This window comes from Alligator mississippiensis, chromosome 2, assembly GCF_030867095.1.
Source record: "Alligator mississippiensis isolate rAllMis1 chromosome 2, rAllMis1, whole genome shotgun sequence".
Classification (NCBI taxonomy): Eukaryota; Metazoa; Chordata; order Crocodylia; family Alligatoridae; genus Alligator; species Alligator mississippiensis.
The window spans coordinates 50,895,256-51,143,943 of NC_081825.1; the positions used below are offsets into that span (position 1 = coordinate 50,895,256).

Genomic DNA, 248,688 nt, shown 5'->3' on the forward strand with positions numbered 1-248,688 from the left:
CCTGCTGCATCCTTTCTTTCTTATGTCATAAGGAGAAATGAACAGAAAGAGAACAACTAAGGGGAATGGGGGAAGGTACTAGATGCATTCAGGGAGCAGTGAGAATGAAGAGATAAAATCTAATGAGACCAAGGGGTACAGGAGCTGGAGCGACGTATAGTGAGGAAAGGTGTTTTAGTCATTTGCAGTAAGATTTTCTTGCACTATGGGAATTTTTTTTTCAGTCAGAATGAGCTCATGAAAGTGAGTTGCAACCCACAGAACAGTCAACATTCACTGCTAATTTATACCACTCTAGGATATCACTGGATTTCTAGCACTTATAATGTACCACCAAACTCATGGGAACACAGAAGAAATTCAGGAACTTCATAGAATTACTGTAATGTTTTTGCTTGCTACTGAACAAAGTCTGTAGATTAGAAGTACAGCTTCTCACCATTGTGGGTTAACAGAAAAATACCTTTTTCTGTTAAAATTGAATACTAATTTAGTTTGTTTATAGGCTTGACAATAGCTCTCCTTTAGAATACAGGCAGTCGTCAGACTTAGGACACAATTGATTCCTGAAAACCGTGTCTTAAGTCAAAACGTTGTAACTCAGAACCAATTTTCTCATAAGAAACAATGTTATAAATGGGGGATCAGTTCCTGAATCAAGGCCCGATACCCTATTTTCACTAAAAATACCTCAGAATTTTGTACTCGATCAATTATAGATGAGTAATATAGCTACATTAATGTATTTATATTGTAAATAGCAATCATATTGATTTGGAAAGACTTCTTTGAGGTGACTTTGCTGGACTTTTTGAAAGGCTCTCGGTTGGACTTTTTGAAGGGTTTTTGGCTGGAGTCTTCTCAGGAGTCTAGGCTGCAGGTTTTTCTAGAGTCTTGTCTGATTTCTTAAAGGAAGTGTCCAAGGAAGTTTGGACAGATGTTCTCCAGGGAGATGGGCGACACAGCGACTTGTTCGCTGCCATGGTGTCACATCAGATCAAGCGTTGTAAAGTCGAAACTGATGTCAGAAAGTTGAAACAGGGTGTCAATTTATAAATGTTGTAAGTGCGAAACGTTGTAACTCAAAACGTTGTAAGTCAAGGACTGTCTGTACCTCAGCACCTTACAAACTTTATCTTTACAAAACTTCTATCTGGTGGAAAACCATTATCTTCCCCATTATACCCCTGTGGAACTGACGTACAGAGATGCTAGGGCCCAGAGACCTGTAGTTGTTTAAGCATGTAACTTCCAGTTAAGTCAACAGGATAGTGGTTTTCAACATTTTTAGACTCAAGGCACTGCTTTGAACATTCAATCCTTTTTGACTATGAAAAAATAATGGAATAATTCTTTTGCTGAAAAAAACTCAGAAAGAACACAACAGTTCTGAATGTTTTTGACACTATGGAGTCCTATTTGAAATCTCTCAGTTTATTTTGTGCATTGTGTAGGTGTTTGTACACCTTACAGTACTAATACCAGTATTGTGCAGCACCTCATCCTTAAAAAGATCTTACAACACTCTGCTTGATAATTACAGCAATAGTAGCTGGATGCTGGAATATCTCTGAAGATGTAGGCCTCATTTTTTTGCCCAAGATCACACAAAGCCTGAGAAAAAGGAAGCAAATCTAGATCTTGTGACTGATAGGGTCTTTTAACCACAAGATTAGGCCTCCCTTTGTAAGTGTTATATATTGTGTCAAAAGCAAATTTGATACTAAAAAATTAATTGTACAAATGGATACAGCTAAGAACATGCATGGGACAATGTTATCCCAGGGAAAGAGACCACACATTAGTTATGTTGTGGAGGAAGAGTGCTCACCAAAATAAAAAGTACAGCTTTATTTTGTTGTCAGCAGTTTTGTTAACAGAGCCTGTATCATTGTTGTTTTGTGCAGCACTAAGCACATTGTATGAAGGGCTGGAAACAAACAAACAACAGTATGCATACATTGCAGCCATGCTACAGCTGAGTTCAACTACAAGCCACTGGAATCAGTTCTAAAGAATCCATTCCCTATAGCATTTATTGAGACTACACGGATGGCTTCCCAAACTGGCCAGATACAACATTCACAGCATTACATAAGAATTACCTTTTACTGGATCAGACCATAGGTCAAAGGAGAGAAATTATTTGGGTTGGAGGGCCACTTAGGGAGTTTTGGTGAGCTGTTGTGGACCCATTCAGCAACCCCCACTGCTGTGCCAGGTTGGCACCCTCACTCCCCCAACCTGCAACAGCTCACCAGAACTCCCTAAGTGGTAGGTTACTAGACTGGCCTGGGACCCCTGTGGGCAGGGTGCACTCACCCGGGTGGATGAGATGGGACTGTGGGCAGGCAGGGAGCGGCATCCAGAGTGGGATGGGTGGATAGGGATGGGGCCAGGATGGAAAATTGGTGACAGTGCAGGGCTAGGGCCGGGCACAGGGCCAAGCCATGATCCACTCCCCACACAATGGATCATGATTGGCCCTGCCCAGGAGGGGGACAGAGCACACACCCATGACCCAGCCCCGACCCCAGCACAGTTGTGCATGGCTAGCCCCAGTACAGTGTGGCTGTGGAGCGGCACAGCCCAGCAATGTGGGGTAGCCTGATTTGGTCATGATTTATCAGGGCTGCTTTACAGCCACATTATACTTTGGCTGTCTGCATGTGCTGTGATGGGGCAGGGGCAGCAGGGGCCAGGTCACGGGTATGCACTCCACCCCACTCTTGGGCTGGGCTGGTCATGATCCATTGTGCGGAGAGTATATCTTTGCTCAGGCCCTGGCTCCGTGCTGTCACCATCCTGCAATTTTGGTCCCGGCCCTGCCTACCCATCCTGCCCGATTGCTGTTTCCTGCCAGTGGCCCCATCCCATTCCATCCTATCCCATCCCATCCACCTGACCGAGCGCACCCTGCCCATGGGGGTGTATAGAGCTGCCGCTGCCAAAGTTACAGGAAAGCAGAGTCTGGCTGCTGCGCTACCCCAGCCCTGCTGTGTGCCTAGGGGCAGCAGGACCAGGTGTATATGCCACGGCCTGGGCTGCACCCCCCTACCCTGTGTCTGGGCCGGACAGGGCCAAGGGACCTGCTTCAGGCCAGATAAAATCCCTTGGCAGGCTGGATCCAGTCCATAGGCCATATTTTGCCCACCCCTGCCAGAGGTCCATCTTGCCCAGTATCCTATGTCACACAGCTAGCGATCTACCTGACCAGGAAAGGGGCTCTGGCTGGGAGGATCCCTGGGGACTTTGTGGCCATTTTCCTATCCATGAGCTGTTCACAAATCTGGGCAGGGTTTCACTGGGCAGTGTCTACTGGCTCCTTGGACTCATTCAGAGGCCAGTGGGCAGTATCCAGTATGCTCTGCTTTGTGTCCTCCCTTGGTGCACTCTTTTTAAACCTTTGACTTTCATTCCCATTCCTGTTTTCTTCTTTATTTGTCCTCTGTAATCACTTGGTGTGTACTTAATGGCCCCCCATACTAAGTGGGGCTTTTAGTTTTACTTGGTGGGCACTGGCTCACATTCCCAATGCACATAAAATCATAGAAAATTGGTGTTGGAAGGGACCTCAGAAGGTCACATCTAGTCCAACCCCCTGCTCGAAGCAGGACCACCCCCCAACTATATCATCCTAGCTGAGGCTTTATCTACTCAGGACTTAAAAACCTTTAAGGATGGAGATTCCACAACCTCTCTGGCTAACCTGTTCCAGTGCTTTACCACACACCTAGTGAGAAATTTTTTCCTAATATCTAACCTGAACTTCCCTTGCTGCAACTTGAGACCATTGCTCCTTGTCCTGTCATCTGCCACCACTGAGAGCAGTCTAGCTCCATCCTCTTTGGAACAACCCCCCTTTAAGTAATTGAAGGCCATTATGAAATCCCCTGTCTTTTTTTCTAGACTATATAAAACCCAGTTTTCTCAGCCTCTCCTCAGAAACCATGTACCCCAGCCCGGCAAGTATTTCTGTTGCATTCTGCTGGACTCTGCAATTTGTCCACATCCTTTTTGTAGCAGGGGGCCCAAAACTGAACACAGTACTCCAGGTGGTACACCTCAGTGGTGCCAAATAGAGGGGAATAATCACTGCCCTTGATCTGCTGGCAATGCTGCTACTAATACAGCCCAGTTTGCTGTTAGCCTTCCTGGCAACAAGGGCACACTGCTCGCTCATATTCAGTTTAATGTCCACTGTAACCCTGAGGTCCTGTTCACATCAAAGAGGCCTATATCACACAGTAGCAGAGATCAGATGCTGAAAGGGCGAGCAAACCGGGTATGACCAGGGTTTTTCTTCACACCATTTCTGTCCCACTTGCAGTCTCTAGCACTTAAGGTCAAGGAAGTGCAGATTCAAGGTCTGTCACTACTGCCCAGGGCAATCCCTGACTGTGGTTTCCTATACAACCAGCTCTCACCGCTCTTCTGTGAAACTGCTTTGAGTTGCTTTGCTTTTCAGCAACCAGGCAGAACCCACTTCTGAAGGTGTCCTTCCATGTTACTCGTGCTCCTGAACCGTAGCGGCCTGCCTTTCTGTCACCACTGCTGCCTCATGCTCCTTGACCAGCGTATTCATGGGGCCCTCTGACTTAAGAGTCCCTCATCCCTCTCTCCTGGTGCAGTGGCTCTGTAGTACTGTACAAGAGAACAGGAGCCGGGCCAGCATGCGCAGTCCTCCCTGGGGTGCAAGGCAGCAGAAGGGACAGTTGCTGCCACAGCCTCCCCACAGCTGCCAGCCCCCAAGTCCCCCCGCGCCCTCAGGCTGGGGGGCACGAGAGAGCCGGGCTCTTCTGCAAAGGGTCCTCAAGGGAAGGCCCTTCATAATCACCCCCGCCCAGGGGCTCTGGGGAGACCGCTCCGGCCCCGGGGCTTCACCCCGCGCCTCATCACCCGCCGCAGCCGCCTCTTCCTTCCCGCCGCCGCAGCCGCCCGGGGCGCGGAGGGGAGGCCGGGCCGGGGGCGCTAGCTGGACGCAACAGCGCGGCCGGGGGCGATATCACACCGGTGCCATCACAACCTGGCCCCAGCCCCGGCGGTGCGGTCCTCGCGGACAGACGGCAGAAGCTCGGTGGCCTCGCACAGGGCTCGGGGAGTGGGAGCAGGAGCCGGAGCTGGAGCCGGAGCTGGAGCGGGCCGGGCCCGCACCCACGGCCCCTCCTGAGTGGCGGGCGCTACAGCGCGCATGCTCGGCGCCGCCGCCATTTTGGTGGGGCCGGGACTTATCCGGCGGCGGCGGCGGCGGCGGAGCTCGCGGGGCCCGACTCGGCTCGGCTTGGCTCGGCGGCAGCGGGTGCGGGGCGGTGTCCGCTGCGGACATGGCCAACATCGCGGTGCAGAGGATCAAGCGGGAGTTCAAGGAGGTGCTGAAGAGCGAGGAGGTCAGAGCACCCCCCCCCCGGCTCCTTGCGTGCGCCTGCGCGGGGGGCGGCTGCCACTGCCCCCGGGTCGGCCCGGCCCGGCCCCCTGTCTCTGGGGCCCTCGGGGCTGGGCCGCGCTGGCCCCACCGCTCTCAGCCTGGCCAGGCCCCGGGTTGCCTTGCCCCCCGGGCCTCAGCCCCTGAGGGCCCCGCTCGGCCCTTCCCGGGGTGACAGTGTCCTGCGTTGCCCGGCTGGGGACGCGTTAGGAAACTTTGGGGACCTGGGTAGGAGCCTCCCTGGTGTCCCCACGGGCGGGCGGACCCGGCCCAGGGAGCGCGGAGGAACCCAACCCTGGTCCTGGACGCCGTCCGTCCCCCGCCTGGGAGGCGCCGGGGTTGACCTGCCTTTGAATTGAGCCTGCTAAGGCTGTGCAGCTCCCAGCAGCCTTTTGAAGGCATCCGAAGGCCCAGTTGTACAGCCTCCCTGCAGCCCGCCCTTTGATTTCCCTGGGGGAGCTGGCTTGGGGCTACCTAGGAAGCATGTCTGGGTGGGTGGCTACCTGCCACATACTGAAAGGAGAGTCCCTTCAAGGTTTTGCTTTCTTTGGACCAGCCCTGATGGTGTTAATGAGAAAACACTGTTGAAAAGTTTTAAATACTTTCTCCCTTGCATTAGAGAAAGGGAAACTGTAGTGTAGGCCACAACGTGTTCAGGTATGAGAGGCACATTCAGGTCTGTGTAGTTTTTCTTATAAAGAGGCTTGGGTCTAGTGAGCAAGTTTTTCTTCATTCTTGTTAGCATATGCACTGGGCACTCTAGTGCACTGAAAATACGCAAGTCTTCAAGACGCTCATCTCATGTGACCGAATCCTGTGTATTGGCGTGGCTGTGAGTCTTGCGGAATTTCTGCCTCTGAATTAAGCATGGAAGATGCACGACACATGTCGGTACTGAGCCAAATATGAGTCGTTGTCTACCAATCTATACATAATCGCTGCTTACAGGTTACGCATTAGGCTGGCATTTTGAATAAGCGAGTTGTGTAGGTTGTTATGGATGTTTAGAATAGTGACATTGCATTCTGATTACTGAGGGATATCTTGGTGTGACTTCTTTTTTGTGTTTTTTTTTTTGGTAAACAGTTCGTGTTCTAGAACATGAAAATGTGAATTGGTGAATGGTGGGATGACTTCTGACCAGTCAAAGGAGGCTGGAAAACTTTCTTTTAAACAGCTTTAGGGATTGACAGCCTAAATTTCAGACTAGGTTACCTATCAAGAAAGAGTAGTTGGGGAAAAAAAATCATGTGAAGAAATATTAATTGTTAAAAACTATAGTCTTTCTTTAAAAAATTCTGATATTTATTTACACTTACTAGATTTTATGCTCCGAGTAGCGTGTTAACCTGAAAACTGGCCACCTTAGTCTGTTTTTCCAGAGATACCACAACGTTGGCTTGGCATCCCATTGTGATGTGGAAATAAACACTGTACATGCAAAATTTGCCAGTCTGGTCTCGGAACATAGGTATATCCTTCAGTTTCTTCTTCAACTGAAGAATTTACAATACGTTGTTGGCCCAGTTTTCACTTTTAAGTTTAGCAAAAGGAAGATTTGTAAATTACAAAAGCATAACTAGGAAACGCACACAATCCTAAATACCTTCTGTTTCTTTGTCTAGAAATGTCCTTTGAGTCTGTCTTTAAAATAACCTAATTTGTGTGAAAAGACCTTAAATAATTTTCCCAAACCATGATTTTTGTGCTGCTTGCCTTATTTAAAGTGTAAGAGCTCACAGCTAACTGAAGGAGTAGGATGTTGAATTTTGAACAAAGACATTCTTTTAATCTAGTTTCCCTTAAGTATTGGAACTAAATAGATGTGCCCAAAATGTTTTTTAAACAGTAGGAATAAATGTACTTTCTCTTCTAGCCCTTCCTATACAAGTAACTAAAATGTAGATTGTTAACAAAGCGACCAAGTTTTAAGATGTTAGTGTAGGCAAGGCATATGTTGCCTTTAACATGCAATATGATGTTAAATAAAGTCTTTGACCCCCCCCCCGCTTGATGTGTGTTAAAAGTAATGCACTTTGTCTACTCTTTAAAATGCACAAGCATGCTAACTCATATAATACTCTAAATCCTAGTCTAGACAAGGCATCAGTTGCTCAGATTTCAGCCTATTCTCTTGTGGTGTCATTTCACTAGTTTTTCATCATGTTGGTCTTCAAGGGTAGACTAATTAAGCTTCTAATCTGGAGAGAATATATACATTTTTTGGATTAAAGCATTTTAAATTGTCTTTAAACACAGGGAAGTAGGGGAACAAAGAGTACAGGCCCTGTTCTCATCTCCTAAATGGGCCTGAGGGGCAACACAGGTAGAAGAGCACTTAACACTTTATTTTGCTGTAGGCTGTGGGACCACTGCCACAGGTAACTGAACAGAAGGTAGGGATTCATCTATACAATGATAGCTTATTGGACGGAGAAATCATGGTGGTTGCTTGATATAGTGGTCCTTGAGAACTGGATTTAGTTCAGCAGGTGTTGAGCATCGTACAATTTTAAAAAAACATTTTCAGTGTTATATATGGTATTGTAAAGTTACAAGATATTACCAGAACCAAATTAAATAAAGGCAGCAAAATGAAAACAGATTAAAGTGGGGCTGGAGATTAAAAGACTAGTCTTCTGGAGGAGTGGAACTTCCTTACTCAGTGCAAGGGATAGTTACAGGAGCTGGCTTATTGCATTCATGACAGAATTTACTTTCCTTATTGGTTTCATAGATTTCTAGGGTTGGAGGGACCTGGCAGATCATCGGGTCTGACCCCCTGCTCCAGGCAGGAAAGAGCGCTGGGGTTAAGTAACTCCAGCCAGATGCCTATTCAATCTCTTCTTGAACACCTTCAAGGTAGGGAAAAGCACCACCTCCCTTGGAAGCCCATTCCATGGTTTCTTTTCACTGAGCTCTTGGAAGAGGCTCCAGAAGGAGGACAGTGTCTTCAATGGCAGGGATAAGATAAGTTCTGCTAGTGTCACTGGCTGATGTACAATAACTGACGGGTACCTTTTTTTGGCTGCGCTAGAAAGAACTTTCATGTGTCTGTTTAATTAATATGATTTTTGTGATCTGTTTTCAAGCAGGCTTTGAGCCTATGTCCCTGTGACTGCATCACTTTGCCTCCACACATTTATTCTTTATATACTGTTTTTTAAAGGAAATTGTATTCTTGTCTGTTGCAGGCAAGAAGCACTGCCTTCAGAAAATCCAGTTGTGGCTTTTCGTGATATGAAAACACAAAGTAATAATCCAGCTTCTGTATCTTCTGAAGACGGAAAAAATTACCAGTTGCCTATAGAGGCTGGTAGAAAAGGTGTGGTGAAACCCTTTGGTGAAAAGACCAGTTTCTTCCCAGGAAGTGGAGAATAGCTGGGATTTCTTCCAGGGTGTTCTTTCCACCTTTCATAAATATATCTCAAGCTAGAACGGGCTTATCTGCATGGAGAATTTGATTGAAATAGCACTCAAATTAGATTAAGTTAAATATGAAAAAGGAAGTACTCGCTTTATGGAAATGAGCATCCATTGAGATTGATATTCTGGAATATCCGTGCTTTAAATTCACAACCTACCTTAATACAGTCAAATTGTAGGGAAGTGATAGGTGATAAACCTGAAATATATTCCTTTCCTTGTTCTTTTTCCTCAAACGGAGAGAGCTTTTCCTCCCACCCCGCCTTGGACCTTTATGCATGGTTTTAGAGGAGCAAGATCACTACTGTGAGGATTGTGAAGTCTCCACTAGTGTCCCTTCCTCAGCTTCCAGTTTTAGGAATGTCCAGCCAAGCAGAAAACTCCAGTTTTGCTTCTGTCACTGGTTTATGTGATTCTTACTAGTTTCGCCAGTAGGGCCCAGACACTGCATGTGGCCATGAAAGTAAGCTTTTTGTTTTTTTGGGAAAGATATGAGCTGCTGCCAAAGTACTAGCTCCTTTTGCCTTCAGACTCAGACAGACCTCACTGGAATAACTTACATTTGTTCACATTTGTAACTGCCATAGTGAAAAAGATCAGTTGTGTTCTGTAATGGCTAAAAATGGCATGTTGCAGCTTTCTATTCCTGTTTGTGGTGCAGGACCAATACAGCTATGCAAAAATGAGCTGGCTTCTTTTATGGCTCATGCATCCTGAACAGAATGTTTCAGAAAGGCCCTATCCCTGTTAACATGCATAATGCTTAACTTTATTCTTTTAGTCCTGTTGAGATCAGTGAGGACCTAGTAAGCACAGTGAATTAAGTTAGGCCTTGTCTATAGGAGAAGGGTTTTTGACTTAAAATAATGTCATTATACTGGTAAGAATGTCTGTGTAAGATGCTTTTATTCTGGTGTAAGAGTGTTTTATTTTATGGCTCACTGTGAGGAGATGTTTAAACAAAACCAAAAAAGCCGTTGTTATTCTGGAATCACGGTGTTCACGAAGTGGGTATAACTCCTCAAGCTTTCCAGGTAAACAAGTAAATAGTATGTCTCTGTTCTTTAGGATATTACACCACTTATTTCCTGAATTCTACGTTGGCCGTGGTTTGTTATGTCACCCAGGTTGTACTGGGGGCAGAAATGATTGTAGCAGGGTGCGGGGCCCGGGGCGAATCAGCCTGCGCGGGGCCCGGATGTGGCCGTGGTGGGAGCAGGGCCGGCAAGCGCTGGATGCAAAGCTGGTCTGGCTCTGCGGGGCCCCCCAAAGCACAGAGCCCAGGGCAGTTGCTCCAATTTGCCCCCCTCCCCCCAGGGACAGCCCTGACTAGAGGAGAATGTAGTGTTCATAGATTCATAGATGTTAGGGTCGGAAGGTACCTCAATAGATCATCGAGTCCGACCCCCTGCATAGGCAGGAAAGAGTGCTGGGTTAAGATGACCCCAGCTAGATGCCTATCTAACCTCCTCTTGAAGACCCCCAGGGTAGGGGAGAGCACCACCTCCCTTGGGAGCCCATTCCAGACTTTGGCCACTCTAACTGTGAAGAAGTTCTTCCTAATGTCTAGTCTAAATCTGCCCTCTGCTAGCTTATGGCCATTATTTCTTGTAACCCCCGGGGGCGCCTTGGTGAGCAAAGCCTCACCAATTCCCTTCTGTGCCCCCATGATGAACTTATAGGCAGCCACAAGGTTGCCTCTGAACCTTCTCTTGCGGAGGCTGAAGAGGTCCAGGTGCCCTAGTCTCTCCTCATAGGGCTTGGCCTGCAAGCCCTTAACCATACAAGTGGCCCTTCTCTGGACCCTCTCCAGGTTATCCACATCCCTCTTGAAGTGCGGCGCCCAAAATTGCACACAGTATTCCAACTGCGGTCTGACCAGCGCCCGATAGAGGGGAAGTATCACCTCCTTGGTTCTGTTCATCATGCATCTACTGATGCACGATAAAGCGCCATTAGCTTTCCTGATGACTTCGTCACACTGCCGACTCATGTTCATCTTGGAGTCCACTAGGACTCCAAGATCCCTTTCTGCTTCCATTCCACCAAGCAGGTCATTTCCTAGGCAGTAGGTATGCTGGACATTTTTCCTCCCTAGGTGCAGCACTTTGCATTTCTCCTTGTTGAATTACATTCTTTTGTTTTGTACCCATATGTCCAACCTGTCCAGGTCTGCTTGTAGTTGTTCCTTGCCCTCCAGAGCGTCCACTTCTCCCCATGGTTTTGTGTCATCCGCAAACTTGGACAGAGTACGCTTCACTCCCTTGTCCAAATTGCTGATGAAGACATTGAAGAGTATCGGTCCAAGGGCCAAGCCCTGCAGGACCTCACTGCCCGCATCCTTCCAATTCGATACAGACCCATCCACTATGTCTCTCTGGGTACGACCCTCTAGCCAATTCACCACCCACCGGACTGTGTAGTCATCCAAGTCACAGCCTCTTAACTTGTTCACCAGTATGGTGTGGGATACCGTATCGAAGGCCTTCCTGAAGTCTACTCCTGCCTCCAGGTGTTTTGTAACCTGGTCATAGAAAGAGACTAGATTAGTCAGGCATGATCTACCTGCTACGAACCCGTGCTGGTTTCCCCTCAGCATAATTTGTCCTGCTGGGCTCTTGCAAATGTGAGCCTTGATAATTTTTTCAAAGACTTTGCCAAGGATGGAGGTGAAACTGACTGGCCTATAGTTGCTTGGGTCCTCCTTCCTCCCCTTCTTGAAAATGGGGACCACATTGGCCCTTTTCCAGTCCTCTGGGACCTGGCCCATGCGCCATGAGTGTTCAAATATTCCCGCCAGTGGCTGTGCAGTGACATCAGCCAGTGCCTTCAGTACCCTCGGATGGAGCTCATCCGGGCCGTTTGTATGCTTCTGTATACCAGCTGACTTTCAAAAGATGGTTTTGCAGTTAGTTTATTTTCATCTCATGAGAACCAAAAAGTAGCTTGCTTTTAAAGCTAAGGAATTTACCAGAACGCTTTAAGAAGATTATATTTTAGGTTCCCAGTTCTGAAGCAAATTTTTCAGAATTTACTAGTATCTTACATCTTTGTCCAAAACTTGCTCATCCAAATGATATGGTTGTTCCTCAAGACCTTTGAGTAGCATTGCTCTGTATTTTTAGCAACTGTAGTTTCTTGTATCAATACTAGTAGCTAGAATAATTTGAGTATTCCTAGTAATAGTACTTGCATGATTGCAGCATTTCATTGTGAACTGTAATTGTGACAGATGTCATTGAAATGTTAATTTTTTTGCATGATTATTTGACCAGGCTTGCAACTTAGCCAGGGGCTCAGTAATTGGGGTTAATTGGCCAGGTAAAGTATTTGAAGGGCCTCATGTTCAGCTTGACAACCTTCCTTGTCTTTGATATGTGATGTGGCAACTTTTGAAAGCTGCATTTGGCCAATTCTGATATTTCGTGGAATTTGTTAATTCATTACTTTTTTTGTTCTGATGAAAATCAGGAAACTAAAAAATGCTTAACATCATGCCCATATAGCAGGGGTGGGCAATTATTTGGGCTGGATGGCCACTTAGCAAGTTTTGGTAAGCTCTTGAGAGCTGCACATGCATGCGCAGACAAATGCATACATGACCTCCCTGCAGCTCTCCCTGTGCCCCCTCCCCAAGTCACTGGCATGTGGCTGGATTAGGCAGGAGGAGTGCCAGCCCACTCCAGCACCCATGCGGCCTGAAGCACTGTGAGGGAATACAGTGCAGCACCCACTCAGCTGGGGACTTGGGGAGAGGAAGTGGCTGCATGGAGTGCCGTGGGGAGCTTGCGTGTGTTTGTCTGCTCATCCGTGCATGCACAGCACTAGCCCACAATTTGGCACCAGCCCAGCCGCATGCCAGGGACTAATTGGGAGGGAGGGGGGGTAAGAGGAGGGAGGAAGCCATGGGTTATCTGAGCCTGGCTGGGCAGGTGCCACATTGTGTTCTCCCCTTCTTCCTGCACCCTCTCTTCTGCTTTGAGTTCCTGGCACACAGCTGGGCTGGGCTGGTGCTGCACTGTGTTTCTGTGTCCTGCTTTGGGCCATGTGGGTGCAGCTGGAGCAGCTGGTGTGGCTTCTGCCCAACCTGGCCATGTGGGTCAGGCAGGAGGCACGTCAGCCATTCCAGCTGTGCCCACCAGAGGCCAGGCTCTGGTCTGTGAAAGGCCACAGGGTTGGAGCTTCATACATACAGCCTTGTTGGGCAGAAGCCTGGCCAGGAGCTCAGTTCAGAGCAGAATCACTCTAGTTCAGGGGTTGTTACCCCCGGAACCGTGCCAGAGCATGGCACACAAGGCCATTTTGCTCAGCATGTCCCAGCTGGCCCAGGTGGTTGGGAGGCTGCAAGTCCTGCTGCAACCAGACTGGGCTCTGTGGCAGGTAGCAGGGAAGTGCAAACAGCTGCACCCAGGTCTGGAGCCCTGGCACTGGCTGTGTGGCAGCAGCAGCTGCATGTGCACTTCTGGGTGAATGGCAGGAAGGGGCTGGGGCAGCGCAACCATGGCCTCTGCCCTGTTGTCTCCTCCTGGCACACCAAGTCAAGGTGTGGGTCAAGGTTTAGGGTGTGTTTGGTACTTAGCCCAATAACTGCCGACTGCTGCTCTAGTTACAGCAGCCACAAATTCACGCTTTGGAAGCCCCTCAGTTCTCCTGTTAGCTCTGTTCTTCTCTATTTGTGAGGGGAAGAAAGGCTGATCTGGATGTACAGCTTGTTTTATATCAGCATTAAAGTTCAGTTCATTTTATTCAGTAAACTGTCAGAAAGCATTAGTATTTTTAAAAATTTCAGTCACAATAAACTAAAATATACTTGAAAATAAAGCTGAATTGTAGCTAACATCTTTGATACTGCTACTTGCAGTAATCTTGTTTTAAAGTTGTCTTTTTACAGTGTGGAAAAGACTGGTGTTGAAACATGATTACAAACTTATAAATTATTTTGTCTTCTGACTGTAAAATTACATGATAGATGAATACTAACTTAAAAGTTTTATATTGAAGAGTTAAATGGTTTCTGGCCTGCTTTCATAACTATTTTAAAGATTCATTTCATTGTCCATGTAATTTTTTTTTTGTTTTAGAATAATTGCCACCAGTGGATTAAGAAAAGATAAGTATGCTTGAAAACATTTAATTATATTTCCTAGTTAATATGTGAAGTGTCTCTTATCTTGTGACGTTCTCTGGATAAAGTGTTGCTTCTGTTTAGGGAGAGAAATAATTTTGTTCATGGTTATGGTCTAAAGTGCATGAAACTTATAAATAACTTTCTATGGCATACTCTGGAGACAAAATATACTTTTTGCACTAGTAGTTTACTTTGCATTTTCCCTTCAGATTATGCGCTGAAAAAACTTGCAATGTTCTGAATTGGGAATATTTTTATTTAGGTGGGGGGAATCTGTTTTGTGAATTAAAATCGAGCTGTTTTGAGGTCTGATAGTCTATGCATTAAAAATCACATATAGTCTATTTTTATGGTAGTTTATTACAAATTCACAAGTCAATAACTCCTGTATCTTACTTAATCAGGCAGTATAGAGTGGACCCTATTTACAATTTATTGTTAGGGTTTTTTTTATTTATTTAGGGGTGAACTGTATAAAAGCTTTGTTTGGAACTTACCCATATAAGGAAGCTATTGTATACTAGGTTAGGGTGTGAATTTAAAGCACAATAGCAATCCTGCACTAGCTTCTTATGTGGACATTTTGTTCCATATTCTCTCTTTGTAGTTTCATCTAGTCTGTCTTGGCATTCTTATATCTTTACATACGTGCTGCCACTATGGCCGTGTAGGGAAAAGTAGCATATGTCATTAGCCTATTCTTTTGACCCTCCTTGCCTGCAGCCCTCTTCTGCTGGCATAGTGGTGTCCAGGTTAAGTAGAAGGAGGTTGCCATCAGAACTTCATTGGTTAGGAGTATAATCTTTTCATGCCCCTAACCAACATGGTTATATTAGGGAGACATGGAACAAGGATGCACACAGGGAACTGAATGCCTATAGGAACCCTACTATTTTCCCACATAGACGTCCTTAGACTGTGTAAAAGAATGAACACAATTTGTTGGAACTGAGTCTAATCCTGCAGTCCCTTTGAATGTAGAACTGCTAGTGATCTCAGTAGGAATTTAATTGTAGGACTATGGGATCTCTGCCTGAAATAAACAGTCTTTTATATTTGCATCTAAAATTGGCAATTCAAAGTCCTATTCAAACTGCTTATTACATTATTATCCGCTAACTTTCCAACTATATTGTATTAAAAAGAAAAGGGTGTATAAAACTTTACATGTTGTCTTACATCTTTATGAAACTGTTTCTTAATCTGGGTTTTTGTATCTAAACTGTGGATTTGGAAGAGCATGCATGCCTCTGCATTGCATCTGACAAGAGTGCTTCATGGCCAGTGACACACCAGTGATATTCAGGTTCTCCTTGCTTAAAGTTGTCCAGCAAAACTTGTTTGTAAAATCCCTTCCTAGGAAGCTTAACTGTAATTAAAGCAGTATTAACATCCTATGATCACATGCTGCCTGCCACTCAGGCCTGTTGTGCTTTATTTTCAGTTAGGACTTCCCTCAAAAGTACATAGCTTAAACTTTGTCCAGGCCAGCATCATTCCATGTCTTAGTTATTGCAGTGTACTTTCTTTAGGCCTTTGACAGTTTATAAGCAGGGAGGGCCAGTGGAGCCAAAAGGGTAGGGTGATGAGCTGGGTTGCTTTGAGAACAGATAAATAAATACCTTGAGCCCAGAGAGATGAGCTGCTGCTGCTGACTCTCATCATTTGTATGGTGAGGGGAAAGTAGTTCTGAGTGGGACTGCCAAACAGAACCCAGAGAGCTAATGTCTGGGGAACAGAGATGGGCCACCTGAAGAATACAGTGTAAACATGTTCTGAAAATAATCATCAGTAAGTTTTAAGTCCAGGGTTTTTAAGGAGGTGGGCAATGAACTGAGAATGCAGATTACTTAATGGAAATGCAATAAATGTTAGGGATTGCTTGCGTAGGGCTTTATCCCATTGTGCTTCAAAATACACAGAAAAACAATCTTAGCTAGGACCCAGACTGCATAAGGATTTGTTATATCAAAGCCGTAAATGTAATAGAACTAAGATTGGATTAAAATTTTTAACACTAAAGCTGCCTATATGCGTGCTCAGGGGTAGGGGGAGGTGTTTTAATTAGAGTGGTTCCCGGTGAGCCGTTCTAATTAAATTAAAATGCCTTGCCGTCAGGTGTATTAAGCCCCCATGTGTTTAAAAATGGCCACAGGATGATGACACCAAACTATGGGGAAGTGTGGTCACCTGAGAGGATAGGCTGGCAATTCAGGCTGACCTGGACAGCTTGCAAGGTGGGTGGATCAAAACTTGATGGCATTCAATGCTGAGAAATGCAAGGTGCTCCACCTGGGGGGAAGGGGGGGGAAATCCACATCACACTTGTAAGCTCGGCAGTGCTATACTTGCTAGCACCACAATCAAAAGGGACTTGGGGGGGTCATGATTGACCACAAGATCAGGGGTGATGTATAGGGGGTGCACAGGGGTGTATGTGCACCCCCTGAGAGGCTGCACTCCCTGTGTAGCCAGTGGGCAGGTGGGAGCACCAGTACACCCCCCCCCCCCCCCCCCCCGGCGCAAGTGCTGGTCTATGAGCAGGGCCACCAGCAAAAGTGGCCATGCCACTTCCGGAAGTGGCCGTGGAGCTCTAGAAGTGGTGCGGCCGCTTTTACAGTGAGTGAAATTGGTTCCCCTGCAACCAGTGAAATTGCCTTATGGGGGACCTCCCACCCAGCCACCGGGATCCCCCCTCCTGGTTTCTGACTGGTGGGGAGGGGGGGGGAAACGTGCCCCCCCCCGACTTCAGAGGCACCAGACACCCATGCACAAGATGAACATGAGCCACCAATGTGATGCTGCAGCCGATGAAGCAAACAAAACTGTGGCTTGCATCTATTGATTCATTTCAAGCAAGACCTAGGAAGTCCTCCTTCCGCTGTACTCGGCCCTGGTGAGGCTGCAGTTAAAGTACTGCATCCAGTTTTGGGCTCCGCACTTTAGGAAGGATGTGGAGAAGCTTGAGAGAGTCCAGTGGAGAGCCACGATCAGAGGACAAGAGAACAAGTCTTATGAGGAAAGGCTGAGAGACATGGGACTCTTCAGCCTGGAAAAGCAAAGGCTCAGGGGGTACTTGGTGGCAGCCTATAACTATATTAGGAGTGTGCATCAGGACCTGGGAGATTGTCTGTTCTCTAGGGCATCCCAAGGGAAGACAAGCTCTAACTGTCACAAACTCGAGGAAGACTATTTTAAACTGGACATAAGGGAAAGCGTCTTTGCTGTCAAGTTCCTAAAGTCTGGAACAGATTTCCCCAGAAGTGGTGCAGACACCTACTCTGGATGCCTTTAAGGCATGTTTGGATGCTCCCCACCATCTGTGGGGGCAGACTTCCTGCCCCTTGGGTGTGGGGCTGGACCCAATGATCTTGCGAGGTCCCTTCCAGCCCTAATGTCTATGAAATCTAGGATGCTTTATCTAAAGGTTCAGACAGAAGTGTAGTTCCTGGCTGTAACTCAGAAGGATTTCACAAGGCGTTCCAAGTTACAGCATTACCTCAGACCAAACAGAAGTTCAGGTTTGGTTCCAGGAGGGAGGGGAATCTAGCTCTGCTTGCTGCCAGGTTCCCCTAGCAGTGTCCAGGCTCTCTGCCAGTGCTCCCTGTTTTCAGAAGGGGAGGGGGAAAGTCAGTGGAGGGAGCTCATTTTTGGGGCTCCCCAGCTAGTGCTGAAGGGCTGGGGTGGGTGAATTGGATCCCCCCCACCTTGGGGTGGTGGGGGCTGCAGTACACCCTCCCCACTGTCCATGGGGGCTGAAAACCTCTCAGACTGAACTCCCTCTCCTTCATTTCCCCCCCTCCCATTCTGAAAACAACAACAGGCTGTGAGCTCTACAGACACAAGTTATGAAAGAGGCTACATTTTGTAACATCTTTATCTGATACCTTGTGTAATGAAGGATCAGATTTTCACCCAATCGGCCATTTTTTAAGCTGTTTGCAGCCAAGCACTTGTATTTGGTCACAGCTATCTACTGCTTTCTGGGGCCAGGTCAGGCAAAAATTGTCATTTCCGTTTGCACCTTTAACCCAGGGATGGGCAAAATGCAGCCCGTGGGCCAGGCCATTCTATCTGGCCTGCAGGGCCCATAAAAAATTTAGAAAATTAATATTTATCTGCCCCGGCTGCCTATCATGTGGCCCTCAATGGCTTGCCATTGGTACCAAAACTTACCAAAACTTGGTAAGCGGCCCTCCACCCAAAATAATTGCCCGCCCCTACTTCAACCTATTCACGGAGCTTTAGTTAAAGTGGCCCCCATGGCCATTTAAAAACATGTGGGGACTTATGCATGTGATGGTAAGGCCATGCTGAAGTATTCTAATTGGAACACAAACCAGCACATGTGTAGGCAGCTTTATCTTTTTCATTCCTCTCCCATCTTAAAATGATGCGTTTTGCATTCTTATATTTCTCATTATGTTGGATCTGTATCAGTTTACACTGGAAAAAACTTCATTCATCTGACGTTAGGAAATTTCTTGACTAAATGTGTCCTGAAAACATTTGTTTAAAAAAGTCTTCCAAAAATAGCCTTTTCCAAACTTCCTGCATTTTTGCCAATAAGACTGAAGTAGTGTATTGTATGTGGCTGTATTAAACTTTAAAATCCTTCAGTCTGGGATTTGTTTTTTTACTTACATTGTATGACTGAACAGAATATTATTGCTTGGGGGTCTTGTTTTGTTTCTTTGTTTCCAATGAAAGGGAATGATGGAGTTTATTTTATATTTTCAGAAGTTTTCTCAAGTCATTTGTATGCTAGGATTTGACCTAAAGAAAATTTTTACTATGGAATTAAAATCGGTGGAAAAAGGAGGGTTTTATAAGGTACTTGCCTGTTGAATCTAATAGTCAGGATTCAAATTACACTTTGACTCTTGGGGGGGAGGTCTGCAAAAAAGCAAAACAAAACTGGGCTGTCCATCAGGATGCCCTAATAAAATTGGAGACCTCCTCCGTGCCCCGCCCCAGGTTATGATTTTCAAATCTTACAGGGGGTCTCCTCTCTAATCGAGGGGCTCAGCCTCCCTAAGCTCCCCTGTAATTCAAACTCTGCATCTCCTTAACTTTGCTAGGTACAGAAACTTCAAACTTCAAATATCTTTCAGTTAAAATGTCATGCATTTTATTTCTCTGTTTATTAAAATTTAACCTTTACCATGTCTGTAAAAAGTGAGAGCAGCCTTACAGTAATCTTGGTTTTTAAGTCCACTTGCATTATATTAAAAAAAAAAAAAAAAAGTTTCCTGAACCAGAAGTGTCAAGACCACAGGCAGGCTGCTATGGTTTTGGATGGTCACAGAATATAACCCGCTTCAAATCATGAAAATTCTAACTCTAATCAAACTTCAGGCTTTTTTGAACTGTAAAAAATTCTGCTTAATATCAAACTTTCTGATAAAGGTACCAAACGTGATTTAACAAACTTGTCCAAAATGGAGAAACAAAAAAAAGGACATACCTTTTTTTTTCATAAAATTTCCCAGGTCATGGAAATCATTCACCATTCAGTTTTACCATAAGTGGAAAACAGCACATTTAACACTGCTGAACATATTTTCATGTTTTCTGTTCCTGTTTTTCAAGTTAAGCTTGTATTTTAAGTACTAGATACAAAATGCAGAAACTCTGGAGCTTTTGTTTCTGCCTTGAAAGGAAGAGGAAGGAATATGTAGGTCCAAGTGAAAGTTAAGATCTAAAAGTTACAGGGTTTCTAGTAGGGGTGCACTGATAGAGATTTTGGGGGCCGATACAGATATCTGATTTTTAAAGAGGCATATTGGCTGATAATTTGATTTCCAATACATCATGAAGAGCTTCCTTCAGCTGGTAAGTCCATTGTAGAAGGGAAGAGGGGAGGGAAGAGATGGGGTGGACAGATCCTTCCCTCCACAGTGAGGGAGGGGGCAGGTGCAGGCGCTGCCCAGCTGGGGCAGGGCACAGGATAGACCTGCGGTTCGTCAGGCGGGGGCCTCCTACAGTTGCATGCACCCTGGGAGGGCACGGGGGGCATGTGTCCCCCTGATCTGCATGGGGTGAACGCATGGGCTGCAGCTGAGGGCTGGAGCTGGGGTTGCGCTGGCCTCTTCTTGCCGGGGTCTAGGCTCAGGGCCGGGGCTATGGAGGGGGCTGCAGGCACCCCAAATTTCATCACAGCTCCCTCCCATTGCGCGCCTGGCGCAACCACAGCTCTTCTCAGCATGCATGGGGTGGCGGGGTTGAGCCAAGAAGAACTGTGGCTGCTCTGGGCATGTGGCGGCAGTGGTGAGAGGGAGCTATGGCAGAATTTGGGGTGGCTGCAGCCTCCTCCATAACCCCTATCCTGAGGCCAGAGCCTGGCTCCAGCCCATGACTCCAGCCTGCCCGCCCGCCCGGTGCAGATCTGGGGGCACATGTCCCTCCGTGCCTTCCCAGGGTGTGTGCAGCGGCGGCGGGAGACACACCATGGGTTCGTCCTGTCCCCTGCCCCGCCCTGGCTGGGCAGCGCCTGCCTCTGCCCCTGTCCCCTCCCTCACCCTGGAGGGGTTGATCTGCCCCTTCCCTCCACCCCCTCCCCTTCCACCACAATGGACTTAGCAGCTGGAGGCAGCTCTCCATGCTGAAGGCTGTGCTCCTCGCCGCCTGGGTCCTGCGCTGCGGCTGCATGCAGGCACAGGCATTTATCAACCAAATTATTGGGCTGGTTTCCAACACAGCCAATTGTCTTTATATCGGTACCGATCTGATATCGGACTGATGTATCCATGCATCTGTAGTTTCTAGTGTACCCAGGCAGGTGATATAAAGCAAGAAGGGTGTCCTATAAAGTGGTAGAATGGTGAAGAGGAGCACACCTTATTTGGGATGAGAAGTTAACAAATACTGAAATAAATAGGTGTATCTTTTTGTGAGTGGGTGGGGGAGATGATTAGGATGGTGACAGGTATTTTTCACCCAGGCTAATAACTTAAATGTAGAGTCATTATGCATCTAGGCGTAGTGATGTTGAGCTTTGTCCTGTATGAAATTTTGGTGGATGAATGTATAGGTAGAATTAAAAAAGCAATTGTGTGTCCTGGGTCTTGGTTGCGATTCACAGCCAGTGCACTACAAAGGGATCTGCGCACACAGGTCAGTTTATGTATTTGGATATGCTGCCCATCTGTGGAGTTTGGCGTTGTTTATGCAGATTCTGCAACCTTATGTGTTGTGGATAGATAAACCTGTCTACGCATGAGTGTGTTACTTCATTCCTGGTTGAATTGGCTATAGGTTTATTCACCCTGATTTAGTATTGTGTTGGTCTGAATGCCTCTAAAAATGACAAAAGTGGTGCTTTAGTCCTGAGTTTAACACTGGGGAGAGTTGTAACTAGGTTTTCTTCACTGCTGTGTTGTTTCATGTTACCCTTTCTGTGAGAGTCTGATGTCCTTTTCTCAATTTTTAAAATTTTTTGACACTTCTTACAATTTTTGATTGTTTACTTTTTCTTGCAGATTCTCTACCCCTTGGGGGGAAAATGCAGTGTTGGAATTGATTCTGTGAAATGTCTTATTGCATTAATATATGCATATTATAGTGTATTGTTTAGAGTAGAGTTAGGCACCTTTTCAGGCTGTGGGCTGAAATGACTTGACCTGAATCTCAAGATGCAAGTGGGGAGAGCGCCTGCAGCCAATGCGCCGCCCCCCCTCCCTGGTGAGTGTTGTTGAAGCCCCACATCTGGAGGCCTTTGTAGCCATTGAAGACACAAACTTTCAGTGCTTTCCTCACACTGTTAAGCAGAAACAATTGGTATGGTCACTGATGGTCTATGTTGAAAATTTAAGGATATGTGTTATCTTAGAAATCTAATTGCAGAGTCACTTATGCTTGGAAAAAGCAGCCTCTCATAGGGGGCCAAGCCAAATTTATGCTAACAAAAAACCAGCCTGTGCCTCCCTGCAAACTTTTGCCCAAATTGGCCATTAGAATGCATTGTGGAGCTTTTAAGAAAGACGGCAAGAATATTTATAACCATGCTTACATTAGGGTTGAGCTCTAGAGAGCCAATCAGATTGCTAGAACCATTGAATTTGAGAGGGTCATAACATGATGTAACCAGCAAAGTATACTCTTGCCTTGGAAGAAATGAGGCCAGTTGGGTATATTTGCATGCTCCAGTCACCTTATTGAATTCAGCCTCCCTTCAGCATATGTTACATGTATCCATGTGCATCTCAAACAAAATGGTTGATGTTTTGAGCATGGGCAGTACCTTTGCATTGTGACTCGTTAGACCATTCTTACCGAAGTACTGAATTTTAAAACTCATCTGTTAATTAAAGCCAGACATGTTTATCTGGGTATATAGTGTTGTTTAGGTTTTGTTTGCGTGCCTAGAGATTTTTCTAGAAGGTCTTTTCTATAGAGCAGAAATTAAGTAGATGTAAAGAAAAAATATCAAATCAGAGTGAAAGAGACCTTGCTGAAAAAGATGGGGAGAAAAATATTACACTCCCCCCCCCCCCCCCGCACTGAACCCACAAATGTGTGTCAGCTCTTAAATAACAACTGAAGCTTTTATGAAACATTCTAGGTCTGTAGAGGCTCATCTGCACGGGGAGTTTTTTTTGCAATAGCTGTTGTGCTTTAAAGTTGTACCCTACCTTAATCCAAATCAGTTTATTGATAAACCTTTGTGCCATTGAAAGTTCCCTTGCTTCATTTTACACACAAACATTTGATGAGACTTTTCAAAATAGTATGTGAAGGTTTAGACAGAACCTCAGTTAAACTTTTTAAACTACATCTTAAGATAGTTCCATTTATGACTAAATTTATATTCAATACATGTTACCATATTAAAACTACCTGAATTAAATACAGAATTATAAATGGCATGCATTTTGTTTTGCATTTAAAATGCAATGAATATCGCATCAAATTTGATGTGAAATGAGTATGGTTAAATACGTTATATTTTGCTCACTAGACTTTGCATATATGCATGTATGTTTGTAGGCCTGGTTAAGGTAGAATGTGGGCCTTCCGTATCAATCTTGAGCAGAGAATCTAAGCTGCACGGTGTGCATGCCTGGCAGTATGGCACGAGCATGCTTGCATAGCTGCGCACGCCACACATTTTAGAGGGAACGCTGATCTTGAGTAAGTTTCTGTGTGTCCAGGGATTAAGATTAGAATAATGTTGAACTTAAATTGTGCTTGACAAAAATCCCAGTTGTTTAAAGATCAGTATAAGGTCAGTTCTAGTACAGCCTGCACTAGACCCTTTCTGCATGCTTCTGTCACCCAGTAACAAGTTTGTGGTGAGTTGTGTGCAGGCATGACTGATGGACAGAGGTTTTTCAGTCATCCACCTTTAATGCTGATATCCAAATTGGAAGTAATTACTACTCATTTTTTACTTACTGCATACACATTTGTATGTGTAATTACTACATAAATATTTTGCAGTGCACATTTTTGTAATACCTAGTACAGACCATCTAGAAATCGCCAGTTCTGTAGCAGGCATTTGTATGCTGATAATCTGACACTGGACACTTGCTCTGTCATCTGATGCTGTGTATCATTGACATCATTATAGGGGTTGGAAAATGTATTGTTAAAATTCACTTGTACTGCTTCTACTGTGTAGTGTCCTATAGCTGCTTCAAACTTGTTGACCCAGTAGAGTTTCCACTGTGTTTGTAGCAATTAATGTTGTCAGCACTTTCACATATTTGCAGGTTTAGGGGTGTAGGTATAGCATAAAGAAAACTTGTTAGCAAAACTTTTTAAACTATGCGCTTAAATTTGATATCCTTTCTTTTGACACTAAATATTTTAAAATATTTTGGGTGATGATGAGTTTGCAGGGTAAGGGTGAGAAGTATTTAGGACAACAGTGTTTCATTTCTTAGTGTGCTCCTATATTGATGGCATGCGTTGTGGCACTTTGTTTCCTGACCTGTTATCTTGCTAAGATGATTGTGCCTGGCAGGACAGGGCACTCAAATAGTAGGGTCTCAGGTTATCTTGAGTGAAATTCTTCTGGTTCCTAGACAAGGGCGGGTGATGGCTTGACAAGATAGCACAGGTGGTTCAGTGGTAGGTACGGTGAAGATTTTGGTATATGACTACCTGGAGGCATTCAGGAAAAGGTTTTTATTTATTTATTTATTTATTTATTTATTTATTTTTAAAGGAAGGACTCCAGCTTCTCAGGAGATAGCAGTCTCATGCCAACTTCTCCCTCAGAAAGCTAAGAGGAGCTATAAATTTAAAAAATGAGGGAAGATGGCTGGGAGAGACTTATGTGCCTGGTTTTAGTAGCCAGGAGGAAGAAATTTTGTAAGCAAAATATAGGAATGGTTAAAAGGAGTATCGGTGTGTAAAAGGATGGATAGGAAGAGAAAGTACTAATATTAGTGAAAACAGTTGTTACAGAGACATTACAGTTAGTAAAACAATTGTCTAAGCTGACTAGAGAACAGAGTATGGGAAGCCGGGCAACAGAATGAAGCAATTTGAGACTACCGGTGCAAGATGTGGGACTGGTTATTATAGGGATAACAGAAACACGGTAGAAGAGAGATGCCTGGAACACAGGTATTAAAGTGTGTCTCTTGTTCAATAAATATAGAAGTAAAAGTAAATGTGGTTTGGTAGCATTATTCATTAAGGATGTTTTAGGCTGGAAAAGAAGAAGAAATACTATGGATAAATAGTTTTTTTCAGTCAACATCACTTTGGCCAGAATGGCAAGAGGATAGTCCTGGAAATCTGCATGATTTCTGGACTTGGAATTCCATATAAATAAAAAACTAGTCTCTCATAAAAATATGAATCTCACTGGTAATGTCCCAGAAACATGGGAGAAATAACGTAACTCATAATGGTAGGACCTACATACATACTCTAGGATGCCAAAAATAGTTTAATGTTTTTCTTTTATCAAAAAGTCACTGAATCAACATGGCAGAATATAGTTTTAAATGTGGTGTTATAAGTAATGACCACTGCAAATTATAGATAGTTGTAGAAAATAACTCTGGTTTGAGTGATCATGAGTATATTCAGTTTAAGCAGAAAGAAACAAGGAGGTGTGTAGCTAAGGTTCTTGGTTTCTAAAACAAACTTTAATAAACTCAGAAAGCTATTTACTGAAGTCAGCTGGATTGAGGAGGTTAGGGACTTTAAAGAAACTATAAAATTACTCTTTATTCGAAGTCAAAGGTGATAAAACCAATAGAATCTCTATTCCAATCAAAGGGGAAAACTTGTAAGAAAGGTCCCAAACCTAATTGGGATGAACCTCAAGGGGTTCAGGCATAAGCCTATAAGGAATAAAAAAAAAAATCTGAGGATATTATGTTGTGTTTGAGATCAAGATGTAGAAGGATAGAATAAGAACTACCAAAAGTTAAGCTGAAGGTAAGTCTTACAAGGATAGAAAAAATTGTAGGGATTTTTTTTGTAGTCACAAAAAATAGCGTGGAAGAAGCAGGGCTGCTATACTATGAGGGTAAAGTAGAGAATAGAAATAATTTAGGTATGGCACAAAAGCAGTGTAAATGTTTAGCCTGTTTTCAGTAAGAATGGATGTTGAACATGAGTCAGGGACACAGGATGGTTAGTAGAGGTATGAAATCAAAATTGCCATGGTGGAGATGGTAGTAAAACTTAGGATTCAGTGAACTCAAGATTCAGGACTCCCAGGATTTGGGGCAGAAACTGGCACATAAGACCAGCAGCCTGTATTTTTAACAAATCCATCAAGTTGGGACAACTTCATGTATTTGGAAAGCAGCAGATGCAGGGTCTATATTTAAGAACAGGAGAATAATCTGTGCAGCTACAGGGCCTCTAATTTGATTTTAATAGTGTAAAGCTCTTTAGAACAATTTTTGAAGGTAGGAAAAAAGACATGGGAGTAAATGGAAAAGACCATAAAATGCATCATGGATTTACCAAAGGAAGGTCAGTCCTTTCTTTGATAACTGATTTTGTAGACAGAAAATGCACTAGATCCAATTTAACTGAATTCCAGTAAAGCATTCAAAATGGTGCAAAGGGGAGGGGAACTATTTAGAGGCACTTGAAAATGGGCAAAGGACCTAGCCTGAAGTGGATAATATTGAATGGTTTAAGGGAGGTCACTAGTGGAGTCCTTCAAATCAGTCCCAAGACTAATCCTTGTGTATTATTTTCACTAGTGATATTGACACAAGTTTGTTGGGAGTGTGCTGATGAAATTCTGCTGGTACTTGTTCGGAAATATTGTCTGTACAGAAGAGAATTCAGGTGTCTAGAAAGAACAGGATAATCTTTAGGACCAAGTAATAGAAAAAGGATGAAATTTAATAGTTTTGCGCATAGACTAAGAACAAGAACTTCTGCAGTCAGCTGTGATCTTATCTCTTGGAAATAACTGAGAAGGAGAAAGTCCTAAGTATATAATTTGATCACAGGCTGTCTATATTAGTTTCCAGTATAATGCAGTTGTGATAGGCAAATTCATTCCTAGGAGAATCAGTGGAGGTATTTCCAATAGTGAGAAGTACGATGTTAGTGCTGTTTTACGTGGCATTTGAAATGTGAATTGTCTGATCAGAGAAAAGTTACTGGTGGTGTTCCTCGGGGATTGGGTTTAGGACCTATCATAATTGACATTTTTATCAGAGACCTTGATGCTGCAATATAGGTATGTCCTTGTGAAATTTGGAGATTACACCAGGGTATTGCCAGTGTCAAAGAGGACTGGATTATTACACAAGGAGATTTAGATATTCTTGTGGAAAGATTACTTCAGACTAGAATATGTGCAAAGAGGGCCTAGTAAGATCGTCAAGTCCGGTCCCCTTCCATGGCAGGAGGTTGTTGGGCTCAAATAAGCTCAACGAGGCGCTTGAACACCTCCAAGGGTGGTGACCGCACTACCTCTGCTGGGAATATATTCCAGATTCTAGATGGATACCCTTGCAGAAAATAAGTTTTCCTAATGTCCAACCTAAATTTTTCCTTGGTCCTAATCCTCCCTGGGGGTGCTTTCTGAAGAGTTGCTCCCCTAAATCTTGGTGTTCACCCCTGACATACTTGTAGGCGGCTATCAAGTCACCTCTTGGTCTCTTCTCTTGCTCATACTGAACAAACCCAGTTCCCAGAGTCTCTCTTCCATAGGGCCTATCCTCCAGGCCCCTAATCATACAGGTGGCCCTTCTCTGTACCCTTTTGAGCTTATCCACATCCTTCCTGAAGTGTGGTGCCCAGAACTGGACACGGTACTCCAGCTGTGGCCTCACCAATGCCAGCTAGAGAGGGAGGAGCACCTCTGGATCTGTTTGTAACACATCGGCTGATACATGCCAGAGTTCTATTTGCCCTGCTGGCGACTTCATCGCACCGTTGACTCATCTTCTGGTCGATTGTCACCCCCAGGTCCCTTTCAGGTGCAGTGCTAGCCAGTGAATCACCACCCATCATAGAGTTGTGGTGAAGGTTGTTCCTACCCAGATGAAGGACCTGGAATTTGTCCCTATTGAACCTTGTCTGATTGTGTTCAGCCCATAGGACCAATCTGTCGAGGTCATCCTGGATCTTTACCCCATCCTCAGATGTGCCTGCATTTCCCCACAGCTTGGTGTCATCCGGAGCCTTAATCATTATGCTTTCCACCCCCTCATCCAAGTCAGTGATTAAGATGTTATGGCACCAGTCTGCCTACGGTTAGTTCTGAAATAGTTAAGGAGCTCCTGGAAGAGCTGGATGGGTACAAGTCAGCAGGCCTGGATGACCTCCATCCACGGCTGCTGAAAGAATTGGCCAGTATCATGGCTGAGCTGCTGGCACAGCTGTTCGAGCACTCATGGTGCTCCAGCCAGGTCCCTGAGGACTGGAGAAGGGCCAATGTGGTGCCCATTTTCAAGAAAGGGAGAAGGGATGAGCTGGGTAACTTCAGGCCAGTCAGTTTTACCTTTATCCCTGGGAAAATGCTAGAGAAAATAATCAAAGACCATATTTGTGAAGGCCCAGCAGGGGAAACGATGCTGAGGGGAAACCAGCATGGGTTTGTCACAGGTAGATCCTGTCTGACAAACCTTGTAGCCTTCTATGGCTGCCTGGACGTGGGAACTGAGGCTGATGTCATCTTCCTGGACTTTAGGAAGGCCTTTGACACCGTCTCACACCCTATCCTCATTGGGAAGCTAGCAGACTCTGGTGTGGATGCCTACACGGTCAGGTGGGTGGCCAACTGGCTTAGGGACCACACCCAAAGAGTGGTGGTGGATGGTTCCTTCTCGGCCTGGAGGGAGGTAGGCAGTGGGGTCCCGCAGGGTTCGGTCCTTGGACCGGTATTATTTAATATCTTCATCAGCGATTTGGACGAGGACGTGGAGAGCACTCTCTCCAAGTTCGCTGATGATACCAAGTTATGGGGCAAAGTACACCGGAGGGCAGGGAGCAGATTCAAGCCGACCTGGACGAGTTGGATCAATGGGCAGAGAGAAATAGGATGCAATTTAATAAAGATAAATGTAAGGTACTCCACCTGGGAAGGAAGAATCCCCAGCACACCTATAGGTTGGGGAGTGTCCTTCTCAGCAGCTGGGAGGCAGAGTTGGATCTTGGAGTCATAATTGACTCCAAGATGAACATGAGCCGGCAGTGTAACAAGGCCAATCGCACCTTGTTGTGCATTAGCAGGTGCATGACTAATAGATCAAAGGAGGTGATGCTCCCCTTCTATGCAGCACTGGTCAGGCCGCAGTTGGAGCATTGTGTCCAATTTTGGGCGCCACACTTCAAGAGGGACACAGAATCTGGAGAGGGTCCAGAGGAGGGCCACTTGCATGATTAGTGGCCTTCGGGAAAGACCCTACAGGGGGAGGTTGAGAGAGCTGAATCTCTTCAGCCTTCACAAGAGATGGCTGAGGGGAGATCTTGTGGCCACCTTTAAATTTATTAGGGGAGGTCAACAGGGAATAGGTGACGCGTTGTTTACTAGGGTGCCCTAGGGAGTGACTAGGAATAATGGGTGTAAACTAGTTGAGAGTGGATTAGGTTAGATATTAGGAAGAAATTTTTCACGTTAAGGGTGGCCAGGATCTGGAATGGGCTTCCAAGAGAGGTGGTGCTTTCACCTAGCTTGGAGGTCTTCAGGAAGAGGCTAGATAGTCACCTGGCTGGAGTCATCTGACCTCAGTCCTCTTTCCTGCCAGGGGCAGGGGGTCAGACACGATGATCCATTGTCATCCCTTCTGACTCTACAATCTATGAATCTGTGTTAAAGAGCACAGGCCCAAGCACTGATCCCTGGGGGACATCACTGGAGACTACCATCCCATCAATTACAACTCTCTGGGGTTGGCCTGAGCCAGTTGCCTATCCAACCTTCTTTCAAAATGGCTGCCAATATAATACTGAAACGGAGAGTTGCAGATTGCCTTCACTGAAGGCAGGGTTGGGCAAAATGGCACATCTATCCGGCAGCCAGACTCCATTTCCCAGCAGCCCCTGCCCACATTGCTGCAGCTGGTTTTCATAGATATCCCAGCAGTGATGGGGCTGTGACAGCACAGGGCCAGGGTTTCCATGGAGACCAGCTGCAGCAGCACTGGCAGGGTGTCTGACTGGACAGGGAGCCGCTCCAGGGCCAGGGTTTTGTGACGGCTCTGCCCCAGCTCCAGACCATGCTGTCACCTCTGCAGGATCCCGTCTTCGGCCCCAGAACAGCTCCCCACCCAGCTGCATGCCCTGCTAGCACTGCTGGGGCTGGCTCCATGAAAACCCTGGCCCTGTGCTGTCAGGGCCCCCACCACTGCTGGGGTCTCCATGAAAACCAGTTGCAGGGGCTGCTGGGAAATGGAGTCTGGCTGCTGGCTGGATCTGCCATTTTGCCCACCCCTGCCTTAACTGAAGGCAATCTGCACCTCTCTTTTTCAGTGTTATAACAGCAGCTATTTTGAAAGAAGGTTGTTCAGGTTTCTTTGAATAAAAACATTACCTTTTAGTTACTGCTGAAAGAGGAACTTTTTAATGAAGAACAATAGAGAAAGTATATCATAAACTGTTAAATAATGTCTTTAGATCTACTTAGCATTCACCTCTCATTTTCATACAGAGATGATACTTGAATTGACATCATTTGGGATGACAAAAGATTTGATACTGTGTGAAAAGTAGGTACTATTAAAACTGCTTGTAACTTGTAAACTGATGAACAGATTAATTTGTAAGGTCTCAAACTTCATAAACCATTCAAAGTAATTGTTTTTTTGGGGAAGGACATGCTGTTTTCTTTATCTAACAATGTGGTTGAATCCCTGCTTTTGAAGTATGACATTCAGCCTCAATTATGGAGACTCAGTTTTTGGTGCCTCTATGATACGTGCTTTAGGTTTGTAAATAGAAGAGACAAACAAATCCGTTTAATTTCTTAATTTTGGAACTACATGTTGGCTGAGGAAAAATTTTATATTTAAATATAAATTGTTTTTATGCCTGTCACATGGGAGTGTGACACAGTTCCAGAACAGTTTGTCGTCTTTGGCAGAACACAATTGCTTTGGTGAAATTCACAGAACTGGAAGGGGGAAATGCAAGGTACAAGAAGTCATTGAATCATAGGAAGTTCCTGTCTTTTGTTTGCCAGACCCAGGGTCATTTCTTATGGTCTATAGGCCAAACAATCAGTTGAAGATCAGTATCTTCCAGTATAACACCTACCTAGCTCTCAGCTCTGCTCATTTTCCCAATAATGTGGAATATTGACACTATGGATGATTTACCTCCCAGGCAGAAAGAAAAGAAATAGTACTGGTGGTAGCAAGGAAGTGAGAATGGGGACACCCACATAGGGTCCCTGATCTGGAGGAATTGTTTCCCTGCATTCAGAGGGGAGGGAATGAAGGCGTACAAGGAGTTTGTAGCAGGGGAATAAAAGGATGCCCACATTCTGCCTACAAAAGTAAGTGTAGAATTTTACTTGGGAATAACCTTTTGGTATTAATCTTTCTGAAGACAGAGCTTGTTTTGTAGTAAAAGTCTCTTCTGCTTGGAAAACTTTGAACAAGCTTTGTTAATGCTGCTCTCTGGGAGTGGAATTGGACAACTAATTTGAATGGAATATGTCGTTCTGGCTTAAATCCATTTCTGAAGTGGTTCTATAAAATTTAGTATGAAAATATTTTGGGAAATTGGAGATGATAAACTATCTTAGTGACTTTATTTAAAATGTGTTGTGTGGGGTGTGAAAGCAGGGAGGAGGTGACAGAATGGAGAATTTAGGTCTATAAATAACTATTAACCCCTTGCAGACTAGATGCTTTTAAAATAAGGCTTCTATCACTATTATGTTCAGAGTACTATGCTATTCAAAAAAAAAAATAGGCCAGTAAACTATTTTGGGGAGTCTTCTTATTCCAATGAAAGTGATGATTAAGCTTGAAATTTTATTTTCTATTTAAAGCAATTAGTTTTAAAATATGTAATTCTTCAAGTCAATTTATTTTTTTAGTTTGATATTTAGAGTAAATAGTCAATTTTAAGGGTCATTATCAACTTGAAATGTAATCAGTTAAAAAAATTAAAAGTAGTTTTAAATGCTGTATTTGCCCCCAAGCTCCCTTGCCTGGTATAGTAGCTTTATAAATACCATTTTTGAGAATTAGAATGCTGCAGAAAATTGTCTTTAAATGAATTAGAACTCTAACTGGAACACAGCCTTCTGAATTGGGTTATTTTGGAAGTCTCTCAAATATTAAAATACTTTTTTTAGGGACCCTGTATATCAAATGCTTACTCATGACTGTTTGTTTCTCTTTATTTTTAAGACGAGCAAAAATCAAATTAAAGTAGATCTTGTAGATGAGAATTTTACAGAATTAAGAGGAGAAATAGCAGGACCTCCGGACACACCATATGAAGGCAAGTAATGTTCTTTTTTGTGTATGAAATTGTGAACATCAAATTAGGTGTCTTGAGATGTTTTATTATAAAATTAATTTACAAAATCAAAAGCAGTATAGAGCTTCATGTTATGAAATGAGACCTCTTATGCTACTTCAAAATTTACAAAATTGATAATGTTTTGATCCAGTTTATATATGGTCAAATGAAAAATAGTGCTTGTTCTGTAGCAGAACAGATATTAACACATACCTGTAAGGGTGTATTTTACAATTTTGTCTGTGCAACAGAATTGTAAAGGTGTATGGTAATGCTTAATGAAGATGTCTGTTTGCAATGATCTCTGGTTTTTGAAAGAGAATGTTTACTGTGGGCACTGAAAAACTAGACTAGAGGATGTTGAATAATTGTCCAGCATGAATTGTTAGAAGCTGGTATGGCAGTTTTAAAATATGTATTATGATTTTTTTTCTTTAATTGTAGAGAGGGATGTCGTTGTAGTAGGTGAAATTTGGAAGTTAATCAGATTTCTGTGGTTCCTATAATTCAATTGGGCAGGGGGGCGGATTCTAGTGTTACTGGGTGTCTACTGTTACCCTGAAGAATCATATTAGCTAATTTCTAGCTTGTCTATCTCTAATACCAACTGTAATCAAGTATACTGTTTATCAGACCAGAAGAGGAAAGTGATTTAATTCTATCTATAACTGACATAGTGCATTTAACCTTGAGATCCTAGATTATTTGGCTCTAAATTGTTCAACTTTTGTAATGTTATGTGGATATATAACGCAGCTGAATCTGGCAGTGACACCAATAATTAAAATTGCTTGACACATTCCATTGTATGATCTTTCCATTGTATTTCCATATGCATGTAACTTTTTAAATTTGGGGCTGAGATTTTCAATGCCTGTCTTAGTTCTTTCCCTGACAGTTCAGTCTTCAGCAAAAAGTCAACCATTTCAAAGCATGGTAGGGCAAGGGTAGGCACCCCCTGGCACATGTGCCAGAGCATGACGCATGAAGGCGTTTTGCTTGACTCTCACGTCTCGGGCCAAGACTGCACTGCCACAACAAGGATCAGGACCCTTGCAGCTCCCCTGCTGTCTGGCTCTGGCATGCCAGTATTTTACAAGTCAAAGTTGTGTGCGTTTTAGGCACTCGACACAAAAACATTTGCTGCCCCCTGTGCTAGGGATATATATACATGTTGCTTTGTCTGTGTTTGGGTTTTTTGTGAGGTGCTTTTTTAAAAAAAAATGAAAACATCTTTAAGAAACTAGCTCCTCTGAGCTTGGGAGCAAGGACTTCAAGTTCAGTAAAGGTCCCACCCCCAAGTCAGGTGTCTTTTTGTCATCCCTTTGAAAATTTTCCCAAAGTTATTGGAGGGGAATTGCTGAAAACAGCTGTTTTACCTGCTCAGAAGTTTGCTAGAGGTGGTAACATTTTAAAAATCTCAGAATACTCCATCTCTGCTGAGCAGGATTTGTGATTGCTTTCCTTGGCAACAGACTGAGTGAGTCCAGGGAGACTGCAGTGCTCTTAATGCTTCCCTTGCTGTTGCCCACTTAAACAATTCAAGTGTGATAATCAAGAGTCAGATGTCCTCATGCTGTTTTGTTGTTAAATCTCTTCTAATGCTTGAGTGTTGAACCCCAGTAATTGTAATTATATTTTAAAGTGTGTATGTATGTGGTTCATTAGAGTTGAATGCACATGATAAATCTGCTGATACTAGATTTAACAAGTTATGGTGGGTGTGTCTTTTCAAGAAAAGACAAATGTTGCTTTGTGAATTGCCTTGTAAGAGGGACTCTGATAGGACTGCTAAAACAGCTTTCCTCTGTTGTGGTTTATTTGGGCTGGGTTTAAGCTCAGGGCTTGCTTATATGTGTGTAATATTTATACTGAGTCATGACACTTCCAAATAGATGCAACAGTAGTATTAAGCAAATTCAGGATAACCTGTGTGCAGATATGTGGTAAGAGGTTATTTTTGGGACTTGGGGGGGGGGGGGGGGGGGGAGTTCTTTTACAAGTTTCTGGGAACACCAGCCTTCAGGTTACGTTCATCTGTAAAGTGCTGCGAATAGTTATGATGCAGTATGAATAATAATGACAATTTGTCCCGTGTCAGTTTATATTTTGGGGTTAAACTCCAGGAGAGTCCTTTAATTGTTCAGCAAAATCCATGATAATCCAAAAAGGCAAATCTGTTCTTCGAGGGAATTAAATGTTGTCTTTAATTTACATTTGGGAAGACAGCTGCAATATCTGAAATTCCTGTGCAGAATGAATATCTGAAATTCCTGTGCAGAATGGTATGGAGCAGTAAAAATGTAAGGGTACATTTTGGATTTTATAATTCAGCTGTAGTCTTCTCGGCACTTATACAACAGGAGCTTTTGACTGCTTTCTTTGACTGTTTTGCTTGAGGATGAGCCCTTGTGTTTTTATGTCTTCCTACTGTTTACCTTCATTTGTATTTTGTGTTCGTGTTGCAAGCTGAAAGTCTAGCTTCTGTGCTTGAGTTATTAGACACTCTTGCCTTGCAGGCTAAAGTATTTCCCCTTTCTTTCTTGCTATTTTAGCCAGTGTGGCTTTGCTTTTGTACATCCTCAGTGCTAACATCTTTATTGTGTGTATAATCTATTGCTTTTTTCAATCCTGTTTTATACATACAGTTCACACCCTATTAAAAGTTCAAACTTGCTGCTTTTCTACAGTTTGGTTTTTATTGACTAAGGGCATGTCTACTTCTACTGTGCTGCTTTGTTGACTTGTTCCTGCTCTGCATATGCCAAAGGCTGGAAAAAAAGTTTGGTTAGTTGCTATCAGAGCAGTGCCCCGCCTATTAAGAAGCACATTTGAGCAGAGTGTGGCACTGGGGGCATGTACCAATTGGTAACTCCATTACATTTTTTGGAGGCTGCAATGTGTGGAGTGGATAGCTTGTACTTCTCTGTGACACTTCCTAGCACAGTAGGGGGCAGAGTGGACATGGTTTAAGATGATATTTTACAAGAAATAATGGCCACAAGCTAGCAGAGAGCAGATTTAGACTGGACATTAGGAAGAACTTCTTCACAGTTAGTGGCCAAGGTCTGGAACGGGCTCCCAGGGGAGGTGGTGCTCTCCCCTACCCTGGGGGTCTTCAAGAGGAGGTTGGATATGCATCTAGCTGGGGTCATCTAGACCCAGCACTCTTTCCTGCCTATGCAGGGGGTCGGACTCGATGATCTATTGAGGTCCCTTCCGACCCTAACATCTATGAATCTATGATTGACTGCATTTAATTTAAGACTTCTTTCCAATCTTGACTACTCAACCTGTACTTCACACCCTTTCCTCACAGAGCCCATCTTAACACCTTTTTATGTTAAACCGTTATCAGCAGCATGAGCTCCTTTGAACAGGATGGAAACAAACTTCCATCAGTTCCACTGTATTAGGAGTATAAAAAGCACAAGACAACTTTTAACCTTTCTGCACAAAGTTTACAGTCTAGATGGACAGAAATGCAGGCCAAACAGGCTGGAGAAACAGGATGCAGTACATACATTTTTTTTTTTTTTGCTGTTTTCAGTTTTTAAATATGTTGCTTCCTTGCCACAGCCTTATTGAAATTATTTATTTGAGTTCAAGTCACTCAGTTACTTATTTTTTAAATTTGTATTCCTTCTCATTTTTAACACTTTTATTACCTTTTGTTTTTAGTGTTAGTTTTTTGGGTGTTTTTTTAATATAAACATATTCATGATTCAGAAAACTGCTAGGAACCTTGTAGTTGTTACTGAAATCATTGCTGAGTTTTGCCTCACTCTTGATAATACTTTGATAATACTACCTTTTTGATTGAATTATAGCTGTTGGTTTAAGTATGGATATCTTTTGTTGGACTTGAGAAGGAAGAGTTCAGTGTTAATCTTCTTGAGTTTTTCTATGCTCTGAGATGAAGAATAGCACTTAAATATTCCTTAATTATGACACCACTAGATTTATGAGCTTTTATTCAAGTTTTTGATAATCACTCTAGTTACTGAATGTAAATTGTGTGCTCCAGAGAGTTTAAATAATTGGGGAAAGAAGCTTATATAAAATGACATAAAATTTTACAGTAACTTCTTTGAGAGTGTGTAGAATTATGACACACAATTATATGAGAAGCAAGAGGAGAGGCCCTTGTTTCCTTTTATTTGGTAATGTAGTTTAGCTATAGGGAAAAAAGCACTACATAAAATAACTGATTTGAGTGTGATCTTGCAAGCTACCCTTCTTCTTGTGCAGAAGACTCATTAGGAACTTGGCTTGTATAGGGTAACTGCCTGGATTGGGGCTTGGCTTGCTACCCTTGAACAGGAGGATGCAGGAAACTATAGGCCAGTTAGTCTTACCTCGGTCCTGGGTAAGCTTTTTGAGAGAATTATCTTGGCACATGTCCATGAGGAGCCAGCAGGGGAGATTATGCTTGGGGGCAACCAACACGGGTTCATTAGACACAGGTCCTGTCAGACCAACCTGGTGGCCTTCTATGACCAGGTCACAAAATCCTTAGACGCAGGGGTAGCAGTGGATGTAGTCTTTCTGGACTTTAGGAAGGCCTTCAACACTCTCTCTCACCCCATTCTCATTAAAAAACTAGGGGACTGTGGCATCGACACAGTCAAATGGGTCACTAACTGGCTGGAGGGTCGCACCCAGAGAGTGGTGGTGGATGGGTGTTATTCGACCTGGAGGGATGTGGGCAGTGGGGTTCCGCAGGGCTCAGTCCTCGGGCCTGCACTGTTCAACATCTTCATCAGTGACTTTCTTCATCGGCGACTTGGATGAGGTGGTAAAAAGCACCCTGTTCAAATTCGCAGATGACACTAAGATGTGGGGGGAAGTGGGCATGCTAGAAGGGAGGAATAGGCTGCAATCAGACCTAGACAGGTTACAGGGGTGGGCAGATGAGAACAGGATGGATTTTTAAATACTGACAAGTACAAGGTACTGCACCTGGGGAGGAAGAACCAGCAGCATACCTACAGGCTGGGGAACTCCCTTCTTGTCAGTGCAGAGGCAGAAAAGGATCTTGGAGTCATTATTGATGCCAAAATGAACATGGGCTGAGAGTGTGGGGATGTGGTCAGGAAAGCCAACTGCACTTTGTCATGCATCCACAGATGCATCTTAGGCAGGTCCAAGGAGGTGATCCTCCCTCTCTATGCGAGAATGGTAAGGCCACAGTTGGAGTACTGTGTCCAGTTCTGGGTGCCACCCTTCAGGAGGGATGTGGACAACATGGAGAGGAAGGCCACCCACACAGTCGGGGTCAGCAGGGCAGGCCCTACGAGGAGAGGCTACAGGACCTGAACTTGTTCAGCCTCCACAAGAGAAGGCTGAGGGGCGATCTAGTGGCCATTTACAGACTAGTCAGAGGGGACCAGCAGGCATTGGGGAAGTCCCTGTTCCCCTGAGCACTCCCAGGGGTGACTAGAAATAACGGTCACAAGCTAGAGGGTAGATTTAGACTAGACATCAGGAGGCGCTGTTTCACACTCAGGGCGGCTAGGACCTGGAACCAACTTCCAAGAGAAGTGGTGCTGGCTTCTACCCGGGGGGTCTTTAAGAGGAGGCTGGATGAACACCTTGCTGGGGTCGTTTGACCTCAGTACTCTTTCCTACCATGGCAGGGGGTTGGACTTGATGATCTGCTCAGGTCCCTTCCGACCCTACAACCTATGAAACTATGAAACTTGATGGATATGGGTTATAGGTAGAAGGTATACAGTACAATCTTATATACTTGGAATAAAAGAACAAAGTAAATTGTAAAGGTAAGTGAGAGAGAAACTTTTTCATTCCATTTGGGAATAGAGTAGTGCACACAAGGAGTGCTGTTGCCTGTACCTTACTTAATAGGAAATAAATGTAAATTGTTGTATAGATTCTGTTGTCTTGCAGTGCTATGGTTCATGAAATTGCAGTTAGGTAGAGAGTTTAGATGTTTTGATATTGTCACAAAATGCAGAATTATTGGCAAAAGATTATAACTTCTTAAAAATACCAGTGAAATAAGAAATTCTTAGTTTTTTGTATCGGAAATGGTCTTAGGGACAGGTAATATAATACTGAAGTAATGACTGCTAAATCAGAAATGTATGCTGCTCTACTAGAAACTGTAGTATACAGCTTGAAGGAGTGACCTGCCCTTCCGTATGTACTGTAGATCTGCAAGTACATGTTGGTTGATTTTGCTCATTGAATTTATGTGCACATGTATTTTCACAGTGAGACCTGGTTAAGCAGTACATAGCACATGGTGTATATAGTGTACGTTAAAGAACTTCAATGCTGTATGAAATCCTTAAGCTATACAGCAGGTTAGCCCTGAGATGTAGGCAACTTAAACTGAAATTGAATTGATATTTGATTCCATGTTATGCAGAGAGAGTACTTATAGTGATCAAGTTTTGGAATAGTGTGCACAGTTTTTGTTTGTTTGTTTCATACTACTACTGGGCATTATCATGTGTGTTATGATTTATTTAGTGTTTGTTTTTTGGTATTTTGTATGAGTTTAAAATCTATTTTAAATAGTGTGGGAGGTTATGACAAATCAAATAAAAAGATGAAGATTACTGAACAAAATGGGTGCCTTTGAAAAATGTGCATTTCATTTGAACAAGATTTGTGGATCTTACTAATTAAAATTGCATTTATATGTATTTGTGTCTGTATAAAATGTAAAATCTGGAAGAGATTTTGAAATAGGTAACACTTTAGGTTATATTTAAACTACTGACTATTAATTTAAGGCAAACTTAGAATCATGCTGATTTCAGTGCTTTCATTGATATTATATACTAGTTGTTTTTTTAATTTGTATAATCTCTAATTTGTATTTTGTTTGGTTTTTTTTTGTTTTTTTTTTTTGTTTTTTGTTTTTTCTGCAGGAGGAAGATATCAGCTAGAAATAAAAATTCCCGAAACCTATCCATTTAATCCTCCTAAGGTACTGTGATTTTAATTTTGAGAATAATTTTGCTATGTCATGCTATTCAACTTCTTTTTATGTAGGAAGACATTTCCTTTTCAGCTTACTTTTTTCTTTTTCAGAGTCAGTTTTCCATTTTTTGGTTGTTTCTTGGTAGAGACTTGGCAGAGTAAACGTTCAGCTTCATAATTGCAGATTGTCAATAGTCTGAGGTTAAATTTTGGACAGTCTCCGAAGCGTGGATATCTGGGTAGGAACTCTGGTTTGAAGTAGATACCATATAAATTGACATTCTCTCTTTCTGTTAGATAAACCTTCTGAAGATTGCTCTTATATAGAGAGTATTCAGAGAAGAGTGATTAATTTTCCTTTTTAAGAAATGCTGTATTAGTGACATACTATATACTCCTAAGTTTCTTGGACTGCATAGATTTCATTTGGCTTTATCTTATGTTTTGTATTCCAGGTTTCTAGTAATAGCTAAATGTGATTGCTGTTACTGTTCTGCTGTACCTTGAATGAGTGTTGCAAGCAGAGTAATAATATTTCAGAATACATAGGAATCTTCTTTTTATTTTGCTGCCATATAGTTAAATGATGCTTAGCGCACATGGTTTGGAGCTATTTACAAAATAAGAGGACCTGAAAAGAGCAGGGGAAAGCAGAGTCATTTGAAAATAAGAAGTTCAGGGGTTGAGGGTTGAAAATAAGTACATGTACCAATCCATTATTGATAAATACACCCTGTAATTTTGAATTTGGCCTTTTCATCAGGGTGTTGCAATTGAACCTCTGTTGGCAGATAAGGTAGAAGTTGTCTTATTTTTAAGCCTGGACAAATATCTCAAGATTAGTCTTTCTTTGATCAAACTACAGAGAATCGGTCTGTATTATGAGAGTTTAATCATTTTGTGGACTAGCTTCCTTTCCGAGTTAATTCCACTTTGTGGTTGCTAAATGTCCCTCGCAACCACTACTGTTCATTGCATCAAGGGTTGTGATATGGGGAAATGATGTGTACTTTCCTATGCAAATAAATTTTACTGTACTCCTCTAATATTTCTTCTCCCATGATATACATCCAGTTCATTGCTCCTTTTAAATTCCCAGGATCCATGTTTTCTACTCCTAATCTAGGCTTTGATTCCTTGAGCACTCTTTCCCTTCAGAATACTTGCTCCTAAGTGCAGGTATTTTGAGAGCTGTGGGTATTATGCTTCTGCCAGCTCCTCTGTAAACTCTGTACTCCTACTTATTAGCCTGGCCTTCAGAGTCAGACTGACTGAGCTTCCTGAGTCCTCCTAATACAATTCCTAATGCAGTCTGTATTTCAGTCGCTAAAGTACCCCTTTGAATTAGGGCAAAGTGTGGATCCTGGTTATTTTCTGTCTCTCATATATGGGGGGGTTTGGCAGATTCAGGCTGGTGCTTCCTAGCCCTAGTTTTATAGGTGGCTTTCTAGGGACTGAAATGAGATGGAATGAAAAAGGAAAGATCCTTGTCATAAGATGGCAACCTCCACTGGTGACTCCTCCAGAAAATTCTACTTCCAAAACTTTTTAAGAAGGGTTTATTGGAGCTCACTGCACTGCAGCTCAACCTTACTGGTTGTTCTGGGAATGTGCTAGTTTTTGTACCTCCCCCTCCATGGCTAGGCTTTCAGTACCTTGTGCAGAATGGACTTTGTCAACCGTAATCATCCTTCATTTAGTATAAGAAATAACTTAGCACTGGCCTTTTCCCACAGGGCCAGGGAGCTGTGCCAATCCCAGCCTAGAAGGGAGCAGAACACATGCCCCGAGTGTTTTGGTACCTTCCCAGTGCTGAAACACGTAGGGAGCATGTTTTGCTCCTGGGTTTTTCAGTGGCTCAGTGTCCACTGAAGACTGACTAGAACAGGGGTGGGCAAAATGTGGCCTGGGGGGCCAGATGTGGCCTGCCAGGCCATTCTATCCAGCCCGCAGGCCCCCTAAAAATTTAGTAAATTAATATTTATCTGCCCTGGACTGTCTGTCATGTGGCCCTTGATGGCTTGCCAGAACTCAGCAAGTGGCCCTCTGCCCAAAATAATTGCCTGCCCCGGACTAGAGCCAGCCAACCTGCCCCCAAGCCCAGGTAACCCCAGTCCCAACTGCAGCACTTAAGTGCTGGGAAGTGTAGGCCCTTGCTTCGCTGCATCTGGGCTGGAATGCAGTACGGGGAGTTCACAGTGGAGAGCTCTGAGCATGCGATCCAACCCCTCCCTTCCCTAATGTGGCAACCCCCTGATCCCCTTCCCTGACCTGGCAGACCCCTGCTCAGACTGCAGCACTTTGTTCTGGGAAGCATAGCTCCCTAACAAAGGAGACGAACTCAGGATCTTCTCCGTCAAAACCTCACGGGATGGAGAGGCGCAGTTCTGAGCTGGAACTCCTTGGGGGTGTGGTCTCCTGAGCTGGCAGGTCAGTCTGCTGACTTGTGCCCTTGCTGATTTCTTCTGTCTCTGGGCAGAGTTGAGCTGTGTGCCCTAAGGACCCCTGGCAGCCTGGGGTCAGCACTGCAGGCTCTTTGCTTCTCTGCTTGAACTTCTATACTTGTAAGTTTTCTTTTCAGGAAAACAAACCTGGGAGAGTTCTAAGGGGCTTCAACATGTATACACGGCCAAGGTCATTGCAGTACGGGTTTTTCTCTATTTATGCAAGTTCTTTATATGGAAATTCGCTCTTATGCGATGAACATATTTAGATCCATAATTCATTATATGTGAGGTAAATTCACTCTTATGCGATCAGCATAGATGCCTCCCCCCTACACTCCCCTCTGCCCAAGCAGGTAAGTTTGTGGGGGGAAGCGGAAGGGCCGTGGCCCCACTCATCCCGGGGGGATTTGGGGCACGGTGCAGCCCAGCTGCTACAGGCAGCTGGCACTGGCCACTCCCAGGGCCACTGAAGCCAGGGCTGGGGTGAGTTCTGCTCTATTCCCTCTGCTTTGCTGCCTTGTGCAGCCCTGGGAGTTGCACCTCACCCCTTCCCTAGTCCCAGCCTCCCTCCCTCTCTCCCTCACCGCCATGGGAACCTATTCCTATTTGTTACATTGTAAAGTGGGCTCATTTTATGCAAATTTGATTTATACGCCATTCTCTGGGAATTCATGCACTGCATAAATCAAGGGAAACCTGTATACACAAAGAGTAGGAAGGAAGGAAGGACAAATGGGGTACAGACATACTATCATGACCAGTAAGAGAGTGAGACCCTAAATGATTGAAATACATAATTCAAAAGCTCTTGTACCAATTTTCTATAGAATTTTGGATGAGGATTTTCGCACAGGACTTTAAAAGAATCAATTATTGTCAGGATATGTAAGGGCAAAGAGAAGAAATCATTAGTCATAACTACAAAGTGATCTCTGCCGGCCATCTCTGGAAAGGTCTTCAGTTGGATTCTTCTCAAGTAATGTTGCACTCTGTAGAAAAGAAACTTCCACAATTATGATGTAGGTTTTGAGCAAACTGTGAATAGCTGATGCAGTTTTCCTGCCTGGCAAATCCAGAAGAAGTGACAAGAACTAAAGTTCAGTCTTTACATAGCTTTTACCAGTTTGAAAAGCTTTGACCCAGGAGTTGACCTGGATTTTGAAGACTCCTGGAAAGATATGTCTATCCAAGAAAGTTTTTGTTTCATGCTTGAGATAGCTTTACACGTGTGTAGCATAGAAGATAGTTGTGTACTGTCAAATGTCTTCCCTGTAATAAGCTACTTCAAATAAGGATTTATCTTGCTTTACTCATTTTATCTTGTTCATACTGCTCTGCATAGCAATGCTAGACAAAGGTACCTGCAACCTTAAATTGAGTGCTGTGATTTGCTTTGAAACTGGTGGGGGTTTTGTTTTTTTTTTTTTAACTCTTCAGGCCTCCTGTGGGAAAGCTGTCTAAGGCTGCCAAGGAGACTACACAAGAATATGTGGGTGCTAATGATTGAATTGGTGGACCAATCCAAAGAAGATCTTCAGCTCTTGGTAGACTTCTGCTTCTGCAAACAGTTTTAGACTAACCATCAAGTAAAGAAAAACCAGGGCTGTGTGTAAGCCACTCTTGGAAGAGAGTCCCTTCCATATCCATGAGGGGCAGTAAACTTCTAGTGATTCTTGAGTTCACTCACTTGGAAGCATCTTGAACAGTTATGCTGGGAAGATAGTCTCTTACATCCAGAAAGCTACATAGTCTTCAGCATGCTTACAGAGTGTGTCAGTATGGGTTCAAGCCCTCCAGTAAATTACAGACCTAAAAAGCTGATTTTCTTTTTGTGGTGCTGTACAAGTGGTGAGACTAACATTTTATAGAAAGTACATCAGGCAGCTGGAGAACTTTCATCAGAGATACCTTCATGCCCTTTTCTGGGTGAGGTGGTATGACTAATGATAATGTCCTGTATGTCCATTGACTGTATGTCTATGGTGGTAGTAACAAGCAATGAACTTAACACGTGGTTTGGATAGTCAGCATGCAAATGCCCAAGTGATTCCTGTATGGTGATTTAGAGCCTCAAATCAAATGACATGCCCTTGTTTAAGAAAGTGTTTTAAGGACATCCTAAAGGGGCAATTGACTGAATGCAACCTACTGCCTAATTTTTGTCCTCCATAGGTATAAATAGGCAGCAATGGAGCAGCAAGGTAAGGAAAAGCACAGATAATGAAAGACTTGTCCAGCAGCCATCCAGGTTGCATGCTAAGTGGTGCTGTAATTTTGTTACAAAAGACACTTATCGCAGGTGGGCCTGCATAGTCATGTGTACAGGCACTGTGTTTGGGTTGCCTAGCCCTCACTGTGACATTTTGTCATGCTTGACTGTGATGGATTCCCACTGACAATGAGTTGGAGTGCAACCTGGGATGGGGGGTCAGAAGGAGATGAATGGAAATTGATTGCTGGATCATAAAGCACCATTTTAGTTTTAAAATTTGTTAAGAATACAGTTCCCTGGCTTTTATTTTAATATACTCTGTTTTGTAAACAGAATTCAAATATCTTACTCACTTTTGCTAAATAAATTAAGTTCTTAAAATTATTTCTGTGCAAAAATGAATGGTCAGTGAGAGAGATCGTTCTATTAAGACAGGAAGTCGGTTGTAATCAAATATCATTTTATACTAGTTGGAGAATATTTTGTATGGAAGGGAACAGAGATGGATGGTTATAAACGGAGTACAGATAAGGTACTAGGGAACCCTCAAAAATATTCTTGTTGTTGCTACTACAGTTTACCAGAACAAGTGGAAGGCTGCATGTAAACAAGATTCCAGGGACTCCTGGCACTTTTGTTTTTAATAAAGAAAAATTGCTGCATGGTCATTTTAAATACCAGGGGGTGACAGCATCCACTTCAAGGTGCTTGAAACTGTGTCTATACTTAGTCTTCGAGTTGTGTTGAAGCAGTGGCACTGCTAAGAGTTGGTTGATTAAAAGACCTGCACCACTGGGGAAAAGACCTTAAGACAGTTATTTTGTGCGACTGGGAGAGAGGGATCTCTGTGTGTGAGGAATAGTGGGGTCAGCCTGAGAAATGGATCTTTTTTTTGTGCCTCAGTCCCACAATCTTGCTTACCCTAGGTGAAATAAGGTTCTTTAACTGTCTGCCAAGACATGGGATAACAAAGCTTTATGGCATATGCTCTCTTGTACAGTGATTACTGAGCAGGCATGTGCTCTCGTGTTTCTTACATTCTTCTGTCTTATAATCTATTGTAAATTAGCTATTCTTTCCAAAATGAATTCAGTTAGCCTACTCGGATACTTCCACTTTTTTCAGAAGAAGTGTTTTCCTGTTTTTATAGTATTCTATTTTAGTATTGATTTTCATTTAAAAAAATCTTCTTTTGTTTTGTTTTCTAGGTGCGGTTTATCACCAAAATATGGCATCCTAATATTAGTTCAGTCACTGGGGCCATTTGTTTGGATATCCTGAAAGATCAATGGTAAGGGATTCCATATAGTTCTCAGTCTTAAACCTTGAATCATAGAAATATGCTGCCCTTCATATACTTGCAGTTTTATCTCATGAGCCCCAAATCTCAACAGGCTTTTAAAGCTTTTAAAAATATTTTTTATTTCATAGTTTGATTTTCATTCATAGATTCTACTTATTTTGTAGTTTTCATGTCCATTTTATGCAGTTTCCCTCCTCCAATAACAAATACTAGTATGCCTACCCAAGTGGCCAATTTAGGTGTGGGTAGCACAGCAAATATTTATCTTAATTTCCCTCCTTTGCTTGCACTTTATTTGTAACACTGAGAGGTACCTACTGCTGGGTGCCAAGTGGTGGTATATGGAATGGGAACACCAGAATATAAAAAGTAGGGTGAGGGAATGTAGTGGAAAAGAAGAAGGTCAGAAGATACTGACCTCCAAACTTTATGCACTGCTTTAGCTGTGGTGGTGTTCACTGTTTGAGACAGAATATTTTCCTGTTATTTGTCCCCTCTCAGCATTCCATTTGTCAGTAAGCTCTAAAAAAGTTATCATTGCTTAAATATGTGGAATAGGCCTGCAGGTAACCCTGGCTGTAATTACTGACCTTGTATAGACTTTTTAAAACGTAAGAATTCCTATCATGTTATTTTCCATCTTAGTCTCTCTGATCCACAGAGGATGAGAACTTGTTACAGCTCCCAACTACAGAGCATAGCTTCCTAGTTTAAGCAATTTAGCATGCTTTCAGCCCTTGCATACTTTGTAGCTGTCCTTTTGGTTGACATCATGGTCCACGCCATAGACCTCCATAGCAGAAAGCTTGAATTAAAGGGTCAGGTTTTGTAACTGAGCTACTCCTTTATGTGTAGGCACAGAGAATAACAACACGAGGAGGCAGTGTTTTCTAATTTCACTTCAGAGCTTCACAGCTGTTTTATAACTCAACAACTTTACAGCTGTTTCATAATTCCACATCTTTGTTGGTAGTGGTTGCTTCTTTCTACATGAAAGTTTGGGGTCCCTGGCAAGTCTCTCTTTCAGCCTGCAATAGTAGTTTCAGTAATAGTTTCTTGGGGGAGGATTTTGGCCAAAATTTCTGCAACTGCAATTCAATTGTATCTTTTTGTTCTCCTAAATAGGCTAGAAAGCCCAGCATTAATTCTTTTTTAAATTTGTTTTCAGCCATTCTTATGTGTGTTTGTTTTTTCTTTTGGGGGGTGGGGAGGTTGTGACCTAACGAGCTCTTTCAAACCTTGGGCTTGGAGAATTAATCTCTGTGCCTTGGTTTCCATCTGTAAAATGGCAAAAGAACTCCCTTCAGTCCTCTTTTAGTATGGCTTATCTGTTTACCTTGTTGGTAGGTGCTGCTTCACTAGGTGATTGTTTTGGGCTGGTTACATGGGGCTCCAGTTTTGGCTCATTTAAATGCTGCTGCATTAGTGTTCCTGGCCATCTTTTGATTTGGAAGTGCTGGGGAAGAATCTCCCAGAAAGTTTCCGTTTTATCTTTTTATTTCTATTTGCCTTTATCCCTTTCAAATGATTTGTGTGGTACTAACCCCTCCCTCTTATTTTGTGAGACTGGCTGTGGCTTCTTGCTGAGTTAGTTAATAGTATTTTAAGCAAGTGGCAGTTGCTTAAGGGTTGTAGAAATGTGTTTTTTGGTGTTCCTAGGCCCTTGCTGGCCAAGGGATAATGGGGACCTTTTGAGGTTACTGGCAGGCTGTACTGATGGGTGAATTCTGTTGTTATGGCTGCCTTATTTTTTTGAACAGCTTGTTGTAAACTTAAATGAATTCCTGTACTTAGAAAGGCAGTCCACTTGGCAGTGTCAGTATGAAGCATGAATGCTATTTAAAAAAAATTTTTAACTGCCTGTACTATTACCTTTGCAGTGGCACTTCCTGGGTATTTTTTAGCTTGGATCAAGAAATGCCAAAAATACCATGATCAAATCTGAAATAAGGACTGGGCTGATAGTATTGAAAAAAGGGACAATCTAAAAAATGCTGTCTAGATAAATAACTTTAACACCCATTTTAAAGGAAATGGATGGGTACCCTGCTCAAATTTTTTAATCACTTCGTTCTGAGACCTCTGTTCAGTCCTCTTGTCAGATATTGAATAAGGTCTTTGAAGTGCAACTACTTTAGCTTCTAATGATTTTGCTAAATACCCCTGTTGTTGATGCTGTATTTAAATCTATATCAAATTCTGACACACCTCTCTGATTCCCATTGAGGGCAGAATTTGGGCCAAACATGCTACAATCTAGTTTCACATTTGTTAGTTATATTTGTGACAAAAATTAAAATAGTCAATAGCTTTCATATTCTAACGAGCATAGTTAATGTAGTGTTGCCCATGTTGACAGGAGAGTTTTACTTGCTTGGAAAGTAACTTTGTTGAATGATCTTGTAGTAAAGGTAATTGAAATTCTTTTCAGCTATGTTTTTGAAACTGAAAGTCCTCTGCAGCTACTGATGTTCATAATCCTTGTAAATTGGTAAATCTCTCTTCCTCTTCAGCATCAAGTGCACGCTTCTGTCACATTTATCATGTATGCACTCTGTTTAGAGGAGACTGTCAAAACTGAAGATGAGTTGGACAGGTGGTTCCTGAGACATGAGACTGAAAATAATCGTAAACCAACTTTTGTCTGTAAAGCTGAATCAGCTCTGCCTGTAGACTTCGGATGTATAGAATTTAGGAGCCTTAAATTAGGACTGTATACGTGAGTGCACGTGTATGTGGTATTATTCACTTTGGAAACTGGAATGTCACACACAAGTTCATCAGGCTCCAACAGATGAGCAAGTCCTCACACCTGAACTGCCACAAATAGTGTGGTCTAGTAGATTTTTAGCACAGGCTCTTTGAAAAGGAGTTTCTGAGCTCATCTTCTGTTTTTACGGCTGTTCAACTTCTGAGCGGCTGGGGGCTGTACAGCGTTTGGGCTCCCCAGGCTTTCCCCACACTGTGCTGCTATGCCAACTCTCCTGGCCCACAGCCTGTGCAGACTTCCCGCAGGCTGCCCCTCTCCCTGCCCCACCGGGGCAAGAAGCAGAAGCTGGAGGAGGGAGGTCAAGCCTGGAGACTGGAAAGGCCAGTAAGTAGGGGAGGAAAGGGGAGCCCATGGGTCTCAAATTTAACCCCTCATGGACTGTGAGTTGGATGGCCCTGTTCTAGTTGTTATAAAGCCTCGTTTGTCTAGAGAACTCTCCTGCTCTACAGACATGAACGATGCCTCCCAAACTCCTTGTGAAGTACATTGGTATCATATCCATTTCTGTGTTTAAGGTAAAAAATGAGCAAGTTGTCCAAATCATTGACAGCTGTGTTGAACTCGACTCCCAATTTTAAATAATGACGGTGTTTTGAGGCACCATTTTTTTTTTCCTCACCATTAGTTTGGGGAATATTTCCATACAGGGAAGTGAAAGAAAAGTAATCATGACACCAATTATAAGTGGTAGACCTTGTAAACTCTCTTGGGGGGGGGGGGGGGGAAATCGCACTAAATTGAAGTAAAGGCTTTGGAGGTTTTTATGGCATATACAGTGGCTGCATTTGTTCTAAAACAATTATAAGCTCCAGCATGATTGTCACAGATCATGTCACAAACCAATATGGTAACTAATTATTTGTCATCAATACCTATCCTAATCTGTTCAGTCTGAAATCTAGACTTAATAGGATTCACATCTTTTTTTTTTATGATTTTACAGACTTTTTCTGCAAATTGTGGTATGAAGGGAAAGTAGAATAGAGGCACTTAAAGTTGAAAACATTTTCTTGAGTATTTTCATGGCCTGTTGCTCAGTTTTAGATGATTGTGGTCTGAAAACAATAATTCAAATATTACAATTTGATTAAATTTACTGTGTAGTTATGTCATAATCAAGAAGATGCTTTAGTAACAAAATGTTCATTATAAACCTGATTCTTTTTGATCTGCTTAGTTAATTCCCATCTCCATTTAGAATTTTTCTTGAAATTACATCAGAAATGTTAAATACAGAATTTTTCTACAAGAAACTTGATCTGAAACATCTGCTTAGGTATTTGAGGAATGAGATTTTTCAGGAAACAGGTTTAAACTAAACACACCTAGTTTAGTTGCATCTCAGAATCAATAAAGATTTTTTCAGCGGTTTGAGTTTTCTGCAAGTTTAGCTTTAGGGAATTTTAAGAAAGCTACAAAGGCATCCGTAAAGTGCTATCAGGGAGATAAAATATGTTAATTAAAATCACTGCAATCTCACTTGTATTTTGGTAGAGAACGCTAGTTTCATCGGGATGTTCACAGTTGGTTATTTTATTTGAAAAAGCTTAAATTTCCAGGAAAATTCATTGATAATTTATAAATACTTCTGAGAAACTGACTTACTGGGATGGTTAGCATAAAAGCTTCAACCATACGAAGATCTGAAAGTGCACAAAGGTTGCACAAGCAGCTTCACTGACATTTTATCAGCCCTTGTCCATCTGTTCACCAGCATGTCAAACCACAATATCTTGTCCAGGTTGGAAAAGCAGATAGCGTACTGAACTTTTCTATTAAAAACAGAAGAGGAAATTGTAAACTGTTCCCAATCCATCATATCTGAGCCACCTACCCACACTTTTCTCCATCCGCACTGATGGCCAGAATTGCCAAATTTCCTTTCTTTCTATCTCCATATATCCTCCTGAATGCTTGTTAGATGGTATAATTTATTTAACAGCAAAAATTACTCTGTGCTTGTTTTCCACAGCATTTTCCTTCCTTACTGATATCTCAAACATTGTGCTCTGAGGTCTTTCCCTGCACCGCCTTCTGATAGTATATAAACATAGGAAAATATTTGCATGTATTGCATATTGGACCATGTCTTTGTTGTCCTTTCTTTCCTCATTGTGTTCCACACATGATGTGGGAGCACTACAGCCCCTGGGTAAAGGGTCTGATTCGTCTTCCCGTAACAGCTCAGGCTTCTAGTTTGTTTTTTTTTCTCTGAAAAAATTGTGATTATACCTTTCAATCAGAGTTGAGCTACATTGAAAATTAACATAACAAATTTACAATTAAAATTAGGAAAAATAGTGTTAATAAATGCCCCCTCAAACTCGGTCATAAACACTTTTGTGACAGAAAAATGTTCATACTTGTAAATATGTATAATATTTATCCATGTTACACAAAATTAAAAAAAATCAGTCGCTGTTCCTACAAGTGCCTATATTATTTTAGCTATTTTATTACAAGGACAGAAAGCCAGCAGAGGGAGCACGTATTGACTAATCAATCCAGTTCTCAGTGCTTTCCTAACAAAACGGGGGTGATGCTAATGGCAAGGAAGCAAGCTGTAGTTGGCCTTTGTTTCATCAGAAGCCAAATCTGTCTTTTACAGAATGAAAAAGGACAAATTGGCAGACCAAGAAATTTGTTTGAAGTTACTTATGAGATATGGGTAATGATGAGGAAGTGTGTTTAAAATATTAAGAATTCCAAAAAGTAGTGGGGTTCATTTCTTGCTATATAGCCTGAAGCACTTCCAAGTTCCACACACTTCTGATGCTTGTGGGTCTTTGGATTTTTTTTTCACTTTGTGTGGTATTAATAGAGCATACAACAAAGGAGATCTTGGTAATGCCATTTTCAAACTTGAATTTTAGGGCAGCAGCAATGACTCTAAGAACAGTGTTGTTATCACTGCAAGCATTGTTGGCAGCTGCAGAACCAGATGACCCACAAGATGCAGTAGTGGCAAACCAGGTAAGAAATTTTAAAGTAATTTCTAGAACTAAATGTTTAATTCTTCTAAAGGGTTCCCTGCTAACTCAGATTAACCTTTTTTTAATTTTTGGTTAGCTAAAAAGCTTCATGGAATTTATTAGTTTAATTAAAAAAAAACAAAAAAAAATCCCAAATGAGTGTTTCACTGCAGTGTTTACAACTGGGAAGTACAGGATTGAGAACCTGAAAATGGATACTGGTTATGAAATCAACCTTTGTTTTTGTTCGATTTTTTTTTTTTCATTATCTTGTTTAGATGAAATGCAATGAAAAAACAGGATAGTGAAGTTAACAAGTGTTTACATTTTTTTTGTGCACCTAATAATCTAATTAAAGTAAAGACATGCATCTAAAATTGCTTCTAACTTTTTATGATGCTGCCTTGAGCTGGCTGCCAGCACGCAACTTGTCTTTCAATATGAATAGGCCAGATCAGCAAATATACCTGTTGATAATCAGCCAGGCATTAAGAAAGCAATGACTTTTGGTCATTCTTTACCTTTCTTGCAAGTAATTGAACTGAGTGAAGTGTTCTGTACAGTTGATGCTTACAGACTCTCAAATTAACTGCACTGTTTACCAGCTTAATTGGTGGTAATGGAATTCTAGTTGACTGCAAAAGTAGCAGGCCTGGATGCATATATGTACGGTAGCATTAACTTTAAAAAAAAAATAGATTATTTTAATTTTTTTGCATCTTGTATGACTGGTTATACTAGAACTCACATTTTTCTGTGTTTTGTTGAAAGCCAGGGAAAATCAATTCATAAGTGAATAATTTGATTTGATTTTTTTTTTTTTAACTAAATTCCAAAATGCATGCTTTTTGTATGTTAAGGAAGGAAAAAAGGGAAAAGTGTCTGAGAGTGTAATAGTGACAAAGGTATTTTGTGGTAATGTTGAAGAAAATATAAAATCTGAGTGCTTTCAGCATCCAATAGACTTATACATCTCTCCTTGTATTTGAACATTTTCTCTCTTGTATTTAAATATTTTTCTGGATGCAATTATAACCTTTGATATTCTGGACAGGAAACGAGCATGTCAGCACCCTATATTTGGACCTGTTTAGCTAGTATGTTTTGGAACTTCTGTTCTGGTTCCCAGCTGTGTCAAATATCCAGGAAAGGCAGCTTGAGCTCAGTAATGAGGTCATGTCTTAACACTTTACCAGCTGGGGAGGGGGCAGTTCTGGAAACTACTGAAAAGCCCCAGCGTTTAGCAGCAGCGCTAGACATCAGTATAGCTGTGGCCAGAATCCTGGAATTCCCTGGTATTACCATGTTCTTAGGCTTGTCGTGGATGATTTCACTGAAACGGTTTGTCAGACTGAGTTGCTCTGTGTATAATGAACTGTTGCAAGGGCAAATGAGGCCACCAGGCCTTTTGTACAAGTGAGGTGTCTGAACTAGTTTCCTTGCTTCAGTATACCTAGATTTTTTTGCAGTCACTGTCTTTTTGTTAAAGTAAATCCTATGTTACTCCAACAATAGCTGAAATACAGCTTCCTTTCCTAGTTAGTAGGGTGAGATTTTTTTTTATATCACAATTTTAACAGTCTGATGGCAATATTGTGCCTCAAGATTGCTCCTTGGGAAATTTGAGAGAAAAGTGTTCTCTGCCTCTTCCTACTGGGTTTTTTGTATTTGGGCTGTGGCAGATTGGTAAGATCTATTATAAGGAGGATTCAGTTTCTTCCATTCCCTGCAAAGATCTGTAAGAAGGATGTTTTGCATAAATATGGAGATTGGCCTCTGGTTACAACAGTTAGTGCTTAGTATTTAAAAAAAAATAGCCTGGAAAACAATTTTAAATATGTATGACCCAGTCCCATTCTTATTGAAGTGAATAGAAAACGAGTAAATTAGGAGTCAGTTTCTTATGTGCTTTTCTGAATAAATATTTTTGAGGAATGTAATTATCCCTCCAACTGGTTAAATGGACTTTTTTTTTTTATAAATTTACATGAATTAGCAAGCATGAAAATGAATTTAAGTACTAGTTTCATGGAAAAACGGGAGGGCTTCTAGCTATAACCTGTAGAAAACATGGGGTTTAAAAGTTAAGAACTGGCGAAAATCAAGTCTAGTTCTCAGCTGAGCTTTTTTTTTTTTTTTTTTTTTTTACATAGGATAGCAGTGAAGTCTCCAGATACAGAGAGGAAAGAAAAGGTTTTCTCCAAGATTTTCTATCATTTGATCAGAAAGTAGATACTTTAGCTATACAAAAGCTTGCATGTATTCCTAAAATGCTAAAAATAAAAAAAATAAGAATACCGCTCTTTAATGTAATACAGTGGTCTGTTGTAACTTCCCTATGCTTCATTGTAATTGAGTTTTACATTATATAAATAAATACAGTTGTTAGCTCCTTCAGGTAGGAGTAGACTTTGGGGCATGAGGTGTTCAGTGCTGCCACACTGGGGTCCTGGACCATGACTGGATTACTGTACAGTAGCACAGTACAAGTGATGACACAAATATTCCCAAATACATCTGAATTTCTTGATTAATGATGATGTGCAGGCTCATGTTTTTGTTTTGTTTTTCCTTGTGTAATAAACTTATTTGGAATGATGATCTACCATATTTCAGTGTCCTTTGGGACATGTTTCAGATATGTACCTCTATTTAGACAATATAATTTCTCAGCAGTGTCGCACTGGTCAAATGCTAACTGGTCATGCAATTAAAGATGAGTAGCTTTTTAACTTAAAATGATATATGATCACTTAATTGTAAAAATGTAAATATCCCATTTTAAAAACTGAAATTAAATATAAAAATTACTAAAACAAGAACTGTCATCTTGTCTAAAAAGGTAATTTGTGACAGTTGAAGCACTCGTCAGCTTTTGAGTGCCTGACACAGGCTGGGAACTTTCACTGTTGTCTTTTGAAGGTAAGTTCTGTTGTTTATTAGAAAAATTGTATATGGTAAGACTGGTGTAAAATACTGTGTACATCTTCTACACAATTTTTTTTCTAGTAAATAAGTTACCATAAAATAGTGGCAGGTGGACTTCTGTCTCTAAGTACTTTCTTTGTCACAAATGATACCAACATAATTAGTCCTCAGGAGGAAGTTTGTTTCATTTTGGAAATCCATATTCTAAGGTGCAGAGTGCAGGTTTGCAGGTGCTGTATGTACAAGGCATTATGAATTGGACTCTGCCATAATCAGTATGCTTTTGAGTTATATCTTGCTGATAGTCATATGGATTCACTTTTTTTCCTTTCTCTTTTTGCACAGTACAAACAAAACCCAGAAATGTTTAAACAGACAGCTCGGCTTTGGGCACATGTGTATGCTGGAGCACCAGTTTCTAGTCCAGAGTACACCAAAAAGATAGAAAACCTTTGTGCTATGGGCTTTGATAGGGTAAGTATGCGTAACTCAATTAAAAAACCTTAAAAAACCTTTAAAAAAAATTAGAGCAGAGCAAGTACACAGATAGGTACTAGCTAATTTACTATAAAATCTTTGTACTTGTGTTTATATATGCTAGTGATTTATAGATCTAAACACCTTTCCTGATTGCTTTTTTTAAGAGGTAATATCTTATGAACTAGCTGAATCAGTCATTTTCTAATTTTATTAGATTTTTTTCTAAGCTTTCACAGATTCTACAGTTCTACAGATCGTCAGTTTAAGACATTGTAAGATTTTGTAATTTAGAAAATATCAGCCAGGCTAATATGTGAAGTGTCTGACTTTCGCTGCTGCTGCTGAACAGCCTGAACATTTTGTGCCCCTTTGCTTTCTCTTCACAGAATGCAGTAATAGTGGCCTTGTCTTCAAAATCATGGGATGTAGAGACTGCAACAGAATTGCTTCTGAGTAACTGAGCCATGTAGAGAGAGATGCTTCCATAGTCCAGGTTGCCCCTTCTTGAGGAGCATTCACCATCTGTTATTTTTAGGATTCTATAGAGATTCTCTTTTAAAACTGGCACTCTTGCCTGATGATGCTATCTAGGCACTATTGGAGACTGAAAACTGCTCTGTAAATAAAGCTAATTAAACGTCTGTGTAAATTTAAAAAGGGGAAATACTTTAATTTTTTTCTTACTAAATATTGTAAAAATTCCTTGAGCTCAGCTAAAACAGTGGGGGACAAACATGCCTACTTTAGTGTTTAGCAGTGTGACCAAGACTAGCAGGAACTTGCTTCAGGATTTTGATTTAATAATTCAGCTAACATTGTGTCATAGTCATCAAAATTGTTGGTGTCACTCATCACAGCTATCTTACTGTTTTTAACATGGATCCTATGTACCTGTGGATTTACCTATATTTGCATGCTTGTACTTTACTAGACATTTTAGAGGGGGTAGCTGAAGAGAGCACCATTTAAGTACTTGAGTGTTCTTGTAATCTACCTGAAAGATTTTCAAGACTTTTCTAAAGTTCAAAAATGGTGACCTGTTCAGAGCCTTTTTCTTTCCAGTGAAGTGACTGGGAAACCTGCTGATCTTCCCTCCTCCTCCCCTTTAACATGCAGCTAAACTGTCTCCGCCGACTCCATAATCTGTGGGTAGGTGTGCCATTGACAGTAACCTAGTTTTCACTTCAAATGGTATCTTTTGAATAACCAGTAAAATGTTCAACGATCATACTTTTCTACACAATCACATAAAAGTTTGGTATGTTTGGACATAGCACAAAAATGTGTAGCTGCTTTTTTCATTTTGAAATAGAAGTCAAAGCTCCTTCAATAAATTCTGGGTAGTATGAATTCATGGGATTTGAAGGAAGAAAAACTAATTCTCCAATGTATTGAGAACTTTTTTTTTCTTTGAGTACTTGCTATGATGCAATCAACTGTTTTTGTAACAGTTTTCTAGCTTTATTTTGGGCTTCAATGTAAGGATTGCTTACCAGGTAATTTAAAAATCATTCTTGCTTGCATTTTTACCTAGTTGATACCTGGAGGCTGTGTTGGTGTTTTTACTGTACATACTTCAAATGCACATAGAAGTAGAAGCGTGTTCTCAATTTCTTTCTTTTGGATTGATGTTTCTGATAAATAAGAGCTGAAATCTTTCCTTCGCTTGTACATACAGTCAGCCATTCTATTCGTATTAAAATGACATTTCATCCTGAGTGCAAAAGCTTGAAAATTATTAGTTTTGCAGTTTCAAATGCTAGTACCTCCATCTGAAGAAAGTTGTAATGTTTTTATGAATATGGTTACTTGCTTTTTGAAAATACATCTGACCTGAAACTTTCAACTAAAATACTTAGAAAAGAAACTTAGGGTAGAGGCTGAGGATTGTGGATGATAGGTACTGTAAAAGTCATCTTTTCCATTACTATATTTCTTTACCTAAACAATAGATCAGTTTGAGAGGAAAACGTACAAATGCAAGTTTTTTTCCTTGAACTATAAAGTATAAGTTGAAATAGTTTCACACTTTATAGATGACTTGGTTTGTCAGTGATACTGGAAACAGTAAGGAACATTATTAAATCTCTCAAATATCTGGGGCAAAGTAGTAGGGGGAACAGAACCAGAAAATAAAGATGGAAAAGAGTTAACTAATGCCTAATTCAGGATGCTCCCTGCAGCATTCTGAGGTGTCCATACTTTAAAAACAAAGTTTTGTAGGACACAGACAATAATACTTTAACTCATATCAGTGCAATACTAAATGCAGTTGCTTAGTCTTTCTGTACTGCTTTCTAAGGTTTATTCAGTGATCGTATTTCTTGGGTTTTTCTGCAGTAGTGTAATTCATTTTCAAAGATGCCAAAGGAAACAAGATTATTTTTGTCTTTCCTTTATATTATTTATTTTTTTTAAACAAAAAGCTGCTACTGCTCAACTGGTTTGTTAGGTAATAACCAGGGATAGTAGAAAATGGTGGCAACTCTGCCATTTGTGCTAAAATCTTGAGTTACTATCTTCTCTGTTATACAGTCCGATAAAAGTTTTATTACATCTACACTTTTCTTACCCTGGTGGTAACTGTAAATGTGGCTGTCTATTCTTTCCCTTGTTCTTCACTGCTATTTATCAAAGGAAAGAGATTGGAATTCATTTTAAAGGGACATGAACTCTTACTATAGGCTTCTGGGGTCTGCTATTTGATGACAGGATGAGTCCACTGGGGACATCTATGGGTACCAATCAAAAAATAACCAACATAAAGATTTCAGTTTATATAAGGGAATGGGATAAGGAAGACAGTTGGAGGGAAAAGGAGAGAATGGGCTTTGTTTTGTTTATTGCAATCGCCAATTACAAATTTTTCTAATGTGAAGTTTATTTCCCTTGCCCAGCTCCTTGTATTCTTTGCACTGCAGAACCATCTTCCCTTTCCCATTGTGTTCAAATGCAGATTTGTACAACTCTCACGTGCCCTTTGTCCCCCTTACCCTGCGCTTGGGAACAGGGGTGGGGTATTTTGGTGCTCACTGAGATGCTGGCAAGAGGGCAGTTTCTCAAGACCTAGGCTGAGGAGAAGTAATGACACAATTATTAGGCAGACATTCACAATTTGAGGTCCCTTTGAATTTGATAGTTGACTCCTTTATAAGGAATGTTTTTCTACTCTTGGTAATTATCAGAGTTGAATATAAGGGTAATAATTTACCAGGTTAGTTTAACTGCAGCTGGGGCTGAGCCCTAGGAATCTTAATGTTCCATTGTTTATCATAGCAACTTTATGAAGCCCAAATTGTAGTTCAGTTTTCTGTGTGATCTGATTAGACAGCGCTATATTCAGGGCCCCGTGCATTCATGGATGTAGAATTGTCCTGTAGGCCACTCCCTGTTTCAGGCTGTGCATTTACAACATGCATTTAATGCATCATTCTGCATACAAATACTTCCCAGTTGATAAACAGGTGCCCTATCCTAATCCGTCTGGAAGATTGAAACAATAATTTAATGTCCCCTGTTATCTCAGTAGAGTGTTTAACATTGGAACCAAATGACTCCTGGACTGTCAACTAAATTTCACTGCTGAATTTCTTAATAAACATCCAGCTACTCTGCTGTATTCCTTGTTGGTGGATGTTATTGCTGGGAAACAAGGTACTCACTCCAGTCTCTTTTGACTCCTTGCAAATTTAAAGTGGCTTCTGGCTTTGTTCAGAGGCAGGGAGAAAAGAAGACATCCTTCTCATTGCCAAAGCCTCACCTACACAGGTGCCAAAATTCCCAGTCATGCCTCTGACCAGCTGCCAAACTTGCAACTTCTTGCTACAGCTTTGGAAAAGAAGTGGTGTTCTCAGTATGACCAAGTGATGGATGCATTTGGGGGGAATGAGCACTTATGGAGAGCGCAATGTGGATTGACTATAAAAATGCTGCTGTTCATTCTCTGCATGTAAGTTACCAGGTTTTTAATTTTACCTGAACTTGCCACAACTCTCCGGTTTGCAGCAACAGGGGCCTTGCAGCGGAATTGACTCTGCTTTGCCACAGAGTACATGGGGCCTTGACTATAATCAGTCAGGTAGTATTTATTTGAAGAATTAGGTATTAATTGTGTTGAATATAAGTCAGTTTTTTCTTTTAATTATATTTAACTTTTTAAAGTAAGTTAGCATTGGAACTCTGGCACATGGAATGTAGGGGAAAAAGAAACTTCTCTTGAAAGGCTAGATTGACATGCATGATATGGATAATGGAAACATTTAAACTATGCAAAATTAAACTCAACAGCTGTGCATCAGGCCTAGCATTTATGAGTATAAATCACTCCTTGATTTTTGGGAGCTGGGGCTGACCTGAAAGGATTTAAAGTCAGAGTTCCTGTTTACTGTGATAGTTGTATACAATTCATGCAGTGTTCAGTTTTCAGAGCCAAGGGAAACGTAATTGTATGCAGGACCATTGCGTGTTTCAGATGGAGCAAAAGAGGCTGGTTTATATATGGAGACATGCCCAAGTGGGGAAGTGATCAATATTTTAACAGTGGAAGTTAAATTTCCTTAACAGCTCTTTGGGGAAGACGCACAATGGAATCTCATATGCTCTGTTGCTGTATTTTGACTGCTGAGGCAGGGATAGTGGGCTGGGAGTAGATGTGAGGCATCTTGCTGAATGCAACCATTGGTCCAGTAAAATCTGGCGTTTTGTTTTGTAGAACTTGAGCAATTGGCTAAGCAAGAGACACTTAAGAATTCTCATTTCTCCATACTGCTTAGGGCACCACAATACTAATGTGTACAAAAAAGCTTTTCTGGGAAGACCAGGTAGATGTTTTCACTGTTCATAGCTTTATTTTCCAGGCTGCAAAAATTGTTTACTGTTTTAGTTTTCAGGTTGACTGACCTATAATAAACAAATTGCAGTAAAACGTATAGCTTGCTCTTCCCATCTTTACTGATAATAGCTTCATCAGCTGATTCGCCATTAGACATGCAAGATCAACTGTCCTTAATACATTCTGCTTCCCACTTAGTTATTTCAGCTGTAATGCTCTTTAGTTAAGCTCAGCAACTCTACTTTTTCAGACTTGTTCCCACTGGAGAAATTGTTGCAAATCATTTGCACTGTACTGTGATGTTCCCTTTCTGCTTACTGTTACCTGCTTTGTAGGCATAAAAATAGCTAGCCAGTTGCTTATGAAGCTGAGCCATTCATTGAAAATGTAAGTAACATACATGACTCAACAGATGAGGAAATGTACTACAAAAATGCTGTATTTGTCCATTTTACAATTTGTGACAATTGCTGGTGCTTTGTTGTGGTGTCTGAAGGAGGCTGTCATCATAAGAATGCTGACTTCAACTGCTGAAGAACCCTGCTTTTTCCATCCCAAATTTTGACTTTTTACAAGTTGGTAATAAAGGATACTGTAGGAGGTTCATTACTGAGCATCTAACTTCCTGTGAAGGATGAGTGGGTGGGGCTGGAATGCAGCATCAGTGTTTTTTGTCTTGAAAATAAAGACGACACAACACTTTTGTACACAAATGATTTTTTAAATAAATACACATTTTAAAAGATGTTGATTTTCACTGGGAATGCTTAACAATAAATGCATGTTTCCCTGAAACAGTTTTCATTTTATTTCTGGTAACATCTTCCTCAGAGACAGACTGGAAGGTAGTGTGCAGTGTGAAAAGAGGAAAATGATGTTCAGGTAATTTTGTTGAGCTGCATCGAGGAAATGCAACTGTGAGCTAGATTTGAGTCAGTTAGGTCAGTGAAATCCAGGTCAAAAGAAAGTGTGCTAGTGCAGCAGGGAGGACTTGATGTGATTGAGTCTGAAATACTGTAACGATATCAAAGTGTTAGGCTTTTCTGTAAGAATCACAACAAAAGATGAATCTGGTGTACAGTTTAAGCTATAATCAATTCTTTTCTGGAGGAATGACAAGCTGTCTACTTCCCAGGACCAAGTATAAAAAAAAAAAAAAAAAAAGCAATTGCTTCAACCTTCTACTGAATACAAGGATCTGATGGAGTTTAATGTTATGGTATATGGTTAACTTGTACAGCAAAATTGCAAATACCCTGTTAAAGTAAGTTTCATATAAGAGTTCATCTACAGTGATATGAAAATGGAGCAAACCAGCCATGCAATCATAAAGCAATGAAGTCAGCATTTTCCCCTTGAGTTTTCTGGTATCCAGTATATGAGAGGTAATCTATGAGAGTTGTATGTTGCAACTGGTTCTTTTCTCAGTTGTGTGTTATTTTATTTAAACATGTACAATATGTGTCTGGAATGGATATGGTCATGTGACACTTACAAAATAGTGCAAAGCTTTGAGACTATAGTGCTCATTTGGTAAAACAATATTGCTAGGATCCAACTTTTGATATGTACTGTAGCTGTCTGAGCAGTATGCTAAAACTAATGAAAAGAGAGCATGTTCTTATAGCGTCCAATAATATCATTCATGTATTGAACAAACATCAGATTGGAAGTGGATGTTGAGTTTATCTCTTACTAACCATGTGGCAGTTCACTTTTTCTGCCAAGGTAAAGTGTGCGCGCACACGCAACAGTGAGTTGTTAACCTATCTGCTGTCTTTTATTCAAAGCTGTACTCCCAGAGATGTAATATTTTGCAGAATGTAACTTTCAGAAGCTACCTTTTAAAATGACCAATGTACCCAAATCCAGGGGCTTAAACTAATCAAAAATTAGGTTTTTGAGTATAGACCAGTAGGTATACTTGCAGTGTCAAAGAAGGTTGTGCTGCTTTGTTTGCTTAAATTGTCAGTTTCTGTTTAAATATTTGGATTGAGTGGATGGATTGTAGGTCAAGCCTACTGCCATGAAGCAGGACCTTGGTGCTATTAACTTCCAGAGCAGCTGAAATAAGGTGCAGCTTCATGTCCTCTTTGGTGTCTAGGAACTGAGGAGAGTGTTCAGCAATGTAAGGTTCTGGAGTGCCCAGATCCCCACCCAAGGGTAACTGCCAGTCTACAGTCATTGCTGTAGACAATTGTCAATCAAAATCTATCAAATGCTCTTGGGCGATGTACTATCATATGCTGGTTCTATAAAATGGGTAAGGCAAGAAGAGAGATGTAGGGAGGCATGGACTATCCCCCCATTGTTGCCAACTGCACAGATCAAAGGTTGCTTTGCTTTGCCATTTCCTGGAGTACGACACCTCTGTAGGAATGAAACACTAGAAGGGTAAGACCAAGCTGCACTGCAGAGAACCAAGCTCCATGGCAGCATAGCTAGAAACAGTCGGCTCTATCCTGTGCCACCAACAGAAGGATGGTTGGAGTTCAGTGTGGTTAGAGATCTCTGCTCTTGGACCAGGAAACAGCATCTGAAATTTTAAGGGAGAAAGAGGCAATGATCTTAGATTTGGGCTTTGGTCAGCATTAAGGACCATTTAAAAGTTCTGCATAGAACATAACCCTGGCTCAAATAATTACAAGCTGATAAGTGAAGGCAACTGAGATCAGAGACCTGAACGTGGAGGAGACCTGGAGTCTATTAAAGGTACCGTCAAGGATTTCTTGGGGTGACTTATTGGACCAATAGTATAGTTGGGATAGAGGTAGACACAGTATAGTTAGAAATTTACTTGCAGTACCAGGGGAAAAAAAACATCTAGAAAAGAAAGGGCAAACTGGCTGAATAGCCACTTCAAACGGTTATTAGGAGTAAGCAGAGCATCTCAGGAATGGAAAGTGGTATTGACCAATAAAGAAAACCATGTCTCAAAAGTTAGAAAGTGTAGTCAAGTTAAAACTTGCAAAAGACTTTGAAGCAAGTATCCCTAAAAAAGGCAAGGCATCATAACATCAGGATGCAAGACTAAAATATAAACTAGGCCTGGCATATCCATTAATGAGTATTTTTGCCTTGGTTTCCTACAACGATGATGAACTTAGGGCAACAGCAGGATGGACAATGGCAGGGAGGGCATGAGAATTGTCACGTCTGAGATCCAAGCAAAAATCAAGGTTTTTAATGTATTCAAGTGAAGGGGCGAACTAGATAATCTCCTTCCAAGAATTCTGAACAAGCTGATGCTATGTGAATGGAGAATACCAAATGTACTAGTATTTAAGAAAGTTGGAACAGGGCTTCCAGGTGGCTTACAGGCCTGGTATTCTGACCTCAGTAGTATAAGAAGCTTTCAGTTTTGTTTTTTTTTTTTTTTAAATCTGTCAACGCACGAAGGTGAGAGAAAAAAGCAATAAAGTAAAATGTGGGTTTACCTAACCTTATAGCTTTCTTTGTTTATTTCTTAGACTGAGGAAGTGTAATTGATTGTCTATCTAGACTTCTATAAAGCATTTAATATGGCACCATGTGGGAAATTATTGGTTAAAATGGAGATCAGTACAAAAATGTACACTCTGAACAACAAACTGAAAATGGAGATGAAAATAGGTGTTGAAAGCATAACTAGTAGTTGAGTGAGATAACTAGTGGGCTTTCCCAGGCATTGACTTTGGGATAAATCATACCAAATATTTGGTAAGTTTGTTAACTGTGAATTGTTATTGCACAGTAAGTAGTAGTTAAACTTGCTGATGATGACCATCTTGAGGGGCATCACCAATACGAAGGCTAAATCGAATATCCTACAGAAATAAGTAGATGAGGATGAGAACTGAGGTGAAATTTAATAATACAAATGCAAATACAAGTCTGCAAGGGCATGAAACAAATTCCTGCTGTAAGTTCAAAGTTTAGCAGTGAAAATAACAGATGAAAGACAAATATGATGGACAATCACAAGGTGACAGTGAGCCACCAGTGTGTAAAGGTGAAAAAGAGCTGCATGAAATTCTAAAACAGATCAAGAGAGCTCCTCCCCTAGCCAAGGGAGAAATAATACCAGTGTACAATTAGCAGGTGAGACCAGTTAATATTGTGTGTTGTTCTGGTCACCTGTGTTCAAAGAAATTAATTCAAACTGCAACAGGTGCATTGAAGGTTACCAGGCTCCCCATCCGCTGGATTGTTGTAATCTTATGAGAGAAGACTAAAAAATGTTTATCTTGGTAAAACAGATTACTATATGCAGCGCAGCAACACAAAGGCTATTTAAACCAAAGTGAAATGCTGGCACAAGAACAGTGATCAGGAAGAAATTTAGGCTGTAAATTTGAGGATTATTGATCATCAGAGGAATGAAGTTCTGGAACAGCCTTTCAGTAGCGACAGCAGGGGCAATGGGTTTTGAGAGAGTATTTTAATAAATGCAATATCAGGGGACTAGACTTCAACCTGAAGTTCCCTTATTGATTTAAGTGTCTAAATTAGAAGTGTCAGATGAGAGATCTTTGATCTGCCCATGGATGTGATGGACTACTACTATATGTTAAGATAAAAGTTTTGTTTAAAGTGAAGCTTTGTCCTACCACTAGATCTAAAATTTACATTCACTCCCTTTGTTTTTGGAAAAAAACTTGGAAAGTGGTGTGGTTTCCTTTCATGGCAATGTGTTAATGATGTTGGAATAAAATATTGTTGAAATAAAATATAAAGTTACAAGTAGTACACCTGCAGCCGTTTGTCTGGAAAGTAGATATGGAGCCCTAGCATCAGAGGGCAAGGAGCATGTTCTATTGGTGGAGGTGGACAGGTCAGGCCTCCTTAAGGTGGGAAGGATCAAGATGACCACCACTAAGAAGAAGCAGCATGAATGCACAGAGCTTGGGAAACAAGCAGAAGGAATTAGAAGTCCTTGCACAGTCAAGGAATTATGATATAATTGGAATAACAGACTTGGTGGGAGCTCATATGACTGGAGCACTGTCATGGATGGATACAAACTTCAGGAAGGACAGGCAGGGAAGAAGAGGAGGAGTTGCTCTGTATGTAAAAGAGCTGTATGATTGCTCAGCGCTCCGATATAAAACTGGAGATAAGTCTCTTGAAGGTCTCTGGGTTAAGGTCAGAGGGGAGGCCAACAAGGGTGATCTTGTGGTGGGGATCTGCTATAGACCACCAGAACAGAAGGATGCGGTGGATGAGGCGCTCTTCAAATAGCTAGTGGAAGTTTCCCAATCACAGGCTCTGGTTCTCATGGAGGAGTTCAATTATGCTGACATCCGCTGGGAGTGCAATACAGGAGTGCACAGGCAATCAGAGTGCTGGGGACAACTTTGTGCAAGTGCTGGAGTGGCCAACTAGAGGCCATGCTATTTTTGACCTGCTGCTCACAAACGGAATAAATTGTGGGGAATGTACCAGTAGATGGTAACTTGGGCAGCATGAACTATGAGATGATTGAGTTCAGGATCCTAAGGAAGGGAAGGATGGAGAGCTTCAGAGTAAGGACCCTGAACTTCAGAAAAGCAGATTTTTTTACTTGCTCAGGGAACCCATGGGTAGGATCCCCTGGGACCCAGTCTGAGGGGGAGAGGAGTCCAGGAGAGCTGGTTGTACTTTAAAGAAGCCTTGCTGAGAGTGCAGGAACAAACTATCCTGATGCACAGGAAGACTAGCAAATATAGCAGAAGACCAGTTTGGCTTATCAGGGAACACTTTACTAAACTAAATCACAAAAAGGAAGTTTTATATGAAGTGGACACTTGTACAAACAGCTAGGGAGCTGTATAAGAATATTGCTCAGGCATGCAGGGATGAAGTCAGGAAGGCCAAAGCACAACTGGAGTCGCAGCTAGCAAAGGATGTTAATTCATAGATTCATAGATGTTAGGGTTGGAAGGGACCTCAATAGATCATGGAGTCTGACCCCCTGCATAAGCAGGAAAGAGTGCTGGGTCTAGATGACCCCAGCTAGATGCTCATCTAACCTCCTCTTGAAGACCCCCAGGGTAGGGGAGAGCACCACCTCCCTTGGGAGCCCGTTCCAGACCTTGGCCACTCGAACTGTGAAGAAGTTCTTCCTAATGTCCAATCTAAATCTGCTCTCTGCTAGCTTCTGGCCATTGTTTCTTGTAACCCCCGGGGGCGCCTTGGTGAATAAATACTCACCAATTCCCTTCTGTGCCCCCGTGATGACCTTGTGGCTGCCTATAAGTTCGCCTCTCAACCTTCTCTTGCGGAGGCTGAAAAGGTCCAGTTTCTCTAGTCTCTCCTCATAGGACTTGGCCTGCAGGCCCTTGAACATACAAGTTGCCCTTCTCTGGACCCTCTCCAGGTTATCTGCATCCTTCTTGAAGTGTGGCGCCCAGAATTGCACGCAGTACTCCAACTGCGGTCTGACCAGCACCCGATAGAGGGGAAGTATCACCTCCTTGGACCTATCTGTCATGCATCTGCTGATGCACGATAAAGTGCCATTGGCTTTTCTGATGGCTTCGTCACACTGCTGACTCATGTTCATCTTGGAGTCCACTAGGACTCCAAGATCCCTTTCTGCTTCCGTTCCACCCAGCAGGTCATTCCCTAGGCTGTAGGTGTGCTGGACATTTTTCCTCCCTAGGTGCAGCACTTTGCATTTCTCCTTGTTGAACTGCATTCTGTTGTTTTCTGTCCACTTGTCCAACCTGTCCAGATCTGCTTGTAGATGTTCCCTGCTCTCCGGTGTGTCCACTTCTCCCCATAGCTTTGTGTCATCTGCAAACTTGGACAGAGTACATTTTGCTCCCTCGTCCAAGTCACTGATGAAGACATTAAAGAGTATCGGTCCAAGGACCGAGCCCTGCGAGACCCCGCTGCCCACACCCTTCCAGGTCGATACCGACCCATCCACTACGACTCTCTGGGTGCGACCCTCCAGCCAATTCGGCACCCACCGGACTGTGTAGTCATCCAAGTCACAGCCTCTTAACTTGTTCACCAGTATGGGGTGGGATACCGTATCGAAGGCCTTCCTGAAGTCTAAGTATACGACATCAACCCCTACTCCTGCGTCCAGGCGTTTTGTAACCTTGTCATAAAAAGAGACTAGATTGGTCAGGCATGATCTACCTGCCACGAACCCGTGCTGGTTTCCCCTCAGCATAATTTGTCCTGCCGGGCTCTCGCAAATGTGAGCTTTGATAATTTTTTCAAAGACTTTGCCTAGGATGGAGGTGAGACTGACTGGCCTATAGTTGCCTAGGTCCTCCTTCCTCCCCTTCTTGAAAATGGGGACCATATTGGCCCTTTTCCAGTCCTCCAGGACCTGGCCTGTGCACCACGAGCATTCAAATATTACTGCCAGTGGCTCTGCAATGACATCGGCCAGTGCCTTCAGTACCCTCGGATGGAGCTCATCCGGGCCTGCCGACTTAAAGGCATCCAGTTCCTCTGCACCATCTCAGGGTCTACGCATGGTAGTCTGGCGCCTTGCCGCTGCCTCTCTACAATCCCAGTGAGAGACTTGTCTTGCCCCTCTCTTAGGAACACTGAGGCAAAGAACTCGTTGAGGAGTTCAGCCTTGTCCCCCCTGTCTGTCACCAATTGCTTCTGCCCATTTAGTAAGGGTCCTATTCCTCCCTGGGCCTTCCTTTTACTCCCTATATATCTAAAAAACAATGTTTTGTTATCCTTTACTTGGGATGCCATCCTCAGCTCCATGGTAGCTTTGGCCCATCTAACTGCCTCCCTACAAGCACGAGCAGAGGAGGTATACTTCTCTTTGGTAATCTCTCCCTGTTTCCACTTTTTATGTGCTCCCCTTTTGGCCCGTAGGCTGCCCTGGATTTCTCTGGTCAGCCAAGGAAGCCTCCTGGCCCCTTTCCCTCTTTTTCCTCGCATCGGGATCGTCTCCCTCTGTGACCGAAGGATCATTTCTTTAAGGCACAGCCACCCTTCCTGGGCTCCCATCTCTTCAAAACTCCTACTCTGCAGTGTGTCCTTGACTAATCGCCTGAGTTCATTGAAATCAGCTTTCCTAAAGTCTAGCACTTTCACCCTACTAGTTACCCTACCCACTCGACATCTTATACTGAATTCTATTATTTGGTGATCACTGTCCCCCAGCTGACTATCAATCTGTAGGTCCCCTACCATGTCATCCCCCCAATACCAGGTCCAGTAAGGCATTCCCCCTAGTGGGACCATGTGCCTCCTGCATCAGGTGGAGGTCATGTACGCAGGATAGGAATGTGCGTGAGTGGTGGGACTTTGCTGTCTGCATCTCCCAGCAGATGTCTGGGTAGTTTAGGTCCCCCATGACTACTGCCTCCTTAGTTTTTATGGCCTCTGAGAGCTGCCTCAGGAGCCCTGAGTCTAGTTCTTCCCCTTGGTGTGGGGGTCTGTAGCAAACCCCTACCACCAAATCCCTTTCTCCTTGCCCCCCATGTAACTTAACCCACAATCCTTCTACTTTCTCCTCCTTCAATTCTGTCTTGATGAGGGTTGATGTATATTGCTCATTGACATAGAGTGTAACCCCTCCCCCTTTCTTCCCCACCCTGTCCTTTCTGTATAGCCTATAACCCTCAACATGTACCGCCCAGTCGTGGGACGAATCCCACCAGGTTTCAGATAGCCCTACTAAGTCGTAGTCGTAGTTCAATAACTTCTCACTGAGGCTTCTGGCAACACGGCAGCTTTCTCTACAGCCTCTAGAATAATACTTCTGGCAAAGCAGGGCAACTTGAACTTCTTTGGTTCACTGGTTGCAATGCTCAATGAGAGATGTGATAGAAGAGCCTAAGTGGGCTGAATTCTAGCTTGCAGTTATGGGGGGTGAGTACTGGAGCAGGGGAGGACACAGTGAGCACACTTTGCTGTAAATAGTTCCTGTGGATAGCTTCAGAAACAGGATACCCGTATGCCCTTTTCACCCCAGAGGTGCTGGCAATCTGGGTCTGGCAGTAGGGCCTTGAAACTGCTCCCTGCTTGGTTCTCTAGGACCCTGTTTCATTGTAGAGGGTGAGTATTGTCCCCAAGTTAATACTACAGTTTTGTAAATGAGTTGTTGCAAATGTGACTGCCTCGGCCTACGGAGGATGGGGGAGGCTGTGATGGGGCTGAGAGAGAAAAAGTCTCCGGGGTGACAAAGTGGAATCCATGAAAAGATGGAGGGAACTGGAATGGCCCAGTAAAGACTGTGGAGCAGAGCTGTGCTGTGCTATTTGGGATGTTAGCACCTTGACGCCCCATTGAAGAAGAAAACACCCCCTTCCTGGGAGGTGACCAAAAAGGACCTCTGAGGCAGGGAACTATGAAGGAAGCCAGGGACTGAGAAGAGCCAAGTCTCAAAGTCTTCAGATTGTCCTCTCAGGCAAGGGAGACCTTCTTCCTAGGGAGTCCTGAGGCAGTGTTGGTCTCGTGACACAGACACATCTGGGAAAGGGAGGAATTCCCTCAGCTCTTCTCAGTAGTTGAGCCCCTGCAAGACGCAAATGGTAATCTTGTGGCTATGCCAGACAAGAAAGCTGATATTTTTAAGTTTCTTTGCCTCTGTTTTCTTGAACAGGGACTGGGATATCCCACCTACCAGAGGTAGGGACAATCTCGGGGATAGCTCTGTCAGGCCTTCAGTCAGTGCAGATGGAGTTAAGGATCATCTGGAAGGGCTAGACATTTTTAAATCTACAGGTCCAGATGCCCTCCACCCAAGGGTGTTGAGGGAGCTGGCAGGGGTCATTGCGGAGCCCTTGGCCTGGCTGTCTGAGCATTCGTGGTCATCTGGCCAGGTGCCAGGGGATTGGAAACTGGCTAATGTGGTCCCAATTTTCAAGAAGGGGAGGAAGGATGACCCAAGTAACTATAGGCCTGTAAGCCTCACCTCAGTGCTCGGGAAGATCTTGGAGAGAATCATCAAGGAGCACATCTGTGGGGGGCCAGCAGGGGAGATCATGCTCAGGGGCAATCAACATGGGTTCATCAAAGGCCAGTCCTGCCAGACCAACCTGATTGCCTTTTACGACCAAGTAACTAAATCCTTGGATGATGGTGTCGCTGTGGACGTAGTCTTTCTAGACTTTAAGAAGGCCTTTGACACTGTCTCTTACCCCATTCTCATAAATAAATTAAGCGACTGTGGCATTGATGCATGCACAGTTGGATGGGTAAAAAATTGGCTGATGGGGCACACCCAGAGAGTAGTGGTGGACGGGTTGTACTCAAACTGGCAAGATGTGAGCAGTGGGGTACCCCAGGGCTCGGTCCTCGGGCCCGCACTGTTTAACATCTTCATCAGCGACTTGGATGAGGGGGTGGAAAGCACGCTGTTCAAGTTTGCTGATGACACTAAGATGTGGGGCAAGGTGGATACACTTGAAGGGAGAGAGGCTGCAACTAGATTTAGACAGACTACAAAAGTGGGCAGATGAGAACAGGATGGGATTCAATGTAGACAAATGCAGGGTGCTGCGCCTTGGGAGGAGGAATCCACAGCATACATACAGGCTGGGGAGTAACCCTTTGAAAGCACAGAGGTGGAAAGGGATCTTGGAGTCATTATAGACTCCAAGATGAACATGAGCTGCCAATGCCAGACCACAGCCAGCAAGGCCAGCCATACCTTGTCATGCATCCAAAGGTGCATCTCAAGCCGGTCCAGAGAGGTAATACTCCCCACTCTATGCGACTTTGGTCAGGCCGCAGTTGGAGTACTGCATCCAGTACTGGGCGCCGCACTTCAAAAGGGATGTGGCTAGCCTGGATAGGGTTCGGAGGAGGGCCACCCACTTGGTGAGAGGGCAGCAGGACAGGCCCTACGAGAAGAGACTGGGGGACCTGGACCTGTTCAGTCTCGGCAAGAGGAGGCTGAGCAGGGACCTAGTGGCTGCCTACAAACTCATCAGGGGAGATCAACAGCAAATAGGCAGAGCCCTTTTCTCCCCAGCACCACCTGGGGTGACAAGGAACAATGGTAATAAGATGATGGAGAATAGGTTTAGGTTAGAGATCAGAAGGCAATATTTTACAGTTAGGGTGGCCAAAATCTGGAACTGACTTCCCAGGGAAGTGGTCCTCGCCCCTTCCTTGGGCAAATTCAAGAGGAGGTTGGACAACCACCTGTCTGGGGTCTTGTGAACCCAGCATTCATTCCTGCCTGTGGCAGGGGGTCAGGCTAGATGATTTGTTCGGGTCCCTCCTGACCCTAGCTACTTGTGAAACTATTAAATTAGTTCCAACTGGGGTTTCTGGAGACGCAGCAGCTTTGTCTAGTCTAGTCTAGTCTAGACTGCCACCTGAGGCAAAGTGCAAAAAGCATTCAGTGCAAGGATATAATAATAATAATAATGTGAATTTTTGCCCAGCAGCCTAACTTCCCATAAGGCCATGTTCCAAGCTTCTGGGCAGTTCCTCTGTATTGTGTCCACACAGTCCTGTGCAGTGCACATTTAGAGTAACTTTCCTAGGCATACCCAAGCTGATATGCTGTAGCAGTCTATCCCTGCCTGACTAACAGACAAGTTTAGCCTAATATAGGGACAGGACAAATCCATGCATCTGAAACACTGTCTGTGCTGAGACTTGAAGTAATGACCATGACCCAAATGAGGAAGCAAAAGCAGGAAGGAGACTTTTGAACTTGGAGTGCCCTTGAGAGAGGTGAGAAGTTTAAATCTTTGTTCAAAGTGCAGCATCTGATTGCAAAAGGTAGACCCTTCCCCAAGAAGGGAGATGGAAGACTGTCTGAGTTAAGACTTCCCTGTCTCCAAAATGATCTCTCTCTCGAGATATCAAACTTGAGGGGGGGGGGGGGGGGGAAAAGAATGCAGCCACTGGGAGTGGATGACTAAAAACCTGTACACTATTCAGTCCCAGACAGGGGCTTGCATCTGCTGCTGACAGAAAAGGGTTTTACAAAACACTTTGGCAAAGTCTAGAGGATGATAGACTGCAAAGAGAGTTGCCCCCTGCCCCCCCATGTTAGAATGAAAGGGAGAATAGTACAAAACTTGCAGAAAGATTAGAAATATGTACAGTTTCTCTACCCCTATAGCAAAAAAAGCTAGGTAAGAGCTGGGAAAGACACCTGTTCTGCAGTGACGGAGAGCTAAAATAGCTTACGGAATAATACTAGCTTCCTTATTCAACTTAGATCCCTTATTTGCTGGTGAAGAACTATTTTACCGTTCATTTCACAGCCAAAATTCTTTTAAGTAGAGCCAGCACCAGAGGGAATACATGTAGGGAGAATTAGGTCATACATGGTGGAAGTTGAGGGAGGAGTTATTTTAGAGCTCAAGGGACTCTGGCTCCTCTGCTGCATAGCCTGCCTGACAGCATCTTACCTAACCAGACCCCCTCTCTGCAACCTGTGAACTGTGCGATATGTGCCACCACAGCCTTCCCATGGTAAATCGCGGCCTGCTCTATGTGCATTTGGAAGCAGCTGCTTCTCTAGCTTGTGTTTCTATGGCCTGAGCCAATCTGTGTCCTGAACACAATCATGGCTTACAGCTCACTCACATTCACGAGTCCTGCTTCTTCCTTACGTTCCTAAACATACTTTTGGGGGAGCAGCACATTTCCTATGAACTGAATATATTCTTGGTTCACTACAAAGCAAAGACAGAGAAGATATAGAGATACAATCTGTAGAGTAAAAAAGTTAGTTTGGAATTTTCTCTAGGTTTACAGGACAAACTTGTACCAGGGTTAGTCTTGTGGCTGATCATGATGGTCCATGATACACAAGAAGCAAAAGTTTATTGGTGATATCTTTTATTAGATCAACTATGCAGTTGGGAGAGATGTTAGACAGGCTTGTCCTTCTTTACAGTCCAGTCCTCTACAGTTGCAAGGGAGGCTGTATACACACATTCAGAATGGTCTAGGAGAATTCTGCTGGGTTTGTTTTCCTGGTAGAAAAACTTACCCAGAGATGCTTGACAGCCATTTGAATGCTGAGCCCCTGAAGAAGAGCAGAGAGCTTGTAAATGAAACTTTCTTGAGACTGATTTAAGCTTGGTTATTCCTGGGTTATTTTTCTCCTGAATCAGCCATTTTTGCTCTGGGAGAAAAATCCTGAAATCTGTATACGCCCAGTTGTTCCTGGGAGACCAGTCACCCTTCCCGGAGAAACTGAATGTCTGTATGTGGCCTGTGTCATAGAATCCCATGCACAAACTTTTCAAGCTGCATTTTAGAATAAGGTAAACTTTTCTTGCTTTTGTTGGCAGGCTGTTCCAGAACCTCATTCCTCTGATGATTAGAAACTTCCTAAATGCCACTCTAAGTTTATTCATGCCATTTTTTCCACATTTGTTTGTGTACCAGTATTATCCTTCATCTTCAAAAGTTTTACCTCATCTGCACACATGGATAGATGTTTATAGGTTTCCATCAGAGGTTACAGCAGACAGTTGAAGATTTCACTGGAGAAATACTAGAGCCAGTACTACTTGGAAGAAGATAGCAAAGACACTTTTTCTTTAACATGGAAAAATCTGGTCTATAATATAGAGTCAAGATTTCTGATTGCTGGGAAATGTTGGCTGCAGACAGACACCAACGACAAGCAAGACTTGAAGAGGATATCAATACATTTCGGCAGTGATGCATCACTGATATGCAGAAGAAATATGTTGGTCTTAAGGAGAAACAGCAGCAGATAGTAAAGGCTACACATTGCCACAGCTGGGGCAGATCCACTGGAGGTGAGGGTGCACCCTGCCTTCAATTCCTCCTCCACTCCTGCTGTCTGTGGGAGCCAAGGGCCTGATTCTACCAGAGCCTGGATGCCTGGTCCCTCTTCCCAAGGTGGGCAGGCACTGCAGATTGCCTGTCCAGTTAGTTGACAGCTCAGTGTGAGCTGGACTGTCCTGGGTGATCTGATCACTCACTTGGTTCTAGATCCTTCAGGTTCCAAGGGTCTTTTACATATAGGCAAGGCAAACCTACCAGGGATGGTCCAGAATGCCCAGCAATTGATGTGATTTCTCTTGAACCCCCTTTCATGGGCTGTCAAGAGCCTGTTTTCATTTAATGAAATCTTGCAATGTTTTGAAAACATTGGGAAAAGGGAACCCTTCAGATTAAGGAATAGCAAACACACCAGCTACAGAGGAGTTTGCTAGAGAAGGTCTGCTTGGAAAGAGAGGCACAAAGTGCAAGGCAGCAGATTTAGAAGACCCAGAGACATGGCTGGAGGATGTCGCAATCCCAGAGCCACTGCCACTTCAGCTCTTCCTCTGCTTCCATGTGAGGTGTCTTCTACCACGGGATGTTGTTCCAAGAAGGATTTCTAGGAAGAGATGGGATCCACCTGACAAAGAGAGGGAAGAGCATCTTTGCAGGGGGCTTTAAATTGTGTTTGCTGAGGGATGGAGACCAAAGCCCTGAGGTAAGTGGGGAAGCGGGGGACCTGGAGGAAGCAGATGCAGGAAGGGGCAACAGGGGAGGCCTCATTCTTCCCGAGAAAGTAGGGCAATCAGCTAGTCACCTCAGGTGTCTGTACACAAAAGCACAGAGCCTGAGAAACAAGCAGGACGAAATGGAAGTCCTCACAGTCAAGGAACTACGATGTGATTGGAGTAATAGACTTGGTGGGAGCTCACGTGACTGGAGCACTGTCATGGCTGGGTACAAACTGTTCAGGAAGGACAGGCAGGGGAGAGAAGGAGTTGCGCTGTATGTAAAAAAGCTGTATGATTGCTCAGAGCTCCAGCATGACACTGGAGATAGGTCTGTTGAAAGTCTCTGGGTTAAGTTTAGAGGGAAGAGCAACAAGGGTGATATGGTGGGTGTCTGCTACAGGCCACCAGACCAGGAGGAGGAAGTAGATGAGGCTTTCTTCAGACTGCTAGTGAAAGTTTCCAAATCACAGGCCCTGGGGGAACTTCAATCACCAAGACATCTGCTGGGAGGGCAATACAGCAGCCCACAGACAATCCAGGAAGCTTTTGGCGACTGTTGGGGACAACTTCCTGGTGCAAGTGCTACAGCAGTCACCTAGGGGCCATGCTCTTCTTGACCTGGTGCTCATGAACAGGGAAGAATTGGTCGGGGGTGTAGAAGTGGATGGCAAGTTTGGTAGCAGTGACCACGAGATGATCAAGTTCAGGACTCAGACAAAAGGAAGGAAGGAGAGCAGCAAAGTATGGATCCTGGACTTCGGAAAAGCAGTATGGGACTCCCTCAGGGAACTAATGGGCAGGATGCCCTGGCAGGCCAGTCTAAGGGGGAAAGGAGTCCAGGAGTGCTAATTGTACTTTAGAGAGACCTGGGAGGTATAGTAGATACCCTGGAGGGTAGGGCTAGCATTCAGAGTGACCTAGACAAATTGGAGGATTGGACCAAAAGAAGTCATTTGAGATTCAACAAGGACAAATGCAGAGTCCTGCACTTAAGACAGAACAATCCCATACACTGGTACAGGCTGGGGACTGACTGGCTGGGCAGCAGCCCTGGGGGCTGGGGCACATGACTTATAAGAAGCAGCTGAGGGAATTGTGTTTATTTAGTCTGGAGAAGAGAAGACTGAGAGGGGACTTAATAGCAGGCTTCAAGTACCTGAAGCGGGGTGTTGAAGAAGATGGAGCTAGAGTGTTCTCAGTGGTAGCAGATGACAGAACAAGGAGCAATGGTCTCAAGTTGCAGCAAGGGAGGTTTCCCAATATCTCGTTGGATATTGGGAAAAACTCTCACTAGGAGGATGGTGAAGCACTGGAACAGGTTACCCAGAGGGGTGGTGGGATCTCCATCCTTGGAGGTTTTTAAAACCCAGCTGGACAAAGCCTTGGCTGGAATGATCAAGTTAGGGATGGTCCTGCTTTGAGCAGGGGTTGTACTAAATGACCTCAAGAGGTCCTTTCCAACCCTAATTTTCTGATTCTATAATTTGAGTAGTCAGCTGGAGAGGACATGGAGGGGTCACTGAGGTGCCAGGAAAAGGAGCATTTGCCTCAGCTTCTTCATTACTCAAGGAAAGAAGTCTGCAGGTACTGGTTTAAGCAGTTGGTACAGAGGGACCTTTGTCAAGCAGATATGAACTCTTTGACAGGTTCATTTGAGAACCAGACTGACTTGTGAGCACAAACACTGGTGACCCATGTCTCAGCCTGCTTCAAGAGCATCAGTCCTTTCTAACCTAAGCTGTCCATACAGTCAAGGCTGATAACAAGGGTTTCAGGCTATAAACAGACATCATCCTTGGAGTGGGATCAGCTGTGCCAGGATGATGCCATCCCAGCACAGCCTATTCATGTCATTGGCACCTATAGGCATCGTCAGGTCCCTTGTTCCACAGGGTCAGGCTCCATCACCCTGGGGCTCCAGGGACAGCTGCTAGTGCTGCACCCTGATTAGGACACGTGTCTACAAGCATGCCCCAAGAATTCTCCTGAAGGGGGATTCCCATGGCATGCAATAAGCAAATAGATGTCTTCCCATTTAAGGCATCAAAAACTGTGACAACTTTGGTCACAGCAACATTTTGGGGCACTTGAAGCATGACTGTGGGCAAGGGCATCTGTTTACTTGGAGCTTGTGTTGCCATAAACATTTTTATGTCAGAACAGAATAATGGTGCATCCAGGCACTCCAGTGGACCATGTCCTTCCTTTCTTGCCCAAAAAGGCCTTCACAAAATGCTCAAGAAAGCAGAGTTTTAGAGGTATGTCCTGAGTTTTGGCAAATGAGTTGCTGATAGAGCAGTTTTCTGGGATATGTGCCTTGCTTAGGCAAAAAATGGTACTGAGGGTACCCACCAGAGATAATCAGTGTAGCCTGCTCTGCCCTTTACATCATTGGCATGGATTTGTATGTGATGTGAGGACAACCAAGATGAATACAAAGCTTCAACAGACACTGCTGACCAAAAGAACCTCATCTCACACAGAGGGCAGGTACAAACCCAAAGTAGGATTCACATGAACAATTACCTTAAGATTTTGCTATGCTGCCAAGATGTCATTTTGCACCCAGTTAGAATTTACTGATGTTATGTGTTCCCAAATTGAATAATCTAATCTTTCTGTTCAGATTTAAGAGACCTGTCAAATTTAAGGTCAGTTTTCACTACAGAACAAAAACATGTTTCACTAGAAAACACTAAACATGTCTAGTAAAGAGAAGACCTTATACAAGTATTAAACTGCTTGAGCTGGGTAATTCAAATGAGCACCTAGAAGTAAAGGCACTTCAGCTTTGTACGGACTGGACTCCCTTGATTCACAGTGCGGGTTCTTTCATTAAAAGGATGTTAATAGTCTCCTCCTCTTGTTTTGTTATTTCTCTACTATAAAACTCTCCTTGCCACTTTTCAAGTTAGCAATATTGTGACAATACTGCCAAAGAGGAATTGCACTTACAATGTATAAATTATGTAAACTGTCTTGTATTTGATTTTGCCCCAGTTGCTATTTTCCCCCCACTAAATCTTTCTTCATTCATCAAAGATTGATTTTCAACACCTCAGTCAAAACTACACCAGGTTTACTCTGTGAAAGAAAATAAATGAAGTTAAAAATAGGGAAAGAGGAAAATGCAGTATAGCTCCTCCACAGAAGATTATCTACCCTGCATTGAATAACAGCCACTTGCAGATCTTGCAATTGATTCTGGTAAGTACATATCCAGTAGTGGTTCCCTTTGTCCCCAACCCCCTTCCATAGAGTTCTGCTTCCGATTCCTAGATTGTTCACATGTAATTCCAATATGAAATTTTCAACATTACATTTTGCTTCTGAATATTAACTGCTATGCTGTTATAAAAATGCAGACTGGTGATTCTTGTGCAGATCACCAGTCTGCAAACAGGGTAATAATTATTCCACTCCTGCTCCATGTTCTTACAGGAAGCTATTTATTATTATCAGGGAGGTGTCCAGGTTTCACAAGTCAGACTCTGATTTTTTTGAGACATGATTCACCTGGCTGTCTGTCATAGGCCTCGTTGAAAAAAAAAAAAAAAAAAATAAATAAAAATCAGGATTTTTTTTTTATATGCATTCAGGTATTTACTCAGAATTTAAATCCTGAGAGGCACCCATATTATTTATTGGATGAGCACATCATTTGAGCATCCTGATTTCTGTGAACTTTTCTTGTGCAAGGAAGTTGGCATATGATGGTGTCTATGAGGGCTCCCAGGTATAACAGGGAGTGCAGGCATGAAGCTCTTCTGTGATATATTCTGAAGCAGCAATTCCACAGTGTGGAGATGACAACCACTTTTGAGTCCCTCCTGGCATTTGCCTTCTCAGGACATTAGTGAGGTCCACAAACAGACAAATCTCCCTTTGTCTTGTGGTATACCACTAGTGTTTTGACAGGCTTCTGACAGTCATGCTTGAGAAGCAGGGAAGGCCAATAGGTATACCTTTCATTCCTGACATAAAACTGCTTTGACCTTTGTGGTTCATATTCCAGGGGAGGAGGAATCCTCTCCTTAGCTATGATAGTGTCTTTGATAATGAAAGTGCCATAAGATACCATAAGTTAACTATCACCTACCATAGACTAAGAGCATGCACATAAGAAATTACTGTAGGGTAGCTGACAGTGTAAATCCCTCCCCTCCTTTGCACCATGGTAATTTGTTCATGAGCCCAGGTCCTGTAACTCCACACTCAAGTGGAGTTTTCCTTTGTCCTTAGAAGATCTGAATGATCTACTTTGGTGACTGCACTTATTTTCCTCCCCCACAATCAAAAAAGAAAAGAGAAAAGAAAAAGATGAGGAAGAAAAGGTAGATTAAGGTGAGGATCTAATTATTTAAGGTATAAGATATTTGAATTTCCTTTCCTGCCTTACTTGTTGGGAGAAGAAAAAGTCCCTTGCATCTTCAAGGCTTCTGACCTGGCTAACTGCTGCCAGTTCTTGCATGTCACCTTCATATTGTCCACACAGGAATGATTCATGCTGGGTAGAGAGGTAGCTTTATAAGCATGCTTCTTGTAGCTGAGCTGTGGTATGACCTGCTGTTAGCCAAGGAGATGGAAAGAAAAGGGCAAGATTCTAGTCCTCTCCTAAGCCAGTCAAACTATTTGAAAATGGAAATGAGGGAACTTAAGTCTTTTTTTATTCTTTAAGAGTGGATTAAGATGCTTTTTGTTTTCACTTACGTCTCTGAACCCAATGATAGGAGATGGAATAGAAGATGTAGAACTGGGAGGACCTCCTGGGTCAAGTCCCATGTCTTGTGACTTCAATTTTAGTGCAAGACAATACTATATTTGAAGGGCAGAGCTGCTGCAACTTAAAACACCCATTTTGGAAATTTCCCCTATAAAAAACACTCTTAACTTAAGAAAGTTTGTGAAAACATGGTCCTCTCAAATTTGATCCAAGAGAGAATAAAAAAAATAAGCTTAAAATAAATGTTAGAAAGATACAGAAATTCAACTGTCCTTTTTCTGAAATCTCTTAGCTTTTCAGACCAATTATTCTGAATTACACATATTTACAAAAATATGTGTAGTTTTAATTTCAAACCTTAGTTAAAGGAATGTTATTAGTAACTCGTGCATATCAATATAGATATTTTGTAATTAAAAACATAAAAAAAAATATAGTTACATAAATGTTTTGCATTTGTAAACAGGAGTCAGAAACATAGTTGATTTAATCAGAAAATGAAACTAATAGGTAAAAGGAAACAGTACATGACAGTAAATCAGATTTTGACCATTTTTACAGTTTTGAAAATCTAACATCTGCAGATAAGGAGAAATTAAAATCAAAGTTAAAATGCTTAAGTCTCCCCTGAACATGACATGCTGTTTAAAATTATTTTAATTCTAAAAGATTTCCCATTACTTTAGAACTACAGAGCTGTACACAGGAATTTGTGTAACACCTCCCCTCAGTTTTAACTACTTTTGAAGCACTGCTACGAAAAAGACTAAAAAGCGATAGTATGTTGAACAATTCAACATTTCATCAATTAGGAGAGGAAGCCTTCCCCAACTAGTACATCAATAACCTTGAAGCTACTGTGCAATAGCTAGCTTTTATATAGTGCTTTCCATCAATAGGTCTTCTGTATAAAAGAGGAATGGAGTAACAGATGCATAGAAATGAAGTGACTTGCTCAAGCTCATACAGCTGGTCAAAAAGCCCAAGAATCCTGAGTCCTGGTCCAATACCTGATCCTTTATGCAGAAAAAAACCCGGAACTTTGAGTGGGTGAAAAAAAGGAACTTTGGAAGGAGGTTAAGCAGTATAATTTCAGACACAAGTAAACCCTTTGACCAAGTACATGCTTGTATGCCAGCCTGTTTACTCAAAAGTGACATTCTTATGCACACCCAGGAATATGAACAAAAACATGGTAAGGAGATTTTGGGAGAGAAAAAAAAAAAGCACCACTATGTGACACCTAGAAGCGTTTATTTTATGCAACAAACTTAAATATGATCATGTGTACGTAAAAGTGTACACTGTATCTATGCTGAACAATGCCAGGGAACATAATATTGATGCAACAGTCTTCTAAAATAAACGTTAAAGATGAGCCTGGACAGGAAGACAAAATGCAAAACAGACTTACTTCCAATCAGCACAATGCTTAAAATTGAGAGCAATCCTAAACATTTCCAACTTTCCTTACAAAGCTGCCAAAGTCCAACTGTTCTTAAAAATTGACTTTTTTACATCAATAATAAAAATCTGGTGACAAACATTATAAAATCAAATGCTGGACTGTCTTTACTCCTTTAAAATTTAGAATATTTCAACAGAACCGCTGGAGTAAAAACACTTAAAAGTGATATATGTTTTTATAAAACAAACATCAATATGTACATTTATTGCAAATTATATTAAACTAAAATGGAGGGAAAGTTAAAAAAAATGAAATGTCTACTTGCAAATCAATAATAATTTTAAGTGATTATTTTCCCACTCTGATAAAAATCAGAAAGCAACATTTATAAAATTGCCACCACATGACTTTTCATAGCAGGGAACTGAAATCTGTACATCTTATTTTTGCAGAAAAGTAGGCAGGCGGAAAGAATTATACATAAAACAGTCTCCAAAAGTAAAGCAAAGAAATATTTTATGTGATTTTCCTCTAGTCTCATTTTAAATCCATTCAGTAGACTCCTACTTTCTCTTGTAAATCGTGGGGAAACCTGGCTCTAGGATCATGGATTTTCAATGTCAGTGTAAGGACCTCTTCTGACTTTCTTTAAAAAAATGCAGCATGAAAATTAATGATGTAAATACACTTTTAAACTCCAGATAGCAGGAACTGGAACCAAGTGTTAAGCAATTTGCTTAATTATTGACTTTTCATAAAAAAGTCTCTGGGGAAATAAGTACAGATGCTTTTAGCCTCTTTCTCAAGAGTTTCTGCTTTACATTTCCATTGAGAAGGATTAATTTCATATGAAAGGGAAGCATAGTTTTCCTTTCTGTTTTCAGAGCTGAAAGCTGTGTGTTTTGAAGTAATTTCAGTTCCTGTACAGGAAATTTTCTGAATCCTAGTTTTCGCAGAAGCTTGGAGCATGCCTTTATTTGGCCTTCATTTCCTCCCTTTTCGAGCAAGTTTTCTTTTTACCTTATTGGGGGAAAAATGGAATTCAAGTTAAATATCTAAACAAAGAAATTTCAATTCCTTCTGAACAATAAACCCCTCCCACAGTGTACATGTAAAGTTGCATCATTATTCTTTGACTTTTCACCTCTGATTTTTCCCTTCTAGCTCTATAGTTTACCTTCTAAAATAGTAACAGCACTGCTTTAATTACTACATTTTTCTACTGCAAATTTACATGTTTTAACCAAAAACTGGCTACAGAAATTGAGCAAACAATATATACAAATAATAATTGAATGGCATTGCCTCAGTCCATTTAAAGGAAACATTTTCCACTGTTATATCATATGACAGTAATATGGGAGAATGGAGACACTAAATTATAATATAGGATTTAATTATTCTGTTTTTAAAAAGTAGTAAGTCAGCAATTAATTGTTTTTAACGCCTGCAAATAAGTTTCATAGTTATAAGCAAATGTATATATTACGTTTCACACTTTTGTTACAGGTATTTTTATAGAAAGAGAAGGGGGTTCTTTGCCTCGCTATCACATAAACTACAATAAAATATGAAATAGCCCTGTATACGCTGCCTGATGCACCTTAAGGAAGCCTCCCTCTGCTAGCTCTGCATCCTCAGTGTCTTCCTGGCTGCTCCCACAGGCTTTAAAATGATCCATATAATTTGGGGAATATCCTGGACTTGATTCTATCTCCAACAGTGAATCTCCATCACTTCCCAGAACCTGGCTTCTGAAAAATGTTAAAACACTTCACAATAGTTCAGCTATTAAATACTGCCAATGAAACTATCTAATAATGTTCCTTTAAGGGATTTAACATAAAAATACATACTACAGAATTTCAAGGAAAAGTGTAAAATGCATTCTTTTGAGAAAAGTATACTAATACACCACCCCCTTATGAGACTGAATTATTTATCTGTCTTTAAATTGGTGTCAAAGTAGTGCAGTGAGAGGGGCTGGGGAAGATAGTGTTTCACACAATTTGAGGTAGTTAAAAACCAGAAATCACAGTCCCTAACTTTCTAACTCTTTAATGTCCTATTTTAGTGCAGTCTTTTGGTACATTATCCAACTCTTTAGCATGTTTTAACATTTTCACACTTCGCATGCTTTCACATTTAAAAACATCATCACAGATGCGTTAAGCCAATTCCTTGAAGTGAATTTTTGTGCATTTTGTGTTTCAAATATAAAGCACGCTGAAGAAATGGATCAAATCAAGGAGCATGTACAGAAAATGAAAAAGTACCAGGTAAAAATCCTGCAGTTTCAGATTCTGTTATCAAAGCTGATAGTTTCATGACACATGTGGATTAAACAAACAGGAAAAATCAAATTTGAAACAAATTTTAATAATTTTGAATTCACCAAGTATTTAGTGAATTTTTCATGTTTATTACCCAATGTACACAAGCAGGAACTGAACTCTTATTTCATGTGCATCTGCGCTAGTGAACAGCATAAAAAAAAATCTCAAATCCAACACTATTCACTCTTTGATAGTGTGATGGTGATGTCCTTAGCAAGGGGGACCGTGAACCACACCTAAGAAATGTGCATTCATTGCTCTGGAACTTGTTCTCAGTGCATGTATGTTCTTCCGGCCCCTGGCAGATGTTGAAACAATTGTGCAATGGGATCCAATCCCAACATGGGCATGGCAGGATGTGTGTTTGGGATTGGTCCCTGGCTCCAACAATCATGTCATTATTTTAATGGGAACCTTTCAAACTAATTGGTGTTAGCAGGACTCCTGTTGAAGGGAGACCAGGGGTTTCCTTTGTCAGGGAATTTTACTCTCCTCCATGCCTGTCAGCCTAGCTGAGCACAGAAAAGGCTAGTAGGTTGACTGCCTGGCCTCACAGCTCCCTTGGGAGCTACAGACCAAGGCACCATTCACATGCCAGGTCAGGGTGAGACCCTGTTGCTCACCCTGACCTAGCACTTCAATATACCTTGTTCTGCAAACCCTGGCAAAGCTGCAGGGCCGGTCGGGGCACAGAGAGTCCTGCGGCTCCCTGTGCCTCGGTACCCTGAAAACCATGAGGTGCAGCCCCATGCAAAACCGCACCTCAGTTAGTTAGTAAGCATGCTAACACGGGAGAGCCCATCAGCTGACGGGTTCCCAATCTGCACCTAATGCCATGAGGTGTATGTAGTCCCATGCTGCAGGCATCATGCTACACGGTGAGGCTACTTTGCCACATGTTCAATTAAAGATGCTATGGAAACCAGCCACAGAAGTGTTTCACATATTTTATAAAACATTTTTGTTGCTGGTGGCTTGTTTGTCACACCATTAATTCCCTAAGTGTGTGGTTTGGTTACTATTTATAGCATGATTAACAGGTTAACTGCAGTCTAAGTGTAACATCTGCCAGGGCCCTAAGAAAAATACTTCACATTGTAACATGCTGGGTCATAGTATGTGCTATAGGAAAATGCATGTGTTTACATGCTTCTTGAATGTATCACATTTTAAAAGTTCAGAATATTTTTTGGACCAGGAAAGATGTTTTTATTTTTGGATTTATTTATTTTTTTTACCTTTGTAGATCAATTTGTCTTTGTGCTGGTGCTGGTTTTTTTGCTATGTCTTGCTGTTTTGGAGCTTTGGCGTTGCTTGCCTCTAAACCGCCTGGACCTTCTTGGCTGCCTGCTGCTCTTTTCCTTCCCCTGCCAGGCGGTTTATTTGCTTCATCATTTTTTGCTGTGGTGCCCTGAGATTCAGATTTGGGTGGACGCCCTCTCCTGGGTTTAGGAGGAGCTGCTGGTCCTGTTTCATCTACTTTTTCTTCTGGTTTTTGATGAATATTCTCTGTTCCAGATGCTGCAGCTGTTCTTTTTTTACCACGTTCTGTGCTGTTTCCTTGCATAGCCTGATCAGAATTAATTTCCTAGAAAATAAAATCAGTTCCCCTGAAGTATAAAACAATAACCCACAAAGACAAGTTGGGACTGTTACCTACTTCAGTCACAAGTATGAGTTTCTGAAGCACAATAAAACAATCTGTCCAAAGAACACAATTACCACAGATTTAGTTTCAGCAAAATTCATACCAAAGTGATATTTTGGGCATACTTTGTTTAAAGCTTAATACAATAGAGTCATGGAACTGTTAATGTCTGATACAATGCATATTTTTCCCACTAGCTGCAATGTTTGAAAGTATTTAAGATCATGGCAAGACTAATACCCGCACATTCCTTTATATTTCTAAGCAAGCAGTTCTCCTTCATGGTCTCTTTTCATATCCACAGAAGATCTACTTGAGCAGCCACAAATCCATCCCAGGATTAAGAAAATGGAGTTCCAGCAGGACTCTACAAGCGCTGCCCCATAGATCATGGCAGGGGGATGAAGCATGGCTGGAGTCCCAGGCCAGCAGGGGACACTGTGGAGGAAGGGACTGAGAAGAGAGCAAGGGCAGAAGAGCGGGACCCACTCATTGTTGCTATTGTCCCCAGCTGAGCACAGCACCCAACAGAGCTGCACCCTGCAGCCTGAGTCTGGAGTGGGACAGGAGTGGCCCTGTGCCTGGTATCAGCTCCACCTGGGACAGCAGAGTACAGCAGCAGTGGCTGGCAGGTCCCTCCTTCCTGAACCTGGTCCCAGACCAGCCCCCTGGAGTCCCCTGTTGGCCCAGGGTCTCCAGCTACTGGAAGCAGCTATGCAAGACCGGGCTCAGCTGGGAACAGTGGTGGTAGTAAGCAGGTCCTTCTTTCTTGCCTGTTTCCTGCTTGGCCCCATTAGGTGTCCTGCACTGGCCCGGCAGGGGGCTTCTGCTGCAAGGGGGGAGGTGGACTGTGTGGTGGCAGGCAGGTCCCTTCTTTCTACCCCTGCTCCCTGCTGCCCCTCTCCCTCCTTTCCCCTGCTGTCCAGGAGCAGAGGCAGCAAGAGGGAAACTGCCTGCCACTGCTGGTGTCTTAGCTGAGCCTGGCACCTCCCAGAGCTACTCCCAGCAGCCTCCAGCTACAGCTGGCAGGAACAGCCCTGGGGTGCACCCTACCTCCTGTTCCCAGGTCAGTCAGAGACAGTGGCAGTGACAGGTGGGTTCACCCTTTCTGCACCTGCTCCCTGCCTGGACCTCCTGAGTGTCCCCTGATAGCCAAGAGCTCCAGCAGCACCTTGATGGTCCAACCTCAGCGACAGTGGTTTTACCTGACATGGCTTGAGGTCCCAGCACTCCAACTGCTGTAGCTGGGTACAGGCTCCCCATTCCCTGGTTGAGAACCCTGCCTGGCATGGGCTTTTTGGGTCCTCCTGACTGGCAACTCTCCAAACTGGCTGGAGCTCATGCCCCATTCATAGAGTCATAGAAAATCAGGGCTATAAGGGACCTCCAAAAGTCATTTAGTCCAACTCCCTGCCTGAGACGGGATCATCTCTATCCAAACCATCCTATACAACCATAATCTAAACCAGGGGTGGGCAATTATTTTGGATGGAGCGGAGGGCTACTTACTGAGTTTTAGCAAGCTGTTGAGGGCCCCATGGGTAGCCCTGCCCCCTGGTCACCACCTTGGGACTGGAAGCCCTGCCCCCTAACCTTTGCCACCAGAAGTCCCTCTCCTTGCCCCCAGAAGAACTCCTTTCAGCAAGGGGTTTTGCCATCTTGGAACCAAAAAAATACCAAATTATATTCTAAAAAGTGAACATCTACAACATTCATTAATATGATTAAAAAAATAATTTTGCCCTGGTTTACATGCATTTGTGTAGTGCACATAGAAGTGATTGTACAATAGCTTAAAATGAAGTCTTATGCTTGTATAATATAGGGTGGGTGGGTATAGGTTTGTTGGGGGCTGCGGGTACGTGGGATGAGGGAGCATGTGGGTATGTGTGTGCATATGCGGGGTATGGGTGGGTATGAAGTTTGTGGAAGGCTGTGTGGGGGGAGGGTGGCTGGTGTGCAAGAGGGGGTGTGGGTGGTCTGCGTGTATGGTGTGGGTGCATGTGGGACTCCCCCTACGAACACGCACACACACACACACACTGCCCCTACCTTTGCGTGTATGCATACGTCTGTACCAGCAGGGCCCAGTGCTGCCCAGTTTGGCCACGCAACTGGGAGCCACTGGAACAGGGCAGGGGCAGGAAACGGAGAAATGGCTGGGGGTGGGCAGGGCTGGGCTCCTGCCTTCTGCTGTCAGCTCCCCCTGGGTCCTACTGCCCCTGGCTCCTGTCCTCTTTGACAGGCAGCCAGCAGCAGATAAATATTTTCTAAAATTTTTAGGGGTACCACAGGCCGGATAGAATGGCATGGGCCGTATTTTGCCCATCCCTAATCTAAACTCTACATCAGACTACCCTCAAACCTGACACGAGATCTAACACCCTTACCTGCTACTGGTAAATCAGAGGAACCACGACAGCCAATGCCCTGCTTCTATAAAACGTTATTGATCTATACTTATGAGGGCCCAGGTAGAGGACCATGCCCCTTGATACAGAGTAAGGCAAAGCTCCCCATGGTCCATACCAATCTAATTATGGGGTAAAATTCCTTCCTGAACTCAAATACAGCAATGGGTTTAACTTTGAGCAGAGGAGCAGGAGTCAGACCTTGTAGCCAAGAACTTCTGCCTTTGCTTCTAGCAGCAGAATTGGCACATGGCCATAGGTGGTGGAAGGCCGGGGCAAACGGGGCTTAGCCCCCCGCCCCCCAAATGCAGGACAGCTGTAGCAGCAGAGGGCCACAGGGCAGCCCAGCTGCCAGCTCCAGGCAGCTGCAGCAGGGGTGGGGGAAGGGTGCACACAGACACAGATATGCAATTGCAGCAGCCCAGCAGCATGTAGAACACTGCCCACCACAGCAAGTAAGTCTGTCATGGGGAAGGGGGGCATGGGGGGTGGCAGATCAAGGCCCCCCTGGTGAAGGAGAGAGTGGGGCAAAGGCAGGGCCAGGGCTGAATGAGGCCCCAGGGCCGTGGGATGCCTGGAGCCAGGGTGGCTCATCCACGGGTATGGGGAGGCTCCCACCACTGCATGCACCCTGGTGGAGGCCTGGGGGGTATGTGACCCTTGGATCTGTGTGCATTATGGAGGTGGGCTGCTGCTGCAGGTTGGGCTGTTCTCTGCTGCTGCTGCCGCCCCGGGAGCAGCACAACAGCTCATCCCTGCCAGTTAGTGTGTGGCAGGCACATGGTGTTGCACTGCTCCTGGGGCAGTGGCAGCGGGGCACAGAGCCCAGCCTGCAGCGGCAGCCTGCCTCTTCCTCATGAACAAATCCAGGGAGCATGTGCCTCCCAGGCCTCTGCCAGGGTGCGCACAGCAGTGGGAGACTCCCTATGGGGGTCCCATTCACCCTAACCCCTACCCCACCCCCTCCCTCACCACAGGGGTCTTGATCTGTCCCCCCCCCCCCCCAAAATGCCCCTTCCCCATGACAGACTTATCTGCTGGACAGGGAGGTATGTGCATGCAGGTGCAAGTGCACACAGGCCCAGCCACCCCAAATAATATTTCTTTCCTCCACCTATTGGCACACCCTTGTTAAAGTCCTCCGCCATAGCTGTAGCCAATGCCCAATGACTCAGGGGAGGCTTAAAAACTTCCTGAGACATATAGCAGAGAGAAAAGGGGGAACAACCAGCAAAGCCCAGAAGCATGGGAAATACCCACGGTAGAAAACAGGCATAGTTGCACTTAGATCATCCCCATCCAACCTTTTCTTGAACACCTCCAGAGATGGAAAGTCCTCAACTTCCCTAGACAGTCTATTCTACTACCTCACTATTCTCACAGTGAAGACATTTTACCAGATAGCCAATCTAAATTTACTTTGTTGCAACTTTAAGCCATTGGTTTATATCCTCCTCTCTGCAGCAAGAGAGAAAAGCAGCAGCAGCTGTAGCATGCAGAGACCAAGCTGTGTCAGGTAACCCCACCACTGTCACTGGGGCTCTCTGATAGTCAGCAACTATTCCTACACCTACCCTGCTCTGCTCAGGTAGTGGAAGGAGATCTCTACATCTCTGTCTGGCCAGCACTGAGTCAGAGAGGGCCTGAGACACCTGCACTCCCTCACAGCCACGCACACCAGTGGGGAGCTGGGCCTTTCTTCTCTACACCAGGAATCAAAGCGGGATGCAACTGCATTACCAGACACCCCTGAATGGATCTGATCATTATGTAACTGCCAATATACTGTTTTGTATCTCCTTGTTCATGCAGTACAAGTGATTGATTCATTACTCTATGCCTGAGATAAAAGGACATAATTACAGAGCAGGTACCAGAACTTAAAATGCTATCAAAAATAAGGAAGAATTTCATAGTCAAGTTCATAATTCTGACATCATTTCCTTACTTTCCAGGAAGTAATTTAGAATTCATATAATGTTTTTGTAAACCTCTGCCAAAACAAGTGTTGTGGCTGTACATGCTAATTCATCTAAGTAAGTTGCAAATACATTACACAAATATGATTAGCAGGAAGTCTGTTGTTCATCAGTAGTATCTCTCGAAGTCCTTCAAGAAATGGCATTATTAAAAAGCTATACTATACTACTGCTGCTTTGAGAAAACACTTGAATCAATCTAAAACAGGGGTGGGCAATTATTTGGGCTGGAAGGCCACTTAAGCAGTGGTCTGCCCCCCGTGCACGAGCTGGGTGGAGGCAAATAGAATCCCTTGGCAGGCTGGATTTGACCCACAGGCCATATTTAGCCCATCCCAATCTAAAATCAGCTTCAAGTATTTTTGAACTAGACCAAATCTGGCTGTTTCACTGATGTTACTTTTATATTAATTTGGAATCACAAATCCTTTATCAATGTTACTATTTTATTGGATCTTATCATGCTATAGTAAATTAAATATTTTCCAGGTATTACCCTGATAGACCAAAACAGTTAGTATTTCTCCATTAGCACCCCCCCACCCTTCAACAGGTTGAACTATTTTTAAACTTTTTGTTTAGCTATATTACATTTTAAAGGCATCTATTGACACAGCACCAGCACAACTCGCTATTTTAAACATCTATTAAAACCATGCACTAAGTCATGTGTTGTGTTTGAAACTAGGCTACTCTTGCTAGATATCCTATAATAATTTTTAAAATGGGTAAGCAAACTATATAGTAAAATGATCTTTCTAATTTTTTTCTATTTCTTTCAGACAGACTTAAGGCATTTAAAATTGATATTAATGGAAAAGATCTACCTAAATCCCCTATAGCTTCAAGAATCTCAACTAAAGGCATTTCAAAGAGCAAGAATACCATTTTTTGAAACTGTCATTTTCCAAAATGCCTCATCTAATTCTCTCAAATTTTTCAGAAAAATTCCACTCTGGGAAAAACTCTCACCTGTGAAATTTCAGAAATTACACTTTGCACTATCTTAGTCTGAGGTGGTAGAGGACTGGATATCACAGCTAGTCTTAAAGAGGTCTAGGTAAAGAAAATTAGCAGTAGAAGAGCAGTGCCACCATTCCCCTACTGACAAGTTTCCAGACCCATGGGGGCCTCTGCAAGCTGCATGACACAGCACTAGCATCCAGATCTGACCTGTGGGCCAGGGGTTGAGTGGTCCTGGTTGAAATCATATTTTGTGTGGCTCTCAATCCAAGTGAGATGCACATAAATGTAATAGTGAAAATAACACTTCTTACTACTTAGCTTGTGATATTCTGCCTACCTACCTCTCCTCACAAGACATTGGCTTTAGCCAAGGATACAGGATCAGCCTTCACTTTAAACAACACTAAGGTTGTGAAACACTGAAAAAAAGACAGGAAATGTAGTTTTTCTTCCATTTAGAATAATAGAAAATTAGGGTTGGAAGGGATCTCAGGAGGTCATCTAGTCCAGTGGTTCTCAACCTTTTTTGTACCAGGACCCATTTGTAAATATTGATGGCCAGTCTTGACTCAAGTGTCCCTCATTCCTGACCCGCTGCCCCCCACCCCCAGGCCCCAGCCTCCCAGTGTGTGGGGCAAGGGGTGGGTGAGGCCCCCTTGCCCCACATGCACCCGCTGTGTGTGGGGCATGGGGGGCTCCAAGCAACCACAAGCAGCCCCTTGCAAGCTGGAACCCTTAAGAGCCTGCAAGGGAAAACCCATAGTTTCCTGTTTTTCTCCTTTAAAGGATAATCCATTTTTAAAGTTTGTTCATGACCCACTCATATATTCTTGCAACCCACTTCTGGGTCGCAACCTACAGGTTGAGAAACACTGATCTAGTCCAACCCCCTGGTCAAGGCAGGACCACCCTCAACTAGATCATCCCAGCCAAAGCTTTGTCTAGCTGGGTCTTAAAAACCTCCAAGGATGGAGATTCCACCACCTCTCTGGGTAACCTGTTCTAGTGCTTTACTACCCTCCTAGTGAGAAAATTCTTCCTAATATCTCAACTAAACTTCCCTTGCTGCAACTTGAGACCATTGCTCCTTGTTCTGTCATCTGCCACCACTGGGAACAGTCTAGCTCCATCCTTTCAAACCTCCTTCAGGTACTTGAAGGCTTCCATTAAATCCCCTCTCAGGCTTCTCTTTTCTAGACTAAATAAGCCCAGTCTTTCCTCATAAGTCATGTCCCCCAGCCCCCTCACCATTTTTGCTGCCCTCCGCTGGACCCTCTCCAACTTAGTATTTTATAACATAAGGAGTAACTCTCTCAAGTAGTCCATACTGCTTTTGAACACATGGTATATATTCTTTTGTTTGATAAAGATCCTTAGCACTTCTGATAATAAGGTGGGGGTTTTTTTACAAAGAAAATGATATGACTGAATAAAATGTGATGAGGCCTTACTAGTTCCCTTAAAGAACAGTTAGGAAACACTGGAATATACTATATAAATACATGTATCAGATTAACTACAAAGTTAAGATTCACTTACAAAAACATGAAATTTACCTTGTTCTTTACAGTTTCAGTTTTTGCTGGTGTGACCGAAATAATCCGCACTGGGTTTTCATCATTTTCACTGACCCCTGTTTCTGATATGTCTGAACTCTGTTCTCTGTTACAAGAATTAAAGAAATATGTGTAACTAGTTTTTTCTTTATGATAAACATAACAAAAAGGATGTGGCCTAAAGCAAGAAAATGTATCTATGTTCATTTTCATATCTCCTTTCTCAAAATGGTTCAGATATGCAAGTGTTGACTTGAATTGAAGTCCAATATCAATAATAGGAGATAGGAACAAATCTATTGACCAGGACCAGTAACTCGCAGATTACTGATTACAAAGGGATTAAGTCCCACAAATCCTCCAGTAAAAACATTTAGAATCATTATTGTGAATTCCAGGACCAGGCAACCTTTGCCTCAGATGAAGGCAACATTCTAAACAGATGCAGAAGAAAACTTAATGAACCAAAAGCCTGTACTCAATTTTTTTCCTTTAACTCTTTATCATCTCAAGTTCATTCACTCAAAAATTAAATCTCAACTGTAAAATTCTGAAGCGCAGGTGCTTTCTAGTTTAAAAAATGAAGCCTCCTTCTGTTCAACATCATAAACAGCATTTACTCATTTCATTTTAGTCCTGTATCACATTCCAGTCCTTTTAAATTTACTTAATCTGCTATTAGTTATTTGTTTTAATGAGGCAGAATTATATTTAAAAATAATATCACTTTATTCTTTAAGCAATAAAATTAATCCTGTCCTACATACCATACATACATTTGGTTGCAAAGTTTAACTGCCTAAAAGCATTCTTGTTAATGGTTATCATGTGTAATAAATATGGATGCTGACAGACATGAGTAAAAAAACCCCAAACACTGCATTTTACTGGAAGAGGCAGCACATTAGTTCAACCCAGATCCACAGCATGTGTATAGATTGGGCACTTCAGTGGGGCTTATTTGGCTCTTATCTAACAGTTGATTCATTCAGCTATTAGATAAAAGTGCCAAAAAAGTTCTGATGAAGTGCCCGATCTCTACAGACATTGGGCGAACCAGGTCAAACTAGCGCAATTGCCTCTTCTGGGCATGTGCTGGGCTTGGTGCGGAGGCACTCCAAGGCAAACCTTTTTTTTTTTTTTTTTTAACATCTGTAAACAGCCTATATTTTCATTTATAAAGGCTTTGATTCCAAGGTCAGGGACATAGTACAAGATTCTAAGTAGATAAATGAGGTGCCTTTGTGTTTAGTGTAGGCATGCAGTGCAGTTCCACTTGGCTAAAGTGGTGGTGCTAGTGGGGTGAACAGAATAAAAGCATAACAAGCTAACTGCTTAATTATTAATAATGTAATTGTAATATGTATAATATTGAGATATACATATATATGTACATATAAATACACACACATATAGCCGTTAGTTTTTCTCTATAACTTCATTGCTAAAATATGATGTTCTGATTGTTTAAATCTAGCAATACTTTTAAAAAAACAAACAAAAATCACAAACCAAAACATCCCAATATTTTGAACCCAAGTAAAAATCTCCCACATACCTTGATCTGTTACCTGCAGGAGAGCTCAGCTCTGAATTTACACTAATGTTGCTTCCAGTCTCTGATCCCGTGCTTCTAATGTAAGGTCTCCTTCCAGTTGCAGATAATGGCTTGTTTACTGCACCTAATACCCCTGTTGGTTTTGGCTGAAATGCACAAAGACTTTAGTTTTATTAAAGGAATAAAAGCAGGAGTTTTAAATGCACGTTCTTTCCCCACCTTTTTAAATATTTCCTGTAGTACAGTGAGGATTAATTATTCTACTCCCTATAGCAAGCGGCTCCTTCAACCTCAGTTACAAGATCTGCTTTAACTAGTAAGTGCAACAGGCAAAACCCGACAAAGTACATTTAGTTGTCCATCAACTGCCATGTCCACTTCTAGCTGATTTTTGTTACTTTTAAGGAATTTCACACAGGCATAAAAAAGGAAACGATGGTTAACACACTGTATTGATACCTGATCAACGGGGGAAGATGTTTATTAAAAAACAACTATTGAGATTAATGGGGGATAATGCAGTAAAATTTTGGGTTCGATGATGCTTAAAGAAGTCAAGCCAGATGAATAATAGCAGTCCTTGTAATTAAAATCTATGAATTCCTGACCTAAGTTAAATGCTTTATGAATTACCTTTTTTTCAAATGTGTATTATTCATGGTTCCCCTTCCTTTATACTTTCCTACCATCCCTCCTTTTCAAATGTTGTTAAACACTTTTTATTAAACTGTGAAGATCATGAAAATCTGATAATTTAGTAGTGTTACACTACAGTTATGAATTTAGTTCTTGTAAAATGAAAAGCTATAGAACAACCTAGTTCACATATTTCTAAATTAAACTTAATTTTCATTTGCTAATTTTTGCATTGTGTTGCATGTAACTATGCATTACTGCATACCATATTTACCCAAAGCTAAGATACCTCCTTCCCCCCCTTCAGTATGAAGGAGGGGGAAAGCCCCTTGTCTTAGCTTTATGTATGAAGTGGGAGGCAGGAGGCTGCCATGGCTCTGATTCTGGCCCTGAGCTTGGGTTGGAGAGCCAGAGTCAGAACCACAACAGCCTCCTGCTCTACCCTCTGCACTTCTGCCCCCCACTTCTCCCCGTTAACTGTCAGGTGCAGCTCAGCTCAGGCTGGATTCCCTCTTGGGCATGGAGTACATAGAGACTCTTTGTCCCCTGCCTGGCCAATCAGCAGCGGTGGCACTGCTAGTGCATGGCCTTTGCTCAGCCAAGCAATGGGTTATGTTTCCATGTGTTGTGCTCTGGGAGGGAACAAAAGTTCAGCAGTTACTGACAGGAAGTGCGGGGATTAGGGGTGGAAGGAAACAGGCAGAGACTGGGGAGCGGAGGAAAAGGGCAGAAATTGTGGGGAATGGGAGAGGAGGGGCACAGGTTGCAGGGAGCTGCAGGTGGGGGAGGGTGCTGCTGGGCAGAAAGGCTGCAGGAAGATGAGAGGGGGAAGAATGCAAGGGGGCCATCTGGTCTCCCCAACCACTGCTTTCCCTGCTGCAGCAGTGGTGAGGAGGGGCAAGTTCCAGACAACCCTCTGATAATTAGATTCTATACCTGGAAAACCATAACAAATTTATTATATACAGGGTATTTATTAAGTCCCTGTGCAACTTTAAACTTTAATAACTTTGGATATACATGGTAGAAGCAAACTGTAAACAGAGGTTGAAAGCATAATTCATCACCTTTTTTAGTACACTGTAAGCATATTATTGTTTCATTTTATTTAATTTACTTCATGTGAAATCACTCAGCAGCAACGAAAAACGTTTTCTACAAGTTGGAAAATTGGATTGAACGATGTTTCACAAAAGATGGCAGTTATGTTGCAGTCTAGACGTTTGAGCTGTATTGTGTTAAAACTTAATGAATTATACTTTCAATTGCCATTTACAGTTTACTTCTATCATGTGTACATCTAAAGTTATTAAAGTTTAAAGTTGCACAAGGACTTTATAAATACCTTGTATTTTCCATATACAGAATCAAATATTGGACAGGTCATCTCAAATTCAGGGTTGACTTAGATTCAAGTAAATACAGTAATTATCGTAAATATTGATATTTTAAGTCATGAAAAAATATATTACAGTACTTTTAATGGTGAAAGAATGTAACCCTGCTGAATTGCTAAGCCTACATTTATACCTTAATGGACAGTCATTCATTTCTACCATTAAGAATTTACCTGAAATTCTTATCACTAGAAAAATAGCTCAAGGAACTGAAGTATACATGTATTCCAGGTCCCTGGCTGAAGTCAGCTCTTTATGCCACCCCTTAGGTGGGCAATTATTTTGGCTGGAGGGCCACTTTAGGAACTTGGGTGAGCTGTTGCAGGCCGGGTGGGGGGTGCAACTGATACTATCTGGCTTGTTCCCATCCGCCCCACATCCACTGCCAGGGGTCTCCATGGGCAGGACATGCTCAGCCAGGCAGATGAGATGGGGCCCTGGGGGGGATTACAGGGCTGTGACAGCATTGGGGCTGGAGCCCAGGGCAAAGCCACAATCGTCTCCCTGTATGGCAGGGATGGCATTGTGGCTCTGCCCTAGGCCCCAGCCCTACACTCTCATTGTCCTGTGATCCCAGCTTCCACCTGCCCATCCTGGTCCTGGATGCTGCTTCCCACTTGCTCATAGCTCTATCTAATCTGCCCTGCTGAACACGCTCTGACTGAGGGGTCCTGGCTGGTCTCCATGGAGACTTTGCCTGCTTCATCTGGTGCCCCTGCCAGTGGGTGCAGGATGGATGGGCTGGGGTTACCTGGGCAGCGGGGTCGGGACTGGTGGAGACACTAGTGGTGGCAGCCAGAAGGAGCTGCTGCTGGGGATGCCAGGAAGCAGAGCCTGGCTGCTGTACTGCCCCCACCCTGCTGCATGCCAGGGGGCAGTGGGACTGGCCATATGTACCATAGCCCAGGTTACACCCCATTCCTGGGCTGGGTGGGGCCAAGGGACCTGCTGTGTGCTGGATAAAATCCCTTGGCGGGTTGGATCCAGCCTGCGGGCTGTATTTTCCCCACCCCTGCTTTAGCCCATTACTTCTCTCCTGGAAAGTGGCAAGCTGTTAATTGACAGTCCCTCCACTTTTAAATTGCTTTATGGACAATCCAAATGAGCTACACAGGTTGATTTAAAGCTGGAGGAACAGGGAAGAAGAACTAGAGACAGCCTCCCTGACTCCTACTCCTGGCTCCTCACGTTTGAAATCATCACATGTGCTGGCCAGCTGGGTGGTGCACAAAGGGTGGGGATAGGTCCCATCCATGCTGCTCAGCTGGGTGGTAGGGGCAGCACTTAAGCCCATAAAGCTAAAAATTGAAATAGGAATAACTTCCATAGCCCATGGGCTTTACAATCCCTTCCTCCACCACACAGTTGGGCAGCAGGGGTGGCAAGGGGAAGCCTGTGGGGGCCAGGTTTGAACATGCTGCATGGGGGGCAGGGTAGATTTGATTTAAATCAAATTGATTTAAATTACAATTTAAATCACTGGTCAGGAAGCCTCAATTTAATCGTTTTTTACAAAAAGTGCATTCTTGTTGTTTGATATCCTCTATTCAATTAACTTCTTGAAATTTTTCACTTTTAGAGAGAGGTAAGGGCTTGACTCTTTGTACTCAAACTTGCAGAGAGACAAGAGGGCTGATGGGTAGGTAATCAGGTCTGTTATCTCTGGAGACAAATCCACAAGTTAGAGAACTGAAACTAAGCATCACAGAGATGCTTAAAGGGATCTTGTAGAATGAGCACTGAGTAGAGTGCATAGAGTGGTTTTCTTTAATCTTTACTAATCTATAGAGAAGCCTGTGGGAACCCCACAAGATTGGGCCCCATGGCCTGTTGTGACCTATTTATACAACTTTTCTAAAAAGGTTACATTAATATGTTGTCTCAAATAGTATATAATTAGAAGTTATAATCTCTATTCCATAATGATATCTTTGAGTTTTAACATATTTTAAATTTAAACTATTTTATATAGGTTTTAAAAAAAATCATCTTAAAAGTACAATTAAATTTAAAAAATCTGATTTAAATAAAAATATGGTTTTTTAATTTTAAAAAATCATTGATTGTTATCCATCCTGATTGGGGGCAGCTCACCCCCTAAGTGGCACTTTAAGAGCTATAGCCTGCATCCCTTGGAAGAGAGCAGAAGCTTTCTTAGTTTAGGGAAGAGGAGGTCTTCGTAGTTTAGGCATGAGTAGGGCAGCTGCTACAGCCCTCCTCTCCCAGACCTGTCTGGGAGGGGAGGGAAGCAGAGAGGCAAAGCCCCCAGTCCCTCAAACTGGCAGTCACCATTTGGGTAAGAGGCAGGGAACAGCTGCTGCTGCTTCCCTTCCCTCCCTTCATGGGACAGGGATGGAGGTGGATAAGCATTCATTCTTGCAAGAGAATCTCTCTCTAAAGGGAGATTTTTCCAAGTTGACACCTGAAAGATCTTCTCTGAAAGGGGCATGTTTCCCATAGGAGAAACTGAATGAACACTTGAATACTTGTAATTTCTACTGGGAGAATGGGAATTCTCCAAGGAGAAACATAACACTTGTAGGTGGCCTCAGACTGTCCATAAGAAATCTCTGAAAGCAGCCTAGCTAGCATCTTGAAAAACAGGGGCAAAGTATTCTCACAAATTCAGCTACACCTAATACAAGTGCTGTTGAATTTTTGTTGCTTAAAGTAATTAATATTGAACCAACCTACTTAAAAACTGAACAGTCACTCAATACTCATATTTAAACAAACAAGTAAAATGTTTGTTTAAATATGTCACTCTCTTTGTTTAAATTTCAGATACTATATTTGTTTTATTAAAAGATAGAATAATAACCTGCAAGTAAACTCTGGGTCCCATTAGTTCTAGGGCTGTGCAGTTACTATACATACATGTTAAGTAATTGGATATTTTTATGCAAGGCACAAAAATACCTTTACAGTCACCTAGTCCAGGGACACTCAACCCCCAGCCTGCAGGTCAGATCTGGCCTGCGACCTCATGTCATTTGGCCTACAGGGCTACCCCCACTGATCCAGAAATATGACAGCAGAACAGTGGCCCTGCTCTTCCAAAGCCAAATTTATGGAACCCTGGGGATCAGGCACCTGATCCTAGTGTGGAGGGCCAGAGAGGGGCGATACTGGGCTCCAGAGCCAAATCTTGCACACAACAGATTGGAAGGGGGCTGGCACTGGGCCCCGGAGACAATTCCCAGCCAGAGAGGTAGGAGGGGGTGGTAGCCCCAGGGACCAATCCCAGTGCCTGGAGGCAGTGCCAGGCCCCTGGGGACCAACCCTGGTGCAAAGAGGTGGTAGGGAGGTGCCAGGCCCCTGGGATACAATCTTGTTGGAAGGGGGCAGTGCTGGGCCCCCAGGAACCAATCCTGGCATGAGAGTTGCAGTGCCAGACCCCCAGGGATGAAGCCATCCAAGAGGAGGTAGCACTGGGTCCCAGAGACCTATTCTAACATGGGGGCAGTCAATCCGGCCCATGGATTGGTCCTACCCCACACATCTGGCCCACAGAGCCCAAAGGTCGAGTATCACTGATCTAAGTCCAGACCCCTGCTCAAGGCAAACTAGGGTAGACAAGCATTCGTCTGACCTGTTCTTAAAAACTTCTGAAATAAATTCTCACACGCAACCAGACAAAATGACTGAAACATCAAAAACACTCTTTAACTTGTCACTGGTAATGCACAGGGATGAGAACACTGTCCTGCCTCTGCAAGGACAGTTTAGTAGTTTGTTAAAATACAATTGTGGGATCTGAGGAAGAAGACCATGTCCCTTGCTACAAAAAGAGGTAGATGAAAGCCCTCAGAGTCTATGCCAATTACTCCCCGATCTCAAATGTGGTGATAATAAGTTTGACCTTGAGCCAAGGAACAAGGCTTTAACCAGGAACCTCTAGATTTTTGAAGTCCCAGCATCAGCATTTGAAAGGTGAAAAAGACCCAGGCACCAGCAGCAATAACAGGGGAATAAAGTTTTTCCTAGCCCCATGTGGTAATCAGCAAAGACCAGAAGCACAGGATAAATGGAAACCTTTCACTCTACTGCAACCTGGGGACTGCAAACACCTCTGACTGGAAAGCTTGCACTCCTTTTTCTATCATCCTATCCTCCTATAAACTTACCCCAGCTCCCTTAATCTTCTTCCAATCTGTTTATGGAAGTCTGCTTCATTCTCCTACTGCTGAGCACGGTTCTTTCCAATTTCCACCTGCTCTGGGCTGCAGAGCTCGTTTCATGGTCTCTGAGTGATGCTCAGACTACTGGGAGATTTTTGTGGGGGAAGAGGTCTGTGGATTTCCTGGGCTTACCAATGCTCCCCAGTACTGCTTCTTCTTCTTGTCATTGTGTCCTTTCTCATTAGTCACTGGCCACAGGCTCAGTATGGAAAAACCGTTAACAGTGCTGACCTTCAGCTCTCCCCAGACCAATTCCCTCAGTGATTTCCTCCCTGTCACCAGTCTCTCCTGTTCTTTTGCTGGAAAGGTAGGCATCTAGCAGCTATCACTCCTCTCACTTGCTAGTTTCCTGCTAAATTAGTTCCCACTACCAAAGAGATAGGAAAATAATTTGATGGAAAAATTTTGTCTGGAAGAAAACTTTAAAATTCTTGAAGGAACAGCTTCATGTCAGTCACATTCCAAACAGAACACTTTTGCTTCTGCCTAAAGTAGATAGAGGTGCACCAATACATTGATCCCATATCGGATCGGCATTGATATAGGGAAAATTGACTGGATAGGAAATTGGCCTTTTTTTGCTTGATGTGGCTGATAAATGCCCTGTGCATGTATACAGCTGCAGCATGTACAGGGCCAGGAGTGCAGCCTGGTGGCTTGGAGACCAGAGTTGGCTTGGTAAGTCTGGTGTGAGAGAAGAAGTGGGGGAAAAGGGGTGTGGGGAAGACTGAGGCCCCCGCAATGAGGGAGTAGGGGAGGGGCAGGTGCTGCTCAGCTGAGGCAGGTCGAGGTGTGGGACAGAGCCATGAGTGGCTCATCTGGGGGGCACAGCTCCTGCCCTGCATGCACCCTGGGAGGGCATGGGGGCATGCATGCCCCTAGATCTGCGCATGGGGAGGGGCAGGCTGCCACCGTGGGCTGAGGTGGGCTCCTCCTGGCAGGGGCTGGGCTGGGCTTGGGGAGGGCAGAGGCAGTGGCACAGGGAGGGGGGCTATGGTGAATTCTGGGGTGGCTGCAGCCTCCCTGTACTTCCCTCCCAGCACCGCCACTGCCTACCCTAAGGGCAGCCCAGCCCAGCCCAGCCTCTGCTGGGAACAGCCTGGCACAGCCCTAGCCCCAGTGGCAGCCCGCCCCACCCTGAGCACAGATCTGGGAGCATATGCCCCCCATGCCCTCCCGGGGTGTGTAGAGGGCAGAAGCCCTCCCAGTGCCCCCCAGATGAGCTGCTTATGGCTCTGTCCTGCCCCAGCTGAGCAGTGCCTGCCCCAGCCCCACTCCCTCCCTCACTACAGGGGCCTCGATCTGCCCCCCCCCCTTCTTCCCCCCACCAGACTCACCAGCCTGGTGCTGGTCTCCAAGTTGCCCAGCTGCATATTGGAATCGAATCGGTATCTGCCAATATGGCTCCTTAAAAATTGGGCACTGGTACTGGCCCAAAAATTTTTTTATCGGTGCACCCCTGAAAGCAGGTTGTGGACCGAAAAGTATTACCTGATAAACATGCTAAATACATGGATCAGTGGACAAGAGGCTCATCAAGAATAAGAGAACCAACTCTGTACCAGACTACCACAATACATATGCAATAGAGCATGACAGGTTAGACGAGACTTCCCTAACAATTTTCCCCCAACTTTTTTGCTTCTGCAGTTTTGCACGCATTTTCAACTACAGGATGGTGCCATGTTCCTAAGATCTTTTGGGGCCTGAAGTTAAGATTTAATATCATAACATTAAAAGATGCATTAAAATATTAGTGTTGCAAAGTCCTTCAAAATTAGGAAATGGTCCGGAATTAAGCAATCTTGCTTCTGCAACACATGATGATGCAGTCTGGAATTATATGATTAGTTACAACTTTTTTTTGGCAGATCACAGTGCACAGGATGAACAATGCCAGATAGCAAGCTGCTTCCACCTCCCACAAAATGCTGTCTCAAGATAAAGGCATTTATTTAAAATAGTAATAAAAGAAATGCATGTATATTATTATTAAGAATTAAAATATATCAAATACATTGTAAAAAACTTGGTAATACAGTTTTTAAACTGCTGTACTGTTTTTCGCTATTCTTAGAAACTTAACAAGAACACTTATTATTAACAAGTACATATAAATATATAGTCATTTAAATAAATTAACATATTACCTTTCCTGTTAAAAGAAGAACCCTTGTCTCTTCTGATATATAATCCCTGTCATTACAAAAATCCTGTATGAAAAAAAAGAAATCAAATTGCACTTGTTTTCTCAGTGTCAATTTTTTTTTTCTATGCAAGCATGAAGGAATTATTTTGTCAAATTAATTGCTAATATCAAATTTTCAACAGGTCTTTCTAATTTTCATGTACTATTGTTAGGATTTAGCACAGCTTCCTACCAATAAATGTATTTTCATCCAATAGGGCAAAATAAAATTTGTGTTTCAGAACTGAACAAGTTTGTATTCAGCAATGCCAATCACACATGACACTTCAATTTCAAATTCCTTTTCTTCCTCTAATAACTTGAATAATTTGAAATTAAGCAAAAACAATCTCTGTTGCATATGTTGTTTCTAGCTATTATTATTGGTTTAGGGAGACCAAAGAGGGCACATTAAGAGGAGAAAGAAGACAAAGAGGTTTTAAAATAGTAGTTCATCTGGATTAGGAGCATGTCTTAAAGTAGTCAATCAGAATGAACGAAAACTCTCTCTACATACTTCCTTGGCTTTCCCCAAACCAAAGACAGAGTCTATAATGATGCAAGGAAATTATTAAGTTGATCATTTAACAGAAGAAATAACAGGGAACCCTTCCACAGGCTGATAACACAACTTAGTTGAGGCTGTTGGAAATTTTGAAGCGCGTTCTCTTACATAACCAACATTTAAGGTCCAACCCAGAGAACTCGAGTGGTTTATGCCTTGGAAGATGTTAGGTTCAGACACAAAGAAATCTTTTTTCCCCCCAACAGGCTAATGTTTATATACAATAAAAAAGATTTCTCTTCAGGTAAGAGCACTAACTAAGCAGTTACTGGAGGCAAATACGTACTATATGAAGTTATAAAATTTTAATCTATTGCTCTTTTTGCATTTTTTCCTTTGTATTTTCAGTTTATTGCAAGAACACAATGGTTTTATTATAGCAGGAATATGACCAGTCAAAATTACCTTTTCAGGTTGCGTAAAAAATTTGGTTGGCAGTACAGGGTCCTTGGGTGAATCTGCATTACATAAAGCACTTTTGCTGTTGATTACACACAGCGCAACATCACATACTGTGTAAAGTTTCTGAGAAAAGAGAGATGATACTTTTAACACGTACTTTGTAATCATTACAGTTGTACAATCAAGCAAAATTAATTCTCTATTTGCTTTCTGAAGACATATTTTACCCATAACTACTTCTTATGTATCTTACTTCTGTCTGCAGTTTCCAGTTTACTTACAGTACTTTGAAGAAAAAAATAAGAGAAGTTCTTTATAGCTCTAAATGGCTGTTGCTCAAAGATATAACAGTTTTTCACTCCTGTTAGTGTACAGAATGCTTGAACAGAAGTTTATATTACATTGTTTCCCCAAACAGCAGAAGATGTTTAATATTTGTCACACAAAACTGAAAATTACAAGCTACAATGAAACAATCAACAGTGAATAAGAGACAATGTTTAAATGAAATTTATTCAACTTTACTGGCTACTGTGCTCTGCTAAAATCAGCAATTTTTTCGCTGGAGATGTATACCAATATCTAAATCTCTAGATTAAAAAAAAATTGCTGATTTGCACATAAACATACATACTCATTACAAACTGTCCTCTGGAAGGCTATAAGTTTCTTGCTTAGTGCTTTCAAACATCTTTGAGGTTTATTCAACAACAGCTTGCAAAACCTTTTCCTCATCCTACAACCATTTGAGAAATATTTCTTACTTCATTGGCCTTCGGTTCATCAGGAGACTGAGCATCCCGGGTAAGCTTGATGTTTTCTGCCATCTTTTTCATGAAGGCATGGCTATTGTTCTCATTCTTTGTCATTAAAACTTCAAGCATGAACCACAGGCACCTAATGAAAACACAAGTAACTACATTCCATGTTTGAGACTGTTGTCTCTACATTTGGAAAAGGACAGCAATGTCTTCAAGCGGTCTCAGTTAGAAATGTTTACTGTATTAGTATTATCTTAAGGAACTGTGGTCAAATCTATGATATAAGCATAATGTAGGAATTCAGACCATACATATATTTTATGGGTTTAAAAGCATAAATGAAAAGTCATACTTTTAAAATCAGATATGAAAATTAGTGATAATCAGTTTAGTCAAAAGTTGACAAAAATACTTCATCACAACCCATGACATGAAATTTGACAGCGTATTTACTTTTTCTTCACTTTATACTTTTCTTGAACTAATCACATTTTTGTGGTACTGGACCAGACCTTTCCAGTATATCAGACTCTGTTGGATGTTCCATATTTGGCTGAAATCCAGTCCCACTTATTTCACTGATGAGGCAGAGAATCCTCCCCAAAGTAACTTGTGGGAAATGCACCAAGCTGCTTACACTTCTATAAATGTCAAAACACTTATTATCCCTAAGACTAGGAAACTGGCAGGTATCAATATCCCTCTCATCAATGTGCAAATAACTAAACAAAAGGCTGCCTATAGCAGGGGCAGGGAAAATCTGGCCTGCCACACCATTCAATCTGGCCCAAGAAGCCCCTAAAAAATTTAGAAAATGAGTATTTATCTACCCCTGGCTGCCTGTCAAAAATGACAGGAGCCAGGGGCAACAGGACCCAGGGGAAGCTGCTGGCAGGACCAAACACTGCAGAAGCAAGGCCTGCCTGGCCCCACCCCCCTCACTCCCAGCCGGAAGCCCCTGTTTAGCAGAGGGTTCTGGCCTGGGACAGTGGGGCTGTTCCTGCCTCTCCACTGGAGGGAAATTCAGGTAAGGGTGGAGGGGGAGTGGCAGGGGAGGACCATGGGCAATCACCCCAGTTCTTAGGGTCGGGCTGAGCCAGCTGCTGCAGTCCCGGAGCTGCAGCTGGGAACCATGTGGTGCCAGAGTGGCCGGACGGGGGTAGGGTGAAGAGGAGCAGCAGCAGCCACAGGCAGAAGCAGCTGCAGCAGGTGGCAGGGAAGGAGCAGTGAGCAGGCGCATGGAGCGCAGCAACAGCTGGGTGGGAGCACAAGGCCTGTGCTGGTGTCCCAGGGTCAGGGCCAGCAGGGGCCTAGAGAGGGTGGCAGGGGTGCAGGGCACGGGCTGGCAGGGGCTCTAGAACTGAGCCGACTCCTGCTCTCCCTGCTGGCACAGTGCAGCCCAGCTCCAGAGCCCCTGCTAGCTCCTGTCTCGTGCTCCTGCCACCCCACTCTGGGCCCCACTGGCCCTGGGACACCAGCATGGCTCCGCATTCCAGCCCAGCTGTCGCTGCACTCTGCTCGCTCCCACTCGCCCCCCGCCTGCCACAGCCACTGCTCCCCTCCACCCCTCTGCTGGTGGCTCCGGCACCACATAGTTCCTGGCTGCAGCACCAGGACCACAGGACACAGCAGGAGCCAGCCTGGCCCCTGTGATTCTCGGCTGGCTTTGTGCAATGCCAGCTGAGCCGGTGCAGCTCCTGCTGCATCCTGTGGTCTTGGCCGTGCAGCTGGGACGTGGTGCCAGAGCAGTGAGCTGGGGTGGGGGACAGGGAAGCAGCAGCAGAAGGGAAGTAGTGGCAGATGGGGTGGGGCGCGGGAGTGGCTGCAAGTGGGAGCACAGGGCCATGCCAGTAATCTGAAACCAGGAGTGGCAGAAGTCCAGAGTCTGGACTTGGAGGACCGCTGGTGGGGGATCTGCCTGCCACGGAGGGCTGTGGGCAAACCCTCCTCCTCCACGCATGCCACAACCCTCCCCAGCCACCCTCCCCCCACACGCTCATAGTCCCCACAAACCCCATACTCACCCACACCCCACGTCCACACAAACACCCACATGCTCCCCCACCCTACATATACCTCCCACACCTATCCACCCCTCCACAAACACATCCATACTCTCCCCCACCCCAACAATATACAAGAATAAGACTTCATTTTAAACTATTGTGCAATTACCTTTATGTGCACTATATAGATGAATGTAAATCATGACAAAAATATTTTTTAAAATGAAATTATTGAATGTTCATAGATTTCACAGATTTTAGGGTCAGAAGGGACCTATTAGATCATAGAGTCCGACCCTCTGCCCTGGGCAGGAAAGAATGCTGGGGTAAGATGACCCCAGCTAGGTGTTTGTCCAATCTCCTCTTAAATACCTCCAAAGAAGGGGACAGCACCACCTCCCTTGGACGTATTTAAGCATATGGAAGCATATTCCATATTTTGGCAACCCTCACTGTAAAGAATTTTTTCCTGATGTCCAATTAAATTTGCTTTCCTTCAGTTTGTGGCCATTGCTTCTAGTTACGCTGAAGGCCGCCCTGGTAAACATCATATTTCCTATTTCCTGCTGTCCCCCTCAATGAGTTTGTAGACAGCCACAAGATCACCTCTCAGCCTTCTCTTGTGGAGGCTGAATAAATTCAGGTCCATCAACTGGTCCTCGTAGGGTTTTTTCTGTACGCCTTTAACCAGATGGATTGCCCTCCTCTGAACCCTTTCCAAGTTATCTACATCCCTCCTGAAGTACGGCGCCCATAACTGGATGCAGTACTCCAGGTGCAGCCTGACTAATGCCGTATAGAGTGGAAGTATCACCTCCCTAGACCTGTTTGTGATGCACCTACTTATGCAAGAAAGAGTGCAGTTAGCTTTACATATTACGTCATCACATTGGCGACTCATCAGTGACTTGGATGAGGGAGTGAAATGTACTCTGTCCAAGTTTGCAGATGACACAAAGCTATGGGGAGAAGTGGACACGCCGGAGGGCAGGGAACAGCTGCAAGCAGACCTGGACAGGTTAGACAAGTGGGCAGAAAACAACAGAATGCAGTTCAACAAGGAGAAATGCAAAGTGCTGCACCTAGGGAGGAAAAATGTCCAGCACACCTACAGCCTAGGGAATGACCTGCTGGGTGGAACGGAAGCGGAAAGGGATCTTGGAGTCCTAGTAGACTCCAAGATGAACATGAGTCGGCAGTGTGACGAAGCCATCAGAAAAGCCAATGTCACTTTATCGTGCATCAGCAGATGCATGACGAATAGGTCCAAGGAGGTGATACTTCCCCTCTATCGGGCGCTGGTCAGACCGCAGCTGGAGTACTGCGTGCAATTCTGGGCGCCGCAATTCAAGAGGGATGCGGATAACCTGGAGAGGGTCCAGAGAAGGGCCACTTGTATGGTTAAGGGCCTGCAGACCAAGCCCTACGACGAGAGACTAGAGAACCTGGACCTTTTCAGCCTCCGCAAGAGAAGGTTGAGAGGCGACCTTGTGGCTGCCTATAAGTTCATCACGGGGGCACAGAAGGGAATTGGTGAGTATTTATTCACCAAGGCGCCCCCGGGGGTTACAAGAAATAATGGCCACAAGCTAGCAGAGAGCAGATTTAGATTGGACATTAGGAAGAACTTCTTCACAGTTCAAGTGGCCAAGGTCTGGAACAGGCTCCCAAGGGAGGTGGTGCTCTCCCCTACCCTGGGGGTCTTCAAGAGGAGGTTAGATAACCATCTAGCTGGGGTCATCTAGACCCAGCACTCTTTCCTGCCTATGCAGGGGGTCGGACTCGATGATCTATTGAGGTCCTTTCCGACCCTAACATCTATGAATCTATGACTCATGTTCATTTTGGAGCTGACTATGACTCCGAGATCCCTTTCTGCAGTTGTGCTACTTAGGATGGTACCTCCCAGGCTATAGGACTGTTGATGATTCTTCCTCCCTAGGTGCAACATATGGCACTTATCTTTGTTAAACTGCATCCTATTCTGTTTTGCCCACTTCCCCAGCCTGTCCAAATCTGCCTGGATTCGCTCCCTGCCCTCTAGTTTACCTCCCCCCATAGTTTGGTGTCATCAGCAAACATGGACAGGGTGCTTTTTACTCCCTCATCCAAGTCACTAATGAAGATATTGAACAGTACTGGTCTCAGGATAGAGCCCTGGGGGACTCTGCTGCCCACATTTCTCCAGGGAGAAACCGACCCATCCACCACCACTCTCTGGGTGCGTCCCATAAGCCAATTTTCTACCCGCTGGACTGTGTAATAATCCACATTGCAGCTGTTTAGTTTATTTATAAGGATTGGGTCAAAGGTCTTTTAAAATCTAAGTAACATTTACCTCTATTCCTTCATCCAAGCATTTTGTGACCCAGTCGTAAAAAGAAACCAGGTTAGTCAGGCAGGATCTGCCTGTTATGAACCCATGCTGGTTGCCCCTTAGCATTATTTTACCTACCGGTCCCCCAAAAATGTGATCCGTAACAATTTTCTCAAAGGTCTTGTCAAGGATAGAGGTGAGGCTAACCAGCCTATAGTTACCTGGTTTCTCCTTCCTCCCCTTCTTGAAAATAGGGACCACATTGGCCCTTTTCCAATTCTCCAGGACCTGTCCTGAGCGCCACGATTGTTCAAAGAGCTGTGCCAGTGGATCTGCTATGACTCCAGCTAATTCCCTAAGTACCCTAGGATGAAGATCATCAGGGCCTGTTAAATACATCCAACCCCTCCAGGTGCCCCTTTAATACGTCAGCGCTAACAGTTGGTGGGTTGGTACCCATCTCGCACTTACCTAAAGAATGGTGTAGTAGATGTTTGTTTTTTAGAATGTAATTTGGTATTTTTCTGTTTCAAAGATAGCAAACCTTTGCTGAAAGGAGTACTTTGGGGTGGGAGGGAGGGGAGGAGGGAACCAAGGGGAGGGACTTCTGGTGGCAAAGGTCAGGGGTTAGGGGGTGAGATTTTCAATCCTAATACGGCAGCCAGGGGGCAGGGCACCTGTAAAGGGGCGGCCCAACGGCTTTGCGACCCTCGATGGCTTGCAAAAACTTGATAAGTGGCCCTCTGCCCAAAATAATTGCCCACCCCTGGCCTATAGTAACACCATCAGGGATAAAACCAGAATCCATGTGTATAAAACATGACAGAAACAGATCTCAGCTAGCTGCCTTTTAAAATAAACATGCTAAATTAGCGTGTGAGCCTACCCTAACCCACTAATTGTCACTATTCTCACTACTATTCCCTACATCCAAGAACAAACCAGAACCCCTGATGCCAACATTATGGTTCTGTCTATTAGACAGCTGTGTGTAACCACTGCAATTGCAACAGTGAATACAGCATAACTACATTCTGAATGTGCTACATCTCCCCTTAGCTGTTGATTAATGAAAAACAATGAGTTGCTTGTTTAAATAAAGTAGCAGAATGTCTGAAGATGCAAAGTTGAAAACTTGGCAAGATCCTATACAGGATGAAAGGGTTTTATTGTCTGGTTGCACATTATGGAATTTGTTTTCCCTGGATTGTTTAAGTTTATTTACTTCATACAGTGAAAAAACTTAACTAAAAACAGGTTTGTAGTTCAGTTTGCTCACTGTATGAAGTAAATAAACTGCATGACGTGAAAAAATAAACAAAACAAGTTTGTAGGTAAACCTCAGTCTTTCAATTATGGCACAAAGTACAACAAAACACAGGTGGTTTCACATTTTGACTATGCTAGGTATGTGAGGTAAGGGCTGGCCAATTTTAAGATTGTTGGTAAACATGTGCTGAACACTTCTACACTTACAAAGACATGTAAATTCTGAGAAGCAAATTCTGAGACAGAACAAAAGCTAACATGGAAAACGGGGGAAAAAAGTTTGTCTATCTGAATGTCAGATTTCCAAATCCTTAGAAACTCTGATCTTATTAACTGAGCAGATAAACACTGTAGAATTCAAGGGCCAGCGATGAAGGGATGCTTCTCTCAAAAGTTCAAAAGAAAAGAATTATTATACAAATAATAAAATTACATTCAATTGTGATAAAATATATGAATTTTTGGCTTTTATCCAAGAGCCACAGGAGGCAACTAAACAGACATATTATTCAATCTCATGTGCATCACAAGTCATGGATGATGGTGAGGAAATATGGAAGGATCTTGCATTACTGAGCAAACAGGCAAATAAGGGCCCCTCCAGAACTGCAGGTAAAAAAAGATGCAATGGGATCTGACATACAATCCACATAATCACGCTTCTTGTCATGGTATACATGCATGGCAGGAGGCATGATTGTGGGATCGTGCATCAGATCCAATCACACCTTACTGCTAGTGCAAGGAGAGCTTGAGATATCAATCCCAGGCTGTCCCTGCACTAACAAGGACCAGGTTCCTGCAGCCCCCAACCTCAGCAGCAGCCCCTGTGCTCTAAGCAGCATCATCAGCTCAGTATTGCCAACCCCAGCGTATCAAAAATCAGGAGACAAACTCTTAGAAATCAAGAGATTTGGAAACTATTTCATAAGATGCTATTTTTTGAGTGTGAGTGTGTGTGTGTGTGTGTGTGTGTGTGTGTGTGTGTGTGTGTGTGGGGGGGGGTTATTTCTGAAGGTGTGGGAGGCTGTGGATGTGTGTGGGGGGCAGGGGCAGGCAATTATTTCGGGCAGAGGGCCACTTACTGAGTTTTGGCAAGCCATCAAAGGCCACATGACAGGCAGCCAGGGGCAGATAAATATTAATTTTCTAAATTTTTTAGGGGTCCCACGGGCCAGATACAGTGGCCTGGAGGACTGGATTCGGCTCATAGATTCATAGATGTTAGGGCCGGAAGGGACCTCAATAGATCATCGAGTCCGACCCCCTGCATAGGCAGGAAAGAGTGCTGGGCTGCATTTTGCCCACCCCTGGTGTGGGGGGGGGTTGGAGCCCGGGGGTCGGGGGGATTCCCATACTCAGATGCTCCTGGGGTGGGACGGAAGGACTACTGGGGTAGGTGACTCTGGTCCCTGCCATGCGAGTCTCTGGAGGAATATACTTCAGGGTGCCACAGGGTGCTGCTCACTCAATACAGCAGCCATGCAATACATAACCAAAGCAGTGCTCGATTAGGAGGTAAGGCTTGTTTGTTTCCTTCTGCTGCCAAATTGAGGTGCTACTAAATTCAGATAAAGGGAGGGTTGTTCACTGAGTCTACAAAGTTTGAGAACTGCTTCTTGAGACAGAATTTCCTATATGCCACTTTTGCCTCCCCCTCCCTTTTTTAAATGTAAAGTGCTTTTCTCTTTAATCTCAGGATTCTCTTCAGTGATATAGTCCTGTCAGTTGCATATAAGAAATGTCCTTTCCTCCATACCCTGGAATTTTCCTTTGTTTGGACCAGACATAGTCAGCTATCTTATGAAGAGCCATATGGCTAGAGAGCTGGTGGCATAGAAGCATTCCAGGAGGAATGCCTAGAAAAGCTTTCTGCACTATAAGTACTCCTCAGAGGAAGTATTCATTTAGCAGCCAACGACTAAAACTTGTCATTATTCTCCACTGTGTTGAGGAAGTGACAGAACACACTCTAAAACTGGAAGTGCTCTCAGCTGCTGCCAGGGACCTGCATTATTGGGAGGAAAGCAGTGTTAGTGGTCCAGTAACAAGTCCTGTTGCCTTTAGTTCTACTCAGGGTGTGGACCCAAGTACATTTGGAGAACTTTCAAAAGGGCAACAGATATTACATTCTAATTGTTGTGTGAACTATCTGGGAAGAATTCAAGTGCAACAAAACCTGCTCCAACTGTAACACTGCTTTGTCCAGGGTTGAAGTTGGATGTTTTCCTATATTTGAATCATTCTCAGTTCATTCACACATAACAATCAGAACATTAAGAGCTAGCTGCTGCCCTTTTAAAACTTTCCTTTTTGAAAAGGCTCCAGATGTACTGGTGTCTGCACCCTTAGAGGGGAGTTAGTAAATTAGAAATTTCCTCATGACACTTAGGAAAGAATAGATTCAGGCATCCTGGCTCTTCAGGGTAAGAGAGGGGAAATGCAAGAAAGAAAAAGAAGTGGGTGAGTTGGGTTAATTAAGAAAGATCCCGAAATATCTTACACTAGGAAGGTAGTAACCTAACAGCACAAAAGAAAAACAACACACATTCGAAACCACTAATAATTAAAGGATCAGGCGTTGTTTCTTAATGAAAAACAGGCATATGATATACAGCAGAAGAATATATGAAGTCAACAATGAGTGGAGATGAATGGGCTTGTAAAAATAAATTAAGCGCATTAAGGATATTCATCTTGTTTTGCTCAGCTGCAGCAGGAATCCCAAGGGAGAGTGCAACCCTACCATAAATGCTACTACAATATGCAAGAGAGAGGGAATGCTGTGAGTTACAAATAAAGCAGCACCCTGACCCACTTTCATCATTTCTCTCAGTTCCAAAAACTGTATTTAAAAGAGCTGTAAAATGCTTGCACATAGTAACTCTCTGAGTTTATTAGGGAACTTTGCAGCTATTGAAAACTGAACTGATCAGAAAAATAAATGTCATGGTACAAAACACAACCAGTTTCTATAAAGCTAAGGTTTAAATATGTAAAGCTATAAGGTAAAAAGTACTATATATTTATATTTCCATAAAGCTGAAGGAGCATAAAAATTATGTGTAATCTGGGGCACTGAAACGCATCTGACACAATTTTTTGGTGGGTAAATGGGCCTCAGTGGGATGATCTAAACTGATAACTTAAAATTAAGACATTTAATAAAACTAACAAAGTATTAATATTACAATATTTGCTGAGACTATCCTACCATTTTGCTTTCAGAACATACTGCTAAACAAATTGCTGCCTTCTCCCTCTACATTATAACAGTAGAGATCTACAAAAAAAATTCCAAGAGAGGTCCTCTTTCTAATACTGATACCTTAATTTTTCAAACATGGAAAAACAGAATTCTGATTTCAACAATTCTTGACCGATTTGACACTTACTCTTTGATATCACGAAGTTGATCTACATCCTGAGGTTTTGTGAAATCTGGATCATGTGCCAGTAAGTGAATCATATAGGGTACTACGTATTCAGGCAGCAGGGATAACAACTTTTCTATAATAGTAAAACAAAAGAGTATAAACAACGCAAATATTTATAAGCAGAGAAGAAGAAAACCAGTCTGAGTTATTTTGTTTTTACACAAACATACAATGCAAATTTAAATTTATCCACATTTGTTTGCAAGATTAAATTTTAGCAGGTCATGAACACTAAATCTATTTCAATTTACTCCAGAAAGAAAAAGCTAAAACTTAAAAAGTTAGAACTCAAAAGTTTTATTTTTGTGCAAGATGAAACTGATTTGAATAGATACCACAATGACTACAGCACTAAACACAATTATATTTTAAAAACAATTATTGCCAGTGTACGGAAAAGTAATTTTTATAAAGAGGGTAAGGCCACTACGAGACAAAGTGAATGCTTGTTATACTATCCATCTTAAAAATAAGAAAAAATATTACTTCCAAACACATTCTGTTGTGAAAAATGCCAGACAAGATTAATAGCTTAAGTTTTAAGAACTTCTTAAGTTTACTCTTCAACAATTATACTTTGAACAAATTTTACTACATACTAACCATTAGCCATTGGATTCTGCTTAATATATTCCCTTCGTATACTGATGTTTTTGAGCAAACACTGTCTGGCATGCGCTCTTCTCTCTTTCACAGGGTCTTTGGCACACAAAGCAAAGATTGCCATATATTCCAATGGGAGCAATAATTTCACAAGTGCTTTATGTAGTTTCTGAGCAAATATCTGCCTCACTTGATAACATTCATCCTGTAACAGCAAAAACACAAACAATATAGCAATAAGAGTTTTATCCTCTCAACATGATAAAAGAAAAACCTCAAACTGGGAACAGTGAAATGGCATGATTTAAGAAGATTAATACACACAATGTGATATCTGAAGTGTCTGGAAAGACTTTTTTTAAAGAAAGTTCAATGGTGAAAGAATATGTCAAATCTTAATATCAGCAAAAGCTCTATGATGAGGACTATGACTTAGTTAAACTAACAGTTCCTTCACAAATTACAACTTCATTCAAAAGCAGATACTTACATTAATGACAAGTGCACAAAGCTGGAACTGTTCTGGGGTAATTATTTCATGGTAACAAGGCTCCTGTGCAAGTTTCATTATGGCACTACCAGCAGCTAGCCGTAGACGAGACATGTCAGATTTACTATAAAAAGAAATCAATACATTCAAATTGTTTGAGCATCATCAAGTTTCCTTCTTTTATAAAGGACCAATCAATAAAAAAAATTATCGCTATGACAGGTCTTAGGTTCTTAATCTAAATTTACCTGACTAGGAAAGAACAATTATGTAAAAATAATCTGTCATCTTTTGCCTTAATGTAAGTTCAATATTGTAGAGCAATAAAAGAGTTTAAATTTCTTTTGTTTTAACATCACTGTATACAAAACTGATTCCAAAGGGTTAACTGTGCAAGTTTGATTTGTAAATTGTTTTTCCTCTATGTAACATCTAGCATTTCAAACTTAGCTTCATTAAAAAAGGTTAGTTTGCTGAGACTTGTCAGAAAAATTACATGTCCATGTATAAACCATGCTTTTTTCATCCTAAAAAAAAATTGTCTAGGAGTTCTATTAGAATTTAGCTTATACTTTGGTTCTATAAAAAGTTTGGTACTGCAGTGGTCTAGGCTGAGGGAGGGGCACTTCAACCTTCCAGCCCACGGGCTGGATGAATGGCGCGAGGCCCATCCATAGGCCAGATCCTTGGGGCAGGGTCAGCACATGGGGTTGTTTTGTGGCTGAGATCATTTCTGTTATTTGACCTGAAGGGCTCCCCATGGCTTAGATGACATAGCCCTGTGGGCTGGAGGTTGAGCACCAAAAGTCTAGGCTAGTGGTTCTGAACCTTTTTAGACTCTCCTCAGCATGCCTCTGAGAATGCCAGGTCTTTGCTTACACTTGTTTTTTTTTACTATGGAAAAAGAACAGGGCAATTCTTCTGCTGCAAAGAACTAAGGAAGACCACAACAGGTCAGAATGTTTTTGACACTATGGATTGCTTTTTTAAATCTTTGGGTTTATCTTGTGAACCATGCAAGTGATTGCACACCTAAAAGTGTTAATATTACATTACATTCTTAAAAGGATTTAACATCACCCTGGTTAGAATCACTGGTCTAGGCCTATTGCTCCACAAGACAGTGATCCAGAGAGGCTAATCCCATTCCTACTGATGTCAATAGGGTTCTGTCCATAATTTGTTTACAACATAGGATCCTTTTAGCAGGAATAAAAAGTAGAAAGGCAGATATAACTGAAGTTAGAAAAAAGTAGCACAATGGTAATGTGTTACTTAAATTTCGATATTTAGACTTTGAACTTAACTAAGAGGACAGAACTAGAATATAGTTGCTTTAACCGTCCATTTCAATACATTTTTTAAGCAAAGCTAGCTTAATAGAACCATTATGTATCGCAATTAAACCTGAGACTAACTTTATTTTCCAATTTCTGCTGCTGACTAGCTGCATTACTTGGTATTTTGCTTGGCTCATTTACAAAATAAGAATAAAACCCATCTCAGCAAGGATACTATTGGTACTCATTAATATTTGTGCAGTGTTTTAAAATCCTTGAAAGAAATGCATTACAGAAATGCAGTGTACTCTATCAATATTTCTTCACAATCAAAAGGGTAGAGTTTGTTTGAAGGATGAATGCTTAGACACTTGAAACAAAAGTTACAAAAATCCTGGAAGTGTAGAATCAGTTATATTTTTGCTATAGTTGTCTTTTCTGCCTGCCTATAATTCCCTACTGATATAGCATTTGAATGAAAGCCAAGAAAAAATATGAAATATTCCCATCCGAAGGAGCTCCAAAAGAAGTTGTTAAAGCACTAAATACATTGTCTGATCATTTAAATGTAAATAAAGGAAAGAAGTTCCTGGAAGTCTTTCATTCCTCCTCTGATAAATAAAACAACTACAGTCCCATTTAGATTACTATCATAGTGAGAGCAACAGGTAAACAACACAAATGTGCTTTTTATATATGTTGGTTTACTGCTGTAATTAAATATCTTGATCGGCATCCATTTCTGCTACCACATTATTCTATGTTCTGTAAGCATCTTAAAAACCTTTAAAACTCCTTCCTCAGCTACATGCCAGGGGGAAGAAGGCAAAACATGTATATATAATATTCAGTGAAATTCTACAGTGTTGAAAATATATGAAAAGAAAAAAACGAAATCTGACCTGATTCTCTTCTGTTCTGTCAAGTCTCCTTCACTGACTAGCATAGCTGATAATAACCGGAGTGTTGAATTTGCAGATTTAGACTGGTTGTTTTTCATACCCAATAGCCAACGTACCAAAAGTTTAATTGCTTGTACCTATTAAAAATAAACAGATGAAAAATAAATTATAATCTGTGCAAATGAATTAAATAGGAAACCAAAATCTATTGTAAACACATTCAAATTTGAACAGACACCTGTTTAATGAAGTTCAGACATTTTAAAAGGAACAGAATGAATTGGTGATTGTTTTCATTCATCAAGGAGAAGCAGATGTGGTTTGTTGCTTGAGAGAAGGTTTTTTCAAGGACACAAAATAAAAAAAAGAATAGAAACACTGCAGAGAACATAAGAACGGGGAAGGAGGGCTCAAGTACAGGAAACAACAAAGAAGGTGAAAAAAACCCACCCATACAAGCTGCAGAAAGGATTCTGAAGGAACACACCACAAGAAAAAGCTTGTGGTGAAGTAAAAAGAATTAGAAGGATAGCAAGAATTGAAAAAGAGTCTGTTGACAAGGAGAAGTATCAGGATCCTGAAAAACGAAGATTAAACTATCAATGAAGATGAAGACAAAAGTTGGCGGAAAGCAAAACAGGATCTAAATGGTATCTGGGTGATTCTGTAGAACACTTGATTCAGTAGCAAAAAATAACAGAGTTGTTTTTAAGGATAGGAGATATCAGTGGAAATACTTTCTTTCATCTTTCAGCATGAAAAGATAAAAGAGAAGACAGTGATGGGAGAAAGTATAGAGATTTTCCTGTCCTAAGTAAATCTACTGATTTACAAAGTTTCTACCCAGTTGCTGATATAAATACGTTTTACATTTTAACAGAAGTCTTCCTTGCAATACCATAATACTCAAGCTTTGATCAGACTGGCGGACAAGTGCATTTAGGGAATGAAGGGCAGCTGCTAAAAGATTAAGAATAGCAGCTAGATTTACATTTCTGAATTAGTCACAATTAGACTCACAGCAAATAGCTTATGAAGGTGAAATTTTAAGACTCTTATCTTAGTATTTTCAACTTTATATGCCTATAGCAGGGGTAGACAACGTTTTTTGGCCGGAGTGTCGAAAAACACCATAATGACTACCTTGGAAGGTGCCACAGTGCTGGCATGGCAGAAAAACAAAATGAGGGCAAGGGGTACATGGCAGGATGCCCTGCTTGTGCCCCTTGCCCCCAACCCAAAGCCCCTGCCCCCCAGCTTGGGCCCTGTGGCTGCCAGCAGCTACCCCGGCTCTGGGTAGCTGCTGGAGCCCAGGCTGCTCCAAGCAGGGCTTGCAGCATCCCAGCTGCCTGCTGGGAGCAGCCCGGGATCCCAGCTGGCAGCAGCTCCCCAGAGCCGGGGCGGCTGCAGCCGGGAGGCTCCAAACAGCTGTGCTGGCACCAGCTCCCTATCGGCGCAAGCAGGCATGCCTCGGAGCGGGTGGTGGGGGCGGGATGTGAGGCAGTGAAGCCCCGGTCTCTGCCCCGCTCCTGGCACAGAGGTGATGAGCCCGGCGCAGCTGTTTGTAGTCAGCCCGGGCTCTGGGCAGCTACAAACAGCTGCGCCAGGCTCATCACCTCTGTGCTGGGAGCAGGGGAGAGACCGGGACTGCACTGCCTCAGGCCCCACCCCCACCAACCACTTCGAGGCATGCCTGCTCGTGCCGATGCGGAGCTGGTGCCAGAGCCCGGCACAGCTGTTCAGAGCCTCCTGACTGCAACCGCCCCAGGGAGCTGCTACCAGCCAGGATCCAGGCTGCTCGCAGCAGGCAGCTGGAACATTGCAAGCCCTGCTCAGAGTAGCCCGGGCTTCGTCGCTGGCAGCAGCTTCCCAGAGCCGGGAGGCTGCGGCGTGCCAAGCAAAATGGCCTTGCGTGCCATGCTCGGCACACGTGCTAGGGGTTGCCGACCCCTGGCCTATAGATTCAGTAAGATGACAGCACATCAATTCACAGACCATGTGTATCATGGAAAAATTTCCACTGATTTTTCCAACAGCATGTGTGGTCCTCTAGAATACTGTGTCTCTATTACACAAAATTATTAAGTTATTATAAAAGACTAAAGAAAAAATAATCTGTACATTTTATTTGAAAAATTCTCTATTGATAGTTTTGAAATATCAATGGCATACTATCAAATAACTTCAGTCTTGTTAGGAATATCTTATTAATAGCTAGAAAAAATTCACCTTTGCTAGAACTTCTGGGGAAACCTCTTCATCAGGGGACCACAATTTTCCATTTTTTTCACCTGTTGACTAAAGATATTTGTATGAGTTGAAAAACCAATTCTCTCACACAAAGCAAAGTAAATATCAGAAACAGGACTATTTTATTTTAAACTCTATTAAATATAGCATTTTTCTGTGTGCCGTCTCTCCGTATTATTGCTTCGTTGGCCTAAGTAACCTGTATATTATAAAAAGTGTAAATCAGCAAAGCAGAACTGTAAGGACTTAAAAATAAATCTTACCCTGTCATTCATTAGGAGATCTTTGACAATGAAATTTGCAACTACAGATTTCATCGGAGAAGCAAACTGGTCTGGAGCCAACATAGAAATGTGTCCCAATGAGACTAAAGGAGTTATAAGCTGCTCTGGTACATCAGCATTCAAACTTCTACTAAGAGGCTGAGAGGAAAAAAATACATTTAAAATGGACAACACATTAGCAAGTGAAAACTTCTAAACAGTTTAATGAACTTAATAATAAGTGAACTGCTGACTAATTTCACTTCCCTCATAAATGACAATTTCATGAGCCAAGACAACTTTTTTGTTAATTACAGAATTATAGTGTGTGAAATTATACTACTGATAAAAAAATACCCTTTCTTCCTCCCCTACCCTTCCAACAAAAGGAATCTGATGACTTGTCCATAATTAATTCAAACTTACTTTCTGGAATGGTCTCTTAAAGCTGTGAATTGATTAGTTAAATAGTATTAAATCTCTGAGTGGACATTTTCATTCATAAGTAGTTAACTGCACTTGGTTCTGAGAGTGTCCATATAGGCATTTAATGAAGTTTCATTAATCCAGTTTAAATTCTGTTTTAGTTTATTTGGATTAACAATCTTAAGTGTCCTCATGTAAATGATCCTCGATTCTTTATTTCTTTCAAACTTATGGAAAGAATACCAAGATCAGCCCTGGAATTTTTCAAAGCATCTCCAGCAAAGTACCTTACTATTATTCTTTTTGGACACACATTTCAAAATATAGCTCTGCAACTAAGTGGCTTCATAGTTAAAGATACTGAGATTTTAATGAAGTAAACAAGAGCTAATCTTATTTAGGTATTGCAATATGTATTTAACATGTGTTGTTAGTCTGCCATAATATGCAGCATAGCTCCATTCCATCACAAACTGATCAGCAGAAGACTTAACTCAGACAGTGCACATTTCAGCTATGTCTAACATAGATGGGCCTCATGCAGTGGCTAACCACAAAAAAACCTCTGATAATTCAACAATATGGAAATTCAAGTTAAGCCAGCTGGCACTGTAATAACATTTTTTTTCTGGATTATACTATATGAATAGTATATCTTTGCTAAAAAATGACTGGGCACAGTGCTGTGCAAAGTGATGTGTTCCGCTTCTTTCCATATGGCTGTCAGGTGATCTGAAGTTCAAAAGGGCGGACATCAAATTGACTTATACAGAAGTTTCTCTTTTAATAGCACCATAGCACTAGGACATAAGTAGTAATCACCTCTCCACTTAACAGAGTCTGGTGGTCTTATGTACCAACAGAAGAATTAATAAAGAATACAGACAACACTACCAACTTGAAGATTACTATAGGTATCAGCAAATAGATAAACATGCAGCTCACATGTCAATGGATGAGAAGTTTTAACCAATCCCAACAGTAAATCTACCATGCCTGGCACAGCACCCTTAGCATACTGTGCTTCTCCTCACACATTGCCTCCTAAACCGGAAAAGGTGTAATGGTGTCTGCCCAGTGCTTTCTGCTGGCTAATCAGCACAGCTGAGCAAGACTGCTGATTAGTTTGAATGCAACGCTGCATGCTTGAGGGAACTGTTGCTGGGAACAGTGAATTTACTGTGTAGACATGGTCTTCGTCGCAACAGACAGCAAAGGAACCAGAAACAAGTGGAGACAAAGCTTGACTTCCCAGGTACCCAATTACAATTTCCCATAGAGGTAAGGAGAAAATTGTTTTTATTCTTAAAAAAGAATCCAAAGTAAAGGGCACAGATGAAGTATGGCTTGATCCTAGGCCATTATGTTGTGATGACAATTAGGTGTAGAACATTAGGAAACAAAGCTGTGAACACAGCCTTTTATCAACATAGAAAGTGAGGTCCATTTCTTTTCATTGTAAGAGTTGCCACACTGTTTTCTTTGTGTGTGCTGTGTTGCTCAACATCGTGTCATGAGTCTGTACTACATACAGCCAAAGCAGATTTCAAGCTCTGTGTGTTTAATTTAAAAACTTCCATGCTTCTAAATTATGCAACATTTCTACCATAGAAAAAATGAAGATGCTTCAATTTTTAAAATAAGTTATTAATATTTAGATTAATTAAAACATAAATCAGAACATTCCTCTCTGTTTCATACAAGTTATCTTTTTGTCTTTGTACCTGCCTATATGGGAAATTAGTGTGAAGTCAATTTGGCTATTTAAAAACATAAGAGCTACTTTACAGTCAGTAACTTTCACACAGGGAGTTGGTATGGAGTAGGCATACCACACCATAGATAACTGGCACACTAATTTCTCCATGTAGATAAGTACTGAGCTATAAGGAAGGGCACCTTAAAAACAAGTACTGCAATATGAGGAATATAAGTGAAGTGTATCAATAATTGTGTTAATGTCTTCATCTTGACTACCCTGAAACATAGATGCATAACTTTAAGCAAATAATTAAGGTTAGAAATTCAACTCAGATTAACATTTCTTCAATCAAGCATTCAATAAAGAATACTATACCAAAGTATTTTAAACGAATAAGGCAACGTACCTCAAAGATCTGTGCAAGCTGCACTTCTTTATTTGAAAATATGGCATGTATACAGTGGACAGCCTGTTTTGCCTGGTGAGGAGTACCTCTCTTTGCTTTCTGATGCAAAATAGGAATTAATGTTCTGCAAAAATTAAGCAAAGCATTTAAAAATAAAATGTTCACAACTGGCAAAAAATAAATTAAAGTAATCTGACAGCTGCACTCTTCATCAATACAAATCCCTGCTCATAGGATAAAGATTTTCTGAATCAAGCACCATTTTTAAAAAAGAACAGTTCAGAAGTGATAATGCAAGTGTAGAACATGGGTAATTGTGTGTATTTTTAAGTTAATACCATATACTCCTTGGCTTACCTGTTTGACTCGCCTGACTGCACACAGTTAAATCAAAAAAGACTATTAGAGAGGAAAAAAAGAGGAAATGAAATTATAATCAGGTTCTTAGTAGAACTATGGGGGAGACCTGTTAACTGGTCTGAACCACTGCTTGCCTCCAACCAAGCTAGTGAAATTTAGTCTTCCTAGGTTTGAGTCTAGAACTAAAGGAGATACTCAACCCATTAAAGGATTTAGAAGAAAAGGGTTGAGAGAACTGTGTGGTTGGTTGGTAATTGCAAGCTGATGATCCACAAATGGAAATAGGAAAAACAGAATTGAACAAAGCTTGCAAGATAAGAGTTGGGCCTGTCATGTTAATGAGTAGGAAACAACATGAAGAAAGGGGAGGGGTGTCATCTTAGAGACCCCATGTTAACAGTGGTTGCACTGCAGAAAAGCCATTCTTTACAGATGCAGGAGCAAAGCTTGCACCTAGACAGAGCACCTAAGAAGCACTTAAAGAGGTCTAAGTTTGCAACTGAGAAACAACAGAACATCTTTTCTTCATTAAGAAAGTTCATTACATGTTAAAAAAATCATACACCTTTGTAAAGCTAAATAAATCATCATAAATAACTAGTTTCTTTGCCTTCCTATCTGCAGGATATCATTTAGTTCACCTAGTTAATCATCTCTTTTTGCTCTGCCCAAGTCAAGTACACACAGTTGAGCACTTTTCTTATGTTTGATGACACAAAAAGTCAGTCACAACCTTCTCCCTTACCTGGAGCCAGGGGTAGGTCTAGAGGGGAGAAGTACTGCTGCAATTGCACCCCACCTTGAGTCCTGCTCCACCCAAAGCTTAAAACCAACTGCCTGGCAGTGGCAGTGGCAGCAGCATCTCTAGACAGGCAGTGCTGAGGGAGTCATTTACTTCAAGGTTCATTGTAATCTACCTGATCCCTTCTAAACTCTTTGTTCTACAGGTGCTAATGACCTTCTCTCCCTTTTAATGGGCTTGATGTTCTATCAATCAAACTATGCTTTGTTCTGCAATTGTACTGTGTTAGCTGCTCCTGGTAACGAAGCTCCTATTTCACAGCCGTGTAGATTGTTTTTAACTCATCTTAAAAGGAATAATACAGTCCCAGGCCCCTGACATATTAGTAAAGCTTCTAGTTTCTTCTTAACTGGAGAAAATATGCATTGTTTTATATGTGATGATGCATCTTTCCATCTGCACCCCACTTTTCAAAATTCTATATCCACCTATTCCTGGAGCACACCATTTTTCTTGAGATGACAAATACTAAGGCTGGATTATGCCAAAAGCACTTTCCCAGGTTAGGTATAGTTTATGCTGGCAAAATGTCAACAGTTATATTGGCAACGTCACTTTTTGCCAACAGTTTTTATTCTAAACATCCCTCATTCCAAGCAAGATAATCCATTTGGGCAAAAACCACATCTACATCTGCATGGCTAAATCACTCAGAAAGCATACCTTTTTTACAACTCTAATAGCCATGTAGGCTAAAGCCTAAAAGTGCTGATGTGGGCAGCATCTTCTCTAAAGGAAGCGTATTAAACTCATGCTCAGGACCAATATCTTTCATAGATGGAGGAGGCTGGGAAGAGAGAAGTGAGAACTGGGGCCACTGTTGACAAATTTATATCTTTTTCAAAAGGCAGAAGACGGTCTTTCTCTAAAACCTGTTCTGAAGAAACTATACTCTGAAACAGACAACCTGGCTGACTACCACACTGTCTAGATTCTTTCATTTTTGATCAAAATTCTTGAAATGCAATGCCCAGAGTATCTACTTGTCTCAGATCTCTTCACTCTGGTTTGTTTAGTTAGCGACCTGACTGTGGCACAGAGGTAGCTCTGGTAACATTAGTTGGTAGTCTTTCTTACTAGTACTTCTTAGTCCTACTTCCTAGTAGGTAAAATGGGCAACCATTCAAAAGGGCAGCACCTGAATGATACATATGTAGCAATATCACTGCAACTTTAACACCTGTATTGTTCTCAGCTCACTTGCATATAACAAATAGAACTAAGCTGCTGCCCTCTGAAAGACTCCCCTTTTGAAAATGCTCCACATGTCCCTGTGTCCACAATCTTGAAGTGTAGATATATTAATTTATTCTATTAGATCTATAAGAATTTGAAAATGTTGTTTTAGAGTCACCACTGACTCCTCTGAAACCACATTTATGGACTATGGATGCAAATGAGGTGGTCAAGATATAATCCAGGTAAGACCATGAAAAAATATGGTGGGAATGATATCAACTCTTCTGACCAAAGGAGGTCCCTGCACTCCATAGGTCTGGATAGATTTTTCATGGCTAGCGAAAGACAAAGTTGCAATAACAGCTCAATTGTTCTCCCTCCTCCCCGCCACATCTCTATGGGCACATTTAACATGTGCTCCAACGCATTCGATTAATCAAGTCTGCTGAAGTGTTCTAATCAGAATGCTCCAGCATGCTGCAGCATCTCATATATTCAGCATACCCACGTTTCAAAACAGCAGCAAGGGCACTTTAACTGAAGCTTGTTGAATGAGCTTTAGTTAAAGCCCCCCCCCCCCGCCATTTTGAAACATAGGATGTTAAATACATAAGACCCTGTGGGCATTTATTTAGAGAGGCTCCTGACAGCCACTTTAATTAACCCCGTATATAGCTAACAGTTCTTATTGTTTGAAAGAGAACTTAAAACTATTTTCTATCATGCCTTCATTTTAGGTGTGGTATACTATAATGTGCTCAACTGAGGTGACATTCTAAATATACCCAAAAAACTTCAGCTGGAATATACTCTGGCAGCTAGCTTGTGAGACTGTGCTCATTGATGAAAAACAGGTTTTTCTCCCAGAATAAATGTAACTTTCTCCTGGCATGAAAAGAGAGCACAGCCACTCATGGGGTTTACTGAAGATGAGAAGTGATTCTTTTGAAAAAAAAAGATGAGAAGGGGTTCTTCTGAGGCCAAAGGGCAGTAGGTCAGGAGTGAGGGGCACTGGGTTGGGACTAGCCATTGATGTTTACAAATGGGTCCTGGTACAAAAAACACTGAGAACCACTGCTCTAGAACAGTGGTTGTGGGAAGCAGGGAGCATTTTTCTGGAGCTGAAGCCTTCCAGCCTGGGAGGGCTCCAGCCCTGGGAGGGCACTTACTCCTACCCATGAACTTCTCCTTTCACAGAAATCCTGTGTGCTAGAAATGAACACCTGTTCAAGGCCTGTGCATTTCAAATCTGGAAAGTAGAGACAGCAAATGAAGTGATTTGGAATGATGGGAAGGAGGGAGCACATGTTCACAACAGGAAAGACAAATGACTTTAGTGCCAATATGGTGAATCTGTTAAATAGGGGACAGATGTTTAGGTGTTAAAAACACTACCAGCATGTAGAAACACACTCACGATCTTATCTGTGGCAGGTCTGTTTCTATTTTGTGGCCTGTGTTTCTGAAAATCTGAATGGCTGCCTCGGCTACCTTATCATCTTCCATCCTGAGGCACTGGAGAAGAGACTCGTAAGTCTCTGCAGAGTGGAACGAGGTAGGATGTGTGAAAGACAGAACCTGCAGATACCAAATCATATCAAAGTCAAGAAATATATTTGTCCATGCATAATGAGTTACTACCAAAACAAAACAAAATCCACTTACAAGTTTCTATAAACTTTAATAAAATAACAGTAACCAGTTTCATGCTACTTTATGTAAAGTCACTACATGCATTTTAAAATAAATTTGCCAGTTCTTTTTATGAGGCTCTTTTCTGTCCTTAATTTTATAAAACACTGGCAATTTCAACATGTTTATTCAAGATGGAGTTATAGCATCTAGCACAGGTTTTATAGCCCCATTTTAATATAAACAGTTTTCCTCATTTTAAGAAATCCCCCAAGAGCATAATTTCTCCACAGTCTTACAGCATTGGACAGAAAAAGAATCAACAGGTTTGAGATGCATGTAAAAACAAAAGCAAGTCAGTACAAGCCTTTAGTGTCTTTTTAATGCAAGTAATGCATATTAAAGCACATTTTGTGAAAGTTTCACTCACTAACCAATTTCTTCTGAATGTACAGGGATTCAATGCTGAACAAAGAAAGAACAATGAACTATCAAAAAGTGAAGGAACCCAGAAAACACTGTAGGAAAGGGATGGCCAACAGAATGCAAACATTTTGTACTTTCTTTGGATTTTGGAATTCCTTGATTTGAATTGTACACTTCAGATGCACACATCCAATGTGAAGAAATTCTCTGTAAAAAGAGCTAAATCCAAAAATATTCAAACTACAGGGGCTTTCCTCTTCTGTACAGAGCTTGTGTCTTGAAACCCCACCCCCACAACTTATGACCAAATACTTCTCTATAGTTCAACAACTCATAATACTAACACTGTTTAATAGGATTTTCCTCTACAATCTCCAATCCATTCATATAGCAAGAAACCCTTACAATCTCCCAATTATTTCTCCTCGACTATGCATCCTTCTTCCTGCCTTCCTAGATTCTTTGCCTTGCCTGCCCTCCATTCAAATCAAGGCCTCAAAAATCAAATCCTCAGCCTGTCACTAACAATGCCTGACCCTCCATTCTCTTATTCTTTTTTAAAATAATTTCACTGGCTTCCCATAACTCCTTGGGGCAATTCAAGCTCCCTGTTTCTGTCCCACCTAACTTGGTTCCTGTCTTTCTTGCTAATCTTCTCTCTGTAACTGCCTTGTACCCTTTACTTCCCCAATGCTGCATAGTTAATGCTATGCCATTACACTCTTTTCTAAGGCCTTTCTAAAAAACCTATTTCAAAAAATCCTTTCCCCACAGAAATGTTAACATTTGGCAATTTAAATTCAAGTAATAATGAATAATTTGTTACAACTTCTACATACCATGATATCGTGCAAGAAACAAAGTTTGAAAAATGTAGGAGAGATTTTGGCAATCATTAAACACAACACTGTATTTTCTTTTCTTCTGAAATCACGTTTCAGGTCTAAGCCTTTGACATTCAAAAGGCTACATTAAAATGAAATGTATGTGCTTAGTGAGGAACAAAACTGTATCATTTAGATAATCAAAAGTCATGAATGTTAAACATGGCAGGAAATTAGTAGAGTATGCAATTCAGTAAATGTTATTTAAGCCACTTCACTGTAGAATTAAGCTTGTTCTTATGAACTTTTATATGCAAAATTCCTTTCTGTTTAGTTTTTCTACATCCCTATCCATTATGGGTGTCTTTCTTAGAGGGTTTTGGCTTCTAGGAAGGCTTAGCCCTTTCGGGAGGCCCTTTTGTTGACTTCATGACGACAGAGAAGCATATTAAAAGAATCTGCCCCCTTTTCTCAATTATCCATCTCTAACACACAACTAGCCAATCTTTAAAGAGAAATGTTTATTCTTCTATTCCCAGATGATGTTTTCCCCAGTTAAATTTTCCTTTGATAAGAAATCCTAGCAGTACAGAGAAGCGGGGGAACTCTTATTCCAGAAAGGCCCAGGCTGCTGGGTCTTTGAAGCAGGCTTTTCCATTATTCTGTACAAGTATCAGTATCATTGTTCATCAAATGACATTGGTGTGCTTCTCCTAGTTTCAGTAGTCCCTTCCAGCCTTATCTTTTATAATGAACAGAGATCTCTGAGAAATCAACTACAATGACAAGGAAAGTCAGGTCTTACAAATCATTCAGGCAATAAATCTAGAAAAAATGGTGGCCAGAGAAAGTATCACCAAGCTTGATACAAAAGGAGTCTTTTAGAGCTTGTTTGTATCATCTGAATGCAAGGAGACTCCCGGTTATAGCTGTCAGCTGCATAATGCCCAATTCTTCTGGCATCACTAAAAGTCATTAGGGGGATGCAACCCTTTGTTCTGACATGGAAAGGAACTGGGAGTGATTACAAAGGGGCCTTCTGGATGACAGCTTAACAAATCTTCATATTAAAATGTTGCTGAAATTGTTCGCCTCTGTGAGTTATTAAAACTGAAAATAGTTTTATGGGAAGGTATCTTGCAGCCCAATAGGAGTTTCTGACTGTGCCTACTTTTAAGAAGACAAGGTTTTTTGGGTGAATACTTTTAAGAAAGCATTGGAATTCTACAGGCAGCTGACACAAATGGACTGAGGTGGGTTATTAATGTTCACTAAAGTATGTCACCTTTGAAGAGAAAAAGCTAGGGTATGGGACAGATTGGTGTCACAGGCAAAAAACTCTAGAATATCCAGGTGTAAAGAAAGGTTTTAGTTTGGGGTTTATTTATGCAATGTTCTTTTTCAATTCTTCTATTAACAAAAACAAATTCCAGAATGTAGCAGTGTGTGTGTTTGTATATTTTTTATTTTTAACAAGAGGGGGTAATTGGTTGAAGCTCGGTTTCAAAAAATTAAATCTACATTACTGCAGATTACCTTGAGAAGTTCAAGACCTGCACGAATAGCAGTATCAGGACTTACACCCTCCTCTTCATCATCAGCTGTTCCCTCTATCGATTTATTCATCAGTTTTACTAGTGCGCTAAAATAATACAAAATAAATATACATATGTAAGCTTAATGTATACATTAATATGTACATTAATGTATACATTAATATGAACAACTTACACTATTGCAAGGAAATTTTGTTTAGTTAAAAAGATCAGTTAATAAAAAGAATATTTACAGAGTAGTTTAGTAAATGCTCATCTCCCATCAACATAGTTTTCCTCCAAATTTTATTGTGTGATAATTACTTTGCACATGTGGCTGGTCTAAATTTATTGAGGATTGATCAGGTAATTGCATAATACATGTAACCTGTAGCAGGGGCCTCAGTGATATAAACCAAAGTAGTAGTATCAGATCAGTTTCAGCACATAACCAGGCTACACTGTGGATCACAAAAGGAATCCAGAAGATTCTACTCCTCTTCATAAAAAAAAAAAATACTTGATTCAACTCTAACAAAGTTTACTGTGTCTAGTTTCAGCTACATAAAAAAAATGCATTATTCTTGAATAAAGCTTCCAAACAGAAAGGTACCAATAAATTAATCTAAATTCTATCACTTGCACTTTTATGCTTGAAAAAAATAGTTGAAATTAAAACACGTTTTCTAGACTAACAGAAATGAAGAAAACTGTATAAACCCATTTTAAAAATTCAGACAGATGATTCTCAGCCAGTCTAAGTAAAAACAAAGTTATCTTTTATATTAAAAATGCACTTTAAAGTCAGTCATGGGTCAATAGGATTGTTCCAGCTTACCTAATGGCTTCAGAGTCAATGTGTACAGGGGCAATTCTTTCCAAAAGGAACTTGACCATCTCTAGGAAAGGGTTTGTTGGTTGCTTGGGATTTGCAAGCTTTCGGGCTATTTCTCTCTATAAAGAGAAAGAAAAAAGTGTTACGTTACAAGAAAAAGTCACTGCACTCATTTGTATCATTGCTTAAGCATTCTGAATAAACTGTACAGAGTCAGATATATTTCATATGGTTAGTTATCAGAACTAATCACCGGAATATGTTTCAAGCTGACCTGCAGGTACCTCCAACTCTCACCTCTATTATGCTTTTGTAATGCCAGGTAAAATTTACTTTAGCCCTTTGAAATGCTGCCATTCAAGGGATCCAACCTCATGCACCAAAAACTGGAATTGTTGAACATCATTGTTCTTTAAGCTATGACTGCCATGCATGTCCTTGTGCTGCTCTGCTCAAGAGAATAAAGGACAGAGCAGCAGTAAACAGCACACAATTCCCTCACTAATTCAGATTTTTAAGCAAATGAATACGAATAAATCAGGAACCAAGGGTGAGTCTTGGGATCCACAAGAATGATACCCTCTTGAACAACTTGTGTTTTTATAGTGTTATCTGTCTTTCTTCTTTCATTATACATCCACCTGGATCTCATACTAGGTGACTGATAAGCAATGCCTCACCTAGAAGGTGGAACTAAAGAAGTATTAGAACCTGAAACAAGAGAAGTGACGGCTTGTTCTAATAATTCTGACATCTGACTCACCAGCTGGGTTACAGACATAGGCTAAATACAGACAGTCAAAAAAGCCAAGGTGGAATCGATTCAATCTTCACAGGTTTCTCTAAGATGTGTAGATTGAATCGATAACGAATGCAACCCACATTCAATCTTTGGCTGGCCAAGGTAGGCAGAAGCCTGCACTGACCCAGGCTAGAAGGTGGAGGGCACTTGAGCACACCTCCAAGCCAAGCAGGAGGCATCCCTTATTGGCTGCCTGGCAAGCCCCCAACCCCTGCTGTTCCCTTACAGGGCAGGGGGAAGGAGTCCCTGTCCTGGTGCTGAGTCAGGGTCTGACCATGTGGGGAGCCTCATGCCTCTGGGGTTTTCCTCCACCCCAACCCAGACTTCCTCTGAGCCAGGGTCTGTCCAGTTGTGGAGAAGCCTATGCTGAGGCTGACTCCCCCTTCCCCCGCAGCACAGCTGGGCATTCAGCCTTGCCCCTTGTCATGCTCTGACCCACAGGGGGAGGGGGGAAGGAGCCCGTGCCAAGATAAGGTCTGCCCCCTCCCCTGCTGAACTAGATCAGACCCACTGCCCCTTCCCCCCAGATCTCCACTCACTTCCCCCCTTCCCCACTCCCTGATTACCTGTGGCTGCCCAGGTTATCTGTCCCAGGTAGGGAAGGGTTATGGCTTCTGCAGCTTCTGCTCTGTGCCAGAAGCGGACCCTGGCAGTTTAACCCTTCCCTGCCTGCTCCCTAGGACAGACAGTGTAGGCAGTGACAGGTAATCAAGAGGCGGGGGCCGGGGGGAAGAGGAGGAAATGAGCAGGGATCTATGTTGCTGTTGGGAACAGGACAGTGGGCCCAACTGTACCGGGACTGGGGGCTCTTCCCCCCTCACCGTGGGTCAGAGAGTAGCAGTAGGCAGGGCTAAGTAGCTGCCTGGCCATGATGGAGGGGAAGAATCAGTCTTGTTCTGGGGTTCCCCACAGCTGGCCACACCCTGGCTCAGGAGGAGCCTGGGCAACACCCACCCTCCTCCCCCAGCATGGGGTTCCCCCCATGTGGGACTCCATCCCTCTTCCCCCTGTGGGTCAGAGGCAGCAACTGGAGGCGGGTGGGGCTGTGCAGCCAGGCTGGGGTGGGGAAACCTAGCTGGGCAGACCCCAACTGGAGAGGGGAAGACCCTGGTGCCCCATTCCTCCCACTGCCCTGCAGCACTGACAGGTGCAAGCAGGGCAGGCTGGGAAGTAAAGGCTTTGTTGCCTCAGCTCTGCCCTGCCTGGAAGATGGGGTAGTGGGGGAGAGAGGCGGTCACAAGGCACCCTGGGATGCCAGAGGACAGGGAACTAAGGTGATTGGTACTGAATCTGGGACAGAAGTTCAACAGACCTAATGTAAACTGATTAAATCTGATACTCTCCCAGCACAGCCCAGCCCCACACTGGGAACAGCCCAGCATGGCCCCAGCCCCAGCCTGGACTGCCCCGCATGCAGATCTGGGAGCACATGCCCCCTCACCAATGCTGCATGTAGTGGCAGGAGCGCCCCCCTGTGGGTCAGTCCCGCACCTCGCTCCAACTGGGCAATCCCTACCACAATCACTGGTCTAATAAAAGTTATCACCTCTACCATGAGTTCTGCCCTATAAGACCTCTGTCCAAAACAAAACCCTAGGAATACCTCAAATGTGAAGTTCTTTATCCCTGGAGAGAAAGGAGGTTTTGAAAGGAAAATGCAGAGAAGTGATAGATCTAAATGGAAATGTGAAACAACTTTGGAAATACTTTTGGGATGAACACTTAACAACAATTCATGTCCCTGGGGTTTTTGTGAAAGCCATGAGACAGTTCACTGACTCTTCTGAGTAACGACAACTAGAAAGGCCAACTATAAAGTAGTATGGAGCAGAATCAGATGGAAGCTTGAGGTACTTCATGAGGCTTACAAGGACTGAATTAAAATCTCTTGGATTTTTTTACTTGGTAAGGATGTAGTCGGTCACTGTCAAGAGGCCAAGCAGGCATTCTGAGGAAACCTGTAAACCAGAAATATCTTGCCCAAGATGCAGCTACTACAACTGATATGGTTGCATCCTTTATAAATTTTCCATATTCCCACAAATACGGAGGAGATCAGTTGAAATGCATACACAAGTCCTTAACCTCAAGGTAAGAAAAATGTTATGCAAGGACATCTGGAGCAAGAGATTTGGAACATCATGAGTCTGTAAGAGAACATGTCCACTGGTTAAACACTGCCATGGTGATGGATCTCTTCAGAAACCACTTGTGGCTGAGGATGGATTGCCTACTTCGAAAGTCTGTTCAATTTTTTCTGGCTCCTGGGAGATACAGAATTATTGAGGTTATTGCTCTTTGTTGTTGACATTCTGTCTGTCATCTGACTGGAGTCTGACACAAGGTTGATCATTCAGAACCTCCTTGTTTATGTAATATTTTGCAGAACTGTTGTCTGTAAGAATTGGCTGTTTGTTGTCTCCTAGGTTAGATACAGACATTCAAAAAGCCCGAAGTGGAATCGATCTAAGTTACGCGTTTTTCTATAAGTGGTATAGTTCAGATCAATAACGAACAGAACACATGTTCACCCTTTGGCAAGGGGTGCAAATCTTAGACCAGGTTCCACCATTTTAAAACCAAAACATGCGTACTGAACTTCTGATGTTACAGGTATAGACTGGTTTTGTGCGCTGAACTTCTGTTCTGTTATGGGTATAGACCAATTTCTTATCACTTATATTGGTAAAAGTGTAATGTCTGTATCTGGCCCTAGTGATAATGGCTTTTAAATTCTTCTTTAGAGTTCTGAGGAAGTTGGCCAGAAGAGGGGATATCTTATTCCAGTATAGATATTTTTGAAATGTGAAGAAGGCTTGATAACTTGCTTTTTGTAGCTGAAGTAACGCTAATAACCTTTCCTCCAAAGAGGCTTAATTTATTTCTTATTTGGACTATATTTAGACTGATTATTTTTTCATGGACTGAAGAGCCCACTAACAAACCCAGACAGGTCTATGAAAATTGCTCAAAAACATTTTGGAGTAGTTGAGAATTTTCTGGTCTATCAGCAATTGGGAAAATACTCCTGGTATTTTCAAACATTTTAGCTGGTTCATAAAAACTCTCATTAACTGACAAAGCTACTTTGGCAGGAACAAAACATAGTATATTCAATAAACTGTGATATTTCCCTTCAAATTACTGAGATTCCCCTTTCAAGGTTGTCAGTAGTACAGAGCAGCAGCTTCTGAAAGGCTCTAAAATTATCAAGGATCTGATACAAAAGCTGAGGAGACTGCTTGTCAAGAGAAAGATAATGATGGGACTCTGAGAGAATGAAAGGTGCTATTCATGAGCCCCAAAATCCATGTGTTCTTCATCTGCAAACTGTTCTTGCTCCACCCTGCTGGAGGTCTGGCAATTCATATAGAAGAGTGTGATATTCTAAATTTTTATGACTGGTGGGAGAGAAGCAAGCCTCCAGTATGCCCGAAAGTGAGTACTGCAGGGATAACGGCTAGTTCTGGTAAAACTAACTAGGCCACGTCCACGCATGAACTGAATGAGTTTCGGCTCTTGAGTGGGTAAATGGTCCTGGTTTGAAGACATGCAACCTCTCCTGAACTGTGCGAAAGAAAAAAAGGCATGTCCAAGTTCATTGTGTTGAACTTTGCAGTGGCATCAGCAGCATGAAGTCTGAGATGCCATGTTGACTGTAATATCAGCAGTGCCAACAGTGGTGCCAGAAATATAGTAACTTCCTCTACCATCAAGTCAACCAGCACCACTAATGCTTCTATTGCAGATAAAAATTCTATCAGCATCAAATCTGATGCTTAGCAGAATACAGTACTAATGTGTGTTTGTGCTAAGAATGTCATCTGTGTCTTTGGCATTGAGCTGAAAGTTGAATTTGGTCTCTACCATGGAAGTGGTCTTAGGGCTCTGTTCCTAGGAAGAGAGTAAAAGTTTAAACTTCTTAGGGGAAAAGGAAGGCTGATACTAGGAATCATGTATAGACTGTTAATATGGACAGTCTTGTTGAGGAGATGTTACCAGTTTTCTGTGCCAGTCTGGTCCTATGAGACCTCTTCTTTTACCAAATATCAACAATGATTATTTTATGAAAAATGTTTAATATCAGGCATTTACAACATACAATGTAGAATACACACAAATCTTCAAGAATGTTCTTGGAAGCCAAAAATTCACAGAACTTATGTTATTCCTAACAAGCTTCAGTAGAGTTGCAAGATGAAATACAGGAGCTCTACATTAAATAAGACTTTTAAAAGAGCAGTACAAGCAAACTGGTTATGTTTGGCTGCTGTCACCTAAGAAATTGACATAAATAGATAAATAACTCAGTTGCTATGAAGACAGTGATTGTATCTTTACTTAATATCTTTAGTTAGATATTTCTAAAGGACATTTTATAGACTATAAAACTAAATTTGTCAAGCAGACAAACTATTAAAATACATTTGCTAGCAAAAGAAAGCATCAGCTGTGAATGGCTACTTAAGGGTAAATATCTGCCATATAAAATTCAAGTCATCTCCTTACCACACAGACATCTGCCTGTTTACACGAACACGTTGGGCTGATTAACAACTCAAGTTGGGACCGCAGTTTCTCATCATCACCAAGAACCTGATTAAATTTCTTCACAAAATCTTGTGCTTTTCCAGGGTCAGGGAGGTTTTCTATATAATTAAATAAAATGGAAATATAAGGGTGTTACCTTTAATTGAGTAGATTTTAAGTATCTTGTCTGTTAATCACACAATTTTTGGCCAGACTGTGCCAATGATTTAACTAATTAACACTTACTTGCTATGGTCATCAGCTTTCCAAACATAGCTGCACTGTTTGCCTCTGACTGCAAAAAAAAATAAATCAGTGGTGTTTGTAGAAAACATACAATTTAAACTGAATGATCATTAAGTTTGTTGCAACTCCATCAACATTCATGTTTTGAATGATACAAAAAAAGCACAGTGGTATTACGGAAAGCCGCAACATCCAAAAACAGCAAAATCAGTTTTTTGTATATGGAAAAAGTTTTCAAACAGAATTCAAGTAATAGGCCTATACTTCTTAAAGCAATGTTTAACAGGGGCAAACTATCACAACTTTGATGTTAAGGTACTATTTATTTGAGAATCTCAAAAGACTTTACAACAAGTTAAGCAACAATGAAGAACTGACAATAGATATTACAAATAATATTTTTGGCTCCTTCAGAAGGTTTTGGCCAGTAATACAAAATCATGGTAAATACCACAGAGCCCTATTACTGCAATATTTACAACTTTAATATGAAAAGATGACAATTTAAATATATTGTTTACCTCTACCTAATGAAAAAGCAACATCAGTTAATGTAAACAAAGACAACAAAACAGTCATGTTAAACAAAAAAATACTGTGTAAAATCTATGTAAATTATCTGTGTAAAAGTCTATATGACAAAATAGTAAGATTTTTAAAACCGTACAGTGGGCTGTTTATGCAAGTCCAATAATTCTCGTACATGACTCCTAAGCATATTCTGGCACTTCCACATTTCATTCAGTGCCCTGAGGAGGAGAGGAAAAAAAGAAAAGAGAGTAAGTACACTAATTGAAACAAGTATATGCTAGCCACCGAACTAGTAAAGAATATGCTATTATTATAACTAAAATTATATTATCAAATGATAAAATCACAGAAGATTACAAGTTTCAAGCACATTTTGTTGGCAGATAAAAAAATCATGCAAATCCTGAATGTCTACAAAGTTTCACAAGGACATTTCCAAGACCTCAACAAACTGAATTTTAAAAAGTGAATACAAATATTTCACTTATGCAACCAAATAGAACACATTAGTTAAAAATATTATAGTCCTTGAAGTAGAAATTTTGAAGAGTTCCTATACCAACCCTAATTTTGTCATTCTGTCCCACTACACACAGAATTTAACTTTATCATTTAATTACTTTCCTGCCACACATTCTTCCATTCCACAACAAGGCAAGCACTCTACAAATTACCTCTTCAAAACAGTTGCCCATTCACATTCTGGAAGTGCCAAAATTAGTGTATTTGTTCACATACCACATTGCCAGAAATAAGAGATATTCAGGCTGCAAAACAGTACCGTTTTGTTTCAACGGGTCAGTGTTTCATTTCGAGTTTGGTTTTGTTTCGAAACTGCTGTTCCGTTTCGTTGAAACAGTTTTGCCATTTCAACATTTCACCCACAAGTTATAATGGGGAAGCAAGAAACTGCCTATGACTTTGTCATTTCTTTCCTTATTCAGATGATACTTGCAGGGATGGTAGCCCCTACCAAGGTCACGAAGCCTGTCAACTTTCACGGAGATAGGTGCAAGGGGTTCTGGGAAACTGCACCTCAGGCTGCTGACAAGCAAAACTCGTGACATGTGGGACTCTGTGTGTGTTTTCCATCCCTCCCCCAGAGCACTCGGATTGGAAGGGACCTCAGAGAAGGATCACAGTCACAGCCAACTACACACCGTCAACGTAAGAGCAGTCTTTGCCCCCTCTTCCCCCTACCTCCCCTTACTTTTTTCTGTTTCCCTGCAGGCAAGCCCACCTTGAGCTTAAAAATTCAAGACATTTTGAAACGTTTCGACTACCCTTGTTTCGTTTCAAGGCTGTTTCAAAGCTCTTTGTTTCATTTAAATTTTGCTGTTTCGAGCTTGAAATGAGTTGAAACAGTGTCAAAATGAAACAGCCAGTGACATTTCGCACAGCCCTAAGAGATATGCATTGTTTTGGGAGGGCAGAATGAAGAAAATAAGATATTTCCAGTGGTGGCTGAATCCTGACAGAGCAGAGGCAGAATACGCTCTTCAGCCTCATCAAAAACCTCTTACAGCTGCTGCTAAATTGACAAAAGTTCAGCCAAAAGCTACAACCAGTTCAACAATGGCTCTTAAAGACCACTGCTGCACTGACCATGAAGACTGAACACCACCCCTCCTTCCTGGAGGCCAGCAGGAAGAGAACCATTGCAGCAATTACACCATCTCCCTTACCACTTCCAGCTGCCCCATGAAGCATGACTAGCATTCCCTGCCCCTTATAATCCTAAATCCCAATTTAGTAAAACATGAGGCCTTCTTTAATTTACTTCCTCTTTATTTCTTTTTCATTTTGTTATTTCTTTTTATTTTATTCTTCAGTGGCTGACTTCTATCATTTTACCAAACTTTCCCCACCCCCATTTCCTTTCCACCTCCCATTTCATTACTCACCCTATCCCATTAACTCTCCACTTCCCAGCTTCACATTCCTGTCCTGTCCCCCATCTCTTGTCCCCCCCCAACTACAGCAGAGACAGAAGTCTGTCCTGGCTCACCAGCCCTGTAATGGCAACTCAGAGCTGTAGCTCCTAGTCAGGCTCCTTCTCGACAGCCCTCTAGTGTCAGTGTATAGGTATCACTGTGTGTGTATGTGTTATGGTGGGGGGAGTGGGACTGTGTGTGGGGGCTGTGGTATGGTGTGGGGTTACGATGAGGGGGTGGGAATGTGTGTGAGGGTGCGTGTTGGAGGTATGGTGGGAGGTAGGAAGGCCTGCTTGTCCTGTCCTGGCTGCAGCACGTGGTTCCCCGCTGCAAGGCCAGGACCCATATGGTGTGGCACAGGGCCAGCCCAACCTGTCCTGGAACAACGTGGTCCCAGCTACAAGGCCCGATCCCGCATGGCACAGCAAGGAGTCAGCCTGGCCCATTCTGTCCCCTCTGGGCAACACGTGGTTCCTGGCTACAAGGCCAGGACCCACACAGTACAGCATGGAGCTGACCCGGCCCAGCCCATCCCCTCCGTGCCACACTGCGTAGGTCCTGGCCACACAGTGGACAACCATGTGCTGCTGGGAGGGGAAGGGATGGGCTGGGCTGACTCTGTACTGCACCAGCTGCAAGGTCGGGACTTGCACAGCATGGCACAGAGTCAGCCTGGCCAGGTGCTTCCTGGCAGCATGCTGTTCCCTGCTGCAAGGCCAGGACCTGCACGATGTAGCATGGAGCCAGCCTGACTGGGTGGCATGCTAGAGTGCCAGAACCATGGGAAGTCCCGTGCCATCAGGCTGGGCCTGCTCTGTACCTCCACGTGGTGTTCATGGTGCTCTAGCTGGGAGCAGCACATGGAGGCACAGAGCTAGAGTCTTGCCAGCCCCACAGAGTGGGGCAATCTCTGGTGGTCCCCACCCACTCCGCCCCTCCCCATCCATTCTTACATGATTTTCAACTCCTGGATGAGGGTGGGCTGGGGAATGGCCACAGGGTCACCAGGGCAGAAGCTTCTGCTAGAAGCTTCTAGGGGCTGGAAGCAGGGTGGGTTAGGTCAGGGTTGGGTTGGCTGCATTGCAACCACAGCCCAAGTTGTTGGCTGCTGCAGCAGCCAGCAGCTCATGCTGCCAGCACTTCATCAGCTTTCACATAGGCAGTCACCAGCAAGTAATAACTGTCTAAATTTTAGAGGGGCCCCACAGGCTGGACAGAATAGCCCAGAGGGCCAGATCCAGCCCAGGGGCTGTATTTTGCCTGCCCCTGCCTTAAGGTTTGACTGCTTCCAACTCAAGCTAGTATTAACACCAATCAAAATTTGAGCAGCTCAAAGTGCAACATATAACAAGGCCCTAAGATATTCACCCGTATTTTGGAGGGCCTGGGAGGGAAAGGTACATATGGTATGTAACTATAGGACTTTGCATCATTTTGCACACACAAAGCTATAGACCATCTCATCTTCCTCTTGATCATCTACCTACATCCAACATTAGATAGGCAAAATTATTCTCCACTTATACACAGGCTCTGGTTCTATTCTGATACATGCGCTTATGGCAGGGCACCTTTGGTGCCTGTCACTTTAAGGGCCTAAACAGGAAGCAGAGCAGCCTGCAGGTGACTACAGTGCCAATCAGAAGGGTAACATGGCCAGCAGGAGCCTGCCTGACTGGAAGGAGGGCCTAGCTGCTAGAGAATAAGAACAGGCCCTGAGCTGTAGAGCCAGCAGTTGCTGCAGGGAGCCAGAGGAATGACACTGCCTGGCTGGAGCTGCTGCTCTCAGAACACCTGGAGGTTCAGAGTAGGAACTATGGGGATGGAGGATTCCTGGGGAATGACCTAAAACTATACCTTGCTGGGGCTGCATTGTGTGGTAGGGCTGCTTGTGGCAGGGCAGCTTCCAGGAAATGCCACACCTATGCCTCCCCAATGAAGGGCGAGTATGGGACGCCAAAAAGTCTCAGCCTCCGCTGCCCTGCGGGTACCCTATGGAAGTGAAAGGCTAGGGCAGTACACCCTGACAGAAAAGCACAGGGGCCCTGGCCCACTGAGTGGAGCCTGAGGCAGGGTCCAGGTATGTCGACAGATGCCTGAGCCCTAAGTGGGCCACAGGCCAAGAGTGGGATCCAGGCATTTCTACAGACATCTGAGACCCACAGGGTGTAGCCCCACAGCCCCAGTGAGGAGACAGAATAGTGGCCTCAGTGAGGGGGCGTAATGCCAAGTAGTAGACTGCGTAGGGTCTGTGTGAGGGGCCTGAAGGACTGCGCATAGGCCAGCCCCAATACTTTGAAAATGTAAGCCCCAGTAAGAGGGCATGTGGCCAAGGTAAGTCTCTGGACGCCTGAGGCCGAGTGCAGCCCAGCAATGGGGCTGGGGGAGTAATAGTGGGATTGGATACCATCTATGAGGCATGGGACATGGTAAAGGGCAGGCCAGAGCCATGTATAATGCCCTAGGCATCAGGGCATAAAATGGGCAGCCTCCTTCATTACATTAAGTACTATTACATCAAGGCGTGGCAGTGAGGCAGGACTACCCTAGACAGGTGGGCAGGTCGACATTGTGACCAGCCATGAGACTGCCCCTGGTCACAGCACTGTACAAATAGAAGCCTCATAATACTTGTACTAAAAGTCTACTGACATCTTTAAAATCCTTTTCAAACTCTAGCTCTAGAATCCTGTTGCAAAACTGATCTTTGTATTTTGCTCAACTATCACTCTTTCTCTTGACCATTATGTTCAACCATTTAGCCAATTTTACTCAGAATAACTTGTTAGAGTTCATTAATTACATTAGATCATTTATTGAAAATACTAAAAATGGACTAATTATCAATTTTGGGGGGGATTTGAAAACAGCATTTTAAAACACATTTTTGAAAGGGAGATGCTTAACTGTATTAGTCTGAAATCAGGCAGAAGGGAGGTCAGGGTGACACTATAGAGACTAATTGGTTCATAGAGGCATGAGCTTTCATAGGCAACAACCTACTCTGTCAGATGCTTGTATTTATCATCTGACAAAGTGGGTTGTTTGTGAAGGCTCATGCCTCTCTCAACCAGTCAGTCTCTATGGTATCACCCCACCCTACCTTTTGTGAAACGTATTTGAAAGAAATACTTTGAAATTATGGTTACATACAATACTAGCGATTAATGACTTATTTTTAATGTGGTTACACAGTGATTCCTATACAAACATTGTACCCAGAGTATTTGCAGAGGAGTGTCCTATGTAAAGAATAATTTAATATATAAAAATCGATTTAGTTCATTTCAAACTAGGTATCTCTCTAAATTCAGAGAAATTAAGTACTCGCATTACTTGCCTAGGGTCAAATAATTTCATTACCAATTATATGACTAAATTAGGTATATGTCAGAAAAGACCCAAAAGAAAGAAATACCTTTTGAGAGCATCCATCAGTTTGTTTTACTAACTATACTCACTTGACTGCATTTGGATCCAAGCTAGCATACAAATAGTACAAGCATTTCATTCTTTCTTCTGTTTCCAAATTGTGTGGGACAAGATATTGAGCAAAGATTTTCTCTACCAATAACCTGCAATGAATGAAAAATTAAAAATATTGTTAACATTGTACACATTTTCAAATACATGCATATTTTTCAGATGAGTTAACAGATCTATCTGGCACTGGAACCTCCTCTCACCTGAATGGAGAGAAGGAAGAAACTGTCCTCTCTCAGACTGCTTTTATAGACTGCCCCCCTATTGCTATTGTTAGACTATAGAAGAAATGCCCCAAGCAAACTGACCCTCGCACTTTACAGCTGCCCAAACACTGTGGGGGTTTATCACCAATCAAACTCTCCCACCTCTCTACAGCCTCAATATCTCTCTTTGGTATCATATTTATCTAAAAGGAAAGGAAGAAGCATGCACACCCACAAAAGAAAAAAAAGAAAAAGATTAAAGAAGGGAAAAGCAGATTCAGAAAAGCATCTCAGAAGAAAAGATTAAAAGACAGCATGAGGGAGAGACATAACATATTTAAAACTACTGACCTTTCTAAAAAGAAAGCTTAGAATAAACACTGAAAATTATAGAAGAATGCACCAAAATATACTTAAGAAGAAAAAGAAAAGGGGAAACTAAAATAACTGAGAACAGAAGTTAAACATCTTAACTTCTATAAAAACATTGATAAACTTTACAATAAAGAGTTTACAAAATCATATACAAAAAAAATATAAAAAAATATACACTAGAGAATACATGCTTCACTTATACAGGGTATACTATCACACACCAAAATAAAATAAGTTACTTACCTTACAGTAACAGGAATATTTCCAAGATGTGTTGTCTATCTGCACAATCTAGTATTGATACGCATGCACCCCTTGTGCTTGCGTTTGCAGACTTTTGGCCAGGAGTATCCCTACAGGGCACGCACACCCTCAGAGTCCTCGTGCTTTGCACCAAGAACATAAAGAGCAGAGCACACCAACCTCACATCAGTTTCCTCTCAACCATGGAACCCAGGTGTAAAGGACTCTGAGGCAGATTAAATGAAAAGTAGTTTGTGAAGGAGCACATGGACAACACATCTCAGGGAACTGTAAGGTAAGTAACATCTCATTTTTCTTCAAAGAACTGTCCATATGCACATTCCACTACTGGAGACCCCAAACAGCGGACTGGATTATTTAGAGACAGGATCTTGATATCTCAGAACAATGACTGCACTGGTTTTGAATGCAGCATTGGATATGGAAGCTTCCGAGATCACAAAACATTCTATAAACATATTAAAAAAAAGCTCAAGGGGGTTCATTTACAGAAAAAAATTCTTAACAAAGCTGTTAAAATCACACAAGCAGTGGTGGACCACACACTAACAAAGAGATGAGTTCATATCATCTCACAGCAAGTCCTTTACACAGTCAAAATTTAGGGAGAGTCTCTGGATTAAGACTGCTTTCCCCTTCATTCTCTATGCCAGAGGGAGCCAAACTGTTGCCTGTGCACCTCAGGCAAGTCCTGGGCAGTTCAAATGTACTTCCTGAAGAAAGGTATTTAATGAAAATTTATTTAAGCAGTGGACAGTATTATACACACACACACACACACATATATGTACAGACTGCTGCATGTGCATCTTAACACTTCTGTTTTCCTTAGGCTTTTGGATGTGTCAAGATTTTGGTTTGTCATTAGGATTAGGAAGTTCAGCCTCTCCTGGTCTAATCTGTCTAATCACAGAGTCTAAAGGATGACCTAAATGGTATTATTATTCGTAGGCAGAATGTCTGAGTTTATCTGACACAGAAGGTGTGGTGGTAATACTGACTCATCCAAATGTGATGCTAAGTCCACAGGCAACTAACCAAGAGAGAAAATTCCAAAACATTCTTTAGTATGCTGCTAAAACTACTAGCACCTTGGTGACCACTTGGAACAGTCAATAGTTCTTGTAATGGTAACTGTTTTGACCCAAAGCAAATCTCTGATGCTCCTGATATCCTATGTTGGATATGTGGAAATATACACATTGAAGATTGAGATGCAAACCAGTCCCCTTGATTTCAGAAAGGATATCAATCCTAAACCTTCTGATCTTCAGCATGTGTATAAGCATGCTGGGCTGTTCCTGAGGTCAGGAATGGAGCTGTCATTAATCTTTTCTTTTCAGAATTAGAAAGTAATTACTATAGAATCATCTTCCCCTGACAAAGATAGGAATCACCTTCTATAGTTCTTCCTAAAATGATCTCTTGTTATAGTAGTATCTTGTGAGAAAAAACCCTGAAGAGGACTAGGAAGGAAAAATGGAAGTAGGCACCATGTGAAACAAGATGTATTACCCATTTCAGAATCTTGAGCAGTCCCAACAAAATTGTTATTGTTATTGTTCATGCCTCAAGGTAGACTGGAATGGTCAAAGTAAGTTGCCTTCTCCTACTGAAACAGACTCTTTCTTGGTGATTCTAATGACCTATGATAGGAAGATTACAGGGCTAGTCTTTGTGGAGTACAGGACTGCTGCCTATCCTTTCTTTTAGATACTAGGTTGTACGCACAGAGTGATGAAAGAGATGCTATTGAATCCTTCGAAGTATAAAAGGACATTGTTTTAGCACTGAAAAACTCTGCTCTCTCCAATGGTCGGTCATCCACAGGGGTTTGTATCTTCTTGGAGAAGCTGGATCCCTGTAGCCTTGGTGCATGACGTGACTTATTACTATCAATACCGGGCAGGACATTATCAGCTGTACCTAAAGCAGCGTATAACCTATAATCTGATCCAAGTATCACCAAAGATGGTAACTTCTCTCTGGCAGTAACTTGTCCATGAAGGAAGCTAACCTCCTTCTGTAAAGTCCTAGTAACAATTTGATATTTAGTACTCTAGATAGCAAGATCATGGTGGAGTACACTTTACAGCTGAATAAATCCATTTCTTTGTCTTCATCTTTTGTTGTGGTTCTATTTTGGTGCAATTTCTCATTAGTCTCCATCATAAATCAGTGGTGATAGCAGTGGACAGGTGTAGAAATATTGTCACTCTGGATGAGATTTAGTAATTCTTGCTCACTTTATAGGAGGGTGGAGACTGGTATGGCTGTTTACCAGACCTCTTCTAGCTGGATTCACAAGTGTATCATTTATTATTATAGTTACTTTCCACACAGAAGGAGAAAGCAGAATGTCCAACAGTCAACGAGACAAATTCCTTAACCACTTACAAGGGGAAATGCAAAACTATTCTCATTCTTTTCAGGACATCTTGGAAATCCCTAAAGTCATTCAGCTGCAAGGTGCCAGGAGAATTACTCTTGGTTTTAGTGGGATGAAGAAATCTGTATGTCTCCCATGTCTGAAGGCTAGACCACAGTCTTAGAGGTGTTCTCACTACCTAGAGACAGGTGAGTGGGCAAGGCAGTCTATACATCAGAAGCCATGAATCAGGGATGGATGGGTCTGTCAGATAACTGTCACTCCTTTGAGAAACCCAGAAGTTCAACATGGACCTGCAACCAAGGTATCGGAAACCAAGGACCATGTAATAGACATTGGGCATCCTCCTGTCTGTTCTAGACTCCTTGGGGACATTGAGAAAGACGAAAGAAGCTTTCTGGGAGAGTACCTGTGTGTGTGTACTCCACACCCTAGCTATCATCTAGCACTACTAAGGAAGTGGAAAGAGTGAACATATAAGGTGGTCCAAGGACAATACACATGGGTGTCACTGGTCGGACAATAGATAAACTCAGTGTCACAGAGACCATGGTCCAGACACTGGAGGAAACAAAGGAAGACAACAGCAATAAATTAAGCTCCGGAAGGCTAAATATACCTTTTATACTGCAGACCTCACCAGTGCTGTAGACTAATGTGTGGCATGTGGACAAAGCAGTATTGTTACCTCCTTCTGAATCAGTCCTGGTTCTTGAGTCAGTACCACTGGTAGAGAACCACTACTGCCAAGGACTCCAAAGGAATAATAAGAGTAGGAGGCTGATGATGGAGCTTTGGTGGTGCCACAGGGAAAAGCTCCTCAAGCATAATGCTTTGATTACAGGTTCTTGGAACACCATGTTTATGGACTGACTTCACAAAAAACTGATCAGAGCACAAAATTTAAGTGGAAAGGTAGCACAAGGAAGCTTTGGATAAATGCTTCTTGGAGAATTTGCCAATCTTCTCATTAGGTAAGAGAACGTGTTGGTTTTGGTAGACTGGGGATACACCAAGCGCATTCTGGTACCCTGTAGGGCTTGAATTCAGATTCTCTGATTCCCAGGAGGCATCTTGGAATCCTGAATGTGACTCTAAGTCTGCAGACTTGTCCAGGAGGGGCTCTTTACTTCCTGTCCATGCAGACTCGAGGGATGAATGATTTACAGATAAATCATTCCCTAGAATATAGGATTCCCCCAGGTAATGGAGACATTAAGAGTGTCCGCAGTTTGCCTATATGATCCTGTCACAAGAGAGGTAATATTTGAAGCTTGTCAACTTCAAGGAGGACCTCCTGAATCCAAAAAGGTTTGCAAGAAAGAAAAAAGACTGATATATATTGCCAGGCTAATTAACAACAAATTAAATGGTTAAGCACAGGGTTTTCCTGGTGGTTTGAAAACAGGCACCAAACATTCTTTTTAGAGTCAAAAGCCAGTTGAGAGAAGCTGAAATATAGTTGGTTCACTCTTCTCTTTATGCCCTCAGTGCAAAGCATGAGAAATCTCAGGACACATGGGCACCATAAGGATATTGCTGGCCATAAGTGTCCAATCTTCAGCACATAGGGCCCATGCATACCAACAGTGGAACGTGCATATGGACAAATGCTCAAAGGAGTATCTTAGAATTGCAAAATCAAGCTCTAAAAAGTTAGGAGATGGAAAAGTTAAGGTTACTTGAGGCACACTCATTCTGGTCCCCTTCTGTGTGTGCTGGGGTAACATGTACTCCCCCCTCCCCCAGCAGAAATGGTCTTATTCTGTACACCAACTGGATAGCATATAAGCACAGAGGCAGCTGCTCAGTATTTTTTTTTATCTTTATAATTCACTGTTCTCAAGACTTTTAAAGAAAAGCATCTGAGTCACAGAAGAAAAAGCCAAAATTTGCAAAAAAGCTAGACTAATTCTGAATGCTTAAAGAATTAGGTGGCCAACTTGAGACATGCAGGACGTGCTTTTTAGAAAATGTAGCATTTTATAGCAGTCTGTATCTGCAAAGCTCTGTGAGGACCTTGAGTAGTTAATCCTTGAAAGAATAATGTGAGGTAATCACGTATTATTACCACTATTTTACAGATGGTAAAACTGTCCAAAGAATAAGTGACTTCCTTAAAACCGAAGTCAGCAGCAGTCAGGATTAGAACTCAGACTCCACCAAATCACATTAGACTGCTGCTATTAAGACTGCAGGTGTTAAGAATTCACAGCCTCCCCTGATCTCAACAGAAATTGTGAGCGCCAAGTCCTTGTGAAAATTAAGCCCTAAGTCTCTCAAGTTGTGCACCCAGAGAATGAACAGCCAAAGCCTAATGGGTTGGGAAATGTTAAATCATTTGTTCAGCATCTCAAATAAAAGTCTGTGAAAGGAGTATGGACAGCATTCCATTCTCTTCACTACTTTAAGCATGAGACCATTCTCTCTCTTCCTTCAGTTCTCTGACTCATTCACTTCACATTCCACTATACTCCAATTTCTGTAAACCAAATGAGGCAGACAAATTAAAGACAACTGCCACATTTGCTATGTAACTTTGATTCATTCCCCACTCACTAGCTAACTATCCATGCTGTGCACTGAATAAGGTATGTCCCTGGAAGGATGCAATTCTGCAGAATTTACTCCATATGGGTGACCTTCTTTTCTGAAATTTCCTTTTTACTTTTCAGGGCTTGACTCTGCAGCCTCAATATGAGTATCTGAATATACATTTATGTGCTATTGATCTGAAGAATTATAATTGGCAGGAGGAAGAAACTTTTATCCCCTTTGCACTAGCCCCTAAATCGAAGACTCTAAGAAAGCATTTTTTGAGTAGCCCCAAGATACAGCAGAATCTTTCTAAGAAATAGCAAGATAAAAAAGTGACTGAGATATGGACCTGCCATATCAGAAAACTGGGCTGTACTCTCATCTTGCATATCCCAGTGGAGACTTACACAGTAATAAAGGTTGTAAAAGGCCCAGAACTAACATTTCCCTTTGCCAAGGGATGTTTTGATGGGGCAGGAGGCATGGGAAGACAGGAATGGCAAGAAGCAGTCACTGCTATTATTTTTTCATTTCTGAAGGGTCAAACTCTGAATAGCTTTTGAAAGAAACGTGCCACAGTGGTGTATGAAAAAGGCTGATGAAATGCCGATTGCTAGAGGCTGGCTGCAAAATCAACCTCAACTAAAGGAAACACAAACTGAATGTAAGAAAAGCAAAAGCTGTCAATTTCTAGACAGCAGGTAATTCATGCAAGAAAGTTGGTTGTCATTTCAGATCAAATTCCATGACAATATTTTAAGGGCAAGCAAGTCCCTACCCTCTAACCACCATTCTAAAGAACTTCAAGCTATTCTACCATGTAATTCACTTGAGGAAAAAATGAATTCTGGACCTATATACCACACCTAAAGCACCAATACCAAGAAAATCATTAGCACTGTCTAATAACATTCTGAGGATAAGTACATACTTTTCTTCAGAATATTTCTTATCACTATACAAAAAATTTATGAAGGCTTAAATTGACTCACTTGTCATCAATGCTATTCTGATAATATATGTGCAAAAGTTTATCCTTTATCCAGCTCACTTTCTCTGCAGCATCTTTGCCAGCCTCAGCATGAAGACAGTATTTCTTGTATAGCTGCGCAAGACCCATCATAGCTTCTTTTCTTACCCGCCACTTAAGAAAAAAAATGTTTTCATTAAATATTTATCACAAATACGTTCATATTATAGTAAAAGTATCAAAGGAAAAAGCAGTGCCCAGTTTTTGCAGTCTGGGCAGCAGTGACTTCTGCCAATCTTTCAGCTGCATCTGCCCCAAGTTGGGGCCCAGGTTGGTGCCCTCCTTGACTACCCTTAGTTACACCACTGGTGAAAAAATAGTATTAACAGAAAGAGCCAGTAAGATCTCTTACATTGTCTAAAGGGAGCAGCCATATCAGAAGAGACTGACATGTTTATTTCCTTAAATACATGAAGGACAAGTGGAAACCCCAGCACTTTGGACAAAATAATTGCATGTCCACATACAGATTGGGGAATGACTGGCTAGGCTCCAGTACTGCAGAGAAGGACCTGGGGGTTACAGTGGACCATAGTCTGAATATGAGCCAACAGTGTCCTCTTACTGCAAAAACAACTAGCAGCATACTGAGCTGTATTACCAGGAGTGTTACTTGAAAATAATCAAGGGAAGTAATTCTTCCTCTTTATTCAGTACTGGTGAGGCCTCACCTGGAGTACTGGTGTTCAGTTTTAGGCCTCATGCTTCAAGAAGGACGTGGACAGTTTGAAAAGTCTAGTGCAGAACAACAAAAATGACTATGGGCCTGAGAGGCAAGGCTTATGAAGAAAGGCTGAAAGTACTAGGGTTATTTAGTATAGAGAAGAGAAGACCGAGTGGAGATTTGATAAATCTTCAAATACCTGAAAGGTTATACAGGGAAGATGGAGATGGGCATTTCTCTGTGGCCATAGGTGACAGGACTACAAGCAATAGCCTCAAGCTTCAGCAGAGGCAATTTAGGTTGGAGATTAGGAGGACTCTGAGGGCTGTCAAGCATTGGAACATAAATTGTGGAATCTCCATCCTTGGAAGTTTTTAAGAACACAGGAGACAGACACTTGGTTGGAATGGTTTAGTCAGAGATGATGCCTCAAGCAAGGGGTTGGACTACATTGCCCTGTGAAGTCCCTTCCAGCCCTACTTTCTTATTATCTTATGTATCTTGCTGATTGTCCAGTTCACACTGAGATTTTTTTCTGTATCTAAGCTAGCTGTTGGTTTATACTCTTCAGTAAAACAACTGACCATTCTTATATTTGCTTATTCTGTTAATATAACTAAAAGTACTAACAATCATGTGGTACAAGTATTTAATCTCTTTAAATCCCTGGCAGAAGTTACATTTATCACATGAAAAATGTGTTAACCATAAGATAAATGGTAATACGCCACAGGTTTAACCAATTTAAAGGGTCATAAAATGTCAAAACAAGCCACAAAGATGTTCCACATATAATCTCCCTACCACTCACACACAATGAAAGCTACCTGGCCCACTTTGGACTGGGGCTCCATTGTTCTTGCCTGCAGCTTGTAAAATGTTGTGGGCCCTTGCTAATTAAAATTGTAACACACAGATCCATAGGATAGAAGGTTCCATTCTTTTACCATTTTTTTAACTTACTAGTTGCATTTAAAAATGGATTATTATGGAAAACCAGTATAAGATCTTACCCGTTTGTCTAATGTTCTCTCCCTTACAAAGCCAAGTAGCTGGTCATTGACTAACGACAGGTCTCTCTTGCCAGCAGTTATAATTGTAACAATGACATCATGTCGAATAGCTTCTTCTGGGTCATGAGATCTAACCTTCAAGTACTCTGTTACAATGAAAAAAATCACCTGTAATGAATGGTATATTCAAGTGTCTTTGTTGTATATATACAAGATATGACAATGCATTAGGAAAATTAATCAATTAAATGACAGACAAAAGTACCACAACTATACTATGGTATCTACTAAATGCATATTAGGAACATCTATTTTCCTGGCACTTAGTATATTAAATGATTAAAGTTATATTGTTTGTAACTGTAAGTCTTTGTTTATAGCTGCACAGTTTTCTTTATAACTCCATTTCTCAAAAAAAGTATCAAGTAAAATCTAATTGGTTGAAATTTATTGTTAAAATGATATAGTAAGTGCCAGGGGCATGTTCACCATTGCATAAAACAGATACCTTCCCAGATTGTGAAGATGTTTACAATATAAAAAAAACTAAATTAAAAACAGGAAAACATTAAAGGTTAGCCCGAATCAAAAAAGAAGAAAATTCCAACAGGCTGTAACTCAACTCATTGTTTCTCAGTATTTCAGCTCATAATGTTTGTAACACATTGTTCTATGATTTCTTAATTGTGGATTATTTTACCAAGTATTTTATTATAGCCATAATGCAATTTCTTTACATTGTAAATATTAATATGTATCACTGAAAATTAAGCACTTTAATAACTGAACTAGAATTAGAAATCCTTGCACATATATAAGTTACAGCACTGAATCAGAAAACTTTCCAAGGTGAAAGTTCGAGTTCTAAACCATTAACCTCTTTAATCTTTCTTTATAAAAATCTGGAGTAACAGTTATGGAAATTTAAGATTTAATTTTACTTTAACAGTAAATCTTAGTCCAACCTTCAATATGGAGTCATGACAGACATCTCTGTAATCATAAAATATCAATTTCAGTAATTACAGCACAAGGTCCAGCTATTTTCTATCATGACAAATTATTTGAAATTATTTTTTCAAATTAATATTATTGAGGAGAGATCTGCTAGATATGCTAACAGCAAAATGTGAGCCAACTAAGGTTGGAGCATCATCAATAGTAAGTAAAGAGTCACAGCTAGTATTTTTCAGGTATTCCACAATATTTGGTACACAAACGGAGAATTAATAATGCCTTATTTCACACTATGTACATTTTGAAAGTTTTTTTTTTTGGAAAAAGGATATTCTAGACTCAGTCATTCATTTTATGAAAAGTCTGTTCATTCATCTTCAGTAATGAGACAAATGTCTGACTCAGGATAAATGTTTACAGATACACAACTTAGCTTTCAGTGACACTGAGCACTCAATTCCTACTAGGTAATCATCCCTGAAAGAAAAACTAACTATAGGCTCAGCACATACCATAAGGTTATGGTTTAAAAACAAAGTTTGTGCCTTTGTTTTCTCTCTTTCTTACTTCTTAAATTTACCATTTTAAAACTGATCATGACACTGGACGTAGAAATTACGTGTTCTAGAATCAGCATGGGTGGGAAACTAAATGAAGCAGAGTTAGGATACAGTGAGTATTTTTGAAAATACTGTTCTGCATATTTAATAGATAACCATCTCAGCTAAACCAAATACTTTATCATAATTTGAAATTATTGTAATAAACTAATAATGCATATAATATTGTCAATAATGCAGATAGGAAAAAAAAATGTTATCAGGCTGTCATGAAAATCTATTCCAGGCTCTTGCCTTATGTAGGAAAATGTACCTTAACCAAGTCCTCCACCAAATACTGGCAAACTTGGTTTTAATACCACTTAGAATTATATTACTATGTACATTAAACAATTATCATCTTCCCTATACCTCCATCCCAGATTAGTCCAAAATGTAATTTAGGCATCTTACCAGTGAGGTCTTTTGCTAAATCTGGATGGTTCATTAAACAATGACTGGCAAATTTCACACTTTCTAATCTCACTGGAACATGAATATCATTGAATCTAGAGGGACACAAAATGATTAACGTTAATAAATCATCTTTGCAAATAACATAATTGAATAAATATGTTGAGTTTCAATTCTATTAAAACAGTTTTAGAAAGCAAAATAATAGTAATGAATACAAAGACTAATTTTTATCAAAGTCCTTCCCTATTAGACCAAATATGACAACAGCAACAAAAAAATTAAAGATTGCAATAATACTTTTAGGAAATCCCAACCATTTGGTACTGCCATCTTATTAAGATGGCAATGATAGAAGATATATTATTATTAATAATATTATTATTGCCATCTTAATAAAAAGGTACTGAAATAACTATAGGTACTGAAAATACAAAATGCTGGAATGCAGCATTGCTTATTAAGATTACTCTGAGCATGTAACACTGGTAAAGAATGAAAGCTTGTAAATCTGTTTGAGTATTTTCTCACCGTCCGAGAAAGCACTGCCATAGAGGACGATTTTGCGTGGCTAGATCAGAATCTTTAGAACCGAACAGTTTAGCCAGAAGTCGAACAACAGCCAAACGCTCTTCTCCATCATTACTCTAAAAATGAAAGAGAAATTCTCAATCATTATCCACCCAACAGTAACTGTAAAGGATGCTATACCATCTTGTTTGTATTCTTACGTTACAGAATTCCTCTTCCTCCCCCCAACAAGTTATATTAAAATATTAATTTTAAAATGTAAAACAATATCTGAAACCTACCAACTCTTTCAATTTCCTGTTACATAAGATCACATATAGAAATTAATCTATATGCATTGTTAATATCACTTAAGTATTTTGTACTTTATGAAGATGGAAACAATGCAAAAAGTAGTAGTAACTGACAAGTATCTGTTTACCATGTACTTGGAAGCTATATATTTTTAAATATATCCTTTAATTACATAGCTAGTATAAAAGGCTTATTTAAATTAATATTAGTAATAATATTATACTAATATTAGTACTTGAAAGCCCCCAATTTAGTAAGGAACTCAGGCATCCTCCTCACTTTAAAAATGAGACAAACTGGCTGATAATGATTACAGAGCAAGAGAGAAAGATTTTACATCCCATTTTTAGAGCACTTTTTTCAGGCTAGTATTGCTCAAGTACAAAATTTTTGATAGGCTACACAAATCTGCAAACAAAAGCATCATCAAAGTGTAGTTATAAAGTATGAAAGTGGTTTCAGGTTACCTGAAACTGAAGGATGTTTTCAAGAACTACATTGTATCCTACCTTCAGTTTGAATTCAAGCTGTGGCATGACGGAGAGTAGTAAGTGAGGATCTATAGCGAAAAGCTCTTGTATCAAATCAAATACATGCTCCGACAAATCGCTTACTGAAGGTTTTCCAAGTACCAGAACCTGATTAAAAAACTAGAACACAAAACACTGTACTTGTCACAAGATTTTTCCCCATCAATGCAAGTACTGAATTTTTTTTAAATGTATTCTGCCTTTAAGTTACTTTACACATTAATTCCAACAGATAAGGACCATCATAACACTCCTTAGACAAATGGGTGTTCTCCCTGCAGTACTACATTTTTTGTTCCAGAAAATCTAAAAAAAGTCAAATACCTTTTAGAATTCATGACTTAAGGCAAATGAAATTGTTTTGAAAAATGAAAATATCTAAAATAGAACAGGAAAACCATTCCTACTAATAACAGTAGCAACAACAGTAATCAACATGTAGCAAAAGAATGACAAACTAAAAATGAATAACCATCCATCAAAATTTCATTAAAAAAAGGTTAAGCAAATACCTGGTTGAGTCAATTTTTTTTGCTCTCTAACTAGCAAGCAAGCAAGCAAGCAAGCAAAATTAATCCAATTACTACAGTTTACCATGTACTGAAAGAGTGAAAAAGCCAAAGGACTATCAACTTCTGCTCAGTTTTAAAGAACAACACAGTATGAATACTTATAATTGTACTTGTGTGTCTTGGGTATACTTTTGTTTAAAGAGTCCTACCCCACACCCCTAAGGTCAGGAGATTATTTAAGAATTTCATTTTTTTTAAAGAAATTTTCTAGTCCTCCCTATTACTGAGCTGATATTTTTAAACCTTAAGACTAAAACACAGAAGAGAAATGAACCCCCCCCCCCTTTTTTTTTTTTTTTTTGCATTTCAAAGTCATTCTCAGGGTTTCTGATTATTTGGGAATGGCCATGCTGTTCATATATCTTTATTAAACACAAACTAAACGGGGTCTATTTTAAACTAAACCATTATCTAATCAGAAAAGTTAAACCAAAACTTATTTTTCTGAGTCTGATTTCCATATTTTTTTAAATTGGGACAATACCCATATGGCTGCTAAAGGATTAATGGGCATTTACAAATGAGAGACAAATGCAAGTGCTAGTATGTACCTGAAAAATGTTACTGTTACTACCACCACCACCTCCTTCAGAAACAACAGAGGAATATTATGGCCAACTAAACCAAACACTTCCCAGCATTCTTTACTGAAATAATCTCAATATCTTATTGTTGATATATAACAAATGAATTACCTTTCATCAATGTGAAAAACAAACCTCTAGATAGCTCTAAGCAGAACATGATTAAGATATAAATAAAATAAGCCACTTATTTTAGCTTTTTCAATTTACACCTATAGCTTAAATTTAAACCTACTGCCTATAGGCAAGAAATAAAGAAGTCATATTTTCAAATGTGTGGAGTGTTCATAGCTCTTGTGTTCTGAATGATCAATATCCCCGGAAGACAAGCTTCTTATCACAACATGGGTTTGGCTGTTTAACTTTGGGATAAAATGGATAATTTGGGGGATTATATTACAAAAGCTATTTATGTGTTTCCTTCAACCAAACTACAAAAGAAAATCTAGCAATAGATAAAGACTGTGAACATGCAGCTAGTAGGTACCTAAAGCATACACAGTCACAAAAGGATATATTAACATTTCCATTACATACATTAGCAATGCACGGTTCAATGGTCTGGACTGTCCTTTTCAGTAGGACTTTTGCAAGATCAAATGCTTGTTTATTAAGGTTCTGAAATAAAAAGGAAAAGTCATATTAAAAAGTATGAAATTTGCTTTGAAAGTGATTTCATGCCCCCTACAGAATAGTTCTTCAAAGAGTTCTTATAAAATTCAACTTTATAATATACAATATTTCAAAATAAAAGCTCTAACATATTAATTAGCTCTAGAGTCATTATGCTAAAATCTAGCTTTTCAGACATTTCAAAGTAGAATTTAACCAGAAGTTTCACATCCAACACGTCATTAAGACCATCATGTTCATTTACTTAATATAGTTGTTACTAATGTATGTTTTATGTTATTTTATTTTTTTTAAATTAGGAATCGAGAGTAGGGCTGGAAGGGACCTCATGAGTTCATCTAGTCCAGCACCCTGCTCAAAGTAGAATCATTCTCGAGTGCATCTTTTATGCTTTGAGTATCTAATGGTCCCATCAACTCACTTGTTGGCTTCCTATTTTTTTTATGTATTTTTAAAAGTTTTTATTAACTTCAGTGTCTTTTGCAAGACCCTCCTCATAATGTATTTGGATTTTCAAAAAGCTTTTGATGGGGTCCCTTCACCATAGGCTTTTCATAAAACTGACTGTCACAGGGCTGGAGAGGAGGTTCTTTCATAGATCAAGAGCTGGTTAAAGGAAGCAAATAAAGGGTAGTGTTAAATGGAAGGAAGTAAAAAGTGGAGTCCCACAGAGATATGTGCTAGGCCCAATTTTGTTCACCATTTTCCTCAGTGATCTGGAAAAGAGGATGCACAGTGAAATCTCCAAGTTTGCAGATGATACCAAATTATTTCAGCTAGTCAAATCCCAAGTTAACGAAAAGTAGCTGAAGAACAGATCTCACCAAAATAAGTGAGTGGGCAAAAACATGGCAGATAAACTTCAAATGTTGATGACTGCAAAGGAATGCACACAGGGAAAAAGCACACATATGCTGGGTTCTGTACAAGCTGTTATGACTCAAGAAAGAGACCTTGGAGTCAATGTAGACAGTTCTTTAAAAACTTCAGCTCAAAATATGCAGCAGTGACCAAAAAGCTAATAAAATGATGCCCATCACTAAGATTAAAAACATCACATGCTACTACACAAATCAATACCACCATCATGGTACTATACAAATGGTGCACCCACACCTTGAATACTATGTGTAGTTCTGGTCTCTGCATCTCAAAAAGAATGTAGCCAGTTTAGAAAAGGTATAGAATGGGGGAGTCAAAATAATCAGCAATATGGAGCAATATCCATGCCAGAAGAGACTAAAAACACTTTTCAGTTTGGAAAGGAGAAACCCGAGGGGGATATGATAGAGATCTACGAAATCATGAAGAGTGTGGACAAAGTGATTAGGGAACTGTTATTCACCAAGTCTCAGAATAACACAGCTAGAGAGGACCCACTAAAAACAGTATGGAACAGGACTGGAACTAGCAAGGGACAATTTTATGCAGCATGTATTTACCACAGGAGGTTGTAAAGGCATATAGTATAACCAGATTAAAAAAGGGACTAGATAAATTCATGGATTATCTATTGATAGCTATTAAACAGAACAGTCAAAAGATGCTTCTTCTGTCATCTCTAAACAATGATGTTGGATGCCAGGGACAGTAATGACCAGAAGACAGAAATATGCCCAGTTCAATGATCTACCTTGAAAACATCTGCTCCTGCCACTGTCAGAGAGAGGATACTCAGCTAAATGGATCATTGATTTGACCCAATATAGCATGTCTTATGTTCTTATGGACGTAAGTGGGAAAGGCATGCCAACCAACTGGTAACACAGTTACAAACATTGTGTTAATCATTTTGACATCCTCTGTGAAGAGATGGCCTGATCTATAGCTCTGAATAGATGGGTGGAAATGAACAATTCTGTCCTGTCAGAAGAATAATATGAAATCCTGCACACATCTATTATATGTAATTTCCCTGTGAAGAGTAGGCTTCCACTGGTCTAGACTGCTAATGCTCATAATACTGCTTCCAACCACTACCCAGGCCCAGTGGAATCAGACAAGGCAGTTCTCAATGTTAGACTGGCTGGTATGACTGCAGAGCTATTGGCCATTATCTGAAAACTTCTGGTGATCAGGGAAGGTACCAGACAATTAGAAAAGGGCAAATAGTGCCCAGCTTTAAGGGAAGGAGGAGGATTCAGGAAACTACAGACCAGTCAACCTCACATCAATCCTCAAGAACTCCATTGCTAAGCACTTGGAAGGTTGAGATCAGGTACAGTCAACATAGATTCCCCAAGGGCAAGTCTGGAAAAGAGGAGACTGAAGGGGGATTTGATAACAACCTTTAACTACCAGAAGGGTGGTTCCAAAGAAGGTGGAGCTAGACTGCTCTCAGTGATGCAGATGCCAAAACAAGGAGCAGTAGTCTCAAGTTGCAAGGGAAGTTTAGGTTGGATATTAGGAAAAACTCTCTCACTAGGAGGGTGGTGAAGCACTGGAATGGGTTACTTAGAGAGGTATCTAGGTAACCCAAAAACATCTATCTCTGGAGGTTTTTAAGGCCTGGCTCAACAAAGCTCTGGCTAGAATGTTCTAGTTGGGAATCTCCTGCTTTGAGCAGGGGGTTGGACTAGATGACCTTCTGAGGTCCCTTCCAACCCTAATTTTCTATGATTCCTCCTGCCACCAACCAACTGGAGGGGAGGGGAGGTGGGATCGGGGGCAACAAGGGCAGCAGCAGTAGCTGGGTAGAACCGCAGCCCAACATGAGCAGCTGGAGGAGGTGAGCGCAGCATGGCCTCCCCCAGTTTGTTATTCCTCAGGCTGCTGGTAATGCAGCTAGTCCAGCGGTCCCAGAAGCAGCAACAAGTCTCACTGCCCCACTCTGGGTCCTGCCCACTGGGCTGTGGAGACCCCCAGAAAGAAGGCAGCAGGGGGAGGAGCCCAAAGCCCTGCAGCAGGCATCCTACAACTTTCCCCCAGAGGCTCTGCTCAGGCTGCGCCACCCATAGCCAGGGGGTGGGGAGAGCGTCTCCATGCTCCTCCCTCCGCTCCAGCCATGGCAACTGGGCCTTGGGTGCTGCTGGCTGGCTGTGACGGATGCCCACGGGGCAAGGAGTGGGAAGAACACAGCCACTGGATCCCATAGTCCTGGCAAAAGGGGGGGGGGGGGGGAAGAGTTGTGGGTCAGAAGTGAGGGGCACCCACACAGCTGGGGGGGCTGTGGCTTGGGAGTGAGGGGCAACGGCATGGCCAAGGGCGGGGTACTGGCATATCAGGGCTGTTCAATGCCACAAAGCAGCAGAGAGGACAGCCACAACTGGACCTGCATCTTGGTGAGTAAAGGAGGCATGGGGAGCTCTGATTTTCTGTGATAAAAAAACTAAAATCAAATACCAAAATATATAGGTATTTACAATTTATTTTATTATAATGATTGAGGCGCTTCCAAATTCCTTAAAATTTTTAAATATATCAATAAAACATTGTGCTCAACTGATACCTATATATTATAGTAGTGTTTCATTTTTAATCAAGGAAAAGTGCATATTTTTCTTAGAGGATCAATCCTTGTGCTTTTTACTAGTGCTTCTGCTGCTTTAAACAGCAGTGGCTTCTTGTCACTACTGAAATCTACAAGATCATGTTTTGGGTATCCAGGTAAATATTCTCTAATAATTTTCAATTTTTGCTAACATTTCCTGCTCAAACAACATGTTCAACTTGACAATGGGAAGAATGTCCTGGTTCCTACTTGTCAGTTGACTGAGTGCATTGATTTGATACTGTCTACAAGTGTTTCTATCATCAGACCCATGGATGGGAAAGCCTTATAATCTCTTTGCAACAACCTTATGTTCCCAAATGTTTTTGTTCAGGATTCTCTTGGAAAATCATCTCCTGTAAACTTCCAGCAGATCTAAATGGGCTGCCCCACAACAGAGGCTTCTGTGAGTATAATTTCTGCTGCATATCTGGGTTGGCCCTTTCAGCAGCTGAAAAAAGGAGAGGACATCTAAAAGGGCAATGATTACCTGATCCACTATGTGTCTCTTTGGCAGATGTAGTAATCCCAACCACCTATGCAGGGAGCTCCTGTGAACCACAGCATGATGCATTAAGTATACCAAAACATACCCAGTGACCTTGGGCAGGTTCTCACAAGTGTGTGGAGGGGGAAGGGTGCAGTAAGACAAAGAAAAGAGGGGCCTGAGATAAGCTTTTGACCTCATCAGAGAGGTACCCTTGTGCCAAATTGGAACCAAACTAAATAAGCCCAGTTCACTCAGCCTCTTCTGAGAAGTCATGTGGCCTAGCCCCCTCACCATTTTTGCTGCACTCTCTCCAATTTGTCTGCATCCTTTCTGTAGTGAGGGGCCCAAAACTGGACACATTACTCCATGTGTGTATGGCCTCACCAACCAGTGCCAAATAGGCTGGAAGAATCATTTTCCTCGATCTGCTGGCAATGCCCCTACTAATGCAGCCCAGTATGCCATTAGCTTCCTTCACAAGGGCACATTGTTGGTTCATGTTGATCGTATTGTGCACTGTAACCCCCCAGTCCTTTTCTGCACAGCTGCTGCTTAGCTATTCAATCTCAAGCCTGTACTGGTACATGGGATTGTTTTGTCCTTAGTGTAGGACTTTGCACTTGTCCTTATTGAACCTCTTGAGATTTATTTTGGTCTAATCCTCCATTTTTTTCTTGTGTACTCAAATATGTAGGCACACAGGTACAACCCTCAGAACTACTAGCGGAGAGGCAAAAGAGCTGTATTAGTAATCCAAGGTCATTAACAGGAACTTCTCTACACTGAATGATACTGAGATGTAAGTATGGATTTTAGAAGGTCAAGAGACCCAAACTAATCTATGGAATTGAGGGAAAGAATTAGGGAGGCAAGAATGACCACATGGACTTTAATCTGATGTATGAAGATGTTACAGTGATGTAGAACAAAGATAAAGTTTCATCTCCCCTTCTGTTTTGGGATTAAGGAATAATAAGAATAAAATCTTTTGTCCCTGAATTTGAGAGAGACTTCCTCAACCATACCCAGTTAGAAAAAGGGGCCTACTTATTGTTTCTGCATAGATTTGTGAGAAGTAACCATAACAGGTACAGAGAGGTATGGAGAGGATGGGAATCCCTTGAATTGGACAACATAACTTTTAATAATTGTGGACTGGTGTTCAAAACAAAGACAAAGCTTCTGTTAACAGTGTAGACAGAAATCAAAACAAGGGTTGGGAGAGGTTGATCTTTAAAGATAATTCAGCTGGACTCTTGAACTGTGGATGCATCTACAGGCACATTTTAGAGCGGACTAATTAGCTCTGCAGTAAAGCGTCACTATCTACATATGCACCAGTATTAGGGCACAGTAAATTAACTAACCTGGCTGTAAGATAGTACTGCTGGAGACAGCACTACAGCTACTCCTCCCTTAATGTCGTAGTTACGTTCTTGAAACATGTGACTTTAAGTGAAACGATTAAGCGAATCCAATTACATCACAGTAGTTACCTACTAGCAGGCAGTAGCCAAATTTTATAACCAAACACTGCACAACTTTAAACAAGTATGTTCTCCAATAGATCAGCGATGTAATGTCATCAGTGAAGTAATGTTAAGTGAGGAGTACCTGTATCTTACTGCAGAGTCATTAAGTGCGATGAAACGCACATATAGGCAGTGATGGGGGTTGGCTGGGGCACAAGGGTGCTAAAGTGCAGGGGCTGCCCGCCGCACAGCTCTGCACTTCAGCATTCTTGTGTCCCATCCAGTCCTTCTGCCACCTGATGTTGCCACCTGGAACCTTGGCTGAACCCTCAAGCCTGCTGCCAGCCTGGGGCTGCTCTGCCCCAGCTCAAACTGCTGCGGTCTTGGATGCAGGTGCAGATATCATACCTGGAAGCAGCTGACTCCAGCTCTAACTACTCTAGAGTTTATTGCATTGTGTTAATTTCACGTGTAGATGCATCATTTATGTCAAAAACTGGTATATTCTATGAAGCGCTTGGTTCACAGAACCTGTTCAGAGGGTGGCATAAAAATGGGTCATTTGCACTGGAAACGGTATATATTCCTGGAAGTCCTCAGGATGGCACAGGAAAGGGTCACCCACTTTGAAAATGGTATACATATTCCTAAAGACCCTTGCATGTAATGGCTTTCATATTTTACAGAACAGCTTTCAGGAAAATTTTTGTGTAATCACATAATCTGTTCCATAATATGAACAGGTAAAATCACATCTGCTGCTTTCCCCATATCCACAAAGCCAGTCATCTCATAGAAGGCAGGCAATCAGGTTGGTCAGGTATGACTTCCCTTGGGGAATCCATGCCGATTGTTCCTGATCACTGTCTTTTCCAAGTGCTTAAAAATAGATTCCTTGAGGACCTGCTCCATGATTTTTCTGGGGACTGAGATGAGGCTGACTGATCTGTAGTTCCTTGGATCCTCCTTTCTTCCCTTTCTTAAATCCCCTGAGGCCAACTGCGCCGATTCGGAAGCACGAGTGGGGCAACTGGAAGTACCAGTGGCACTTCTCCTGGCTTGCGCTCGCAAGGGGGGACACCGGCGCGTCTACCTGCTCCCCCTGCCCGTCACCTAAGTGGGGAGCGTTGGCTGTCCGGGGGGGGGGAGGAGGAGGAGAGACACACGACACAGGGGGTGCACATGCACTCCCTACATGTCACCACTGAATATGAGCACTATATTTACCCTTTTCCAATAATCTGGGACCTCCCTCAATCACCATGAGTTTTCAAAGATAATGGCCAGCAGCTCTACAATCACATTAGCCAATTCCCTCAGCACTCCTGGATGCACTGCATCCAGCCATATAGACCTGTACATGTCCAGCTTTTCCTAATAGTCCCTGACCTGTTCTTTCACCATTGTCAGCCGCTCACCATCCGAAACTGTGCTGCTAGGTGCAGTAGTCTAGGAGCTGACCTTGCCTGTGAAGACTGAGATAAAAAAGCATTGATTACTTCAGCCTTTTCCTCATCATCTGTCACTAGGGTTGCCTCCCCCATTCAGTAAGGGACCCACACTTTCCCTGACCTTCCTCTTATTGCCAACATGCTTGCAGAAACCTTGTTCCAATTGCGCTTTGGCCTTCCTGATTTCATCCCTGCTTGCCCAAGCAATACTCTTATACTCCTCCCTAGTCATCTGTCCTGAGTTGTAGAGGAGCACCAGGAAGGAGAGGTACTTTTTGTAAGATTAGCTTGTTGAGAACAGATGGTGGCTATTTCTGAATAAGGCATTTTTGGTGGAATTCTCAAAGAACATTATTGCTCATTTACTGCTGAAGAACAAACTAACCATGACAAAAAACAAAGAGAGACCATTTCCGAGAGAAAAACAAAGACAGACATTAGCCTTAAAAAAATACTTCAGAGTAGTATGCACAAAATTTCAGGGAGTTTTAACTATATGGGAAGCCTGAAGTGTCTTCATATCCTTTACTGAGATTATTTGGGCCAAATAAAGGTCTCCCAATGAATGTTAGATTTCCTAAAATAGACAGTCTGAATTATTTTTATTCAAGTGAATTAAAGGATTTACTTGTAAATTCTCAAAAAATTCACTGTGCTCCCGCAGAGTAAGAGTTGCACACATCTTTGAAAAAATATAACTGAGTCCTTACAGTAACAGGGTTCCTTCCCCAGGGTGGCTGTAATGCCCCTCGAGCCCCTTCAGTCTTCAATTGTCTCCCTTTGAGCATTCACCCCTTCCCTCACCCACCATACCTTGGTGTATTTAGCTTTTGGATAAAGGAAGCTACCCCAGGGCTTCCCAAACTTGATCTCCTGTTCCTGAGCTCAGGTGTTTCCACACTCTACCTTAATGGCTAATTACATGGCTCTGACTGCCCTTACACTATGCCCATGCGCTCCTTCCTGTTGTCACATGCTCTTCCTGGGCTCCCAACCCCAGTCCTCACCCTTCTTGGGCTATGTACTCCTTGGCCTCTGGCTGTGACCTCTGGCCCCTCTCTCTGGACCCTGGGTCCTGCTCCTAGGCCAGTAGAAATTCCTGGGCTCCCCTGGCCCCACCAGACTCTGGCTGTGGCCTTCCTTGACCTTTGGCCTCTTTCTGGGCTCTGCCCCTGCCCTACATCCAGTGAGACCTTTGGGCTCCCCTGGCCCTGTTGACACTTGCCTCTCCTGGGCTTCTGACCTCTGGGCTCTCTGGACCTACTGACACTGTACCCTCTCTCTGGGCTCTAGCCCCACACTGCTCCTCTATGGGCTCTGGGCCCTCTGGCCCACATGCCCTTTGCTGTTCCCGGGCTCTGGCTGTGCTCCCAGGCTCCATAGGCCCCCTTCCTGGGCCTGCTGGGATCTCCTCCCACAAACCACCATAGTCCCTTCCACAAACTGCCATTGTTGCTTACCCCAACTCATATGTTTCTCAGGAGCCCTGCTGCCCAGGAGTTCCTCTCTCCCTGGCTCCCAGGGGTAGACTCCTTGACCAGCTCACGCTCTGCACTTATATGCCTCAAGCCCAGCCCCCTTCTAGTCAAGTAACTTTCTCATTGGCCCCTGCACACCTACAGGCTGCTTCTCAAGCAGTCTCTCTTCTTAAAGTGACAGGTGCACCAAGCATCCCATCACACTTGCATATAACAAAGAGAATACATCTCTGCTTTACGTTCAAACTCAACTTGACTAACTCTGGAGATAATGCTGAGCCTCTATAATTTCTTAATATTTAAGTTTAGTAAATCAGTAAATGAAATGGATACTGACTAGTGACACAATACATTAACTGTAGCTTACGAGTGAATATCACTAACAAGTTCTATGAAGAGAAATGCAAAACAGGCATTTCTACAAGAAAATGTCGTCATTCATGTAATAGGGCACTAGCATGTGCAGTCCACTCACCCTATTCCTAGGTCACCTTTTCAAAGGGAACTGGGATTTACCCTCAACCAACCCTCATTTAGCTATCTTTCAGATGACTAACTTAAGTGCTCAAGGGGGACCATGAGACTGAATTAGAGATTACAAATTAAACCTGGAGCTAGCCATTAGTGAATGGTCAGGGAGGCAGCCTGAGAGATTAGGTTAGGGACTACATTTTTGTGCTCCCAGCAGAAGGACTAGGGAGACAGATATGCCCATTGGAGAAACCACATTTGAGACACCTGTAGGAAGCAGGAGCAAAATGACAAAAAGCCACAGGAGTTCACTTATACAAGACTCAGAAGCCTTAAAAGGGAGGGCTATAAGGATGCTATAGCCTGTTGAAAGCCTGAAAGACTACTCAACCAAGCAAAGGTGTTGGGAGCATCTAACTCATCCAGCCCTGTGGGTCAGATGAGTTGTATGGAGCCTGTCTACAAGCTGGATCAGACCCACGGACCCCTTCCCCATCACGCTTGATCTGGCAGCTGCTTCAGCTGGTCGGGGACTTGCACTGCATGTGGTGTGGATCCTAGAAAGGCCAAAATAGGCACTGCATGTGGAGAGCAGTTTGGCCACAGCAACAAACATGCTGCAGGCAATGCTTGTTCCAGATGCTCCAGGACCTGTGCCATTTCCAGCATGAGTCCCAGACAAGCTACAGCAGCCGCTGGATTGGTATGCTGGGGTAGGAGAAGGGAAGGGGGTCCATTGCCTGAATCTAGCTGTCCTGTGCCAGTCTGATCTGGTCCCCAGAGCTGTGCTGTGAGAGTCTGATCTGCCCCAGGGGCAGCTCTGGGGACCAAATGACAGGGCTTTGTAGGCTAGATCCAGTCCTGGCTATACATTTGGCATCCCTAATCTAAAGGATTAATTCAGCTAGAAACAGCTACTGAACCTGAAGAAGAAATATGAAAATTCTGTTTTGAGTTAACCGTTCTGCTAATAAACCAAACTTCAGGAAGGGGGAGTAACAGGAAAATCACCAGCTGTGGGGTTTGACAGACAAGGATGATCAAAGCAGACAGCAGGGCCTGATGCTTGCAGTAAACCTTACTATAGTCATTTAGTTGAACAGCTGTCAAAATATACCATACCTCTTCAATTAAAAAATGCTTGTGTAGCAGGTTCATTTACTATCCTGCGTGAGACGGTGTTAAACTTGCTCCTCCAGAGCAAAGTTCTTGGGCTACTGAACAGATGAAGTCTCACAATAATAAGCAGGCAATGTATAGTTAAGTAATAATTCCTACGGGTTCCCAATATACTGCTGCAGGCTGGAAAAATTATGACTGACAGTCAGTTCAGAACGTCTGAAGAGAGGGAAGTAGAACCAACCCAACAAAAACATTACAGTTATTCTGAAACAGATATTCAAATATCATCATTATCTTTCTTTGCAGACCTTGTGTGCAGGAATGAGGTTAATAAGAATGGAGTCTAGTAGCTCCTGAGTTACTCCATCGCCTTCCATGATGATAGAACTCATCAAATCCAGCATGTGCATTTGTACTTTCTGGTTGTGACTATTACTACAAAGAAAGAATATGATTAGTAATAAACTTCCAGACACCAACATAGCTAAGAAAATTTAAATCCTAGCAACAGTTGAGGAAGAAAAAATAATCAACTTGCACCAAGTTATATTTTCCACATTTAAGAATTCTAACCCCTTTGCTTTAACTTGATTTATCTGTTTTATAAACCTGACATAACATATAGCACCAATTTGTTTTTCTACACAATTACAGTTATTTAAAAACAAATAATCAAAAAACAGTTCTCTGGGAGTACAGCATAAAGATTAATTTATCTAAGAAAGATGCATTATATTTCTAATATTGCCTATGTTTCTTGTTGACAAATCACAAAAAGTCCACTTTTAATCTAAGTATGTGTGTATCATATTCATTTTATTTACTATTTTATTTGATCTCCATGGAACTACCTTTTTGGAACTTAATATAGCATAGGGTTTTGTAGACCAAATGAAGAATTCCCACACAAAGGTTCAAAGCACCAAATATATTTTTACTATAAATATATAAAATTGAAGTAATTCAACTTACTTGATGACTGAAAAAAGTGTCCTAAAAAGCTGAATAAAAATTTCGTTGCAATCTTCCAACTCAAAACAGATGTTGTAAGATTTAACCCAAGCTAAATTCTAAAACCAAAAACAGAAATAATGAAATATTTACAGCACAGAATTACTATGTGCATTAAGCCACATAAATTTAAATTCTGCTAATTAAAATTTAAATAAAAGAGAAGTTACATTTTATGACTTTGGTTGTAAACTCTTACAGACATTCTTTCTTTCCTATCCATTTGTACAGTGCCTATCCTACCGGAGCAGCACAATACAAATAGCAAACAACTATAATGAAGATGAAAGCTAAACAAAGGACTGATTTTATTTATATGTGCAAAAGATGACTGATGCATTAAACTTGTACATTCAATTAGTATGGCCATATTAGTGAGCTCCACTTGTACTACTTTTTCCATCATGTTATGCAATAATTTTTAAAAAGCTTTCTACATAAATCAGTCTGCTTCTGCATATTCAACATAGCAATTTTTAAAACGTTTTTGTTGAAAACATATTTTTCAAAATGCCGTAGCAAACTGTATTCCTTATATACTATAATGTTCACCATAATATATTTGCATTTCAGTCTGTTTGAAATGATCTTCTGACATGGGATTTTTGTATGTGAAAATCTTATGGAGATGGCTAATTGTGACTAAGTGTCAAAATTTAAAACAAAGTAATATTGTCTGAGTCTCAAACTATGGGCAACAATGACTCAGTAAGCACAACCTGAGCCATAATATCTGGGAGAAGAGATCATTCAACTTTGCCTGCCTAGAAATTTGGCAACTTCATAATTTCAACAGAATACCAAAAAGATTTTCTTAGCAAGCTGTTACATTTAGGGAAATGTCTGATTTGTTTCGAATAACTATGTTACCTCTAACAAGTAAAAGTATCTGTTAAACTGAGGGCTCTTAGTGTCTTCCAGGCCTTTTAGCTGTCTTGTAATAAACAAGAATATGTCCTGTAAAATAAGAGGTAAAAAAAAATTAAGACCTTAGACAAATGTATGTAACCCTCTGACACTACCATTATCGATTCAGTCAGATTTATACCATTGCACATAATTAAACTATTATATTAACTCAGGGCATTAACTCCACCTTCTCCAACTAGAACAATTCCACTGTAGGCCCCAAACCCTTACCACACTTGATTTTTTTTAAAAGAAGTATGTTTCGTGATCTGCTTTCAACTATAAGAGAATGAGATGAGGAAGGCCTTCTTCAAAGTGGTATTTTACCTTAAGCTTGTCATGGGAAGTATATGGCGCTTCTGGAGCATAGATTCGGAAGATATCAGCCAAGCAACATGCTACAAGGAGACGCACATCTTTGTTAGGATTCCTGAGGAAGAATTCAGATGCAAGGTGCAAGGCTAATGGGAGATACTGCTGTTTCTCATCCTCCGAGTCCTGGTCCATGTCCATGAAAGTTTTTACTACCATCTAATAGTTAAAACATAAAACGGGGAAAAAGGCTTAACTTTCTCTTTTATTATTAATTGCTAAGGCTCTCTAAAAGGATGCAATACTATATTCTGCTGTTACACTGCCTTATTGTCAATATTAACATAACTTCTTGGATATGACCCACTGCAGAATTAAGGAAAGTGTTAATTTAAATTTAAGGTATATTGAATTCAATATTGTTAAAAGAAATTTTAAAGTGTTCATTCAAGTCAGGTAAAAAGACAGGGTAAACCTTGGGTACAGAACAAAATTGTAGTCTAAGCAAAGGAAAGAAGTTGGCTGTAGCAGCTTTAAGACCTCTCTGTCCTGAGAATCCTCAAATGGGGGGGGGGGGGAGGGGCAGGCATGATTTCCTAGTATAGGTAGCACTGAGAGCCCGCCAAGTTTTGGCACCAACTAGGGTTCTCTAAAGGTTTATGAGAGGAACTTGAGAGCAGCTTTATGGCTGTCTTTTGCAGCACTTGTACCAAGACATCTTCCATCAAATAGATATAAAACTTAGGATCCTTCATGTCACGGTACTATATGTACTGGGGTAAAGGTACTGGAGAGTAAATGAAGGTCTTGCCTCCAGGTCCAGCACAGTGCTGCCTGCGCAAGTCCAGAACAAAACCCAATTTTTAATTAAAAGAACCCCAACAAATGTGCACTGCTTTTTGTTGGCACAGCGACATAATAATGTTCAGTGACCAAGGGTATGGACAAGCTTTATATTTCTAGTAGGAAAAATGCCACTCTCTTAGTAGAAACTGGGAGTATACCAGCATTTATGAAGTGTCTTCAGCAGGAAACATGCTAAATCCATGAGAAATCCATTCAATGAGGAAGATCATCTTGCACAAGAAACAAATGCTTGTACACTTCTCTGTCACTTGACAATTCCTGGGGACTGGAGGAGTTGAGAAGTGAGGAAATGTACTCCATGCCTTCCCCAGACCAGGGTAACCCCTTTTCCCACCACTTCACTCCTAGTTGAACAGCAGTCGTGTGTGTGTCCCCCCCGAACCAGGATGATGTGCCCACACTTGCACAAAATGAATATTTAAAAAATGCCTTGGGTAGCAGAGTTTAACTAGCTCATTTTAAAGAACAGAAAGAATGAGCTGGAGTTTAACACATGATAACTGGTTGGTAGCAAGGCCCTGTTTCCCTTTTCTTTCATCATTATGCTTGTTGATTCTCTTTATGCTTTACTTTCCTCCATCCTCAACTCTCTAAGCTGCACTCCCCATTGCAGGGTCCAAGCTACCAAGTAATCATCAACTTCTTGACTCCTGCTCTTGCACTGAGGAATACCTCGTGTGGAAAACCTGTGACCAAAATGACTTCCTTACTACAAACTCATTCTCTCCTCCTTCACTTGTGCTTTCTTCTTAGCTAGGTGGCATTCTCTTTCCAATTTAATTGGATCTATTTTCTTAACCGCACCCACTTTTTCACCAGTTTTGACTCAAACTCCATCCATAGAGGATCTTACTGGTTGCTTCCAAAAGAAAGTTGACAAAATATGACGTGGCCTTCCTTCTCCCCTCTGCTTGTCCACATACCTGTAATCTTTCCTTCTCTTCCCCCTCCATGTGCCTGGGTGACCATCAGACTTCACTAAACAATCACTACATTCTCCCCCCTCCCATTACCTTTCCTGTTTTTCTTTAGCCTTTAACTCGTCTGCCCTTTTACCCTTGTAGCACAAATATACTTTGTCCTCTCTCATGTTAAAAAGCCAACTTGTGAACAACATACCTTTCCTGATGCTGCCTCAAACTCCTTTCCATGTTGAAGCTCAATGAATGTGCTATGTATACAATTGCTACCTGAAGTTTTCCTCTATTTCCATTGTGCACCTTATCTAATACATTTTTTATCCCATCCAATACACTGAAAACAGTATAAGCAAGAGCCTTTAATGACTTTCTCTTACTCAGTTTCAGAAACCTGAATCTTAGTCATCCTCACCCTCTTTGACCTGTCAGTTCCCTTCGACAGCATTGATGACATCTTGACATCTAATCCTCTTTGCCTTTCATGACAATCGTCTCTCCTGGTTCTTCTACAAGTCTAATTACTCTTACAGCAAATATTTAATGGGATCCTCTCCATTCCCCCTCCAATTTTTTGTGATGTTTCCTCAGGGTGCTCTCAGGTCCCCTTCTCATCTCCTGTCATTTATCTCTGGATAATCTCATCCGCAAACACAAATTCAACTGCCATCCCAATATGGATGAGTTACAGGTAGGGATCTACCTAAGTTGCAGTGAGTGAAAGGAATTTTTATGGAGCACTCTCAGCTCATGGAGTCAATTTTGTGTCATTTTTATGAGCCTGCCCATAACCCCTCATTGGCTGAGGAGGTCATCTGTTGTGAGGTCCTTCCCCTCACTGCTGATTGGCTGAGAGGACTGTCCATCATGCAGCCCCGCCTCTGCTGATTGGGCAGGGGAGGCTGCTGATTGGGCAGATGGGAGGCTGAACATTCTAGTAGAGGGGCAGGCAATTATTTTGGCTGGAAGGCTGCTTAGGTTTGCATGGGTAGCCCCGCCCCCTGGTCACCACATTGAGACCGTAAGTCCCACCCCCCTAACCAGTGACCTTTGCCACCAGAAGTCTCTCCCCTTACCCCCCCCAGAAATACTTCTTTTAGGAGGGGAGTTGCCATCTTAGAATCAGAAAAAAACCAAATCATTCACTGTAAGTCAAACACCTACTATAACATTTTAATTTTATTACAAAAATATTTGTCATGATTTGTGTTGTGTATATAGAGTTGATCACATAATAACTCAAAAATAAATTCTTAGTCTTGTACATTGTGGTGTGTGTGGGGGGGTATTGGGGGCTGTGGGTGTGTGTGTATGGTAGGGTGTGGTGGGCATAGGGTATGTTGGGGGGGTGTATATGTGGGGGGTTGTGGGGGCAGGGTGCAAGTGTGTGGGGACACCCCCTTGCACTCCCCCCCATTGTACAGCAGCAGCAGGTGGGGGTGCTCAGGGCACTCACGCCCAGCACATGTGCCTAGCAGGGTGCAGCTATGGCCAGTGCTGCACATCACAGCGAGAACGCCTCCACCGTGCAGTCTATATCACTGGTGCTCCCCATACTTGCCAGGCATGGGAGGGAAGCCCCAGGTGCTAGAGCCAGCTGCCTTCCCCACCCCCCAGGGAGAAGGTGCCTGGGGCTTCCCCCCGATGCAGCACAGCCCCAGTGGGAAAGGCAGCCAGCTTCAGCGCTTGCAGCTTCCCTCCCATCCTGCGCGAGTATGGGGACTGCATGTGCCTGGCAGGGAGCACTGGCGATACAGACTGCCCAGGGAGACTGCACCCCTCACTGCAATGTGAAGCGCTGGCTGGAGGTGTGCCCTGCTGGGCATGAGTGCCTTGAGCGCCCCCCACCTGCCATGGCTGTACACCATGGGATGGGAGTGTGGGGGAGTCTCCATACTCTTCCCGCCCTCCCTCACACACACATGCTGCTCTGTGCTGCTCCCACCCTCCTGGGCACAAGCTCTGTGCTGCCGTCAGCCCCAGCCCCACGCTCCTGCCCAGCTGCAGCTCTGTCCCCGCCTCTTCCCTATCTGCTGCCTGGAGCCAGTAGGAGACCAGGGAGGCGAAACAGGTCCTGGGAGCTGCAGCAGCAGCCCCGCCTGGAAGCTTTGTGCTGGCCTGCCTGGGCCCTTCCACCCATGAAGGTGGGAGCAAGGCTCAAAAGCATTTGGGCGGGTGTGTACATGTGGGTGTGCGGGCCGGGAGCGATCCGGGCCCTTTTTCACGCCGCACGGGCTGTGGCCAGCAGCCCGGGCACGCTGGGTCGGAGAAAACAGGCGACACGCTAGAATTAGGCGCAGACGTGTAATGGTTGATTTAAGATTGTTTACTTACATGGAAGATGGTCGCGGTGCAGGCAGGAAAACTTGCTTGAGTTGCGGTTACAGATAGAAAAGAAGAGAGGCGGACTAGAGTTCCTTCCCGTGAATATTCTTCTAGCCCATCAGGTTGGAGGCTCTAAACCGCGAGCCTGTCGTGCCAACCGAAGAAAGTACTCAAAGTAGAGAGCTCTGAATAGACTCACACGAAGTTTGCTAGGCTCCGTGGATCCTTTTTGCGCGCAGGGAAGAGGGATATGTCGAGGATTGCGCTCGGTGACGGGGAGAGGCTAGAGGCTGATCAGACCCCTGTTGCCTGCTTGAAATACGCTGAGTCCGATAGGCTCCGCAGCGCTTAGAGATCTTCACACAGTGTGAAGTCTCCTCCTCCTGGTGTTCGTGGAGTCCTCCAACTTGGGCGGAAACCACTCAAGCTTCTTATACGGCTAGCAAGCCAATCACTAGCCGCCACGTGTGAATAATTTCACGCAAGCCAATAATGGGGCTCGAATTATAATACAAATGGCGGGAACTCTTTGCACCATGCATCTCTGTGCTGCAAAGAAGAAATGCACACTGCAAAGAAAGCTACAATTTGGCGGGAAAATAATTCAGTGGTGCCAAAGCACACACAAAACAAAAATCACACCCTTGGGTTGTGACAGTGGGCACTGCTCCCACTCCCATGGGCAGAAGGGCTAGGTGGGACACAATTAGTTGGTGGGCCCTATGGGCCAGATGAAAGTGCTTGGCTGTATTTTGCCTGCCCCTGTTCTAGTACTTTTAGTCAATGTTTTACAACCTATAAGAAAACAATTTCTGTTCATTTGGTAGAAGTGCTGCAAACTGAAGCAGAGTGAAAGGAAAGACTAGGACAGGTATGCTAGCAGAACTGGGTAGGGAGGATCCAAGTTAATACTTACATGTATATTCTGGCCTAGAAAACCAGGATCAAACTTTACAGTATATTCCTTTCTCAACTAAAAGAAGGAACTCTGCAGAAACCCTTTTGCTGACTCAGAACATTTTTGTTATTATTCAAAGGTAGCAATATTCTGCTCTCCTTGGTATGTGGAACAGTAGTCTATCCTGGGTTGGAAGAGGCACAAAAGTGTTTTTTGGACTTTGAAGAATTCGCCCAATTATTAAAGGGATAACTTTAAGAATCAAGGCAGTTTCACAACATTCTTTGCTAAAGAAATATTAAAAATTATTATAATTATTAGTATTAACCACAATGAAGTTAAGTACAAGGACAAATTTAAGATATTTATGGATGTTCACTACTCTTTAACCTCCTATTAAATCTGTTTAATCTGTTGTGCTGTAATTGGGCATGTAATTTCTTATATTGCTGTGTTTGGACTTATTTTAATTTTAACCCTACCTGTGATTTAACTCTACCAACCCAGGGGTAGGTCCTGAGGCCGGTTTTGTTCAATGTCTTTATCAATGACCTGGAAGATGACTTAAAGGGCACCCTCAACAAGCTTGCAGATGAAACCAAGTTGGAGTGGGGTGAGTAGTAGATATGCTGGAGGGTAGGGCTAGGATTCGGAGTGACCTAGACAAATTGGAGAATTGGGCCAAAAGGACTCTCATGAGGTTCAACAAGTGTGAAGTCCTGCACTTAGGAACAGCCTCATGCACCAGTACAGACTGGGGACTGACTGGTTGGGCAGCAGCTCTGTAGAAAAGGACCTGGGGGGGTCACAGTGGACAATAAGCTGAATATGAGCCAGCAGTGTGTCCTTGTTGCAAAGAAAGCTAACAGCATACTGGGCTGCATTGGAAAGTGTGTTGCCAGTAGGTCAAGGGAAGTGATTATTCCCCTCTATTCAACATTGGCGAAGTTGCATCTAGAGTACTGCATTCAGTTTTGGGCCCACTACTACAGAAATGATGCGGACAAATTGAAGAGTCCAGCAGAGGGTGACAAAAATGGTGAGGGGGGTGGAAGACACAACTTAAGAGGAAAGACTGAGGGAACTGGGCTTATTTAGTCTAGAGAAGAGAAGACAAAGGGGATTTAATAGCAGCCTTCAACTACCTGAAGAGGCATTCCAAAGAAATGGAGCTAGACCAAGGGTGGGCAATTATTTTGGGTGGAGGGCCACTTACTGAGTTTTGGCAAGCCATCGAGGGCCACATGACAGGCAGCCAAGGGCATATCAATATTAATTTTTCTAAATTCTTTAGGGGCCCCACAGGCCGGATAGACTGGCCTGATGGGCTGCATCTGGCCTGTGGGCTGCACTTTGCCCACCCCTGAGCTAGACTATTCTCAGTGGTGGCAGATGACAGAACAAGGAGCAATGGTCTCAAGTTGCAGCAAGGGAAGTTTAGATTAGATAGTAAAAATAATTTTCTCACTAGAAGGGTAGTAAAACACTGGAACAGGTTACCCAGAAAGGTGGTGGAATCTCCATCCTCGGAGGTTTTTAAGACCCAGCAGACAAAGCCTTGGTTGGGATGATCTAGGGATGGTCCTGCTTTGAGCAGGGGGTTGGACTAGATGACCTCCTGAGGGCCCTTCTAACCTTAACTTTCTATGATTCTATAATCTAAAGGTATAACTAGATGAGCTATTTATACCATAGGTATACTTGTTTCTGAAGAAGGAATAAACCTGGGGTAGACACTTCCTATAGCATGCTACTGATCCTACTCTTTCTATTCAGTGTCAAAAAGTACCCTTTGCTGGCCTTCAATACATAATTCTATGACTCCAACGAAGATCAGGCAAATTCCATCTCTTATGTAAGGTCTTTCAGGGATTTGCACCATCAGGAACTAAACCATAGAACAGGGGTGGGCAATTATTTCGGGCAGAGGGCCACTTACCCAGTTTTGGCAGGCTGTCAAGGGCCACATGGGTAGCCCCACCCCTTGACAGGTACCCCACCCCCTGGTCACCATCTTGGGACCAATGTCCCAGGACCAGCACTGGTGGGTCCCAAAGCAGGGCACAGGATGGCAGGGGTCTATGGAGCCGGGCTGGGCTGCACCAGCAGGGAGAGCGGGGAGCTGGCCTGGCTCCATAGAGCCCAAGCTGGCTGGGACTCCATGCTCCTGCCATCCTGCTCTGGGCCCCACCAGCACTGTCCCCAGGACACTGGTGCAGGCCCTGTGCTCCCACTGGCTCCCCACCCACTCACTCCCAGTGCCCCCCAGCCCCGTGGTACAGGCGAGGGGCAGCACACAGCCCCGACCCCCTGCTCGCCAGCAGGGAAGCAGCTGGTGCTGAGCACAGGGAAAAGCAGCCCCTCGCCTGCCCCATGGCCGGTGCTCCCTGCTGCAGCTGCTCGCAGCCTGCCTGGGACTGTCCTGAGCAGGCACAGGCAGCCCCATGCAGGCTGCAAGCGCCTACAGTATGGGGCGCCAGCCATGGGGCAGGGAGGGGCTGCTTTTCCCTGCGCTCGGCACCAGCTTGTAACCTGCCCTGCTGCCAGCCTGGACCCCGCTGGCTCCAGGCTCACCTGTTGGGGCTGTGTGCGGCAGCAGCAGCTGCAGCCCCTCCACTTGCCGCACTGGGCACTGCTGGCTGCTGCTGTCTGCCCAGAGGTGGCGGTGGCAAACGCTACCCAGAGCGACAAGCGGCAGGGGCTGCAGGTGTTGCCGTGGCAAAGCCCTGATGGGAGAACTCGGAGCTGGTGTGGGGCCCAGGCTGGCAGCGGGGGCAGGTTACAAGCTGGTGCTGAGTGCAAGGGGGAGGGGGGGGAAGCGGCCCCTTGCCCACCAGCCCGCACTGCAGCCGCTCACAGTCCGCCTGGGGCTGCCTGTGCCTGCTCAGGACAGCCCTGCGAAGGCTGCAAGTGGCTGCAGTAGTGAGCACCGGTCACAGAGCAGGTGAGGACCTGCTTTCTTCCGCACCGGGAAGGAGCAGGAAGGAGCCCAGGGAAAAGCTGAGAGAGGAAAAGTGGCCCCTCCCCCACCCCATGGCCAGCACTCCCTGCTGCTGCCACTTGCAGCCTGCCTGGGGCTGTCCTGAGCAGGCACAGGCAGCCCCACGTGGGCTGTGAGTGGCTACAGTATGGGGGGCCGGCCATGGGGCAGGCGAGGGGTCGATTTTCCCCGCGCTCAGCTTTTCCCTGGGCCACTTTTCCCCAGGCTCCTTCTCTCCCCTCCCTTACCTGAGGTTCCGGAGTGGGGCAGCCCCATGCTCCCAGGTCAGAAGCCCCAGCTGGGGGAGTAGGGCCAGGCGGGCCCTGCTGTTGTGGGAGCTGGCCAGCAAAGTGAAGTAGTGTTAAACATGAGGGAGGAGTAAGTGTTAAGCTAAAGGAAAATACTGACACAATAACAAATGAATATAAACTGACCAGAAAAAATTTTCAACTGGAAATTAGATGGTGGCTGCTAACCATCAAATGAGCAAGCTTCTAGTATAGCTTTCCTATGGGAGCACTGGTGGCAAGCTAACTAGTTTTAGGATAGAGTTTAATGAGTTTTTAAAAGGTGCCTACAACAGGAAGGGACTGAATCTAAGGTCTCTACCAGTCCCATATTTCAGTATTTATCAGACACCAATGACCCAGAAGAAAATATGAAAGAAATATAAAGAGCTGATGGGAAGTTCTGAAGTGCTTATGCAATAAGCATCATGATGAGAAGCCAACTCATTTTCATGAAGTTCTGTTGTTGTTAAAACAAGTAGCACCCTTCCCTTTTTGTCAGCTAACATACATATAGATTGCTGGATGAGAACCTGCAGAAGAGAAATATTCTAAGTATTGGACAGTATAAAGCCCTTTGGGACAGGGACTATTTTTTCTTTTATGTTAGTATATTATGTAACACAATGGAGTCCTCATCTGTAACTAGGGTTTCTAGATGCTATGTTAATACAAGTAAACCTAAAGATTAATAAACCTTTGGAGCAAATGGTACCATCTAAGCTATTAATCTACCCTGAGCTTTCAACAGCAATATGCATGTTTCAGAGCAGTCTAATTGGCTATACTTTCCCTATGGTTTAATCTGTATGAACAACTTTTCTTTGGAGACTTCACTGCTGATTAGATCATAACCAAACAAGTCTTAACATTAATAATTAATTGTTTCATTAGCTTCATTTTAATAAAAACAAATATTACTATTCTTTCATTTTAATAATTTTACTTAAATTGAGCAATTTGAAAGACTGGTGTCAAAACACAATTTAAACCTAATAAAGAACGCTAGTTAACTACATCCCAGGTTGAAATAATACACAAGTGTGTTGACTCGTGAATTTTATATAAGAGCTTTCTTAATATATCAATTCCTAGTCACTTAAAATTGACTTTTAGCCATATTTTTTCAAAACAGAAGTAATGATGAACATACCTGAAACAATTGAAGCTGCAGCACAGTTTAATGCTGTTATGACTTGTGAGAACAGGACATGCAACAGCACACATACATAACATCACAACAAATGGAACTGGTACAAGTATATCCTAAATCTGGACATGCTAACCTTGTAACAAAACTGCACCAGCTGAGGAAAAGACTGGAAGCTTATATTAACAGAAGACTTGATCTAAATGGAATCTCAGAGTAGGTACTAGGACACGTACTGCTTGCTGTTTAAAGGTGATAATTCAACATAAATGTCTACAAAACTATCTTTGTGAACAGTGCTTCCTAACCTTTTCCTCAGCATGACCCCATTTAAACATTGCAAATTTTTTGCAACCCTAGAATGATGCAAACAAGATCAACATCCCCTCCTCCTGTGGGCAGCAGGCACTGGGTCCCACCCACTGGGCTGTTGAGACCAGAGGGGGAGGGCAACAGGGCAGGGAGCCCTGAGCCTGCAAAGAGCCCACATCTGCCCCTGCCCTGCACACAAATCTTGGCGGCACATGTGTCCCCATGCCTCCCACCCTGGGAATATATGTAGCAGCAAGGAGCCAACCTCCGCAGTGATCCCCAGACAAGCCGCCCATGGCTTCATTCTATTCCCTCAGTTAGGCCCTATATTCCAGTCCTCAGCCCCATGCATAGGCCTGGCTGGGCAGTGCCCCCAGCCCGAGCCCTGTCCCACGTCCTTCCTCCTTCCAATCTGCCCCCCTGCCCACTGATTTACCTGGAGGGAGCATGTCTCCACATTGCCTGGCTGCCACATGCATCCATGCACAGGGTGCCCCCCTGCCTGATTGCCCTCCTCCCACTCCCTCCCAGGAGCCCCTTGTAGGCTGGAACTCTGTCAGTCTGCAAGGGGAATCTGCCATGTCCTGCTTTTTTCTGTGATTTTTATCATATCTGGTCAACACTGTCGAGTCTCTGCAACCTCATTTTTTATTATTGTGACCCCAAGGTTGGGAACCGCTGTTTCAGAATGTTATACAGTGGTCCAGGTGTTGTGGGTTGACAAGAGATATTCAAGTAAGTATCATATTTAAGGAGGCACCAAGTTTGTATATCAAATCTTGTCCAAATCACAATTATAGTGATAAGCAAAGACAATGTATGTAGTGTTTTCAAATGTCACAAATCTTAATTTAAGATGCAAATTACATCCATCCCAAATACACACAGAATACTCATACAGAAAAAAAAGAAAAGTGAACTCTAATTTAACTGATGCATATTGTACAGAGGATCAGGTTAATATATAGCAGTTGAAGCACCAAGAGGAGAACAAAGTGATCAGGAACAGGCAGCATAGATTTACCAAGATCATGTCATGTCTGACCAACCTGACTTCCTCCTATGATAAGGTGACAGGCTCTGTGGATGTGCTATACTTGATGTCAGAGCAAGTTTCTGACTCTCTCTCACAATGTTCTCATTAAAAAACCAATGCAGTACTGTAACACATTACTAGAAAGTAAAATTCTGACACAATATTTATGCTGTGAAAGGAAAATTGCTCAGTACGTGTGTATATTCCATATGCCCCCCACAAAGGATCCACGTGCTAAGTAGCCCTCCATTAATGGCTCGAACCAGGTGTTCTTGTTACAAGTCCTGCAATCCTCCAAAAGTTTACATGCAGATGAGGGGCAGGACAACCTGATCCGGCTCCACCTCATGGAGGGCAGGGCCATACTAATCATATGCAACGGGCTGACAAAGGCGGCAACAGAGGGATTCTGGATGACGCGTTCGGGGCCCTGCTTGGTGATGTTTGCCAGACATTTAAGGCTAATGAAGAAAAAAGAATAATTGGAAATGGGAAAGAAAGGAACAGCTCAACTGTAGGAGTGAAGAAATCAACATATATGCAAAATACGGGCTGAACATGACTTGCAGAAGTTGGCACTGAGGGGAACTGTGCTCAGTGGGCACTACTATAGATAGATCTTACTAAGGTGATCTGCACTAACATACCCTTGTGGTAGGTTCCCCTCAACATGTTTGCCCAATATGGGCATTGAGTTTTATAGTCATGGTCAGTATTGGCTGCATTTGGTTTCCTTTACTGATTACATGCTGCTTTTGTGAGCAGTTTAATGATAGACAGTGTATTTAGTAAGCTTTCCTGGTACGTGAATGTAAGATGAGGGGCTTATTTCCCCATGCTTATTGGTGGGGAGGAAGGTGGAAACAAATTTTGTCTTGTATTTGAGTAAATGTGGTAGCAATACTACTTTACTTTAGCCATGCACTGAACTCTGTAACACTTGCAGCAGTACTGATTTTTTTAAAGCTTACTGTATCAAGTTACAAATAAAATACACTACACAATTTACATATATTATCATATTTTATTGCATGCAATATGCCCTGGAATATAATACACCTCATTTTTGAAAGGCAGAATGAAGTTTTTTTTTTCTGAGTTGAGGCTGAACAGAGCAGGGACACAGCCTAAACTTCAGCTGACTCTGCCTCCCCTTCCTGTTTAACTAAAACTGAAACCCTTGGTGCTGCTGAAGATTGGTCACCACGGATTAGGGTTAACAAAAGTTAAATGTTTAAACGGCAAGTATATTTATACTGGTAATGTGTTACAGTTATTGTTTCAGTAGGGAAGAGAAGTGGCACAGTGCCCCAGGAAGGCAGCTGGGCAGACACTACCTCCCCCTCCCCCTCCCTGTGCAAGCAGATGTGGGAGGGAATGAGGAGGGACTAGTACCCATTAAAGATGGAACAAGGGTCTAAAGAAGCCCCACCTATTTGTCGCACCATGTGGCTCCACCTCTGCCTCCCCTGACCCTGTGCTGCTGCAGCCGGTCCTGGACAGCCATGTACTGGCAGCTGCAGCTGGCTGGGAAGCCCCTTGCCAGCTGCTGCTGCCGCCCGTGGCTTCACCTGGGCTGTGGGGCTTGCTGTTGCCCGCCCCCGGCTGCAGCCAATTTTGGGATGTTAGAGCCAGCCCATCTCCCTCCAGCCCTATGTAGTGTGGCTGGGGGGTGGAAGCACAGTGCAGCCAGGCTGGAGCAGTGAAGGACAGGCTTCCCCCCCTTCCCCCCACCTGCACAGAGAGCAGTGCAGACCACAGAACAGGTGAGTATATGGGGAAAGTCCCCGCCTGGACTGCAGCTGGAGAAGGTATGGGCAGATGCTGCTGCGGGCCAGGGAATGGGCAGGGGCATGGCCTACTCCACTTTGGGGGAAGTGCTACAGAGGCCAGGGGACCTGTCCCACATGTGCAGTATGTGTTACTGATTAGCTATTTAACTGATATCATTAGAGGAGTTTAAACAGGTAATTATTTAAATCAGTGGTTCTCAACCTTTTTTGTACCAGGACCCATTTGTAAACATTGATGGCCAATCCCAACCCAGTGCCCCTCACTCCCAATCCGCTACCCCCACCGCCAGGCCCCAGCCCCCAGTGTGTGGGGTAGGGGGTGAGTGTGTGCAGGGAACTTTACCAGCCTGCAAGGGAAAAGCATTGGTTTCCCACATTTTTCTCCTTTAAAAAAGAATCCATTTTTAAAGTTTGTTGATCCATTTTTAAAGTTTGTTTGCAACCCTTTCATATATTCTTGTAACCCACTTTTGGGTCATGACCCATGGGTTGAGAAACGCTGATTTAAACTGTATTTATATCCCTACCATGGACGGATCTATGATTTTAAAGAGAGCTAAAGAGTTTCTAGGTCTGTGAAATAGGAGAGAAACCAGGAGCAACTAGCAAAACTGCCCTAAGAAAGGCTAGCTTGATTACTGGAATATCACAACCACCAAAAAAGGAGAGACAATTGTTAACGCCTGTGATGTGAAGAACAATGACCTAATAAGTCAACAGACTCCCTCAGCTGCCTGAACTATAATACTAGAGCTGCTGCACTGTGGAGCAGTAATCAAACCAGGATGTTTCTATTCCAGGCAGAAAGTCTGCTTCCCTGCTTAATACATGTGCTTCCATTTTGTGATAAATAGGTATATAAGAAGTTAGAAAACATGCTATATCCATTTTTCCCTACCCAAAAGCAGTTGCTGGTATTACCCATGTACAACTGAAATAATTAAAATTTCTGTACAATGTATTTCTGTCAAAAAAATCACTGAAGCAAAAAAAATGTCAGTCATCACCTAACATCCCAAAAAATTACATGGTTTCCTTCCAGTTAGACAAATAAGCGGCCATCTGCAAGCAAATATGCACCACATGCACACAATCACAGGAAACTACATTAGTCAGATGCAGAAATATATCCATACATTTGAAAAAAATCAAGTCTGTATCTCCAAATGAAGTGAAAGACAGACCAAGGAATATATTGCTTCATCTCCCCTCTTTAATTTACTGTCATGACAAAGGCTTTCAAAGTTTCCGTGCTCTGCCCATTGGCACAAATGTCTCTTATTATACTGCTAAGCAGAACGGGGAGAATTCACTAATCTCAGCAAGGTAAAGCAGCAGAGCACAGACATAAACATTCCTGGGCTTTCCGTTCCCTTTGCCATAAAGGACAAGATTTAGAAGACCTGCTAGATTCAGAGGGAAAAACAACAAGCCAGGCACATCCCTGAAGCAAGAGTAGAAAGAAAAAAGAAGTCACTCATAGGTGAATGGTATTGGAAACAACTGATACATGTGATAAGAAGAGAGAGAAGGGAAGGACATTTTCATTCTTATTTCAGATTTTCTTTCCTTCTAGTAGTACGTGACCACTATTTGTTTTGAGATTTCAGCGTGCTTGCAACTTAAGGGCAGACTAGATTTGCTAATTGCTGGCAATGAAAGAGTTGCTATATACCAGGGTGGGCAAAATACAGCAAGCCAACTGATTCTATCTGGTCCACAGATGGGTGGTACAGACTGCAGCTCTGGTCTCTGCTGGTGACAGGAGACACTGGGCGAAAGCAGCCCCACCCACCCAGCTCTGCACAGCAGGCCCTGAGCAAGCAGCGCTTGAGCCCTGTGCCACCCCTCAGGCTGGGCTGACAGCACCCTGTCTGCCTGCAGTTTGGAACTGCTGGGAACGAACCACCCTGGACATTAGGACCATGCAGCAGGCACTTTGCACCTATACCCAGAGGTGATAGCTTCCTGGGTACTTCTAGGAAGCCCCATCCCTGGCCCTGCCTTGCCCTGTGCAGCACTGTGACCCAGCCCAGCCACCTGTCACCTGTCACCTCTCAGCAGCAGCCAGCACAGCTCCTGTTCCATCTAGCTGTGTGAGCCTGCCACCACTGCCCTGGGGCCAGGGCTCCTCCTGGGGAAAGAAGGACCTCTGGGCTGCAGGTGGGTACAACCTGCATGGTCCTGGAAGGGAGCTGGGGCAGGCTGGAGGGGACTGTTGGGCTTCCCCAGACTTTGAGGGGACAATTGCAGACAGGAAGGGGTGAAGGGTATGCAGCTCAAGGGGCATGTCAGGGTACAAGCTGAGGCAGGAGCTCCCTTATGATTGGAGGGGTAGCTGGGCAGTTGGCAGGGCTCTGCTGGAGGCAGGGGTATCCTCCCTTGGCCAAGCATCCTGCTGGTTGATTTGTGTTCCCTTGTGGGAGAAACTTTCTTTGGAGCTATTATGCAATCATCTCTATATGCACTACTCAAAAAAAAAACCCAACAACAACAAAAAACCCCTAAACTAGGACAAAAATATGTTTTAAATAAAATCACAATATTTTATAGTAGAAGTTTGACTTTTAGCATATGCTGTCTTTTATCTATAATTTGTTAAAATTGTATCTTCACCATTAACTTTATGTGGACAGCCCTCATAACAGCTCACCAAACCTCATTAAGTAACCCTCCAGCTGAAGTAATTGCCCATCCTTATTACATGCACTGGCTGGAGTGAAAAAAGTGATGCACAGTTGCTCTCCCTATGCCCCTTTAAAGTTTGGACTGCACAGTGTTTATACCAGTACCATAAGAAGGAAACAGAAGTGTTCGTTCTTACATGGAGCATCCTCCATAGCTACCCTATCATAGGACATGCATTCACAGAAGAAGCATCAGAATTTGAATCAGATGTTTGTAGAATTCATGACCTCTTCTGCTCTAGCCTTCATTTTCTGTATTCTTTAAAAAGGAAGACCTCACTGTTTTCCAGTATTTATTCAGATTGGTGGTACCTTCCTGCTTCTCCAGGATTTGGCTTAGTTATTGAGTGTCTATGACAACTTTACAGATTGTTTACTGAACTGGAAAAAAATATATATTTAAAAAAGCAGACAGATCCCTCTTGCTGAGTGCCAGAGCCACCTGAAACTCAGAATTTTTGATTTGTGAAAAATTCTGGCATTTCAAAATATAGTTTCAATTCAATTGAAAATTAAACAAATTGTTGGAAATTTACTATGAGCCAGGAATTCTGAAACTGTAATTTTGGAAGCAACACATTGTCACGGCCTCTGATCAAACACACCTTGCTGGGCCAAGCACCTGAGCTATCGCACCTGCCCCTGATCCCATGCAAATGCCCTAGTTTTCTTCAGCTGGATTGGCTGCAGAAAGAGCCACTCACCCTTTACAAGCTGCAGGCATGAATTGACACAGCCTAAGTCTGTTCCTCCTGAAGTCTGACCCCAGCTTTGGCTTTCCTGATCCTGATCTTGGATTTCCCCTGAAACTTGGCACTGGTTCTGCTCTCTCTGGTTTCCCTGGCATCCTGACTCAGCTTGATTTCCTTGGGTCTTGATCTCAGATTTTCCCTGGAATTTGGCACCGGCTCTCTGACCTCTGGATCCTGACCAGAGCTTATGCCTCAGACTACATCTCTTGGACCTTCCCCAGAAATGGGTCCCACATTCCCTGTGCTTCAACACAGGCCATGACCCAATGATCGTGTAATCTGAACCTCAGCCCAGCTGACCCCATAGCTGTCCCTCAGAGAATTTGCAGGCCTGGCCACCTACGTCCCAGCCAAACCCTTACATACACTGCTGCTGTTTCTTTCAGGATAGAGATTTCTTACATTTCCAGAAGCTGCTGGTTGAAACTGATATTCTTTTCCATTTTACTGCTGTGATATATGTTTTCAGTCAATAACCACTGGAGTTTCCAGGGTCTGCAGCTCAGGAACTTGCCTAACAAGGAGCTAAAGACTCATGTTACTTTAAAGGGAAGGTAGCTACACAGCAGTAAGCAACTGGGTGAAGCTGCAGCAGAAGAGTGCAGGCTGGCCATTAAGGCAAAAAGGAAACCCCTGTGTGGTTGGGAAGCCACCTCACAGTAAGGGGTGGGGCTTTAGGGCACAAACCCAGTGCCTGAGACCAAGCAAGCAGTCTGGCCCTATATGCTGAAGGAAGAGGAGCTCTTGGGAAAGAGGGACTTCAGGGGACAGACTGATGAGCACAAAAGCCATGCACGAGACTTGGAAAGAGAGTGGGGAGTATGGCTTGTGGGGTGATACTGACCCAGAGTGGGAGAGACTTTCAGTTGAGAAGTGGTTGTGTTTAAGTTTGAAACTGGAGGACGGGGTGTGACTGATGAGTGCTAAGGAGGCCACAGGGATAACTGAGGGGCACCCAGCATAGAGCCCTATAAGGGTCATGGACACCAAGGGAAGCTGGATTGTGAGCACCCTTGCCTGGGGTCAGGGATGCCAAGGAATGAGGGCGCTGCTGAGATAGACTGTGTGCAGCATTGCCAGGGTTAGGGACCCAAAGGAGCTGGGACACTGCAAAAGACAGTGCCAAGGGTCCCAAGAGCGAGACAAGGAGCAGAGGCTAGAGTTGAGACAGACAGAGCCCATGCCCCGCAAGAGAGTAAGGCACAGCAGAGAGGAGGCTGAGGCTTCAGAAGCCAGGTGAGAGCAAGTGAGCCTGGGTTAGAAGCCTGCAGCTAGAGCAACCAGGGGTTAAGGCCAGAAGGGTCAAAGCCTATACAGGTTGCTGCTTGAATTTAGAGTTAACACTTGCAAGGAGAGGATGGAGGCCATGAATACAGCCCATAAGGCAATAACTGCCCTGAAGTCCTCACAGAACAACAATGTAGCGCCCGAGGAGCAAGGCTGAGTTGGACTGGGTTTGCTCTGGGATACTGGGGGCAGCCCCCTGAAACCCTGTAACTTACATCAAGGTGTGGTAGGTAAGGGAAAAACGGAGGGTACACTGAAGAGCCAAAGTGGGGACAGCAGTCACGCGCCCTCCAGAGAGTGTCATCGCCACCCCTGGGCCTGGGTACTACTATACTATCCAGTCCACATCCTCAAACAGCAAAGAAGTTTTATAAAAACTTTTCTTCTCAGACAATATAAGATATGATTACCATCTTATGACAAAACTGGTTAATTACAAAATTCAAAACAGCTCTACCAAGGACTACTACCAAGAAAGTTGGACAAGCTGGTCAACTTGCTGCCTGTGACTTGTGACATACTTCACAAAGGCAGGAATGCCCTTGTGTAAATGGCAGTCTAACTTCTTTTTTTTTCAACATGGTGTCACCTGTTAGCAATGGCTGGAGTGAAGTAATAGTGTATGTATCAAACATATTGACTACTCAAATCTCTCTTTACTATTATTTTAATAAATAAATGTTTAAAAAATACTTGACCATTATTTGCCACTATAGGACTGGTTCATTGGGTGTGGTGCGTGGGTCTGTTGTGTGGTTTTGTTTGTTTGTTTTTACCAGACAAATATATCAGCACTACCAATATCCTTTCACTCCTGCCAAGCCCCCCAAAATACTGGATAACATAAGAAGGGACTGGTATAATAGAAACAAAGTGCAGGATCCTTTTATGGAACGGCATTATTAAAGGTGTGGCTCACAGTACCATCCATGTTTAAGATGGCTCAATCCAATCATTGTGCAACTGTTTTCAACTAATTCTAACTACTATAATCTAACCATGCATTCCACACCTAGCATCTACCTCAGTGTTTTGGATTTATCCCCTCCACCATTCTTCTGCCATTAGTTATTTATAAGAATAAAAGGCAAGGGGAGAAAAATTATTATTTTAAATGCTGATAACCTAAACATTTTGGCCACAGTGAATGGAAAAAAAAAAAAAATACAGTTAGGGTTAAAATTAAATCCACACATGGCAAGGTTCTGGAGATAAAGGCATGGTTATAGCACTCTGCCCCCAAAAAGAAAGTAATAGGTTATACAGAGAAGGCACAAAAGGAGGTGGATCCGAATAGGCACCAGGGTACTGGACAGAAATAAACCTGGTTGAGCAAAAACTGGGAAAAGGAGCTCTTGGAAAGAAATTCAAAAAGGGAAACACTGGAGGTGGTGGCAACTACATGCTAAAGTTTGGGGTGGAAGGGAAAGGACCCTAGACGCAGAGTCTAGAAATGGGTTTGAATGACTGGAGAGACTTGGTGCTGAATCAGTCCTTTGAAAAAATTTTGCACCCTTCAAAATCCGACTCCTGATCCAAATGAAATTAACTCCAAAATAATGCCGGTGCCATGTCATAACCATGAATCTGAGACTACTCTTTAACCTCCGATTAAATCTGTTTAAGTGCTGTAATTGTGCATGTAATTTCTTATATTGCTATGTTTGGACTTATTTTAATTTTAACCCTACCCATGATTTCTCTGGGTTTATAATGTTTATTTTGGAATAAATACACCATTCTTATTATGTTTTTACCTATGTATTACTTATAAATAAGTATGTATTCTTAGCTACAGATTAGCCAAGATTAATTTGAAATTCTTTAATTATGTTTGGTGGACCTCAGTGTATTTTTTGGACTGCTAAAAAATTTTGCAACTATTTTGTCTGTGGTTCCTTAAGCAATCTGCCTCTCGAGAAGCTGGGCTCTGCCAGAAATCACTCTCTTTAAATCAACATTCCATGTATATAATAACATGTCTACAGGCCTGCTGAAACCTACTGGCTCTGCTGAGCAGCACAAGGTACCAGGTGATACATCTGATGGGAATATGCTGTGAGGATTTAAAGGATGCCTTTTCTAAAATTCAGAAGAACAATTCTCAGTAAGAGGCCTCTCAGTGTTAAAGTGGCTTTGCTGAAATAAGGGTAGCTATTATTCTGAAGGTTGCTAAAGCAGCTTTGTCTAAGAAGTACACTTAAGAAATCTCCATAGTCTAACTGTTTCCCACTGGAGATGAAAGGACTGAATCTAATTTTACTGCATGTGCTGCTGAAGTGAATGTGTTGGAGGCCCTAACCATTATCCAGCCTGGGCTAACTGCCTAGTTAGCCATACCTGCCTGGGGCTCTGACAGCCCTACTCCAACTAATGATCCAGCTGGCCACTGTTGGGACCTACCAATTGGCTGCTAGGGAGAGCAGCCTCCCCATTTAAGTCTATATGTGGCAGCAGACTACAAGCCAGCTGTCCAATTGCCTGAAAGCCCACTGTGGTAAGCCTCTCTAGATATTGTGCTCTTGGTTTTCTGATTTCTGACCCTGCTTGGCTCTGATCTGGACTCTTCCCTTTTAGAAATTCCGCTTGGCTTAGGTAATATTTGGGGTACTTACAGACAGTGGGGGAGAAATCAGCTATTAGGTAAAAGCACCAAAAAAGCCCTGCTGGAGCATACGAGCTATCCAGATGCTGGGGAGTCAGATCAAACTGACCCGATTCCCCTTCCATTTTTTGTTTTTTTTTTCATGTCTGTCAGCATCTTGTAGTCTCTGACTCCTGAGCTTTGACTCAGCCTGCATTTTGGAAACTGTTTATGGATTTCTCCCTCTCTTCTGGCAACTTGGTCCCCAATTCCTGACTTGGCCAATGATTTGGATTCTACCCCTGACTTTGACCTTCCCCAGGGGCCTAACCACTAAGACTGCCTATGTCTCAGTCCTTATGGATTTTGCTTACTAGATATTTCATGTTCTAATGTAGGCAGAAATTTCTTGCCCAGGCTTCACATATACCCTGAGTTTTGCTAGAGCTTTCCATTCTACTGCTATTCAATAATGACAGAGCTCCCTAGAGGCTACAGACATTGTTGTATCACAGGAATCAAAAGACGTTATTTCCAGAGACATGCGGATGATGCAAAAGGCTGACCATACAAAAAATTATGACCCAAGTCAACTACTCTTCATGTTATAGAGAAGTTCAAGATCAAAGTATACACACTGAATAGGATTCCAACAGCTGCCAACATCGCAAACTTTTTTTCTCCCCACAAGAAACAAGGACAACACTGAAGAGTCTGAAAGGTCTGAATTAGGGCTGTGCAAAGCTTCAGTGCTGATTCATTTTGGAGGAGATTCGGCTCGATTCGGCGGTCGAATCCAAATTGAAATTGGGAGACCAATAAAAAGGTCCAAATTGATTTGGAGAGCTTCAGAGATTCGGGCAGTCCCCACTTACCGCCGCAAGGAGCTAGACCCGGACTCCATGCTGGTAAGTAGAGGGCAGGAGAGGGGGCTGAAGGAGGGGGGTGAGGACCATGGGGGGGGACCCCCACCAGGCCCCCTCCCCGCTCTCCCAGCCCCGTCAATAGCTGCCCCACCCAACCCCAGTGTCCTGGCTCTTTAAAAAAGCCCCACACTCACCAGCTGCTGCTACAGCTATTGGGTCTTCTGGGGGCTCACGGCAGAGCCCCCCAACACAGCACAGAGCAGTGGGGGACAGCCTTTGACAGGGCTGGGAGAGTGGGCGGGGGATGGGACCTATCTGATTCAGAAGTTTGGCTGATTCAGCAGTAGCTGAATCTCTAAATCAGATTCAGCCAAATCAATTTGGGACAGTGATTTGAATCACTGAATCGAATCACAATCCGCTGAATCCAAATTGAATACTAGCCGCTTTGCACAGGCCTAGTCTGAATACTTAAAATGTTTGAGGTGAGATATTAAACTATCTAGGAATTGCTTTATAAAAAACAAAAAGCATTATAGTCTTACCTTGCTCTGTTATACACTATATCAAGCTTACTTACACAAACATTTGGGAAACCTTAACCAAAAAATATATTAAAAAACAAAATTAAACTTTAAAATAATCTGATCTTACTCTGACACGTAGACTGTGAAAACATTTCCTTTTTTTCAGACACATTTGTATCTGATTTAGTTTTTATTCTAATTTTATTCCAACTTAATGCAAATATTGTTATTTAATTTTACAGTTTCTTCAACATGCTGTAATAAATTGGGTATATGCCATTCTTTTAAACATTGTTTAAGAAACAGTCAATCTATTCTTATGCACCTATGTATCTGAAACAGTACTGGCCTTCACCTTGACAACTAAAAGTACTTATTGTCAGCAATAAATCCGAGCACACCTAAACTATGGGCTGATGCGACCTATTTTAGAGGCATTCCTTCAACCAAAGGGGGTTCATAGATTCATAGATTGTAAGGTCGGAAGTGACTTCAGAATATCATCGGGTCCAGCCCCCTGCACCAAGCAGGAAAGGTAACTGGGGGTCATCTGACCCCAGCAAGGTGACTAAGTCTCCTCTTGAAGATTTCCAGGGTATGTGATTGCACCACCTCTGGAGGGAGCTTATTCCACAGTCTGGACACCCTGACTGTGAAAAAGTTTTTCCTAATGCTAAGCCTGAATTGGTCTTCCAGGAGTTTGTTGCCATTACTCCTAGTTTTTCCCTTGGGTACCCTGCTGAACAGTTGCTCAATGAGCCCTTGATATACTCCCCCAGTATAGCAGTAAACTGCAACCAGGTCTCTTCTCAGCTTTCTTTTCTTCAGGGCTGCACAGTGCCTGCAATATTCTTTCAAGCAGGGATGTTCAACCTCCAGCCTGTGGGCTAAATGCAGCCTGCAGAGCCTTAGAATCTGGGCCACAGGGTTTCCCACAGGTTGGGAAATTTGGTAGTGGGGAAGCAGTGGCAATACTGTTACATCTCCCCACTGCCAAAGTGCCAACCACCATGGGGCGTGACAAAACTAGGCTACAACCCTCCCCCAGCACAGCCAGATTGGATCCAAGCCCACCCCACTCACAGGGCCAGGCCACACCTCCTCCCCTCATCTGTAGGGTTGGATCACAGCCCCTCCCACCCCATGGGTCCAGACCAAGCTCCCTTCCACTGTACGACTGGATCAGGGCCAAACAGTCCCTCTTCCCCCTCTATGCAACCAGATGGGGCCCTGCCAGATTCAGCCCATGGGGGGGAAAAAAAAAAAGAGCAGGGAGCCAGGTTTTCTGTTTGCTGTGGCAAAACCTGCTGCATATTTTCCCCTTTTTATTTTCCCCTCTAAAGAGGAAAAACAGGAGAAACAGCAGGTTTCACTTTGCAGGCTGGCAGAGTTCCAGCATACAAGGGGCTACTCGGGGCTGGAGGAAACAGGATGCAGGGGGTAGGGGCACCACATGCATGTGTGTGCACACACATGCATATGGCAGCCAGGCAGTGAGGTGAACAGCTCCCACAGCTCCCTCCAGCTAAGTCTATGGGAGTTGAGGAGGATAGGGGAACACAGGCTATAGAGGCAGCTCCTTTGAAGCTGGTCTGGCCCAACTTCAGCCCCGTCCCCCGCTGTAGGCACAGAAACCTTGAGAGGCATATGCACCCGCCCTCTCACTGCATCGCCTGTGCCTGCCCCCCCCTTCCCCACACACCTACCCCATTCCCCACACACCCACTCCCTTCCTCGCACACTGGGGGGCTGGGGGCAAGAGACAGAGGATCAGGAGTGAGGGGCACCAGCAGGAACTGATGCCTGCTGGGCGTGAGGGGCATGGGCAGAGCACTGGCATATCAGGGATGCTCAGCACCACAAAGCAGCAAGGGGGACAGCCACAGCTAGACCCATGCCCTGGTGAGCAAAGAGGTCAGGGGGAGCTGATTTTCCATGATAAGAAAAAAAATAAAATGCCAAAATATATGGGTATTCAGACTTTATTTTATTATAATAATGACTGAAGCACTGGTAGGCTTCCAGATAGCTTTAAAATTGTAAATATATCAATAAAACATTGTGTTCAACTAATACCTATATAAAGTGGTTTCATTTTAAATGGGGAAAAAATGCTGATACTGGGGTGGGGGTTTAAAAATCAGAGAATTTGGGGTTTTTAAACAGAGAAAACTAGGATCCCTGGTGATTGGGCACTGCCCACCCAGGCCACAAGCCAAAAGAGCTGAGCACAACTGCTTTTTAAGTATTTTCCTCTGCCTGCCAATATAATCCTCTTTTGATCAGATTTAACTTAAAGCATCCATAAGCCCTTTTTTATTTGGATACAAAGATGCTTGAAGATAGTAAAGACAGGTACATGAAAGGTTGTGTTGTGTGCTCTCTGCATATTGCTGACAGTTCAGCCCCAGTCATCTGATTGCATTACATAGTGGTTGCACCTACTTGATGAAAAGTACCATACAGAATTGATTTTTTGGGACTCTGAGTGAAAGGTCCCATGGTCAATACAAAATTCTACATTGCTAATAATTCTGCATATTATTCCAGAATGGCTCCTTCCTCAGACCATTTCATTATATTACCCTGGACTCCTGTCATTTCTCTCAGGCAAGACAGTATTATCTCATAGTCAATAAGGCTGGATGCTACAGAGAAGTCCAGAAAAATGGATATTTGCCTCTACTTGCTGACAGATCATCCTTCACTACCACTAAAACAGTTTCAGTGCCATGAACTGGCCTGCATAAACTGATATTGGCTTTTTCCCAGGTTCTCTGCAACCTTGCTCAGGAATAAACGGTTTGACAAGGATGGTAATTGGCTAGAACTGAAGTATCCAGAATGGTTTTCTTCAGTCAGTCCAAGTAGTGCATGTGTGAAGGAGGTAGTTGGCTATTTTGCTCATGACACTTTCATGGCCCAGGAATGGCACAACACAGAGGCAGAAATTCCATATGTTGTCTAGAACTTCTTGACAAATAAAGAGAGGTAGTTAGTTGTGTTTTGACTAATGAAAGTACCATTCGCCAAGAATGTAAATAGGATTTTCATTGGTTGGTGGAGGGCAGATCCAGGCTGTTGAAATGTTTCTCCCCAGATGTGACATTTTCCCAGACAAATAGGATTAATCATTTTGTGCTGTGCTTGGTAGTCTGTTCTGATGCACTCAGAACTGAATTCACTACCCTGGATTTGGCAGCTTCAATGGAATAAAAAAAAGGAAAGTCTTCTTTGTTTATAACAACCTTGGTGGAGGGGTGCACGTGCGTATGTTGTTTTTTGTTTTGTTTTTTAATTTCATCCTGTTGGTACCAGCCTCTATTTCTTCTCATCAGGACTAACATTTTCACCACCTTCTCACTCTAGGCAAAGTACATTAAAAAAAAAAAATCTGACAGAATAGTAGTGACTTATTTTCGCTACTGTCCTCAAAAAGATTCTTGAGATTTAAAGAGGGAGGAAAGCAAAGGAAGACCTGATTTCCCCTTCATGTGACTGATACATGTGCATGTATGTACCAGACATCCTGCTAGTAAAAGTCTGGTAAGAAAGAAGCACCTAAACAACATCTTTAGAATATCATCCTGAAAAAAAAATCACAGTATCATTCTCAACAGTTGAGAAAAACAGTGGGCTGGCTTCTCATGAAATCATCTCCCTTGTACCTCAGAAGTAGTTCTCTTATTCTCTCAGCCATTACATCTACTTTGAGCAAACAGATGTCTAACAAATTTTAATTCCTTCATGGTAAACTTCTCTCCCTCCCCACCCCCACCTTTCATCTGCTAAGGTAATGATGCATTCTTTTTCACTTAAGTCATTTTTAATTAAAGTAGTTACTTTAAATGGGGCTAATACACTTATCTGTAGTAATTTTTAGTTTCCTCACAAAATAGGAATACTAAACAAAGCATGAGCCTAGCAATAAAACCAGATAAAAAGAAATGAGGACTGGAAAGCTAAATATTGTATATATCAGTGACTGTTGAACATCCATCACTTTCTTGACACTGTACATATGGTCAAAATATTACAGGAAAAAACAGGCAAACATTTAGTTCTAAGGTCATTATTAAATTTTATGGTATAAGAACAACAACAAAAAGTATCATAGGTGGATAAGGACATTTATTTGTGTGTGCAGACACTTTTTCATGACAACCTGAATTTTCAACCTTCTGCCCAAGAACACTTCAAAATATGACAACCCCACAAGTTTTAAGTGGCCATACAAAATATTAATTAAAGACATAGTAAATCAGTTTTCTTTTTCAAAAAAAGTATTTTTAGAATAGCAGAGGAATGTACAACAGGTAGCTCTTTTGTTTTATCCCTGCTATGAATCCTATGGACTGTTACTAATTTGGCATTAAGACAACATAAAAGGACTCTACTCATACATTATCAATTCATACTTGGGAAAAAAAACTATGTATATATATTGTTATGAATGTAGAATTAGCTGTAAATATTGGCTTAAAAAATTGTTTGTAAATGTTGGTAAATCATCATAAGAACTAAATGCACCTGGCACTACAGGGAGGTGGTATGGGGGCGGGGTGGGAATTGGGTAAAAATTTATTCACATACACTGGCCTGCAGAGACCATTCCAAGTTCAGATCCAAGCAAAAGAATCGGTAACTTGGGTTGGAGAATAGGAAAAGACCAAAGATCAATCAAAACAAAGGCTATATATCCAACTTCTAACTGTTCTCCAATTCTAATATGGAAATGTAGCCCCTAGTCCCACGATACAAAGCGTCGATATCACCATTTTGGCCAGCAGGCGGCAACTCCCCAAACTAACTGCTTTTTTTGTGCGCGCGCAGAAATCTGGAACGCAATTAAAGGTGCTGAGGGAGGGGAATTGTAAGTATACAGTCATACATGTAAATTATATGACGTAAAAATGGCCAGATAGATACTGTGTTCCAACTTCAAACCAAAATTATTTGGCAAATGCCATATTTTAAACAATAGTTGTTAGCTTGTGAGTTAATAAGCCACTGGAAAAATAATTTTGGATTTTATAGTAGTCATACTACAAGTTTTTCAACATTGACAGAATTCTACAGTTTAGCTGAACATGAATGGGGCATTAATTTGAATTTGTTTGAGCAGATTCTCTTTAACAAATGGGAGTTAAATTCATCCTTTTTTTATACTTAGATTTATCAGCGCTTTGGGGCAAGAATCATATTTTTATTGCATGCTGCCTCACACAATAGGGCCCGAACCAAGGAAAGCCATGAGAAATGGAAGCGGTGGAGTACACTTTAGGATTTAACTAAAGATTAGTGTATTTACTCAAATCCAGGACAAAGGTTACCCCTACCCTTCATTTCAACATTTGGGTGAGAAAGCCCTTCATCTTAGATTTCTACATATAGAATATAGTTATGAGGGGGGCATGGACTCATCTTAAATTCAAGATAGTCTTGATTTCAGGTAAATATAGTATTTTTTAGCTACCAGTTTTGTTACTGACAGTATTTCTTTTTTTCTCCACTACACCATTCCCCATACAATTCCCATATACTATTGTTTTACATATTTTCTTCTGTTTTTTTAATCTCCAGTTTTAGTCTCAACATCTCCTTTGAGAACTCCTAACTTCAAAAATTAAATTGCTTGTTTGTGTAACAGCTGCTGCCTTCAAGCAGCAATGGAAGTCATTGTAGAGAGTAATGTAATGGAAGGGACAGGAAATCACTGTAGAGACTAATAACCTAGATACAAGTAGTTTTATAACATTTTCCAGGTTTGGCTGAACAACAACAAAAATCAAGAAATGCACATTTAATTGTAACTCTTGAGTCATTTAACTCCCAAAATCTTTCTTCCATGTATAACCCTGAGGATAAAGCTCCATAAACAAGGGCTACGATACAACCACCTTACTTCTAGTTCAGATTCCCCTACTTTACACATCCAAAAGTCAGTGTACCTCTTAACTAGTTTGTACTGGAAGCCTGAGTTCAGTTGGCTGTGCAGCATAACCTCCAAATCACTTTTAAAAGTGAGCTTTCTAAAACAGTGATTATCCTATTAATATGACTTACATTTTTGGTCCTAAGCAATCTGCAGTCTCTGTAGAGCTGATCTGTCATTAGTTATCATTTCACCAAGAAAATATTTCTCAAGACCACACTTCCCTCAGGTAATTTCTCACTTATAATCACTTACGAATCTACTAGTTAGACAAGCAATTCTCAACCAGGATGCCTTGAGATCCTCTCAAGGGTGCTACACATTATCACTGTTAAATGTACAAATGTGGTTCAAAAGATAAACCCAGAGATTTTGATTAGGAATTCATAACAGTAAACACATTCTGACCTACTGTAGTCTTTGAGTTCTTTCCAACAGAAGATTTCCTTTAGTATTTTTCTGTAGTCAAAAAGTAAGTGAATTGAAGAGAAACCAGAGTATACTAAGAGCTGACAATTTCCTAGGAATGCCTTGAATTAATCTAAACAAATTGAGAACCACTGAGTTTGACTGTTTTAAACCCATATCAAATATGATACACTACACTAGATTTATAGACAGCTCATATTTTTAATCAGAACATTGACGTGCTAAATCAGACACTTTAGAAATCATGAATCACAAGTCTGCTGGAGCTCTCAGAGGGTGTCAATATGTAGGGAATAACGGGGGCTCTGACAGAGTATACTTGAACTGTGAAGAGCTTTTAATCAGCTTCTAATAAGGTCCCTCACCAAAAGGTCTTAAAAAAACCTAATGTGTCATGGGATCAGAGGGAAGGCCCTTTCATGGACTGAAAAGTGATTAAAACAGAGTTGGAAACCCCTGTGACCTGTGGATTGGATTCAGCCCACGGAGCTGGGTGCTTCTGCTGCATTTTGGTGGCAATGGGCTTCATCCATGCAGCAACAGTGTCACTGTTGGGGAGAGGAAGGGGCACTGGCTGCGGATGTGGCAGCATGGGCCAGACTGGAAAGGGACCATGCTGAGTTAAGATCTGTTAAAGAAGCCCCCGACTCCCAAGATGTTGCTGAGCCTGGCTTAAATGGTAAGAAATAAAACAATGCCTTCCTTCACTATGAAAAATGAAAATGGTGTGGGTCCCCCAGAGACATGTGCTGAGACCTTCATAAATGAATTGGAAAAGGAGGTAAATAGTGCAGTGGCAAAGTTTACAAATGACACAAAATGGCATTTATCAAATCCAAAGCTGACCACTCACTTTCAGACACACTTCTCTGGTCACCAACTATAGACATGATCACTGAAAGCTGGTGGCAAATAATTACAAAAAATTCAGTTTTGTGAGATCTATATGAAATTTAACTTTAAGTGCATGGGGTATAGGAAAAGAGGGGGAATGCCCTAAATACTCACTGGTGGGCTCTGAATTAACTGTTACCTCACAGAAAAATACTAGAATCACTGGGGACAGTTCTCTAAAAAACACCAGTTAAATATTCAGTGGTGGTCAAAAGGCATATAAAATATCAATAATCATTAGGAAAGAAATTGAAAAATAATCAGAAAACACCACTATGCAATAGTAAATCCATGATGAACCGACGTCTTAAGTGATACATGCAGTTCTAGTCATCCCAGATTGGTAAAAAAGATATACTATATTATTTCTATCATAAAAATCAACCCTACATACAAGTCAACCCCACATTTCCAGGACCAGTTTTAGAAAAAAAACCCCAGCTTTTTCCCTGAACATAAAATAAATGCCTACAAAGACCTTCAACTGCAATTGTGCTTACAAAATCTCAAGGAAAAATAAGACAACTAAGGAAAGAAGTCATAGGGCTAACTGCATTAAATATATTGAAATAAAAACCGCATTAAAAAAAATCTGATTTGTTAATTTTAATAGATATAAAAATCAAGATTGGAGTGGGCCTACAGATAAGTTGAATGATTTCATACATTTCATAGACATTAGGGCTGGAAGGGACCTCAGAAGATCATCGAGTCCAGCCCCCTGTCCCAGGGGCAGGAAGTCAGCTGGGGTCATAGGATCTCAGCAAGATAAACATCCAATTTCCTCTTGGAGGTGTTCAAAGTAGGTGCTAGCCTGCCATCGGAGTTGGTTCAATTTCAGACCTTGGGGACTCAGACAGTAAACAAATTCTTCCTTATGTCCAGCCTGAAACGGTCTTGCAGGAGTTTATAACCATTAGAGCTTGTTGCCCCTTGGGCGCTCTGGTGAACAGACGTTCCCCCAGATCCTGGTGAACAACCCTTATAAACTTATAGGTGGCCATCAGATCGCCCCAAGCCTGCGCTTTTCCAGGTTGAACAGTCCCATAGCTCTCAGCCTGTCGTCGTAAGGTCTGTTTTCCTGACCGCTCATGGGTAGGCGGGCCTACCCATGCGGCCTTCGACAGGTTGCCAAAACTCAGTAAGCGGCCCTCTGCCCAAAATATGCCCGCCTCTGAGCTAAGTCTATGAGGGGTAGAAGACAGGCATCGATAAAGGACAGGAGGACAACCCTGCAGATATTTGGGTTCCCCTCCTGGCCATACCTTCTTTATGATGTGGCAGATGCAACAGCTTGGCCAGAACCAGGAGACTGACCAAATGGTCCAGAGATGTTGTGCGGTGATATACGAGTGTGCATAAAATAAAAGATGCAAGGAAAAGTGCATCTAGAATCTCAATAAGAGGTTCTTGAAGAGATGGAAGTGAGGTTGCAGCCTGGCATATGCATGCCACATGGGTAGCCTTGGCATGTGGCAAACTAGAGAGAGGACAGGCAGCACACCAGCGGATAGGGCAAAAGCAGAGCTGAGATCAGGCATGGAGCACAGGGCAGGAAGAAAAAAGCAGAACAGCAGATCAGGCAGGGAAAGGGATTGGAGTAGCACTTGAGAAAGGCATGGGCTTAACTGTTGGCCCCCACTGCACTAGGCCCCCTTCCAGTTGCAGAAAGGACAGGTGTCTGTGGAGTCCATAAAGCACAACATGTGGACAACAATGCTGAGAGCTCCATGAAGGAGCTACTATCCTAGGTCTGCACTAAGTCACAGAACTAAGGTGTAATATAGGCTGGTCCACCAAGGATTCTTTCTGTCAAAGGTGTCCTGCCATTTGGTGTCTGGATGGGACAGGGAATGGTATGGAGCATAAGCATGGAGACCTGGAAGTGTTGGACTTTGGTTTGACCCAGTATGGCAATTCTTTATGTTCCAACCTTGCAGAAGTCAAACTGCTGATCTGAAGCTGCAAGTAAGCTAAAGAGTTAAGTTATCTAAAGCCCCTAAATATAAGAGAGAATTATATTTGGATTGTAGAAAATGATTTTAATTTAATCAGTGAAAGCAACAGAGATAAGCGTGACACAACAGCAGATAGCTCCAGAGTGAAAATGGCACAGCCAACATAGCAAGAGCAAGAATGGAGTGAATTAACATGTACAAGCTGCTAAACTAGAAACTATATATAACAACATCAAAACGGGGGGGAGGGAAGCTTAATTGCAGTTCTTTCTCTTTGTACTTTAACTGAAGGTGTATTTTAATCTTTCTAATAAACCAAATACAAAGAAACATAACTTTGGAAATAAGAGTACACCACCCAAATTTTTCTGGATTTTGAAATGTCTACTGAGTCACTTTTCAGATTTAATTTCAAAAGGCCCATTTGTTTACTTGTTAGATTTGCACTGACCTATACCTAAGTGCACTTAGAGATTAATATGAAAAAATACAACAGTATAATTAAAGTTCTTTATGAAATTTTCACAGAAAATAAAAATAAAAATCTGATGATCTTGGTATAAGTATAAACCACTAACTCAGAGTGAATGAAAAAACGGAGATTTTATTTCCAGTTTAAGGCCCGCAACTGCAGAGGCTTAGCTCACTTTCAAATTATATATTCTCTAATGAATAATTGCATTAACAGCCTACAAGTGCGACTCCTGGGCTTGCTTACCTGTTCTCATAGAACTATCTTAATACTGTATTTTCTCATATAAACACATGCTTCAATTAAGACATGTACCCTACTTTGAGAACATAAAATGAAGAGTCATGGCAGAATACTGACCACATGAAGCAATGCACTCAGCCAACTCACTGGCTGTTTCAAGCAAAAGCTAGTTGTGGCAGCAGCTGTGTCAGGGTTAATGATGGCTGAAGAAAAGGGAGAAGCAGAGCCCTCAGCAGCCATTGCAGCCTCTCCATGCATCTGTTCCCACACATAAATCAGCTTCCCTTCTTAAGACATGCACCACAATTATGAAGGGCTAATTTTTTGGAGAAAGGTAGCTGTGATATGCAAGTACATATGGTACTACTAACACAAGCAACCCCCCCCCCCCCCACACACACACACAAAACAAGCAAACAAAAAAACCCCTTTACTTTCTGCCAGTGGAGCTTCACCAGATGTAGAAAAGAAGAACATCTATAAGGTGGATATGATTCAGACACTTTTAACAACCCTATTTGCCAGTGTAGAAATAGCCATGGTTAGTTCTAGAACTTCTTTCAAGCCAAGCCTATTTTTTGTGATTAACTACAACGTTTTCATCACAACCTTGTTTTTTTTCCCCTTCCTCTCCCCCTAAAGACTACATAATTCCTTCTATAAAATTCTAGTGTGCTGGAGAAGGTGTCACTTCTGTAAAATAAACACTGAGGGGAAAAGGGTACCCTTTTACAAGACTAAGACCTAAGCTCCATTTAAACTATCAAGGAGTAAGTTTTCAAGCTGCATCCTGTGGAACCTGGGGTTCCACAAAGAGACCAGAATGGGCCAAGAGGCAGCGTACCGCCATCGTGGGACTCAGCCGCCTGACACTGTCAGTCTTCAAGATAGGGGTGGAGGTTCTGTGACAGAAGTAGTGATATGAAAGTATCTATGACTTTAGGAAGTTTGAAAACCACTGAGATAAGGAAAATGTAAATTTAATTTCTTCCAATTATGGCAGATTTTCATGTATATACTGGTTTTCTCCCTTGTTACAAATAAGTACCATAGGATAAACAATAGTGTGGCAGGATTGCTAAAAACCTTTATTCCCCATCTGTCTAACCTGAATCAAACATTTAAAAAGTATCCCTTCCACTGAGTTGATACTACCATTAAAGACCCAGGTCTTCAAAGGCATTTGGGTTCCTAATCCCTACTGTTTGATTTTGATAACAAATTGAAGCAAACTGGAAAATGCAAGTGTGCTTCGAATCTTTTCCAGTAATTTTAGGCATTTATTTGGAACAATGGCAACAACCTTTTTAAAAATGAAATGCAAGTCTGAAGTTGCTGGAGGTTTTAACATTCAGCAGCAAGTAAACTTGTGAAGTTGTCACAAAGTGTACTCAATCCTGGGCATTTTAAATTCAGTCCACATATATGCTGTCAATGCAGAGCAAGAATAAAACATATTAAGAAAAACAGAACAAATACAACCACAATAAGACCATTTTTCAAGCAATAGGTTTTGCCCTATTTTAATACCACTCCAATAATACATGGTCTCAAAGGGGAAATACTCAGCACTTTTTGCTATTCTAAAATAAAGGTCACTATGGGATTTAAAGAGATTGACTTGTAAATTCAAGATCTTAATTTCATAAAAAATAATAATATATTTTGTGGAAAAAAAATCTACCCAAATCCTTCCACCTATGCCAGGGGACCAGAAAATAATCTATTCACAGCCCAAAGTGTAACCCTTGCTTATATTAAATACCAATCATCATGAGTATAGGTTACAGAATGCTAGCACAATTAACAAGCATTTCTAATTAATTTGTGGACTGGAAATATGAAAGGAAAAGTACACGGACAGTGATTGTTAATATAAATTGGTCACTTCCTACATTTACAAGCTGCCTTTGCATGCTCTGGACAGAAAAATTTTATAATGCTACACCAAGAAAAAGGCACGTCCAATTTCATCTAATATTAAAGACCTACAAAGTAAGAACTAGTACATTCAACTAATGTTACTTTTGTACCACAAACTGTGCTTCACTTTCAACAGTAGCATCTTAACTCTGAATGACATGACCCAAGACAAATGGAAACAACAAACAGTAAATACGGGTAACAAAAACAAACAGATTAAACATTGACCAAACGGCTTATCAATCAAGGTTTGAGGCAGTTTAGCTACCTCTAAAAGGTTTACTTTATACTTCCAAAAAACTAAAAAGCAGTGTAAGTACCAAAGCTAATTATTAAAAAATTAAATTAAAGTATTTTTAAAGAAACAATTAAAAGCATATGCAGGTGCTGAATTAACACTATAAATCTAATAAAGTTACAAACTACTTTTCAACCTATGCCACTCCTATTGATGTGTGAAAGACTCACTGTCTATATGCAAAGTTATCCATACAAAACACACTGAAAAATGAAAATGTTCTCTCTTTAGTAATCTTAAGCATTTACTAATTATAACAGTAAAAATATTTTCAAAATTAAATTTGATTTTGAAGTTGTTCTTTTGACCATCCTCATAATGGAGGGTGAACCTATTAGAAAAATCAACTCATATCCTATAATACAAGAAAGAACCCTGATTAAGTTATTCCTAAATAAAGCCATCTAGGTTCCAAAAAAAATTTTCAGGTGGTGGATTTCTTGGTTAGTGTTCATGGAATCATAGGAAGTTAAGGTTGGAAAGGACCTCAGTAGGTCATCTAGTCCAACACCCAACAAGTAGGAGTCATTGAATAAAAGCAATTCCTAAAACCCAGGGGACATGTACATCTACAGGAGCTATTAATGTGCTTTAGGCTTACTACACAGTAAAATACTGCGCAGTAACCCTTCCCCAGGAGCATGTCTATATGTGCACCCTGTTGGAAGCTGATTTGCTCCCCACCCTGCTCTGTCACCCCTGCAGCAGCCAGGAGCAGCTCCAGGCTCCTTAGGGTGCTAGCCAAGGATTGATGTCAGCATAGTACTGGGAATAGTATTCATTAGTTAACTGCAGCTGCAAAGCCAGCAAAACACACAGTTGAGCAACACCAACCATAAGTATGTATTTTAAATTTCTAAATAACTGAATGGCAATTAAGAAGATACCCATAGTAGGGAAGACGTATATTCTTCATATTTGTAAAGGTCAGAGTTCAGACCAAAGCCTGGTTTCTTTAAATACCAAGATGACTTCAGTATGCATTTTTGTTTCTGTCTTAAAGCCCAGTTTTTTATTTCTGGTGGAAGACAGTGCACAAAGGGCACTGTGAGAAAAAAATAATGTGGAATGATTCAAATAGACATGAAAAAGAAGAGAGGGAACAAAAGTAACTTTAAACTTTATAACCTTCTGCTTCATTTCCCTACCTGCCTGCCACCTTCACCAATACCACATGTAAAATGGGGAAATTCTTGCTTGCTTATCTCACGGAAACCAAGAGAAGATTAACATTTCCTTTATATAGCACATGACTACGTAAAATATGAATAAGTGTTTTGAAGACTTGATTATGTGCGCCAATTCCCTTGGAATTTAATGATGTATCATGGATTTTAGACCTAAAGTTTGATTTTAAAATACGTGAATCCTGACAGAATAAAGTCTTCCCCAACCACTTTATATTATGCTCACACAGATGCTACACATGAATAGGAAAAGTTGTTTCTGTAATTAAAGCATGCTACTTAAACTCAAGAAATCTGGGTTCAAAACCATGCTCTGCCTCACACTACCCCTGTGATCCCAAGAAAATTCACTTAGATTTTCATCAGTTTTGAATTCCTCACCCTTTAATCTTGGCCAGTGTTCCCCTGTTTCCAAGGTATTAGAGACAACGAAGATCCCAACCCACCTTCTCCATCCTATTCATTATTTTACATATTTTTACCATATCTTCTCTCCTTTCCAAAGTTATCAATGTCAATTCAATTTCCAAATCTCTCTTCTCTCCCTTATTTTGGCTCCCTTTATGACACTGGTTCTCAGCCTTTTTAGACTCGTCTTTTTAGTTGGAAAATGTCAACTCATGGCTTTCACTTATGGAAAAGAATACAGCAATTCTTCTATTACAAAGAATTCGAGCAAGACCACAGCAGGTCAGAACATTTTTGACATTACAGATTCCTATTTAAAATCTCTGAATTTATCTTGTGAACCATGTGCAGGTGTTTGCATACCTAACAGTGCTGATGTGCACCTTGTGGGACCCTTAAAGCATATGACATCAGCTTCAAGTATGTGGTCACATACTACTTTTCCATGGAAAGCCTGCCTCATTTAGTGCAAAAGACAGGCTGGTTCTGGAAATAAATCAGGGTATATTAAAAGAAGTTATCAGATGCGTCACTTGTTAAAACTTGAAAGCGTGATTGAAGCCTGGTATTATAGGAATGGGAAAGAAACTTATGGTTCAGGCAATCAAATTTAACCCTGAAGAGTTGGATTCCTTCTTTGTCTGTGCCAAAATGGTTCTATGAGATACCAATCAAGAAATTTAGACCAAACTTTTTTCATGTGGTGCTCTTCATTTTCTGTGTACCATATCCACTGGAACTGATCTGTAGGAGTACTAGGCACTCACATTAGTAAATGAAGTCCAAAAGAATCACAGTCCAAATGTCACAGAGAATTTAGTAGTTTGAAGGTGGGAGGGGAAATTATATATATTAGTTGTTATATATCAGATGTCAGCATCTTGAATTGGCCATCCAAAATTACCTGGCATTTTGACCTTATTCTGTGCGCTCTGAATTGCCATAGAGAATGCAACCTATAACCTGTGGTGGAAATTAATTTTTTGTTAAGCTCTCAAAATAGTTGATGAGTGTTGAGGAAAATGAGAAATTAGTAATTCTTTATTCATAATAGACCTTGAATAATATCTGGTAAATATGATGTTGGGTAAAGGGCTGTAAAGACTTATTGACTGAACTGACCATATATATAAGCAAATGACACCAGGGACAGTTATTATGTTAAATCCAGGACCAATGCTTATGTTCAATCGTTGGGGCCCCTATTGTTTTCTGACATACTTATCCTCTAGTTGCCTGGAAACGAGCAAAGTAATTTTTGTACATGTGAGTTTGTCATTAATAACTGCTGCACTTTTAATGAAAAAGTTACCATAGCCAGAAAGGAGTTATTTTATTGCTGAGCAATTAGAATATAAAGTGTCATTAGGGCAAGATGGAAGCCTAGATAGGGCATTAGTTTTAGAATGAGTAAAATCAGTGAGTTTGTAGAGTATACATGCTTACAGTCTTCTTTTCTGTCTTCGTCTTTTTTTATTTTATTAAAAGAAAACCAGACCAAGATTTCTTAAAACCTGACCAGTCGTCTATCCTAATTAATGAGAAACATGATTATTACAACAGCCAAGCTAATTAAAAGTATTAAGTAGGAACAGAATAAAAATCTAAAGTTTGGCTTTAGGCTTGACAGTCCAACAGCCCAAGAACACCTGCAAACTTCAGTTTGCCCCTGCAACTTTAAGAACAATTACCAAAAGTTTTAGCGGGGGCGGTGTTATTACATATGGATCATTTCTACAGCAACCTACAGCCTGCATCTGGCTAGATCCAGCTCCTGGTGCCTTTGGATCTGGCAGCATTTGCAGCCAAGAGCCCAGGGCTTCAGCAGGGCGTTTGGGGGGGGGGGGGGGCATCTTCATATGCATTGCCACAGACCAGAGCAGTGTGGGTTTCAGTGGAGGAGAAGCTCTCCTTGTGCCCCCAGGCAGTGGGAGAAATGGAAAATGTGACTGGGTCTTACTGCCAACCTACCTCAAACTTGACCTGAGTCATTCCAGCTCCCTGCCAGAAAATGTCATTGACCTCTGGCTCTAAACCACCAAACACTAAAAATGAGTCTAATTTTACACAGCTAGTAGGCCCACAGCCTAAGACATGAAACTGAAGATGCCAGAATTTACAGCTTGTACTGGAATACAATATTGCAAAGTACTTATTGACTGAAATTACCTAACATACTTAATACAGCTGCATTTTTTCTTTAAAAGCCTCTACCATCAATTAATATGCCACCTAGCACAATGGCATTAGAAGGTGCAAAGACTTTTTATCCAAGTAACAATTCAATACATACTTTTTAGTTAACATTTACTTCCACAAAGAGTACATAATCCACTTATACTATTCTGTATTTTTTGGCTGCACTGTACTATTGGGTGTATGACTAAGCCCCCTGAGGCAGGGCTCTGTTAGAAACTCACCACACTCCACCTATTACACAGTACCATCCATACCAATAACTATATATAAGAACACAGTGCAAAGTACTATTAACTTACCATATTGCACAGTTAACAGTGAAAACTATATCTGAACTGGTCATATTTCATACTTCCCTTGGAAAAAAATTCAATAAGCAGACAATGGTAGGAACTGGTTAAAAAAAAAGATGCACTTAGCATGGCAATCAGTTTTGCATGACTTGGGTAAGTATTTTGATTTTTGCCAATTGACTAACCTATAAATTTCGGTTCATTAGACATTTTCACCGGTCTGATAATTAAGTCACTAATGTTGATACTATTAATAATAATAATAATATAATTTTAATATGTAACTATAGCAAAATTCTCCCTTGGGACTGATAAAGAAAATCTTATCTGAGATTTTAGTTTAATAAGACATTTCAATATATTTAGTTATGGAGCATTTAAAAAAATCTATTTTCATAAGGTACACAACACCTGAATGAGATTTGCAGTAGGGCAGAATGCAAATTTACAAAACAACTTCCATACTTGAAATACTTAATATATTTGAGATAAAATAGGCACAGCATTTTCCAAAAAGAATTCAATACTGGGAATATAGTGACAGTTTACTTGGACTGACAGACTTTTTATTCACATACAATTAATCTTGCAAACCTATTTTTTAAAAAAGAAATGGATAAAGGCCACAAATCACAAAGCAACTTTTCATGGTGCCTCTGATCACTCAGAGGCACTACTGCTTAAAAACAGATTTTGGAGCTGTAAGGTACAGTGCTAAAAAGAAGAAGATAGGGCAGAGCAGCACGTTATAGACTAATTAATTCAGAAAGGCAAAAGATTTCATAAGCAAGAGCTTACCTGTCAGAAGTTAAGTAGTGAATCTTAACCGTCTCCTGCCCTGCTAGCTGCAGGTTTGGTCCACATTTAATTTTCATAACTAATAAGGCACACAGTGTGTGTAATAGGGACATACACTTCCAACAGCTAAAATTAATTCTCCAATAACTATGAAGTGCACTTTTCCTCAAGTTAAGAGGGTGCCAATCTGTGTGTGTTGAAGTCAGTCTACATCTGTTGAAGTCAATAGGCATCTTTTAAGTGCCTGATCTCCAAGGGTTCTATTATACAAACATACTACCCCAGAAGGCCAACATCCAGAAGATGCAAGATGCTTAAAAACTTTTGTCATTTTTCTTTCCAGGACAGCATTCATAACATCATCCAACTATCTGAACACTGTAAGGTACAGAACAACCTCATTTATTAGCCCTGACCTTATGCACAAAGAGGGAAGATATAGGAAAAGTTTTAAAGTGTCCTTGGCACAAACATCTGCTGCTGAGGCATTACAGGACAGGTGCCTAGAAAGTATCAAGCTGCAATAATAATAATAAAATTAAAAAAAAAAGCCTTCATTACAAGTGCTAGGTCTGGACACAAAAATACAACACAATGGCAGAGAAGCACTCTATGGACAAGTCATATGATGTTACTTGTAAACAGTTCAACTGACTTTAACAAGTTAGAAAAACAGGGGCTCGTTGGGGTTAGGCTCCCCCAACGAGCCTAGTTTAAAGCTCGCCAGAGGAGATCTAGCACTTGTATGAAGGCCTTCTATGACCAGGTCACAAAATCCTTAGACGCAGGGGTAGCAGTGGACTTAGTCTTTCTGGACTTTAGGAAGGCCTTCGACACTGTCACTCACCCCATTCTCATTAAAAAACTATGGGACTGTGGCATCAACACCTACAGTCAAATCGCTAACTGGCTTGAGGGCCGCACCCAGAGAGTGGCGATGGACAGGTCTTATTCAACCTGGAGGGATGTGGGCAGTGGGGTTCTGCAGCGCTCGGTCCTCAGGCCTGCACTGTTCAACATCTTCATCAGCGACTTGGATGAGGGAGTAAAAAGCACACTGTTCAAATTCACAGACGACACTAAGATGTGGGGGGGAAGTGGGCACGCTAGAAGGGAGGAATAGGCTGCAAGTGGACCTAGACAGGTTACAAGGGTAGGCGGATGAGAACAGGATGGGTTTCAATACTGACAAGTGCAAGGTACTGCATCTGCGGGGGGGAAGAACCAGCAGCATACCTACAGGCTGGGGAACTCCCTTCTCTTCAGTGCAGAGGCAGAAAAGGATGTAGGAGTCATTCCTGATGCCAAAATGAACATGGGCTGACAGTGTGGGGACGCGGTCAGGAAGGCCAACCATACCTTGTCGTGTATCCACAGATGCATCTCAAGCAGGTCCAAGGAGGTTATCCTCCCCTTCTATGTGACACTGGTCAGGCCGCAGTTGGAGTACTGCGTCCAGTTCTGGGTGCCACACTTCAGGAGGAAAGTGGACAACATGGAAAGAGTCCAGAGCAGGGCCACTCGCATGATCAGGGGGCAGCAGGGCAGGCCCTTCAAGGAGAGGCTGAAGGACCTGAACCTGTTCAGCCTCCACAAGAGAAGGCTGAGGGGGGATCTAGTGGCCGTTTACAAACTAGTCAGAGGGGACCAGCAGGCACTGGGGGAGTCCCTGTTCCCCCAAGCACTACCAGGAGTGACTAGAAATAACAGTCACAAGCTGGCAGAGGGTAGGTTCAGACTAGACATCAGGAGGTGCTACTTCACTGTCAGGGCGGCTAGGATCCGGAACCAACTTCCAAGAGAAGTGGTGCTGGCTCCTACCTTGGGGGTCCTTAAGAGGAGGCTAGATAGACACCTTGCCAGGGTCGTTTGATCCCAGTACTCTTTCCTGCCACGGCAAGTGGTTGGACTTGATGATATGCTCAGGTCCCTTCTGACCCTACCAACTATGAAACTATGAAATTCAGTTTTGTGGAGAGGCCTAACTACTAGCCAGAACACAAAGTTGTATCTTTACAAAGAAAACCATAGCACCTTTAATTTATACAGACAAGTAAACTTTAACAAAATTTAAATAACGTACAAACTTCATTAGAAAATGTTCCTCTTTTAAAACGACTTTAACTTGAAATATGTCAAGCACAATCATTATAAGCATGAGAACCACAAGTTAATACAAAAGTAAATCTGTATATTTTCATTAGTCAAGCTGATTGACATACATGAAGAGAAAAAGGATGAGAGCTTTAAGTCTTTTAGTTGAAAAAGGGTAGCACTTTGCTGGTAACATCATCTTCTAGCTGTCCTAATGTTTAAGTAAAATCAAGATCTGGCCAGACTAAGGTGGCACCAATGGAAAGAAAGAAATGCTTGGAAGCAGTCGCCTCCATTATAATATCCCTTAATATACAAAAAAAAATAAAAAAAATACTACGTATAGCAAGTTAGTCTGCACTCTTTGGATGGTTTTGAACTCCTCAACATTAGTGGATCACCAAATAGCCAAAACAGGAAAAGGAAACACCCATTTCCATGTGCTACAAGTTGTGTCTGAAGGGACGTGGCTACAGTAATATATACATTCATGAATTTGAGGCTTTGTTACTGTAATTGGCACTGCACACTCTGAAAAGCTCCAACTAATACAAAACACAGCATCTACTTAGCAACACAGGTTACCAGGAACACTTCACCCATGCATTCTGCTTGCTGTATGGCTCCCCAAACACTACAAGCTCAGCTGAAGGCCTCTGCCCTAGCATTCAAAGCTCTGCAGAGCTAGGACTTACTATAGCTAACAGATCTTTTCTATAGCAAACCCATTCCAAAAGTATGTTCCATTGGAACAAAGAAAAAAATTATGTTAGTTGACATCTGTGCATGCAAATGGCACAATTTTCACAGGAGCTGCAACTGGATTATAGAACTCACTTACACAAGACATAGCCACAGGCTCTGCAGCTTTAAGGACAAAATGTAAAGCTTAGTTCTTTGAATAATTTATTCATGTGTCATACTCCCTCCTCAATCGCAAGTAATTTTTTTGATCAAGTATAAAACTAGCCCATCTATCTAGCTCACTGGCTTCCACCAAAAAAAAGGAATTGTTATTTTTTGTTCTTGTGAAGCAGCCAGCTACTACAGTGAAGGGAGATGCACAATAAAATGAGATGGAGAGAACAGGGCAGAAGTCTCCTAGAAGTGCACAGTATTGTACATACTGGGCATGAAACCAAATCCTAGACAACTTTGCATGAGCTTCTGGGCCACAACGTTAATAACTGAGCTGCTCTGATATTTGATTGATAATTGCCTTCCATCGCTATTTTTTGCATATACTTAAAAATAATTATTTTGTGCCATTAAAAATTGAGATGTTCTATTTGCATGCTTTGCGAAGGCAATGTCACAAAAGTGCGTTGTTTCTTCTTTTTCCTGAATTTCAGAGAACCCTGCAGGTTTACTTCTGGCTTTAAACTCTTTCTCAAATGCAAAAGAAATACTGACCATTTAATGCAACTAAACATGCATTTACTTATGAAAGTCTACTGACCTTACAGAATTACTTAGTTACACTAAATAGTCAGAGAACGCCAAACTATACCTCTCTGTATAATTCATGGACAATCTGTTCTTTTTCCAATCCTGACACTCCAGAAAACCAACTTCTATGCATCTAACACACATTATAAAATGAACAATTATTAACTTTATAACGAATAACAGCCATTTGGCCTCCTAAAGCTGAATGACTTTTCTGTACTGTGGTTAACCCAGCGCATCACAACCACACTTGTTCTACAACATACATTTCAAAACACAGGAACCCAGAAGAACCTGCACATCTACCACAAAGCCTGAGTCTCATGTAGTTCACACTTACAATTCTACTCCTAACACCCCCTTCAAACCATGCTGGACTTAGTTCCTGCCCGTTTAAACCATTAGCTTGCAAAACAATAAACAAATTAGCCCACTGCTACTTGAACCCCATCAGCACTTGAAGCAAACACATAAAATCATGAACAAGGTAAAATGGTACCATGATTAACAAAAGCAACTTGTGGCCCTTTGAAGAAAAGCGAAAACAGTAAATATTTCTGCAAGGCTCACCAGACAAGGAATAGGCACCTTGAATACAAGAAAACGGGAGGCCGGAGCCCAGACAAAAATGCCTGCTCTGGGTAGTGCTTAGAGACAAATGTTGCTGGGGGGAGGGGTGCACTCACCTTCAAACGCTTGACCACCTCGTCGTTGGTGATCTTGTCCGTGATCTCTTTCACTCCGGGAGGGTAGCAGATGATCTTCCCATCGCTAGGAGGTTTTGGTTGGGTAGCAGGGAAGTCCATCCTGGGGCCGCTGGTGAGAAACTTTCCGTCTGCACAGTCCTCTACCGGCCTCTATCGGTCAGAAAACAAAAGTTCAGCGGAATGGCAGCGACTTTCTAACCCTCTTTTTCCAGGTCTAAACCTCAATTCGCAGAAGGCCCCACTGCTCGGCGAGCAGGCACCCGCCTGCCCCCGGGCCCCCTGCCTCACCAGCCGCCAGCCAGGGCCGACGCCTCCACCGGGAAGAGTCCTGGCCGCCCCCCTCCCCCCGGCGCCTCCCTGCGCGGCGCAGCGGCAGCCCCAGCCCGGCGGCGCTTGGAGTTGGCAGCCTCGCCGCGTACAATGAGCGCTGGGCCCAGATGGCAGGAGGCCCCGCGCGGGAGGCCCGGCCTGGCCCAGCGCAGCGCGGCGGGGGGTCGGCCAGGCCCCGGGGTGCTCGGAGGCGGCCCCAGAGCCGGGAGCCGAGGCCTAAACAATTAGGCCTCAAAACTATGGGCAGGCGGAGGAGCCGCCGGGGGCGGCCGGGAGCACAAACCTCGGCGCCCGGCCCGGCCTCGCGCCCCCGGCCCGGCCCGGCCCGGTCCGGCCCGGCTGCCCGGGAGGGGCCCCCGGGGAGCCGGCCCGGCCCGCTCGCCACTTTACGCCTCTTCCCTCAACTTCGGGCGGCCGCAGCCCCGCGCCCGCCCACAAAGGGCCCTGGCCCCGCGCCCGGGGGAGCGGAGCCGCCTTTACCTCATGCAGCTCCGGAAGGTGCAGCATGGAGCAGCCTCCTCCGCCGCCGCCTCCTCCGCGCCGGCCGCAGCTACAGGCTCCGCCACCGGCCGCCCGGCGCCCCGCCTGCGCCCGCTGCCTCCGTGCTCCGCGGCTCGGGCCCGGGGACAGGGAGGGGGCGGGGGAGGCTGCTCGGCGGCGGCGGCAGGAGCGGGGCGAGGGGGAGGCTCCGGCGGAGCGTGCGCCGCGCCGCGCCGCGGGGACACAGTGCCGCTCTCCGTCCGGCCGGGGAAGGACAGCCCAGGAGGAGGCTCCGCGCTGCCGCCCGCCCTGCCCCGCCCCAGCAGCTGCAGGGCGCGCCCGGCCCCTCAGCCCGCGCTGGCTTGCTCAGCGACGGGGCTGGGGCTGGGGCGCGGGGCCCGGCCGCAGCGGCGCCGCCTCCCGCTTGGCGCCAAAACCAGGGCCCGGTCCGGGCCGGGGGCCGCGAGGAGCCACAGGAGACGCGGGTGCTGGTTGCTCCCTCAGCCGGGCCCTGCCCCTGCTGCCGCGGCCGGGGCGCCCCCCGTGGGCCGCGCCAGGGTGCGGGCATTCCCCTCCCGGCGGCGCCACAGTCTCCGCCGCGAGTCCAGGCTTCGCGGGTCGTAAGTCGGTTTCTGCGGCAGAGCCGCGGGCAGGGGAGAGCCCGCGTGGGAGGCCTCTTTGGCCCGCGAATGCTTCGTCTCAGCTGGACCCGTCGCTGCTGCTGGGCTGCGATCGGCGCGAGGAGCATGCCCCTGTTTGTGGTGGATCCGGGCTCTCCCCAAGCAGGGAAGAAGCCAGGCGTGTTGGTCCGCAGAGCCTGCTGGCTGAAGACGGGCCTGGCCGAGGCAACTTCTGGGCAGCGGTTCTCCAGCGTTTCATCCTCAAGGCAGCTCTTGGAACCTGCCAGCTCCTAGTTGTCACTCACATTTTGACTGGGGGGGAGAATACAAATCAAAGGAAGTTTAGGTTGGAGATTAGAAAAAACCCTCTCTCAAGGAAGGTAGCATTGGAACAGACTAGCCATTGTTTGCAGTGTCTCTGCCCTTAGAGGTTTTTAAGACCAGGGTAGAAAGAAAAAAAAAAAGCCTTGTCTGGGATGGTCCTGCTTTGAGCAGAGGTTGGATTAGATGACCTCAAGGTCCCCTCCAACCCTAGTTCTCTATTTGTGGCACGGAACTCCAGAAAGCCCATGACTGGTCAAAATGGTTTGAATACAATAGATTCCCATCTGAAAGCCTCAAGTTTATCCTGTGATTTGTGTTTGCACACTCAACAGTGCTAATATTGTGTAATACTCCTGAAAAGATCTCAAGGCACCCCTTGAAATCATTAGCCTATGGTAGTTACACTTAAGTAATGCACACTGTATCCAAGTTATTCTTCATACGTACGTCATCAGCCAGCATATGTCCAAGGCATTGCTATCACTGCAGATCTTTGAAAGGAATTTATATATAACATGAAGGACCTTTTTATAGAAACACAGAAAGGTCCTTCCATGCCCCATGTAATGGGGAACAGAGCTCCCTACTCGGGTATCTTGAGCATGTATTAACATTTCATAGAAGCAGGACATTGGCTGCCATGGTTCCTCTGCTTACCTTGTGGCAGGTGGTGTTAGGTCTGTGCGGTATCAGAGCTGACAGCAGTGTGGAATAGTTTACCCATTGTTTGGTTCACTGGTAGAATCCTTAACTACTATGTGGGAGATCAGGGTTTGATTCTCAAACATGCATATAACTACAGCTATTGAGGCACCAACCATCTAGACCCAGTCTGGCCTTTGGATACCCATCTCAGTCATCTAAAGGTAGGGGATGGAGAGTCTTGGCATCCTCCACACTCCTGTCTAGACATATATTTCAAAGGTCCTGATGACTTCTCATGCATACACCATGATCCAGAAGGATGGCTGGTTGCCTACTAAGCTACAGGCCCATCCCCATGGAACAATACAAGCTTTCTACATGAAAGTTTTTAAAAGGTGGAGGAGGGATGCAAGCATGACTGGAGTTTCTTGATGGAAGGCTTGGTAGAGAGACAGGCCTGCTTAAGAATTAAGTACAACTCTCTTCAGGGAGAGAGACTGACCATCACCACTTGTAAGAAAATCTGACAGGATGGTGAGAACAGGAGAGATTCTGTCTACACTCAAATGCTGACAAACTTCAGATACATGAGAGGACATGGGATCAGACCAGAGAAGGGTAATACATTGTTTTCAAAGATGTAAAACCCTTCAAGTATTTGAATAAAGTTTCTGTAGATAAGAATTTCCTTTGCTAAGCATGTTCTCTCAAGTAGTTACTAGTAGGTACCCATTTAGCCTATGCAGAAGCAGGGAGGAAGTCATGGAGAAAAGAAAAAAAACTGACAAGGCTAAGGAGGTCTCAGACATGCTTTTAGGAGTCTAGAGAGGCAGAGCAATGAGGTCAGATATCACAAGGAAGGTACTGGGCAAAAGGTCTGAGCCTGAATGAGTGCCTTGTAGAACCCAGACCTAGAGAGGGTAACTGTATGCTACACAGATTTAACTGGTTTGGAAACACATGGGCTTTAGTGTTGGAATATATTGGTAGCTACATGGTCAGGTAGAGGCCCAGATTGCAAAGTCATCAAAAAGAGTTATCCAAAAGCCACAGAATGTACTTAGATTGTTTTTGTTCAGTCCAGACTTCAATGACAAGGTAGATCAGAGCTGCACCACAGTTAATCCTTCTGGATATAGTGTAGTGGAATACACCCTGGCTTAAATGAAATGCAGCTGTATCTTATTGATAATAGAAATCAGACAAAAAAAATTAATTTAGTCTGAACTGACAAGTTTTTTTTTTTTTAAATAATATATCTTTGTAATTAAGTTTTGAGTTCTACACTTCCATTCTTAAATAGCTACAGTATGTGGCAAAGTGGGCCACAGTGCTAGTCTCCCTGCCTGCTTTTGGGCATGCCACCTACCCGTCTCTCCTGCCATGCCTTGTTGTTAATTAAGGCAGGAGGCTGCCCATTCTTGCCCCAATACCAGGGGTGCCATCTGCAGCTCCGTTCCTTCCCTACACCGCAGCCCAAGCCTTGCAGATGGCATCCAGATGACAATGCTCCTGGCTTACAGCCGGACCAAGCTTAGGCCTCATTGTCAGGCCACACACACGTCGACAACTTATATTTATACTGCTTTGCTCTTAGCAAGCTCATACCTTGGGTAGCAGATGTACCATCTTTTGGGCCTATCCCACAACACTCACCGGGGTAGTGGCCAGCCAATTACCCAACCAGGTCTAAACTTGCTCTGGTCCCTTCCCAGGGTAACTCTGTACACTCAGAAAATACTGGGCTCCACATCTCACACCACCACCCACACTGGGGCGCCACATCTCCACCCCCTCACTGGGGCTCAGGTGGCCATAGCCATACCTGGCCCCAACTACCTCTCCTCAGGGTCCTACACCCCACAGGGCTCAGGTGGCCACAGCCATGCCTGGCCCCCACTCTCATTCCACAGGGCTCGGGCAGCTCCAGCCATGCTGGCCCCACTATCTCCAATGATAAATAACCCACCCGAAGATGAGGGCTAGGGTTAAGGCGCCCCTACCTGCCTTTCACCAGGGTGGTAATAGGCTTGGCATTTCCTGGGTGTTTCTGCACCACAGAGCCCCACCAAGCCACCCACTCCTGGCACAGTGCAGCTTTAGGTCATGCCCAGGAACCTCCAAACCATCCCCTTCAGCTCCTGCCCTTACCTCCAGAATGTTGCATAGAGTCTTAGCAACCAGACAATATTACTGCCTGGCTTGCCAGTAGCTAACTGCCCTGTTTATATAGGTGGCCAGAAGTCTAAAATGGCCACCACAATCAAGCACCTGCTGGCTGTTTGGCTCCACTCTTAAAGTGGCAGGCACCAACAGTGCCCTTCCACACACCTTCCCCCTTAAAATAGTTCCTGAGGAGATTTCCACTGCTGCTCCTCCAAAGCAGGCTCCCTTCAGAGCCCATGAAAGCTCTCAAGTGACAAGCACCCCCAAAGGTGTTCTGCCACACACCTCCCCCCTTAAAATTGACATTCAGGGGTTTCCCTTGGCTGCCTGCTCTAGTGGCTTTGTCCCAGCCTACTACAGCCCCTTCCACATGGTGAGCACCCCAAAGGTGCTCTGCCACAGTACTCCCCAACTTAGAGGGATAAACCTGAATTCACTGTTTCATCAGATCTAGCTTTTTATTTTTATGCCAAAAAACAAAACAAAACAAAAAAAAAACAAAAAAAAAACAACCAAAAAAACTAAGTCAAGAGACAAGCTCTGGAAAAACTTATCTAAAGTAAATCAAAACTTGGATGTATAAAATTGGTATTCATCCATGTGACTTATTTGGGACAGAAAGAAAACTTAGACTATAAAAGCATAAACTATACAAGAAAGTCATCTTTCTCTTTGGTGCATTTTTTATACCCACCGCACAATGGGAAGACGGTAGAATGACTTTTCAGAGGAGTCAAAGTAGTTTGGACACCAGCTTGGGGAAATGCAGTCTCAACACTAAACTTGGGTTTCTAGTATTTGTTGTAGCAGTAAAATCTTAATGTTCTTGAAAAGTATTACTGCACTCAAACCACCAATAGGTACCTAGAACTTCACATGTGCATGTGCTCACACTACTTTTTAGCATTTGATTCATCCTGTGATTACAACTTTTTCATACCATATTTACCTTGAAACCAAATTTGACCGGTCATGAAATAGTGCAAAGAGTAAGGAACCAAGGTTCTTGTAGCCTGCTTAGTCTAAATTAGGAGTGAAGAAAGTACCTATAAAGCTTTCTTCTATAAGGCCATAGATTACAGATGTGGAAAGTTCTACAGGCAAACTAGCTGCCCTTCTCAAGAATAAGATAGAGCATTGCATTCTATAATGTGTAGACTCTGGAACTAAAGTATGCAATAAAAAAATTGCACATCTGTATGAAATGCAGGGCCAGCTACAGTTTGCTCATTTTATAGCTGTTTGGTTTAAATTTTGGTAAGCTGTAAATTAAGTCTTCAGGTTGATTTTAAAGTAAAGATCTTAAAATCCTACTGTAGGCTTCAGATTCATAATGAAGTAAGAGTTGGTAATTTGTATACCAAGAATTGCTAGTGATGGACTAATTCTTAAAGATATTTATGCTCAGGATTTCAAATCCTAATGCTAATAGTCCTAGATCTTATAAATCTTGTTCCAAAACGAATTATTGAAAAGACAGTTACCTTGGCCAGATCTACACTACAGATTTCTGATAACATGGTTATGTTGCTTAGGAATGTAACCAACACGTACACTGCATACCTTAAATATTAAAATTACATTAGTATTCATTCATCTGGGGCTTTGCAGCTTTCTAACTCCACTGCCCAACCATACTCTCAGTAACAGGGCTTGGCCCCCATTACACCATTTATCCTAGTTAATTCATGAGAGTGGTTTCAGTATGTCAGCACAAAGCATAGCATTGATGTTTCACTGCTCATATACAACAATCACAGTGGGAAAGCTTTGCCACACTAGTATACACTACTCATAAAGCAGAGGTCAGCACCAATGACTTGTGGGGTGGATCCAGCCTGCAAAAGTTTGATTTGGCTCAAAGAGACATTTGGCAGTGGGGTGGCAAGGGAAGCAGCAGTGTCTGGGTTGCAAGCAATGGCCCACTATAAGGACGAGCTCTATTACTTCAGTCTGTTGTTGGTAAAAGTCTGTCAAGCACTGCCATACAGTATTCCTAGTCTAGACATAACCCTAGATATTGTCAGCGTGATATTTACTACTCAAAAAGGTCCAAGATAAATGATGCTCATTGAAGTTTCTAGGAGAATGAAGGTTCAAAACCTTTTCTCACAGGACAGCTAAGGGGAGTGTAGTGCATACATCTGCAGTACCTGAAATCTGAAGGGACTAAATACAATTTGCAGTACCGATATCAGGCCTAATTAAAGGAGTTATGAACATCCACATTGACAAATGCATATATAAACATATATCTGTGGCATTTCCTAAATACACAAACAAAAACACTTCAGATAATCTGACTTCTGATGCTTTTTTACTTAAGTAGTCCAGGAACTTGCTGGTACATGTACTTGGAGCCACTAGTGTCTGATTTGTTTTCTTAGTCTATTTGACCTTCACCCTTCTAATTTCAGCATACAACTGAAATCTGATTTGGACACTACTTCTCTTATAGCAGTTCATATGATCTCAGGCTTTAAAGGATTGCTTTGCCTTAATATTAGAACAAATGCAGATGTCTTTATTCAGATTTTAACAAGGCCTTATTTAGACAAATTCCCATTTAAGTCCTTTTTTGCCTAAACCTCAAAAAAAATTAGTGTTACATTTAATCTATTTGGCTCTTAACAAAACAGAATAAGTCACACTCCCTGGTTCAAGGAGTTCACAGTCTTAGGACCAGATTGTTCAAGTTTCTGGGGACTCCTGTGAGGTAACACCCATTCAAGACCCATTTTCTTGTCACAAAAGGTAAGTAATAACAGTTCAGGTAAAGGAGAATGAACAGATAAAATAAGTGAAGAAAATTAACTGTAGAACAAAGAATTTCTGGAGCAAATTGGCTTTAAGAAAATTTGGAAAGAATAGTATCTACTTGATGAACAGGAATTGACAGCTTGTGTGTGTTTAAAGTTAAGCCTGTATGTGCATGCAGAAACAGGGCCATATTTAAGTATTGCTCTAGGGTTTTGTTATTAGTATGCAAAACAATAACTCATGAAAGAGAAATAGTCCTAACAAGAAACAACAGCATAACCAGTACTGCAGAACAAACTAAACCTCTCAATCACCAGGGGCAAACAAGTCATAAGTGTATCTGATTGAGTAGCAAAGCACCTGTCTTTCTCCTACAAGTATGATACTGTACCTTCCTGCTTTATAGCTCCAGATGGCAGAGTGAAATTGACTGGGAGGAGTTGCAGAGTCCTGCAATATCATATTTTCACAGTTGTCAGTTACAACCAAATAAGAGGAGAGACAGAAGAAGGGTGGGGAAGAGAGGAAGAAAAAAATACTGTTATTTATTTTTAACCCCAGTGTTTAACCAGTTTTCAGGATCTAGCTGGTTGTTTTGCAGAGGAAGAGACACTGATGGTAGAGTGAAATATTTCTTGATAAAAACCCTCTTTCTTTAGAAACTATACATAAAGTTTCCCTGAATGCAATAGAACTCAAAACAGAAGTAGATTTTTTTTGCTACAGTCCCAAGCCCCTTTCATCCGGAATTATACCCAAACCCTCTTTCTCAGCTGTTTTTTCCTGTTTTGGGATTGCACTTGTGGAACATCTCCCACTGTCTTCAGACTTCTTGCTCTTTATTTCTGCTGCTTCTCTTACATAAAAAGACACCAGCCAGACTGGTCTATATCAGTCTCCAGGAAACCCCTTAAGTCATATGCTTACATTTCTATTGAAGCTTTGCTACTTGCCTGTGCTTTGTATAGGTCGTTATTTTAGCTGTCTTCAATTATCTTCAACAAACAATTCCAATTGTTTGTTATATTTATCCTAAATTAACAGTAGTGGTTAGGTGCATCAACTTCCAAGAAGTTTTGCCAACTCCTAGTACAACCATATTTATAACCACAAAAAAGTAAGATCTAAAAAAAAAAAAAATCCCCATAATCACCAATGGTTAAATGCAATTATCAGGTTCTGAATTCCTTTTCAGAGAGTACCTAGAGTTGTATTAAGTCATACAAAGGGGTAAGGCATGAAGGGTTTATTGGCCTGTTAGGGGCTTCACTATGCTCTAAATAAACTGCGTGTCATGCTTAAAGGTAAAACTCAAGCTGTACTTGGTAAGCAGGAATGAGCATGAAATAATGTGATAAGACAATTATTAGAAGTAATTTATTATGCCCAAAGAAAAAAAAATTAACTTGAGTTAATCATCTCAGAGACTGGATTCATCTGGCAACAGCATGGAGATTCCTTGGGGTAGAGAAAAGTTAGTCAATTGATTTGACCTTTGGGCAGGAGAAACTCACTAGGTCTTTCTAAGGAATAGGCCAGATGGACTAGGTCAAGGTTGGGGGGAAGCAACTTTTTTGGCTGGTGTGCCAGAAATAAGTCCTGAACCCTCCCTAAGTTCCATAGTTTCATAGTTAGTAGGGTCAGAAGGGACCTGAGCAGATCATCAAGTCCGACCCCCTGCCATGGGCAGGAAAGAATGCTGGGGTCAAATGACCCTGGCTAGGTGATTGTCTAGCCTCCTTTCAAAGACCCCCAGGGTAGGAGCAAGCACCACTTACCTTGGAAGTTGGTTCCAGATCCTAGCCACCCTGACTGTGAAGTAGTGCCTCCTGATATCTAGCCTGAATCTACTCTCCATCAACTTATGGCCATTATTCCTTGTTACTCCTGGTAGTGCTCGGGGGAACAGGGACTCTCCCATAGCCTGCTGGTCCCCCTTGGACAGTTTATAGACGGCCACCAGGTCCCCTCTCAACCTTCTCTTGTGAAGGCTGAACAGGTTCAGGTCCCGTAGCCTCCCCTTGTAGGGCCTGCCTTGCTGCCCCCTGATCATGTGAGTGGCTCTTCTCTGGACCCTCTCGATGCTGTCCACATCCCTCCTGAAGTGTGGCGCCCAGAACTGGATGCAGTACTCCAACTGCGGCCTGACCAATGTCACATAGAGGGGGAAGATCACTTCCTTGGACCTGCTCATAATGCATCTGTGGATGCATGACAAGGTATGGTTACCCTTCCTGACCGCGTCCTAACATTGTTGGCCATGTTGATCTTGGAGTCAATAATGACTCCAAGATCCTTTTCTGCCTCTGTGCTGATGAGAAGGGAGTTCCCCAGCCTGTAGGTATGCTGCTGGTTCTTCCTCCCCAGGTGCAATACCTTGCACTTGTCAGTATTAAAACCCATCCTGTTCTCACCCCTGTAACCTGTCCAGATCTAATTGCAGCCTGTCCCTCTCCTCTAGTGTACCCACTTCTCCCCACATCTTAGTGTCATCCACAATTTGAACAAGGTGCTTTTCACCCCATCGTCCAAGCCACTGATGAAGATGTGGAACAGTGCAGGCCTGAGGACCGAACCCTAGGGAACCTGACTACCCACATCCCTCCAGGTCAAAAATGATCCATCCACCACCACTCTCTGGGTACGGGCCTTCAGCCAATTAGCGACTCATCTGACCGTGTAGGCATCGACATCACAGTCACCTAATTTTTTAATGAGAATGGGGTGAGACAGTGTTGAAGTCCTTCCTAAAGTCCAGAAAGACTACATCCACCGCGACTCCTGCATCTAAGGATTTTGTGACCTGGTCGTAGAAGGCCACCAGGTTGGTCTGACAGGACCTGCTCCTAAGCATAATCTCCCTGCTGGTCCCTCGCAGATGTGCACCTGGATAATTTTCTCAAAAAGCTTCCCCAGGACCAAGGTAAGACTAATGGGCCTATAGTTTCCTGGGTCCCCCTTCCTCCCCTTTTGAAAATGGGGACCACATTGACCCTTTTCCAGTCCTCTGGCACCTCGTCAGAGCACCATGCGTGCTCGTAAAACCATGCCAGGGGTCCCGCAATGACCTCTGGTAATTCCCTCAGCACTCTGGGACGGAGATTGTCAGGACCTGCTGATTTGAACACGTCTAGTCCCTCCAGAAGTTCCCTGACTAGGTCCTCACTGACCCTGGGCCTGGCTGTGCCTCCCTTGGGACCATTGGGGATCCCGGTGGGGGGGATGATCTAGTCCCTGCTCAGAAAAATGGAAGCAAAGAAATTGTTAAAGAGATTAGCTTTGTCATCTGGTGCGACCACCAGATTTCCTAGTGTGTCCTGCAGAGGACACTCTGATCCCTTTTCCTAACTGAGCTGCTGCTCTGCTTTCTGTTGTCTGCCCTTTACTCCCTGCCTGATTTATTGCTGTGCTTTCTGCTTCCTGCTCTATCTGCACTGTGTTGCCTGTGCTGTACCTGATCTTCTATGTGCCCCACAGAGGCTGCCTGTGCCATTTAAGCTGCAGGTTGGCCACCCCTGGATCAGGGGTCTTTTCCTTCTCAAACTGGCCCCTTGGTCCATCTTAGGTAATAGTAGTTCACGATCGTTTGTTTTTATCAGTGTATTTCTGAAGCCTTGTGGAAATGGATCCTTATTTCTGGTAATTTCTGATGACATCTGCACAGTATTACAAACTTACTAGCATATGTTTTCTGACAATTTATCCCAGGTAACAAATAACATTACATATTAAGCTGATTATATCAGGACAGGGCCATAGGGGCAGCACTGGTGACCAAATGGCTACTGCCTTACTCTGATTCTAGGTATTCTCTTCCAATCTTGCCTGCCATGTGACTTGATGTAATTGTTAGATTGTTAAAGGGAAACTGCCTAAGAGTCCTAGAACACACTCTCGTCCTTCATAGATTTCATAGACGTCAAGGCTGGAAGGGACCTCGTGAGATCATTGGGTCCAGCCCCCTGCCCAAAGGGCAGGAAGTCAGCTGGGGTCAGATGACCCCAGCAAGATAAGCATCCAGGTGTTTCTTAAAGTTAGCCAGAGTAGGTGCTTGCACGACTTGTGGAGGGAGTCTATTCCAGAGTCTGACAACTTGGACGGTAAAGAAGTTTTTCCTTATATCCAGTCTAAAACGGTCTTCCTGCAGTTTGTGACTGTTATACCTTGTCTTCCCTTGTGGTGTCCTGGTGAACAGATGTTCTCACAGTTCCTGATGCACACCCTTTATATACTTATAGGCTGTCACCAAGTCCCCCTTGAGCCTTCTCTTCTCCAGGCTGAAGCGTCCCATGCCTCTCAGCCTCTCCTCATAAGGCCTACTCTCTTGACCTCTAAACCAGTCGTGTGCGTGGCTCTCCTTTGGATTCTCTCAAGCTCCTCTACATCCTTTCTAAAGTGTGGAGCCTAGAATTGGATATAATACTCCACCTGCAGCCTTACCAAAGCCGAGTAAATTGGGAGGATGATTTCTTGGGTCTTGCTTGAGATGCATTGGTAGATGCAAGCCAGAGTTTTATTTCCTTTGCCGGCTGCGGCATCACATTGGTGGCTCATGTTCATCTTGTGATCGATCATGACCCCCACATCTCTTTCAGTCATGCTGCTAGTGAGTGTAGTGCTGCCAAGCCTGTAGCATGATGTGGATTCTTTCTCCCGAGGTGGAGCACCTTGCATTTCTCTGTGTTGAATGTCATCAGGTTTTGGTCCACCCACCTTGTGGGCCTGTCTGGGTTGGCCTGAATTGCCAGCCTATCGTCTAGCAGTGACCACACTTCCCCATAATTTGGTGTCATCTGCCAACTTAGCCAGTCCACTTCTGACACCCAAATCCAAATAATTTATGAATATATTAAAGAGGACTGGTTCGAGTACTGAACCCTGGGGGATGCCACTGGTCACTGCACCACGTTGATTCGGGCTGACCATGGAGCCAGTTCCCCAGCCATCAGACTGTAAGGTTGTTGAGGCCTCAGTTCCCCAATCTTACTATGAGGACATCATGGGAGACCAAGTCAAAGGCTTTTTTGAAATCCAAATATACGACATCAACCTATTCTCCCTTGTCCAGGTCATGTGTCACCTGGTCATAGAAGGAAATGAGGTTGGTCAGGCAAGACCTACCCACAACGAAGCCATGTTGGCTATCTCTCAGAATGTTGCCTTCCATTAGCCTGCTGTTGATGGATTCTTTGATGATTTTTTCCAAAATCTTTCCAGGGATTGAGGTCAAACTGATTGGCCTGTAGTTCCCTGGATCTTCCTTCCTTCCTTCTTTTCTTGAAGATAGGTACCACATTTGCCCTCTTCCAATCTTCTGGAACCTCTCCCAAGTGCCACAAGTTCTCAAATATCCTTGCCATTAGTTGCACTATGATGTCAGCCAACTCTTTTAGCACTCTTGGGTGCGTTCCATCCAGGCTAGCTGACTTGTGGATGTCCAGCCTCTCAAGCTGTTCCCTCACAAGATCTTCACCAATTATAGGCATATTTCGCCCTTGTGTTACCAGACTTGCTGATTCTGTGGTTGTCATTTCCTGGGCTTGCATTGGTGATTGTTCGTCCGTCCCCCAGCAATCTTAGTTTAAAGCCCTGTCAAGTAGGTCGGCCATTCTGACCGAGAAAAGCTTCTTTCCTATCAGAGTGAGGTAGAGGCCATCCCTTCCCAATGAACCGCTGCCTCTCTCTCTGAAGTGCAGACTGATCAAAGAAGCCAAAGCCTTCATGATGGCACCAATGCCGCACTTCTTCAATACATCTCTCCCTCCTGTGCCTGTCCCTTTGCTACCTTCTCCAATGGCCTCCTGGATCCCACTAGCTCAGAATGGTCCATCCTCCTGGTCTATACATGACCCAGGGCACCCTTTACCTTATGGGCCATTCACAGTCTGTGACCACCCCTACAGCTGTGCCTCACAGGTTTTATTCAATAGTATTCTGTCCTTTGTAGAGGCCTCAGCCTTTTCAACTTCCACCTCCTTTTGCTCTGGCTGTCAGCCTTTGGCCCTGGCCTACTGATTTGGGTCCAGCTGTCAGCTCAAGCATTGTCAGTTGCCTGTCTCTCTGGGCCCCTGGCCCTTGTGTCTCTTGCTGTGGGGCCCTGGCCCTAGAATTCATACTGCCACAATGCAATAGGAGAGCCCCCTGGCTGTAACAGAAAACTGTCTCCACACTGGGTCCCAACACAGATCCCCAGCTTCTTGGCTATAACACAGCTTTCCCTTGCTGGGCTGTACCCTCAGCTCCCTGCCTGAACCACTACACTTCCCCCCCATACTGAGTCCTATTTGCCTGTAGGCTATAGGCATCTTGGGTGGTTTCACATATACTGGCGGCATTGGGGAGCTTTAAATTAGAGCATCTGCAGTGTCTTGTATATCAGCGTCCCTGTGCTTCAAAATGGAAGTGGGGGTGCTTTAACTGAAGCTTGTTGAATGAGCTTTAATTGAAGCACCCCCTCACCATTTTGAAGCATGGGGATACTGATACACGAGACATGAAGGCTGCCAAAACGCATTAAGTAGTATGCTCCAGCAGACTAGATTAATCAAGTCTGCTTTGACATGCTGTAATTACAGCAATAAGAGAGTCCTCAGGACCTCTCAAGTCAGCCACACAATTGCATTCAGCCTCCCTGCTCAGGAGCTCCTTCCCTTTCCGCCTGCGCAGCCAGACTGACTGTCAGGGCTAAGGCTCTGGCTTTATCTGCCTCCTACATTCCACCCCATTCAGTCAGGTGATCCTGCAGCTGCCCACAGGTGTTCCTTCCCTGCAGCTGATGATCTGCCTGCCTACTCAACTAGGCCTTAGCTAAGCAGCCTGCAGTCCCTTGCTTCTGGGCTGCCTGCCTACTTGCCTGCTGTAGTGATCTGCTGCTCTGGTTCCACTCCCTGGGTGAGTCACCTTCCCAGGGTTAGTCCCTGCCTGCAGCTGGCGTCTGTTTGCTTGCTGGCAGTCAGCTCATCAATAGCTAGCTGCTCTCTGGCTGCCAGATGTACTACACCCTGTTCTATGCAGTGGTTCCCTGACTGGTCACAGGTGGCCCCCTGTCCTTAACAAGCCACTCCCTGCCTAGGGCAGTGGCTTCTGGCTGCTTGTCCTCTCACAGCTGGACTCTGTTCAGTTGCCCCAAGTCTGAGCTGCAGAGTTCTCTCCCCTTTAAGATAAACATGAATGTATGCTGGTGTAATTTCAACAGAACTGCGTTGAAGGGGAGCAAAGTGTAGGAAGCAGTTTAATAGAATAGTGTGCACTCCTGTATACAAGTTAAATAAGAAAGTATTAATGCCTGAATATTAGTGATATCACAGAAGAATTTTCAAACCCCATCCTGAACTGTTGATAGTGTTGAGCATTTAGTAGTTGACCTTCTACACACCATCTACTCATCTCCTCACTAGCTGTCCTCTACTATGGTTAGCTCCCACCATTCTTTTCATAGTTACTTCCTTGAGGTTGGTTTCATCTTTGTCTGATGTGACCAAAGTATTTGCATCTATTGATTTCCAATAACAGCGTCTCCTTTCCTCTGTTAATATTTCCAACCTCGGCATTCATTTTCTTTTCCATACAGGAGATACACAAGAGTCTTTACCAGCACCACATCCCAAAGACTGCAATGTTCTTTTTGTCAGAAGCATTATTGTCACATGATTCACATTGATAAGTGTTGCCATGGAAAAAAATAAGCCTTTCATCAGTCAGACCTTTGTACATTTCAAGGTGCTTTGTTTTTTCCAATCTTCTATAAGGGAAACCAGTGCTGAGTAAGCCATGTCTAGTCTTCTTTCAATATCTTTGGAACAGCCTCCTTGGTTGAATATATGTAATCCAAGGTAATTCAATTAATCCACTGCATCTAGAACTCAGTCATTAATTGGAATGTTGATTATAAACTGTTTTTATTAATTTAGTCAATGTATACATATTCTGTTTTTGTTGTCTTTAAGCATAATGAATACTCCTCACTGTGTTTGTTGTCTGTATCAGGTGCATTGCACCCAAGAGTGTTTTGTGTATCTGTGGTCAGTTCCATCAGTGTAAGTCTCAACTCTTTCAACTTGTCCTTCCAGGACATAAATAAAGTCATATCAGGCTGCACTGAAACATTCTACCCTATAAGCAGTAGACGGTACCATGTGTGACTGGCTGGCTAGTGCTGACTGGTATTAAACTAATGTGGCAAACCTTCAGAAATGCACCTAGAATGGGTGGTGGGATCTCCAATACAGGAAATGCCATCAAAAAGTAAAATAATTAGATAAGAGATTTAATCAAGGGCATCCACAAACTGGAGGAAAGGCAACAAGAAACTATCCTCTATACTTCTCCTGTACTGCAGCAGAACCAAGGCAAATCAATCCACATGTGACAATGGATGGTAAGATACCCTGCCAGAAGGTGTGACAAGTTACTCTGGAAAAGAAGCTAAGGTCGTGATGATGCAGTTTAAAAATTTTTGGGCAGTACTGTGCCTGTTTTCATATGAAGGAAAATAATTGCCTGAAGCTTCAGAACTGAATAATCAGAATAGGAAAATGGAATATGGAGTATATGTATGAAAGGAAGTTTGCCACCATGACCAAAGTACTGGAAAGATACAGACACAGGTGGAATCTCAGAATCGTGCTGGAATGCTAGGGGCATTTTAGGATAGTGCACAATTACAGTATATTACTCAGGATCTAAGAAGGTAAGACATAGTGGGGGTCATGTTTTTATATCCAAGTAGACTTTAAACTTGGGTATAACCCAGTCAAATGGAATCATTACGATTCACCTTTGAATGAAGTTAGTATGTCAGTCATGCAGGCTTACACTTCCGTGACAGAAGCAGTTGACAGAGCAATTTAGAAGTTCTGTGAATGGCTTGAATAGACCTTCATTAAAACACAACACCAAGCAGAAATATCATCCTGGTAATTGGTTGCCTGAATGCGAGAGTTGGAAGTGTAAGCTCCCATAAAGAAATCATAGGAAACAATGGTCTAGTTTTACAGATAAGAGAAAGGTTGCAGAGGGTACAATGAACTGAGTAAACAGATCTAAAGGTAGTTTAAACAAGGCAAGAGGCTATAGATAAGGGCAAAATATGTACAACCTGAGAAACATAAAGGGGGTAAAAGCAAAAGGTGTGTTCACAACCAAAACATTTTCCCTGCAATTGAATATGATTGTAGATCATGATGGCATGATACTCGATGAAGGTGGTGATATCAAACACCAGCGGAGAACTTAATGTTTTCAAGTTGCACTGACATATATCCATTTACAAACAAACTGATATCTAACACCACTATTTATATAATCTCTGAATTGACTCCAGCATACCCTATTTGTGTAATGTACTATACTGTCAGTATACCAACTGTACAGCTGTACATTTTCAAGGCACCAAATACCTAATCATATATTTGCTTTGATAAGCACATTCTAAATTTCTCAACATCTTCAACTTGGATCTAAAGCCATTGATACAGATATAAAAGCCAGGAATTAATCCAAAATAAAATAAATGAGAATTTTATACCACCCATTACTACCAAAAGTAAATTTGGCTCTTTCTTCTTCCAGTGGACCCAAGGACAACATCCAGTAGCTCAGGGGACCCTCCACATCCATGTATATACCTGCCTGTTGCTTCTAAATCAGCTTTAATGCTGCCATTACTAATAAATGCCTTCTTGAATGGTGTGCATGTTACAGCCCTCCAGAACTGGCACAAAAGAATGAAACTGACTGTTATACAGAACGTGCTGTCAAATATACAAAGTAAACAAGCCTAAAATGGAGAAGTGTTGTTTCTCTCCTCTTCACTTTTCATAATATTAGCAGTTTTTTGTTACAAAATAAGATAAAACATTCAGATGCAGATATGTTGCTTTAGTTCAGGGATGGCCAGCCTGAGGTACTGGTACTGCAAGCAGCACAGGCAGTTCATGTGTGGCATGTGGCAGATCAGGGAGGGGACAAGCAGCACAGAGAAAGAGCAGGAAGCAGAAAGCAAAGCAGTGAATTGAGCAGGGAGCACAAGGAAGGAAGCAGAAAACAGAAAAACAGATTGGGAAGGGAAAGGGGATCAAAGTGGCACTTAGGGGAGGTGAAGGGCTAATCCGTGACACATCTGCCAAAAAAGTTGCCCCCCACTGCTTTAGTCAATATCCTTTTAATCATTGTTGAATTTTGAAGGTAAAAATCCAATTGATTATTATAGCATCCTAAAGAACCATGAAACATTAGGAACAAATAGAAGATACAAGATAGAAAAGACTAGTAAAGAAAACAGTTATAGCTGGAGGCAAAGAATGGGAGTTGGGATTGCAAACATTTTTTCCATAATATTTTTTCTCTTTCACTTTCTTCTCTGTCTGTTGCATGTAGTCCATTTTTTTTTTTTATAGGAAATGACCAAGTTTACCAGTAGATTAAAAAAAACATTTAATGGGCCCTCATGCTTTTCACCCCAAACTACAATATATAGTACCATGTTGTACATTTAAGAGAAACTAGGGCTGTGAAGAGACTCCACTGATGTATAGAAAATTGGAACAATTACAGTAATATTTTTTAAAACTGTTAGAGAAATGTTTTGTTTTTGAAGGAGATGGAGAAGCAGCAGTTTAGAAAATTCAGTATTTGCCCACCTATTTGGAGAATGCTAAGGCATGATTTTTATGTCAGTTGCATCTATGATTTTTCAAAGTAGGTTGCTTTATTCTAGATGGGCCAGATCCAAATTATAACAACACTTCTCTATGTGCGGGCTGGGGGCGATCCAGGCCCGTCTTTGCGCACGCGGGCTGTGGCCAGGAGCCCGGGCACGCGGGGTCGGAGAGGACCGGGGGCGAGCTAGAATTAGTCATGGACGCGTAGTGGTTGATTTAAAGATTGTTTACTTACACCAAAGATTATCGTGGTGTAGGCTGGACAGTTTCCAGGTACAGCTCTGCTTAAATCCTCGTTAGAGGACTACGACAAATTCGTTCTTTCCCCCGGAGTTGTTGAAGCTCCGTGGGTTCGGTAGTTTCTCGTACAGGAAGGGATACATCTAGGAATCTATCGGCGACGGGGAGAGGCCAGAGGCTGTTCAGGCCTGTGTTGCCTTTTAAGAAATGCGTTGGGTCCGTAAGGATCCGCAGCGCTTAGAGATCTTCACATGAGGCGAAGGTTTTCTTTCTCTCCAACTGATTTCTCTCCAACTTGGGTGAAAACCACCCAAACTCTTTATATGGCTAGCAAGCCAATTGCTAGCTGCCACGTGTGCATATATTAGAATCGGCCAATAATGTGGCACGAATTCTTATACAAATGGCGGGAACTCCCTGCACCGTGCATTTCTTAGATGTAAAAGAAATGCACCATGCAAAGAAAGCTTCAAATTGGCAGGAAATTCTCCGTTGCACCGGGGTTCTCTTCTGCAGCAGAAAACTCCACCGTGCAAAGAAGCTGCAATTTAGCAGGAAAATAATTTAGCAGTGCCGAAGCACACACAAACAAAAAATCACAACTTTGGGTTGTGACATCCCCCCTTGCTGAGAGCATAGCTAAATTATGCTATACACTTATCATTTTAGAACTTTGTCGTGAGCCGTCAAACGAACAGATAAGCAAACAAACAAATAAACAAACATAAGATTCGCTGTCCTGGAATTGAGTTACATAATAATCAAGAAACAATAATCAACACAAACACATAATCTGATTCATAACAAAACTGCACGATCAGGGCTTCAGTGGGCGTCATGGCGAAATCGTATGTCAGGCCCTCACTTCTTTCAGTGATGTCATCCTTCTTAGGGCTCCTCTTTGCCACGCACTCTGAATCTCGGATCTGTAAACAAAAACTCTCAAAAAATAGATTAATGATCTTATTCAACAGATTTACAAAATTTTCATGGCTTATATCCTCAATTGGACGAAATCGTTGAGGATCCATCATCTGGCTCCTCTAAATAACGGAAACCTAACTCATAGTCCAATTGCCATTGACCTGTGTCCCCTAAAATCCGAAGCTGCTGCTTGTTGAGTCCAGAATGCTGTAGGAGAAATCCAAACATGTATCGCTCCTCTAGGGTTCTCGGTGGCAGCGGTGGAAGATCGGATTCACGATGTCTGGTGCCTTGAAGTCCGGTCGGGTGTCGACAGTCCGGATCAAGAGAGAATCTTGGCTCCATCAGGATACGCAGTCGTGACAACTGACAAAGATTACTTGTAGTTAGTTATGTTTAAACTCCATGGCCATGAGGTCCAGCCATGAGACTATAGCTTCGTCTGACTCCATCTCAGATTCTTTGTATAGCTGTTGTAACTCTGTCCAAGCACAAATGCGACTGGTGACGATATCTCGCTCATCAGTTACTTGGTTGACCGTGGCTGTAGGGCAAGCTGCTCTTTCAGGAGTTGATGTTGTTATAGGCTGAACTGCTGCCGCGGGAGTCACTGCTGCTGTTGCTGCTTCAGGCAGGAGGGGCGGATGCACTCCTCTGCTTGACTCTCTCCTTCGTCGGCAGGAAGGCGTGGTCAGTAGGGGTGTCGCTAGGCAGGGTTGCCGGCAACAACGCTGCGTCCATGGGCGGAGTCGCTGACCGAACTCTCGCGGGTTCTTCCGAAGCTCCACCCTTCTTTTCCGGTTCTTCCACGCAGTCTCCCTCTTGCTCGGCGCCATCTTGGGCTGGCGTTTCAGGCTCCTTTCTCTCAGCCGCTTCTTTGACCGCTTGAATAGCCATCTGCAGCTGCTTCTTTAAACTTAAATTCTTGTACATTAAATTAGTAATCGTACAAAAAGTTGCACTCAATTCTCCCCCCTTGTCATACCGCGGAGCCACCCTCTCATCTGCGGTGCGTTCCTCCATCTCTAAATCTTCGCGGAACTCGGATGGAAGCTCGCGACCCCTTAATCTAGCTGCCATGAGGGGAGGGAACCGGCCGATTGGCACCGGTTCTTCACTCTCCCGAGCATATCGTAGGCATCGGGCACACTCCCGGGTGAAGGTCGGGTTCGTTTCGCCCGCCGGGTTGACTCCGGCAAGGGACACAGTATCGAGGGGCCTGAACAGGACCCGTTCGTCTCTCATTATACACCCGAATGCCGCGGGGAGCAAATACACTTCCCTCTCTCTCGGGGCTCTGTCCTCGGAGACTCCCTCTTCTCCCTTCAGCGACAGGCGTCCGCTGACAAATCTTTCACCCGTTCTGCCCGCCTGGTGGTAAGCGATATGGGCCTCCAGTTCTTCAAAGCTTTTCACTTGGCGTTGGTTATCACGCCAAGGGCAGTTCTTAACCAATTCTAGCTCTAACGTGTCTTCTCCTGATCCCATCCTCGTCGCCATGTGCGGGCCAGGGGCGATCCGGGCCAGTCTTTGCACACACGGGCTGTGGCCAGCAGTCGGGGCACGCGGAGTCGGAGAGGACCGGGGGCAAGCTAGAATTAGTCACGGACGCATAGTGGTTGATTTAAAGATTGTTTACTTACACCAAAGATGGTCGTGGTGTAGGCTGGACAGTTTCCAGGTACAGCTCTGCTTAAATCCTCGTTAGATTTAACGACTATGACAAATTCGTTCTTTCCCCCGAGTTGTTGAAGCTCCGTGGGTTCGGTAGTTTCTCGTACAGGAAGGGATACGTCTAGGAATCTATCGGCGACGGGGAGAGGCCAGAGGCTGTTCAGGCCTCTGTTGCCTTTTAAGAAATGCGTTGGGTCTGTAAGGATCCGCAGCGCTTAGAGATCTTCACATGAGGCGAAGGTTTTCTTTCTCTCCAACTGATTTCTCTCCAACTTGGGCGGAAACCATCCAAACTCTTTATACGGCTAGCAAGCCAATTGCTAGCCGCCACGCGTGCATATATTAGAATCGGCCACTAATGTGGCACAAATTCTTATACAAATGGCGGGAACTCCCTGCATCGTGCATTTATTAGATGCAAAAGAAATGCACCATGCAAAGAAAGCTTCAAATTGGCGGGAAATTCTCCGTTGCACCGGGGTTCTCTTCTGCAGCAGAAAACTCCGCCATGCAAAGAAGCTGCAATTTAGCGGGAAAATAATTTAGCAGTGCCGAAGCACACACAAACAAAAAATCACAACTTTGGGTTGTGACACTCTACTCCAAGTGTTGTATGTGGGTTGGATCAGAATTTAGACAGAGCTCTGAATTGCATAGGTGCAGGGTGGGAATGGACTCTGGTTTAATATCTGAAATTTCCTTTTCACATATTCCTATATTAATTTCACATATCAAACCTATCTAATTCTTATCTAGTAGCAAATAAAGCTAAAGCTGAAGGCTTTCCACTTGCTATGAATGACTGTTAGTTTATATCTTTGAAACAATATAGCAGTCTTCAGCTACAAACAGTGCTCTAAATAAGTAAATGTTTTCTTAGTGGTTGGAGTCTATATTATGAATTATTGCAAAACAATGTATGCCCAGTTCTAATGGAATTACAAAAAAGTAGAAGTGATAGAAGGATTAAAAAAAAAGATAAAGCACCTATTCTTTTGAAATGAGGTTTGACTTTACAGGATAGCAAAGAAAGGCTAAGTTCCCCTTCAGCAGCCACTCAGCTATATATATCCAGTTCTTCATTTAAATAAATATACTTACTTTATGTAATAAAGAATCACATACTAAACAAAGAATTTCCTTAGAATAATGTAAGCAGAATTATTCCTAGAGCTATTCTGTGTGAAGTCTGTTTTACTATTGCAGAGAATATTCCCAGGACCTCTTTTGCCTGGTTTTCTGCTACAAAAGAAACATAACACACAAGCTGTTCATGTGCTTGGTAGATAACCGTTGTTCTTCTGGATCATGGCGTACACATAAGAGGTCTAGTCAGATGCCTGATGAATCCATTTGTGGCTGACAAGCCCAACTCAAGAGCGACACAGCTTGTTACAAGATCCGTATGTTGCCCACATTGGATTCCAAATTTACAGGATGCCGCTTTCTTCTTTCTCCCTTTGCTTCCATCCTCTGGATCAAAGCCGCTTCATGTTGAGCTGTATCCAGTGCCAGATGTTCCCCACAGATTGGATGGGGTTCTGTGCTTTCCTCCCAGCTTTCTATGTTGAAGTTGAATTACTTCATATAATTTTTGCACACATTGTGGTACTGCCATAGGGTATGTCCACACATGCAGGCATGTGAGCTTGCAGCAGCTCAAATAAGAGCAGCATAAAGCTGAGCTGGGGAGTTTTACCTCAGCACACGTGCCTGAACATGTACTTTGGCGTGGGGCAAGTCATGACACTTGGGGCAAAATAACCCTGCCCAGCTCCTCCAGATCTGCAGCCAGGGGGAGCTAGAGCCTGGGGCCAACACCTGTGCTGGCCCCAGCAGTATAAAAACCTTCCCTCCTGAGCAGCTCAGGGCTACTTACTCACAGGAGCTTCTGAGGCCTAGCCAGTTGGTATCTGGGGACACTACCTCTTGTGTCAGCTGGACTGCTGAAGCAGCCCTAACCTGGAGTGGCCCCTGCACTCCCTGCCCATTTCAGCAGTCTGGCAGTGGGGGCTGCTGCCTAGCTGTGACGTGTTGCCACCTGTGACAGCATCTGCCCCCTTGGACCTGCGGCCCCATGGCTGCGCACCTGCCAGGCCCGAATGGGGTGCACCAGCTTTGCCATCTAGGCAGCTAACGCCCAGAAGATGTGTTCCTTGCAGTAGCCCCCTCTGAACTGCCCAAGTATGTCCTCTTGGCCCCAGATAGCCAAGAGGTCAGCTACCTCATTTGCCCTCCAGCTGGGTCCCTAGTGCTGGCCCTGGAAAGGCTCCTCTGGCCAGGTCTTGCCATTTGTCTCACCAGCAGAGATCCTGGTGTTCTCTGTTTAAAAATTGCAAATTCTCTGATAAGAAACCCAAATTCTCTCATTAAAGTATCCAAAATAGTGTTCTTTCACTATAAAAATTAAATGTCACTATATATAGAGAGTTGGGCAAAGTTTTATTGATATATTTACAAATTTAAAGCAATTTGAAAGCATACCCGTGCCTCTATTATCATAATCAAATACATTCTAAATATCCATATACTTTGGCATTTACTTTTGGCTTTTCTGTCATAGAAAAATCAGAGTTGCCCCCACCCCCTTTGCTTACCAGGATGTACAGCTCTGAGCCACACTGATATGTCAGTGCCCTGCCCTTGCCTTTGCCCTTGCCTCTTAACCCACAGCCTGCCCCCTGGCCCAAGTCCCCTCACTCCTGACCCACAGGGCCAGGTATGTAGGTGAAGAATTTGGGGTTGGCTTGGGGCTTGGGGGTGTGGGTTTTGTGGGTGGATTGTGGGGGGACCATGGGTGTTGGGGGCTGTGTGCGGGAGGCTGCTCAGGAGGGGTGATTCCCCTGTCCCCAGAGGGTGTAGCCCCCTGGCACAGCTCACAGACTGCCTCCCCCCACAGGGCCTACAAGGGCTACAGCTCCCCTCCACAGGGGCTATGGTCCCCACTGGGCCCACATGCCCCCCCACATGGCCTCCGCAGGGCCAAAGCCCCCCTACAGGGGCCAAAGCCACTCCACAAGGCCCACATGCCCCTCCTGCAGGTACTACAGCCCTCCTGCAGGGCCCAAAGCCCCCCACAGAGCTCAAAGCCCCCCACAGGGCCCACAAGTCACTTCACAGGGCCCAAATGCCCCCAAGGCCCACAGCCCCCCTGCAGCAGCAGAGGCCATCAGGGCACTCAGGGCCCTCCTGGCACAGCCCCTCATGTGGCACAGGGCAGTGTGGCATGCCCCCAGCCACCTGGCACTGCCTGTGCCACATCATGCAGGCCTGGCCCAGCTTGGCATGGGGCTGTGCACCTCTGGGTAGCTCTGGGCCACTCAGGCTGTCACTTGAGGCCCTGTGTCTCTCATGGAACCAGCCCAGCCCAATGGTGCGTGGGCCCGTGCACACAGAACCCAGCCTGGCATGACAGGTGTTCCCCGTGAGCAGTGCAGGGTCCCCGAGTAACAGCCTGAACAGCCCAGAGCTGACCAAAGGTACATGGCCCTGTACCGAGCTGGGCCAGGCCTGCATGATGTGACACAGGCAGCACTGGGTGCCAGGTGGCCAGGGCCATGCCACATTGCCCTGTGCCACTCGGGGGGCTATGTCAGGAGGGCCCTGAGTGCCCCGATGGCCACTGCTGCTGTGGGGGGGGACTGACTGTGGGGCAGGTGAGGGGCAGGTGGAAGAATCACCCCCCACAAACAGCACCCCCCCCCACAGTTCCCCTTTCCTCCAGACCCCCGCACCCACATAGCCCTGGCTCCAGACCCCCCCACCCCCAATCCCTACTTACCTGGGGATGGAGCCTGGGTCCAAGTCTCTGCAGCCTACACCACTTTTTGCCGGGCAAGGGGCAGCCATAGAGACACTCTGGCTGGCTACCAGAGCGTCTCTTTGGAGGACCTGAGCCTCTGGTTTCCTCAGGGCACAGTCTTGGACCATACCCCGCCCCACTTTTTTCTGTGGAGGTTGTTTTTTTTTGGATACCTAGATATCCAGGTATCAAATTTTGAGCCCGCACTGCAAATATGCAGTGCAGGGAACATTATTTTGTTCCCAGCATGCCTCTTGCTGCATCTTAAAATTGCTTTGAGATGTGGCAAAAGGCATGTGTAGGCTCATTGGGACGCGCCTATAGAGGGCAACCCAGCTTTCTAGAGTTGTCTTGAATCTCGCTATACAAAATATTCTTGGGGGATACAGTCTTATCCCATTTTCCTGACATGGATGATCTATCACAACCTTTTCTTCTTGACAGTGGTTTCTAAATGACAGACCTGTGCATTCCAGTTCTTCTATATTTGGTATTCTGTCTTCCCTCTTAATTTTCAGGATCTTACTCAGACATCTTATGTGTAAGTTGTTTAGTCTCTTGATATGCCTAGCCTATGTAGTCCATATTTCTGAACCATAAAGCAGGATGACATCATATGTCTCATAGATTTGTATCTTCACCTTAGCTGATTGTTTACTGTTATTCCATACACATTTTTGTAATAGGACCTAGTTACTTAGTAACTAGTGTGCTTAGAAACGAATTGCTAAAAGCTAATACATAAGTTAATGCTAGTGTTTTTAGGGGATACATTTCCTAATACAGAATTTTTATCAGTAGTTGGAATGTTTCCCAGAATTTTATGAAATACATTGAGCTTTGCTTTAGGTAACCATTAAAAAATATTTGTTATGTAATTGTGTACAAAATATGTGACAATTGGTAGTTAAGCAGAATTCATGCTAAACAAGATGCAAATACTGCAATGCTTACTTTTTTCATTCCGTCCAGGAAGAGCACACACCAACTACTGAAACTTCCTTAGCCTGACAAAGGGTTTTTGAACCCAAAAGCTTGCTTAATAATTGTTTTTCCAACTATTTAAGTTGGTCTAATAAAAGATATCAGATTCACCCAAAGAACCTTGTCTACTTTTTTCATAGTATTTCAAGCTTGCAGCTGTTACAATGTGATCCCATAAAATTTGGCAAAAAAGCAAGTTCAGACCAGACATTTATTTTGATAATAGCCCTTCAAGAACATGTTCCTCCTAAAGAAAACAAGATAGATACCCCTCAGATTAATTGATTGCTAATTTTTGTGAAGTATTTAAAGATATATGTAAATCATTTGAAGTTTGCAAGCCATTAACCTGAATTAAAAATAACAACTGGGTAGAAAAACAAATAGGGCATGTGTTGACAAGTAAAAAGTATGTAATTTTTTAACAACTTTCCTTAAAATGTCTGAAAAGTCAGGCTAAAGTACAGGTTAAAATTAAGTCTGATCAGAAATTCCAGCCTGCAGTACAATTCTAGTGTTTGGTTTTTTTTCTGAATCAGAACAAAAAGTATAATTTCAAAATTGCTATCACATTAAAATTTTTGTCATTTGGAACCATTGAAACATTTCACTAGTATGTAACCTGGGTGGTACTCCAAAAGGTACCCCCTCTCCAATTGAAGGGATCAAAGCAGGTGCACAAGTGCTGTGGGAGGTGTAGGGACTCTCCTCCCCCTATAGAGCAGAGCCAGACCACCACTGGGGACTTAACCATATACTTTTTAATGGGGGAACAATACTAGGAACATAACAGGCATAATCAGGGATATAGTGGACACTACAATGCCCCAAAAGGCAGGATTCAACAAAGGTTAGACACTTACAATCATTGACAAAAGACAGGGTTAACAAAATATAAAACACAAACAGCAGAGCAAACAATACTGGTTGGCACAAAATACAAAATGTCAAAGAAATGTAGGGCCTAGGTACCTGGAAAGGGAGAAAGCACAATTTCCACTTCAAGAGGAATTTTTCCTTGTTAGCTCACTCACCCCAAGTCACCAAAGCTGGGACTTGGCTCTCCCATGTGGTAGGCAGGAATACTGTTACACGGCCACCAGTGCTGGTCCTGCTCCAAGCTGCTAGGGGTCTTGACCTTCCTGGAGTCCCTGCTTCACATCGAGCTGCCTGTCTCTGATTGAAGAAGCTGGAAGCTGAGCTGGGAACCCCTCAGGTCACTGCTCAGATCCTTGCTAAAGCAGGAAGCCTCTCCTGCTGGCCACAGCCTCTCGTAGGGGATCCTGGAGCCCAGTAGGAAGCCTCATCTGCCGGCCACACGCCATGCTGCTGAGGGTCCAACTGCTGCCTGCAGGTTCTTCTCCTTCAGGCTCTTCTGGGGCAACTGCTTCCACCCCCACTGGCTCAGCTCCTTCCTCATGGTCCCTCACTGGTCTCTCCCTGAGTCAGCCGTGCTGCCCCTTTTATCCCCCACCAGGTGACCCAAGGGCCAATCAGGGGACATGAGGGACGAATCTCTGGGGCCTGATTTGTGAGGAAAGGGAATCCCAAGTCCTCCAATCATCTTTTGCCCTTTCAAAACCCATGGGCTAGGTCACTGCCAGCTAGCCCGTCACAAGTATAAAATTACTTAGATATTCTGTGTTTATAAGTTAAAATGTGTGATCTCAATAATGTTAAAATCTAGGGAAAATCTACAACATTAAATATAATCTAAAGTGGAACAAAATTATTTGAAATTAAGTTGAAATTTATTTGAATTTAGCTGAAATATTTTGACATTAAAATGCAAGAAGAGCATTGGCATAATTTATTTTGACTTTTTTTTAGCAAAATATGTATTTTAAATGAACATTCCTACAAAACAGTTTGATTTCAATTAAACTGACTTTTTCAAAGGAAAGCTGTTCCAACTGTATTTTTACCCAATCTCTATTTAAAGCCCAAATGTTTGGCTGTACTATAACCTGAAAAGCCTCAGCTACATCACTGCCAGCCAGTGCAGTTCAAAAGTTTGAATTTGCATGCCAGAAGACTTTTCAGTCTAATTCAGCTGAGTTAACAAGAGTGAACCAGCACACCCTGTTTGTCCATACAGCCATACACTCTAGTCAAAAGATATTTTTATAATTTATTAGCTAACATGTTATAGCTGAAATTATAAAATCCTACAGGGTGCCTGTACACAAGTGTGGTGCCTGCTCCAACGTGCTGCATTACAGTGCATCAAAGCAGGCGCCACTTAGTCTGCTGGAGTGTGGTAATTACCATGCTCCAGCAGCCTCCTGAGCTTTAGTTCAAATGCCTCTGCTGCCATTTTGAAACACCACTATATACATAGGTATCAGTTGAACACAATGTTTTATTGATATATTTACAATGTTAAAGCAATTTGGAAGCCTACCAGTGCCTCAACTATTCATAGATTCATAGATGTTTGGGTCGGAAGGGACCTTAGCAGATCATCAAGTCCAACCCCCTGCCCTAGGCAGGAAAGAGCACTGGCATCAGATGACCCCAGTCAGGTGTATGTCTAGCCTCCTCTTAAAGGCCCCCAAGGTAGGGGAGAGCACCACCCCCCTTGCAAGCCCATTCCAGATTTTGGCAACCCTTACAGTAAAGTTCTTCCTGATGTCTAACCTAAATCTGCTCTCTGTCAATTTGTGGCCTCTGTTCTTAGTTACCCTAAGAGGTGCCCTGGTAAACAGAGCATCTCCTATTTCTTGGTGTCCCCCCCTGATGAATTTGTAGGCGGCCACAAGATCACCTCTGAGCCTTCTCTTGCAGAAGCTGAAGAGATCCAGGGCCCTCAATCTCTCCTCATAGGGGTTTGCCTGCAGGCCCCTAACCATACGAGTGACCTTCCTCTGAACCCTCTCAAGATTGTCCACATCCCTCTTGAAGTGTGGCACCCAAAACTGGACACAGTACTCCAACTGTGGCCTGACCAATGCCGCATAAAGGGGAAGTATCACCTCTTTGGACCTGTTTGTCATGCACCTGCTAATGTATAATAAAGCGTGGTTAGCTTTACTGATCACTTCGTCACACGGACGACTCATGTTAATCTTGGAGTCAACAGTGACTCCAAGATCCCTTTCTGCTGCTGTGCTGCTCAGAAGGTCCTTCCCCAGCTTGTAAGCATGCCGGTGATTCCTTCTTCCTAGGTGCAGCACCTTGCATTTGTCCTTATTGAACTGCATCCTATTCTGTTCTGCCCACTTTTCCAACCTGTCCAGATCTGCCTGGATTCATTCCCTACCCTCTGGTGTGTTAACTTTACCCCAGAATTTGGTATCATCTGTGAATTTGGACAGAGTGCTTTCCATGCCCTCATCCAAGTCACTGCTGAAGACATTGAACAGCACTGATCCAAGGACCAAACCTTGTGGGATTCCACTGCCCACATCTTTCCATCTTTTGGTGAGCTGGTTCCCCCTTTATGTCTATGATCCAATTGGGAGATTTGTCCTGATCTGAGTTCAGGAACACAGAGGCAAAAAACTCATTAAGACCTCAGCTATGTCTCCCTCCCCTTCTGTTACTAATTGGCTTTGTTTGTCTTGTAGGGGGCCTATGCTACCCTGTGTCTTCTTTTTGCTCCCTATATACCTGAAGAAGGACTTTTTGTTGTCTTTAATTGTTGCCAGCCTAAGTTCCATTTCTGCTTTGGCCTTTCTGACTCCCCCCCTGCAAGTGCAGGCCAAATAGGTGTAATCTGCCTTGGTAGCTACTCCCTGCTTCCACAGCCTATATGCCTCTTTTTTTGCTCCAAATTCTGTATTTCCCTGTTCAGCCAAGAGGGTTTCTTGGCCCCTTTGCCCCCTTTCCTGAGCAAGGGGATTGTCTACTGCTGCGCCTGTAGGATTGCTCCCTTTAGGAATGACCACTCTTCCTGGACTCACCAATTCTCCTGTTCTTCAGTGCCTTGCTAACTAATCTCGAGCACACTAAAGTTAGCCTTTCTGAAGTCTAGCACTTCTGCCCTACTGGATATCTTTCCCACCCTATGCCAGATAGTGAATTCAATCAAGTGATGGTCACTGTCCCCTAGGTTACCCTGTGTCAGTAGATCCCCCACCAAATCATCCCCTGTACCCAGGACCAAGTTCAGTAAGGTGTTTCCCCTAGTGGGACCATATACCTCCTGTGTTAGGTGAAGGTCCTGTAGGCAGGTAAAGAACCTACGTGAACAGTTGGATCTAGCTGACTGCTCTTCCCAGCAGATGTCCAGGTAGTTTAGGTCACCCGTGAAAACCATGTTCCTTGACTATATGGCCTCTGAAAGCTGTCTAGAGAATTGCAGGTCCAGCTCATCCTCCTGATGTGGTGGTCTGTAGTAGACTCCCCTACCAAGTCCCTTTCCCCCCAAACTTCTTGCATTCTGACCCACAATACCTCAATTTACCCCTCCTCTGATCCCATCTTGATTATGGAAGATGTATATTGCTCCTTCATGTAGAGAGCAACACCTCCCCCTTTTCTCCCTACTCTATCTTGTCTGTACAGCCTAGAGCCCTCAATGTTTACTGCCCAATCGTGGGTAGATTTCATAGATTTCATAGACATTAGGGCTGGAAGGGACCTCAGAAGATCATCAAGTCCAGGCCCCTGCCCCAGGGGCAGGAAGTCAGCTGGGGTCAAAGGATCCCAGCAAAATAAATGTCCAAATATCTCTTAAAGGAGTCCAGAGTAGGTGCTTGCACCACCTCTGGCGGCAGTCTGTTCCAGGCCTTGGGGGCTCGGACAGTAAAGAAGTTCTTCCTTATGTCCAGCCTGAAACGGTCTTGGAGGAGTTTGTGACCATTTGACCTTGTCATCCCTTGGGGCGCTTTGGTGAACAGGTGTTCCCCCAGATCCTGATGTACACCCCTTATATACTTGTAGGTAGCCACCAGGTCCCCCCTGAGCCTGCTGTTTTCCAGGCTGAAGAGTCCCATGGCTCTCAGCCTCTCATCATAAAGCCTGTTTTCCTGCTCTCTGATCATGTGTGTGGCTCTCCTCTGGACTCTCTCAAGCTTCTCCACATCCTTTTTGAATTGTGGAGCCCAGAACTGGATGCAGTACTCCAGCTGCAGCCTCACCAAGGCCGAGTACAGTGGGAGGATGATATCCTGGGATTTGCTAGAGAAGCATCTATGAATGCAAGCCAGAGCTTTGCTCACTTTACCAGCTGCAGCATCACATTGGTGGCTCATATTTATCTTGTGGTCAATCATGACACCCGAGTCCCTGTCAGCCATGGTACTGGCAAGCATAGCACTGCCAAGCCTATAAGCATGCTGTGGGTTTTTCTTCTTGAGGTGGAGTACTTTGCATTTTTCGGTGTTGAATGCCATCAGGTTTTCATCCACCCATTTTCTGAGCCTGTCAAGGTCAGCCTGGATCACCATCCTGTCCTCAGGTGTGGATGCTTTACCCCAAAGTTTGGTGTCATCAGCAAACTTGGCCAGTCCACTTCTGACACCAATGTCCATATCATTAATGAAGATGTTAAAGAGTATAGGCCCAAGGACGGAACCTTGGGGGACCCCACTGGTCACTGCACACCACGATGATTGACTTCCATCAACTACCTCGGAGCAAATTCCCCAGCCAGTGGACTGTGATGTAGCTGAGGCTGCAGTTGGCCAGTTTTTCTATGAGATGATCATGGGACACCAGTTCGAAAGCTTTTTTTAAATCAAGATATATGGCATCAATCTTCTCTCCTAGTCCAGGTGATACGTCACCTGGTTGAAGAAGGAGATGAAGTTAGCTTCCTTAGCCTGAGAAAGGGTTTTTGAACCCGAAAGCTTGCTTAATAACTTTTCTCCAACTATTTGGGTTGGTCTAATAAAAGATATCAAATTCACCCAAGGAACCTTGTCTGCCTATGTCCTTAGACCAACACGGCTACAACCTAAACCCCTATAGCATTAGTATAGACATTTGAGCCCCCCAATGGGTGCTCTTGATGCTCCCTGTCCTGATGCTCATTGGGCCCCTTAGTACTTAGGTGGGCTGTTCCAGTGCATGGCTCGTGGTTTGTTGATCCTAGGTTCTCACTGTCATCTGCATCCCCATCCCCCAACAAACCAAGTTTAAAAGCCCTCCGTAGGAGATCAGCCAACCTAAAAGAGAACAGACTCTTACCTTTTGAAGAGAGATGAAGATTATTTTATTATAATAAAATAAATTCTAAATACCTATATATTTTGGTGTTTGATTTTGGTTTTTTTATCATAGTGGTGGTGGTGGCGGCAGTAGCAGCAATGAGTCTTGCTGCCCTGCTCTGCCCTCCTGCACCAAGTCCTGCCTGCTGGGCTGCAGAGGCAGCTCAGTGCTGGTCCAACCAGGCTGTAGTCCTGTGCCCCACTGTGGCTGTACAAATCTGGGGGATACATGCCCCCCATGCCCTCCTGATGCATCACCTATGGTGCTCAACCCCTCCCTGGGAGTGTGTGCAGCAGCAGAAAGCCAGCCCCCCTGCCAGAACCTCCCTGCCACTGGAGGAGCCACCCGTGACTCTGTCCCACTCCACAGCTGGGCCCTGCCACCACACATTCCTACCTGGGGCCCTGCACAGTGCCCCACCCCAGCCCCAGCCCTAGTCCCAGCCACCTAACCTGCCCCACTCCTTCCTTCCCCTTGGGGGCTTGGCATGAGCCACCACTGCCTCAATCTGCCCCCTCTGCTTTTCTCCCCCTGGCTCTTCAGCAGATCAAAATGAATCAATCCTAAAGTTATATTTTTGTTATTTGTTGATAGCTATGAAATATGACATATCAGGTTACTAGAACCAGTATAGCAGACTACATCCAATAGTTTAATTATATGTACCACCAATAAAATATAAATTGCCACTGTACTTTAAATTCAGAAAGAGGAAACTTCTTTGTGGCAATAGGGCCTCTCTCAAGCAAATAATTATGATCTCATTCTTCTGCAGAAATTACACAAATAAACTTTTTAGTTCCTGGATTATATCACTATTTAAACAAAAACATTAAACACATTAACTTCTATTTGGTATGTCATACACTCCTATCCAGGATAATATAGAGGGTATAACATACAAATTGTATTTCTGCTGTTCTGTAGCATATTTGGAGATGTCACTGTCAAAGTACAAGAATCCCAAGTGTACTCATAAATATTTTGCACTTCCTGTGCCTTTTTAACTAAAGATCTACGTCGTTGTTTATAAATATTAAACTGCCCCAATAACCTTGTTAGATCAATATATATTTTACAGATGGTTAAACTGAAGCACATATATGTTAAGAAACTTAAGAAACAATGAGTGGCACTGCCAGGCATATAGTTTAGGGGTCCTGAATTGAAAAACAGATCCCACTGAAGTTACTGAAAGTTTTGTCACTGACTTCAAGCAAGGCCACTATTTCATCCCTGTTGTCAGTTTTCTGCTTTCAGCACTAAACCACTGTTTCTTTCTACACAAAATAATGCTTCAGCAGAACTCAGTATAAAAGGGATTAACAAGTTAGTCCAGGATAGGTATAATAAAAATAAATGAGACAGGATGAAAACAGTGGTACTAGGGCACTAAGGCAGAAGGCATTTTTAAAGTACTTTCAAACTGGCAGTTAAAATTAAGGGTCTTTCTGAATTTCTGTCTTCCCTAGCAAGTCTAGAAACAGTGATATGATCAATACTGCGCGCGTCTACACATGAAATTAATGTGCATAAATAAACTTGGGAGCTTATTGCTCTGGAGTTTTTTGCGCCTGGGTGTGCCATTTGAACATGTATCCAGGAGCAAAAAAACCTCTGGTTACATTTCTCTGGAGTTTATTTGTGAGCAGCACATGGAGCAGAGTTTCTCCAATTGGGCTCAGCATGCTGTGGAAGGGCTGGCTGGAGCATTAGGGTGGTTTAGTGTGGGGCTAGCCGGCAGGCAGGCCCACACTGAAACACCCTCATGCCTCAGCCAGCTAGGCAGCATCTACTTGTGCACTGCTGCACATGTAGTACTAGTAAATACAAGTACTAGCCTGCTCCAGAGTTTATTAGTTTTGTGCGTCCTAACAGGGGTGCATGTGTAGACTCAGAGATGTTTACTGCAGAGCTAATTAGGCAGCTTTGTAGTAAATGTCTAGTATAGACGCACCCATTGTGTACGAATACAAGCCAGATGTGGGAGTCCTCACAGATTTAAGACATGATTTCTATGGAGATAAAACATTAAAAAGCACTGTAATATTTTTTATGAGCTGTCCAAAGGAGTCACATATATTACAATACTAAACCACAAAAGGTTGAATAAAAAAGATTGACATTTTCTTGTTTTTAATTATTTGACTTTAAAGGTACTAGTTTTCAATATAATTATATTTTTATAAATGTTGAAGGCAAGCAAGAATTTGGTAAAGTGTTTTTACTTTGAAAAGACTAGATTAAGGGACAGATTCTCTTTGAATTTTCTACATGATGTTTAATGTACACTTGGGCCAAGAAGCACAGCTTACAAGTTATATGTTCAGGAAACACCAACTAGAAACAGACCAACTGTAGACATAAGGTGAGACAAAAGAAAGAAAAACATTTTTAACATGTTGTCGGAGATTCCTGCATTGAGCTTAAGCAGCAGCTTGGCAAAGTTAAAAAAAAAGACCATAACTAATTAAAATAATTTTAACTGAGGTTTTTTTTCTATAATCAAATGCCAATATCCATCCTATTTAAAGTGTTAACTGTGGTAGAGAGCAGTCTGCCAGTACCCAAATTAGTCTGGGATTTTCATGGTGTCAAATACTGTAACATGTACAATTGGCAAAGAACGGCATAGTTTGAGGCATGAAGTGCCAGCAGCAATACCACACTAGCACTCCACTATAATCAAGACAGAGAGCAATATATCAGATGTGAACATTATTTCTTATTTCTCTTCCTTTTTTTGGCAACCTTAAAAAAATAAAGATGCCGTCATTAGACTGGAATTTACATAACCTATTTTTCATATGCATGATTATCATATAACCAGCATCACACCCTTTGACAGAAGAGGTTGTTGTCTGTCTCATATTTACTTAGAAGCTGAACAAGGAAGAAGACAGTTCCTTTCAGATACACAAAACCCTCACTTGGCACCATAAGCATGCTGATTTATGAATTGTTTCTCCATGTTCTCGGGTAGTCTTACTGTGCTGAATTTTTTTTTGTTAAATTAGTGATTCATGGCAGAGACTGTTTCTTTGAAACGTGCCAGCATGTTCTGTGGGTTGAATGTGTATAAATATTACAAATGTTTCTTTTATTTACATATTGCATAATATACAAATGAACTATATACCGTATATGTTCAAATACCAAAGTTATGAGCAAATCAGAATAATTTAAATCAATTCCATTTTCATTTAAGACTGTAATTTTAAAGTGAATTTTCCATAATTTTAACATTATTTATTATTTGTATTACAGTAACACTTAGGAATGCTACTTACAGATCAGTCTCTCATAATACACATATTATTTATTTTTCAACTGCTCTGTTTTTACACAAGTGATATGCAATGTGGCTTTCACTGATCTTCTCTAGTGCCACTTTTAATCCTCTTCAGAAATAGTTCAGTGTGCATGTGCTTGCGCAAGTGTACTTGCTTTGAACTTTAATGTGATAATTGCCACATTAAATATTAAAAATGAAGCTCGTGAATCTCTAGTGCAAATAGGTCAGCTTTGGCAGCAGAGAGAGAGAAGAGTTAGGCCTCAGTGGGACTTCCCTTTTCAGTCTTTGTTATACTGATGGAAGAAAATTTGTCCCTAGGTTTCTGCCTCAGTACAGGAAGAATCTGTAAAAAGCCACCTCTTCCTCTTCACTTTAAAGAAAAGCAGAAGAGATGGTTTTTGCCTGACTACTGCACAGTTGCAACAAGCTACTGTGCGGTAGCTTGTCACTACTGTGTAATATTGTTGCTGCATGGTTAGTGCTTGGCAATGCTACTGCATGGTAGCAACAAGCTATGGCGCAGTAGTTCATTGCTACTGCAACTGTAGCATCTCATGTAGACATGCCCACTATCGCATTGTTTTGGGCATGAACGAGGCTGAGGGGGTACAGTGACCACCTGCAGGTGGCGGCAGGGGTGGGGGCATGGCAGAGGTGAGTGGAGAGCTCATGCAGGCAGGTGGTGTTGGCGGCAGGGGAAGGCTAAGTGAGGAGCTCCCGCAGGCAGCCGCAGCAGTGTTGGCAGCAGAAGGGCAGTGGGGGTGCACCCCTTACATGTCGCCAATGGTTTTGGGGGAGAAAGAATCTGCTAATTTTTCCTTCCACAAAGAAGAATAATTTGTCTTTGAAATATCCTCATTATTCTTCAGTTCTCAGAGGGAAATAACTGGACAGCACAAAGGGAGGGAATTCAGAAATAGCTACCTTGATTTTAGCTCCACCTCCTTCTCATCCCATGAGAAGCAGGAAGGTATGGAGCTTAGTGCTAGCCTACATAATTGGATTAGTGGTAGCTAGACAGATCCCACTGCTTATACTTTAGTTATACTTGTCTGATTTAGTCAGTCTATAACAGAGTTGTCAACCAGGGGGTATGCGTACCCCCAGGTGTATGTAGAAAGGTCTTTCGGGGTACACATGGGCGGGTGGGTGGGCATGGATGGAGTGTGCCCTAGGGCACGGTGGCAGCATCTCCCCCAGCACATTCACCTCTTACCCAGGGGAGGAGGAGAAGTGGTGCACCGGGTGCTGCTGGCCCCATGCGGTGTATTGCAGCGCCTCCCCACCCCCCACCTCAGCTCATTCTCGATTGGCTTCTGGGCCACTGTCCTCAGCCAATAGCTGGTGGTGGGTGGCAGCAGTGACTGCCGCGTGCAAGCTCTCCCTCTGTTTGGCTCCCACCCTCCCAGCACTGCTGTTACATGCACCCCCCAGAGGGCATGGGGGGCACACGGCCCCAGATCTGCACACGGGGTGGTGCAGGGTGGGCTGGGGTGGAGCAGCACTGGGCTGTTCCTGGCGGCGGAAGCTGGGCCGTGTTGCGCTCAGGGCAGGTGGCGGTGCGGCTGGCAGGGGGGTTGGAGGGACTACGGCAAATTCTGGAGTGGCTGCGGCCCCTTCCACAGCCCACCCCACTAGCGTGCAGCCCGGTCCAGGCCCCTGCCAGGAAGAGCCTGGCACTGCCCCTGCCCCAGCCTGCCTGAGGTGTGTGCAATGGAAGGAGCCACCAGCCATCCCTGCGCTCCCTGGATGAGCCGCTCACGGCTCTGTCCTGCACCCCGTCCCACCCACACCCTGACCTGCCCCGACTGTGCAGTGCCTGCCCCAACCCCACTCCCTCTCTCACTGTGGGGGCCTCAGTCTGCACCCCCTTCCGTAAAAACAAAACAAAAAAATCCCTAGGCTATAAGGTGCAAATCTACCCTGCCTTATGCTTGACAAGGAGACACACAGATGACAATATGACCATAGACTCCTAGAGAATTCCCTGGGAACTGCCAGTTTTCCTGTTCAGTGGAGCTACTTGGGAATTTTCTATCAAAATGCTAATGCTTGTTTCTTGAAACAAAATGTTTTGTGAAAATATTCCAGTTTAATGAAATATCATGGAATTATAGGCAGGCTTCCTGCCTTGTTTCCTGGCAGGCTGTTGGAAAACTCAAGTTTGTAGGGTGGAAGGTGTCACAACCCAGTTAATCAGTGCCCATGCCACTAGCAAGAGATACCATTCAAGTAGTCAACTAAGGGTTAAAAAGAAATCCTTGCTAGAAACTCCTGAAACAAAATCCTGGCGGAGAGCTGTATATAATTTATGCCCACGTCACAAACAAGAAACGAAACTTAAGACCGGTCAGGGTGAAAGGGGATAGCCCTGCCATAAATCCCTGCAATTTGTCAAGAAACAAGCGTAAGCCCCTCATCATAACCTCATACGTAACAGGCAGAAAACCTAACCCACTGCCTTGTAACCTGATAGCAACCTGAGAGCACAAAGAACTGCTGCTTGCCAGAAAATTAAAGATTCCACATAACGGTTCATCATTGGGTATCTCTGTCAGACACCTCTGTCTATAAATAGTTTAGCAACTTCTGCCAAGTCGGAGAACCCCGGAGAAACCTCTGAGGAGAGACCTGAGTCCATCACCAGAGTAGATTGACAGTCTGATCAGCTGTCAATACTCCCCGTCATCGTTAATTTTGACGTAGTAAAGCCCTGCAGGCATGATAGCACGTTTTCGGCGCCACGTCCGTCATTGCTTGGCTGTAACCCGTACGTTTGACTGTAATCAATGCAACTGTAACGGAACAAAGGCTCAGCCTGCGTCGCACATCACTATCTGGGCGACGTAAGTAACCAATCTCCTGTAACCAACACGCGTCTGTGCCTGGTTAATTTCACCCCATCCATCACTACCCGCCTGTCAGGTGAAAGTTTTACTGCTCCGGTGGGGGGTGGGGGTCGGTCAGAAAGCAGCTGCCGGTGCTGCTCTGATCTCCGACAGAAGGCTCTAGGAAAACTGTGTCCTATGAGCTGTCCTGGGGCTGGAGAACAAGACATTCCAGTCTCATAGGCCTGCTAGCTCTCAAACTCCTGAATTCCTTCTTGTATAGTCTGGAGCCAGCTGTCCCAGGAAACCAAATGGGGTCTCCAATGTCAGCACAGTCCACACAGGAGTGCTACCCCAGAGTTGTACATTTTGGAAGCCCAATCAAGGCCCTCCTCAAACCCATTTATGTCATGTCCATGATAAATTGCTGGCTGACAATGTCTATGCTGTTTGTCAAAATAACTGATGTAAGTGCCTGGCTTATTTACTTAAAAAAAAATCTTTCACTCTTTTCTTCACCCTGCCTTCTTTCCCCCCTCCAAACAATTATGTATGCCTTGAATTCAGATAGAGTTTAATCTATATGGGAAAGGGACTTTTTTAATATGCCTTTTGTAATAAACTTAGAGCGGAAGTGCTGGATGCTAGTAATACAAATAAGAAAATTAATTCAGTTCATTTCTCTAGTAATTCAGGGATGAATTTCCGTACATTTTTAAGACGAAGTGCTTTAAGTACTAAGTATTATTACTAAGTCAATGGAAACAATCATTTTAATGTTTTCAAGGCAAGCATCATACTGTATTTTATTTAGAGAGCACCTAGAACAGAGATCCCTGACTTAATTGAGCTCTTTAGGTATTACTAACAGGTCTGTTTAAAGAAAAGCAGGAAATATTGAAGCTTCCCACTAGGGATGTGAAAGGTTAAATGATTAATTGTTTAACCAATAAGTGCAGTGATAACCAGTTAGCTTACTGCTTATCCTTCAGCTTGGACTGGGTGCAGTTTGGCAGGGAATTGGGGGAGGAGAAGCCATGCGTTGCTCCAGCAGGAATCAGAAGGCAACAGTAGGGCAGGCAGGATGGAGGGAGGGAGGAGCAAGGAGGGTAGAGCAGGGGAAGGGGAATTTATTGCCACCACCAGGAATCCCACACCAGCCATGCTGCCAGCAGTGCAAGGAGTAATAGAAGAGGGAGGGGCATGCTGCCCTCACCTCCTCCTGCTGCCATCTGCTCATGCACTGGGTCACAGCTTTACCATGCCACCATGACCTGATTGCCGCTGCCACTACTTCCCTCAGGCCGCCTGTGCTGCTCCCCACCCCACCTCCCCTCTGGCTGGCTGGCGGCAGGTGGATGTGAGGGCAGTGCAGCCTCCCCCATTACTCTTTTTGCTGCTGGTGGTGTAGTTGGCACTGGGGTCCTGGTGGTGGTGGCAATGAGTCTCACTGCCCTGCTCCACCCTCCCATGCTGGGTCCCGCCCCTGGGCCATGGAGACTGCTCCTGCTCATGTCCCTATGCAGCCCCATGCCATGCTGTGGGCACACAAATCTGCAGGGGGAGGTGGGGAGGGGGCACGTGCCAACCAGCCTGCAGAGCTCTTTGCCAAAGCAGGGAATCCACGGGTTTCTCTGCTAAAAGGAGAAATCCACGTTTTCTCTGATAAAAAGGGGAAACCTGTGGTTTTCTGTTTTTCCGTGGGAAATGGAAAACCCAGATCCCTGCTTATCAATTAAGCCAGAGGTTTTCAACCTTTGTGGTTGGTGCACCCCTGCAGCCAGTCAAGAAGCCGGGAGTCCCCCGACTGGTCGACAAGCATGATGGGGGAAGGGTGTCCCCCTGCATCTGATTGATGAGCTGGGGGGGGCAAGAGGGGATCCTCCCACGCACAGTGACGAAACCAAAAGCGCCAATGGCAAAACCGGAAGTGTCTCCTGCTTCTCCACACTGCTGCCATGTATGCCCTGAGGCCTTCCCAACTACCCCCAGGCGTACGCGTGCCCCTGGTTGACAACCCCTGAATTAAGCAGCTATCTGCTCCTTCACAGGTGCTCCATCCCAGTGGAAGGCTTCCTGTGGCTGTGTTATCTGGCTGGGCTTGCCTCCTCTCCCTGTCCCCCCAGTCAAAGGGCTTTGTGAGCAGGTGTTATGGGTTATGGGTTAACCGTTTAATCCAGGGGTGGGCAATTATTTTGGCCGGAGGGCCACTTAATGAGTTTTGGTGAGCTGCTGAGGTGAGCTGTTGAGGGCTGCAAGGGCAGCACTGCCCCTTGATAGGTGCCCTGCCCCCTGATCACCATCTTGGGACCAGAAGTACCTCCCTTAGCTCCTGACCTTTACCACCAGAACTCCTTCTCCTTGCTCCCAGAAGTACACCTTTTGGGAGGGATGAGGCTTGCCATCTTGGAACCAGGAAAAAAACCAAACCATATAGTAAAAATCAAACATCTACTATACATATTTTAATGTTATTTCAAAAAATATTTTTGTCTTAATTTACATGTTTGCATACTGTAGAGGGGATTGCATAATAGTTAAAAAATAAAGTCTTACTGTTGTATATTGTGTGTGGGGGAGTGTGTGTGTGTGTGTGGTGAGGTGCGTATGTGTGTGGGTGGGTGTGGGGTTTATGCGGGGGTTGTGGAGAGAAGGGTGTGGGCGGCAGTGTGATTGTGGGTGTATGGGGTGGTGTGAGGGAGGTGTGGGTTTGGGAAGTGTGCTTCCCGCATGGTGCACAGCCCCTGCCAGTGGCAGCAGCAGCAGCAGCAGCAGGCCCTCAGGGAGCTCGTGGTCTGTGCAAGCGGAGCCCCCTGGCAGCACATGGCTCTAGCCACTTCTGTGAGCTGCACATGGCGGCAAGGAGTAGGACCAGACTGCCCCATCTCCATTGCACGGGGCTCCCTGCATCTCCAGGGACTCGGGTAGAGTTGTGTGCTGCAGGGGTGGGAGCCCCGTGTGATGAAGCTAGCTGCTTGGCCGTGCTCCCAGGTGCCATATGCAGCTCCCGGGACTCCGCTTGGAAGCAGGGAGCAGAGCTGACCAGGCCTGGCTCCATCACGTAGGGCTCCATGCTGCTTCCAGCAGAGTGCCAGGAGAACCAGGTGGTGGCAAAGGCTGCTGGCTCCATCGCACAGGGCTTCTCCCTGGTGGTGTGCAAATCCTGGGAGCTGCATGAGACACGGGGAGCCCTATGCAATGGAAACAGGCTGACCTGGGCTCCACGCTCCTGCTGCCCCACTGGGCTTGGGCCTGGTTCTCCATTCTCCCACTCAGGTGCAGCTTCTCCCCGCTGCCTAGAGCTCTGCAGCACAGACGTGAGGAGCTGAGTAGTTCCCCTGGCAGTGGCAGTAGTGGCTTTGCCCGGAAACTGTGCACTGACTGGGGCCAGGGCCAGGGCCTGGCCTTTCCCCTGCATGAGGGTGGGAGCATAGCATGCTGCCCTGGTTGAAGTCGGTGAGGCTCAGGCCTCATGTGAGTGTAGCAGCAGCAGCAGCAGCTGTGGGCCAAGTGGGATACAATTAATTGGTGGGGACCTGCCTGCGGGCCGGATAAAAATTGCCTGGCAGTGGCCTACAAATCATATTTTGCCTGCCCTTGGTTTAACTGATATAATTAGAGGAGGTTAAGACTTAAAAAAAAAAAAAGATTTACATTCCTACTTCCCACCTCCTTCTTAAGTCTTCCTCAGCCACATGATATAAGTGGTATTTTCCTAGTTTTCTCTACCTTCCTATAACAGGGTGTTCCCTAGCTGCTATTCACTTTCAACCTGCTGTTTATCCCCTCACCAGCTTTCAGTATGTGAAGCCAGTGGATCAGCTCCAGTCCTGTATCATCTTGTACCATTGGACAATTCTTGTCACTGGGACCATGTGTTTCCCACCAGGGAGTTCCTCTGGTGGGTGAAGCAGAGTACACCATGGGGGCCAAGTTCCCTTGGCTCATAATGGCCATACTGGCCTACCACTGTGGTCCTTTGGCTCCAGGGTGGGAAAATGGGCTGCACGCCGCCAAGGCTTTGACCCTTTCCTCGCTGACAGAGCTCTTCTTATATTTCCAGAAGTTACATTTACCTTCT

At 43.1% G+C, this 248,688-nt stretch overlaps 2 protein-coding genes across 4 annotated transcripts; one reads left to right on the forward strand and one right to left on the reverse strand.

Moving 5' to 3' along the window:
• The first annotated feature begins 5,221 nt into the window (after nucleotides 1-5,221).
• Nucleotides 5,222-59,584, forward strand: UBE2K (ubiquitin conjugating enzyme E2 K). Its single transcript, XM_006258475.4, has 7 exons — nucleotides 5,222-5,387; nucleotides 31,778-31,871; nucleotides 38,795-38,853; nucleotides 44,714-44,796; nucleotides 50,452-50,551; nucleotides 53,824-53,952; nucleotides 54,345-59,584. The coding sequence occupies exons 1-7, from the start codon at nucleotides 5,325-5,327 to the stop codon at nucleotides 54,417-54,419; spliced, it is 603 nt and encodes a 200-aa protein (XP_006258537.1). The 5' UTR covers nucleotides 5,222-5,324; the 3' UTR covers nucleotides 54,420-59,584.
• Nucleotides 59,585-79,139: 19,555 nt separating this feature from the next.
• On the reverse strand, nucleotides 79,140-207,756 carry PDS5A (PDS5 cohesin associated factor A). 3 transcript variants are annotated; one of them, XM_006258476.4, is made up of 34 exons: nucleotides 207,529-207,756; nucleotides 206,698-206,868; nucleotides 164,179-164,382; nucleotides 163,813-163,899; nucleotides 162,904-163,001; nucleotides 162,240-162,366; nucleotides 151,862-151,942; nucleotides 150,148-150,288; nucleotides 149,345-149,460; nucleotides 148,814-148,908; nucleotides 146,844-146,989; nucleotides 145,129-145,280; nucleotides 138,343-138,456; nucleotides 133,084-133,165; nucleotides 132,417-132,465; nucleotides 132,150-132,289; nucleotides 126,842-126,957; nucleotides 126,005-126,110; nucleotides 123,004-123,164; nucleotides 119,246-119,369; nucleotides 116,712-116,870; nucleotides 116,428-116,496; nucleotides 114,199-114,335; nucleotides 112,017-112,140; nucleotides 111,527-111,731; nucleotides 110,882-110,996; nucleotides 101,898-102,030; nucleotides 101,137-101,256; nucleotides 100,129-100,191; nucleotides 91,765-91,910; nucleotides 90,207-90,312; nucleotides 82,885-83,234; nucleotides 80,914-81,064; nucleotides 79,140-80,330 (listed from the first exon to the last, which is right to left on the reverse strand). In XM_006258476.4, exons 1-34 carry the CDS (start codon nucleotides 207,553-207,555, stop codon nucleotides 80,295-80,297), a joined length of 4,251 nt encoding a protein of 1,416 aa, XP_006258538.1. In that variant the 5' UTR covers nucleotides 207,556-207,756; the 3' UTR covers nucleotides 79,140-80,294. The 3 variants fall into 3 exon arrangements, with proteins under 3 accessions (XP_006258538.1, XP_059577627.1, XP_006258539.1); XM_059721644.1 differs by lacking the exon at nucleotides 207,529-207,756 and adding an exon at nucleotides 207,332-207,447; XM_006258477.4 differs by lacking the exon at nucleotides 80,914-81,064 and having other exon boundaries at nucleotides 207,529-207,754.
• Between the last annotated feature and the right edge of the window lie 40,932 nt (nucleotides 207,757-248,688).

Excerpts from the sequence above, each read along its gene's own strand:
- UBE2K (XM_006258475.4), top strand. The coding sequence starts at position 5,325 with ATGGCCAACATCGCGGTGCAGAGGATCAAGCGGGAGTTCAAGGAGGTG. Across the intron at positions 5,388-31,777 it reads AGGTGCTGAAGAGCGAGGAG|ACGAGCAAAAATCAAATTAA; the intron begins GTCAGAGCACCC and ends TTTATTTTTAAG. Across the intron at positions 50,552-53,823 it reads ATGCAGTAGTGGCAAACCAG|TACAAACAAAACCCAGAAAT; the intron begins GTAAGAAATTTT and ends CTTTTTGCACAG.
- PDS5A (XM_006258476.4), bottom strand. The coding sequence starts at position 207,555 with ATGCTGCACCTTCCGGAGCTGCATGAG. Across the intron at positions 151,943-162,239 it reads ACCTCATTCCTGCACACAAG|AACCTTAATAAACAAGCATT; the intron begins GTCTGCAAAGAA and ends TTTTTATTTCAG. Across the intron at positions 111,732-112,016 it reads TTTGTGCACTTGTCATTAAT|GATGAATGTTATCAAGTGAG; the intron begins GTAAGTATCTGC and ends TTGCTGTTACAG.